At 43.3% G+C, this 287,576-nt stretch overlaps 5 protein-coding genes and 1 long non-coding RNA gene across 19 annotated transcripts; 3 read left to right on the plus strand and 3 right to left on the minus strand.

The window, feature by feature from the left end:
- Nucleotides 1-16,472: 16,472 nt before the first annotated feature.
- Nucleotides 16,473-23,164, minus strand: LOC135324261 (forkhead box protein D1-like). Its single transcript, XM_064500143.1, has 2 exons — nucleotides 17,284-23,164; nucleotides 16,473-17,074 (listed from the first exon to the last, which is right to left on the minus strand). Exon 1 carries the CDS (start codon nucleotides 22,698-22,700, stop codon nucleotides 21,396-21,398), a length of 1,305 nt encoding a protein of 434 aa, XP_064356213.1. The 5' UTR covers nucleotides 22,701-23,164; the 3' UTR covers nucleotides 16,473-17,074; nucleotides 17,284-21,395.
- Nucleotides 23,165-32,871: 9,707 nt separating this feature from the next.
- LOC112987048 (transcription factor BTF3) lies at nucleotides 32,872-40,160 on the plus strand. The gene is made up of 6 exons (XM_026106725.2): nucleotides 32,872-33,029; nucleotides 33,304-33,372; nucleotides 36,135-36,248; nucleotides 36,441-36,642; nucleotides 39,151-39,207; nucleotides 39,780-40,160. Exons 2-6 carry the CDS (start codon nucleotides 33,304-33,306, stop codon nucleotides 39,824-39,826), a joined length of 489 nt encoding a protein of 162 aa, XP_025962510.2. The 5' UTR covers nucleotides 32,872-33,029; the 3' UTR covers nucleotides 39,827-40,160.
- Nucleotides 40,161-51,378: 11,218 nt separating this feature from the next.
- Nucleotides 51,379-59,347, minus strand: LOC112987083 (ankyrin repeat family A protein 2). Its single transcript, XM_026106774.2, has 9 exons — nucleotides 59,262-59,347; nucleotides 58,087-58,484; nucleotides 55,871-56,029; nucleotides 55,339-55,404; nucleotides 53,943-54,040; nucleotides 53,643-53,768; nucleotides 53,166-53,232; nucleotides 52,990-53,070; nucleotides 51,379-51,939 (listed from the first exon to the last, which is right to left on the minus strand). Exons 2-9 carry the CDS (start codon nucleotides 58,373-58,375, stop codon nucleotides 51,884-51,886), a joined length of 942 nt encoding a protein of 313 aa, XP_025962559.1. The 5' UTR covers nucleotides 58,376-58,484; nucleotides 59,262-59,347; the 3' UTR covers nucleotides 51,379-51,883.
- Nucleotides 59,348-59,378: 31 nt separating this feature from the next.
- Nucleotides 59,379-69,889, plus strand: LOC112987097 (UTP15 small subunit processome component). Its single transcript, XM_026106792.2, has 12 exons — nucleotides 59,379-59,714; nucleotides 60,285-60,377; nucleotides 60,485-60,669; nucleotides 61,786-61,964; nucleotides 62,777-62,902; nucleotides 63,555-63,690; nucleotides 64,890-64,974; nucleotides 67,336-67,485; nucleotides 67,680-67,781; nucleotides 67,982-68,115; nucleotides 68,657-68,715; nucleotides 69,225-69,889. Exons 1-12 carry the CDS (start codon nucleotides 59,625-59,627, stop codon nucleotides 69,446-69,448), a joined length of 1,563 nt encoding a protein of 520 aa, XP_025962577.1. The 5' UTR covers nucleotides 59,379-59,624; the 3' UTR covers nucleotides 69,449-69,889.
- A 7,693-nt stretch (nucleotides 69,890-77,582) lies between these two features.
- Nucleotides 77,583-211,318, plus strand: LOC112987015 (rho guanine nucleotide exchange factor 28). 14 transcript variants are annotated; one of them, XM_064499971.1, is made up of 38 exons: nucleotides 77,583-78,002; nucleotides 78,620-78,691; nucleotides 86,530-86,573; nucleotides 108,649-108,796; nucleotides 111,112-111,405; nucleotides 123,980-124,163; nucleotides 126,219-126,399; nucleotides 129,729-129,801; nucleotides 134,291-134,337; nucleotides 135,862-135,922; nucleotides 156,236-156,366; nucleotides 158,842-159,119; nucleotides 162,149-162,344; nucleotides 163,765-163,876; nucleotides 166,931-167,011; nucleotides 167,998-168,037; nucleotides 168,575-168,698; nucleotides 170,076-170,208; nucleotides 170,599-170,654; nucleotides 172,041-172,092; nucleotides 172,687-172,834; nucleotides 172,930-173,051; nucleotides 173,953-174,093; nucleotides 174,526-174,776; nucleotides 175,670-175,792; nucleotides 176,178-176,295; nucleotides 177,143-177,397; nucleotides 178,447-178,523; nucleotides 179,239-179,417; nucleotides 180,109-180,203; nucleotides 181,065-181,247; nucleotides 183,924-184,058; nucleotides 184,811-184,905; nucleotides 188,335-188,373; nucleotides 188,472-188,519; nucleotides 190,388-190,867; nucleotides 193,133-193,433; nucleotides 210,215-211,318. In XM_064499971.1, exons 3-38 carry the CDS (start codon nucleotides 86,541-86,543, stop codon nucleotides 210,370-210,372), a joined length of 5,172 nt encoding a protein of 1,723 aa, XP_064356041.1. In that variant the 5' UTR covers nucleotides 77,583-78,002; nucleotides 78,620-78,691; nucleotides 86,530-86,540; the 3' UTR covers nucleotides 210,373-211,318. The 14 variants fall into 14 exon arrangements, with proteins under 14 accessions (XP_064356041.1, XP_064356042.1, XP_064356048.1 ...); XM_064499972.1 differs by having other exon boundaries at nucleotides 77,583-77,943; XM_064499978.1 differs by lacking the exon at nucleotides 108,649-108,796.
- A 7,528-nt stretch (nucleotides 211,319-218,846) lies between these two features.
- On the minus strand, nucleotides 218,847-220,752 carry LOC135324321 (uncharacterized). Its single transcript, XR_010385692.1, has 2 exons — nucleotides 220,423-220,752; nucleotides 218,847-220,284 (listed from the first exon to the last, which is right to left on the minus strand). It is a non-coding gene; the product is annotated as an uncharacterized LOC135324321 (long non-coding RNA).
- Between the last annotated feature and the right edge of the window lie 66,824 nt (nucleotides 220,753-287,576).

Below are 287,576 nucleotides of genomic sequence, written 5' to 3' on the forward strand. Positions count from 1 at the left end.
GATCAAAACAAAACAAGAACACATCCACTATAAGACAAAGGAAGGCTACAGAAAATTAAGTGTGCTGTCTGGTTTTATCTCAGCTTCAGACCCAACGACTAAGGATGATCACATTCATCCCAAAATTAAGGGAGTTATATCAAAGATGACTTTTGGCCCAATTGCATGGAGTTTGGCAAAGCTAAGCTAGACCTAATGAAGATATTTCCATAGGTCTTCATGATGGCATGGCTGACCAAGAACTGTGTGGTGAATTATTACTGCTGTTACTCCATCTGAGAGCTCGTGATGAATGTGACCCCTGAGCCATCTCTGTCCCGAGCACTGAGCAGCCTGTGCTGCCCGTAGGGTTGCCTAGGATCCTGGGGAAGGGCACTTTTCCTTTCCTCCCAGTGCTAGCCCAGCTATGGTACCTGGCATGCGGGGGAGAAGCAGGCTGGGCTCACTGCACTCCACCATGCCATACGCAGCAGTGGAAACAGAACTCCTGTAACATGACCCAGAATATGGGGGGATCCAGGGAGGTGGGGGAGCCTGCATGGACATATGCCCCAGCTCACCACTTGGGCCCTTGATTAAATTTTAGAGAGCACAAGCTAGTCTTTTTTTCTTCTTTTTTACACATACATCATAGTGGGTGTGTCAGCAGTTTGTCTCATATTTTCTCCAAATACAGAAATCTGCCAATTTCGGTTGTTTATAATGAAAAAACAAAGTAAGCAATACAAAAAAATGCAGAGACCTAAAATGTCTGCTATATCTATTTATTTGCCCTTGCTGTCACTCAGAGGGAAAAAAATCTGAGAGAAACTGATAGTCTACCAGATGCCAGATATCCCACCAACCACATCTGATAAGCTCTGTTGGAAGCTTTAGAAGCTGGTGGTGTGATCCATCCCTTACTGCTCTGAGTATGAACTAAACCATGCTGTGATGCCTTTTGCAAAGTTAATGTTGAGGAAGGCTTATGATATACTGCAGTTCGCCACAGCTGGTCTTACGCCACTCTGTCCTTGGTGTGATCTCACTGAGGCCAAACATATGGGGAGAATCCTCTGCATCTGCTGATGGCCAGGTTCAAATGCTTCATCCTACCAACTCTGCAAACACTGGTTCAAGTAGAGCACGGTGCCCCAACCATGTGTGTGTTGATGCCAGTTGCCTGACACTCTGTCAACCCAACAGTGCGATGTGGCACACGGTCAATGTCCAGTGCCTCAAGGGAAAAGCTTGATAGTGTTGCCCACACGGAGGGAGATGTATATTGTGGACAATGGTGAAGGGCTGTTGAAGTTCAGGGTTTCCTCCTCACTCTCCCAGTCCCAGAGTTTGCATAAATGCCTAAGCCTGGACAGATGTTCAAATAGTTTGGACATGAGGCAAATTTGAATTCAAGTGCAGGAGGAGGCTTGCATTCATAAGGCAAGCTAAACATAGTAAAGTAGCCAAGCGATCCTCCAAGAATGGACGTGAGTATTAGTGACAGTATCTAGTCAATCTAGTTATGGCAACTACTTAATCATAAAATTAATAGAATTTTTAACAAAGGTTTAAAAAAGTTTTTAAAAAGTTTTCTATTCTCCAGACACTTAACAGCTTCTTCCTAGAAAAGAGAACTAGTCCCTGTTGGTTACTATGGTAGGAACTAGATTCAAGTCACTACTGCTGCGCTGCACAGGTCGTTTGGCTGAAGTCATAACTTCTCTTGATTCTGCTTTGCTTCCTACCAGTGGTGCCCTGTCCTGTGAGGCTGAGCAAATTCAGTAGATTGTCTTCCTGTGTGTGTCTGGCTGTTTGACTGGGGGTAAAGCGTCATTTTCCCCTTTTGTGAATAGGGCTTAATTTCCTCTTAGCTTTGCCACAGGGATGCTGCAACAGTTAAGTCCTATTTTGTGCAGCTTCATGCAAGATCTAACTAGGATCCTGCTGAGCAGCTGGCAGTGAACAGCACAGGTAGTGGTGCAAGTAAGGCAAGGCTGGCCACCCTTTAGCAACTTCTGTCCCTGTCGAATTCCTATGTCTTGTTCTGGGCAAGTGGTGGGATGCAGAAGGTATAGTCCTCTGACGTTCACTATATACACATACATACACTTTCCATTTCATTTACAGCCCTGATGCCCTGTTCCTACAGTTTGCACAGACTGGGATTTGTTTCAATGGTTTTAACTGGACCACTGCTTGTTCTCTGCTTCCTGTTCCTTTGATCACAGGTTTTCAGCTCTCCCTGAGTAAGTTGTATCCTCCAAGGTAGATTTTCCCCTTTCCTGTGCTGGGCCAAAGCATCCAAATGACCTTTGATTTTTTTTTCTCTCTGTCTTCTTTTTTTTCATTTGGCCTTTTTTGTTGTTGTTGTTTCTGACTTGCCATATGTGAGATAATTGTGCCCAAAGGAATTCCTTTCAGAGTGCCTAAGCACAAAAGAAAAACACCCAGCCAACTCTTTTTCTAGAGCAGTACAAACATTTCCTTAAACCTAAGTGTCTCAGGAGAGGCATTGACAGAAGGCTCCTTTCACCCAGAAAGCCTGCTCTGTGCTGAGCTGCTGTTGAACCCTAAGCCGCCTCCTGCATTTTGACGTCACTGATGGAGAGAAAGTTTTGCCAGCAAAAGCAGTCACGTTCTTTGATTCCAGCTTTATGACAATGGAAAGGAGGCCAGAGCCAATGGCTCAGTGGTGGGTTTTATTAATGGAAAAGGGCGGTGGGAGCCAGTAACTCCTTGGCAACTTTGCTCCTTCGGCTGGTTTAAGTCTGCATTGCACTCCATGAGGTGAGGGTTACAGGCTCTCTTGTGCATAGCTTTTTACATGCCAGTAAACTCTTCAGTAAGAAGCCCTAGACTAACATCAGGCACTTGCACAGTTGGGGGGGGGCAAAGCAGATCTTAAAACCACCCATGTGATTTGATGGCCACAAGGAGCATGCTAAGAAAATATCCCTGTGCTCTGAACTCATCTTATTAAGGGAATAAATCTGATTTCTTCTTTGAGCTCTTCTCCCCTGGGGACTGAACTGTTAACCCCCAGTTTTAATAGGTGAGTTATGTCTGGACAGTGAAAAACAAATTTGAGTCTTATCTTCAGGGGTTTCCAAGAAAAAAGGAATTGTACCCTCTCCCCAGTATAGCTGCACTTCAGACCACTTCTGTCCACCACTGCACTAATGGTGGGGTAACTTATCAAGAAGAAGGAGAGATCATTTTTCTCAGATTCAACATCGTTGTGTGGTGGGAAAAGAGCTTTTGACCCTGAATCCCAATTTGTGGAAGAGGCAGCTAGGAATTGCCCTTTCTCCCTTCCGTGCTCTGTCACTGTCACTGACAGCAAATACCTGTAACCTGTGCTCCAAAACAGAAAAGATTCCCACTCCACAGATTGCTGTGTAATGATAGTAACTGGTGGAGGCACCCACTGCACCAGTGGCCAAGGAGGACCAAAATCAAGGTAAGGAGGAAGAAAGCCATGAGCTTGTCTGGCAGATAGGAAAGAAGGTGAAAAGGCTGGCTCACTTGGAGAGAAGCTGGGAGAGGGCCAGGTGGCTCGTTCTTGCTCCACACACGTCACAGAGACTGGTTACAGCTCAGAGACCCTGGGAGCTCCTCCACCTTCCCCTTTGGTTTATGAGGCCCAGCACCAGGCACTCTCATTGCTGCATAACTGCAGTGAATAGCAATTACCGGAGTCGGACAGTTGCTCATTGACCTTTGATGGGCACCAGTGAGGAAGTAAGTACATAAAACATGTCCTGAGCAGGATTTATAACACTCCCAAAAGCACTTTTCAAGGAGGCTCTAGCCATAGAGGATATGATATTCCTGCACAGAAAATCATTGCAGCACAGTCTAGCTAATGTCAATAAAAATCTGAAACTCCAAGTAAGCACAGCTTCATAGGGTTATTGCATTATTATTCATTCATGGATAAGGTCTTGCAGCAAAATTATTAGGAAAGCTAGTGGGAATTTCACATGAGCAAGGCCAGGGGGTTCAAACTCTTAAAGACTGTCCAATTCCTTTTGTCAGTTGCTGCACCTCACAATGACCCACTGACACAGGAATGCTCTGGAGCGGCTCTGTCTCTGAACCCGAGTATTCATTCCAGCTATAATCGAGCCTTCAGATACAGCAAAGAAATCTGGCTTAATTAAAAATGCATACCCTTTTAACCCACAGGCACAGTGCCATGAAAACAAAACAAACAAAAACCAACAGAAAAGCCCTGGTAAATAAAACCAGGGTGCATCTGGTGAGTTCTGTGTGGCTGCTACAGGGAGTGAGCAGTGTAACTCTGCAGCTGCCCAGGAGGCCCCAGGATGCACATGCTCGCGGCAACCCACCTCGACTGCTCCATGGCTTCAGCGGAGGATTCAAGAACTGGCAGGTCTGAAGCTGCCACAGTGTATCCAGAGCAAGGTCCCTGTTATTCTTTGACACTAAACCAAGTTAATTAAGTGATTGTAGGATTAGCAACCAGCATATTTAATTTGGCAAGGTCTTTGTCAAACTGCCTAATCAAAATTAGCTCCAGGACTTCTCTGCTCTCAGAACTCATCTGGATTGTGTAAGAGGCCTTCCTGCCTGGCATGGTTCAGAAAATTTATAACTTAATCTATCTACAGTAAGTCGGTGAGCTTTTGTATCGCTTCATCAGGAGCATTTTTCACTTCAACAACTACCCTTCCCCCTACACACTTCTATTAATTACCTGTCTCTTTGATTTTTACTCATTGCAGAGAAAAAAACATGCTTTAAGACATGCTTTAGGTGTGATGTTTTATTCTCTATTTGTACAGAAAGGGAGATTTCTTTTGAGTTAAACATCCCTAATATTTGCAGCTGTAGAAAACAGATTTCAAAAGAATTCTTTCAAAGGAACCTTTCAGATAAGAAAACAACAATTTATTCCTTTCTTTCTGAGAAGAAATAAAACATTATCTCTCTCCCTGAAAGCTTGGCACTTTAGGTAACTATAAATCTTTAAAATGTGCACAGAAAATCAACTACACTGAGATATGTTTTATAAATTGGCATTTGGGGGAGTTGCTTTAAATGTCCAGGGATTTGGAATTTTTATGACTTGGAGCCAGATTCATGCAGATAAGTTTGATATATGGAAGTTTTATATTTTGGGGGTAAATTCTAATGTTCCCAATATGCCATTCACATTATTTATTGCAACTTGAGACTGGAATTTATAGAGTGCTATTAAAATGTCTCAGTTTATGCTGGATCTTGATTGCAGCTGGATTCGCCTGTATTTTTATATTATTTTTATAGAATGAGGAAGAATGTGGCTGTGCATCCCAGCACATGAATGAGTTTATCAAATAGGAGGTAGCAGCAGGGACAACAGGAAATCGCATTAGAGCGTCCAACTTCTGGTTGGCAGAAGCACGTTAACCTCTCATTCATGTCATTGGGTTTAATACTCTAACTTTGTAGTAAAAGCGTCTTCTCCGAGCCCGGGTTCATAAAAGTGTTATTGGTCCTTGATGTTCCCAGCAGAGGATAGCAAGGAAAACACAGCCCTGAATAGCTCACATTGATTGCTGCAAATACAGAGCAGGAGGGTCAGCACCATTTCCCAGCTCAGCGCCAGTGTTGTAGAACTGAACAGCTATTCATAGCTACTGGACTAAATCCAAGTCATGAGTGTAAATTTACTTGTATCATCTTTGCAGAGAGGAATTGTAGTCCCCAGTGCCTTCTGCTTGATTTGGATAGACTGTTTATTTGTTTAGTCCTGTAATGATATTATCCACAGGGCTAGAGCCACACAGGGAGGATTAGGAATTCCTGGAGGAGAAACTGTGTGTTTATTACCGTGACAGCCCTTCGTGACACAAGCCAACAGTTACTTGTATTTGTTCTTACCCTCTCCAAAAACTTGGAGCTTGTCGTTGAGCGTGTAGGATCGATCTCGCAAAGGCACAAGGAGAAGAGGCTGTTGCAGGGAAAGTGGTGGGATTAGTATGCTAAAAACTCCCTCCCTGGCCATCTGCAAACAGCTCTATCTCAGGGTGCTTTTAAATGTAAATGGCTGGGGGGGCGGGGGAGAAAGAGAGCAGCGACTTAAGTCTTTCAAAGAATATTAACATTCCCAAACCTGTACATTTAACCTGTCCTTCAGGAACATGTAGCTGAGATTTTAGCCATTCCAAAGGAAGCCCTGCATTCCTAAAAAAGCACTTGCAGAGTAAGCTCTTGCAGATATGTGCACGAGCCCAATTAAAGTGGGAGAGGGGGCAAGGAGGGAGACTTTTTTTTCTCTGTTTTCCTTTTTTTTCTTTTTCTATTTTAATAAATATTTAGGCATGGAAAAGGAGGAAAAGGCCAAAAGTAACAAAGAACTTTAGCTTGTTTAGATTGCTTGGGAACTCCCTCTTTGCAGCTGACCATTGCTACATATAGGTTAATTTCCACATGGAGCTGGAGAAACTCTATCCCGGGTTTGTGAAGTATGGGTCAGCCGAAGCATGTTAATCTGTTTAGCATGTGTGCTTCGCGGAGGTGCCAGACCACCGCCGTGCAAGAGCAGAAGCAGCAGCAGACACAGTCCTTGGGGGTAGTTAATAAAGACTTTAAGGGAAATAAGCTTATAAAGGTTTCAGTTTGTGCACTACGCCAGCTTTGGACGTTTAAGGCTTGAAGCCGCGCAGACCAGGAAGTTGGGGAGGCTCCGGGCTGCTCCGGGCAGCCCCAGGAGGGCGCGGAGCGCTCCTCGGGCCGGCAGCGGCGCTCGGGCCGGCAGCTCCTCGAGGTGCCGCCGGGACCTCGCCTCAGTCCGCGGCCTCTCGGGCGCATAGCCGCAAGCCGAGCTGGTGGGTTGGACATCATGCGAACCGCTAAATGAGATAACAGCAAATAAAACCTTATGAGTCTGCTCCTATAGCCTCACACAATGCAGACTAACCAGCGTCTCGTTTCTCGCTCAAGGATAGGTTGCGAGGCATGCGGCGCTGGGGCTGATGTTCCAGTTCTCTCATCATCTTTTATTTTCCTTTGAAATGTTAGACACTTATTGAAGCATTTTTAAATAATCAAAATATTTGTTGATGAGTATTTATTTTGACAAGGGTTTTGGTTTGGCTTTCGACTTCCCGTTCAGCTATATAGACTGCAGTATTAATTTGTTATAAAACCAAATGTGGTTGAGATTATTGTGCCCCATTTCTTTGCTTAAGGGGAAACAATGGCCATGGTCTCCCTCCTGTATTTGCCTGCCTACGTGACTCGCACTTGTTCGGCGTAAGGCAGGGATCGGTCTTTCGGTGGATGAGCTCTGCCAGCTCCCTCGCTTTCCCTGAGAGGAAAAGATCGCAAATTTTTTCTTCTCTCGAAGGCCGCGACTGCGTAGGCCTCCCTTTAGGTTGCTTGCCCTTTCATGACATCTGCAGTAGGTTGCTTTCCCATGCGAAGTTTCTCTATAACAATCTTGGTCATCCTTTTTTTGGTTTTATAACCTCCGCACGTATATTTCTCGTCACCGTTTTGCATTAATAAGGGCCTTCCCTCCATAGAGAGTAAGTGGGCAGGGTCTAAAAAGGGTGCTCGCTCATATCTTAATGCACTTTGTTACTGTCACCTGCCCTGGAAGACATTTGCATTTATCATGACAAGGGCTAAAAGCCATGTAACACCGCCAGCAAAACACATGACACTGAACATCGAGTTTCCTGAGGCCAGGGGGGGAGGGGGGGAGGGGGAGATATCAATTATGCCAGAACAGAATCTCCATTAATTTGCTCTTGCTTTTCACACAGATACACATGCACACACTTAAAGACTACACAGGAAAAAATATGTATACGAGGTGTAAAAATTCTGATACGAAACCTCTCCTCATTCTAATGTTCCCGTCAAACTGTAGGCAAAGCCAAGTGTTATTTTCTTGGCGGAGCAGGGAAGGATTGTGTCTCTGGGTTAGTGTTTGTCTTAGTGTAAGAAGTACTTTTCCATCTAAGATACTTGATGCTCTGATGTACCCTTAGAAAGCAGTCTTGTCCTCTCTCTCTCGAAAAGAAGCAGAGATCTCCCCGACAAATGCCTGCCGTTGCTCCTGTCTCCTGGCAGACCTTCTCTGTCCTTCCCAGCTAGGCACGGCTCTCCCGAGCAGGGGGTGAGCGGGGCTGCACAGCGCTTCGCGGAGGCTACACCGTTGCAGTTCGGACCATTAAAATTCTCTTTATTGTTTTAATGGCCTACAGCCTATTTTCTTTTCCTGCCGGATTCAATCGGAGCTATTTTATTTGAAACAGTCACTGTATGACCTGACTGCATGCCAAGTGAGGTTCATGCAAAAGGAAGTTTAACAATAAGGTTCGGGGAAATATGTATTCTTCACTTGAAACGTTCTCCCGATCAGAAACAAGGGCATTCCTTACTTGGCAGCTCTGCTCCCGGGCATCGCTTTTTTTTTTTTTTTTTTGAGCGAAATATTACTACTTTTACTTCTAGCAGCAGTGCTAAATCAGGAAAATGAGATGCCGTCTATTCTGGTTCATGCATCATCAAAATAGTTTATTTACGTTTGAACAACAGAAACTTTATTTCAGATAGCCTCGTCTGTTTTTGAGACCAGAAATACGGCGAGGTTACTTAAACATATCAGGCTAAATATCCAGAACTAATGATTAGGGAAACTCAGCCACTTCACCTGTGGTGGCACTGCCCGCAATTTATACGGCCGTAAGCGCTCCCCGAGGACTGCGTGGCCCGGGGAAACTTTCTGTCACGCTAACAGGCAAGACGGGTGTGGGGTCACACGGAGTGAGGACGCTGTCGCTAGAAACGACGCAGACAGGCCCGGAGCGGTGCCGTGGGCCGCGGCGGGCAGGACTGACATGGGTGCGCTTCTCCCTCGCTCGTGCCTGTCCCCACCACGACGTACAAGCGGCGGGGCGGAGGAGGGCAGGCGGTGACAGGGGCCGGGGGACAAGCTGTTCCCAGACAAACCTCGTGAGCTGACGCTGGCTCCTCGGGCCGACACCCCGAGCATCATATCAGCGCCCGTACCGCCGGCACACCCCGCCCCCGGGCAGACGAGAGTGCTCGGGAGCAAAAAACACCCCGAAATCAGGACGTCAACTGGGATTTCACCACATGCACGAGGCGGCGCTGGCGGACGTCCGCCCCGCCGCGCAGAGGCTGCGGCCCGACGGCCACGGCAGGGCCTCAGGCGAGCCCCCGCCACCAGCTCCTACCTGCCGGCCGGCTTCGCGCGGTGCGGGCGGGTCGCGCCGACCTCGGCGTCGCGGCGACGATTCTTCGACGGGGCCCGAGCAGGGCGTCCACTGCTTTCGCGGCCCCCCCGCGGGCAGCGGCCTTCCGTGAGGGGCTCGGCGGGGCCACTCCCCGCGTCGCGCGCGGGAGTGAGCGGGAAGCGCGAGGCGAGAGGGGGCGGTTGGGCGGAAGGCACGAGACAAGCGGGGCGGTTGGGCGGGAAGGGCGAGGCGAGCGGGGGCGGTTGGGCGGGAAGCGCGAGGCGAGAGGGAGCGGCTGGGCGGGAAGCGCGAGGCAAGCGGGGCGGTTGGGCGGGAAGGGCGAGGCGAGCGGGGGCGGTTGGGCGGGAAGGGCGAGGCGAGCGGGGGCGGTTGGGCGGGAAGCGCGAGGCGAGAGGGAGCGGCTGGGCGGGAAGCGCGAGACAAGCGGGGCGGTTGGGCGGGAAGGGCGAGGCGAGCGGGGGCGGTTGGGCGGGAAGCGCGAGGCGAGTGGGGGCGGTTGGGCGGGAAGCGCGAGGCGAGAGGGAGCGGCTGGGCGGGAAGCGCGAGGCAAGCGGGGGCGGTTGGGCGGGAAGCGCGAGGCGAGAGGGAGCGGCTGGGCGGGAAGCGCGAGGCAAGCGGGGGCGGTTGGGCGGGAGGCGCGCGGTTGGGTGGGGACGGTTGGGCGGGAGGCGCGAGGCGGGCGGCAGGCCCTGAGGCACTTGCCGCGGTTTTCGCGAGGCTCAGAGAGCAAACGGCATTAGCAGATCTAATACTCTGGCCCAATAAATCCCCCCGGCGAGTTGCGGAGCCGGTTTCCCACTTTAGGAGCTGTCCCCGCGTAAAGAGGTATTTGGGTTGTCTCCGAAATAATAAATCCCAACAGCAGACAATAAAATTTACTATCACAGGAGTAACAGAAGCCTAAAATATTCCGAACATGTTCCTTGAACAAATAACATAATCCCTGGCACACTGGAACACATGGTTTGCTTCAAACATGTTTCATTTTGTCATCGCATTGAGTGTACAGTATTTCTCTTTGGGTGCAAGAGTGATTGATATCTTTGGAAGAATTGTTTGTAAGAACATGAAAGTTGCCAAAGCAAACACGTTGGAGGGAAGTGTGCAGAAGGGGGAGCAGAAGTATTTGGAGTAGATCTGGGTTTGGGGAGTTCACACAGAGGTGAGACAGCTAGATGTAGAACAAATAAAAACATTCTGCACACTTCATCTAAATAAATTATATACAAAAATTGCCCTTTCATAGACGGCAACAGTGCAGTTACCATGCTTCCCTTATGCCCTTATAGAATGTGGGCTGGAAGCCAACTTTCTTCAACTAATGATTTGTAACTTTTGCTCCCCTTGAATGAATCTATTAATATTTAGATTTCTCCAATTCTACTTCGTAAGAGCTGTCAGCCTTGTTAAACAAAATAATCTATTTACCTTCTGTTGTACGTGTCCGGCAGTGGCTTGCGTGGCTCGATGATGTACGCTAATAGGTTTTTCTTACGCTCCGCTGCATCGGCCAAAGGGAAAACTTCACATATTTTGATCTTTCCTTTTTAAAAATGATGTTTGACAAAACTCATTAGATCAAGCAAACTTCGGGGTGTTAATTTAATAACTTCCATTCCTGGAGGACAAATATTTATTTTATTTTCCCTTTTATCTCTTTCTGCCATCAACATCTGGCAAAAGGAAGAAAGTCAGTCACAAAAGTAGCCAGACCGCACGGGTACCTTCACCGCTTTTTCACAGAAGACGCGATTTTCAGAAAAGCTTGCCCCTGCTCCTCCTCCTCTCACCCCCCCAAAGACCCCCATCCCCGCGGTAGCCCCGGCAGCCCTGCCCAGCGCGGGCATCGCCGCGCAGCGCACAGCGGCCCGGCAGCGCCCGCACGGCTGCGGCGGCGCCCAGACGCAGGTCCCGCCTCATCCTCCCCGCCTCGGCCTCTTGCTCATGCGACCCGCTGGAATTTTCCGACATTTGGTTAAAAAAATAATGATTCCCAGCGCTAGCAAGGAAGCTAGCCCCACAACGCCCACAAGGAAGGCAATGTGAAGCATGCAAAATGTAGACAAACAGCTCAGCCACCTGCTGACTGCGACGCACTGCCGGGCGGACCGGGGGCTGCGCAGGGCCGCGGGGAGCGTCCTCCGCCGCCGATCGCCTGGCTCCGGCATGGGGAAGGTCGCCGGCGTGAGGGCGTCCCCTGGGGCTCCAGAAGCGCAGAGGCTGGCCCTGGGAAGATCCGGCGCTCTGTGACATTCAGTGAACTCGCTGAAATCGAGTGAAATTAAGCGAACTCCCAGCTGCCCGTGGATCCTGCAGGCCGGGCACCCGGGCTGCGGGCACCCGCAGGGCAGCGTGTGGCGGGCAAGGGCCGCACCGGGGGCCCCAAGTGCCGAGGGGCCAGCGCGGGCCGGGGCCGGCACAGCCCCAGGGCAGCCGGGCTCCAGGCTTCACAGTTTTTGTCCCTCAGACTCTCTACTGGGTACATGGGGATTGGACGTGATGCAACGTGTGCATCTCCCAGTGCAGGGGAGGGCAGGGGAAGGCACGCTCCGGGACAGCGAGGGAGACCGGGACAGCTTTGAGGTCCTTCCCGGGGCTGCCCCTCTTCCCACCTGCCTACTTACCTGGGGGCCGGGCAAGGGCCCGAGGCCGCCCCCGTTTCGCCCCGCGGCGGTGCCGTCCGTGCGCAGGGGCAAAGGGCAGTGCGCCCTTCTCCCCTGCCTGCCGCAGAGGGGACGTGAAGACGGGGGCTCTTGGAGGCTGCGAGAGAAGAGGAGTTGCTACATGGTTGTCTAATGCTTGGCAGTCCGGGAGATACCGACCGTCCTGCTCCGCCGAGGCTGCCAGGGGCCTCTCCCGGAGGGAGCGCGGAGACCGGGCAGCGGGGACTTGATCCTGGCACACGCGAGTGTCTCTCCAGGGGGCCTCACCACACTGCGCTACAAAAACCAGCCAAACACACAGAAAAGCGCCCCATCCCAACTTCACCCCGCTGCGCTAACGCGTGCTGCGCTGCAGGCACTAGACACGGGCGGGGGAGGCTGCGAGCCCCTCCGCACCTCGGGCCGCGCTGGGAGCCGCGGGGGGGCCGCGGACGGGCCGGCGCCGAGGGGCGCCCGGGGAAGCGGCCGCGACCAGCGCGGGCCTGGGAGCCGCCTTTCAGGGGCTGTCCCTGGCCGAGCCGCGAGCGCGGGCTGTTTCCAGGCACTTCGGTCACATCCAGCCCGTAAATTAAAGCATCTGCGTGCAGCGCGCTGGCGTTAATGAAGAGAACGTTTTCCTCCTCCCTCCCCCCGTCATCACCAATCTTTTATTCCCGTTTGCGATGACAAAGCCCCTATATCATACGGGGAAGAAGCGGAGCCGCGGATTTACGGGGCGCGCAGCCGCCGCAGCGCTCCGCCGTCGCGGGCCCCACGCGCGGGGCGCCCGAGGGTGCCCCCCGACCCCGGACCCGCCGCACCTGCGCTCGCCTGGCGCCCCAAGGAGCCCGGCGGCCCAGCCCTGCCCCCTGCGCGGCGCTCCGCGCGGCCCGGCCGCCCTGGGGTCTCCTTGTCACCGCTGCGGAAGCAGCCGGCGGGCCTGGGGCTGGGAGCAGCAAAGCCGGAGCCAGGCGTAACGCAACCCGCGGGAAGAAAGACTTCGGCCTAGCGCCATTTTTCTCCTCCGTTTTTATGGCTGTGTTATCTCTTTCTCTCCTTTTTTCTTATTTTCTTTTCAAGGTGGAGGCGGGGTGGCGGTGGAGGGAAGTAATTCTGCCGAACAGAAAAGGCAGACCCTGGAAGGAGTTTCTTTTGACTGATCAGGGTGATCTATCCAGGCCCTCTAATTAGAGAGGGATCCAGGGTGGCATTAGTTTCCAAACATTTTAATCGAGCTTTAAGCAGGGCTCTTTTCAATGGAAGGAGATAAATGTAGCAACTGTTACCGTCCCCCTGAAAGGCCACCTCCCATGGCGGGCATTCAGCCCTCCTTTCACAAGCCCTAAGCAGTTTAGTCTATGGGCCCAGCAACACTCCACATATCTTCTAATTAGTCTAATTAGAAAGGTGGATTGATAGATGCAAGGAAGACAGAGTTAAGTTAGGAAGATGCTCAATGCTGCCAATCTACACTGGGGAGCGGCTTATTCTCTGTGGGAGGAAAAAGAAATAAAGGAAAAGAAAAAAAGAAGAACAAGAAAGAAAGAAAGAAAATCCCGGAGCCTGACACGAAGGACAAGTCCCGAGGAATCCGGGGGGCAGAAGCCGTGTCCTCTTAATTGGGGGGGCGCAAAACTTGGAATAGGAATTGCCTTTTCTGCCTGGATTTTCCCCCGTGGGTTTGGCAGCCCGGGGCCAAGCGCCCCAAGCCGGCAGCGCCCCGGCAGCCGTCGGGGCACCTCGCGGCTCGGGCAAAACGCCGCTCGGGAGGGCAGCAGCGGAACGGGAAGGCGCAGCGGAGTATCCTGCTCCCCAGGGTCCCCGCCTGCCCCCCGGGCTCGCCCCTCTCGGGCCCTTGCAGGCCACCACGGGGCGGGCGCCCATGCGGCAGCCGGGGCTTCCTGGCCGCCCCCGCCCTGCCCCCCCGGACACCGGGGCTCATCGCTCCGGACTGGGGGAGATTCCGCCCCTTCCGCGGTGCCTCGAGCGAGCGCTGCGCTGCGGCGGTGCACAGCGCCCCGGGGCCGGCGTGCGCGCCGCGGAGGGCCCGTCCTGCACGGCGCCTTGCGGCGGGGGCAGGTGCGCGGGGAGCAGCGCGGGTGGCTTGGGGAACACCGAAACTTCGGCTGGGCTGTGAATCAGGGAAAGGAGCCCGGGGCAGTGCGCGCAGGTGTGAAAACAGAGGTGGGGTCCGCCGGGCAGCACGGCGGGGCCGCCCCGCCGCCAGCGCCGCCCTGGTGCGTGTCCTGCCCCGCACCGGACAGGGAGGACGGGGCGCAGCGCCCCCGGCCCGCGAGTGGGGTCGGGGCGCCACGTCGCGGGCGGAGCGGCGGGACGGCGGAGGAGCGACCCCGCCGCCGGGTTTCCCCTCCCCTCCGCTCTCCTCCCCGCAGCAGGTCCGCGCAAAAGCCGCGGGGGAAGCGCATGGCGGAGGCAAAGGCCGCGAGCTCCGTTTCGGCTGTTGAAGCGCCGCTTCTCCGGCCGCCCGCTCGCCTGCGCCCGCCTCCCTCCGCCCCTCTCCCCCCGTCGGTGCGCTCTCTGGCTCGCTGCATTGACAAACAAAATTGTTAACGATTTCAAATGCAGTTCTTCAGTGGGGGGATAAGACCCACCCTGTCAAGGTCCCTAATCTAACCGCTGGCGAAGGGGATTCGCAGACAAAAGGAAACAATGGAAGTCTAGTTAGATCGTTTTTCTGGACATTGTTTATGGTCTGGAAGGGATCAATCGTTTCAAAATGTTACCAGTAAAAATGATCCTGTGTGGAATGCAGCTAATCCTTTTAGGTTCCTGTCAACTGTTTCCACTCAAGGAATCCGATTTTTCAAATCAAAGGTGCAGAACTCAATTGCCGAGGGATTTATAGCGCCGGGACCGGCCTCCCCGCCCCCCCCCCCCCCCCCCCCCGCGCCGCACGGTGCCTCCAAACGCCCCTTGCGGGTGCGGCAGGGCCGGCGCGGCCCCCGGCGGGTTCCTCCGCTGCCCGCCGCCCGGAGGGGCCCGGGGAGCCCCGGGAAGCCGGGCCCCCCGCACCCGGCCGGGCCCTCCGCGGCGAGGGAGAAGCGGCAGCCTCGGGCATCCCTCGCCGCCCCAAGGCCGCCAGGCGAGGCCGCCCCGGGGGGGCATGCCCGATGGCTTCACCCCCTTCTCCGCCGGGGCTTCCGCGGGCCCGTCGTTGCAGCGTTTCCCCACCGCCCCTTGACGGGCAGAGCGTCCGCCGACGGCCGCGGCCCGCAGCCCTTTGCGGCGCTCGGGCGGGTGGCGACCGCGGGCGGCTCCCCCGGGGGCAGCCGAGCCCTGCTCTGCCGGTGGCCGGGCGGGTGCCGAGCGCGGCCGGGGCCGGGCGGCGGGGCGGCAGGGGCGCGGAGGAGCCGGGGCTCCTGCGGCCGGGGCTGGCGGCCGGCGCGGTGGCGAGTTGCTGCTGTTTCCTCCGGGCGGCGGGAGCGGGGACGGGCCGGTGAGAGCAGACAGCCCGGGGGCCCGCTCGGCTGCGCGGCCCCGCGCCTGCGTCCCGCGCGGGTGCGCGGAGCGGCGGGGGGCCGCGGGGCTGCCCGCAGCGCGCGTTGGGCGCCCGGCCGGGCACCGGCCCGGAGACCTCGGGGAGACCATCGCGAGCGGCGTGCTGGAAGGGAGCTAGCGAGGTTAATCTGCGGGGGAGGGCCGCCGCCGCCTCTCCTCCAGCCCCACGGCGGCTCCGTCTAAGGGGGAAGAGAAGCTAAGGACTGCCGGGAAGGCGAGGGAGCCTGGCGGTACCCACCGGCCTCTCCCGGGCTGGATTTGGTAAGATCAGAGGCAGGATGGAATTTATAGCACTAATAACTTTCCACGGTCCATCTTTTCCGACCTCGTCCGCTGCCGGAGCAGGTCAGTCACCTGCCGTTCCCAGCCTCCCTCGCTTTCCGCTGGGCATCTTTTTTCCACCAGCTGTTCCTTTGGGCGTGAACTGTCGATCCGAAGAGGCCGCCTCTCCTCCCCCCCGCCCCACTCGTGCAGCCGGCAGGTGGAATTTCACCATACGCACGTACATTAGGAAACCATCAGTTCCGTCTGAGGCTGGCTGCACAAGCAGACGTGGCGGTGTTTATTTTCAGACGAGAAAGCCTGAGGAAAACACCTCGTTCATCTTGAGCGTGTGCGCCCGGTACGCGCCGGGGCACCCGGGCCCTCCCGCAGCGGGAGCGGGCGGCAGACCGGGGCAGGGCGCGGCGGACGGAGCCGTGCGGATCCGTGCGGCCGGGCCCCGGCGCCGCAGCAGGCGCCTTACGGCGAGCGGCGTTTGCCGGGGCGGCCCCGGCGGTGCCGCAGCCCTGCGGGCGCAGCTCGGCACCCGCAGCGCCTCCGCGACGGCAGCGCTTTCCTGTACACGGACGCGCTCCTGGAGGCCGGGAGGGGATGGGGAGGAGAGAGACCTTCGGATTAACCGTGTGTAAGGCTTTCCCAGGCTCAGACAACGAATTAATGCAACAGAGGATATCTCTATTTATCCTTTTGCTTCCAAAGTAAATTGTGTAATTTGTCATCTAAATACAGGGCCCCGCAGACTGCTGCATGCCGTTTTGCTCCATCACCGAAAGGGAAACTTTGAATCAATTCAACAGGTCTCTCGCGATTTGGAGAAAGGGCAAGTTTAATTATTCTCATAAAAATACTGTCCTTCTGAATACAGTTCAGCGATATCATTTTTGAAATTAGCTAGACATTGCATGTAAAAAACAAAAAAAAGAAAAAGTCTTCCGTGAAGTCCAGTCCAGAACTTGCTCTGCTTTCTCGGCCTTCCGCGGCCTAACCGGAACGTGCAAAGAGCGCCCGTGGCACCCTCACCCGGCCCGGCCCAGCCCGGCCCGGCCCGGCCCCGGCGGGCCCGGCAGGTCCCGGCAGGCCGCCGAGCGGGAGCCCCGCGTCCGAGCGGCGGCCGCCGGGGCCCGCCTGCCGCTGGCTCCGCCGCCGCGTCCTGCGGGCCGCCCCGCCGTCCCTGCCCGCTCCCAGCTCGCCCGGGCGCGGGGTCCGGCGCGGAGCACCGCCGCGGCCGCGGAGCGCCTGCCCCGCTGCGCCGCCGCGCAGAGGGGACGGGAGTCCCGCCGCGGGCTTCCCTGCTCCTCGACCTTGGCTCCTTCTTTCTTGGGTCAGCGCCGGTCCTCTGCGGCGAGCTGAGCCGGGCCGGGCCGGGACACGAGGAGGGAGCCCGGCCGGGCGGCGGGGCCCGGCGCTCTTCTGCAAAAGAACAGGAGAAACAGGCGATTTACACACCTGGGGCTCGCCTGCGGGTCTCCGCCTCCCCCCGGCACCGGCCTAACTCGGTGCAGAAAAACAAGCGAGCTCCTTGTGGCAGCAGAGATCCCGAAAGAGTTAGCATCAGCCGTGCCACTTACGGACACACGCATACATGCACAGACGTAAACATCCATAATATATCTATATACCTCAGCTGTGCTACTCCGTGCAGCAGAGGGGCGAACGCAGCGCGGCCGCGGTGGGGCTGCGGCCGGGCAGGGCTGGGGGGAGGCGGGGAAGCCCCGAGGTCCCCTTGCAGGCGGCGGGGCTCAGGCGGCAGCGGCAGCGGCGGGCGGCACAGCGGCCGGCGGCCGGGGCGCACACGCACCTGCGGGCGCTGCGCGGCCGCGGGCACCTCGTCGCGGCGGGCGGGCGGGCGGGCGGCTCCGCAGGGCGGCTGCAGCTTCGCTGAGGAGGGGAGAGAGGAGCCGCCGGGAAGGAGCTGGAAAACGGATCTGCTTCGGTTAGCGAGCCGCGGCGCAAGGCGCATGTGGCCACGATCACAACCCCCATCATTTCTGTGAAATGCAATATACAGCAGACCGCGGAAGGACTTACTGCAGCGAGCGGCGGCAAGTGTCACGCACGGAGCGGAGCCCCCGGCCCGTGCCAAGGGCCCATCCGAGCAGACCCGCTTTCCTGCAGATCCCCCGCACAGGCCTCGGCCTCGGCCAGGGCGGCCGCGCTCCGCAGCCCCGAGAGCCGCGGGGACGGGCGCGGGCGGGCGCGGGTGAGCCCCGGCCCCGCGGCCCACGGGAGGAGCGGCCGGCCCGAGCACCGGCGGCCGCCCGCGGTGCCTCTCGCCACACCGGCGAAAGGCGCGGCCGGCTGGGGAGGGTCTGGGGGGCCTGGGGGGGGCCAGGCCAAGGGCCGCGGAGCTGCCGCCCCGCGCACGCCGCCGCGGCGGGGAAGCCCTGCGGCGGGCAGCGCGCAGCCTGCGGACGCGCCAGCTAATCAGCTTTGAAACGGGGGTGGGAAGTGGAAATTTCTTTCATAGGGGATGTGGGAAGGGACCTAACGCAGCTCTGCTCCAGAGCACTGTTATACAAGATGGTTGAGAAGAAGTAATAATAAAAAAGTGATTAAAAATATATAAATCACCCAACAGAAACAAAGAAATATGTGGAAGGAAACGTTTCTGGACAGAGACACTGTGTGTGGCATAAAAAGTGATTGAATACATAAGGACTTCATTAAATTCCCAATAGATAACATTTGGCTAAATCTATCCCTAGATTAAAACTCTGCATAATAGCACCATAAACTAAAAAGTTTCTTTTTGTGTGGTCCTTCTGGAGGAACTGATTGAAACATTAGCCCCCATATAGAGCAATCCCCTCCCAATTCAGCCCCAGTAATTCGTCTCTCAGCCCTACGGGGATAGGATGAGAAAAGGAGACGGGTTAATGAATCCACACTTCGTAGCTGGGAGGAGGAGGAGGAGGAGGAGGAGGAGGAGGAGGAGGAGGAGGAGGAGGAGGAGGTGACACCATCGTGTTTGTCCCACCAGTTTGTTTGTCAGGGCCCAGCCTATTTTGGAGGAATTGTTCAGCCGGGCTCCGTCCCCGCGAGGACTACACGTCCCCTCGCCACCCCCAACGCGCGGGGGGCACTGCGGGCATTTGCATGCGAATGGGCCGCGGATGTGCGCGGCCGCGGAGCCGCCGCCTTTGGTGGCGGCACCTGCTCCGGGGGGCGCCCGGCCGCGGCCGCGCTGCAGCGCGCAGCGGCGCGGAGCCGGGCCCGGAGGTTTGAAGCCGGCAGAGGGGCCGCCGCCGCCGCAGCCTCCTTCCCCGGCTCTGCCCCTCGGCGCCGTGCAAATGAAAGCACAGCGCGCCTTGCCGTGCCTGCCGCTCGCCCCTCAGCCCCAGGGGAAGGCCCCGGCCACGCAACGCGCACACTGCCGGCGCAAAACCGGCAAGGAGCAAGCGGCCGAGCAATTTCATTGCCACGCACCCCTAAACGAGGTTCGCCTCTTAGGAAACGCGAGGGGAGGACAGCAGGGACACCCGCCGCGGCCGTGGGCGTGCGGGACCTCGCCTCGCTCCCACGGGCCGGCTGTGAGGGAGCCCGAAGAAACGCGTAACGGGCAGCCCCGGCCCGCTCTGCCTGTCGCGGGGGCAGCGCAAGGACGCGCACGGCCCCTCACCCCGGGCCGCTGCCGGGGCAGCCGGAAAACAAGCAGCTGCAGGTTGCGCCCGGCCTTTGGGGAGCCCACGGCCGCCGCGGGCGGGCAGGGAGCCTTCTCCCCCCGGCCGCCCCCGGCTCATTTCAACCGCGTCTCCAAGGGGCGCCTCCAATTTCCAGCTGTAAAATAATTTGGCTGCTGTCAGGGGCGCCCAGACCGCCCCGGCCGGGCTCGGCGGGGCCCGGCCCGGCCCGGCCGGGCGCACGCGGGTAGTCGCCCCTCGCGAAATGCGGCCGATGCTCCCCGCAGGGCCCCTCTGCGGGGCCTCTGGGCTGCTGCCCCCCTGCTAAAGGCGAAAGAGGACCGCGCTTGCCCTCGCGGGGGCTCGGGGAGCCCGTGCGGCCCTCGGCTGCGTGCTACGAACGGGGCCCGGCAGCGAGCCCGCGGCCCGTCATTCCGCGCACTGAAAACCAGTATTTTAACCCTGCGCTGCTACAAACAAAACAGAAATCATCACTTTTCTAGCCGCGAGAATGCTGAAAACTAAGGAAGCAAAGTATTTCGATATGTGAAAACGTAAAACACATAACCTTTCGCTCGCCACTCCAAAGAACGGTAAAAGACATTCCTCCCTTTTCAAGGAAATCCACACAATTTATCCCCCAATCTACCAAATTATGTTTTAAATACAGTCATATTTGTAAAGTACCTTCCTGGTGTGAAATACGAGTGTTCCTACTTCACAACAAGCAACCACATGCCTGCTCTTAAAACGCACGATTCTCTTTTCACGTGTAAGCTCCGAATATTTGAGAGCGATTTTCTGGTTAAAAAGGAATTTTAGCCTATAAAATACGTATGTATCAATCGCATGCGTGTTAAAATGTCAGTCCGAAATGAAAATAGTTGCTTACACGGTTTGTTTCGTACAGTCATATATCCTTACTTCAATTGCTTGTGTATTTAATCAGCTCATCACACAAGGATATTCCAACGCACAATTTATATTATATGTATTGAAAAGTAGAAACACATGTCCGCATTATCGTCGCATAGATATAAGAGGCTAGGACAAATCTCTCTGAAGATCTGTACGTGCCACTTGTTATTATTTCCTTTGGGCCTCTTGGAAAGCAAACCGTGATGCAGCTGTGAATTAGAACTCACCCAGAAGGATAAAAATGGTCTAAAACTGGCTTTTTAATCAATGCCTTGATTGATGCTTTACACAGCTGGTTTTACTCCCTCGAGAGAGACCTATTTCTGTTTACTACCTCTTTTGTCCTTGGTCTTTCTTTTTTTGTCTTTCGCTCTCTGCTAGGGCTAACAATGGTTTCACTGCGAAAACCATAGTCTGGTCTTCTTCGCGGTCAAATTCGGTCATAATAAATTTCAAGGTGCAAAATACTTTGGCTATTGTTATATTAATCCCGAAGGAAAAAGTATCAATGTCCCAACGAAGGGAGAAGTGCTATGGACGGAATAGTCCAAAGCCAATAGTTAGGCTGGGCTCCTTCGGTTTTTTTTTTCTTTTACTGATTGTTTGGGTTATTTTTGAAAATTAAAAATTTTATTTTTGAAAATGTGTAAAAATTTTACATTAAAATGGTACAATAATACTTGCCAGTAATTTTTAACAATATTCCTCGTAAAGAATACGCATAAAGTACAAAATAAAAACTCCGTAAGTCTATTATAATACAAAACACAGGTTAAAATAAGAAATGATAATCTTGACTTTCTTCTGTGTAAACATGTTAATCTTTTCTCTTTTTTTATAAAAGTACATGAGACGAGCGTACTAAAATGAAAAAGTATTGCTTCGCTGTCCTCCCTCGAGCCTTTTTCCTTTCCTGCACGTAACTGTTTAGAAGCTCCTAGACCTGAGAATCTCTGAACTCGGACGGTTTAGAGACGTTATGCGTTTTTTGTTTCCTTTCGGGAGACAAGGGGCAGCTCCCCGGCAGCGGGACCGCCGCCGCGCAGCACAGCCCCGGCTTTGCGCGGACACGGGCGCGGCGGCGGCGCGGGACGGCCCAGCCCCACGCGCGGCCCCGCCACCCGCCGCGCGGGGCTCCGAGGGGCGGCAGAGCAGGGACCCCGCGTCCTACCTTGGCACCGGCTCCGCAGCCCTCAGCAGTTAGAGATCCGCGCCGCCAGGCCCGGGGCGGCGGGCAGCGCGGCGGCGGGGGGCAGGCGGCCCCCGGCACTGCCCAGCGCGCGGGCCAGCGCCGGCGCCGCGACCGACTGCGCCGCGCAGCTGCCGCCGGGGCCGGGGCCGGGACCGGGGCCGGGGCCGGGGCCGGGGCCGGGGCCGGCGGCCGCGCCGATGATGCTCTCGATGGAGAAGGGCGAGCGGGCCAGCGCCGCGCCGGGGCCGGGCTTGGCGGCGTGCAGCGAGGCCGCCAGCGCCGGGCCCAGCGGCGGCGCGTAGCCGAAGGGCGTCCGTGCCAGCTCCGCCGGCGGCAGCAAGGGGCCCGGCGGCGCGGCGGCGGCGGCGGCGGCGGCGGCGGCGGCGGCGGCGGCGGCGGCGGGGGGCAGCGCCGCGCCGGAGGCGCTGGCGGCGGCGGCGGGGGGCTGGCGGGGCGGCGCGGAGGGGTGGTGGAAGGCGAAGAGGGCGGAGTGCGGGTGGTAGGGCTGGAGCTGCAGGCCGTACCCGCAGCCGTAGGGCCCGCAGCCGTAGGGCGGCTGCTGCGGCGGCGGCGGCGGCTGCGGCGGCAGGAAGGCGGCGGGGTCCACGGCGCGCAGGAGCAGCTCGGGCGCCGGCAGCTGCTGCCGCTTGAAGCGCTTTCGGCGGCGCAGGAAGCTCCCGTTGTCGAACATGTCGGCGGACTCGGGGTCCAGCGTCCAGTAGTTGCCCTTGCCCGGGTTGCCGGGCTCGCGGGGGATCTTGACGAAGCAGTCGTTGAGCGAGAGGTTGTGGCGGATGCTGTTCTGCCAGGCGGGGAACTTCTCCCGGTAGTAGGGGAAGCGCCCGCTGATGAACTCGCAGATCTCGCTCAGCGTCAGCCGCTTCTTGGGGCTCTGCAGGATGGCCATGGTGATGAGCGCGATGTACGAGTAGGGCGGCTTCACCAGGCTGTTCTTGCCGCCGCCGCCGCCGCCCGCCGCCGCCGCCGCCGCCGCCTTCGTCGGGCCGCCCCGCGAGGGGGGCCGCGAGCCTCCGGGCCCGTCCCCGCCGCCCGCCCCGCCGCCGCCGCCGCCACCGCCGCGCACGGGCGAGCGCGGCAGCAGCGCGTCGTCGTGGAGGTCGCCCGCATCCTCCTCGTCCTCCTCTTCCTCCTCCTCCTCGTCCTCGGCGTACGAGCGGCGGCGGCGGCGGCGGCGGCGGGGCTGCGGCTCCTCGTCGTCCTCCTCGTCGTCCTCCTCGCCCACCACATCGATGTCGGTCTCCTCGGCCAGCGCCGACGCCTCGGACATCTCCGCGCTCAGGGTCATGGCGCGGCGGGGCAGCGCGGCGGCGGCGAGGCGCGGCGGGCGGGCGGGCGCGCTGCCCTCCGCCGCCAGGCTCCCGCACCGCTCCGCGGGGCCGCCCCGCCGCCGCCGCCGCCCCGGGCCGCGCCGGCCCCCAGCGCCGCCGCCGCCGCCGCCGCGAGAGCGCTGCCGCGGCCCGCCCGGAGGCGGCGGCCGGCCCCGGTGTTGCCGCGGGGCGTTTTTTCCGGCTTTTTGGATTTCTCGCGCGCGCTCGCTGCTTTCCCCCTCCCCCCTCCGGGTTGTTGGTCTGTGGTTTTTGCTTTGGGCCGGGTCGGGGGGGAGGGGGCCGGGGCTGCGCCGCCGCGCCTGCAAGCCGCTGTGCCCCTGCTTTCTGCTCCCCTCGGCCCCCGGACATTAATGGATGCGGGGCAGGAGGGAGCGCGCTAGTCCTGCGGGCAGGCGAGCGCAGGGGGCGGGCGCGGGCGCGCAGGGCCGGGGGGCGGCTCGCCGGCCGCGGCGGAGGCGGCGAGGGGGCCGGGCCGGGCGGCGGAGGGCGGCCTGCTCCCGCCCCACGGCGGGGGGGCAGCTCACGGCCCCGCGCGTCAGAGCGCGGCGGCCCGGCCGGCTCCGCGCCCCCCCGCGCAGCGCCCGCCCCGCCCCGCCCCGCCCCGCTCCGCCCGGCCCGGCCCGGCCACGAGGGCTGTGCGGGCCGCGGCGCGCCGGGGCGTCTTCCCTGGAAAGCGGGGGAAATAAGGATCCCTCCCCCGCTTAAAGAAAAACCCAAGCGTAAGTCGGCCCCGGAGCGTCTCCCCGGGGCGGCCGGAGGCGCCTGGAGCCGCCCGTGCCCGGTGCCCGGTGTCCGGTGCCCGGGCAGAGCTGCGCCGCGGCCCGGCGGGAAGGAGCCTTCGGCCGGGCGCGTCTCGAAGCGCCCCGAAAGAAGGTTTTCTCCCCCAAATGAGTCCGGGGAGGGATGGTGATGAGCTAGTGAACTTCGGATGAGGACTTCTGTCTGCAGGATGGCTTAGAAAGATCTCTCCCCCCTCCTTCCCTCCCCCGCAAGTGTAATCATTTAAGAATGAAGTCAAGTATCGCTACATGTCAGTCCTGCGAGCTCTCCAATAACTGCCCCCAAAGCACGCCACTAATCCCGTAGTTTATTCGCGAGGCTGTTGTTTTTAATGAGAGAGAAGCAGCTCCTTCCATTGTGGCAAACACTAACAGAGAATCAGTTTTATCTCTTTCTCATGCAAAGGAAAGCAATCCACCGTCCTTTAAAACGCCAGTTCAGCTTTGAGCGGAGCAGTGGCAGCATAAAGAAAGCGACACAAAAGGCTGTTTCCTAATTAGGTGCCTCGGTGCCCGGTTTCAGGTGATACACTCGAGGGAAACAGGACCAGGGACGCCCTTTCTCCGCGGGCTCGCACTCAGCGGACTGCCCGAGCGGAGAAAACCATCTCGGACACAACTGGAATCACTGGGTTTTTAAAAGAAACGCCCTGAAAGTTCACACTGGTCCTAGGTCTGGTGGAATAACCCCACAATGTGAATCCGTTTTGAAGCGGAGCAGTAGAAAAGCATGTCTTGCTCCTACAGAAATCACGGTGAGAAGAGCGGAGCGGTGCCCAGCGTGCTTCCTTCCCGAACAGCTCTTACTTCTCAAACAGCTGAAACACGCCACTTTATTGAGACGCGTTTCCAATTTACTGTCCTAATCCAAAGCTTCAAGCCACCTTGTTTCAAACCCAGTTTCACGGATTTACAACATAATCCTTTCCACTATTTCCAAATAATCCTATTTACGTTTTGTTCACTACTAAGACGCCTGCAGGAGAATACCACCAAAAGTTACAAAAGCGCAAAAAAGAAGAAGAAAAAAGAAACTTTTAACCCAGTAACTAAGTATTGAGGAATATTTTTTCCCATAGAAAGACTGATAACGTCACTAGAGATTTGCTAAATAGTAGGAAGTAAAATGACTTTAATTTTTGAGTTAGTTTTGAGGTCCTAGGGCAAATTACTAAAAGGCAGGCGGAAAGAGCACTTCTCCAGTCAGACTTTTTTCCTCTTTAAAAAGAGTTAGCGCTCTTCCTTTTTATTTTCCTTCTCTTCCTTTTAGTCTTGCTCTTCTCCTAGCACTTGCGATCGTGTTTTGCTGGCGTGCCTGGATGTTTAAAATCGTCTTAAAAAGAAAAACAAAACCCTTCCAAACGGGCAGAACGGTGGAGTTTAAAAATTTGTGGGGAGGAACCGCCGTAGCAGCAAAACAAAGCCGGCGGAGCGGGGTCTGCCCCATTTCCCCGGGGGGCGTTTCGCAGGCGGGGGGCTCGGGCCCTGCCGGAGACAGCCCCTGCGCGGGCGTCTGGCTGAGCGCGGCAGCGCAGCCCCCCTGGCCGCGGCTCAGCGCGTCGCCGCGGCCCGGCGGCTCCGGGGCGGCCCGGGCAGCCGGGGCCGCGGGCGCTGCCGGCCGGGCAGGTGCCGTCCCGGGGCGGCAGGAAGCCCGGGCGCCCCCCGGGCGGGCCCGGCCCCCGCTGCCCAGCCCCGGCGCGGCTCGGCGCGGCCGCGGGATGCCACCTACAGGCAGCGGCGCCCGGCGGAGGCGGCGCCCGGCCCGGGCAGCCCCCGGCAGGGCAGGGCGGCAGCAGCCCGCCGCGGGGGAGCGGGGCTGGCGCCTCCCCGGGGAGCGGCGGGGTTTCGGGGCCCCCGGGATCCCCTCTCCCGTGAGGCCGCTGCCCGAGCTCGCCGCCTGCACGGGCCGAAGCCGCCCGGCCCCCCGGCCCCGGGCTCCCCCGTGTCCCCGCGCCTCGGGGGGGCCTGTCTCGCTGGCCAGTGGTGTCACACGCATCTGAGGGGCAGAGAAGTGAGGTGTGAATTAAAGGTGTGCAGGTAGATATTTTTTTGTTGTTATTTGGCTTTGGTAATACCATAATTTTTATTTTATTTGTACAATAGACATGCATGCTGCCCGCATACACAGAACACCCTACGCCTTACCAGCACGCTGCGTGTGCGGGCTCAAGCAGCTCTCCGTTCACCCACACAAGTAGTCCCCACGGCTCCTGCTGTTTCCCTGCCCCATGACCCCCAGGCACCAGGGCAGGGCCCCCCGATGCTCGCCGGCTCCTAGCAGGCAGCGAGGACAGCAGCCTGCTTCACAGCCTTGTCCCCAGGATTCAATCCCAGGCAGGAGTCAGAGTATCTTGGCAACTCTCTGCTGCTGGAAGGGGGCCAGGGCATCCTGGCTCAGAGGGGCAGCTCCAGGGACACCAGGCAGGAGCTGGACCAGGCGCCCCCCCCCCCCCCCACCAGGCTCCAGGGGACGCTGCCCTCGGGCCATCCACCTCCTGGGGCACACATCTGAGCAGGGCTCCCTCAAGCCCACACTGCGGCCAGGGAGAGACAGGCCGACAGAAAAAAACCAGCAGTTTATTCAAAATTGAAGCTGCTGTGATGCTGGCAATGCCCCAGGCATGGCTCGAGGAGCTTTCGTGCAGCCACCCTGGGAGCCACCGGCCGAGGTGCTCTGGGTTTTCTGGAGCTGCCGTGATCGTGTGCAGCACGATGGCAGAGCCTTCTTGAGCAACACAAGGCTCAGGTGCCTGGCGGCTGTGTGCGTCCCCCGGTTATTTGTTGAGTGTTTTGCTAAGTGCACGTGAGGCTGCGCACAGCCTGCCGAGAGCCAGCTGGAGCCGGGCCCCCGCTTACACCTCTGTGGCTGGGGAGTCGACGGGGCCTGCTGCACCTTGGGAAACTCCATGCCCAAGGCTGCCCATTCCTGGCACCGCCTTGTACATCCCCGCACCCAGATCCAGGTCCTTCCTGCAGAACCAGATTTTCCATTATTGAAATAAAACCACTTCTCAAATAACTTAGAATTTCTATCAGTGTAATTCCTTGGGTCAACATTTGCAATGGGTTTTGTGCCGCTTGCATCATGAAAAGGAAAAAACCTCCCTGAATAACCCTGTAACGGGACAGCAGTGCCACAGTAGTGACCTATGCAGTGATAGCTGTGACCTCTGCTGCCCACCATCACAGTGACCACTGGTTTAGCCTGCACATTTTGGGGGCTTTACCCTGCTCTTCCCTTGCTGGATCACCACTGCGTAGTTCTGGGGTAAGGCAGCGCTTCACTTAAGCCTCCTGCAGAAGCTGAGGTTACAGAAACAGCCTGTGACCAGACCGAAAAGCAATGTATTAGTGAGGGGCTACAGCAGTCACCTGCAAAGGTGAAAGAGGCTGAAGGAAAATCTGCAGTTTCCTGCCATACCCACCGCTGAAAATGTTTTGTCACACTTGGAGCTGACCTTACCACCCACTCATTGTCAAACTTTTTTTTCTTTGACCATGTTCTGTCTGTCTGTCTGCCTGTCTCTGTCTTTGTTCTCTAATTCTCCTAGGGCAAATAAATTTGCTGTGTTTGAGGAAATTCACTTTCTGAAAGGCCCTTTTGGCCTTTACCTTTTGTAAAATTTGCTTAAATGTTCTCAGGAGGCTTCTGTACTTGCAGTTTAACAGAGCACGGGAAGAGCTTAGATCAGGTTAGATCAAAGTCCATCTGCAACATAAGCTGCCTTCAACAGCAGCCAATATCAATTTTTGAGGGAAGAATACAAGAACAGGACAAGTGTGTAAAATTGTTTCCCAGCAGCCAGAAATCTATGTCTTGGGGATTTTCTAAACTAGAGATAACATCTGAATGCAATAGTCTTTGAGGGATTTTCTTTTATGAATTAGCCCAGTCACTTTTTGAAATCAAGTATATTTTCACCACTGAACATGTTTTCTGGCAAAATGCTCCTCAGCCTTAACTACACTAGGCATGAAGTGTCTCCTTTTGTTTGCTTTAAGCCACCTGCTCATTTAATCTAATGCTCTCTCATTTTTGTACTAGAAGGGGCAATGAACAATTGTTTTTAATTAACCTCTCCGTGCCATTCATGAGCGCGTAGATTTTATCACATCCCACTTGCTCAGCTCCTTTTCAGGCAGAAGTGTCCTACTTTAGGATTACTGAATTACTACAGAAACACTTCTGTACCACTGACATCTTTGTTGCCCTTCTTTCCACCTCTTCTAGTTCCACTGATTCTGTAAATGTTCCCAGGTATTTGTCATTGCAAAAAGAGCCACATCTAAATAATCCTCCAGAGCAGCACAAGATGCCAACATTTGTTTTTCCAGTTTTCATTTCAACTTTTTATTTCTGCTCTTTTAAGCCAGTGCCTATTCCCAATACTAGTGGAGGTGTACTTATTTTCAAGACAGAGCCCTGGCCATTACAGCTGATGCAGTAGGGTACCGAACACGTGAATAAATCAGGTATGTTTAGGTTATGCTTGACTGCATATTTCTGCTGACTATTGAAATCTTTTCAAACATTCTCCACATAATCCCTGAATTCTTCACTAGACGAGCACACCATTAAACTATGGCAAATTACTAAGGAGATCCCATATTTCATGGCTCGGATATGCCAGGTATTTGATTCTGTAGTGTCGCAAGTGAGCCCAGAAGGAGTACAGACCCACTCACGGAAAGCGGTGAACACTGGCAGGTGTGCTCTTCATTTGCTTACCGCCCCCCGGGATGAGCTGTGCTGTGGTCACAGATAAAGGACATTGAATTTCCATTTAAAGTTAAAGGGACAGTGGGCTCCTGTCAGGGCTTGAGCCGAATCAGCAGCTGGCTGCTGCTGCTGAAGGACGACCCTAGTCCCCATCCAGTCTCCCGGCTCTTGGCCACCTGCTCCCTGCTGCCCTCACACCAGCACCAAGCCGAAGCAGGAGACCCATAAAGAGTGAGGCAAAGCCCAGAATGAATCGCACCCTCACAGCTGCCAGGAGATCAGCAAGCCCAGCGTGTGGAAGGTGGCATGTTGAGAACTACACATCAGAAAGTGGGACAAATGTAGTCTTGATTTATCCCAGGATAAGTGTGCCATCCTTGGGTGGGACTAGGCTGCTTTGGGGTCATATGTTAACAGCTTGTCTGACATGTAACAGCTTGTCTTGCCAGCCGTTAAAGCATTTCTATGATCATGGCTTAAATGACCAAGTTCTCTTGAATTCTGGGTATAGGATATCTACAGGAATAACATTTTCATTTGATTCTCTGTATTCTACACATAAATACAAGGTACCATTTTTTTCATATGCAATCAGTGGGGAATATGGTGATTTCTGACTTTTGCCTATCCTCTAGGAAAATCTTCAGTGTGACACTACTACATGAGAATAGTACAAAAGCTTTTCTAGACAAACCTTTACCAGTCCAACTAATGGCGATTTTCAAGTATTCAGTAAAGTCTGCTTGAACCGTGTCTAGTGAAGGCAGGGTAATCTTCCTACAGCGTTTCTCTGACTACCCTCTAGACTTCCTCTGCAGGGTGTTATAAACAGAGAGGGACATCTTGTTGTTCAGGAGAGGCTTCTAATGTGGCTTGAAACCCTGGTATTTTGGGTCACTGAGTTTAAGAATTGCAAGCATGGTGAGAAAAGGACATTGCTTCTTTGTTGAGGCGCTCTAGCTCTTCCTAGACATTGATGTCTATCATGGATTACTCCATTTTCTTACAGCTCACCAGCACATGGTAAAATATTCTAAAATATGAGATTAAAACAGCTCTGTACTTAAGTTCCACCCTTCTGGGCTCCCATTCAATGCTTATATATTTTGTATCTTCTCAATATTTAAGAATTTTTTAGTCATTCTTACATCTACCCTTTAGGAGGTGGTCTCTTTTCCTTTGATCTCTCTCAACACTTTCACTCCTTTATGCCAGACTGTTGTTACTTTCCGTCATTAAATTACTAATGTATATGCATATTTTTTCCAAATAACCTAGCAACTTTTCCCTAACGTCCTGGAGCATTGACATTAGGTGTGCTAACTTTATTATTCCCTGTGTTACCCTGTTGGTGTGCCATATGCTTTTGTTCTCAAGTGCCAAATGTGACATTCTTTTGAACAACTGTTTCCTAAAAAGACTTTGAGTATCAGGTAGATATCCTTCACTGCCTGAAAAATACATTGAATATGTGCTCCTCTTGTTCACTGCCAAGCAGGACAAATATTACCCCACTTTAGCTGATCATTTATACTTATGACCTGTGATTTATTTCATGAATATGTTACTAACTTAACACCCCTTGCTCATTGTACTCTATTATCACTTGTGTAGCACTGACCATATCCTTGAGGAGCTTTTACATTGGCACTTTGACAGCATCTTTGGTCATTCTTCAGTTTCAATCTTCCACATAATTCAGGAGATGCTTTTTCACAAGCAGCCAATTTAACTGTAGGTTGTTGGATTGTTTTCCATTCCTCTGCTTCTTTTGTGCAGCTAATGAACTTTTCTTCAGTAATTTATATTCTTTGATGATTTTGAGATCCTCATTTCCACTCTTTTTCAAAACAAATAACATGCTCCCAGAGCTCATGCTGTTTCAATACTACAGGCATTGGATCCACTCCATTTCTCAACAGAAGTCCATCAGCTACAAGTAAGTCCAGGTTTAGGTTTATGTTTCTCATTATGCAACTCCACAAAAAGGACTGGAGAAAAAGAGCCAATACTATTTTAGCATTCTAAAATACTTTTTCTCTGATGCAAAGTTTATTTTTTGAAGGTCTGCTGTTTGTTCCAGGAAATGTAACCTAATCTAACAGAATCTCTTGAACTGCAGTTCTTGAGCTGCTTCAGTTCACTCTCGATATAACTCAGTGATGTGGTTTTCAGCATAATTTGTCTTTAAAATCTCACATGAGGGAATATGAGATCATACCTCCAGTCCAGTTAATCCTGGGCTGACAGCTGGGACCGCACTTTCTACAGCTTCTATCTTGGAATAATCTCTCTGTGATTCATTTTCACTTCAGTATTCCAGCCTATTAAAACATTTTGCATGTTTGTAATCATCAATTGGCCTTGTAATTCTGAAGTCTTTCTTATATATTGATGGCAGATTGTGATAAATCTGGAGCTGAAGCCATTTATTGCTTCTTTCAATGGCCTGCAGTGACTCAGTTTTTTTCATCTTGGCTCTACTCCCTTTTGCTGCAGGTACACTGCCAATTTCATACCCTAATAAATTAATAAACTTTCTTTTCAGTTCAGAATGAACTCTCTGCCCTCCAGAAGCTTTCCCCCCAGCCCCATCTTTGGATTTCGTTTGTTCCTTCCCTTCCGAACTAGATACCGGATTTGGTTCAGAGAGTACACGTGGGCATTTTCTCATTTTTCTCTGAGCAAGCCGTTTCACTGGCCAAATTTTCCAGACATGCTGGACCAAATTTCTGCAGTTTCCCCCTTTTATAGTTGTTTCATTTTTCTCTGTAATTTTCAGCTGTAACATTGCAGTCAGAAGTTTCAGTTCTGCTGAGGGGCACAGATTGCTCTTCAGCAGCAGCTTACCCTTTTGTGACCTTTTACCACCACTAGACGAAGCTACTTGAGGCTTAGCACGTATTTTCACCAATTACAAAAGTCCACAAAATCGTCTATGCCAAGCAACTCAATTACAAATGAACATTCATCTCTGGTGTAGTGAAGAGATCAGAGCAAATCAAATATATTGAAAAAAAAAAAGCCCTGGCCTTACTATTATCTCCATTACTGACATTGGAGCCTTAGTCTATCCTTCTGTATTGATTAATATGTTTAGTATTCACTTAGTCTTATAGCAACAAAACCAAAGGGAATAGTTTATTCAGCATAATCCAGAGAAGAGCTGATTTAAAAGGCATCAAAACCCAGGACGAGTTAGCCAGGTCAGTAATATTTCTGACGACAGAAGGCCCACTGGGTGGTGAGTGTGGGGGCAGGACGGCAGAGCTACAGGGCTTCTCCTCCCTGGCGGCACTGGTGAGTGTGGGCAGCACTGCCAGGGCCCGCGGGCCAGCCTCCTTCCTCTGCCGCTCTGCTGCGGAAGCCTGTGCTGTGCACCGTTGGCCCAGCGCGCGAGGACGGCTCAGCTCCCCCATGGCGAGAGCGGCCGCTGGAGTCCGTCATGTGCGCTCCGGGTAACCAAGGGATCAGTCCCACCAGGCTGCTCAGAGTGGGCAGCACTACACGCATCAAGAAACCTTTGGAGGGATGAATTTTTCAGTGATGAAATGATCTCTGCCCTGAAGAACATAGCCTTAGCAACTGACTTTACAAATACTCAGATGCGGGAGTAAGTCTGAGCACGAGGAGAGCACTGGGGCTGTGCATTTAGTTCTCAGGGCAAGACTCAGGTACTGCAAAAACAGTATAAAAAAGGGCATGCTAAGACCTCAATGATGTAAAATATCACTGTAGGAAAAAGCTTGAAGAGAGCGAAAGAGGGTGCAAAGGGAGTGCATTCAGCAACAAGCAGAAAGCAGTTGTTTGTAGGTAACTGATAACACAAAAGAGGGTACAAAGTCCAAGCAAGAAACGGAGAGTGAAAGAAGAGTAGTAGAAAGACACGTGAATAGATATATAGTCAGGACTGATTACACACAGACCTGAAAAAAAGCCTTGAATGGTGTGCCTTTGATCATGAAAAAAGAGCAAACGAGGTTCAAGCGAAAAGTGATGTTATGAAGCCTGTTCTGTGCGATGCCGTCTGGGATGGATCACAAGGAGGAACAAGAGCAGCACAAGGCTCAGAGCTGAAAGGAGAAAAGCCGTGGATAGCAGGCCAATGTTTCAGTGACATAAACAAGAAAGCAAGCACGACATTTAAATGTTTCCTAGCAAAAAGAGCAGGGACCGGGCCCGTCTCCCTGCGGCAGCACGCACTGTAAGAGGTGGTTAAAGAAGAAAGCAGGAGGTGCTGGAGGCCGGGAAGGGACTGAGGGGGTCAGCACGGCAGGCGGAGCACGCTCCCGCGCCAAGGCAGCACGCGCCGACCCACACTGCAGGACGGACCGGCCCCACCCGGGAAACGCTGCTTTTACTCGCTCCCCCTGGGCCGAGCACACACGCAGCCCCGCGCACCGCCGCCGAGCGCTCGCCGGGCCGCGCGGGGCCACGGGCTACCGCAGCGCCCCGGCAACCGCCGCCCGAGGGCCCAGCGCAGCCCAGCGGGGCCTAGCGCGGCCCAGCGGGGCCCGGGGCGCCGCGGCCTGCTCCTGGCCCGGGCGCTCCGCGGAGGGCGCACCCTGCCGGCGCGGCGGTCGCAGCGCGCGAGGACGGGCAGCGGCGGCGGGGGGAGGCCGCCGGCGCGTGCGTGCGTGCGTCATGCGTAGAGCGTGCCGCCGGCCGCCGCGCCCCTCTTCCGGCCGCCATCTCGCTCCGCTCCGCGTGCTGCGCTCGGCGCCGCGTCCCTGCCCGCGGCTCTCGCCTTTGCTCCGCTCCGGCCGCGCCGCTCCCGCTCCGGGAAGGTACGGGGGAGACCGCGGAGGGCGGCTGTGCCGCGACCGGGCGCTGCGGGCCCGCGGGCGGCGGTGGTGGTTAGGGGAGGGAAGGCTGTTACGGGCCGGGCCTGAGGGGAGCCTCGTCTCCGCGGCGCGAGCAGCGCCCCGTCCCGGCCGGGCCTGGGGCCTCCTTCCGCCGCGGGGGGGGGGCGGCGGCGGGCCCCTCGCACGCACAGCTGCCCCCGCTGCCTGGCGCGCCGCGGCCTGCGCCGCCTCACGGGAGCCCTCGTTCCTTCCGCAGATGAAAGAAACAATCATGAACCAAGAGAAACTCGCCAAGCTCCAGGCCCAAGTGCGCATCGGTGGCAAGGTAGGAGCCTCCCTCGCTGCTTGCAGGCCTGCGAGGCGGCGCTGCCCTCCCCGCCGCCCCGCGCGGGCCTAGGACGCCAAGTCCTCAAAAGCGGGTGGGAGCAGCCCTGAGGGCGCCCAGCTCTGCTGGACGGTCCCGGGGAACCTGTGCGGCTGTGGCAATCCCTAGTCAGTTCAGCAGAAGCAGAATGTAATGACTTAATCTCTCTCTATTTCTATCTGAGTTTGCTGTTCATGTTCTTGTACAGGCTATATTAGGAGGTCTTTACAACTTGAAGTAAGTAGAGCTTACAGTAAGCGAGTTCAGGCAGAGTTTTCATTGCAGAATGTTGAGGGTTATGTTCCAAACCCTAGTCACGAGTCGTTAAGTTGTCCGTGGGATTTTTTTGCCATTCAGGACAAATTTGGAATTTCTGTAGTTGCCCTAATCTTATTATTGTGGAATTGGAAGGCATAAAATGTTTGGAAGATCTTTATATTTTATTGTGATGTCTGAACTTATGTAGGTGTGTGATAATCTGGAAGCAAAGAAGTATTGGGAACACGGTCAGTCTTGTGCTAGTAAATGTTTAAATTCCAGTTTGAGTTTTTACAGCAAGAACTTGTTTATATTGAAGAAACAAACAGAATATTTCAGAATGAAACTATTCAACATAATTCTTATTGATGGAGTTTTTGGTAGCTTTCATTCATGGGTTGAGAGTTTTTCCTGTAGAAAGAGATTTAGGCAGCCTTAAATCAGATGTGGTAGTTCCCCATATCCTGTGTATGGGGTACTTTTTGAGCAGAAAACTGCTGTATCATAGTGATGATTGCATGTGTATTAGGTGTGTTGTCTACAGAGGTTTTTAACATTGGTCACTTGAAAGTATGCATCCAGATTACACCTTTTACTGCAACTAAGCAAATAGTTCTTGGGGCACTGTAGGTCTTTTAGAGACATTAAACGAACCTTAGAATATGTTGACAGCGCCATCATTCAGTTTTCAGATTAGTTTGTGAAATTGTTTGAATACTTGAGCCTGAGTTTTGTTTTATAACTGGAAATTGCTACTAGAATTCTTCAGGGCAGTGTTGCCAAATCAACCGAGACAGATATTTTACTTTGGGAATGGAGGAGGAGAAGGGGAAGAGTCAATTCTCCTTATCATAAGAAAAGGCTACGCTTTTGTTTCTGCTGGAAGATTTTCGTGACATTGCAAGGTTGCAGGCCTTAAAAATACTCTATCTATTGTATTTAGGTGGATGAGTATTGTAATTCTTTGTTATGTGAAGCTTGAGATTTTTGTAGGATATTGCTACAGCTAAATGTCACGACTTTTCTTCCAAATCTTTTTAGAGGAGGACTGGCAGATGAATCAGTGTAGATTGTGTTGCATTTGTGGCCTGCCTGCACCCATTCTTCTTTAATACAGAAGTAGAGCTGTGGAAATAGCATGCCTCAGCATGATCAGGATAGAATTTGCTTACTGCAAATCATCTTTAGAAGCTTAAATTAATAAAGATGAAAATGGTAGCTCTTCATTTCAGCTAGATTCAGATTGTCTGAAGTTTGATATTTGTTCTTACTTGTTCATACTCGTTCATACTGGTATAAAGTGGGTATGTTTTCCATAATGTAAATGACTTATGCAAGACATAATTTTTGAAATTAATTCAAAAGGTCTTTTGTCCTGAGAGACTTAGGTAGCGTTTATGTGGCTCAGTTTCTATGTAGACAAGGTACTTAATTCTTTCTGCTTTTAGCAGTTTTCAGATTGCTGTGTGTGCTCACCCGATGGTAGTAGGGAATGAGTATCAAGCTCTCTAAAGACCTAACCTTGGAGTTGTAATCTTCCAAGTGCTGGTTTCGCCTGGACTTGTCTATTAACATTTCTTATTGTTTGTAATTGGACTATGTTAGAGGTGTTGGTGTCCACCCAACTTTTTAATTTCTATCAGTTCGCTCGGTATTGTAGCCATTCAGACAGTTGGGCATCAACATTTTCATGTTGCTAGCATGTAACAGACCAGAAACTGAAACAGCTGGACTTAGATTAGTAGTGAGAGTGTATCAAAAGGGAACTTAATTCCTTAACCTCTTCCTAGATGTTTTGTGACATATTTTACTGAAGGCTTATGAACATGCCAGAAAATACAGAATGGTACTTTTTTCTTTTTGGTAGATACCAGTATCTTCTAATATGGGTCAGTTATATCCTTGGAGAAATCTAGGGCTCTGGTTCTCTAGAGGAACTTTCACTTTGTGTTATGTTTCTCTTTCTAAACAGAGGTGGTCTAGAATACTACTTATGAGTACTTTATTAAATATTTTGGCAAAATGGAAGTGTTTTACAAATATGTATGTATAAGTCCATCAGATGGAGATGTGTATTTGGAATAAAAATGCAGTGTTCAGAGTTTTCTTGTATTCATTTGTTTATGATGTGTTGGTAACTTGGTAGTCTCTGATTTCCTATATCAAAATCTGGCTACAACAAGGAAGGATAAGCTTACTTTCTTTTCAGAACAGGGTGCTGCAGAATCCCCATGAAAACTTTGGCTCTTTGGTGCATTGGTTCCTAAAATTTTCTGCTACTTCTAACAACCAGGCAAAGCTTGCCTAGTAGCAGTGGGAGGGGTGGAGTTGTGTGTGCCGTAACACAGAAATGGAACTTTGTATTTGTAACTTGATTTGTAGATAGCTGCAGAATAGTTATGTGGCCCTGTGGGTTAGAGTTTGTGAAGAACTAATTAATTTGTAACTTCTTTTTTCCCCTGAAGGGTACTGCCCGCAGAAAGAAGAAGGTTGTCCACAGAACAGCTACAGCAGATGACAAGAAACTTCAGTTCTCTTTAAAGAAACTGGGAGTCAACAATATTTCTGGTATTGAAGAGGTAATTTCTTTTAAGGAAAAAAGATGCTTAATTTAATATAGAAACATAAAATGTATCAAAATGAATTTGCTGGTAAGTAAGTTTGTCTGTAAATTGCCAACAAGTCTGTGGAGCTTTAGCAGCTTCAGCTAGTTTCCTGTTAAATTGAAAACATGATGGAGAACTACTTGAAATATGGAATTTTTCTTGCAGGTAAATATGTTTACCAACCAAGGAACAGTCATTCACTTCAATAACCCTAAAGTTCAGGCATCTCTGGCTGCTAATACTTTCACTATCACCGGCCACGCTGAGACAAAGCAGCTGACAGAAATGCTTCCTAGCATCTTAAATCAGCTCGGAGCTGACAGTCTGACCAGCCTGAGGAGACTGGCAGAAGCCCTACCCAAGCAACGTAAGTTGAACCTTGAATACATTTTATGATGGCAGCTGACATATGTAACTTACTTGTGTAGCTGCAGTTGGTCTAGGACTATGATAATACTAGATAGATCAATTACTCTAGAAGAGTTAGGCTTTCAAAAAAGATTTGCTTTGAGCATGTTTGTTTTGACAGCTCGAATGAGAACATAAGTAAATTGAGGGCGGGCTTGAGGTTTTAAGAAGTCTTGCTACTGCTTTGCTCCTATGAGGTGTGGTGCAGATATTTCTTCCTGCATAGGCTTTTTTGATAGCCAATACGCAGTATTTGTAAGGAAAGACGTTACAACATCTGTGTATATAAAACCGTAGAGAACAGGACTGGCATGAGCATTAAGCTAGATACACCAACTTCCTTGTCTAAATTCTTAAGTTAGTAAGAGAACCTGAACATCTGTTCTCCCTAAAAATGCAGGAGGGAAAAGTGGATGAGGCCCTTAAGCATGGGGTGTTTGGAAAAGGTGCTGCTGCAGCAGGGTGAGAATTGGGGGTGCAGGGCTTATTGATGCTGGGAACATTCCCCATTTCCTGCATGTAGGGTCTTCCTGGTTCCTATTCTCAAAAATTTGAAGTCCATTCCCTCCAAGGTATAGAATATCTTAAACACAGAGAAAGAGAGGCTTATGAAGCTGTCCGGTTCCTGGTAGTAATGGGCTTGGTGTTTGCATATCTTCTTTTTGTGCTTTGTTGCCAGCAAAGACATGCTTTTGTAAAAAATAATTTTTTATTATTGATCTTCTCATTCTTAGCTTTGAGGAGATTTGGTGTCTGATTTTCATTCTCATGATAGATTCAACCTCTATTTCCATTCCTAAAGTTTATGCTACTTGCCTCCCATCAATTCCCCACCTTAAAAGAAATCTTGCTAAAAGTAGTCTTCAGGAGGTGGGTACAGTGCTTCTTTCCACATGGAGTTCAGATCTCACCTTCCTAATGTCACTTGAGTGACTTCCTTGTGGTAGGAATAGGACAGTGAGAAAACCTGGAGGATTTAAAATGATCTCTTAAGATGATAGTAGACCCCAGCTTTCTTCTAGTAACAAGGTGGGGATATCTAAGACAGGCAAAATTGCACAGTTTAATATTAAGGAAGCTTATTTAAAGTGCTTGTTTTACATGACCTGGTAAATAGCTGTCACTTTCCACTTTGGATGGATGCCAGAGCAGTTGCACAAAACTTTCCATTCAGCATTGTTTACTAGATTTGGAAGTCTAACATCAAAGAGTTGAACTGTCAGTGATGATTGCTTTTGCAGGTACTAAAGTAAACTTAGTCTGGTCTTGTGGGTGAGAGAGAATACAGACAATTTAGGATATTAGCTTCTAAGCCAATTAAAGCTTTTACTATTAAGTACATCCTGTGAATTTTATAGAGGAAATAACATGGTTCAGTTTTAAAATGTAGTACTTGACACTTAGATGCATTAAAGCTGTAACAGCTTTCTGTTGTTCAAAACAAAAGGAGGGTTCACAATGACCTTGTCCCAAGCTCTTTCAGACTCAAGATTATAGATTCTTTTATTTTAGTTCTCTAGAAAACAGGGTACAGTGATTTTGGAGATCTGGTGTGAATCCATTTCTTTCCTCATGCTTTTCTTGAAAATTGAGAGAGATTAATTTGGATAAACCGAGATGATTGAGAGTTTGAGACAGCTCAGCCTAGGTAGTACAGCTAAGAATATCAGTAAAAGTTGTGGCACAGGCACCCAAGACCCTGAGGTATCTATTCTTAGCATTATACTACTGCAGTTTCACAGATGTTCATTGGTCTGCTAGAATGGGCATGGTTGAGCCTAGTTAGCTCTAGCAAATATAATTGGAATAGTTAAGTTACTGTGTCAGCAGAGATGTGGACCAGAACATGTGACTGCCTCTACCACCTAAATGTAAAACTGCACATCCAGTTCCACTGACTTTGCCAGGGAACAATATCTTTAACTGCCTCTAGTTATCTGTGTCTGCCTGCAGCTTAACAGTTACAGCTTAGTTTTCCTTGAAGGTCTAGGCTCATAAGAAAGACTTGAATCCATTCTTTTTCTTGTTGATGTTGTAAAATAGGTAGACTTTGAGAACCACTGAGTAGTCAATACATCAAACTGCTGTTAAGAGGAAAGGATAAAATCCCAGACTTTGCACTTGTAGCAAAAAATTATTACCCCACAAATGACTCAACATGATGTAGTTGCAAGATGCGGACTAGTAAATTGGTTGTAGCATGCATCCTCTCATTTCCTTGCTGGGTTGTCTTTGAACATGTACCTAGGAAGTTCACATTCCTTTTGTTACTGATCACTGTAAATTTGTATTCAGCGGGGGAACAGTATGGAGCATGGGAGTTCAGTTCAGCCTTTTTGATAAAGTTTGTTTGTTTTTTTTAAAAAAACAACACCCCCCCCCCCCCCCAAAAAAAAAAACCCCAACTTTGTAACCAAGATGCTTATGGTGAGCTTGAATGATACTTTTGAACTACTTGCTGTTGCAGCTGTGGATGGAAAAGCACCACTTGCTACTGGTGAAGACGATGATGATGAAGTTCCAGGTAAGAACAAACATGAAATGGAGGAAAAGGAAGTTGTGAATCTTGCTGAGAGATGACATGTGTAGCAAATATTGGGCAAAGGAAAGGAAGAAAGAATATTAAAACATTTCTGTGGACGAGTTATCCTGTCGTTACTGACTGTGGAGGTTTTACACGCTAGAGCATCCAGTACTGGCAGTTTTCAGATATCATGTGAGACTGGATGGATTATTAGTTTGAGATAGCATTTTAGTTCTTTGTAGAAGTAGTAGTTATGGCTAACATAACAATTACTTTTGTGTTCAGTAAGAAGGGTGGGAAGAAACCTTTCACTATATCTGCCCTTTGCTCAGTGGTGAGTATAACAAAGCTAAAAGTACATAGAGTTGTGCTTTATAATGAAGCGCCTAAAATTTCTTCTTTTAAATAAGAAGAATGAACCATGAAGCTCTTAAATGTTGCTAGGTCTGTATTTTATAAGCTGAAGGTTTTTTACATCATAAGTACTTCATACAAACTAAAACTTCGGAAAGAAAATACATTAGGCAAAGCAGAAGTGGGTAACACTAATTTCAATATTTTTCTTTTTCTAGATCTTGTTGAAAACTTCGATGAAGCTTCAAAGAATGAGGCAAACTGAACTAAGTGTCACTTTCTGAATAAAGTTAAAACTTGAAAAAGCTACATGGAGCTGCTATTTTATATTGTGACTGCTTTTATTTGATTTATTTTTTAAATTACCTGTTGAGATCACAAGATCTGTAATACTTGGAAACTTCTTGAACCTTGCAGCTCTTTTTAGTTATTGCTTGTACATGATATTATTTTTGTGGCCTGGTTGAACTTAAACATATGCTTTCAAATAAGTCAGATTGCTAATGGATCTCTGCCTAAATACAATTTTTGAGCAACTTGTATACAAGCAAAACCCCATCTTTAATGAACTTTGGCATACAATAAAAATATAAAATAAACTTTTCAGTGTGGCTTCTTGTCAGAAAAGCAGAAAAATTTTTTTGGGTAAAGATTGGCCTTAAATATTAAGCAATCCTAAACGGTCATTTTGCTTTTCTGCAGAGCATCTTCCTTTTGCTGCATTAGGAAACAGTGGCTTCCAAATCTTTTTTTCTGTGCATAATCGAGCATTTTAGACTTAATCAGTGGATTCCCAGTGTTTACAGGTTGAGTTGCTAAGTCACCTAATCTACTGAATTTAAGAAATACATCTGTATTCTGGAATTACTTTAGGGTGTTTTACTATAATGTGAAATGTGCATCTTGGGAGAGGACTTTCTTTTGGGCTGTAAAGAATAGTAGCAAGCTGCTGGCATCTTGGTGGAACTAGATACTAATGTCACATTTTGAGTTTGGGGAGACTTCAATAGCTATCTCCAGGATATAACTATTTAATGAGATTAAAATAACGCTGTCCCAGTATTTTCACTTCGTTTATCTGAAAAAAATCCATTATGTGGGGGAATGGAAGTATAGGAAGGGAAAAGGCTTAATAGAATTGAATATGGTCTTAAGTCTACATTTACCATCTTTAGGTGTATTAACTAATAATTGTATTTGGTTGTTCAGGAGTATGTTCTTTGTATTACTTACAGGCGTTCCAGAGAATGAGGGAATTTTTCTGGGAAAGGAGACTTTAATTTCCAGTCTGACCTTTGCGTAGCTGAAGCTCCTGGGATGAGGGTTAAAATTTAGACTTGGGAGTTTTTGCTGTTAATGATTGGATCACTTGCACAACCAAAACAGATGATACTAAGCTGGTAGTAGAATCTTCTGAGGTTTTCTCTTTAGAACAAATACTTTGGGAAGTGGAGATTCATCCTGTTTTGTGCAGGATAAAATTCGGGGTAAAGCTTGCAAGATTATGTCATGACATGAAAGTTCTCATCGCATCAGGAAAAGGTGGGGCTGTGTTTGACTTGCCCAGCATGTCTGTCATGGTGTAAGTTGTTGTTGCTCTTGGGAAAGAGTGGAGGAACTTGTTCAAGCTGCTTAGCTGTTGCGGTTTGAGGTAAGGCGGCAGCCTGATGCAAGTGTGACCTGGCTGAGGTCAGGTGCAAGAACTTACAGGAATGATTTCAGTTTACTGATAAAGTATTTGTGCACTGAAACAAAAAGTAAACTACATTTCTAGTTCTGAATTAATTCAGATAAGTGCATTTGTTGAACAACTGTGACAATAAGGTGGAGAAGACAAACTATGCAAAGCTGAGTTTTGAAATAGGTGTGGTGACCTCAAGTGAATTGCCCAATAAAAGGAAAAGAACAAATTCTGCGCATTTCTGTCTACCACACCTCCTGTGAGTTGTCAGCTAAATAAATTTGTGTGCCGACTTCTTGGAGAAATCAAATGTTATCCATTTTGTGTGTCAAATGAGTAAGTTTTTGAAAATACTCACTCTGTTATCCAAGCCATTGTAGTCCTTGCTTATGAAATGCTTCATACTCATTTCTGTCTCATGAAGTAAGTTAGTATCTTGTATGATCTAGACGGTGTTAACCTTCTCCACTATCTAGTATACATACTTGGTGGTTCTTAAAAAACAAAAAACAAACCAAAACAAAAAACCCACAACTTTGCTGGAAGACTTTTAATATATTTGAAATGCAAAACTAATGCTAATTCAGTGATAAATGGGCATGTGACATCTCTGTGGAAGTCTATGTGCTAGGTACACTCCCAGTCCGGAAATACTGGCATATTTCAATGTAAGCAAGCTGTGGCTGAGGATCAAGAAATGATCAAAGTGTGTTTGTGATTATAGCAGATTCTAAATGGAAGTAATTGTCCTGTTGAAGTTAATAGTAATCTTAATGTCTAACATATACTCAGTCTTGGATTCCATGCTGTGATTATTTTCTCTTAATAAGGAATGTGGTTATCTTCCTAGTCTGTCATTAACTGGTAGAAACAGAAAATAGTTACATGTTGATGTTTCTCATTAGCTTGAACTTCTATGTAACCATACTATAATTATGCCATTAGGGACTCACATCTGTAGTCTTGCTCAAAGAAAATGGTTCCATTTATCTGTTTGAAATATCTTGGACAATGGAGAACTGAAAATAGATGCCTGGATTTCAATTGAAACAAAGGTCTATTTGAGGTTTAATTTTAGAAAAGCTAAAGCAATGCTCTGGTTCTATGCATAAAATGTCACAATAAGTTTTGTAACTACTTGGTTCCAGTGCGGTGGTGGGTACTAATTAAATTTTTCATCAGTTTTGTAACAGATTTTTAGAAGTATTTTCATAACTTCTAAGCTTCTCAGGCTTTAAGGACTCTGCTTTTGTTTTAAAATTAGTATCTTTAATAAAAAAGCAGTTAATCCTTTCACAGGATTGTGAAACTGTTTTGTTTTAGTGCTGTATGTGTAAATATAGAAGTTCTCTACAATGATTTTTGTAATATTGTTTTTATATAAAGCTCTAGAACAGGTCTTGAATTACTATTTTTTTTAAAAAAAATTCACTTTTAAGTCTTGTGAGTTTGTGGTGTCTTTTAGGAAGTGTTCCTGGCTGTGGGGAAAAAATACTGTAGTGCTTGAGAATCCAGTTCATGGAACCTGGCTGATCATGCTGTTTGTGAGCATGGATTGGAACATAAGAAAGTAGAGTTAATATTCAGGCTGGATAGAAGAGCCTGTTGGGAAGTCTACAGAGAAGATGATGCCTAGATTACAGGCTTAAGGGGCTGATGAGATGGTGGTACATCTACAGAAGGTGTCAAGAGGTGTGTGTGTGTGTGTGTGTGTGTGTGTGTTTCCCCCCCCCCCCTTCCTTTAGCGAGGTAGTTTAAAACTTTTGTCAAGTGTTTTTGACTTAAATCCATGGAATGTTGCTCCTGATTTTTAGCTTTTTTTGTTCCTTTCCTCCTGTAGCTTCAGCCACATCCAGTAATTTGTTAGAGTTGCTGAAAATCTTTCCATTTTATGTGGTAGTTAGAAGACTATCCTTAGGCAAATAATGTTACTTAACAGGAAGAAAAGAGTTTGCAATCCTGTTACTCTACTTTCTAGCTAGAATCCTTGTTTTTATAGGAAGTAGATTTCACAGGTGCAACTTGTATATTGCCTTTATGTTGCACTAAAGCTAGCCTGACAATGAAAAAGCCATCCTAACAGGGGTTTCTGTGTTGTGCAGGGATAAATAATGTTGTTACAGATGAGTTGCAGCCCAGCCTCTTGCACTGCTATTGAATCTGAACAAATTTTAATTAGTGAAATAAAGACATAAGCAACAATAGTTATGTATATCTGTATTATTTCTTGTGCAGGCTGTGCCAGGTATAAATTCTAGGGCATCTTATTACTATTCTGATCCTAGGCCAGTTGAAGGTCAGTTTGACCATGCAATAACCAATGCTTTTGCTTTTGATATCCAGTAACCAACTCATGCAGCATGTCTCTTACTCCGATTCAGTCAGGGATTTGGCGCGTTATGCAGGATGTCGGCAGCATCTGCTGCACTTGAAATACTGATTCTACATTCCTCTTGAACTGAGTAGAAGTAGTTGATTATTTTTTCCAAGTGTTGGAAAAATGGTAATGCAGGTAGTGTCCTACTCTCCCCGTTTTCAGGAGACACCCAGAGCTGAGTTTAGTAGGTCTTACTTTCTCTGGTTACAGACCAATGCAGTTGTTCATGGTGCCACACCTGAGCTAATCATCTCTAGTGGACTTGAGCTGGCATCTCAAAAATTTTAGCCATGGAAAACTGAGCAGTCTTCTGCTAAACAACCTCTGTGCAGTGCCTGCTAATCCCAGGCTGCGTCATTCATTCAGTTGTGGCAAACTGTGACTGTTTATTTAGAGTGGGATTTAAAATGATTTGTTAAACTTGTGCTTTTAAAAGTCAGATATGAGGGTGTTTGAAGTGTCTGTTGAAGCAGAAGGAGCTCTGGTTTTAAGCCACAGCTCCTAGAACTGTGCCTAGTCTTGCTATGCTACTTTCTTGTTACTTTGTGCAACTGCATCAGGCGATTGTAGAGATAACAGAGTGCAGCCTGAGGGTCAGATTTGCTTTCAGCAGTGGCATTTTGTGAGTTGCTGTTTTGCAATGAATTCTTATTAACTATGCCCCGCATAATTAAGACTGCCACCTTTAAGGACCAAACTGATATCTAGGAGGGCTGCTTGCACTCCTAACAGCTTCTGACACTGAAAGGCAAAGATAATATGATGGTGGTGGTGTGGGCCAAAGTAGGCCCTTGCTGTGAAATTAGTGTTTCATTGCGACATCTGTGGAGTTACACACCTGTGCAGTGTAACTGGCAGCCACAGTAGAATGGTGTTGGTAATGCATGTGTTGGATTAAAATCTTCCTTGCCTTTCCAGTGTTGTTGACTCTGCGGGACAAGTAGGAGTTAAAAGCAGTGGCTTCACTAAGGCTGCTTTCCTGAGTAGCATGGCTGTGTTGTATAAAGGGAGCGGATTTGAGTGAATAGGAACCATTGCTAAATATTTATTAAAAACAAATGCATTGTAAAGACTTCTGCACTTGTGCTGATTTCTAATGTTGTTTGGCTTCATCTTTACAGATCAGTTAACTTGCATTTTGTTGAGTTACTGTTGTGGGTTTGAGCTGCCTCCAGTAGCCTTGAGTCTTATGTGAACATACGGTGAAAGACAGTTACTGCCTCAAGGCTCTGATCCTGCAAAATTAATGTGAATACAATTGTTTGTAGGATTCATACCTAAACTAAAAATGAGATGAAGTGAAAAATTGAACACTTGTGGCAGCAAAGTGGCAGGCACATTGATTTCAGGTATTTGTTACAGATTTTTGTCCCTGAGGCAGGTTGCATCCAAAGCAGCAGAGAAGAAATAATGTGAAAATTCATTTACTCACCTTCTGGCTGCTTTGCACCACTTAGTGGCAGAAATCAGAAGATGCTGCATTTCTCCCTGGTGTAAGGAAGTCCTTAAACAGAGTGAAACCAGCATAGCCAGTTCAGGCAGCCAGGGTTTGCCTTTAGCATGTGTTGGGGCAGCATTTGGATAGACAATCCCTGTGCACATTTGTAGCATTTTATGCTCCAGTAACTACTACCTAAGGGTCATGTTCTTTGATATTTATTTCTGCTATTGGTAAAGGTTAGATCAGCTGAAAGGTTTCGGGATCCACTGAGTCATCTTTTTTAACAGCATAGCAAATTCATACTCACATGAATGTGACCTTGTGCACATCTATGCTGGTGTATAGGCTGACCTCTGTCAGGAACTGTAGACTAGATGGATTGTCATACTGCTTTAGTGTGGCAGGTCTCTCTCAGTTGTAAAATTGTCACTTTTATTCCATTATATTTGTTCCTTGTACTTTAGCATTATCCTATTTTAATTATTCATACCATGAAAATAAAGCACTGCTTGTTTCAAAACATAAAGCTGTTTTTATCTTTTTCAAGTAAGTTCGTCTATGTGGTTCTCTAGTCTCATTAGGAAATATAGCAGATTTGAGACACAAATTATGCCAGCAGGCTGTAAACTGAACTCTGAGGGGGACTTGAGCCTTCAAAATATATTCACTAATGCAGATAAGTGCACCAGCGTATTTTCTGGAAGGCTCTGAGTCGTCTTGAAACACGGTCATCTTACGTGAGCAGAGAAGCATAATGTTTCTGAACAAAACCATTTTTGGAGACAATGGCAATGCTGTGTGCCTGTGATCTTACCCAATGTTTGCAGTAGGCTTCATGCCAGAGATACAAAATAGTTAGAGCAAGCTGTTTTTATGATGCATTCTTGGAAGCAACTGATTCTTGAGCACTCTATATTGTTTAAGATGAGCTAGACATATCCTAATGGCAGTAAATACAGGGTGCAGGGATTTACAGGGTTTAGCCAGGGCATGTCCATTTTTCAACTGTGCCAGAAGCCTGGCTAAGTTCTGCTACATCAGACTTGCCTGTGGACTGCACGTCATCCAGCATCCTCTAGCTGACAACGATTTAGAAAGGTTGAGTGATGCCATCATGTGGTATATGTTCTCCTGATATGCTTCCAGGAGAATAACTGGGATTCCTGTGGAAAATGATGCAGGCCCTTAAGTCATTTTCTAGAAAAAGTTACAGGCTCTGAAAAGCCTGTCATCTGGCTTATCTGCTGTATTTTGATTTTGGTGTTAAAAATGAGATTTTCATAGAGTTGATCTATATAATGAATCAAAGCAAATTTCTTCACAATATAGGTCAGAATTTCTTTAGAGATTTATCCAGGGATTACTTAGGTTGCTTCTTGGAGGAAAAGGATGAGCTATACAGTGCAATCACAGAGCTATAATCCACCTTGTTGCTGTGCCTAGTTTACATCTCCCTTTCTGCTGGGCTCTGCAGCCTTCCCCTGATCCACTAATTCTTGCGTGCATGGTTGGCTTCATCAGTGTTCATCTGCTGAAGACTGACTGACATGCCCTGCAGTCCTGTATGTGTAAAGAATTGCTGGCTTAATTTGGTAACAAATCAACCTCAACAGAAAGATCTATTCAGACGTCATTCCTAGGAATAAACCCTAACAATATCTTTGATCTTTAAAGTTCCAAGCGACTGGATTCCTAATTCAGCCAGTTATATGTTTGTTGCCAGAGAGAGCAGTGTGTTTCCTGAAAGCATATGTGCCGCACAGCAGGAGGTGCGTGCAAGCGGAACTGCTATAACAATACTAATGATGACCAGTCTAGTGATGGGCCATGTCTGCACTCCAGTGATTTATACCATTGTTGTAAAGAAAAAAAAAAAGTGGCCCACAATGGTCAGGAAAAACTGTGCTGGAATGCCCCTAACAATCAGCTTTCAAGTGAAAAATGCACAATGGATTTAGTCTATCACAGTAAATATGAATGTGTTTTGGGTTTTGTTTTGTTTTCTTTTCTTTTTTCCCCTTTATCCCTTACCCTTTAGAGTGTTGTAAGAATATGGAGTTGCATCTGGTTCATGCTAGGGATTATCCAGAGCAGTGAATGCGAACTGCTTAGGCAGAACAAGTTACCTAGAACTAGCATAACCTTTTTTGGTTGCTCTACTTCTGACATTTTTGTTCTAAGAAATTATAAAACAACACTTAGGAAAATAAAAAGTAGTTCTGGCTCTTTTATTGCTGTCTTGTAAGGCTCCGAGTTAAGTAGCCTCATTAGAACAGGAAGGAATGTGCTTCAGAATTGCTTAAAGGTTAATGGAAGAAGGTAGGACTAGGCACTATAAAATAGACATCTTTGGAAATCCCAAAGTAGTGCTTACGATGAATAGAAGTTTGTCTATGTTGTTTTTCAGCTAGGTTTGAATAAGGTTGAATGGCTGACTTCCATCTCTGTGGAGATGAGTAGCAGAATATTTCCTTTGACATGTGTACCATCTGGAGACCAACTGCTGAGTCCTCCCTGAAAAATGAACGCTGGGGGTAATGCTTGCACCATGGCTCCAGGACTAGAGTTTGCCTCTGGTGCCACAGTGAGGAGATGTGATCACCTGTTGTGAAGCTTGGAAAATGTGGAGAGCAGAAAGCCTGTTCTGTGTTCTGCCCTACATTCCCTGGCTCCCTGCTGCAGGCACCTGCTCCCTGTATGACATGAAGAAACAGTGTTGGGTGCAGTTATGCTCTTAAACCAAGGGAGAAGCCACAGGAGGCTGGAGAGAGATGAGGCTGTACTCTGGGAAGGTCTAGCAGGAGGTTGCTGCTTTCTGTAACTATCCCGGAAATTCAAGTGGTAATTCAAAGTACAAGACAGATGAACAAAGAAGGCAACAGAGTGGAACAAGGTCCCAGAGAAAACCAAAGAGCTCATCCAACTTTACATGTGAATACTGATGCTAACACTGTCCATGATTAACTCTCTTCGATTGACTGAATCTTGTCTGGATGGAAATGTATAGATTTAAATTTATGTTCTCTTTAACAATCTCTTTAAAGATGGCATGTTAACTTTTAATCAAATACTAAAAATCTATTTATGGCTGTTCTCTCCATTTTTTTGTTGATTCAATCTCTATTGCGGTCATTGCTTAAATGTGAGAAAGCAGGAATTATCTGAGCAATTAAAGTGGATACACAACGTTTTGCTTTCTCTGTGGTAGAATTAGTTCCCATCTGTATTATTGCCCTCTATGAATAGGGTTGCTTCCTTCAATTCCCTGTCAACAGATAAAAGGCTGTCTGTCTTACACTGTAAGGCTTCCAAGCTATCGCAGCCACCACTAGCTGTAAATGAATGTTAATTCTGATAAACGTCCTACCTGCTGCACTGCAGATGACAGTTCACTTGTTGTGAGCTTTCTGCCAAATAGACCAGAATACACTGCAACATCAAACATGAATGAGTGGGACAAAGACTTTGTGCAGCTCTGAAGCATTTGGCTATTATTACATCAAACTGTGCTGGGCATGTAAGGCAGAGTTCATGACATCTATGATTGCATGCTACACACTGAAATTTGGCAAAAATAATTTAGTTAATCAGAAACAGCACCTTACATTAAACACCACTCTGGAATACAGAGTGCTGTCACTCACCAGGAAATGTAAAATATTTTATTAACAGTCCTATAAGAAATTACAGGGGCAAATGATTTTGTCAAAATGCTCAGGGAGAATCAACTTGGAGTTAGATTCAGGGCTCACAATTTTCAAATTTCTCCAGTCCTGTGGCATGCTATGGTGAGAAAACACTGTGCTGCATTGAGACCCACAGGCATGGCTCAAAGGTAACTCCTAATATCTTTTCCCTGCCAGCTGAGGGGGAAGGCTACAGAAATAATTCACTCAAACAAAATGCATAAACTGATGTTTTAAAATGTATCAACTCTGGATTGGGGCTTTTAGATTTTATCACTATAAACAAAGAAAACTGAGAAGGGGTTGGGGTTCCTCACTCCTAGAACTATTATACTGAGAAATATTTACACCAAGAGAAATCAAAATTAATCACTGTGCCTTAAAAAAACCAAAAGTATGTGGAGTGGGGCCATGCTGTTAATACTGCAAAGTCAGCAGCTGTCTGTGCTGTCTTTATGCTGGTTTTTCCAGTGAAAGTAAAATTTTATCTTCACATAGAGTTTGTCCCAGTTTGTTAGCTCTGACCAAGTTTCTCTCAGGATACCTGAATTACAGCTTATGAAATAATGCTGGCTATTCCCTACAGGGCCATCACAAGGGCCACTGACAACTTCAATTCCATGTGCATTGCTTTAGCAGCATAAGGTAATGCTACAGAAAGGGCTCTCACTGCAAAACTCAGCTTCTGAAAGATGACTGTCTTCACTTCTACATTTGTTTTTGTGGGATGCACAGTGATTCTTAGAATAGCTTGAAATTCTAAAGCAAGAAGATGGAATAAATTTTACATTTTACTATCTTGTTCCATATCCTGTTCCATATCCCTCCATTTTTTCATATAATTGGAAAATTCATTTTCTTGGATGTATTTCCGTATAATATACTGGTTAGTTTCTTTCACGTATATTTAAGTCAATGCTGACTGAAGTTTAAAACAAAATGCAGATCAGATACTGGATGCTTTTCATCAAAAAAATTTTTTTTTGTAATACAAGTATTACAGAAAGAGGAAATTTTGCTCCTCATGCATTATTATATAGCATGTTTTTACAGATGTGTTAGAAATTAACCAGAAACAGCACAGGCTATGAAGTTTTAGGAAAAGTTTGCATTTTCTATTCTCAACAAACAAGAAAGTACTTAAAAGGGTTACAGTTCAAAACTTTTTTTAACAAAGGCCATGAAATCTATTTCCAATATGCAAGCTTACAGTAATTGCCACTTTGCATTATTTTATCTTTAAATACATTTTTACATTTACATTTTTCTAGATATTGATTTAATTATAAAACATAATTTCCCTCTCTGTCTCAAGACATGTCACATTTACTGTTTCATTTGACAAACCTAAAAGCATGTGATAAAGTGGATGTAAACTCTATATTAGAAGCAAAGAAAGTACTTAAACACTGGGAGGCAGATACTACTACTCAGTTAAATGTACCAAGTATTTCACCAATGTCTGCAAGATCAGTTACCTTTCCTTATTTCAAAGTGCCTCCCTTAAGATTCATTCCATATAAGATATCAGCTTCCTGAAAAAAAAAAATCATTTCTTGACTGGTTCTCGTAGCAACCACATTTCAGAGTTTAACTCTGCCCTGATTTACACTTTTTATACACCACAGAAGTTTCAGTACAAAGTCGGAGAGAAATTTGGCCATGAATTCAGGCTTAATTCATATAGGTTTGTTGGTTTTTTTCTCCCCCTACATTTTCCCCTGCTGTATATTCAGTCACTTTGAAATAAAAAAGCTAGCATTTTGAATGCATTATTTCTCTGGCTCTGACCCAAAGAACTCAGCTGGATTATCCCTGGCCTTCCCCATACCCTTCTCTGGGATCTCAGTGCACAGACTTTACACAGTACTGATTTGCTTTGTGTTTGGAACAATTTTCAGATAGAAAAACTGAACATAGTGGAGACGCAGTACTAGTAATACAGCTAGTAACTTACTAGCTCGTTTGTCCTATACATGTGCAGTCCACTCGTGTCATTGCAACTCTAGGGGAAAAGCAAATTGAGTAGGAGACTGGGCTCACTCCCCATGGCTTGGGGAACAGCGGAGGGGATGTGGGGTGTATGTATGTGAACACATCAGACCTCTAGTGGACATGACAGCTAAATGCCTATGTAAATGCATGTGAACAGCACGTTTGGGATCCATATGTAATGACTTGGAAAAAAGTTCTGAAAGGTCTGTTTCAAAAACTCATCTGTTATTTGTACAAAAATATCATGTCCCATCACTCAATGTAGGTGTGTGTAGGCACAGGTGTCCTCTAGGAAATCTATTAACATTCCCTCATTTTCCACCTCATTTCAAAATCGTGTAATAGCCGCTCAAATTTACAGTAGTTACAATGGGACACCTGAAGGACCACATTTCAGCTGAGAAAGGCTGGAGTGCAGTGCATTCTGGCTTCTCTTCCCACCTTGCTGATGTCTGCTGTTCAGCCACAGCAGGGAGGATATTTAGGAACTAGGTATTCTGTGCTTACAATCGAGAGGGGGTTCTTTACACCAGAGAAATCTGTACCTAAAAGGACACTCTTACCCAGTTGTTCCAGAACTAGAATGCGAAGGCAGAGGGATGCGGAAAGAAATCTGATAGGAATTAAACTACCATCATCCAAGTCCTCCAATTTATTATCAACTTTTTAAAAATCAAACACAAAAGCTGGCACAGTAATTTTAACAGAGGATCTCAAAAAACAAATCATACATGGTGCACATTTTGGTACTATTAACAATAAAGACATCTACCTTCTATGGTGATATACCTCAATATCTGAACAAATTTCTTCCTGTGAATATATTATCAATGATGTGAAGAAGCAGGACACTTGGTACAATACCACCTATTGCACTTGGTGTGAACATTTAAGACAGTCAAAACTGCTTTTATTCACAAAGTTTTCATACATCACAACAACTGACATTTTCTTTTTAGCAGAAGGATGACATCACATATTTCTATAAATAGCAATGTAAGAAGAGGAAACATATGTTAAACCAGTTAAATATTTGAACTGAGGTAAAGTTACAAAATAAACAACCCCTATCACTGATTACAGGGCTAAAAAGCACTCCACATCTCCAAGCCAAGAGCTGAAACCCACAGAAGAGCCAGACGTTATTCCTTGATATTTTGAAGTAGCCTTAATAAATGAGACTCAATAACCTGTTGAACTAAAGCAGAGAAGCAATCTGGTTAATCAGTGTTTAATGTAATTTCAAGTCCTTAGGGCAATACCATTTTTCTGGCAGATGCTGGCTGGCCCTGTGCAAACTTTTAATAAAAACAGACAGGAATCACTCTGAGTTTGCTGCATCACTTCAAAAAAAGCCTCGTATAATGCCAAAAGAATACACCCATTAAGGGAGATGGTTCTTGGAGGTGATGACCTGTTCTCTGATTTGAATAGGCAGATAGCAAACAGAAAGCAAATTTTTAAGCTTATACATGGAAAGTAGGCAAAAAGGCTTATTAGAAATTACTATTGTTGAACATTTTGAGATTAAACTCTTGAAGAAGTCCTATAGTCAGATATCTATGAAGTTACTGGCTACCCCAAAAGCGCAGGGCTCTGCTTGGAGAAGCTACATGTGCAATGTTGTTTCTGTAACTACAGAGATTTCACAGCTTTCAAAAAGAAGGCAGTGTGACAGAAAAAAAACCAATGGAAATACCCTTCTTTGCCCCTTTCTTTTCTACGGGAAAGAACCAAGTAAGGTAGCCTAATTCACTGATCCTTGCACTATCATTGTCTGCCTCTAAGATAACCCCTCCTCTGCTAGAGCTAGTCTGACAGGGGAATAAGGTTTTGCAAATTAAATCACATCATGCCAATCAAACAGAGCACTGGAGTGAGTGGTGAATGTCCAGGGGGCTGCAGGCCTCTATAATCATTGTCTAGTGCAACACACACTCTTCGCACAGAGTAGTGGAGCAGCTCAGCTCCTCTTGTCTGGATCACAGCTGCATCAGCTCTACTCACTGCTATCTGTGCCCAAATATACATATCCAGGTAGGTGACATTTTCTTACAAGGCACCTTGGTTTCTGAACCAGGGAGAAAAATCACCTTATTCATTTAGCCCTAATAAATTTAGGGGTATAAAGACTTTTAGGACAGGTATCTTCTTATATTTGCAAAAACTCTACCAGCCCATTACAGCAGCTATATAAACAAGGAGCGGTAAAGATAAAAATCAAAGAATTTACATTTGTAATACTCACCACTCCGGTAGCCCAAGGCTACAGCCAAATCCATGGAATTATAGCCAGCATCTGTTTCAATAGTTGGATCAGCACCACTTTCTATGTAAAATAGGAGAAGAATCAAACTCAGATTTCTGACAATAAGAACTGATAGTACCTCATTACTGATGGTTCGGTTTGGATAGTTTGCTTACCAAGAAGAATTTTTACACATTTCACATGGTTCCCATGCACCGCATAGAGTAGGGGTGTGCCTCCATTCTGCAAACGCAGGAAAAAAGCCTTAGGCACTTAACGGTTAAGCAGCTGCAACTATAATTCCTTGACATACCAGTACTTCTGTGTATCAATAAGAGAATTCATAGGCTTTATATAAAAATCAGGTTCTCAGTTTTGGTTCTTCATGTCTTACAACCTAAACAATTGGCCAGAAAAGATGGAAGTTCACTCTTCTATAAAGGAATCAATCTCACTGCTCTTTTCAACAAAAAGTCAGAACCGACAGGACTAACTTCTCTTATTTTGTTGAAGAGCATCCTACATAAGTTTTGAAAGCCTCAGATATTTCAGAAGAGGTAGAACAATTTTCAAACTCAAGCCAGTGCTATGCCTTGTTTCAAATTTCTGACCAAAGCACACTCCGATTTTGTAAATTCCAGCCAGAGACTTACCCAGTCATACTCATTGACATCAACTCCACAGTCCAGCAGCATTTTAACAATATCTGTATATCCTTTACTGCAAGCCAGGGAGAGGGCACTTTCTCGCCCTTTCCCCAAAATCTGAGGATCTGCACCCTAAAATAATAATAATTAAAAACCCACAAATCAGTAATTTTTTTGAACTGAGGTTTCACAGGGAACTTAGCTTTAACACTTTTAAATATAAAGCAGCATTGACAAGCCTAGAAATGCAAAATGAGCTAAAAAGTCAATCGATAAATTTAAAATGAATTGTATTCTTTTCCTTACATTCTGGAGGAGAAATTCCACTACTGCTATCTGCCCATGAGCAGCAGCCCACATCAGAGGGGTAAATCCTTCTTCATCCTTATGATTGATTACATTTTCTGTTTATAGAAGAAAATACAATTCAGTAATCCTCTTCAGTGATGCATTGTATAAGCTGGAATAAATGTACTAACGTATCCATTGCGAATGGACGAAAGCACGACTGTGCCCTAACAGTCATTCTCATGTGAACTTACAAACAAAATTAATCCCAGTGGTGATGCAAATATCCTCATACAAGCAAAAAACAAAAATCCAACAAGCTAAATTAAAATGTAGAAGTTAGATTTTTTTTTCTTAGTTCTATAAATCAAGCTTTATTTTTACTCAGAAATGTGGCACTTTGTCTGTAATCTGGGCTATGCCTTTGGAGAGAAGAGAAGGGCTGCCTCAAAAATAAGGAAATACATTCTGTATTACACTGCAGAAAGTACTTTTTTCAATACAGTGAGAGACACACAGGCTTTTAAAGATTTAACTTGTAAAGCAATATAGATAGTGTAACCCCATCCCCTTGAAAGTTCAGGTAATCACATAGGGTGCTTTGTGGAAACAGTTAAGATCTACTTCTAGAAGAGCTGGAAGAAAGCAAAGGAAAAACAAGCGACTGACTGAAAAGTTGAGCTGAATTAATCTTTTAGATATAAATATTCTAAAAAACCTGCATGCCTTATCATACACTATTATAAGCATTTTAACTGTTACTGACATTTTAGAATCAATTTGCTTTTTGTACTTACGAATAATTAACAAGCTGTATATACTCATTATCTGCTTTCCATAAACATTTCAACAAATACTTACTGAAAGCAAGGCTGATTACTAATGGTACAATCAGAATATACTATCACTCTGTTCAATATATTATACAGAGTTGAGACAGAATGAGTAGCACTGTTATGTTGCAAATGTGATTCATGGCTTAAATTACCAACATATAGCTCTATATGATAACTCATTAAATACAACTGGAAAGTTACTATTAATAGGAATGTGTTTTAAATTATAAACTAAACTAATAATAATAAAAAAAAAGGTGCAACTCCCCTGATGGAACTAACAGAGTCTCCTCTCTCATTTCCATGCATTACCTATATACCTGGGGAGCAGAGGGAAGAAGGGATTGACGCACGACACCCACTAATGGTAATGTTTCATTCTAAACACAAACCATAGCAGCGAGAGACGCACATAAAACAACAGTCTACATTTGCAAAGAACAGATACCTCAAATATCCTTCAATTTGTAGCACATTTGCACATTTTCTATGCAGCTTTGGGGACAAGCTCAAGCATAACAGCATATAGATTCCTCAAAGGAAAAAAAAAGACGGTATTTAACCTCCCTTAGCCTTACCTTGTTCGATACGTGTCGCCAGATACAGCATTTCTCCCTGAGCAGCTAGCTGGTGAACTGATAAAGCTGCAAAAAGAGAAGCAAAAGGATGTGGTATGCACACAAATTTTCATTCTGCTCTATTTGGAGTTGGGCGTAACCTGCCCATTGGCTTGTGCAGTACAGAACTTGGATGTGAAAGCATACACAGATTTCACCTTATTCTACCTTATTTTATTACTTATTACTACCTTAAGAATTAAAAGGTTTCTGTATCAAGAATATAAAATTAGAGCTTAAGAATCAGAAAAATCTTTCTGGTTTTCAAATCAAGAATTGGATCCTCTCTGGAAAACATGCTTCAGTCATGAATTCTATACAGCAGGTAGATTGCCATTTTATGGTTGGGATCATGTGAAATTAGACAAGATTATCTCAATGTTTTCTTTCCCACATAACAGTTCATTAAAAGACCAAAGAAAAATGGAAACAAATCTGACAAGCAGCTAACTTACAAAAATAATTAACAACAGTAAGGCAGAAGGATACTTACAATTTACAAGCAGAGGTGTTGTAGAGACTTCATTTCCCCTGTGTTTGTTAGTTAGGGTAGTTGACTGTTTTATTGGAGAGAAATGCTTAGTAGTTGATGGAGTGTAAACATGTCTTACTTGGATACCAGGGGAAGGAGAAGTATGGATGTTGCATTCAGCTACATTAAATAGAAAAAATAAACATGATTTTAGTGCTAGTAACAGCATTAAAAGAAATCCGCAGATTCCAAGTCGAACTAGAAAGCACCAGTGTCACAAGATCTTTAAAACCTACATTAAGTAAGCTTTGTGACATGCACTTTTTTCACTGGGGTAGTATGTGACTGAAGAAAGGACTGCATTCACTTCTGCCATTAAAACAGTACAGATATCCCACATGTAAGTATAGTATAGTATCAGGCAGAAGTAACTTGGTATCTAAATGAAGTAAGCCTTTGTCCAGATATCCTGCTCATGGATCTATCAGGTAAGCGAGCACTACCTGACCTGTAATATCTTTATTAACACTCTCCAGTGCGATGAACATGATACAGCCATGGTTATATAATGCTCAGCTCATCTTTTTGCCTACTATCTAACCAATACACAGCACAGCTGCACCCAACCTTCACTAAATTTCTTCATCAGGACTCTTCCCACTCCCGTTTGACAAAATTGTAACTGTATTATGGATCTTATGAATATTTATCCAGTAGGAATAAAGATCTTTCACACTGACTTGTAGAAAATGCAACAGCAGCACACCAACTGTAATTCAAAAAGTCACTCACTGTTGCTGTGTTTATTTGTACTAACTTCTTTAGCTTTCTATCAGAATCTAACAAATTTTATTACAGAATGCGTGCATTGTCTTGGCTTCTAATTCACAGAAGAATAGCTTTTGGTTTTGAGAAGTAGCTGAGAAGCCAAAATTTTTTTTTTTTTTAAAGACAAATGATTAAATACCAGAAAGGCATAGTGAAGACTGAAACTCCATTATTGGCCGAATTGATTTGATACTAGTGTGCACTAGTAAATAATGATTTGAAGCTAATTAACATGCACACTGAATGCACGCTGTAAAGAACTTCATGATTACAAACCCAAGTGCAAATTTGGGAAGAGAACTGATTAAAAAAACTATAGATGACCCTGGGCAACAGGATGAAAACAAAATTACATTTTGTTTACCAATTAAATAGCTTCAGCTGAGGTTATCGAATTAAGAGACCTACCAGGGATTTTTGACCTGCGGTCCCTGCATCCGCAGGACTACTTCTAAGGGGTTCACAAATGTTACCTAAGAAAAACAACCCTATTGCTGATGGGTCTAAATTTGCCATTCAGGTCTGCAGCTCCACTAGAAAGCATTTAGGGCCTGCAAATCAAAAAGGTTTGAAAATTACAATGGCTGAACTGCAGCCAAACAATACAAATTGCAGAAATCATCTAAATCTACAATAGGTTTCTGTTTGTGCATATTATGGCAAATGGGTCAGATTCAGCATCGTGACAAGATACACTACTAACGGTCTGAAATATTAAAGCAAACACTAATAAACACAGTTGTTTAGAGGAAATAGATATAAGCCCTAATTCTGGTCTCCATAGATAAGCCCAGCCATGATAAAACCCCAATCAACTCTCATGAAGCTGCATAGCAGCGGGTGGAGATTAGCTGCAGGGAACAGCTTGCAGAATTGTAGCAATATTCACTTTCAAATAGCGTGAAACCAAATCAGCCAATCAATCACTACAATGGCTGCAGGCTTTGTGCAACCGTATTGATAAAACAAAGTCAACCGTATAAACTATGTTATTTTATCATCATACTAGTGAAAGGCTAAAACACGACCCACAAAGCTATAGAAGTTGACATGATCATATAACGCTTTCAGTGATGTTTTGAAAAAACTTGTATATTCAACAGTGGGTAGCACGTGGTAAGACTGGAGAGTTAGCCAGCAAAAGTAAGCTTGTTTTCATAATTGGCCTCAGCTCTTAACTATATTAAAGGCTTTTTGTGCCATTACTTTTCAATTAAAAATAATTTTGAGGGAAGTTAATTTACATTAATAACTCATTACTGACTGTATATAATAAAAATTGTAAGGAAACAAGTTATAGAAAAGTATTACATATCAGCACACACACAACAAAAGGAGAGGCTTTTTAACATATCAGCTTAACGGGATGGGACACTCCACACACAACAATTTGTACCATGAAGTTCAACCTTTAAATAAGACAGATGCCACTTCAAGGTCAGAGTTAACTTGGTCTTGAATATTTTTACTGTCCTCTTCATTCAAAGATTTCACAAATCGCGAGCAGACATTCATATCAAATCTATTGGGCAAAATGAATTTCATTCCCATGGTGACACTCTGAGCTGGGCCTTCCTCTGTGCTAGAGTCAAGCTGATGTTCCACCTTAACGTCCGGCATGGGTGGAAGGCTGTAGCTTGTGGTGCATTCTTCCACAATTAACTGGGCTCCAACATCTAAATTTGATGACGATGCCATGGCTTCAATCGTGTAAAAGTTCTACATAAAATGTTTCTTCATGGCTTCTAGCCACCAGCAGTTCCAGTCAGCCAAGGTGTCTCCAATGTGATATGGATGTTAAAATAATCTGTAAGTTAACACAAATACTCTTTAGTTTGGATATTATATAAAAACAGTCTGGTGGAATAACACATAAGGATAAACCAAACTTCCTCTGTTTATGCTTATGGCATTTTAGGTAGCCCAAAACATACTGAAATAAGTATGCTACTACTGACACAGGCCATCAGCTACATCCTCTGTTTATTTTTTATGTGTCTGTTCAAGCCAAACTTCCTAAAGAAGTGAATAGGAGTTTCATTGAAGTGAAATTTCAGAATATTAGTCTGGTAGTAACAACAACAACAAAAAAACTCATGCCCAAAACTGAAACAAACTTCAAGATGCAGATGACTTAATAGCCTATGAAACATTAGCCTTAGAGCAAAAGTTAGGGCGACTATACAGCCCTTCATGACTCCGAATCCTCATAAACCCAGTAAAATAAAAGGGTCCTACCATACAAGTAGGAATATGATAAAACCCTTTCAGGCTGCCGGCAGGAAAACAGCCCGGACTACCTGGGGCCTTTCGGCAGTACTGAGGGCGGTTCAAGCTCAGGGCAGGCTGCGCGGTAGCCCGCGGCAGCCCCCGGCAGCCCAACGGCGCAGGGCCGCCAGCGCCGCCGCTCCCGGAGCGGAGGGGAGGGGAGAGGAAGTGAGGGGAGCCGCGGCCGAGGGGCTGTGGGGAGGCCTGCCACGGACCCTGCGACACGGCGCCCGCCGCCCCGCTCCCTGCTGAACACAGAGCAGCCGCGGCGGTAGCGGCTCCCGCAAGCCCGGACGGCACCGCGAACCAGCCTCACCTCGGCGCCGCGGCCGTGAAGACGACGCGCCGGCGGTATGACACAACTTCCGGCGCGCTGCGCGGGCGCGCCGGCTGCGATTGGGCAGCGGCGGCGCGCGAGAATGACGCGGCTCTCACGAGCTCAGCGTCCTCCCGCGAGGCAGGCACGGGCGGGCGGGCCATGGCGGCGGCGCGCGGCGTGGCGCTCGCTCCCTGAGGCGGCGACGGGACCCCCTGAGCGCCCGGTCCGGCCCGGCCCGGCCCGGCCCCCTGAGCGCCCGGCCCGCAGAGCCGCCCGCGGCGCGGCCCGCAGCCCGGGGCAAGGCTCGCAGGCGGCCGCGGCTCCCCGAGGAAGCGCCGCGCGGGCCGGCTGCGGGCCGCGATGGCGAGTTACAAGCCGGTGGTGGTTCCGGCGCAGCCCCGGCTCGGCGAGAAGGTCACGCAGGACACGCTGTACTGGCGCGGCTACAAGGTGCGGGCAGCCCCGGGGCAGCCGGGGCGGGGACGGTGCTGCGCCGGGCCCGGGCCGCTCTGCCGCGCCTTGGGGTCGTCAGGGCGCTGCCGGGCCGGCGCGGGGACGGCGCCGCTCCTCCGGCTGCCGGGTGACGGGCTGACGCCTCGGTGGCGTCCGTCCGTCACTCCGTCTGTCCTGTGTCAAAGCCTGCTAAGTGACTTCCTAGAAGCCTGGGCTGGCGAGCACCCCACGTGGGCCCCAGTACGCGTATCTAGTGTCCTAAAGGATTTTTTGTTGCTTTCGTTGGCGTAATCAAGCTGTTTTTAAGCGTGTGCGAATAGGCTTTTGTTGCTCAAATGAAATGCATAGTTAATAGATCATTTATAATGCATGGATAGGAAACGTTAAAAGTGCATCTACGATCTACAAAGCAGTAGAAGGCTGGCTGGAGAGAAACTTAATAGGATTGTATTTAAAAAGTAAATCGGGCCCGAGCAGGTTTTGAGTACTGTGTAGGAAGAATAATAGGCTGCTTTCACTTTTGATAGTGGACTTCTGTGTATTTGATAATTCTTATAATTCCTTTAGACACCTGTTCAGATAAAGGAATTTGGTGCAATAAACAAGATTGACTTCTCCCCAGTTTCTCCGTATAACTATGCTGTCACAGCCTCCTCAAGGGTAAGTGTTTTTCTTTTGAGGTTTTTATGTTTTTATGCTTTATAAATGGTCTTATTTTGTTTGTCAGCTAGTATTATATGAATTAACTTAATGTCTTGTTTTGCTAGATCCACGTTTATGGTCGTTACTCTCAGGAACCAATCAAAACATTTTCTCGCTTCAAAGATGCTGCCTACTGTGCCACATACAGAGATGATGGCAAGCTGCTTGTTGCTGGCAGTGAAGAAGGTAGCATTCGACTCTTTGATATCAGTGGAAGAGCACCACTGAGACAGTTTGATGGTCATACTAAGTAAGACAATGTTGTTTTGTTCCTTGTCTGTCTGATCTTGCTCATGTATTTACATATGTCTGCTTTGCATATTGCTGAAAATCTTAAAAATATTAATCTGTGTTATATCCAACTGTCTCACATTCATCTTGTTGAAAAGTAGGCTTTTAAATGTTAACATTAGAATTGGAGTGACAGTATATATATATTAATTCCAAAAATGAATCCAGTATGTGAAAGAATAAATACAGCTTGTAACTTAGGCAGGTGTCCGTTACTTAATATATTGTGTACGTATAGTCTTGTGACTCCAATGTACTGATAAGCAAATTCTGTTCGATGCTAGGATAAACAGAGTTCTAAAAAGAGGTTAAAGGTGGTGAAGAAATTTGCCAGGAAGAGCAAAAATCACTTTAAAAAGGGGGGGTGGGGATGGAAGAGAAGGAGTTCTTATTTTCCAGTGAGAAGAAGAAAAATGTTTGAAATAGGCTTATCAGTTTTACGGAGAGAACACAGCAGTAGTATCTAGAATGCATAGATTGCTGTGTTGTGGAAAACTGTAGGTATTTTATCTATCTATAACAACAACAACAAAACCCCCTTAATAATCAGAAGGTGCACAGGCAGAACTTGAGAGTGTGTTTCCACTATAGTTCTCTGTTGCAGATAGGGTATTATCTTATGTCCTGACCACTAGGTTACCTGTAAATAAGTTTTAGGGTATGTGTGTTTTCTGTCAAAGTTATTCTCTATTGGTATGTTACATTGATAATATAGATTTGAATAGTGATTTTTTAAAGGACAAGAAGAATTTCCAAATCAGTCTTAAAATTTACTAATTATAAATTTAGAGTAAAGTAGAGTACTAATACACAGACCTCAGTAAGAAATAAAAAATTTACAGATTTTTGAAAAGGCATCCAGTAGCCCTGTAAAACCCTTAAAGCAGATCATGTTGGTGCTTAGATCAGCACCTGTCAGCATGACCTTTTTCTGGTTGAAAATACAAAAACTAAAGTATTCTTAGCTTCTAAAGTAGAGGAAGTACTTTCCTTTAAAAAAAATCTGCAGTCAAACCACGTGTTCTGGAAACAATTATATATTTTAACTTTGGATATTGTGGATTCTGTTTCCTAGAGCTGTTCACATAGTGGGCTTCCTGTCCGATAAATACCGAATATTTTCTGGTGGTGATGATTATTCATCAAATTTGTGGGATATTCCAAGTGCTACAGAAATTGTGTCATATAGTGAACATACAGACTACGTGAGATGTGGTTGTGCAAGTAAGCTGAATGCAGATGTCTTTATAACAGGTTTGTGTTTTGTTTTGTTTTTTAAGTGCTTCTTTTGGATCAAACTGAAAAAAAACGCAGAAAGATGGTTTCTCTTTGATGCAGTAGGATCTCTTTGATTACATCTTAAACATGAAGGATCTGTCTTCCTGCTTTGTGCCTACTTTGTCATTTCCTTTTTGCTTGTTTTTCTATTTTAAGTGGTTTGACTGACGTAGCACTGATACCTGTAGGGAAACTGTAAGCGAGCTCACTTTTAACATATCCTTCCTTTGTGCTTTAGCCTATTAAGGTTACTTGCCTTTGAAAGCTAAAGAAAGTCCTGTGAGTGCATCCTTTAGCTGGCATTGACTGAAATGTTGTCTCAGGTTTTGGATGAAGGAAACGTGTTAAATTGTATTGAGATCACAAGTTTTTGTGCACGAACAACTGAATCGTAAGGTGCTGTGAGGAGTTACCTGAAACCAGTTGCTTTTGGATTTCCTAACAATTGCTTTGAAAAATCTGGTGTTCCTTACTTTTAGATGCATAAGACACGGGTTTCATCAGATTTTCTGATTTCTGTTATTATATTAACACTTGAGAACGGAAGGAAAATAAAGTTAAGACTTAAATTATGTATAAGGCCTGACATGTTGATAGGCCTAGAACTGAGAGCTGTGTGCTGTCTGGAGACTGTAAATTAACATAGGTAAAACACTAGGTGTTTTAAGTGTATAGTTTAAAACTGTTTCCATTTGGCACAAGCTCCTTTGGCTTGTAGCAAGTGCCTGTTTTAGTTCTTGAAATAGTTTAGCTTTTGTAATGTCGGTTATTTATGGTGTTGATTACAGGTTCCTATGATCACACTGTGAAAGTATTTGATGCACGAATGAAAAAAAGTGTCATGACGATAGAACATGGCCAGCCTGTGGAAAGCGTGCTTCTCTTCCCTTCTGGTGGGCTTCTAGTATCTGCAGGTACCTGGATAAAGTTAACTTTCTTTTCTGTTGGCCCTAATTTGAGAGACATTTCAGCTGCCTAATTCCTGTGTGAGGTTTTTATTTGGCAGTGAAATGATAAGTGACTTAACAGGTGGATTTCTTAGAGGTCTTCCTTGAGAATCTGTGTTGATCCAGAGGGCAAAGGTAGAGGTTTTTTGTCTCCGATTTGCTCATTTGCTCATTCTTGTAGTCAATCAAAAAAAAAAAAAAAAAGAAATTTTTAATGACTTGATAAAGACTTTATTTGGCCCAGTGCTGAAATGAAGGAATGGACATATTTAAGAAATCTCTTGAAAAGACAGGACTGTATCTTTCTCATGATGATGATGCTTAGCAAGGCTTTTTAGTCTCCTCTTATCATTGCATCAGAAATCCTATGACCTAGTGCTGAGTCTAAATTTTTTTGTGAGGAGGGTATAGAGACATTCAGCTATGCTTGCAGAATGCCCTGGGCAAGGGAGCAGGCTTGTAATCTGCCTTGTACCTTGTTCATAATGGATGATGAGTAGGTACAGAAAGCTCAGTTTTACAAAGGAGGAGGCAGTGTGTACTCTCACTCTGAAAACTTCTTCAGAGAAGCAGAATTGTGTATGCATCAAACACTGTTCTGTGTGCTTTCTTCTCATAGGAGGTCGATATGTGAAAGTTTGGGATGTACTAAAAGGTGGACAATTACTAGTTTCACTTAAAAATCACCATAAAACTGTTACTTGTTTATGCCTGAACAGCTCTGGACAAAGGTTACTGTCAGGATCCCTGGACAGGTTAGTATATTTTATGACTTCATTGTGATTTAAATTCCTTAGGATTTCTTTTGTTCCCTTTGAAGGTAAAACATCAAGATGAAGCTGTGCAGATGTTTTGAGCTGAGATGTTTTTAACTGTTAGGGATGTAATTTATCTGGAAACACATCTTGGGCCAGGGTGCATGTTGCAATATACACTTGTCTTTCCCTCTTATTAGCCTGCATATCAGTGGGGATTGCACGTGCCCATTGGGAATGGATGTGTGGCACTTTTTAGTCAGCGTTTGTTTTTCTGCATCTATAAACATACCTTTGCAGTCTCAGTAAAGTAGCTGTTCTCACTTTAATGCAGTCACTGTTAGCTAAAACTGGTATTAATATTCACCTTTAAAAGACCCTGTTTTTGTGTATCTGCGGAGTTGCTTCCTGTCACCTAGATTGACTCTGTTGGTGAAAGGGATGCATCCAAGGTGCACAAGTCAAAAATGGCCTTATTACAGGATGTCCTTCTGCTCTTACCCCCACCCCCTTCTGCTGACTACAGTTATTCAGCTTGTTGTCTCTGAGACATAAGAAATAGTCTGAATGACAGTGGTTTGTTCTCTTCCTGCCTTCCTCCAGTACTTCCTAGGCTTACTCAAGCATTATGTTGAGAAAGCATAAGCTGAAGATCACTAACTTTGTACCTATTTGTCATTCAATGCTTGTAATTGCTAATAAGTTCATACTTTTTATAAAGTACTGTTTTATTTTTCTGGTTGTTAAATAGTTATTTCCCACCTTCAGCCAAATCATTAAACAGCAGCAGGAGGCAAGACTATCCATGTATTTTCTTCCAGAAATTGTAGATAGATCTTCCATTTAAAATTAAAAAAAAAAAAATTTGAAGAAAGGTTGCCTTAGTGTTTCCTAATAAGTGTTGCTAAATTCAGATGGTCGCTACATCCTCCTCTTTTTTCTTCCCCTGTCCTTCCCCTGTTGTCATCTTTTGGGAGTAAGGGTAATCCTTTCTTGCCTTTTGTGTCTTTTATTAGAATCTTTGTGTTATTACAGGAGCAATAATGAGGAATAAGTTCAGTCATAGTGTGAAGAAAGCATGGTTTAAAAACTCAGTTTCCTTAAATCGATGTAACAGAACTGTAGAAGAATGAAATTCTTCCAAATTGTCTACAATGAAGTATTAATAATGAAGTTTTAATCATTACTTTTCTCTATAGGCATGTGAAGATTTACAGTACAACTTCGTACAAAGTAGTCCACAGTTTTAACTATGCAACATCAATCCTCAGTCTTGCATTGTCGGTAAGTACGTTAGAAACTTTCCTAGGCAAGATAATTACCAATAACTTTTAAGTAACTTAAGTAATTCTTTTTTACTTTTATTGCTTCAGAAGTAGTTAGATTATTAGATGCTTCAGAAGAATGCTCTGCATGCAAAACAGGATCACTGAATATATTCCTTCTTAGTAAACATTGCACTAAGAAGTTTTAAACATTATAGATAAGGCACCAGTTGTCACCTTGTTAAATCAGTACAAAATTGTGTGTGTGTCAAGGTTGGTATTTATCATGGGGGAAGTAGGTAGTTGACAAGGGAATAGCCATGTCTTTTGACTTTAAGAAGATTGCACTAATCTTTTGCTTTTCAGGAACCTTCTGAGTTTCCTTTTTTTGTCAGTGATAAAGGGATGAAGTAATTCATTTGCTGATTGAAAAATCTGGAATGGGATGAACCTTTCTTAAAGTTGTTAGTGTCAGGTTGGTCTGAGGAAAAAAAGTGTATAGGGTATCAGCAGAATCAAACTTGTCTGCCAAACAGGTGTCTCCTTGTCTCAGGAAACAGAAAACAAAGATACTTATTTCTCCAAGCCATTTGAGTTCCAACGGATAAATGACCTGCTGGGAGGAAAGTTGGAGGCCAGCACCACTTTTTGTAAACAGTGCTGTTGTGGTGTAGTTACCCTCCTATCTAGCCTCTGAGGGACACATGAAATGGAGTGCCAGGGATACCAGCCCTCTTACATTATTATTGTCCCTGCCCTTAATGGAATCCTGGGGAAAGCAGGGGTTCCTCCTTTCTGCTTTTGCTATCTTGTTCTTCCCTGCCCTTCTGTTTCAGTGAATACAAGAGGGCTAGAGCTGTAATGAGCTTTGAATGACTTTGCTTGCGGTGAAGAATGTAGGTAGGACATGTTTTTCACAGAACCAAAATACCAAACCCTTTAAGCTTCTGTAGCAACTGCAAAACATCACACAAATCCTGTAGTTTGGCATCTCTGTAGGTATCTTTCAAACATAATCTTTTGTTTTATATTGATTAAGTACCTTGAGTTTTAAATGATCATATGAGGATGTAAGAATAGTTATGCTGGGTCAGGCCAAAGGTCAGTGCAGCCCCAGACCCCTGCTTTGAGCTCTAGCCATAAGCAGATGCATATGGGAAAATAAAAACAGGGCAAGCATGTGTGATATGTCTCCTGATACTCTCCCAAACTCCCAACTATTTTAAGGTGACAAACTTGCTGATCTGGATATAGTTCGTGTAACCCTCAATGGATTTCTCTTACATGAACTTGTTCGATCCCAGCTTGAGCTTGTGCAAACATTTAACATTCACAAGACTTCTTTAACAAGGAGTTGCACAGGTCTGCGACCTGTTATGTGAAGAATTACACCCTTTAATTCCATTTGAACCTTTATCGACTTCATCTGATGCTCTTGAAGGACACAGTGAACAGCTGATCTCCGTCCACCATCTCCATCCATGCGTGTCATGATTCCGTAGGCTTCTTTCACATCCCTCCTCAGATGTCTCTCTTTCCATGCTGAAGAGTTCTGTCTCCCTTAGTTCTACCTCAAATCAAGCCAATCTTGTATTCTTCTTCTTTTTTTTTTTTTTTTTTGATTCCTCTCTTCTGAGTCTGCTACTGTCTTGAGAACAGTATCCTCCTAGGATTTAAGAAGCAGGCAAACCATCGATTTATTCAGTGGCAGAATGACCTCCGTTTTATTACTTCTGTAGTTATTCCTAACTCTTTATTGGCTTTTTATTAACAGCTCTGGAGCATTAAAATAATGTTTTCATAGAATTATCTGCTAGAAGTAGTAGGTCAGAAACCATTGTTTTACATGTGAAGTTACTATTTTTCCCCTGTGCACCACTTATCATTATGACCTTTAGCATTAAATAAATATAACCTTGCTATACAGGTAGAATCTATACCAGTGACTGATCTTTTGAACAATTTTCACTTTGTTCTCAAAACTGCTGTTCAGTGATAGCTTTCTAATAGATGATGTTCATATTTGCTGTACAGTATGTAATAGCCAAAGGGAACTGAACACTGTTTAAAAAAACTGTCATAAATTATAGGCATTTGCAACCTAAAACAGAATGATGTTACTGCATATTTGAACCTTAACATTAGAGGTTTATTAGATAGATCAGGTTGCTTAGGACTGCATCTTTGAAGTTGGCTGTGCTTTGAGCAGGGAGCTAGACCATAGGAACTCCAGAGGTGCATTCCAACTTAAATTATTCTATGATCCTGTGATTAGAGCTTTATTACAAAGCAAAAAAACTGAAAAAGCTGTGTGGTATAGCATACATCATCAAATAAAGATACTAGGTTACTAACTGTGGATTTTTTTTTTTCGTTTTAGCCTGAAGACGAAACCATAGTTGTAGGCATGACCAATGGGGTGCTAAATGTTAAACATAGAAAGCCTGAAGAAAGCAAAGTAAAGTCTCAAAAGAAGAGACAGCCAGCATATAGAACCTATGTAAAAGGAAGAAATTACATGCCAAAACAGGTATGGCAGGGTGAGAAAATGTATACTGAAGCTCACTTCAAGATTGTTTTTTGTTGTTGTGGTTTTCTTGTGCTGTGTTGAAGAAAGGGAAGGAGGGAGGGAAGATATGAAGACACAAGTTTCTTCATGATAATAAAATATTTAACACATTGTTTATATGTTTGCCTTATTCTGAATTTGTCTTTCAATTCTAGGAGGATTTCTATGTCAGTAAACCCGGAAAATGTGTTTTGAGGAAGTATGACAAGCTGCTGAAGAGCTTTCAGTCATCCAAGGCCCTTGATGCAGTCCTGGAGGTAAGGCGCTGTTGAGTTCTATCATCTGAAATGGATTTTTATTTATCTCAGACAAACTTTATTCTAGTGTAGGACTAGAAAGGAATCAGACCTGTATGGGTTCCTTGTGCATTCTTATTTATTTATTTGCAAACTGGTATCAACTCTGTTTTGTGTTTGAAGATGGTGCTTGATACTAAAATCTTCTTAAATATGTCCAGCCCCACATCAGGCTCTATACTCCTGAAGTTACAGTTGCGGTCATGCAGGAACTAAATCGCAGAGGAACACTAAGGAGTGCGCTTGCAGGCCGAGATGAGAAGCAAATTAGTCTCCTCCTTACCTTTGTGACAAGGTATTTTTTTTCTGAAAATTTTATCTGAGCAGTTACTTTGAGGCCCGTATTTCTTGTTAGTTTTTGCCACAGAGTCTCAAGAGATTGTGGGTGGAACACTCAGTACTCTTGAAATCTCTATGCCTTTTGCTTTCTGATACCAGGATCTAGGATTTCACCCAGAGTACTGAAATTACATGTTAGCACAAAACACATTTGCTGATAATATAAGAGCCACAAAGAAAGTATATCTTGCCACTTTGCCTGATATTCTACCTCTCGTACTGCTGTTTTCTTTATCTTGATGAAACTCATTTCTACATGTACACGATGCTTTTGCTTGTCCTCCAAACCTCACTGCCTTCCCCACAGAAGGAGGGTAAATACCACGTGTAGGTTTTAGATTCACAGCTCTGTGACTCCTGCTTTGTGAGGCTTCTTTAAGGAAAAAAAAGTCTCATCTTTCTGTATGTGTATGAGAAAGTGACTTGCAACTAGTTAGTGGAGGGAAGAGGGCAGTTGGCAAAAATAGTAAAACTAGGATGTTTTCCTATTTTTGCAGGCGTGTCATTGAGCCTAGATTTACTCGTGTACTGGTAACTGTTGCAGATATGATCACTGGTAAGTACAACACAAAGAAGATTCTCAAAGCCCTAAAGGCTTTGGAAATAAGGTGTACAAAGTGCTGTGTTTTTAAGAAATCACATTTGTATGGGTTATTTTATAAGTACAAGTACAAACTCAGGGGTGAAAGAATGATCCAGGTGATTTTGACCACACTCAGTATCTAAGTCTGACTTGTGGTGACTGCAGAAAGCTCTTCATCAGCACTAAACATGTTTGATACTTTGTATTTCTGTACTTACATAGTACAAGTGACTTCAGCTTCTCCACTGAGGGAGTAAAAAGACTATTTGAGGTAGTAAAAATTTCTGCTTCTGTTAGTTTAACTTATCATTACTGTGAGCATATACCAATAACTAACACTGTTTTTAGGACAACATTAAAGTTGTCTTATTTGTCCACAGCATTTGACTATTGCCAGACTCCTTAAATGTGTATCTAACTAGCCACTATAATTTTCATGTCCTTATAGATGTGTGGACTATTAAATGTCTGTTTCTTTGCAGACATTTATCAGCCTGTGGTTGGACAGTCGGCACTTGTCGATAAACAGTTCTTGAGACTCCAGGAAGCCATAGGAAAAGAGATTGACTATCAAGAGGAACTACTAGAAGTTTTGGGCATGATGGATGCACTGTTTGCTACTTTGACTAAGAAAAGGGCTGCCTACCTAGAAGAGAACAAAAGTAATGGTCTTACAAAGACTCTGGAACAAGATATGAATAACTGAGAACCATCACAACAAATTGTCACAAAAACTGTGTGGACTTCAAATATATGACCTGATCTCCTGGTAACTTTTTATAACAGCAGCTTTCAAAATACCCCCTCTCTGCAGAAGTTCTCTTGCAATGTGTGTTTTTGAAGCGGCTGAATTATTGAAGACAGAGGGAAAAGGACTCTTTCAAGACTTTTCCATGTAATATTTTTTGAATAACTGAATTTTAAAGTTTTATTCCAAAGCTATTTAACTTTTAAAGTGTTTTGTGCATCCAATACTAAGTCATTATTTGATTCAGAGAAACAGTCAAAAACTTCCACTTTTTATTCATGAGAAAATAATTGAGGTTTGTCTAATTTTAATGTGTCATCAGCCTTATATAAGAATTGGTTAATATCCAATCTCAGGTATTTGGACACAGGAATAAAACCAAGTGTAAGTTTGATATAACCTGGCTGCATTGTGTTTTCTCTCCTTGCTTAGCCTCCACCTCAAACTTTCATGAATCCATAGGAAACAACGAGATGACGTAAGAAAATGAGTGCACATGATTTTTTTTTTAAGCGCATTAGAAGAAAAATGCTCATGTTTATTGAAAAACTTGCCAGTTTCTTTTTTTTTTTTTTAAAGATGCATATACCTTGATATGAACTTATTTCTCAAGAAAATAGATAATTATTTAAGGGAGATGAAATGGGAAATGAATTAAAATTAAATTCACTTAGTGAACAAACAAACTCTACATCAGTGAGGAAATTATCAGTTAAGTAGGATTACTTTTTTTGTGTTTTTGTGAAGTCCTATCACTTTTGTTGTACAGTAAATGTAATACAATACAATACCTTGTTATCAGTATGTATTTGAGTGCTGGGGTAATTGCGTACTTAACTTCAAGCAACACTGAAGTAAGATGGTATACTTTGTAAAGATGTGTTGGGTGGCCTTGGGGTGTACCCATGTGGGAAGACAGTAAGGTAAAACTTTGTTTTTAACCTGTTTCTGTGTTTTGTGTTTTCCCTAGGGCTGAAATATGGTTGAGATATAATATGATCTTCCTGCAAAAGGAACTTGCTCAGGTGTGGCAGTGAAAGATGGTAGAAATAACCTGAACAATTCTTGCAAGTTCTGCATAAAATCCTAACCATCTTTGTCTAAAAACTGTGGATCAGTATCTGGTCAGCTCTTCAATTAATTTGTGAGCAATATACATTCCTGGCTACTGGGTTTTGCAGGTTTTATTCTGAAGTCTTAGGGGGGATTGTAGATAATAGTAAGGAGCGTGTTCATAGCAACTTACTTTCTTCAGTGCTCACTTTATTATTTTTAATGCATTTCTGTTAATATACTTGAACTTTCTGATGTCTTTTAGCAAATCAGTATGTTACTTTTAACTATGTAACTTAATCAGGCAAAGTCTCTTAGAAGACTTCAAAATGAAGCTTCAGGGGTGGATTGTGTTACCTTGCTGAATTCCCTGCATTCCATGACCCTTCAGTACTTTTTGTAGTTGAAGGTAGATATTTACGTTGGCAGCTTGGTGCTCTACTGCCTGAGGACCATTCATCTTGACATCAAATATATGAATATCATTAGTAAAAATTCACACTATCTTTAGATAGTCTCACAGTATATATCCATTGTAGTGCCTTGGAGTTTGATGTGTTGCTACCAGAACCACAGAAATAAATTAGATTTAAATAGCAATTATTTTATGATCTTATAGTAGCTTAATTTATTACTGGGTTTTCTATTCATGTTATTCTGCAAACTGAGCTTACCGAGGTAGAACTGGCAGCAGGTGTGATTTATCATCTATACAGATGAAAATTTGATTAAAAAAAAGATGGAAAAACAAATGCTGTTTAAGACCTCCATTTCTGAGAAGACCACTAAAATTATATTTTGGAGACTCTTATCTGCCTGGCCCTACTGATTTTTTGGTACTTGAGTGGAAGAAGCCAGATGTATCATGAGTTCTAACGGATTCACTGTCTCTGTGTTGAATGCTAGCATTTGTTCAAGTGACACCTAGTCAGTTTGTCAGACTTGTCTGTTGTGTCCTTGCTCTTGTCTGTTACGAGAATTATTCTTCTTTTTTTTTTTTAAACCTCATTTAGTAAGATTTGTTTTTATTGTATAAGGTTTTTTTTTTCTCAATACTTTTAAAACTAAGTTACAGGGGAATCAGACTAAGGTTTTGTTATTACCAGTGAGGCTCCTATTGTTTATGTTCTGATTTTATTTAACTATAGTTTTATTAAAAAAACCTTCAAACATCAGCATTGTAATAGACTGCCATTGAATAAGACAGTGAAAAACAAAGTTTTTGTAAATGACTTGATTTGCAGTTGTTTCTGTGCGTTGGTAAATGTTTAAAATGTATTAATGCAATGTCAAGCATGCATATTTTTGTTGTTTTACAGGTAAGCCTAAAGTTCTTGTAATTTAATCATTTTTCCAGAAGTATGTTATCTTGTGCCCTGGAATCTAATACTCTTGAAGCACTAAGATGGAGTGGGATGAATTGTAGTAGTTAAAATTAATTGTTCATTGGATTAGAAGGGGGGTAGCATTGGGTTTTCTGAGGACAGGGAATTCTACTTTTTCTCTAAAAGTGTGGATTTCTTGCACACAGCATCTTCCTTGACTTCTAGGTCATTTGAGAATTACTAGGTTGGTTTGGCTTTGACGTATTCATATACCTTTTCCTAGAGCTGCAAGTTTTAGATGAAATGCACTTTAACTTTTTTGAAGTCCTTTTCATCAGAAGCATGTTGTAGCTGTTTATTTAAAAGAGGAAAAAGAAATCCCCTCTTCCCCCTATTTCAGAATATTGCTATGTCTCTGAAGCATTGATAGCATGGAGGCTTCTGCAGCCTAATGCAACCAGAAATAGCCTGGGTGTCTAAAAGAAAAGTGAATTTAACACTTCTCTTGCCTGTTCTTCAGCCAGCTGAATTACGTGGGAGGAAGAGAGGAGCTGGTTGGTTGGTTGTTTTTGGCAAACCTTCAAGTGAGCATTTCTCAGGAAAGATGCTGATCTGTTTTCCTATTACTACTTCTGATAATGACCTCTTGTATTGCTAAGTTACTTAAGTGTGCAAAATTCATGAGGGTTAATACCTTTTGTATTTCAACAGATGTGCTTTGAAGACTATGCCACTAGAATTTCCTAAATTGTATCAGCTGAGTTGTTCAAAGCTGAGTAGCTGATCATGAGAAAGCAGAAAATACCAACAGTATATATGCTCTAACATTATGGCTTAGTGATATAAAGGGCTTCAAGAATAAGAGACAACTAAAACAAACTTTAAAAACATCTCATAAAAGAGAGCATTTTGAGTGGGACGGCCTACTTTGGGCTATCTTAACTGATGTTATCCCTACTGCCTTGCTAGGGCTTGCTTTACTGTAATGCAGTATACACGTTTCCATCATAAAATGGAACACTTTTCTGGTTGTTTACCATTCAAGTGGTGTGGGATTGTAATTAGCATCTCAGAACTGAGTGTCATTTTAAACAACTCATTTAAGTCTGTAGCATATAAGTGAGAATGCTATGTGTGGACAGTACTGTGAGAATCTAGGCTGTACACCATGGTAGCTCACTAGTTTCTTTATGAGCCATCTGTACAGAAATGGTAGTATAATATTTGAGTGGTAAAATCATCTCTGCTTGTTCCCATAGGAGGAGGCTTCAGAACTCAATTTTTATGCGTGCCTTGTGAAGTAAGAACCACTGAAGTACTTTACTAGTGCTGGAGGATGGCCATTTAAAACAGTTTTAAATAATTGCAAGCTTTGGTCTTGGATATAAAGAGCTTCTAATTAAAATAGTACATTTCTTTTGTACCAAACCGCTGATTCAGTTTTATAAAATAGTTTTTGGAAGCTGAGTAGTCCCTTTGCACTTTTCAGTTTGGATATAGGTTATATTATCTGAACATTTTTATAACTGGATGTCATAAAGTGCATTTTTGTGCTGTCAAGTAATGCAGGACTATTAAGTGACCATGTTGTTTCACAGCTCTGTGCTTGTTTCCCCTTTTAGAAAATACCAGATCTATGCCGTCCTGATACAATGAGTTTTGACATTTAGATGCAGAAAGATTAAAGGGATGGAGAATGGAGGGTGCTTGTTCTTTTGTTTAGCATTATTAGCTTTACCTGATTTTTGATAAGCCATTAAGAATTTTAGTGATGAAGTCACAGGTGACAACTCCTTGGTGGCTTTTTTTATAGATAACCTTTTACAAGGTAATTGTGTATGTTCACTTTCTTAGGCAATTTAAAGACCAGACGAATGAGGACGTTATTCATTGCAAATGGAACTTTTCAGTCACTACATGAGAATGGACATTTAACTGAAGCCCACAGCATCAAGTGAAACTTCTGGGTGCCAATAGCATATAAAATAAGTCAGTCTGGTTAGTTTTTTAAAGTTTATTTGATACAGTAAATATTGTTTTAAAATAAACTTGCCTTGCCAAATAAGATAAAAACAGGATGTTTGGATGCAACAGTTTGTACTCAGTTTTTTTTCTTGCAGGGGATATTTATGTTCCTAAGTGTTTTAGGCATTGTGCAGAACTAACCTGTGTACTGTCCCCTTCTGCAGGTAGAAGGGGGCTGAGTGATACTCAAAAGCACATTATTTGTGATGGTGCCTTGGTAATGGTGGTTGCTAAAGGGGCTTATACAAAGCATAAAGAATTTGACACAGGAAACAGTAAAATGTGAAAAGGAAGGGTAAAGCTATGGAAGTGTAATATTATAATATTGAAGTGGCTGATCAAGCAATTTCTGATTGCTTAATTTGGCAGGAAGCACTAAGAGATGGATGGGTATAAACCAAGATGGAAATATTCTTGCTCTGTGTTTATCAAGATGCAAAATCTCTTGGCTGAAGTCCTGCATGATTTAGTACATAAGCTTTTACAAGAAACTTTGAGTTCTGTTACTGTCTCAAGGTATATGCTTATTCCAGAAGAGAATCTACCCTTCAGTGTTTGACCTCTCTTGAATGAAATATGTTACTATTTATACTTTATTTAATCATTGAATTCTGGAGTTGAGAGAACTTAAATCTGTTCATGTAGTTGCAACAGTAAATGGAAAAATTATGCATCTCAGATCTGAAGTTTTGATGCAGAATACCTTTTCCCATGCTTTCTGATAATTTAACTTTCTGCCAAAGATCTTTTGGTTTAGGTTTGGAATCTCCTGAGTTCACTGACAATGTAAAAGCCTGGGTTTGTGTTAGGAAAAATCTCAAGCGCATTCAAGCAGGCTCAAGACATCCCTTAAATACAAACAAAACTCGCCCTTTCACAGATCCTAAAATCTCCTCTGATCCTGCTCATAAGCATCAGAAGCCCATACGGATGGGGAATTTGTCATTGCTTTTGCCAGCAATAGCAATTAGTCTTCAGAATCTGACATATCTTTGCATTTAAAAACAAACAAATGGAACCTTTTAATGGCTCTAACAATGCTTGTGCAACACAGGCTGAGCTGCCTCTGGCAAATCTTGCCAAGTATTTGGTTTTGATCTGCATATGTACTTGAGCTCAGAGTTTGTGTGAGGGTTATGGTTGCAATACTGAGCTGAGACCTTTTTGCATTGTCCTAGATAATGATAAGCTACCTTTCAGTGATACTGTATGGTTGGATAATGTGACCTAATACACTGAGATATTGCACAATAAGGAAGTCAAACGTTTTATGGAAAAACATCTACTTTTTTATAGGATACTGCATGTTCACTATAAGTTTTGTAGCACCAGAGAAAATTTTCAGGGAAGATCACACAAATTTTGCAGTTGAAAAACAGGAAAAGACAGCTTTGTTTCCTGAGTCACTGTTCTTAAGTAGGCCATAGCCTCAAAATACTTGTACTGAGAATGATAGATAATAATGACTTCTTATTTCCATGTTTATCATTCAAGCAAAAACCATGCCGCATACCATGAAAAAACTGAATAAACATTAATTACTGACATGTGACGGCTAGGCAGCGGTTCTGCCAATGCTAGGATGCTCTACACCATGTAAAGGCAGTCTCTAGAGTGTATGTGCTGTGATACCTGAATGTGCTCTAGCAAAATTTCTGTATACTGCGTACATAGTCCCAGTATGTACTACATGTACATAATGCTTGTTTTTATGATGGAAATCCTATAGAGGATTTTCTCTGGAATTGAGGTCTAAGTATCTTAAAATACTACTACTAATTTGGGGAATTACATAAATTAAATTACAACTCTTGACTACTACTTTGCATAACTTTTTGCAGTAAGGAAAACTAGGAATTGAAATCATGAGGATCTACAACTGCTGCAGATACGTTTATGCTTGTCTTACGTAGTTGAATAACATGCAGTTGGATATCTTGCAGGTAAGACGTGGCTCTACTCAGTGGTAAGTGAAGCAGTCCTTAGGTAAGCTTTCAATAAAGTGTGCTGGGGTTAGATATAGAGGAAAGATGCTATAAATTAGTAGTGTTTTTGTTGTAAGCTGTCGCTAACCTGGCTGAGCCCAATCAACCTTTGCCTCATTCCTTCTCCTTGTAAATACAACTTTCCAAAGTCAAGTCCTGCTCACGTTGTAGCCAGTGGTGTTTTACCTCTGAGACCTCACGGAGTTGTGGGCTGAGTCCTGAGAAGTAAGGTACAGAAAGACCCTGCTTTCTTGTACTCTGAGCAGATGTTTGCCAGGATGATAAGCTACACAGAGTAAACAAATGAAAGGTCTCAAATTTTGAGGATAGACACACACCACGTAAAGCTATGAGGCTAATTAAAAAAAGGGCGGGGGGAGAGGGAAACAAAGGGGGTTATTTGTTTCTTTACCTCTGCTACAGGGAGGTGCCTTCATGACCTGTGCTCTGTTGCAGCAGTCTAATATATTTACTTTTGAAAAAGGCTGGTGAAACTACTGTGCATTCTGGTGTGTAGAGGTAAGTGAATTACAGGGCTGTAATTGCCTTGAGGGCATCTGGTAAGATGACCAATCACTGAGAAGTTTGAATTTTTGACTATGAAGTTTGAGTCTGGTTGTGATTTTGTGCTCTTAACTAGGAGCTTTCAATGTATTTACAGCTTGGATGCAGCTTTTCTATTAATTTGAAAAACAACATGTGGACCTTCTAATATCCGATGTAAGGGAAATGTTGATGTGAATTCATTGGCCGTTTCTTATGTCTTTTTTTTTTTTAACACTAACAACACAGATAATATCAACACAGAAGACTAACACTTAATGTGTCATTTTTGTCATATGTGGTTGACAATTTAAAAGGCAAACAAAAATCTTAGAATTAGTGGAAATGTCAGTCTGAGAGAGACTCCAGAGGGGGTCATTTGCTTCTCTGCACTGAAGTAGGGAGTAAGTCAGTCTGCATAACTGATCTCACGTCGTTCTTTTAAACCCCTCAGAAGGAAGACTTCATCTCTTTACCAAGTGAGTCTTAGGGAAGAAATGATCTTTTACTGTTGCTTTTTCCTAATACCTAACCTAGTCTTTGAAATGTCAGCTGACTTTTTTGTCCTACGTCTGGAGAACAGCAGATCACGACTGTGTGTTGGGTTTGTAGTAGCTGGGTTTTCTTTGTTTGCTTTTAATAATGCTCACATTGCCGCACTTGACTAAGGAAAGAGTTCAGCAGTTAGGACCTGCAAGTATCCTAGTGGGTATAAGAGAAGGGCATAGGATGGAAAAGAGGTACGGCAACAGAGCAGGCTTTCATCTAGGAAAATACTTTCTGAGGACTTGTTTAATGTTCTAACAGTTGGGTTAGTTAATTTTAGACTGGTGGCATTGCTCAGTAAATCAATCATTAGAACATAATTGGGCTGAACAGACCCAGCGCCCTCATGTTTCCTCTTCCTCTGCTTTCTCATTCTCCTCTTCCCCAGGTTTGTTTAGGATGCGAAGGATGCACAGCTCCACGTAGTGTTCCAGCTGATGCTTCACCAGCACCAACTAAAACATGGTCGTTGCCTCTCGCGTACTGCTTACAGCGTGCGAAAGTTTTCGTCCCCGCAGCACGGCATTCAGATGTTGCTGTGGCAAGGAAAACAAGCCGGCCAATGAACGGGACGAGAGTTACCCAAGTGCAGCCAGAGAGGTTTGTGCTGCCCCTCCTCAGCGAGCCGCTGCGGCACAACGCACCGAGGAGCGAGGGCGGCCGCAGGGCGCTGCAGCGGGAGCCGCGGCGGCCGGGAGAGGGCGGCGCGCTCCGCCGAGCGGCGCTGCGGGCCGCGCCGGGAGCCGTCGGGGCCGCCGCGGAGGGGCCGCGCAGCGCCGGCGCGGCCCGGGGCACCCCCCTCCGCCCCCCCCGCCGGGGCCATCGCGGCGCGGCGCTGTCTCGGTGCCCGCGGGCTGGCGGGGCCGGGCGCCCCCCCGCCCCGGGCTCCCGCGGGCGCGGCCCCGGCGGCGGCAGTGCCGCGCTCCTCCCCCGGCAGCGCGGGCGGCGGCGGCGCTGGCCCGGGCGCCTCTCGCAGGTAACGCGGGGCGGCACCTGCTGCCGCGCAGCCCCCGGCGCCGGGAGCCCGCGGCGCGGGTAGGTGCGGGCCGGGGGCGCGGGGCGGCGGGCGGCGGGGTGGCGTCGCCCCGCGATGGCTCCGCGGGAAAGCGCTGCGCGCGGGCTGCGCTGCGCATTGTCTTGTGGGTTCCCGAAAGCGAGCGGGGAGGAGGCTTTTTTGCTTTTCTTCGCTTGTTGCTTTCCGTTAAGAGCCACGGGTTTTTTGCTTTCCCCCCCCTTTAGATCTTGCACCTAAGTGGGTAGGGTTGTTTTTTAGTCGTAAGAATGCTGGCGATTCTGAGCTGTAGTAGATGGCGTTGAAACTGTTCCAACTGGAAAAAAGGCAAAAGAAAGCTTTCCCAACTTTTTGGAAATTCTGGAAAAACAAAATCTACAAATAGTTCTCCGTAGGGATTTGTCGTATTAACTCCGGTACAGGCAATTTAGAATTACGTAAATTTTCAACCTGAACGTTGACTTTTTTTTTTTAAACAGACAAAGAGTGTAAAAAGCTTCTTAATTTTGTGTCGACTTATTCCTGCCTCTGTACTTGGTACGATACAAAAATGCAGGTGGTTCTTCTTGTAAGTCTTTATGAAAATGCATGAATGTGTTAAGAAGCCTAACATGACTCGTTTTTTATTTTTCTTTTATAGGGATAATTCAGGCTCTCTTTGCAGAAATAGGATTTCAGGAGTCATTTGAATGAGAGGGATTTTTCCACATAGGTAAAAAAGGAACTCTATTTTGATAATTCAGTATAAAAATCAACACATCAAAATTTTGTGAAAAGACTGAGTACTAAAGTGTGTTTTCTTCCTCCAGGGCACTGTTTGAATATTAAATGCAGTAATGAAAGTGTTCACGCAGAATTATCTTAATAATAATCTATCATGAAATTCATCTGGCCTTCTCAGTTGATTCATAAATCAGCCACTTCTGCCAATGTTTTATAATCATATGTAATGCAGTAGTGGTCTTTTTTCTCAATCTGAAATAGCTGCTGTTATTCAGGAGAAGTTCCTGTTGTCTCCCCTGAGAATAGTTCCTTTATGGGGCTGTTTCAGAGGGATACGGTGTGTAAAATGGCTCAATGTTCCTTTATTCTGAATAACACGTTAAACAAGAATTTGCACCAGGATATAGGAAGGATAGCTTATGACTAATATAGTGACTCAGAAGATCCAGTTCCAATATTCAGTTTTGCTACCAGCTCTCTGCATGGCCTAATATCAGTCTGTCAACATCTGTGTGTCTTGGTTTCTAGCTTATAGAAGAGGGGGATGCTGTAGTCTTCAGGCAGGCACACATTTTTTCTGTGCCTACTACAAGTAAGTCTTTTAGGTGCTAAGATATTATCTAGCACAGCAAGCTTTATTACAATGAATGTTGGTGCCTGAGTATTAAATCTGCAAAAGTCTTCATTTGTACCAGCAGTCTTCATACTGTTTTGACTAGAGCCCTCCTTTATTTTTTCTGTTCTGTATTAGCTTGGATATTATTACATCTATGGTGTCTTGTCACCTTTCAGGAATGCTTTTGAGAATTTTTGTCAATGTTGTCAGTTGAAATTCTTTTAAAAATTATACACAAGTTTTTCATTAATACCCTGCTCTAACTAATTGAGCTGTGTGAGTCATCTTACAGGTTCACCATCATTAAGTAGATACTGAAAACTGTCAATGAGCAATACCACTAAACTACCGTACTGATTAGAGGAGGGCTCTGTGGTGGAATAGTCTTTCTTAGTGGAAGCTGCTTCTGTGAATATCAGAATTATATCTAGTGACTTTGGTATCAAAAATTTGTTTCTTATTCTTAATGGCTATAGAGTTTGTTATGCCTTGCACATTAGCACATAATTATGTGATCAAATTTTGCTTGCGTAATCATTTACATACTAGTTACAGTATCAACTAAAAAAGAAAACCACCTTGATTCTGGGAGTTAAGGCTGAATTAACAGAGGTGGCAACTGGAGAGAATATCTGTTATCTATATGCTGAATAAATTTGGTGTGAAAGTAGTCATTGGTCAGTAGACATAGAGCTATGCCATGACAGTTTTCTGCCACTTTTTAGTGTGTTGCCACATTCTAGGGGAGACAGCAAGAAGATTCTCCAGTTAACTGTCTCAGATTCGAAATTGAAGTTGTGGGGTTGGTTTATGGACAGCTAATATTGGGAGGGGAGTGGAACTAATTCTAGCTCCTGGTTTGAGCTTAAGGCCTCCACTTACACACTTTGAAGGATGAAAGAGGCTTTTTCATGCAGAAATCAGTTTTGTAAGAGGAAAACATTTTCTGAAGAGCTTGTGAATTTGAAAAACTTAGTAAAATTTCCAGATGACAATCCCTTTCCTCTTTCCCTGTGTTCTCAGGAAAGTTAATTCTAGTTGTCCATGAAGATGGACAGCAGTTTACAGCAGTGTCATTAGATGAACAATGCATCCCCTAACTCTGTTTATTGGTTATAGCACTTCTGTGGATGGGCAAGACTGAGTGGTGATGAAGCATCCTGGATCGTGTCAGAGCATATATTTGAATGCACATATAAAACAAAAAATCTCTGGGTCTATTTCTTTGCTGTTCCGTCAGTGAAATGTATGAGTACACACTCCTTAATCTCTCTTGTGTATGAGAAGTATGTGGATGTTGTGGAGTACTTGTGAGAAATGGAAAAGAAAGGGAGCCTGGGATAAGGGGTTCACAGATTTTGCTCTGACATAATGGCTTCACTGTGTGTAAAATATGAAGTGATAATTCTAAAAACTCTTACAAAAATCCTTAATTTAAAAAAAATTCTCAAAAATATCATTAAAGAAATATCGGAGGTGAGACAGAAGTCTGGCAATAATATCAGACTAAAGTTTGTTTTAGTTATTTTGTATATGTATTAGTTTTCTTTTTGTCTTTCAGTAATGCATAAACTTACATTTCTGAGTTTTCTAAAATCTGGAGCTCCATTTTATTTTTAGTTGAAATGAAAATGCTACTTTAAAAATCTTAATACAGGAATGCATAAAGAATCCATTTTGCCAGCGTAAGGAACAGGCTTTTTTTTCTATGAGTCACTTTTCTAGAGTTGTTTTTGTATGCTAAAGCCCAAATCTATTTTTAAAAGTTTAAAAAATGTCACCCTTTTTGGAGACTCTTTATTTTCTCTGCAAAGGAGCACAAAATGGCTGTGGCTTTAACAAACTGAAGAAATATGAAAGCCATGAGTGGAGTGATGTTTTTTGGAAGGAGATTTAGGCTTCTTTTTGTCACAGACTGTTGAAATGAGGGCTATATTAAAAGGTGTTTGGCTACATTTCTCCTGTTCACTTGTTACGAGAACAACTAACGTGTGGTGAAGTAATCAAGACTAATGCAAGCTGCTTCATTATAAATTTAATAGATAACGGTTTATTTTACCTCTTGCTCTGAATAGTATTAGAATGAAGTATATGCGTGTTCTTGCAAGTTGCTAGCTGAGGTCTTGCTACATGCTATAGATTTTTATGAGAACTAAGTATAAAAATGTAAGATTATGTCTAAAAACTTGGCTATAAAGTTACAAATCTCTGAATTTTGGAATGTAGTATTTATCATACATTTATTTTCAGCTTGCTACTTTTTTTTTTTTCCCCCTTTAATTCCTCTAAGGTCTTTTAATCGGGTCCAGAGCAAGGATCTGCACATAGAAGAATATTCTTTACCAAATTAGACCTGCTCTCCATGCAGCATGTCTCCTGGTGCTTTAGAAGCCATGACTGAGCCTTTTGATACACATACGTAACTCTGATGGAATCTGTAAATCCAAAAATACACTTTGGTTTGGTTGCCATGTTTGTTGAAATGGAGCAGTTTGAACGTTGTTAATGGAAAATTGCTGGTTTATGAGTACTGTGCTGGAATCTCACAGTTTTTGAAGGGTATTAAGATATGAGAAGTATAAAAACAGTATGATGTACAATAATTCATATCTATCTGAGATGCTTTCATGTGGACTGATACAACACTTAACTTGTAGGGACTATTGTGTGACATAATAAGAGGGCAATAACAGCAGTGGTGTGTAACACAGGCTTCAAGTGGAAGAGAGCTAGGTAGAGGCTATCTTAAAATGCTTGTGCTACTAGACATTTACAATGCATGAGGTACTTCGCTTAGAAACAGATATTAAAGCAACACAAATGATGCACTTGACATGCCTGCTTACCTTCCAATGGCTTCTGGATGAGACATACCCATTCTTTCTTGTTGCTCCAGGTGCTCAGAAATCAAGACTTAATGTGCTTGCCTTAATGGTAGTAATGGAACTGTAATTCTCAGTGTTTTATAGACATGAGTCTAAATAGAGCCACCAAAAAGAAAAAAAGGGGGCAAGGAAGAAGAATTAAATTCTTCAGGCACCTGCAAAGTATCACTGGTGGTTTATTTACATAGCTTCACAGTTTTGACTTTGTCATTTGCTTTACAATCTATGAAGCATCAGTAGGTCTGTGATGCAGGGGTGTGGGATTATGGTGCAAGAGGAGAATATAGGGAGTAGGGCCTAAAGATCTCATGTTTTGTTAACTTTGAAGTGATCTGTGGAAGAGAAATGTGAAACATATACTTTATACTGCTGCTTATAGTTTGCAGCAATTTGCAAGGCTTATACAACCTGTAGCCTGGTCCTACTTAATGAGCCTTGGGGGCTCGTGATGACAGCAGTGGAGCCCTGAGTTAAGTCCATATGAGCACAGCAGTCTGGTCACAGAGCAGGATCAAAGCCTGAGTCCTGTTTTCACATACTCTGCTCCTTTCTCCCACAGTTATACTCTTTATTTACATGGAAGAGGAGAAAGTCAAATTCTGAGTTGGAAGCCAGGTTACTCTAGGATCCAGAAATACCCTTTTTTGTGTCTAGGAAAATGCTGATGATGCACAGTAGGTGCTAGGGCAGCCAAATAGTAGTCACAGTGGACTTGGAGGGAGAGTATTTTGGCTGCTGAAGGGTCACCTTGTCAACCAGTAGAAATGCCTTTGTGCTGAGATTTATGTAATGCTTTCCCTTATCTAATTTCTTCAGTGTGTACGGAGTGAAAAAGTTTGATAGCTGGCAGATTTTCCATTAAAATGCAGTTAGGCCAGTCTCTAATGCTTTTATTTTCCAGTAGTATATTTCCTTCTTTTGGTCTTTCTAACATTGACATGTCTTGATACTTGGGCAAACCATTCTATAAAATGCTAAAATCTGTAATGTTAAAAGAAAATGAATACATGAGATTCCCACAGTTGGCAACCAAAAAATAAAATATTGGGAGAGAAAGAGAAGTGTGTTGGAGGGATTATTCAAATATGTTGCATCTTTTGATAAAACACAGCTACATTTGTGGATATTCATGTTGATAAACTTGAGCTGGCCAGGAGACCAGAAATAGCATTTGCCACAAGGTCAAATGGGAGACTAGAGATTTTAAAAGTTGTTATGTAAATTATTTTGATTTGAAGATTGCATATTCTTTGTTGCATATTTGCCTCTGCTTGCCTGAAACCTATTCTCCAAGTCTCTCCAGTTTACAGCACGTGACAACAAATGCTTCCGTTACATTTCCTGCTAAATTGAATCAAACTGGAAGCTGAAAAGGTTTTTTTTGTCTGTATAGATGAATCCTGCTTCTGCTGAAATTGTGTGGGCTTGATCTTTGTGGGCAGTGCCTGAAATTGGACCTGTTTGTCTGTTAGATGCCAGTCCTGCCGGTTTCTGTGTCATAGGCACAGCTGTCAGGAACAGATCAAGTTCTGCTCTGTGAAATGATGTGTGTCCACAATGCCAGGGAACTGAACCTGCAGCCTGCACTCGCTGTGCAGAGGACCTGCTCCTTGGTGGCTCAGAGCACGTGTCTCCACCGCATCTGTCAGACCCTGGAGAATCTGCTGCTTTGTGAATTCAGCAGTTCTCACCTGTACGGAGGAGGCGAGCGATAGGGTAGCAGGCGATGATATCTCGTTCAGTCCCTTAGTCTGAAACGGAGATTGCAGAACAGCTGCTCAATGGCCTAAGCCGAGTATTTCCTCTCGACGAGTATCCTTTTCTTCCTCTTGCCTCTCCCAGTCACTTCTAGCAGCCAAGCCCTGGATGGAGGAGAGACGTGAACCATTTGTGTAAAAACCTTTTCTAAACAACTGGCACTCTAAGAGGGACAGAAAATCAGAATTGTTTGCTTAGTGCTGTGTGTTGACATTCATGGGTCCTTCTGCAGGAAGCAAAAGGAGGATCAGTTTGCTACCCTTTTGCATCCAGGAAGCATCATTATAAAGGGGGTTTGTCAGGGGAGTGCATGTAGAAAATACTGAGCATATTTCAAAGTGGTTATAGTTGGTGTTCAACATCTAATGTCTTCTGAGTGCTGTAAAAAAAAAAATTGATCACTTCAGATGACCTAAATGCTTATTTTATTTGTCCATTCAAGATCAATAGTGAGCTAGGTGCTTAATATTTCAGAATGGAGAGACAAACCACCAGAGGAGCCACAGTGTAACATAAATGAAGGGTGAGGGAACTGAAGTTAGGATGGCATGGTATCTCCAGTGAATTTTGTTTGTATTGTCCAATATAAAAGGATTTTATTGCCCTGCTAGTACAATGATAACCCCCCAACGGAAGGGCTGCATTATGCTTTCTCACGCACACTTGCAGTAGGGTAGGAAGATTAGAGGCATGCCTGCCTTTTTCATCCTTTCTTTGAGGGGAAGAAAGATATTCGCATATGCCTCTTGAGGCTGTAGGGTTCAAGCTATTCATATGACAGAAATAATCAAAAATATGTCTTGTTCTGTTGGCATGGCTTAATGATTTGAGTGTGCTCCCATTTTCTTGCAGAAGAGATGATGGAGTTTAATCTGGATATCTTCCTTTAAAGAGGGAAAACCATTGCAGTTGAAGGGATTTCCTATAGCAAAACAGAGCAATGGTGAAAAACAGCTGGTTGGCATGTAGCAATAGAAAAACAGTTGTGTTATGTCTCTCATTTCAGCCTACCATTAAATGATGCCCATGCCCTTTATGTATGTAACGTGTGTGTGGCGGTAATTGTGAGCTGGTGACAGGTCCAGGATAGGAGTTAATGAGCTTCATCCGTTCTGTAATGTGACACTTGTGAAAAGCTCCACCTTGCAATTTGCCTTGTGGAATTAATGTTACAGCTTTTTAGTTTCTCTTGGAACCATGTTTTCCTCTGCACAGATAGGAGTGTGCTTCAAATGCTGCAGCTCTCAAGGTTATATTCAGGATTCTGTTGCTGAACAACTACAGAGCTTTGTCTCAGCCCGTCAAAGCGAGACACCTTGGAGTCAGCCGCGGGATTCTTCCTCCGTGCGCTGAAAATAAGAAACCCCTCTGTCTGAGTCTAGCTGCTGACTAGACTGACTGGATTAGTGTTTGCCTGATACCCTTTTCTTAAAATATGAAAGATTGTTTTTGGCTGAATGTTTGTGGCCAGTGATTTTGTAAAGGGTTTTTTCTTTTGTGTTAAAGTCGTACTGAAGTCAAACCACAAGAATGTAGCTACTTGTGAATGTTGATGAATTGACAGGCACCACAAGACATTTATTAACAAACTGTGCTTTAAAAGGAGTGTGTGTTGAGGGGGTTCATTTTTGTTTTTGATGGAAGCTGTGCATTTGATTTTCCCAGTTTGTAGGAAGGGAACTTTTCAGATCCTATCTGACTCATAGGCAGGCTATACCTATGCATTAACAAGCTATGTGCTGCACAACCACGCTTGGAAACTTTTCAGCTGTAAAAACAAGGCCACATCTGAGTTGAGGCAGCCTCTTCTTAAGACAGACTCTTTTTTGTAGCCTGTTTCGGTAAGTGGAGGGAGATTTGTGCATAGTCGCTGAACCCACCTTGCCATTCTAAAGATGTGAAGTTGCTTCTGGTGTGATTTTTCTCATTTGTCAGGAATGTTATATTTAGGGTATTCATTTTGAGGATGTAGCAAGCTTGAAATACAATATGAGAAACCAGTGTTGCAATGACAACCGTAATTATACTAATTCCAGTGATTTATTCTATCAGTAGCTTGCTGTTTAGGTGTCTAAGGCAACCTGCCTTGGGGGTGTCTTCTATGAAGTTACTAAAATACTGAAACCAGATGCTTGGGATGTTGATGTGGAGTACAAGGTTGCTACAACTACGTCTCTAGGTCAAATTTAAAATTCTTTCCTTTGCCTCTAGAGATAAGAAAGACTACATACAATTCACAGGACTTCATTTGCCACAACTGCAAATGTCTCAGTGGCCTGAGCTCAGCTGTCTGCTGACCTGTTTTGTTTACTGTCTATTGTGTGAAAAGCACACAGCATGTTAACTAAAACCAGCCACCCCTCCTCCAGCATTATACAGGCATCATTATACCAGCATTTCCTCGTTCTGGGGAAATTTAGGCCAACCAGACATATGATGAGTTTAGTATCCTTTATTTCCTTGATCCTGGAAGATGTTAGCTTAGTTTACAAACTTGAACAGGATACAATAATATTAATACCTCCTGATTCGGTGTGTAATAATTCCACTTGTTTATTCTGTTTCTAGATGCCGTGACAATGGAGTTGAGCTGCACTGAAGTACCTCTTTATGTAAGTTCTACAACATTAGGCTTCTGCCCTCAGAGTCGCTTTCTTTTGGATAACAGCTCATTCAAAAGCAGAATGAATGAAACCAAAAACCATTCTCTGGTTGTCAGAGACCTTAGACTGTTGAATGTGGCCGTGTAATGCAGGCATGTGTGGGGATGATGTTTTCAGTACTGTGATTCACTTTTCTGAAGTAAGTTTAAAACTGTTTTCCCTTTATGATAATTATTCTCTTCTTTCTTCTTCAGTACTCTCAATTTCAGTTTTCAAAAATAGAGATAGTCTGTGAAGAGGCAATATTCGCTTCCTAGTTTCCCGTGGTTTACAGCTGAGTTTTTTTCTATAAAGTTCAAAATTACCATTCTTCCTTAAAGCAGAAAGTTGTATCTAATCTCAAAAAATGAGTGGGTTGAAATTTGTTAGTCAAATGGAGTTTTTCTGTGAAATTTGCAGTGATTGGGTAAAATAGGTGAACTCAGAGTTGTTAACAGAAGTCAGGATGTGCATCGGTAAAATTTAGTTTACTGGGTCCTTTAATTGGGATGTGGGTATGAGGATTAAAACTTTGGCAGTCCAGTCATCATTATTATTAATAAAACATGGTTGTCTTTTCTGGGCTGTTCTGCCTTGGTTTTTGATTAGAATGGTAGTAGCTGGGGTATGCGAATGTTGGTGTCTATGAGGGTAGTGGAAGGCTATTGAGTGGGGACCAAAAGGGTGGTGAAAGGTGAAAGAAGACAGACAAAACTATTAACTGCTTATTGTGGGGATAGAGATAATGGGGATAAATGGGATGGGGAGGGAGGAGTGTAAATCATCTGTACCCTGGAGGCTTGAAGAACGTAGAATTACTAACCCATCAGCCAGAGTTTTTGCTGTATTTGTCGTCTTTGCAGTGGGAACCTCAGGCTGGAGAAAATTAGGTGTAGTATCTTTAATGGCAAAAAAAGGCAGAAGGAGATTAGTGAGGCCTGTTCATGTGATGTCAGTCACATGTGAGGTCTTAAAAGCAAGTTTTGAAGGAAAGAATAATCAAGGACATGGCAGTAATGGATAAAACTCAATATGTTTTTATCATAGGTGGTTGTATCAGGCTAATCCGATACCTTCCCTTGATAGATAACTGACCAGTTAGACAAGGGCAATGCAATGGGTTTAATCTGTCTAGTTGCAAGTGAAACATTTGATCCTGTGTCTCGCAGGAAATTCTTTTGTAAGATGAAGAAGGTGGAGATTAATATTGTAACTGTAAGACAGATAAGGAGCTAGATAAATGGATATTACTATGGGTTATATTGCAAAAACAGGTATTAGAGTAGAGAGAGAGATATTACAAGTGATACTGCTGAAGGATCAGACTTAAGGCTGGTTCTACTTAATATTTTGATTATAACCCTGGTGTGAGAGCCAGATGTATGCTCATGAAATATGTGTAGATTTGTGAATGTCATAATATTGGGAGGTACTGGTTCGTACTGAGCAGAATTCAGTAATCGTGTGGGCAGACTGAATTCTCCTACATTTTGTTTACTCTAGTTAATAAGATCATGATACAAAGCTATGTGTTTGGGGACTAATAGTGATAAACGCACTATAAACTAAGCACTTAATGGATAAGAAGAGGACTCAGGGTGTAGTAGACAGCAGTAGGATGACTGAGATGAAAATATGATTTTAGCTGGGATCACGTAGTCTAAGCTTTGCACTAGTGAGAGCGAGTGTCAGAACTCAGCTTTACTAAGTTGCTGGTTGTCATCCGTAGCCTCACACCAGCCACAGTGGGCAAGTCCCAGGCAAATCTCTTAGCTTAACAGAGACCTGAAGAGAGTGTTTTGAATTGCAGTTATACAGTCACCAGCTTGTTTACTTGCAAGGAAATAGGGTGAGGTGGTGGCTTTCTGGGAGACCTGCAGAGATTCTCCTGAGCCTGAGGGTAATGGTGAAATGTGCACTTCCAGAGATGCAGCAGGAGCATCTGCCCTGGCTGGCACCCTGGGTAAGCCCTGGAAGCTGGGCCTTGAGTCATTTCCGAACAGTCTCCTACATTTCGCATGGGAGAGCATGGGGGAGATGTGTGCCCGTGGGAAGAAGGGTATGTAAGTCTTTCAGGGCTTCTGCAGGGTTTGGGAAGGGGCTATATAACACTCTAAGGTGATTGAGAGAGATCGAAAGTTGTCCGTCATCCTTCATCTAACACTTGACCTCTTGGCAGACCTTATAATGATCATCTAGGGTTAATCAAGTTATTCTGGTGTGGTCCACTTCTGTGCGTGGTGGAAGTTAGCAGCTGCAGTGTTGCATCTTCAGAGTCTTGCCAGTCACAGTATTGTTCCTAACCTGAGTACTTCTGAGTGCGTCTGGGAAGATTGAAGGTGTCCGTCTCTCTTGAAGGAGTCCTTGAGTCAAGGCACTTCTTTTCTCTTAGTTAGGTCCAATTTACTTCTTCAGTTTTGGAAACTCCTTCCAGCAGCAGCTCCTTTATCTACATGACTTTGCTGGAGAACACCATCAAGTTAATGTTTAAAATAGATGTGAAAGTCCATTCTGATTTTGAAATTCTTTGGACAGCTTACATTAGGCAGTTCTCTGGCTAGCTGAGCTTGTCTAAAATTTAATGAATGTTCATTGGTAAGAAAGGATAGAGAAAGCATCTCTCAGGAAGGTTCTGAGGGAATATGACAAATACCTGAATTGATTCAAATGCAAATATTTCTCTGGTGTGTTCCAGTCCCTTTTAAAGTTGATAGTGGAACTACAGAATACAATGTAATGACAATTGTATACTGCTCACATGCAACCTGACAAATGTCAGCATTGAATTGTAACATGCTAATTTCCACAGGACTAAAATGGGCATTAGTCCTAAGTCTTTTATATTCAGTCTGTCAGAACAATCTTTCCATGAAAATGGTCAAAAGGTAGTAAATAGTCCTTCCCTCCAGCCTCTGCAAAAGCATAGGTTTATGTGTGTTCAAGAGAGAGATCTGCCACATGCTAGGTCCAAAATAGGATGCTTTTCATACTGTTTTCAAGTGTTCTTTTCATCTGTATCAGCTGGATTTTACACCCCTCATAATTCCAGGAATATCTGTATGACAGGTGTGTATTTTGTGTAAATTATCTGAGAATATCTACAGCTCCGTGTTTATAATGCGCTTGCAAATATTTTTAAAGATTATATGCGAGATATTTTTTTGACTTGGTATATGTGAGCAACTATTGCAAAGCTGGAGGATTCACACAGCACTGTTATTTCAAACTGTTGCACTTTTTCAGTACTGAACTTCTTTGCAAATCGATCTGGTCAACTGAGTGACCACTGTTTATTTTTTGTTACATAAAAACAAATATATTCAGAAAGCTTAAGGTCTTTGCTAGATAATATGATTTTTGTGAAATGTAATTAAAAAATACTTATGAAATTACTTAATCTCAAAAATGCATTATTTTGAGGCACTTTTCCTCATATATAATTTTAGTGGCAGCAATACGATTAAAATCTAGTTACAACACACATAAATGTCATAGTTTAAAAAATAAATGGTAATGAAACAGAAAATTAAATATTTCAAGTGCATGTTTTTCAGTTAATTTGAGGAGCCTGTTTCCGGCTTCTAGACAGCAAAATACTGGTAACCACATCACGAAATTATTCCTTATAAGCCAGTCTAATTTTCAGGATTGTCTAGCCATGGAGAAACAGATACATAAATAAATACGCTAATATCATACATATTGTTCCTTCATTCAATACTAATGATAAATTGTTTAAGTGAGCTTTCTCCCTCTTCAATTATGTTTGTATTTTTTAACTCACAAAAATGAAATTATATTTATCCAGGCCTTTCTGTAAGGAGAGCAGCAAGCTGAGTCTTTTCATTTTGCAATACAGTAAACACAGTATGTGGAATGGGACCATACTGTCTTTAGGCAGCCACCAGTATCATTGTAGACAAAAAATGTTATGAAAAAAGAAAGGGTTTTTTTGAAAGATAAAAAGCAAAGTATTTCACAAAGCACTTTGAAGATATTACAGATTTAAATATGGCAGTTGTTCCTCCTACTGAAAGCAGCTGCTGGTATGGAAAACCAGATCTCTCTCCTAGAAAAGTCCCTCCTTATTTAATGGTAGGTGACTTTTTTAGAAATGTTAGTGGTCATCAATGCTGATCTTTGACACTGGCAAAGAAATTTCCTGCTGCCATGGGGCAAGCAGATCGTGGGAGCAGTCAGCTTTCAGGAGGAGGAGATGAGTGATCTCAGAAGTCTGTAGATTATTCTTTACTGAGAGCCTGCTAAATGTTTCTCTTGGGAGTAGTGGAGAGAAATAAAGAGATGCTGAGTCAAAGAGGATATCCACAACAATTCCCAGTAGGCACCAGAGGGGCCTCTCCTTCCAAGGAGCAGTGGGAGGTTACATGTCAATTCTGTCTTTCCAAAGGAATATTTAGATGTTAGTTCTCTGAGAAGAGGCAGGGGCATAGGCTCCAAGCTCTGAGGATCAAGATCTGCAGGAAAAGAAAACTTCCGCTTGGCCTTTCCCTCCTTATGATGTTAATACCCCTTTACTGTACATTGCTTACTAGTTCTCAAAATGCATTTTCCTGAGATACCAAATTGTCCTGCCTGCAACCGTCTCTCTCACTGGAGTCAGCTAAAAATGCTTGAGATCAAAACGCTTATTTAATTTCTCTTATACTCTGATATACCCAGTCTATCCCTTTAACTAACTCTCCTAGGTGTTTGTGTGAGTTTGCTCTTGTTTGAGGTTGGGGTTTGTTTCCCATGCTATTACAGCTGCTCTGGTGAAGTGTAGGCCCCAAGGAGATCAGCGTGCTTATGTGTTTGCTGTTTAGTACTGATGTATTGAAGTACTCTTACAAGCTCTGACACTGCAGTGAGATTTTCTCTCCCCAGATCGGGGAGGGCTGAATTTAGCTCTCGCCGCAGGAGGGCAGGATGTAGCACCAAGCTGTTTGCATTTGGAGAATGGCCGAGTGCCTTGAGACTTTCCCAACTTGCGGTAGGTCAGTACTACTTTTGGCTAGATCAGGCTACAGGCCCAGCTCAGCTTTGGCAAAATGATTTTTTCTTAGTGTATCAACAGCTGTTAGGACAGCACCCATTGAAATATTATTTAAAAAGTGGAGTTAGTAGTTTCAGGAGTGACCTTTCCTCTTTAATTCTCTTGTGAATTTTCATAATTTTACAACATCAGTCCATTTTAAGTCTTCTGTCTTCCCTTTTGCTACATAATAGTTCTTTATTATGGATCGGAGAGTCTTGGCAGATAAAGTTTTATGGAAGAACAAAGAAGCAACTCATTAGAGAGGGTCCAAAATTTTCATGACCTAAATTTTCTTGCAGAAAAGTTGATTTAATTGTGAAAAATGTTGATGCACCAAAAAGAATGATTAGTAATAGGAAAATTTTAAATGCAAAAATGTGAATTACCCTTTCAGGAGTAGACTAATTGTATTGCTGTGTTTTGACTTAATGGTGCCATTTATAGCTTTCTGGAGACAAACTGAAAATTCAGTTATCCATCTTTGTCTCTTACCTTTTTCTTTTAACTTCAAACTGTTTATCTGTTGGAAAGTGTATGGAGATACGTGCATTAAAAGAAGGCAAGCGCATTTGCTCTGTTTCGTTTGTAAAAACAAAATTTATTTTGCAATGATATTTTAAATTATTACAAAAGCATATGCAGTGTGCCAAAAGTATGATTCTTTCTTCCCACTTTTCTCTTTCCAGTATGTCTCCTCCTCAAAGTCTTTACAGAGTTTGCATGCTCATGCCTGTTCTTTGCTTGTCCTGCCATTTGTTTGCTTGAGTCAGCGATTTGTTCTTGACAATGACACGTAGGCTTAGTTCCCCCTATTTTAGGAACCTATGTTTTCCATTACTGTAGTAATTTCAGTGCCTAATGATTTATAATGCACTGTTTCCCACAGTACTCCTTTGTAGTCATGAAATGTTGTTTAGCTTCATTTACAAAGAAGGTCTGAGGTGCTGTAAGTGTTGTAACAAGCCTAAAACATAACAAGTCTAAAACACAACAAAGGTGTGGTGCAGAAGCAACTCCAGGTTTCTCAAATCCTAACCTAGTGCTCTGAATGGGGCAGCATCCTTCCTCTGTAGCCTGTTTAGATGTTAAGTATGTCTGTTTGAAGAATATTTTTGTGTAAGGTAGTTTGCTTTGCTTGAGGGAATGTGAAAACTGCTTTTAAAGTGTGGCATATCCACAGCTCAGGTGCATCCCATCTCATTTATGGTGCCAAAGGTAAGAGCACAGCTGCTTCAGACACCCACTCTGGTTGTTGGAGGGAGAGAGGCACATCCAAGGGCTGCATCAGAGCTCAGGCAGGCAGAGTGCGCGCTCGCGTACGAGGAACCGCAGGGACAGAGCTTGGGGCTCTGGCTCCTTGCTCGCGGCCCTGCAGGGCAGCGGGGGGAATAGAGGCCGAAGGCTGTTCCCGTGAGCATCTGGAGCACCTGAAGCAGTAGGTCCTGAATTCAGACATCAGTTCCCTGCACGTGCAAATGCCCTGTCTACACTAGCATTTTCCTTCGCCATTGCCCTCGTGGGAGCTCGGCCTTGGTAGCAGCGATGGAGGAGTAACGTGTGCCGCCTGGCTGCCTTAGCTGACCTTGCAGACGGACTTGCTCTCAGCAAGTTGAGATGGTAATGTGGTTTCCCTGCTGCCAGTCATTGGCAGCCTCTCTGCACTATTTTAAACATTACTGCTGGCCCAAAAGCTTGACTGTCTTAGAGAGGAGTGCAAAACTAAGAATTATGCTAGTGTAGGCAAGACAGACTCTGGCTGCTTTTTTATCACATGCAATGTGCAGGTAGCCTATCCCTACAAAGGCACTGTGTTGCAAGTTACCTCAGTTAATTATCCTTTGGATCTATGATGTCTTGCTTCCTTCTGTCATTAAGTAACAGTTTCAAAGATCTTTTGATCTTTTGTTACCTTTTCAAAGGATATACCCTCTCTCCAACAGTGTCTGGGCAAATGCCTGGGCTGCAGCCAGGTTCATTAGCATCTTCATTGTTTTCTTATTCTGAGATATTTTGCTTCCTCAAAGATGAGCTGGCATAAATCTCTGGGACCCAGGTGTAAACATGATGACTGTGTATGCACGGATAACTTGACAGTAGAAGGTATTTGAGTAAGATTCACTTAAGATTAGGCATTTATTACATCTTTCTCCAAAAAATAACAAGGAGAAGGGAGGAGAAAGTGAAATAAGCACTTCATACCCATGGGGCCCAGAGAGCAGTAACAGCAAATTCCTGGACTGAATTTTAAGGTTCTCCAAAGTGAAGGCTGTTGTACGTGTGGAGAGTTTAACTACCTGGGTTTCTATGGGTAAGAAACATGGCAAAACGAAATTTACTTTAAAAGGTTTTAGTTTGCAGAGAAGCTCATTTCATTATTGAGTAAATAAAGATGTAAGCCAGTAGGCACTGCCCAAGGAAAGAAGTAGGGGAGGTCTCTGCAGCCAGCTCCCTGTGATCATCCTGCCTTCCCCCATTGCTGGGTTGTTGTCGCCCTGGTGCTATTGCACCAGCTGCACACTCAACAGCAGCAACATTGAGGAAAAAAATCATTACACAGTTTCATAGGGTATATTTACACAAATTGCTTCCAGGCCAGTTTCAGAATATTAATGGCTGTTCTGTGGCTGAGTAAATTAAAGGCATTTAGACTTTTATTTTCATACTAAAGTATAACTGGGTTTAGATTAGGAATTTAAGTCCTCTTGTAAAGCTCAGAAAGCAAAGGATGGTCGAGGGCTCTTTTTGAAAGAGGATTTCAGTGTGTATCCAGAAACTGGATTAATTTGATACTTCATCAGCACCTTCTATTTGTGCTGTTTGCACCTTTGTGGTGAGATTTTCCAGAGTACTCAGTGTTGATTGTGTTTCTCCAAATGAAGGCAGTGGTAAAGTGCAATGGGATGTTCACACAACTCAGAACTCTTCCGAAGAATTTCAGTTCTGTGCTGACATCTATGCAAAAGGCGATTAAATAAAGAGGGTTTTATTTGTGCTGTAGCAATATGGCCAGGAGTAATTTGATCATATCTTCCTCTCTGCTGGAAAATGTTTAGAGGTCTGTAGGCAGAGGGACATAGAAAAACACTCAGTGAGACAGTTAAAAAGCTATGAGTCATCCTGTTTGGCAGATAGAAATTCCAAATGATTTTCTAAAGAACATTAGTTGCATACCTAGTTAGAGCTAGAGGGAGAAATGAGATGTAGTTCTTATCCTTCTTCTCAAATGCACAGGTTTCAAGTGCATGAGAACTGGAAAACAGAATTAATAGAAATAATTCAACAATGTATTCTGTTTGGTAGATGTGATTGATGTTCAAAGTGGTACAGGGTTCCACTGTGCTTTTGCATGGAGTAAGTAGGAAGTGGCACCTAGGGCTTACATGTTGCTCCCAAAGTGAGTGGTTGGTCATCTGCACGCTAGTTTTTCCACGCTGCACTAAGAAGAGTTGAGAGGGGAGGAGGGGTGGAAAGGGATAGAGTTTCCCACAGGAGGATGTAGCGTTTTAGTTTTTCTGCCCTTTCCATGTGCTCAATCTTTTCTGGCCAGCACTTTTGGGAAAGAAACCTGCTTCCACCGTTTTGCCCATCCCTTGCTTTTGTGTTCTTTATCACGGGAGCAGGGGAGAGGCCGTCTGTTGCATTAGGGCTGGCTGTAGCCTGGGCCATAGTCTGTGTGTTCAACCAGGCTGAAGTTACTGTCTTAATAGATGGTGATTTTGAAACAAATAAAAACAGAGAAATGTGGCTTAAAATGTATAATGTGTGTCAGGCTTCCAGCCTGGATTTGTTGCTGCACAGGGCCATGTCTACTGGCCTGATCCAGTGCCGGCCGGAGTCAGTGTGTGTGCCAGCCCGGGCCGGGGTGGGCAGGCTGCTTGGTGCGCACACGAGGAGCCGCACAGCGGTCGGCCTGTGTTTGAGGACACAGCTGCTGCCAGAGTGAGACACCGAGGAAATGCATTTAAAACAATGAGTTCTATTTTAAAAGATATGAAGGAAAAGAGTAGGTACTGGAAGGCATGTCCCTTAGCAATTGGATCATTTTTGTTCCTGTGGTGTATGGTTTTTTTCTCTCTCTCTTTTTTTTTTTTTAATTTTACTGCTTAATTCTTTAGATTACCCTATTTCTGGGCTTTTACTGTGCACTTGTATTTGTACAGTGTCTGCAACAGTGGAGCCCTGATGTCACCCAGGGCTCTTAGCAGTGTCCTGAGAAAAAGAAGTAATCTGATTTATCTGTTTTTAGTCAAGTTGATTGAAAAAGATAACTCCTCTTTTGTTTCAGTTAGTAATGTCAGAATAGATGTTCAATTTCTATTAACATGCTTTATGGTGGAAGTTTTCTGACCTGTATTTGTAAGCATTACCCTCCCAAGCTTCTTGATTTCTCTGTATGTTTATATGATTTTATACACCAAGATAAATTGTGTGTTACTGTTGACAGCAAAATATTGAACAGTGTTTTGATGACAAATCAACAAGAATGTTAATACATGTTTTGGTACTGTGTAATGCTTGATTTTTTTTTTCTTTCTTCTGATAAAGGCATTCAGACTATTTTTATTTCTATCAAGCAGTTCCAGAATTAGAAAGTGTCCTTTCTCCATGAGTGTTGATTACTTTGCCACCTGTGAGACGGAAAGCTTTTCTCTACCTTGCCTGTTGTCATAGTTTGATGATGCACTAAACACAGCTTTAAGACTTCTTGTGACAGATTAAAAAAAGAAGTTATGGCCATCTGATGCAAAGTGCCGATTTGCTATGAACTTGCTCTGCAGGTTCAGATTGTTTAAAAGCATTGGTAGATTAACTCTGTGCTAGCAGCCAGATCAGGTATTGTCTGTCTTCCTGCTGCTGACATACAGCAGGCATAAAAAGCATAAAGCCGGCATAAGCTCTCTGTATCGTGTGTGCTCTCGCTAATTCAACAGAAATGAGATTGTGTGCCCGGGTCTGTCGTGAGTCAGATTAGCATGGCTGGGTGCAGCTCATGGAGAAGTATAAATGGTCTAGCTGCCAGCTGTACCTTTAAAGGAGAGATTAGTGTCATTTCAGACTTGTTTTTAAATAGATTAAAAGAAGCAGCTTAGCATTTATCAGCTTATGTTGAAGAAGAAATTATTGGATGCACTATCTGCTTTTTCTCTTGAATCATTCTGTTCATCCTTATGATTTGCAGAATCTTTTGGAGATTTTGTCCCTTCTGGCTGAATTTTGAGTTTCTGCAGCCAGGTCCTAGGGGAAAACAGCCACTTGTGATCATATGAAGTGTCTAAGCTTCAGAGTTTGGCACTAGAATATATTCCTGAAACGTCTGATCGTTCAAGTTATACTTTATATTTATGTGGCTTTTGGTCTTCCATTATGAATTAATCCTTTCAGTGTCCTAGTAATGCTTGTTGCTGTGCTCTGAGCTCACCGTAGGTACCGGTACAGCAGTGCAGTGTGAGGGTTCGGTGATACCCACACCAGAGCATTACGCTTTTTTGTTTATCTCTTTACAGCAGCGCATGATGCGTGTTTATGGCCTAAAATTGTGCCAGCCGTTCCTTGCAATCTTGGTGAAGTGTAAGCTCCTGCTGTGTTTGTGCTTTACAGCTTTCTTGGGACACTACTGTGTGGTGTGGAGGAAAGAAATGCAAACTGGAATAGCTAGCAAAAAACAAAGCAGGGATGACCAAGAGAGTGCAACAGTAGAAATGGGACCAAGGAGGTCATTTTGCTGTAATAAGATGATACTATGGAAAATAAGGACCTGAGAAGTGCCTGGGGTTATTGTATGTGCACTGAATTAAATACATCAATATGCCTAATACATTTTTCTTTTCAATGTGGGTAATGCTAGAAGCAATTTAGCAGTACAGAGCATCATAGAGACTTGCAGACATATATGTTGTTACCTGTTACTGGATTTCTTCTTTTTGGAGGAATTGCATTGGTTTTGGTGTAAATAAGCAGTATTTTAGATTCCTGCAGTTTTTTATTCTGATGGATTCTAGTTCCTTTTCTTAGGGGCCAAATCTTGCAGTCCTCAACAAGAAACATGTTCTTCTCTCTGTCTCTGTGAAGAGAGTGAGCCTCTGTCACCTTCTCTAGCCTAGTGAGGAAGCAGGACGTGCGGCTTATTTTGAAGCATCAGCTGTGCGAAAATGCCAGTGTGTGCAAGGTCAGAGAATCCTAGTACAGTAGGTGTGCTTCAGTTTGGCACTGAGGGGGTATTAAAATAAGCTTGACTAAAGCCCACAAGGTTTAGGGCTTGATCTTTTATATATATATAAAAAACAAAAGCAGCCCTACTTCTCTCTTCTTATTAAAAATAATTAAAAAAATCATCTCCAGAATTGTCAGCAGGCTAGAGTTGAACTTGTGCATGAAAGCAGTTGTACAGAAACTGAGGCTACGCTAAATTATTTAGTGCAACCTTCTGGCATATTGCTGGCCATTACATTTCACCTAGTTATCATGTATCAAGGTCAAAGACTTGTTAGGCCAAACATTTCAGCTCTTAAAAACCTTTAAAACATGTGCCAGTTGTGGAAGACGGGGGGGGGGGGGGGGGGGGGGGGGGGGGGTGGGGGTGGGGTGGGGGGGTGGGGGGGGGGGTGCAGTGCAAACGGAGTTGTTTAGGTGAGAAAAAGTTCCCAGCTCTGCGCGTTAGGTGACTATGTGCAGACCCGTGCTTTCAGAACAGGTTAGACAAAAACCATCTTTAAGGAGCGGCTTAGGTAGAGTCGATCCTGCCTTGAGGCGGAGGAGTAGATTAGTTCACCTTTCAGGATCACTTCCAGCCTTCTTTTTCTTTTTGCTTGAATGGTGTATTTTGGTCATCTGTTTGCACATACATGAATGCTTTATATTTTTTCCAGTAAATATTTATTTGAGCACATAATCCCTGGCTATTAAACATCCAGAAAGTGGCAGCAGCTGCCACAAAGACTTATTTTCCCTTTTAAAAGGGCATTGAATCTAACCCAAAATAGTGAACTTGCAGAAATTTCATATCAAAATAAGGCAGTTTATAAATCTTCATTAAAAAATTTTTCTGTTGAGGCTTTTCTCCTCAAGGTTGTTTGGAGACCTTGTTAGAAGCATCCTTTAGATTATATTCTGAGATGCAGGTGGCCACTGAAGTCCTTTTTCTCACTCTTTGACAAGAACTCCAGGCTGCCTCCGTTGCTCGTCACTGGGCTTCCCTGTGTGCTCTCACGTGAGCAAAGGCAGAGGAGTCATTTCTTACTTGTGTTGAGAGGTTTCTGAACAAATGCTTTCTCTGCGTTGGTTACAAAGCTACCTCATACTGAAAAAGCACTTAAAAACGCTTGCTGCATAAAGCTCGTGTTGTTTTGAGTCTGACATGAGCTATTGCCTGTGTACTGGGAGAAAGGCTTGTGCACATGCACAAACACTGAGGACCAAAGCTTTACCTGGTGCAAATGAGTGAGGTTCACTTGATGTTGGTGGAGTTTTGCTAGTGTAAATCAGCAGAGGATTTGGCTCTTCTCAGACCACCCTTATGTGCAGATTTAATTTTTATAAAAATACATCTGTAGATTTTTGGGCAGCATACTCTTTTGAGTATGACCATATCATTACATACCTTATCTGTATGTGGAGTTATGCTTGTTCTGTTACTGCAAATGTAAAAGGACTGTTGTTATACTCAGTCGCTTTTTCTCTTGACCAGTTCAGTTGGGGGAAAAAAGGTAACTACTTTCATTTGAGATGTTTTTAGCATTACAGTTAATGAGTTCATGCCTATACTAAATGTTCAGCTATTATCTCTTATTTTGTCTTTCTATTTGCCGCTCTTTTTTCCTTCCTTGTGTGTAATTGCTGTTTCATTGCTTGTTCAGCCTTGAATCCAGTTGCATTCCTCTCAAACAGGTAGGCATATGCTTTCTTAAACATTTCTGTGACAATGTTTACTACTATTTAGCTACGAGAGGTGTCCCTTGGACATTGTAAAAACATCATTGAAGGTCAGAAAGGTTTGTTTATAACTTTGTCCTTGTTATTAATGATTTAAGTGTGGTCATTTTGTGTTTTTTAAAAAAGTTATTTGCAACTTGCCTGCTGCTTCTCCTGCAGATTATTTGTCTTCTTTGGTGTAGGATTGTTGATTGTTGCAACTAAGTTTCATTACAAAGATCTTGAAAACTACATGGCTGCTCAGGGAAAATATCTTGCCACTGTTCTTAATTTAAGTGCTATCTTAAATATCTTCAAACAATTCACCTTAAAATATAAAGTTTTTCTGAAGCGAGTCTGTTCAACGACGAAGAAAAGTTTTAATGCACTTGTCTTGTTCTGAGGAAAGAACCAGTCCTCACGCTCTGGCAGGGACTGTGTAAAGGGGAGGAAATTAGTCAGTAAAATTCTCCTGCCTCTTTCATGTTGTAGTTAAGTTAATAAGTTAAATAATCAGGATGTTCCCTTTTGGCCTTAAAATTTGTGCATCTATGTATAGCACTTTGTGAGGTCTTGTCTTAGTCAGAATTATTAAGAAAAAGTTTTAATGCACTGATTCTAATTATCTAAAGTAAATATAATTCTGAAATCAGACTGCCTACATGCCTGCTTTATACCGGAATGTACTGTATAACATGCATATCTATGTTAAACTGTAGTGGCTAATGACAGCTTGCGTAGAGGATAAAAGCCCCATTACTGTTAGCAGTACTTGGGGATTCTCATTTACTTCAAGATCTTGGGATTTGCATTTTTGGAACAAAGAAGCCATGTTTTACCTCTGCACATATAAATTCCTTAGAGCATATAATTACAGATTTAGGATCTACTTATGCCATTACATGTATAGATAATATCCTCGCAAAGCCTGAGTTCATACATTATTTCTCAAGCTATTATGTTGCTTGTGTAGTTTGGTAAAGATATTTTTAGGGTATGTTAGGATGCATACTAACAGTATTTAAAAATGGGAGTAATTATTTTTATGGTAAAAGGCTGTCAGAAAAATAGATTTATCCAGACTATTTAGACTAGTATAGGAACCAATTGTTAAGTTTTCAGCAACAGTCAGTGTGGTGGACTGAATCTGTCAGTCCACTAGTGGTTTTTTTGCGTTGCATTTGTTTTGCTGGGGCAGATTGCTAGTGAGGAAGGTATTGTCCAAATGATTCAAAACAGAAGAATTTCAGTTCAGGGTAAGGTGGAAGTTCACAGGCATTTATTTGGACAAAAGATGACTTGTGGCAAAGTAGGAATCAGATGCATTAGAAGTTTTGTGATCACTCCTTAGGCTCATCCTGCCTGCCTGGTAGTTGCTGTGCCTCATCCATGAGGGTTTTCTTGCTCTGCTTCTCTCTTCTTCATGTAGGGAGCATACCCATAGTCTCTCACTGCGATGGTCGAGCTGTCCCTCGACATAGCCTTCGTGTAGAGGAAGGTAAGTGCGCTGCTTGGAGGCAGGAGCTGTTTCCCAAGGTTGTCAGGGCAGAACTTTGTTCTTCCGTATGTGAGACATGGAGGCTGTTTCCAGCTTGGGGCTCAGGATGTGGTGCCCCGGGGACCTTGCTTTCTGCTGCTACTTGCCCATCCCTGTCAACTGTTGAGCTCCCTAGAGAAACCAAATAAAAATATGTCTGAAAAACCTGTTTGGTCACATTGAAAGAGTGCTTCGACCTATAAATCCTGTTCAAAGCACAAACCTTCCTAATCTCCTTGGCTCCAGTGCCAGGGCAGCATTTTCACTGGTAATAAAAGATACGCTTTTCTTTCTAAATCTCAAAGAGGGCAAAGCTGCCAAACAGTTGCTCAGTCACAGATTTAGAATCTGATCGGCATCTTTCTCCAAGCCCCGTGGTAGCGGCACCCGACCCGTCTGATCCTCTCCTGTGCTGGGATCGGCGTTCTCGGGGCCTGTGAATTCGCACAGGGATGGGTCTGTTTGGTGATGCACAAGCACCCACCAGGACTGTGCAGGTCCTCTTAGGGTAATGGGTTGGGGGAGCAGGCTTTCTTCCTCTGATGCCAATGGATTTTATCCTCCTAGACACTGGTATTATTGGTGTAACTGGCCAGGAAACTCGGGCCCCTCTGTGTATATAGTTTTATTTTGAAAACAAAGCTCCTGATACAAGACATACTGCCCTATCGCATCATAAAGGCATTTGTCATCAGTGCAAATGAGAAAGCCAGCTTGAAATTTTTGGTGCTTTTGTGTTATTTCAGAGATGGCAATGGTGATCCTGACCCACTTTAAATCAGTGGCAAAACTCCTCTTGACTTAAATGGGCCAAGCCTTTTTCCCATGGTCTTTAAACAGGGTGGCTCTTCCTTCTGTACAATTTCTCTTTGAGATCAGTTCTCTGTGACTGAACCCAGAGATATGAAGGTGAGGCCAGTGGGGTATGTGGAGAGGGTCTAATAGAAGTAGGAGCTTCTGGATCTGGCACATGTTAATAAAGGGATTTTGTGCAGCCTGCTGCATTGCCAAAGGGACTTCTAGAGGTCTAGTCTTCCTGAACCCTGTAATGCATCTGGGATTTCACAAAACACTGGTCCCTGACATTGTTTTCTTTCTTCTGTTTGAGTATTTTTATATTTTTCTAGTAGATCCCGGTTGTGAGGGAGTGGTCATTGCCTCTCTAACTTTTGAGCTTGAGCTGATTGGACTACTGCCCTGTATTCTGTGTGAAGTTTTGCTTAGGTTAGTTTTTTTGAAAAGAAGCCTATGCAGCAATTGAGGTAATAGGCGACAATTTTATCTGGCCTTTAGCATATTCCTTAGTGCCTTTTTGCAATCAGAGGTGCTGCTGGCTGTCTGAAGTTCTCTACCATTACAGTCCTAGTTGTTTGTCTCCAGTTTCTGTATGTTCCTGAGATGGCTGGGCAAAGTTGAGGTACTCATTCTGAGCCACCCAGATGTAAATTAAGGAGGGTAATGGCAGGCAGGTCTCAATGAATAGCCCTTGGCTTTAAAATTTTCTTCCTCTCTGTGCCTGCCAGAACCAGCACTTATGAACTTCAGGGTGCAGCACCATCCCTAGCATTTATGTGAGGAACTAACTGTAATTAGGATGATGTTTATTTGCTGAGATGGTGAAGTGACACATCCTTTCTTTTGCTGTAATTAAAAGGAGATTGAATTATCTTATGTCCATGTGGACCTTGAGAAGTGTGCTTAATCTTACTTACATACAGAAATAAACCTATAACTACCAAATATTTTCTTCCAAGTTCATCTGGAAATAAATATGCTTTTTAGAGCAAGAAAGGAGTGGGAGAGAGGTTAAACTGTCAGTAGATAAATGAACTTGTGAAAACAGTGTCAAAGGCAGGGCTTACCTAATAACTGGTATATTCACAGGAACATGGCTCGGAAAAATCCTGTGCTGTCCACACTATCCCAGCTGCCTTGTATTCAGGCCACTTGGTCTGTTTTCCAAAGATGAGGGGCCTATGTGGCTTGTCTAGGTTGCATTTCAGTACCCAAAGGACAGCTGTCAGGTCTAGATCAGTTCTGTATTTAGAAATGCACACTGTATTGGAAGAAATATGTCAGTAGGACGCTTTTCCAGCTACAGTGTCTGGAACAGGCACAGAAAAAATGTCACTTTCTAGGAACGTGATGTCTCAATTTCAGGTAGTGCATATATTGTCATTTTTTTCTGTCATTTTTGCTCTTTTTATAGTTATATGTGAATTAGGGCTTAATTACCTACTTTTAAATGCTGATAACCCTAACTGTAATTTCTGTACTTTAGTGACAGGTCAGTGTCAGGTTTTTGTGGACTTGAGAGAGTGCCATGTTCCTGCCTTGCAATATGTGGTAGGAAACAGTGGAGCAAATGGTTTTCCCCGGAGGCAGTGACAGTCAAGTCAAACAATTTTTTCTGTGAATATGAATTTCTTGTGGAACTCCTGGTATTGTATTTCACTGTTGTTTACTCACACTCTTCAATTGGTATAATAGTCTGGTGGATATATGTTTTGATTGAGAGCCTGGGTTGGGCGCTTGAGCTCTGCCAAGAGGAAGCTGTGTTACAAAGAGGTAGTATCCCCAGAAAAGCTCAGGGAAAGATTTGTGAAGCAGAGAGACGTTGCTTTGGTGGAGGGATATGTTACTGAATCTCATTTCAAGATCCACCCTACTTCCCTCCTTCCTATGTACCTTGTTAGGACAGAAGCAGGAAGGCAGAGCCAGGATTGTTGCTATGTCTGTCACTCCGAAGTCTGTCTGTATGTAGAGGAAAGAATTGTGCAAGTAGCTTGTGCTCTTTCACGGCAGCCAGTTCCTTGGCTGGGCTGTCCTTGCTCAGCTGAATGAGGAAGTAACAGAGGGAGGGGAGGAAATAAATGTCTCTGCAGTGCTAGGTATAATGGAAAGATACAAACTATCCCATAGATTTACCCTAATAAAATAAGCCCTTTTCTCAAAGGCCTAAAGTAAGGGTTCTGGGTTTCTGCCTAGCTGAGCTTACTTCATGTGTACAGAGAGGTTGACAGAAATTTAGCTCCCATATGTCTCTGAAGCTGTTTTCATCTTTCTAATACTGACTTTTAAAAATTGTTTCAATAAATAATAATTTGAAGTGGTTGTGACATTGAAAGTTTGTGTTATTTACAGTGCATATATTTTTCAACACTTCTTTGCATAGCAGTCTTCCCTGGCTATTCCTATTTGGAACCTCAGACCTGTCTAAGCATTTTTTTCTAACAGAGTTCCCTGCATCAGTCTCCAGCAAGCAGCTTCCTCAGGCCTCGACGTGGCAAATGCTGGGATGTATCATCTTTGGGAGATGTTTTCTGGCCTGGAGCTATTCAATGTGTTGGTGAAAGTTCTGGAAGAAACATACAGTTATTGCTAGTGAGGCTGACAACTATCACAAAAATGGTAGACTGCCTGCGTGCAGAACTGATTGCATGGTAAAGTCAACTCCTCTGAATGATCTGCACTTAAGTACAGCTAATGGCAAGGTTGTACATCCAGAAACAGTGTAAAGAACTAAATTAGCTGACAGATTTTTCCCTCAGTTCTCCCCCTCCATCTCCATCCCTGAAAGGCTGCATACTGGTCTGCCTTGGGAGCTGGATGAATCCTTTCAGCTTTTTCAGCTGCAGTATCTGGAAGAGGCTCAGAACAAACATCACTTTCTTGGAGTATATCTACCTGGACATTTTCTAGAGTTGACTGCAGGAGAGCTTTGTTTGAAGTCTTAGACAAAAAATGGTTGCGGTAACAAAGCTGGCTTCATGCAGGGGTAATGAGCAGCACAGTAATTGCAGCGCGATCTTGCTGCAGTTCATTTCACGGTTGTGAAAGGGATGGGAGAGCACACGCTTGATGTGTGTGTAGATATGTACTGGGACACATAGCAGCCATAAAAATATCCTTAATGTTCCATGCTGTTTATGTTTTCATGCGTGTAATAAAGAAACCTCTGTCAGCAGTGTTTGGAAGAAACTGCAAGTGGTCATAAGAGTGGGAAAGATTGGTCTGCCAAATAAACACATTTTTGTGAGGAGTGCAGATGGATCAGGGGTACAGTCTATCTCCGTTAGTCACATCTGTTTGTGATATTGCCTGGCTGCATTACAGCATCATTTTTTTTTCAATTTATCTATATTTATTTATGGATGTAGATTATGTGCATGCTGCATATGCAAAATACTATCTAATAATTAACTCTACAATAATTAAAATGTAAAAAGGGTTTTGCTAGTGTAGCAAAGGAATTGACCTAACACAGTGGTAGGTGGTTCTTGCTAGTTCCACACACTCCTGTAAACTCCGTTCCTTTTACAGCATGTCGTAATAGATCCCTGATGCTTCTAATGGAAATACAGCTTTACGTTGAAACTAGGTGTTAAATAGTCAGAGCTCTGCACCAAAGAAAAACTATGCTAAATGAAGACATGCCTAAATATTCAGGTTACAATGTAGTGTTAGATAGGTTTTGAACGGCAGTGGCATTCCCTTTAGCACAAAAGATTTTATTTTTCATGTCTTTTTCAAGATGTGGCTGACATATCTTGCCCTTAAAAACGTCAAAGCCAGCATGCAGATTAGTATCAAAGTGTTTCTGATGTACGGTAAAGATGCCTTGCCAAACACAGGCTAGCTATGATAGGGTCTGTCATGTAGATTTGAAATCCAGATGAAGACTGTAGCTCGGAGAAGAGGGTGAGGAAGGCAGAAGGGCTAATGTGAGGTGGAAGAGAAGTGGGAAGATGTCCCTGTGCCAGCTGTGCTGCTGCCTGACCTCTCACAGGACATGGCAAGATGTGACAATGTTGCAGAAAATAGTGGAGGGACAGGAAAGTATGTAAGGGTAGGGATAAATTCCAGGGCTAATAGGATGCAATTGTGAAAGGTTTTCAGGTGATGAGAAGAGGACATGACACGACTGTAGGAAGGATATTTTGGACAGGAGTAGTTGAGAAGCAAAGAGGTACTTGGAGACTGGAGAAAAAGCCATGTAGGGTGGTGTGGACAACAAACTGTAGGGTCTGATGCATATTTTAGTAGTGACAGTAGAGAAGAAAAATCAGCATTAAGCAATCTGAAAAAAGAATGTCTGAAGAAAGGATGGATGTGAAGGCAAAAGGGAAGGGCTGGGGATGATGATAGGAGCTTTTTGAAGTAACTGGATCTAATACCAGATGTGTTAATCATATGGCATCAAAAAAGTGCAGCTTCATATTCCCTGTGAAAGTTACTTTCTCTGTTACCTTTGAATTCTCTCTAGTAATGCAGGTTTTAACCCTCATTTTGGATCGTAAGGGATTTTCCAAATGAATCATTTCACTGGTTGGCCAGATACAGGAGAGCTGCCATTTTACCTTCCTTCTGTAAAATCTTTCTTTACATTACTAGCAGTTTCTTCTTTTGGAGGGTTTTAAGGTGTGAGTCATGAAATAACAGCTTTTCATCCCATACCCATCAGCTGTCCTCTCCCTATCTTTTCTCCTCTTATTTTTCTCTCCCCCACTTTACAAGCCAAGAACTTTTGAAATTCTCCCTCATACCTGTACATCAGGCAGTGTGATCAGTGTTTCTTAAGATGTTCCTATGTCTTCACTGCATCTAAATTATTTTAGAAAAAGGAGCAGTGTAAGCCAACGACTGCAACTTGAGCTTGTTTTTTTTTTTTTATTTTATTTTTTTTTTTAAGAGTAGGCTTATGAAATCAGAAATGCTGCCACAAAATGTCTTCTGTTTTTCATGCAGTTGGTGCAAAATGTAAAAGCTGGCCGACTATGCGATCCTGCAGCATTAGAAGTCCGGAGGGTTTGGAGCTAGTTTGTGAGTTGTAGCCGGAAGAAGTCCACATGTGGATGAAATTCTGCTTTTCTCCTCCGCACCTGGCTGCTGTCAACTGAGTACAAATCAGAGCAGTCTATGGAATGGTTTGAATTATTTCAGGGACTTACCATGTTTCTGTCTCCCCCAAAAAGCCATCCGCAGTATCTCTCGACTGATAAAATGGCATAATTGTGTCTAGCATGAAAAGAGTAAAAAAAAAAATTTAATTGCAAATAATAATAGAAACAATAAAAGCAATTCTGTTCTGTACATAAATAACAATGTACAAACCAAGGAGAAGTAGGAGAAAATTCTTAGCAGTTATAACAACACTTGAGGCTGATAAGCAGAGATGCCTATCGGTTTCGGGGGATGCCAGGCTGTTTGCTCTAAATGCTAGACCCCTGATATTGCCTACATCTGTCCTTACAAGAGCAATCCTATCTAAGGAAAACTTTGTGCATCTGAAGCTAGCTTTTGCCTCTTCAGTCTTAGTTCAAAAGACTTGCTTGTATTTAAGAGGAGAACAAATGCAGGATTCACGTTTTTCTGAGTGATGAGAAGGTGTCCTTGGGGCAGGCTGTGGAAGGGGTGATGTTGCGAGGGGCCTGCAAGGGTCTCGCTGCAGTCGAGGGGGCGCGTGGCCTGGGAAGGCGCGAGTGGGCCTGAGCGGGGAGTGGGGTGCTGGTGCTTTTGGTGAAGCACCAAAGTGCTTTCTTCAAGCACAGTGACAAATTATCCAGCACCTTTGCACAGAGACTCGTGATGTTTAATGGATGGAGGGAGGAGCCTGACACTTGTCAGAGCAGTCGTGGCTTAACTGCATTTTTCAGTCTCGGAAATTTCTGTAATACTGTGTTGTGCTTTGATTTTTTGTTTTGTTTTGTTTTGTTTTGTTTTTTAAACCAAACTTACTTATGGATCCAGCAGAGGCAGGTTAGGCATCCTTTGGAAGTGTAAAGGACTGCAATATTCTTCTGCTGTGTGTTTTCCAGAAAACACCAGTTAAGCCAGATGTTGGGACAATTCTGTCTTATTTAGAATAACCGTGGCAACCAGGAACCCTGGTGGAGCAAGCTGTTATTCTCTTTGAGGAAATGCAACTTTGTCTAAATTTCCTTCTGCAGACATGTCAGACATTTGTTATTGTTTGCTACGTCTCAGATGCCTTTCCTGTTCTTTTTTGAAGTTATTGTACAACAGATTTTTCTTGGCTTGTTGCTTTCTATTTATTATAAAAAACATGGACAGATATCTGGGAACTAGTATTCTTTGAAACTAGCACAGTCAGTTGTAGAATTATATCGGCACTTTTGTTTTGTAAACCAAACCTAAGATCGTTTCAAGCACTTTTGAATTTTTTTTCTGCTCAAACAAAACTTTCATGTTTTTAAAGCAAAGAGTGCTTTTGTAAAAAGCAAAATTCTCAGGTTCATTCACTTACTTATTTTGATATGTTTTTAATTAGAATTCAGATATTTTTACGTGGTTGGGATGAAAGAAATTAGGTAAAAGATGTGCTATTTAAAGTAAAAATTTTAAATCGCCCTTGTTTGCACAGTCATAAAGAGTGTTATTTTCTGAATGGAAATAGAAACCAGCAGGTTTGTTGTTAAATCACAGCCTCTGCATAATACAGAGTTGAAAAGGTTATAATAAACTTGCATCTGAAATACATGTTAATAGGTTTGTTGGAGATGAGAAAATTACTGGGTGTTTATGAAGGTACATTCATTTTTCAGGGACAGGTGACTATAAATGCAACATTTGGGAAAGACATTTACCTCCCAGAAGATGCTGAGTTTTACTTTGTTTACAATGGATCTGTGAAGAGGCACATAATGTTTGCTGAGCGAATTAGTGATAATGCTCTTCAGTCCATTGTTCCAGGTGAGAATTACTCTTGTTTACATTTTTCATCTCTTTGCTATACTCCACCCCCGTTTTGAAGCTGGGTGAAACTGGATGATTTGATACAACTCTGTTTTGTGGTTCTATCACGGAAGAAATAAAGGAATTGAAAGATGGCCTTTGGGTTCCAGGTCGAGTTTTGCTGACCAGAGTTGACCCTGCCTCTTACAGCAATCTCCGTCATTCACCAGAACAGTTCAGGCTTCTGCAGTGTTACAGGCAGGGCTTTCCTGGGCTTGCGTAGTTGGGCGTGCACTAAAATGCAGTCTTCAGGCATGGCATCACTTTTAATCTGAAAGAATTCTATTCAGCAAACCCAGCCTTTGCCACAACAGGTTGCCTGCAGGCATCCTCACACCTGCAAAACTCATGTCCTGGTCTGGGCCACCCCTGAATGCAGTTGGGGGGCAGGCTTGCAAGGCTCCTGCAGTGAGGGCGTGAGGTGGTTGGAGCTCTGCCTAAACTGTACATGCTGAGGAGGTGTGGGGGAAGAACGGTAGCAGGGATGCCTCACTATAAGGTGAATTTGTGTTGCCTAACAGCCATCTCTCTGCCTTGGCGTTTTTTCCTTTGTTGATGTAATACAAGACCTGGTTGTCGTCTTTATCATGTGCTTTGTGACCTTTTCATTTGTGTGAGTAGGTGGTATAAACATGATGTACCTATGCAGTAGGATCTGCTTGTTATTTGTTCTTGTTCTCTAAAGGAGGTTTAGAGTCTGAAAATAACTCATGAATATGAAAAGGGAAAGTTCTGTGCTGTGTTCCATGGTTGTTTCTTTAATTCTTTAAATGGTAAAAGATTATCATGGAATACAATTAGAGAAAATGTAATGATAGGCTAATTCCAGGATAGCAAAGTCATTTTTTTTGAAGAGGCCTGAAATGACACTGTTAAATGATTCTGTCTGGGCTAGGAATAAAAACGGTAGGCTACAGGCAACACATAATCCCCTGCCAGTGCTCAAGAGAACCATTAGGAGACGAAAATGAAGACTGAGGCTACAGTATAGTCCTTGTGTGGTTACTGTTGTTTTGTAGTGGCCAAATTAAGCATAAAGCTATGCAGAGCACTTTAAAGACAGCTGCAGATCTGGTAAATGCATGCTTGCTTCTGTAGTGACTAGATTGCATATATGTACTTGTAGTTATTTGGGGCTATTTTGGGGAATTTAGATTTGTACTCATAATACTTCATTTTTAGCTCTCCAGTGAGAAGAGTACGGCTTGCACCTCTTTGGATGTATGACATCCATCCTCATTTGGATGGCAAAGGAGGAGAAGGGATACAAGAGGTGCTTGAGGGGTTTTGGTGGCAAACTGCCTTGAACTTCTTTGAAGATCCTAGCTGTAAGTTAGACAGTTGATAGTATATATAATCCAGTCTGCCAAAAGCATGAAACATGCTTTTTTTAAAAAAAAGCTTCTGAATTTTGGCCTACAAGGAGACACTGGTAGATACAATATAGGTGTTAATAAAGAAATACATTTCTCAGAGTTCCTATTCCAGGCCACTCTGCCACTGCTCTCATGGGTGTCTCATTTTTCTTGATTCTTATCCAAGAACCTCCAGTGATGGAGAATGGCAGAAATTGTGTACTGATCCTACCAAAGTGGAAGGAAGTGGAAGAGAGGGCTCTGGAAAGAGACACTGCTGGACCATTTACTGCATGTGCTCTACACTCAGTAATTTTTTTTCAAATGGCACAAAACATTGCACTGGCATACCAAGGATGGTGGTGCCTGTGGCTGTGTCCAGGCGCTGCCCACTAAGGTGTAGGAGACGCACAGTGGTTGCGCGTGGCCCTGAAGATGGTTTGCTGGAGTCATTTCAGTGCTCAGTGAGCAGTGCTTTCTTTTGATCTCTTAGGTCCAGTGCTAAACATGTAGTGCTTGAAGGGGAAGGGGGAAAATTTCCATCTCTTTAGATGGAAATTACTGTGGATGCTAAAATACCCTGATGTGATTCGTATTTTTGTTTTGTGGCATTTCATCCTGATGTGGTTACCTGTTCTTTCTGTTGTGGTTAAAGAACTTTCACCTAGGAAGGCTGGTTTTAGAATGAATTATGTTGGTATAGTTGGGAGGACTGTCAGTTCAGAGTCTAGTCAAATCCAAGTTTATCACCAGAAATACCTGCTGGATGCCTTACAAGCAGTAGATTTTATTAGAGGAGGGAAAAGTAATTCTGGGTGAGTAGTCAGAGTCGTTTCTTAAAGGGGGAGAAATGAGGAAAAACTAATGTATTTTCTGAATATAGCTAATTTCAGTGATTAACTTGCATTATAATTTCAGGTCATGGATGCCAAGAAGCAGTTTCTGTCTCTGTGTTAATGTACACGAAAGGATACTCACCTGTGGTCCTCGGCAGCTGTCCTGTCGCTTACAGAGAGAATCTGTCTTGCAAGTTATCTCGTTTTCTGGTTAATCAGGCAGAATGTGTCACTGCTGCTAGTCACAAGATGTTACTTGATAAGTTTGAGCTAAGGATAAAAGATCTGCAGTCCCTGGATAATGACTTGATGATGGCCATTGCTCATGAAGAATTGCCATCAACATGGAACATCCTTGGAAACTACTCAGAAGGTGGTAAGATTTTATTTTAAGTTGGAAAGCTTTTAATGGTGATTTGCTGTACAGAGCAGAACAGAGTATCTCACTATTTTATTGAAGGTTCTCAACCCTCATGCTTTGTTCTGCGGTTATGATGAAAAATCGTTGAAGAATGAGGGGTAATCAGAGATGCATTTTGTGCCCAGAGGTTGAGCAAGGATTAATAACTGTTATTGTAATTCAGTCTTTCCAGAAGCTTTTTGTACTTTGACTCATTGTGAATTTAGTTCTTTTTATAGATAGACTCTGCCTTTACAAGATTAAAGAGCTGTCTGTTTAAAAAAAGCAGGAATTGTAGTAGTGATGTGTCTCCACCATGATTCTAGTCAGGTGAAATATTTTGAAAAGTTAAACAAAAAGGGGACAAAATATACTGTTATGAAACACAAGAGTATATCACTGTAGGCATTCTAAGGTGCAGAATAAATATATTGTTTACTACAGTGTTTATGCTTTATTTAGGACTTACAATCATCTGTAGGTGAAAGTATTATTAAACAAGTTTTGTGGCTGTGCTCTTTTAGAGGAAGTGGAATGAAAAAATATATATGATACTTTACATTAAAGCTTGTTATTAAAAACTTTTGTAACAATATCAGGTGAAATTTGCCTGGTTTCAGGTTTCACTGCAAACACAAAACTGTAGTTAGGTTTTGCTGAAGAGTATAATGTTTTTGCAGACCCAAATGATTTATAGCTGAGGTTGGAAACAGTGTTAAACTTGATGGTTTCACATGTTTTTCATTGAAAATTTGGTACTTTTGGCTGTTTTCCTTTCAGTACTTTAAATTGCTAAAAATCAGAGGGCAGGCAGTCTCCATATGAGCCAAACTGAAAGACAGATTCATGCAAACTGCAGGGAACTAAAAACACAACACTTAACCCATTTCTTTGAGTGAGGTTTTTCTCTTCTCTCTTAAATCTTTCTAATTCTTAATGACAGATAGCTTGGAATCTGCTACTGCCTTCCTCAGGAGAAGGGTTTGGTTTTTTTTTTTGGTGCCTCTTGTAAACATCTCTTTCAAGAGATATAATCCCCCCCCCCCCCCCCAGTCTCACTCAAGTATTTGCTAGACACACACACACACACACACACACACACACACACACACACACACACACACACACACACACACACACACACACACACACACACACACACACACTTGTTTCATTTTGGTGCATAGTAAATGTTTGTTGGCATTACTCAACTGCTGGAACAACTGCTGGATTTTAGCAATCAAGAGCTTGATTCAAAGGCCAAAGAAATCAACAGTAGTTTTTTCACAGACTTTGCTAAGCTTTTCGTCAAAACCAGTTGAAGCCCAACCCAGAAATATCAGTTGAACATCAGAGATACTGAGAGATGCTTGGGCAAAGCTGACTGGGTACCTGCTTGCATGAAACATGGAAGATTTTCCTGGGTGTATTCTGGGTCCAGAGCAACAGGAGACCACCTTGCCGGTACCAGGCAGAGCTCTGCCAGGGCAGCTACTATCCAGATATTGAGATTCTTTATGCTAGTTGTTAATTTTGAAGCGTACTGCAGTGTTCAAGCTGAAAAGAGTATGTTGCCCTCATGAGAGTTTTAAAGAACTTCTGTTTCTCTGTGCTTTTCATACTTTGTTTGCTTTTCAGATTTAAGTATTACATAAAAAAAAGTAAAGCGCAGCAGAAAAGCGAGGGGTCTGTGCTCCAGTCACTGCACAAAGTCTCTGTGAGTGTAAGATATGTGTGACTTGAGCATGCTGCGTTATCAGTTGCTTGTAGGAGCAGTGTTATGTTGTAATTTACTATGTAATTTTCTGATTCTGTTTTAGCCGGTTGTTAATGATCTGTAGCTTTTCAGTCTTCCTGAACGGTTGAATGGAAATCCTATCACATGCAGACTAGCTCCCTCATCAGGAAGGAGGATCCCCTTTTTGATACAGCTGTGCGCTGAGTTGGTGTGCGTTCCTGCATGCAGCTCGGGCTGTTGGGCAGTCTTCACGGTGGCACTTGTCCACACGTGAGGTCACGTCTCAGTTTATACCCTGGTTGTTGCTCTTTAATGAAGTTGCGATCATTTCTCTTGTTTCTGGATAAAGTAAAATGGATTCCTTGAGCCTGGTAGCAATGCTTTTGCTTAACGAGGAGCTTTTGGTGGGCAGGTAGCCCACGTAGGCCTGCCCATGTTGCTTGTGTTATGCTCAGGGTGGTCAACTTGGTCCTTTCCCAGGTGCAGGTAGGCACGTTACTAGCATGGCAATGTACTTGGGGGGGGAGGGGGTGGGATGGGGGAGTATCCCCATCAGGCAGGAAAACAAGTACCGGTCACTCCTGTTGAGTAGGTGGTCCCTGAGGCTTTGTGAACAGCTTCTGCTGCAGCACAAGGGCCATCACTTGTGCCCTCTCTCTCTCGATGGTCCAGCCTTGTGCTGGCGGGCCTGACGTTGCTGGGTTTTCCTCTGAGTCAGGTTATGTGCAGCGCAATAAGTGCATTGCTGCCGGCTGCACGGTGGGGAGGCACTGCATCTGTACAGCAGAGGAGACCGGGGCTAAACCAGGACAAAACAGATCCTGGCCTTTGGGGGAGTTTGCAGTACCTCCATTATTGCAGCTCTGCCAGTGTAAACCTTCCAGATCTAGGGAAGTCTTAACTCCTGGCCTTTTGGGGCATTTGTCTGTGGGTTTTTTTTAGTGTATCTGTCACGAAACGGCCTGGACAGCTCAAATACAGGGTTATGGCTCTATGCATACATACAGAAATAAGGAGAGGCCCCTGTCTCAAAGAGTGTACAGTCAGATTGGCAGGAAAGCTGCCTCAGCCACAGTGACTGAGTATTCGATGTTTGACTTTACAAACTTTCCTTCTTTTCTTTTTTTTCTTTCCCCCACTAATTCTCTCTGTTTTGGTCACCTCTACCTAGTTTGTATAATTTCTCTTCACCTTTTGTGTCTTTTCACCCTCGTTCAGAGCTATACTCTAGAAGTATAGCTTTGATCCCTTTTACAGCCATATTATCCTTTTACCTGAGCCTGCGAAACTCTGACTCATACTCTTTCCTCTCTCCATCCCCACCAGTGTTTTCCGTTCCCTGAGCAAAGCTGCAGGGTGCATGTGGTTGAGGGAGCGCTCAGCGTGCGAGGAAGGAGAGGGAGCAAGATTGGGACAACTGGAGTAGGACTGCAGGTCCCAGCACAGGGGGGAGGAGGAGGAGGAGGAGGAGAAGGCTCTTCATCTTTCATCACAAGGTGATCCAGGGCTGTCCCAGCACCGCTGTTCCTCCTCCCAAAAAATTAAACTGAATGAGAAGTAGGAGATTTGTGAGGAGCTAGGAAGACGGGGGGGACCCTGTTTCCCTACCTGCTGCCCCTGCAAATCCTTGCCCGAAAGGTCTGATAGTGTCTTGACACTCAACGGTATCAGGATGTTCTTTTTAGTATCAGTATTGTGAAAGATTCGGGTGCTATCAGCCATCACTAGTTAGGACTTCATACTTGTGAGACCAAAGAGCTGTTGATCCTGTCCGTTTTCAGAGCTGCTGGGCTATTTTTATAAGAAAAAAAACCTTACTTTTCAGTGACATTGCTGGAGAAAATTGTTACACCATCTGGTGTTTTTGGACTTCATTCGTTTTTATGAGGATTTAGAGACATATGGGTAGATGGAAAGATAGAAGAATAATTTATTCATAGGAGTTTTGGTATTTGGAAAAAGTGTTTGTATTCCCTTTATAAGGTATAAAAAGGATTGGATAAAGAGAGAGGCTGGATTGTCTAGGGAGCATTGCAAATAATTCAGGAATTTAGTGCAGTTGCACAGGTCAGGACTTGCTAGACACATTATTTAAGTTCAACAAAGGAAACAAGAAAGCATGAACTTTTCGGTAATCCTCACTTGTAAGTGCCTGTTTGACAACCATGTCACAAGCTGCCCACTCACAAAAACTGGTTGGATGTTCTGCTCACCTGGCCCACAACCAATTTCCTGCCAGAGCAAAAGGCGGCTGCGTGAGGACCTGACAGAGATGCTGTGCTTAGGGATTTAGTTGTTGGTGGATTTGGAGACAGGGTAAAGTGTAGGAAGGAGTCAGACAGAGAAGCTGCTTGTTTGCTAATTGTATCTTTATAAAGGATATTTTTACTCTGAAAATTGGATCATTCAATTGAGGAAGCTAATCGTTACTAAATATTATGCCGTATAACTTGCTAGAACTGGTTGGGAAAAAAAAAAGGTCACCTTGGCAGGGGCTTGTAGCCGTGAGGGGGCCACTGCCTGGGGCTCCTGCTGCTGCTCTTTGCAGGTGCTTTTCCTAAGGGCCTTCTGTCCCCAAGGGGGCTCCCAGCACCCCGCTATCTGACGCCTGCTCGTGCTTTTGGCCACGGGCTGTGGAGCTCTAGAAATAGGGCTTTGGGAGGAAGGTCGTGAGATATGCCTGTTTCTTTTTATTGGCCATCAAACATAGGTTGAGCATCTTCACTGCAACTTCTGCGTCCTTGCCGCACACCGAAGCTTACTTCCCTTGGCCGTCGGAGGGGGAGCGGGCGCCCAGCAGCAGGGTCTGCGTAGGGGCTCTGTGCTACGCACGCACAGCTGAGGCTGCCCCAGTTTCTGGTTGTTTTAAGGGCATTGCTATGAGGCTGAGTTCAGGTTGTCTGGGTGACTTAACTGTGCTGTTAATTAAACAAGAACATTTGCCTCTGGCTTTGTCACCATTTACAGTTGTTTTCAAGAGGAAGAGAGCTCTTTCAGGTTTAGGGCTGTTAATAGTAGCAATAAAATTACATCCTGAATTATGGAAATTGATTGTGGATCATAGGGGAACAGTGTCTATGTTTACTTAATTCTCTTTCATGAAGAACATTATTTTTTTTTTCACAAATGCTTCATAATCATTTTCTAGGAATGGGTCTTGCGAAATGAACAGAAGTATTCAGACTCACTGGCTTCTAATCTGCCTTTATGGAACACTTCCATTTTCTGTGATGTTTTGGATTTTATTTCCCTTCCCCTGCCTTTTTCTGTGTAAATCCTGTTACTATTCCTACTTGATGCTAAACACATTACTGATAAGCTTCATCCATTCAAACATGACAGAGACGTGTGATATTTTTGGTCTAAATCAAAAGAAATTATGTCTGTGTTTTCCTCAGTTTGGAATTTTCATTTTTTTGAAGGCAAGAAAGAGAGGACCAAAGTGCCTGTGTTTTCCTTCGTGGAATTAGGAAAATACTGGGAACAGCAGATAAACATTTATAGGTATGGTGAGGTTTGTGAGGAGAGGTAAACTCTTTTATTGGGACAAGTTACAAGGTCAGAGAAGTGGACAGCTCTTTGCCCTGTAGGAGCCAGGCCCTTTGGAAACTGCATGGGACAGATGAGGACGGATGCCAGCACAGGCATCAGGAGGTAGAGGAGCATCTGTCATTGCCTGCTGGTAACCAAGAAAACTGTGACATGAAGCAAGATGTCGACAAGCATGCTTGAACTTGGCCTTCCCCAGGGAACATACAGTCCTCATCTTCTGGTCCGTAGTAGAAGTAGCAGCAAAGAGATGTTTGAGACACCCCCCCCAACCATCAGGGGGTTGCTGTTGCCTCGTGTCGAGCGCACTAGTAGCGCTCAATAAACACACATCATAAATTAAACAGCCTGAGGGACAGCATTTGGCTGCAGCACAAATGGAAGAGAAGCATCCCTCTGCTAACAGCAGCGATTTTGTGTGTAGTTTCACATCTTTGCTGGGATTGCCCAAGCAGTGAGCACAACTGAAACCTCAGCTGTTGAGCAGATGAGGTTACCGTGTGCAGCCGTTGCCACGTGGGGCTGATCGGTGGTGGCCTCCTCTAATGGTGCTGCTGGTAAAACTGCAGTGGCAAGACTTCTTAAGGTCCACCTTTAAAATGGTGTTTAAGCTTTCCCCCTTGCCCCCTTCACGTCTGCACGGTTTATGTCAGTCCCATGGCAGCTGATGGTCCAGTTCAACCAAGCCAATGGTAGAAACTGTGGTTGGCTGAACTGAGTGTGGAACCCACCTTCTGTGAGCCTGGAAACCATCTTCTCCTGGAAACCATCTGCCTGCGCTCAGCTCTGTACCGACCTCCTCTGTCTCCTGTCTCGACAGGCTCCGAGCTGGGCAGCACGGGGGTGCGAGGAGAGAGAGAAGGAGATACTGCAGTATAGAAGGGCAGGTGATGATGTGAGAAATAGGAGGACTAGTTTAAAAAAAAAAGAAAAAAGAAAAAGAGGGAGGGGGGATGTTCCAGTTATTCAGTAATTGGTAAGGCCCTGCCCTTGGAGAGACTGTCTCCCATGGCTATGTGTTGTGGCCACTGCTGCCTATTCACAAAACCACTTGCAATGTAAGTTAAGCACATACATCTGTTTTTGCAGCGGTGGGGTATGCTGAAGACCACTCTGTAAATAATCTTACTGAATGGAAAATGAAAAAATGAATAGTAATACATAAAAGTATGAAGCCAGGAAAAACTGGAATTTGTCAGCCTGTTGTGATGTCTCCCTCTTCTTTTCAAGTCACAAGGCTTGAGTTTTCAGTCTCCTTCCAGGAAATGAATGAGATCCATAGCCCAGAAAGGGCTTAGTCATTTCTGTCAGAGAGAAATATTTGTTTTTATTTTATTGTTTTGGACATAGGAAGGGATTCAGGTGCAAGGAAGAACAAAAGGATTTATTTAATGTTTAAAACAGACTCTGTTTGGCTTAGCTCGGTATAACTCCAGAGCATTTTGGCTGCAGAATCAGGATACAATGCAAAACAACGTCCTGATAGCCTATCTCCTTCATAGCACCGCCTGCCTTGCAGTATCTAACCCTGTATTAATCCGCCAGTAGTTCATCTTTCAAATCATAGGAATTTTTATTGTTGTGTCTCAACGGAAAATGGTGTTTTATCCATTTAAATGTGAAAATGTTGCAGAAATTTTATATTCTCCTTATTTTTTTCTGATTTTCCTCCTTTTTGTCACTGAATACTGTTGAACAAATTACGTTCCTTATTTTTTCTCAACATCTTTATTTTTCTGTCTTGATTTTTTTATTTATTTGGTTTGGGTTTTTTTTTGCCATTTTTCTGCATTTGAAATCTTTTTCACAGGAAGAACAGAAAAAGAAAAATGGTGAAAAATGCCATTCATTCTGTCACATTGAGGAGCTAGAAGGGGAGGAGGTGAAAGGAGGAAAAATTGAAACTGAAAACTGTTCTTAAAAAAATTGTTTAAAAAGCTGTTTCAGAATTTTACTTCTTTAGTGCAAATCTTTTCTTTTTAGGCAGGTCTACTTAGAAAGCTTGTTAGCAGTCTTCATGTCGTGTTACTTTTTGCTTTGATACTGTTAATCATGGGATAGCATAATAAAATAATCGTGGAACAGCATCATGGGTGGAAGGAGTCCCCAGAGCTTGCCTGGCCCTGCCCGCTGCTCGGAGCAGGGCCAGCGTCAAAATTAGATCGCGTTGCTCAGGGTCATGTTTTGAATATCTCCAAGGATGGAGACTCTGTAACCTCTCTGGGCAACCTGTCCCTGTATTTGACCATCCTCGTGGTGAAAAATGTTTTACTTGTGTTAAAGAATAGATTTACCTGTCCAGTAATCTTTCAGATTTTAAAATTTGTATTTCAGTTTTTAATATCATAAAGCAAGCTACTAGTAATGACTCTCTGCATCATCAGCTTCTGATTGCTCCTGAGCAGCTCAGAGAGGGGTGACAAGCAGAGAGTAGCCCAGCAAATATTTAGTTTGTAGAAATTAAGGCTGAGAAGGGATCTGAGTGCTGTTTTTAACTTAAATGCATGAAAACAGCCGGTTGAACTGCCAGCATGGTCCTGCTGACACATACACTTAAACTGGGCATGAATAAATTTAGGCTAGAGTGAGATGAAGGTTGCTAGGTTGGAGCATTGCGATTCTGCCGTAACCTTTCCATTACAGTACTGGCAGTGAAAATGTCTGAGTAATTTTCAACTTGATAATCTCATAAAGGAGTTTCCCTGCTTTGATGCCTGTAGAAGCCACGGTCTTGTCAGCAGAACCCAGAAAATCCCTTTTCAGTTTTGTGTCCGTAGTGCAGGCTTTAAAGGTGAAGGAGTATGTTTATGTCTTAATGAGAGAAAAAAATTAGTTGCCAGAATTTTCGTGATGAGGTAACAGATGATATTATTGTAGCTTGTGTTTTAAGACAATAGAGTATTAATTTAGTGTTATTTTTAAAACTAGATTCTTTTGTGGAAAACTTTTAAGGTTTGGGCCAGATATATAACTATTTGCAGCAGCATCAGAGCTGAGTGAATGCTATCCAGGAATATGGAAGTCGTCCTAGTGCTCCCTTTCTGCTGAGCAGGAAAGTCTTAATCTTATCTTGCCCGGTGCAAGTTTATCTGGCTGTTTTTACAATATTACAACATACATTGAAACTCAGTGGCCTCAGGCCAAAAGAAAGTTTTAGTCAGGCAAAAGTGGGGTTCAGAGCAAAGTTTGCTCTTTTGTTTGTGTGTTTTTAATCTTAGGGTTGGGGTGTTGTTAATATATAATCAGATGCTTAATGTTCTTAATATCAGTTGATATGTTTGCAAGTGTTTCAATTAGAGTGGACTTCTGTGCTGGCTACTTATGAACATTTCATATAGGAAAAAATGGTCTAATTGGAAACATCCCAAGAACCCGCTTTCACATTTGAGGTGCATCTTCGGAAGAATTTAAGTGCTCCAAACCAAGGAGCAATTCTGAAAGCCCACTCTTAGTCCATGTTAATCTGCAAATGCATAATGTTTGTTTGGAGCACAACGTTTCCTGGGTGCCTAAGCTCAGGCTCCTCTACGTATGGATAACCCCCCCAGGGGAGAGAGCTCTGGTGCCTGGCTTCACCTTGCTCGGCTGGACTCCGGACCCATGGCAAAGCCAGGAGCCTGCTAAGTCACTGGGGATGCCTCTCCTTAAAGCAGAGAAGTAGCACTGAGGCCAGGGCAAAGCACAGAAGACGTGATCATTCTCCATTCAGATACATAGCAAGGGAAAGGGAAGATGGTGGCACACCTTTTTGTATTATGCCTAAATGGTTAGGGCATTCTGCTAGGAAGTGAGACACCTGGATATCCCAGCATCGTTTCTTTTCATATCCAATGATGGTATAATGCAAAACACATGTATGTCCCAAAAGCAGAGACTTCTCCGAGCTGATTGTTGTATTACAGAGTCAGGCTGGTGCTTTCTTCCTCTCCTCTTGCTCATGTCCCTTGGATTTCCTCCTGCACCGTGGCCCATTCCCAAGCTCTCTGCAGCTGAGGGGACAGGACATGAAATGCTCACATGAAATAGGTGACCTGAAGAAGTGTGAAGGTCATCTGGCTGAGCAGGAAACTGAACCAAGCTCTTCCGTTTTTGAAGAGGCACCTCAGCCATCATTTCTGCTCTCTCTGGGTATGTTTTGGGAAAGCCAGGTCCTGCTCCCTTAGATGTTCATCTGTAGAAAGTGGTCCTGGATCCAGACAGACCAAAGAGTTTGATGAGGAATGCTAGGTCAGGCTCTTAGCTGTGGACTGCAGTCAGATCCCCATGCTGCTTTAAGGAATTTTTTATTCACTTTTTTTCTTTCCTCTAAACATCTCTCCATTTCCCTTCCAGGAAGAAAAGCTGTTCATGCTGTATAAAAACCCAAAACAGCACTTGTCATACTGGGCTGACTGAAGAGATTTCAGAGGCTTTCAAAGCCCAGGCCAGCATACCTTCAACAGAATGTCAGGTTGCCGATGGCACCAGAGCTGAGCTAGGTCTCTCGTTGCAAACATAGGGTGTACTGATGGTCCCTAGATAAGAAACTGATCTTGTTTTATGGTTGATGCTACATATTTTAAATGCTGCTATCTGTGTTTTGTACAGTTGATATACAGAAATTTTCCACTGTGATTTGTTGTCTGCATGAGATGAAAAATGTATCTGTTTAAGGAAAAATGGCTGTATTTGTTATACTGAAAAGCTCATTGGCATATCTTTCATAACAAGAAGTGCAATTATTGTAACTCACAACTACTGTATATTTCAGCCCAAACATACGTAATTTTATAGTTTGGGCCCCAAGGCAGCAAAATATTGAACACTGGCTTAACCATAAATACACGAACAGTTATATCCCTATTTAGCAAAGCAGTTCTGCATATGCTTGAGTTGGATTCAGTGGGCTTTGAGGTAGCATGCACTTGAAAGCTCAAAGATGTGCCATCTTGCCTAATACATATGTAAATACTGTAATTCATACTTTTAATGTTAATAACTAAAGTGCAGTAATCATCAGTGTTTCCAAAGACTGAATTTGAAATACTTTGCAGGCCTTTGAGAGACAAATACATATCAGTACTTTCTCCTGTGGCCTAAGATCCTGCAGCAGATCCTGTGCTCAGCTGGGCACATTTTTTGGCTGTAGTCTGAAATGGGGACACCAAGAACCAATTTTATTGCCCACAACCTGGGGAGTAAATAAGCATTGCACAGGCAAGCAAATGCACCAGGTTACATGTTAGCTGGCCACAAACAAGAGGGAAGGTTGGAGATTAATTTTTTTCTTTCACTATAGTGAAATAGAAGTTTCAGACACTATGCACAGGTTTGTCAGCTGTTACAGTGCTAGCTTCAGTGTCCTGAACCTCCCTTTTATGGATCTGATGTCTAGAATTTGTTTTGTTTTTTGGAAACAAAATCTAAGATTCAAGAAGCATCAATAATGATATGTTATCCAGGAGGCCTGACCTTGCTTCCTGTGAACTGGTTGTATCTGAAAGTTTTGATTATACTTTAAACTCAAAGGTAAAAAATTGATGTGTTGCCATCCAATATTCACAGCAAAAGCTGATCATCAGCACAGATCCCTCAATAATTTTCCCCATGGAGAGGTGGAGCAAGTTCCTTAGGTTTGTTGCAGCATTCCTTGCCATTCTGGCATATGCATCTTTATGAGATACAGCGATACAGAGTTTTTTATACTATAACACTTCAAGTCCAGTATTTTCAAAAGACGCTAGTGATTTTTGGACCTCAGTTCTGAGAGGACACTCCAAAAGGTCCAACTTTTCAGAAAGCAACTCTCCCGTTTAGATGCCTAGAAAGGAAAAGACTCAGTTGAGACATGACAGCAGCCTTCAATTATGTGAAAGGAAGCTGCAAAGAGAAAGGAATGAACTGTTTTTCATGTCTGTTTTGGACGGGACAAGAAGCAGCAGGCTTATGTTGAGAAAGGGTGAGCTAGGTTAGACATTGCAGATCTTTCTAACTGTAAGGGTAAGTTAGCTTTATAGATTGTCTACAGAGGTTATGAAAACCTTTCATCATTGAAAGGTTTTCAGAACAGGTTAGACAAACATTTGTCGGGAATAATTTAGGTTGAGCTGATCCTACCTTAAGGCAAGGAGTTGACTAGAGACCTCTTGAGGCCTCTTCAAACTCTTTTTCGATAATTGTGTAAAATAAACTTTCCTGACATTTTCAGAGGGAGTACTTAAATTAAATAGGAGACTACCGATGTGCTGGTGGTGAAATGGGATTCAGAATCAGCTATGAGCCACTGTATTTGTACATAACTACATGAGACTTTTGCTCAATGCATGAGTATTTCTGAAAGATGTATTTATTAGCTCCTTTACTATGTAACCAATTTCTTTTGGGGGGTAGCTTTCTGTCATTCATTTTTATCTTGTAAACGTTGATGCAGAGAACAAATTTGACAGCTCTTTGCTGCATTATTTACACAGATATGTGCACAGAGCTACATATGTATTAGGAGCTTCACCTTTCCTTTGTCACTGGAATGTGTAATTTTCAATAACATATTCTGAACAGCTTGGGTAATGAGGCAGGAAAAAATCTTTTGACTCAGGATGATAAAATTTCAATGGAATTGAAATTCTGAAGCTGTAGGGTACCTGCCCTTAAACACCTGACCCTTCTATTTAGCTTCATACCAAAATATTGGTGTAAGGAACAGTTTGAGTGGCACCTGAGCTTCATTTCATTTGTTGCCCTTAAACTGCAGAGGCTTTGTGTGTGAAAATGTATGTACATAGGCAGACCTTTCTTTGAATAAAGGCCGGAGAAGGCCTTGAGTGAAGGAGAATCAGTATCTCGTGACTTAGTCCATGTTGTCTGCAGCTTTATTTTAAGCTTCACCCCCTGTTGAACTTGGTGATAATGTGTTAAAAAGTGGAAAGGAGAAATTGGCAGGTGAGACCACCTTTCTGAAGAGAGAGACAAAAGAACTATCACGTACATTTTACTCACACTCATTAGCTTATGGCTCACTGCGTCACTAAGGATCTTTTACCACGCTGTTTTTTTTAACTCCTGAAATTAGATGGTGTTTGGATATCCCAGTTTAGCTGCACAGGTGCCATTAAGTGTATAACTGTTGATTTTGGTGAAAGAAGGATTCTGCCCTATTACCTTTGTAAATCAGAACCCGAGTTGTAGTATTTCTGCAGGCAAGTTTCATTGGATGCTTCGTAGCAGATCAATGGGCAAGTGTTGGATTTTGTTTCTATGTTTTTGTTTGTTTGTTATGTTTTTCAGAGCCTGAACACAAAGAAACTCTTCTTCACCTTGCGATGAAATTGGGATTGGTTAAACTTTCCCAGTTCTTAGTAGCCCAGCCTGGTGGGTCGTTGGCGTTAGCATTACCTAATGAAGATGGAGCAACGCCGTTAGAGTTGGCTTTACAAAATGGGCATTCCAGACTTGTTGAGGTCTTCACAAAGTGAGTATAATGCTCTTCTCCCTCTGAAAAACTGTTGCCTGTTAAGGGATATGTGGAGTACTGTTGCTCTTCTCAGAGAGATGCCAATTTCGTATTGGTTTCTGTTGCTTCTTGTTGTCATTATCATTTTAAGTGTGTAAACTTGTATTTACAATTAAAGGAAGTTTAGGATGTGTCTGCAACATTACATTTGCAAGTCAATAGTATTATTGTCAATATATGCACTTGTGTGATTTTAAGCAATTGTCATGATTCAGTTAGAGATTATTTTGTTTTTCCCTTCAAATTGAATAATAAATGGTGTCTAACATTAATTTGTATTTTAAGATATTGTATTTTAATATTTCATAATTTTGGATATGTGAGACTGCTAAAAGGAAATTATTAAATAACAGGTCGCCATACTCCTGGACTTGCTAGAGCACACGCTTGTCTGAAGAGACTGCTGTCTGTCTTTGAGTGGCACCCTTTGTGTGGTTAGAGTTATTACTCCTAACAGTGCAAAACTAATAAGATGGGGCAAAATGCATTCCAGTCCTTCTTCTGAAAAGAGGTGCTTTTTTGTTAAATCTGAATGATAAGACCTGACATTTGTAGAAGTGCATCATAAAATAGAAAATATTAAAAAAAGAAAAAAAAAACAACAAAAAAAAACAGCTGGCCTTTCAGATCACCTTAGATGTCATCCCCTGGTAGTGTTATGATTTGGTTCTGTGACATTGCCTCAGCTTGTATTTGGAGATGAGAAAACAAAACGGTCATCTTTCAAATGGGAAACCAAGTCATCTCTTTATATTGCCCAAGTTTTGAAAATGCAAATAAATACTCACACTGTTTATTAAATTTTTCATTATTTATAAGTGATGAAAAACTGTGAAGGGTTTATGGTAGTGCTCTAACCTGTTAATAAGTAGGGAGCATTCAACGGCGGGGAGGGCCCTGGAGCCTCTGTTATCCTGGCCCAACATGCTCTGCATTAAGTAATGGAGGATCAGCCGTGCCGTCAGGTACCTCGCAGAGTGGCGCTATTGCAGCTGGATCCAGACTTCTTACCAGCAAGTAAAGACATCCCTTAAAATATATATAGACATATATAAATATAAACAGAAACACGGGACTTGGGTTTCACAAGGGCCTCAGGAGGCTCTGTGACCTCTGTAAAATCTCGGGTTTGAATAAATAAGAGAGAGTCGGTAGCAAACCCAGTCCTGCGACTCTGAGTCTGTTTTTGCCAGAGAGCTGCCACGCTGACAAATGGCTAAAAGGACAAGTGCCTTCTGGCATGTTTCAGCTGTCTGAAGTTTCATCTGTACGGACCTGAGGAGCTGCATGGTGTATATGTGTCTTGTGGTACCAAATGTTCATCATCAGAAGCCTGTTCTCACTGTTGGCTTTTCTTTGCAAAGAGAGAAAAATGTGCAAGAATTCCGTTACATTTTTCTTTTGGAATGTGGCTCTTTCGGTTCTGGCTCTGCGCAGCGTATCATTTATGTGAGCGTTATGCGTACTTCAATTTGTCTGAGAAAATTACTTAAAACACTGGTACAGTACATTATGTTATGAATGTCTCATTTGTTTGTAACATCCAAACAATGCCGTATTCCCTTGGGATACTTTCTGCTTTTCACTGTAGTGGGATAATAAACCTGCTAGCTGCCAGTCGCGTCTTACTACTATATATGGCAACATTAACAGGAAAAGGTACTATTGCTAATTTACAGCAATACGGAGAAATAGGTATTGTTATGGCTTGCTGTTACTGGCATATTTTACTAGCCGGTAACCATCATTTCTAGTGCAGTCATTGTTTTTTCCCCACTGACACGTAGAAGTAGCTGAATTTTCTTAGGCCTGAGTGGAATTGTTGGTAAGTATTTGTTTGCCCAGCTGTGTTTTGGGTGGATGTTTCAGATTTTCTGCCCTCGGTTTTTGTAGCGAGTGTTTTAGCCTCCTGACAGTCTGCGCCGATGGCGGGCAGGAAGCGTGCTGTGTTTATGTTTTCATTCTACCTGTGCGCAGAGCATCTGTTTTGGTTTAAAGAGCGTGTTGTTTCAGTTCCCAGGGCAGTCATTCGTTTGACATTTCAAGAGCTGAGCTCAGTGAGGGCGTTTGCGTACGGTTTGTTCATTCATCAGGAGCTCTGACACTGACATTTAACCACACCGCAGAGCACTTCTTGGAGTCGGACATTAAACTCTTCAGAAAATACTTCTGGGACAGACCTCTTCTTTACAAGGTAGGTACCAGTCTAGCTCAGTGTACTGTCACAGGTTTTCTTCAATAGTTTCCAGCTATGGACTCTTCAAGCTGGATATGTTTTTCTTAAATAGCCTTTTAGTTTAAACTGTGCCTGTTTCAGTAATGGTTAGTGTCACGAAGGATTATCATTGTGGGCTGCAGCTTTGGGTTAATGTAGCTAATTGTATGCCTGAAGCTGGAGGAGAAGAGATGATGAGAACTTTATCAAATTTTCCTTTACCTCCCAAGTTGTTTTTGCATTGTTGTGGACTCTGCAGTGAATATTTTCCCCTGGAATCTCTGTCTCTTTGATTCAGTTGCCATTTGTATTCACATTGGTTGTTTGAAATATTTAATTTAGTTCTATTCTTCTTTGTATTAGTGCAATGCCTCGGAGCCTTTGTCATGAACCTGAGCTACCCAGTGTATTACATGTAGCAGAAATGCAGGCTTGAAAGACTTTTTGCCATAGGGGAATTTAGTTGTGGTGTATTAGGTCTTATTTTGCTGTAAGGCATCTGGAATACTGCTGTGATATCCTTCAGGACATGCCTAAATTTAAGTAAAGAGGATAATAGTTGAAAACTCAAGTTCTTTAAAAGCTATGCAAATACTCAGTTACGTTTTCGGATTGAGACCGTATCATTACATAAAACTAGTGAGCTAAAAATGTACTAAAAATGCTTTAGCTTTTCTCTTTTCTAATCTTAAATTTTAGCTTTTATTTTCCATGTTTTATTTCAGGATTCCTTATTTGCATATTAATTTTCCGTGAGTTATCTTTACTGTAGTATACATGATTTTAAAATTTAAAACATGATCTACATGTTATGGTGTGTTTAACAGAAGAACTTCAAGTGTGATTTCTCATATAATTGCATATAATCTTGTACAGTCACTGCCAAAATTTTTAGTTGTTCCAATAGAAAAAAATTATTCTTTATTTGTAGCTTGTAGAATACCTCCAACTTGTTTGCAACTGTTCTGTGGAAACGATAGTAAACCTAATAGCAAAACGAAGGCTATAATGAAGAATGCGTTGTTGTTTATATCATTGGCTTTTTCTTGTGCTCATCAAATCCTTGTTCTTCTTGCAGCCTTTTTGAAAGGGGAAAAAAGTGTGGTATGCTAGATGTTTGCATGGTTTTAGGAGACGAATACTCTTAAAGGTTGCAAAACCAGCCTTCGATTGTGAGCTGAGCTTCTGCTCGATTGTAGGTTTCTCTTCTGCTCATTCCTGTAGTTGCTGCAGTCTAGATCCTCCCTTGTGGGCACCCCCATCCTCAGTATCAGTGCTGCCCTACTTTTAATTAGAGTATTAGCACATAGTAGAAATAAGCCAGAGTAATAAAGAAGATCATATGATTTGGTTAATTTTCTATGTAGCAGATGTCATCTTGAAGCAGGGGGGACAATCAAACTGTTATGTTTAGGTGGTGTATTATAAGCAAATGGTAAGGTAAAATTCCTTTTCTTTCTGTTGCAAACAAGGAATTGCAGCCCTTAGTTGGATCCAAAACATAAGGTGGGCATTACAGATTTCAAAATAAATGGTCTTTTAAAAATAGAAGTAGAATTTGTTCCCTTGCTGGAGTATTCAGCTCACTTACAGCAGATTAAGACTGTACATCTAGTTTAGTATATCTTGATACCACATAAATGGCCACATTGCTATTTTAGGTTTGGGTTGGAAGAAGACATGGACTAAAAAGAAAGATTTTGCTTCAGTTATGATGATATGAAGCATTGGATTTATGTATATGAAATAGATGGCTTAGGCAACAGCACAAACCTATCTTTATTCACTCAAGAAAATCCCAATCTTTCTAGTGCCTATTTTTCAGTGTGTGATCCTATTAGTCCCTGGACTATTCCTTACAAACCTAGGAAGGTAACCGAAAACTTAGAACAAACAGTTCTGCGTCAGTAAGCTTGAGTTAGCCATACGGGGACTTATGCCTTCATTGGAAACTTTTAGGGGCCCTGCAAGCCCAAAAAGTTGAAACCCACAGATTTAGTGAGTTTGCTAGGCGGTATGGAGGAGAGATTTCTGAAGATTATGAGAAAGAGCTCAAAATTATTCAATCTTCAATGACCTTATCAGTGCAGAAATTGCAGCAGTGGTAGCAGTGTCCATCAGCGAGGCTGCAGGGACCGTGCAACCACCCTTAGAGGAAAGCTGGAGGGAGGGAGCACTACAAGCCCTACATCTGCAGTCTTAATCTTGCACTGCTGACACAGCCCTCATCAGCTGGTGAAGGGGATACGTCTGGCTGTGTCATTTGCTGGAGGTAGTACAGCCGGGGGGGGAAAGGTCCTCCGCAAGAGAATAAATCCAGGGACTAAAGGCCAAATGTGAAATGGTGTCAGGGTAAAAAAAACAAAACAAAACAAAACAATGGGGCAAATTGCTCACCAGGATAATCACCTAAAATGATTACGATCGTTCATGTTTAGAAAGTAATTTTTTGCCTGGTATAGATAGGTTTAGTAATTTCTCAAGGAGGAGGTGAATCCAGCTTGATGACTATGCAGCTTTCAAAACTGTTTGTCTGCAAAATTCGGCCCAGTGTTTCCCTGACTTTGTTCTTTCATACTCATATTACTGTACCTTTTCTCTATTTGCTGCTTTGTTAGATGAGAAGTATACAGGAAACCTAACTGTAAAAGGAAAAAACTAAAAGCAACAAAAGGTGTAGATTAGCACAAAAGGAGACATTCTCTCCCCACCTCGTTTTCTTATATCCTTTGAAGGTAATGGCTAAAATAAGGACCTGGATTCACCCTCACCTTCCTGTTGTTAGTGGGGGCAATATCGGGAGGAGGAGGCAGAGCGGGGGACGGAGGGGCCAGCCTGGCCGGGGAGCCGGCGCTGGAGCAGCAGCGGTCCTGCCTTCCAGCCTGCCTCGGCCGCCGAGTCAGGGCTTAGTCCTCACAGAGGCTCCTTTCTGTTTCCTTGTCTGTAAAAACTGCTCACTTTGGAGGGATGCTTTCAAGGTTAACCAGAAGAGTTTTGAACAGATTTGTTCTTCATAACTGCCATGTTTCTTTTTTCATAGAGAATAAAGTTATAAACAGTGCTAAACAGTACAAATGCTAAATCTGATGTTTTCGATCCCTTGTGTATTGTAAGCAGAAGGTAATTTCTGTCTGTAGTTGAAAATATTTTATTGGTTTTCCACTTGGGGGAAACTGATATTCTGAGGAATCTCTATCAGTCCTTTTACTATTACTTGTTTGTTTACTAGTCGTTAACTTCATTTTTGAGTTATCACATAAATGTTGTGAGTATCCAATACAGTTACTGTCATTTTGATTTTTTTATAGAGTATTAATTCAAACCAAGTTGAGACAGTGGAAGGTCCAAAAATGCCCTGCAGTACAACAAGCTCTGTAGAAGGTACAGTTTTTTATTCCATAATGTTACAGTCTTTAAAAGCTCTGGAAAGTTGGCACAAACTCTTAAACCATTTATTTATTCAGGAAGATCACATAGTTCATATGACATTAGAGACCTGACAGTGGAATACTCAAGTCATGCACTGTAAGAGTTATGTGAATCACAATGCTCCCTACAGAGCATCAGTTTTCCAATGTCAAACTGAAATTGCTCACAAAATATTAAGGCATTTACAGTGATTGGGAAAACCTTACTAATTTTATTCCAGGAGCCAGAAAAATGTCAGTAAGTTCCAGGAGAGGGCAGTGTTTAGCTGAACTAACACTCCAGCCTGCAAATTCCAGTAAAACCAAATGAATCAACTTAATAAAGATAAGGGCAGGTCAAATAGAATAATGTTTTGTATGAATAGGTTTGGGATCTAGCCCAGCCTACTTCATTGTGGTGAAATTCCCATGTATTTCAATTAGACATTCAATATTTTGGTGAGTAGTTTACCTCTATAAGGATTGCAGGACTGTGCTTTCTGATGGGAATGCTCTTTCTCTAAGATACAGCCTTATGTACCTTAGAACAAGGGTCTCTTATAATTGAAAAGAAAATCACAAAAAAGACATCCTTAAGCATCAAAAGCATGGCACTTTGGGCATTTATGTATGATTGTCAGGAATTAATTAAAAGTTTTTATCAGATTTTCATTTGTTTATACGGCTGGCACTGTATATTTGGATGAAGTGACTAGCTGAAAATGGTTAGTTCTGTGAGAGGGCTCCAATCCTGCAAACTTGCTGTGCTGGAAGCAGTCCTACTGAAATCAACATAAATGTGAGCACCTGCGTAAGCTTTTTACAGGATCAAGACTAGACTGAGAAAAAAGAATTGAACTACAATTCCAAATGGCATCAGCTAGTGTAACCCTAAGTAAACCCTAAGTGAATGAATACATCGGGGAAACAGTCATTGCGTTAGTGTTAGAAATTCTCCAGCAGTGTTCAGGCAACAAGTGTAATGCCAACAGAATGTAAATTTGTAGAGAGACAATAAATAGTTGTTAGCACTTGCAAGCTATGAACCTGTTATTGTAAGTTTACAAGGTATGTGATTGACTTCGATGACACAGTGTGCACGTCGGCTCTCGATATTCCTCTGAGTGCTGTACTTTGGCCAGCATCATCTTCATGTGGCTCTTCACTGATGGAAGGTGAATGGTGCAGACTGGTAACACTGTGTGTGGCAGTAGCTTGGGCAGTGCAAGTTCTAGGTGATGATTACTCTGATGTTTTGCCTTAGGCAGTTTTAATTTGGCCTGACTTGGGGCAAGCAAATAATGAACATCAACGGATATTGATCCCCCAGCGAGGGAATCACAAGTTCAGGATATCTAGTCTCATTCTGAATTCTGATGATAAAGCTTCTGCTCCCTTTTTTCTGCTAAGCTGAGATTCACAAAGGTGTTTGGGCACCTACCTCTTAGTGTTTTCAGTAGAAGGAAATACTTCAGTGCCTTGGTGGAACACAGTTGTTTTGTGCCAGGGTTTTTTTTTTTTTTTTTTTAAAAAAAAAAGCATTCTTACTTCAAGTGAATGGCAAGAAGAATATACCACATTTTGGCAAAATCCAAGACTTGAACAAGCAAGCTGTGATAATTAGACTTGTAAATTTTGCATTCTGTGTTATCTACCTATAAACAGGAAGAGCCCTTAATTATTGTTTTTACACTGATAGGCAGTAAAATTTTTTGATCTTCTCATGTTTTGATATTGTATTTGGTGTCTGTATTGCTTCCATATCAACTGAGCATTTATTTTGCCTTTTTTACTAACCACCACCAAATCCAGGTACTGAGAAATCATTAATACAACTGATGACTAATGGTCTGTCTTATGCTCTCATTAGCAAACATTCAAGAGATTTAGCTAAAATTGCTGTTGCTACAAGCAGAAATCATACGAAATGATTAACAGAGTACTTTTTATCATGTTTTCAGTTGCATTCTGTGAAACTCCTTTACAAATTAGCTCCTAAGCTGAGGGCATTAATTTGGTGCATTAATGTCATAATAGGATCCCCCTCAACTTTTAAATCAGCTGCAGTTCTAATAAGTAATACTTACCCACTTTTGGGTGGGCCTGAAGTCAGGGTCAAGAGATCTTTAAAACACAGTGCTATCAGAAGCTCTGAGGTATCATCTACTAAAGGCTGCTATAGCAGTATGTTGCTTGTGAAATGCAATCAAACCAAAGCAGTGGCTCAGTGTAAGGTGATACTATAGCTTAGCAGTGGATCTCCCATAGCAACTTAATTAAATTCAAATATGTGGAATGATACGTTATCCAGTAAGGATATAGCACAAAGGTGAAATAGGTTTTAGTTAATTCAGTAGTTTCTGTTCTTTTCCACTTTTCTGACCTTGAAATTCCATGTCTGTAATTTGACTGAAGACATTTGCTTCTGTAGGGTAACTGTTAGTTATAGACAAAACAGCTTTTCTTTAAGAACTGTAAAACTGAGTAGCAATAATGCCAGTTGCCTGTCAGTACCACAAAAAGAGGAACCTGGATGTTCATTTTCTTGAAATGAGCTTTCAGAAGGCCAGAAATCTCCCACTGAGCTCCGTAAAGGCAGTTTCTTTGGTGATAGTTACAGAAGAAGTCGTTGGTTCCTTCTAACTGAAAAGCGGTGCCTGGGATGATTTGTTTGATGGTGGTAGTGATTAGTGTAGTAATTTGGCTTTGTGATTGTGCTTGCTGTGTTGAAAGAACATGGTTTGTAGACTTACTGCCAGGCCAGGGCACCTTTTGGGCCCTTAGCTGTTAGACCTGGGAACACCTTCACTGCCGTCCTGTAGGCCCCAGCTTTCCGCGTAGGCGTTTTCTTTCCCTGTTGCTTTGCCCCATGACACCTGAGTGTTTCTGGGCATGCCTGGTTACCTCGGAGGGGAAGGGAATTACTGCCAGCAGTTAACAAACGGAATTAAAACAGGGAGGTAAAACTGCTTCGGTAAAGCTGTGTAGCAAGCCTGAGGCAGAGCCGGGGATCGGTGTGACGTGGTAGCTTGTGGTGCCGCTGGCTGGTGGACAGCGGGGAGCCCCTGCACGATGGGCCTTGGTGTCTGGTGCCCTGGTGCACTTCGCGCGCCCTTGCGCATCGTGCGCCCTGTCCCAGGCAGGAGACATCGCGGCGGCGCGAGGGTGCTGGCCGTCGCGCCACCTTCGTAGTAGTGCAGCAGGTAGCGCTGGAGTGAAAGGGAAGGTCGCTTTGATTGTAGCAGAAGGTTGATTAAAGAAGGTAAATTAATTAAAAATTAACCATTCAGATATTGATGAGCGTGCGCCCAGTCCTGTGCAGTCCTGACTCAAGCCAGCATCCAGAGGAACTGCTGAGGTCCTTGGCTGCCTGCACACTGACTTTGGGGGTCCGTATTGCATCCCAAAATTTCATCCTACAGAGAGCTTCAGGTGGTGTCGTGGTTGCTGGAGCTTGTGTGATTTAGATGATGAACAGCTATCTTTGAATTGTTCTTCCAAAGATACTGTTAAAAGATTTTTTTAGACTTTGTACAATACTAAGAAAGGAGAGAGGTCCTGCAAGAACCGCTGTTCCTCCAGGCGGCTCCCCAAAACACACTACGTTGGCTGCTGAGTCCTGCTTATGTTCATCTGCTCGAGCTGAAGCATGGAGAGGCATCTGTGTACCTGAGAATAGACCTGAACCTTGAATTAAAATATTCAGTATAAAAAGAAACATTTACCAGCATAACTGTGGTTATATAATTATTATTATTGAAAATATATTTACTAAATAATAATGGCCCTGGAAGCCCTGGGGATACTGGTGTTAATTTGCATTCCGGTGGCCAGATTGCTCCTCTTTGCTGGTTTACAGTAATGCTGGAGGCTGTGGGCAAGACCTGCCGAGTGTGGTCATGTTTTTGTATAAACTGTGTCCTTTCCTACAGTCTGGAGAAGAAACCATAAAAGAGTGACAGAAATTAAGTTTTTTCTGTGTGTGTGTGTGTGTGTGTGTGTGTGTGTGTGTGTGTGTGTGAGAAAATGCAAGGTCTAATTTAAAAAAAATGCATGCAACCTTTTCAGGGAAAAAAAAAAAAAAAGGAGCCCGATGGCTTTGCATAGTTTGTGTTAGGCTTTAGGACTGGTGGTCTTTTGAGCGCCTTAGGGTTAATCAGTAGCTAGCTGACAAATCACCATATTTTCCTAGCCTGTCTCTTTAATTTCAATACCCTGTTCATAACTGGCTCATGACAATAACATAGCACTTGTTGTGCATCTCGCTCGCGTTGTGCCCACGGGAATGCCGGTTCGGGGAGATGCAGGGGCTGCAAAGGGCCATTGTTCTGCCTTGCCGGCATGTTTGTTTGCTCAGTGCTTCCCCCTCCCATCTGAAAAAGGAGAGAAAGCAGCAGCACAAACCAAAGCAGACCCAAACTGAATTTGTTTGTTATTTAAAGAAGGACTCTTTGCTTTTACAGGTCCTGTGAACTTGGCATCTGATGAATTGTCCCAGGATGATGTGAAGGTACAGATTTCTCCTTATACAAATAGTTTAAGTTTTGAAAGAGCAACCTCTGCTAGGCTATCTGAGCACCTCCCAGAGCTAACAAATAAATAAGGTGACTAATGCCTGCCAAACGACGTTTCCCGTCCGTTCCTATCCTGTGGGAATAGTTACGTGTGTAGATTATTATTATTTGAAGGAACCTGTTACGTGGTTGCGGGCCGGAAAGCTAGGTTGAAAAGCAAGCTCTGCTTCTGGACCGGAAAGCTCCTGTGTTTGTGGTGATCCTTGGTTCCTTCAGGGAGCATACGGCTCGGCTTCAAGCATGTCAGGAGCAAAACCCATCTCCTGTATGTGCAAGCTTCATCCTTAAGATGACGCGATTCATTATGTCTGAGGAGTCGGTCGCTGAGAGGGATCTTTTGGGTAACTGTGAATCCTTAACTGGATTGTTTCTCGGATGAGATGCAGGCCTGTCAAAAACTGATTGGGACTGACTGGGAAAAACGGTTAGCGTAAAAAGTAGGCAGTTCCCATTGTTTTTCAGATGGACTTTGACATGGAGTTATCTAACAGGTTTTTGAGGGGAACAGTATTTGTGAAAAATCCCATTGTGGTTAGTCAGCTCTATTTGTCCCCTATTTTTATATTCTGCTTTTTATTTATTTCTGTTTGTCTGGTTGCAAAATCAGAAAATCTTTGTCTTAGTTATATTTTTATCAACCTTTAAAAAAGGAGCTCAATTATTCATACCAGCTCAACTGGTATGGAGCTAAAATAGTGATTTAGGTTGAGAGAAACAACTAGCAAATCTGATAAAGGTAGTATCTTCTCCATAGGGTATGCCTGTGAATTTTTACGAGCGTTTGAATTTTGGAGAATTTTACTGGATTGCCACTTCTGTTAGATCACTATTATAAAAGAACAACCTCTTAGGGTTTTTTAATTGACAGCTATGCAGAAGATTGATCATTTCTTTGAGACTCAGATGTTATAATCTGTGTCATTTCAAAATTATATTACTGCAGTGTGTATGCTTCTGTATGCTTTTTGGAGTCTGTGTTGAAAATTTATGTTGGGGCGAAGTGTGGCAGCTCATAAATCTTGCTGGGCAAAAGAGTTCTAGTGCTGTATTCACTGTGTCTTTTTTAAGGTGACAATAAAAGCCATATTTCACTCTATAAAAGAACAAACTGACCTATGATATTTCTACAGGTGTCAACAACTGAGGTAATAGAGAAGGAGCTCTCTTAGAAATGCATTGCTTTTTTTGTCCAAAACACTGTGTTAACTAGTCAAAGCACAGCTAATCTTGTAAGGGAAGAACAAACTGAGGGCTGGATTTTGCATGGCAAGTGGGATATGGTTTGGGATGGACTTCTCTTCACTGGTTATGTTTAGAGTTCAAGCCTGTAGTGTCAGCTTTATGATTCATATTCATATCCTTCATAGAGGCTGGGAGTGGCACTATCTGTTGTGTTTATTAAAATGGCTCAAATTTTGTCATTTGTCTTCAAAGAGCTAGCTCAAGTTTTCTTTTTCTAGCCTTTCAGAGATTCTGTGGCTTCTTCTAAAGAGGATGAAGATCATGTGCTGTTGGGCATAGGTAAGAAATCATTAATCATTTTGACTTCCAGAAAGGTATTGATCTATATTGTAATGCCAGATACACACAAGGCAGTTTCTTTAAATAAAAATGTAAAAGTCATTGACTTTGCAGCATAGCTTGGTGAAAGGTCACGTCAGTTATAATTATGTCCAAGAGGAACCTCTTTTGATACACCTCTGGTGTAGATAAGTTGTGTGTTCACACAGTATCATGATATCCTAGGATGATTCAGCAGTGTATTAACCGATGCAGGAGTACAACTCTTTAAAATAAATTCTGGTAGGACTAACGTATGTGACTAAAGATTAAACAAAGCATGTAAAAATGCTTAGATGCTGCAGTGATAAGTGTGTTGTAGGGCTGGTAGAAAGAATATAGCCAATTACACTCGGCAGTACATTTATAGAATGAAACCCATAGGGAACGGTGAGGAGTAATTTGAAGTTTGGGAAAGGCTCCAATAACAAAATGCAAACATTGGCTCATGCAAAGCAGAGCAAAGAAGAAAAAGACAACGAGCAACTGAGCTCTGCCAGTGGCAGCTGCTGTGCCAGTCAGAGAACTCTACGCTGGCTTAGTTTGCCTATGGTCCGATGCCGTCCTTAGATCGGAGGAGCCGGGATGGTGGCATTCAGACAGCCCACGTGCAAACCTTGGTGGCTGTAGAGCTAAGAGTTACTCTGTGTGTGTGAAAAGGGAGGCAACACATATGTATGAATGTAGGTATTACACGCTAAAGAGAAATGAGCTGGAGTAAATTCAGAGACAAAGGTGTAAAATAAGAACCTGGCAGAATATTCCAATAATCTCTCATTGTAATCATTGTCCAGTTATCACTTCTTCTAATCGTTGTTGTATCAGATGCCTATTCTTCGAAAATGTTATCATACCTGTCTTACCCTTCCATCCAAGGAATATGGAAGCTGCACAAGGCAGTCAGGAGTAGTAGCAAAAATAGTTTATTATTCTACTAGTAGTAGTTATTCTACTAGTAATATTCTAATAGTAGTAAGGTTATTCTGACTTAAGTGCTTTGCGCATAGCACAGAGTAGCAGTCCCCGTCTTGCACAAAAATACAGTACATGTACGTGAGATGTTAGTGCCCATATGATCAAATCTGTTTTGTTGAGCAAAACCGAATTATTGGACTGCCTCTCAGCGTAGGAGGGTGTGGAGCCATTGGGGAGTGATTATGGTTTGCTAATTTGAAGCCACATGCTCCAGTCTCAGCTCCAGTTACACCATCTGGAGGGAACGTAAGGTAGCCTAAGAGCTGGCAGAGTGGAAATTCTCCACCCTGAAATTATAGCTGATATTTCTCTTTCTTACCCCTGAAATGCCTTTTCCTTCTAAGGCATCATTTACATGGTGCTGCTTGTGACCGCTGGAACAGGAGCCAGGCCCCCTGGCTTCAAACCAGCTCAGTCTCCTCTTTGATGCTGGAATGGGCAGCTGCAGGCAGATCCTGGGTCGTCTGCAGGAATGGGCGAGCGACTTTGACCGTGATTCATACGCCTAGTTAGGAGCTGCAGAATGTAGATTCTCAAAGGTGCTTTTGGGTGAAACACAGCGTATTTACATACAATTCAGAACAAGATTTAAGTGCTTAGAAATTGATTTATTTATTAATTGATGCATTTTCTTAGGCTTTTTAAAACATATATACATATATATGTGTGTGTGTATGTATGTATAAAATTGTAAATACCTATATAAATGCATGTATACATGCATATATGTATATATGCATATATGTATATATAAATATATAAAAATACACATACACAGATGTGAATATATATGTATACATTTTGTCCTGAGCACAGGCTCAGCTTACACTATAGCTAAGAATGATTACCTACTTTACCATCTATCTGAAAAAGGCACTCATCTACCCTTTCTCTCTTCACTAAATTAATTGCACTCTAGTATGTTTAAAAGGTTGGCCTGTTTGTGGAGAAATTGTAGTGAAGTCAGTGCTGCTTGTTTTAGAGGTAAGTCAGCATAACTGAAAATGTGCTTACCCCGTGTAGGCACTGGAGCATGGACTCGCTGCCTGCTGCATCTTAGGCTTTCCTCGCCCATCTCCCTGTTGAGCACTGAGCTCGGCTGAAATGCTCATGATACAGACGTCTGATGGGCTTTTGCCCCTGACCTCAACAGAGCCTGGAGGGCCTCTGGGCAGCGTTGTGTTTGAGGTCTGATGGGGTTAACGTGCAGGCTGGGGAATAGGTAGGCTGTCGGATGCGGTATGAAAGGTGCAAGTGGGAAGGGCCAAAAAGGATGGAAATGCGGTTTGGTGAGTAACTTACCAGTTGACTTAAGCTGGTTTTAATGGTTTAGTTGAATATAAAAAATCAGTATATGTTCACCAGACTCATATAACCATACTGCTAAATGTTACGGTTTTATTATCCTGGATTGCTTTAAACTACTTTTTAAAAAATTGTTTGCTTGGCATTGTTGTTAAATGGTAACATATTTGGCAGGAAAGGCTCACAGTGGGGGATAAGGAGAGAAATGGAAATGGTTGTTAGTGGGGGAGAGGAAGAGGGAAAACAGCTAAGGGGGGGGTTGAGTGGAGAATGAGTAGAAACGAGCAGACTTTAGAACCTCACTAGGAAGCTGGATGTGTAAATCAAAGAGTACTTCTAAGAGGAAGAATATTAGTGCTTTTTGAATGGGTGTCTTTGAATGGATATAAATTCTCCTGCTTCTGCTTCTTTCTTCTTCTCCCACATGGTTCTTGCTTTTAGAAACCTCTACTAAAAATCAGTCTAATCAGGGCAGCTCCTGAAAGACCTCCCCTGTTCCCGCTGTTTTCTTCCCCACGCCGCTGTTTCAAGCACGTGCACCGTTCTGGCTCTTTCCCCCCAGCCTGACAGCCCTTGAGACCCGGCACTTTGGGAGTATCTTTGCAGGGGGTGTTGGCAACGCTCAGTAGGATGCCAGAAGGATACTATCTTCTCTGCTCTTTGTCTTCATTTTTGGTTTGGGACCTGGCTGCCTCAAGCACCACTTGAGTCTCCCAGTTCGATTTTGAGGAGCGTTGCGCTCGGCTCCTGCTGTGCGGGAAGCTTCCCGTCCGCCAGGAGGGCTGGAGAGCCCCTGCCACTGGTGAGGGTGGCGGCAGGCGCCCAAGGGAACTGCTGCGAAGCCGTGCAAACTGCGTAAGACATTTTGTACTGCAAGCAGGGTCTGCCCTATTCAAGAACTGGTGGAATAAGAGTAAACTGCAGGGCACAGCAGGGTGCTAGATTAGCCTGAACCCTGGATTGTGTGGAGACTCCTGAGTTTGGTGCTAGTCACACCTGCCAGTCGTCTGTCCTCTCTCTCCCTCCCTCTCTCCCTCCCTCTCTCCCTCCCTCTCTCCCTCCCTCTCTCCCTCCCTCTCTCCCTCCCTCTCTCCCTCCCTCTCTCCCTCCCTCTCTCCCTCCCTCTCTCCCTCCCTCTCTCCCTCCCTCTCTCCCTCCCTCTCTCCCTCCCTCTCTCCCTCCCTCTCTCCCTCCCTCTCTCCTGGAAATTGTTAGAGATCTGTTTTGTGTTTAAAAAAATAAATAAAAAGGACTTTTTTCAGTGAAAGAAAACATGCTGGAAGGATTGAGAGAGGAAAATAATATCCAGTTGGGGAGAGTGAATGAAAGAAACAAAAAGGGAAGCAACAACAAAAAGATTTTTTTTCTTTCAATATTAAGCATATGTGTTATTGCCAAGCATTGTCATCTTCAGAGTCGGCAGCCCTGTATGTTTTGGGAGGGTGACTAGGAGGTGACAGCTGAATGCTGTTACTGTTGGGCATGTGATGGTGTTAGCAGGGCATATGTTTTTAAAGTTATAATTCCTTCCTGTTTTGCATAGCTGGTTTGGAAAGAGGATGTTCACAAGGCCATTTATAAAGCTGCAAAAGTTTCTCTTTTCCAATAAGAAAAATCTAACCCCGTTTTTTCTTACAAGGAAATGTAGCTTTTTTTCTCCCTAAACTTCAGGAAGGCAGGATGCTGATAATTTTTCAAAATATTTTCCTTGCTGTCCTAGTTACAGTGCCGGTGACCTAGTGGTGGATTTTGTGTCTGTCTAATCTATTCTGTTTGCACTGCTGGCAGCGAAAAAATTCTGAGCGCCGCGTTTTGCACTTAGATTAAAAAAAAAGACCTTGATGCCAAATTTTTGGCAGTTCTCTGTATGTGACCAGGCAGCTACAAAACATTTTTAGTTGAGTCTGTCCTTTGATTTTCATGGTTCTCCAAAAATCGCAGTTTAACCACAAATCAGTTTAAGGAACAGAACATAATGATCTTTTTCTCTGTGTAAACCAGTAGGGCTGAACTGTAATCTGCAGAAAATTTGTTTTCAATGTTGCTGTTTTGTTCTTTTTAAATTAGATTTCCTTACCGTGGTTGGTAAGATTTAAAAAGTTTTTTTTGTTGGAAAAAAGCATTGTCCTGCTGTCTGGATTCCCGCCTTTACATGGCTTTTGTTAGGTCTGTAAAATGATTAGTACTTCTACTGATTTAGGTCAGATTTTTCTCTCGCTTTTTTTGCTTGTTTGTTTTTTGTTTTTGGTGGGTGGAATATTTGCTTTTGGAACTGTTTTGAGTTGGGCATGCCCGTTTTGACATTAGGACTCCAGGAAATAATGTTATGGCTATTGATAGATAAAAGCGAAAGCTGTATATTAAATGTTGCCTATCGAGACAGTTATGGGCATTCTGTGACATATGCGTATACAGATTGTTTGTGTTTGTGGTCGTCTTTGTTTTTTCCTAGCGCCTTTTAATCCTGTGTTTCCCTTATGTATGCTTTGAGAGAGTTTGGGTGCTCTAGCTGTTGTATCCCTAGTCCAGGAGCTGCAGAGCTTTACTTTAGTTTCTGCTCTGTTACAGATTTACAGTATGATCTTGGGCATGACACTTCTCTTCCCTGCATCTCAGTTATTTATCTGTGAAATGAGAAACACCATAGTGAGTGAGGTGAGGAAGAGGCACTGCAACGCTTAGATGTTTGGAGATATACAAATATGCTGACTGGTTATACTGAAGAACTTCTGGAAGATCAGTTTGCTATAGACAGAGGCTTTTTTTAAAACCCATTTTTATTTGAATTGATGATTTGAAAATTGCAGAGAAGCATAATAGCTGAGGAAAACTGTGGAGCTATTGCTGCAGCTATCTTTTAATGGCTGAGACAGTTATACTCTGCCTTTTTCACTGTAGTTCTCAGAGGTTCTTATGTTGCTCTTTCTGCTTCTGCAAAACCATTGCGCAGTTCCATGCACCTTGCAGACAAGAGGCTTAACCTGGGGCTTATCAGACAGAGTCCTGCCAGAAACAACCTTTAAACAACAGATAGTTGGTTCTAGTTTACTTCAGCAAATAAAACACATTCTCATTTGTTTGGACTGTCTATAAACAGCTGAATATTGAGGACTGCTGAATAGCTGAAAGCTGCAGAAGATGTGGGAAGTAAAATCTTCCTGGGATGTGAGCCTGAACTGAGCTTAATTAAAAAGCTGTGGAGAAATCTGGAAGAAGAAGCATTAAGCACTAAAACAAGCTTGTTCTTGTTTCTTGGAGTTTCCTCCACTCTTGATTTTCTGAGACATTATAATTCAAGTTAACCTCAAAAGGAAGACAGAAAGAAAAATGAACAAGTTACAAGCATGTGCTGTCTGGCTTCCCAGAACTTGTCCTCCTCCTCTGCCTAAAATCCAAAACAAATTTGCTCAAGAAAATAATCCTTCAGAAAGAGGCTCTTTTTTCTGATGTTTAAATAGGCTCATTTGCCTGTCTTCTGCCCGGTCTCATTTCACGCTAATGTAAATATACAATCCGGGATATATCCTATGTCAAGTTACTCTTCAAATGTGAAATATAGTCCAGAAATAAATTGTGAAGAGAATAGTTGTAGTCTCGAAATTGCACATATGAATACATTTCTCAACTTTCTTCCTTCTTGAGAGGCTCCCCGTCCCTTGAAATCTTCCCTGAAACATGGAAAATTGGATTTTTAACGAAATCAGTCTTTGGTGAATTTTCTGGCAGTCTGCACTGCCAGCATAAGTGTAGACTCAACAACCAAGTCATTGGCAAAACTTCAGTAAGAACCAGGTCCAATTCAAACTTCAGTTTGCTTTCATGTAAGGCCATGTGAGTTCTCAATGTTACTGGGGCTTGTACAGGCCTCTATGGAGCAGAAACTAGGAAGAAATTTTTATTGACTCTAGCCTTGACTCTAGCCTTTAATTCTCAAGCTTTTGCAAATAAACTCAAGGGACCTTTTCATCAGGTTAAGAGACAAACAGCAACAGGCTTTCCATCCACATTTGTACTGCGTATCCAAGCTACTCTTTTGATGTGAATAGATGCTGGACACGAAGAGCATTTAGGCAAATTATCTCTTTGTGCACTTTGTTGGAACTGTTTCGTAGTTGTTTCAAGAGTCAGGGCATACTGACCGCAGTCACGTGAAAGTAATATTAATGAGCTGCTTGTCCTAACCCACATCAGGTGAATGGTGTTGTTAAAAAAGAAAAAAAATATATACCAGTCAATCATAAATCAGACTTCAGAGAAGTTCTGGATCTGAGGAGCACTGCGAAATCTCAACCCTGGGACAGTAAACTGGCCAACCTGTAGAGTTTGGGACAAAACTTCGGTTAACGCTTATATAGATCCTCTGGCTCTGTGGAGCTTCACTGACACAGGACTGGGTGGAGATGGTGCGGATGTGTTTACTGCCTCAGCTTGGTAAACTCTGAGGCCATCCTTCTTCATCTCAACCTCTCAGTTGGTCTTCAAGGATTTTGCATTACTAGTATAGCTTATGCAAAGCTGTTCGTGTAAAATTCTTAAAGGTAAATTGCTCCTTTAATTTAGCAAAGAAACAAGGCTTAAGTACCAGCACTTACGAACAATTGTTTTTCAAAGGAAAGATAAGATTGCTAATAGCTCTTTGCAGGATAATGCATCATTCATTGAATATCACAAACACAATATTTTTAAAACGAAGATGTTATTCTCATTATAGCTGTTCTAACTGTAATTGTCATCCTAGTTTCAAAGGAAGCTAAGAAACTAGTTTCCTAGTTTCAAAGGAAGCATTAAAAATACAGTTTTAATAAATTAATTTCATAATCACATTCACCTGCAAGGGAATAATTAGTGTTTGATATAAATTTAGATGGTATGATCTCCCAGTCTGGATGGTTTACAACAGTGTAATTCCATGTACAGTATTTGATGTGGGTGAAAGGATATATCCACATGGAAGTAAATGCAGTGGAGCATGAAAATACTTGGACTGGCTTTTAATAAGCCTCCTTGTTTAAAGCAGTCCAGAACACAGTTCACACAAATTGACTCTGCTTCTTCTGCATCCTGCCTTGACTTTAGAGTGCTTCAGTAAATTTGGGTGTCTGCACAGAACAGCTTTTACAGGGAGAGGCAGGACAGCCTGCTGCCCTCACCAAGGTGTCTGTGAAGACAGCAACTGTCCTGTGTTTGTTTTCAGGCTAACGTCCAAGAAATTGTATGAATTAGTCAATGAAAAATTGACTCAAATTTATAGTACCATATCTTTACTTTTATTTTTCATTAATATTCCTAGTGTCTATGCGTCTACAGGAGACGCTCATTACAGAAAAGGCATGTCTAGCGTGGGTCAGTTTTGTCTTCAGCTCTTCAAATGGAAAGACTGGAAAACATTTGCAAGGAGGGAGGTGTAAGCAAGAGGTAAGGGGTTTGAGGGCTCAAGGCCGTTTAGTCTTATATCAGAATGTGCCTAGGTTTGAGATCTGCCCGTACCCAGGACTGTGCTTCTCTGAGAGAGCAAAATGCCACTTTAAACTGGTGGTGAGAGGAAGAGGCTCCGTAAAGTTAAACATTGGTGATCTTCCATACTGTTGGAATTGCTACCTCATAGCTTCAGCAGGGTCGAAACAGGGAGATGCAGGTGTATTTGTCATGGGAGGAAGTGTACAGTGCAGGAAGCTCCCTACTCTTCCCCTTCTCCTTCTGCAGTCTTCCCTTCCCTGCTCCCTGCCCTTCCAACTGCCTTCCCCTTTCAGGTGACAAGAGATGGTGCTTGCTGCCCAGTGCTAGTGATGGAGACAGGAGATCCACCAAATACTGCCATACTCTGGGCAGTGATGAAGGCTGCCGAATAGCTGCTGGACCTTTCGGTATCCATTGCTAAATGGTTTAAATCTCAAACTGCCATGTTACTTGTGTGAGACCTCAGCAGCTGACACTTTTCCTTGTGTGCAAAGTGATAGGAAAGTAAACTGGCCAGAAACGACAGTGCTCTAAATTGAATGCATGAATCGTCTATCAGAATTTGATCAATAAGGAGGGTCATGAAAACAAGAGGAGAGAGGCCCTCTGCCAAGATCTTATGGATCTGGGCTTGGTTCTGTGTTTCTTCAGTGTATTCATTAGTGACTTGGAAAAGAGAAAGGGAGAGAATAGTGAGGTGACAAAGTTTTCTGACAATTCCAGTAAATAAATTTTCATCAGAACAACATTTTCATCAGAAACAATTTTCATCAGAACAAGGTGCTTGGCAGAGGAGAAGAGGTGGTAAAAACAATTTGTGTGAAGAGCCATGCTACAAGAACTGTGACACTTGCTGACAGCAGTCCATGCAATCATTACGTAATTGTTGTGGGCAGCTGGGAAAAGCATTGGAGTTGGAGTGTGTTCAGTGTGTGGATCTGGCTGGTGGCACTTTGGTTTCAGTCACCTTTAATTCACATTTGCTGAATTTTTAAAACAATTGCTAAATCTAATGCAAAACAATGCAGATATTTTGTCCAGGTCTCTTGGCAGATCCTCTCTGTGGGAAGATGTGGTCTACAGAGTGAAGATGGAAGGAAAGCCTCATACACCTACAGGTTGCAGAAGTCAGTGGAGAAGGGCACCTAGCCTTTTCTACACCTTCTTTCCATGTCAGGGCCTTCTTTCCCTTTGAAACTGCACAGTTTTGGGCAATATTGCAGGCTCTGCTGTTCTGGGGCAGTCAAGCTGGAGGAAATCAACTTCATCCCTAATGTTGCGTGAGACTCTGCCCAGAGCAAACTGGGTAGGATGTTTTGGGCTGTCGTTCTGTCATTCTCATCACCCGTATCCAATGGTGTCCCTTCTCCAGCCCTGCTCTTCAGGTTGTTAGCTCTAGCTCAGTTTTGTGTCCCATATGCATCCATTCTCCATCTAGAGAGGAGACACTTGACTCGAAGGGATTTTGACTTTCTGGTCTGCCAGAGAGAGTGAGTTACCAGCTGCGGATTTCGTTTAGCAGGGTTCAGGAAAGAGAATCCACCTTCTTCCCCAGTGCCCCACCGTGGGGCTGTCCTCTGTGTGATCCTGTGGGATGAAAGTGCCACTCTGTGGAAACCACAAATACTGGTTGCATTCCTGTACTTCCTTCCGTCTTACCACAAGCTGAGGGAACAGTTAGACAATAGACTGTAATATTTCAGAAAAACATTTATATCAAACGGATGTGTTTTGGCAAGTGCTGGGTGAAAGAATTTAAAACACTACATTAGCATTTATCAAAAGCATTAGCCTTAGGTAATGCACACACAAAACATTTGTTCTTTATCTTCACATCTATAACTTGGTATACATAATTGAAAACATTTTTAATGGAAAGTAGGGTTAATATTTTCCAGCTAGAAAGCATGTTTTATCTTATAAGTTGCTAGATCTCTGTGCCAGCTGCATGCAGATGTCATGACTGAAATGCTGTCACTTTGGAAATGAAGACTGGCAGGTGAGAAGTGGACTGGATCATCCCACAAAGTGCAAGAATGGGAAGAAAAATATTTTTAGCCAAAGACTGTAAGGCAAAGTCTTCCTTCATGGCAAATAGCAGCATGAAGTCTTTCATGGCTGCATAAAGGAATTTTACAAACAAGAAAAAAATAATCTTTCACAAGGCTCGAACAGAGCAAATAAAGTGAGTGATATTCAATTAACCCTTCAGAAGTAGGGGTTAAGGTTGGTAATTTATCTGCCCTTTCAGACTGTCATTGACAAGTCCCTCTACAAGATTCTGTTCAGGGGAGATTATGGCAAGCAGGCGAAAAGCCTAAGCTTTTGTCTGGACTTGTCCAGGAAATAGAGGATAAACATCAGGAATAAGTGGTCAGGTTTTTATCATAGCAGAAGTTTAATAGTTGGATTCTCCTGTAATAGGATTGCAGCTTAAAAAATATTTAATAATCCTAAATTACTCATTTGTATTAGAAGGTTCTAAATTAACTCTACTAGTTTCAGAGAAAGAGTAGGCAAAAACTGAACAGTCAGTGAAAACATTTATTCAGTGTATAGAGGTAATTCAGAAAAGTAAATGTATCAGCATGTAAAATATTTTAATGCTATTAAATACATCAGCTGTACGTCCTCATTATGAATGCTTTGTTCAATTCTAGTCATCCCATCCTGGACTAAATAAAAGTGCAGGAAGATCAATGGAAGTGACTAAGTGTACTTTTTTGATTGAAGGATAGGTGAAAAAAGTCAGAGCTGGTTAATTTAGAGCAAGGATGCACAAATGGAGATATCACAGAAGTAAGCAAAATTTACCATTTCTCATGGAAAAGAGAACAAAGGAATAATCAGTGAAATAGAAAGTTGAGAGATTTTAAAGCCACTGTAAGAAATACAGTGCTCTTTAAATGTAAACTGCAGTTCACCCGTGGAAGTCTGCCTTCTTGTATGCCTGCAATTAGGAGTTGGAGTACGCGTCGGTAGTGAGAGCACACTTGATTACATGAGGGATTACTGCTGTGTTCAGGGGAAGTCTTTTGTGTCTGGGCAGTTGGGAAGATATTTCCTAAGTGAACAAGTTATCCAACAAATATGCTTTGTCTTTTCCTTTTCTCTTAAACTGTGGCCACGATTGGAGGTAAGCGAATGCTCCGGACGGAGTGCAGGTGTGAAAGGACACGTCAGTTCCCGCATTCCAGAATATCCAGGGGATTTATCAGTGCGGTTTGAACCTGACATTCCAGGGAGTGGAGATGTTTTGAAGTGGATGCTTAAACCATGGATTTATATCCTCTCTGTATTTTCAGTCATCCATTGTCTGTTGTAATTCCCTGGGGTTGTTAATTATATATATAAATCAAACAAAGTCTGTGGGAGTGTCTAATATTTAAAGTGAAAGTCTAAAGCTTCTAGCGTCTGGGGCAAATTACGCTTTTCAGGCCTAACAAAGCTGGCAGAACTTCAGTTAAGGCAAAGGCAGAACAATGATCTGTTTCAACTATGTTTTATGTAATGTGTGCACTTTATGAAGTGCTTGTATAACAATTATTTTATCCCTAAAAAACGGATAGATATTTGTATAATGGGTTTTGAATTAAATTTGCATTTGAATTGCATTATTTTCTTTCAACAAATACATTGTTATCTCTCACTGAAATGTGGACTGAGGAATCACTTGAAACATAATACAGAAGTAGCGCTGCAGACCTCAGCAGCCTGAAAAATAATTGAAGTGAAGTAAGGAATGTTAACAAGCTCAAATGTCATCATCTTCCAAAAACTGACATTTAAGCTGATCCACATTCCCTCTCCTCCTTTATGTGGAAAACAGAGGCACATACATTGTGGGGCAACTAAAAGAAGTGTTTGGTGGAGTTGGTTAAGAAACACTGGACATGTTATTTTTGTATTAGCTCTTGTATAGCCACATTTGAGCCTGTTTCAAAATTGTAGTTTGTGTAGTGTTGGGGGAAGGGATAATGAGTTCCTACTGAATACTAATTGCCTACGAGTTGTTCAGGGAGACTGTATAAGAATGGAGGATTTGTTGTAAATTAGTCACTAGCTGTATTGTGCATTGCTATGAGGTTAGACCAGTGCTGTAGAGTTGCCAACTCTACAAAATTCTTATGATTCACTGTCTAACTTGGTGACTGTGTGAGGGAGAAAATACTCTTCAGACTAAATATTATTGAAGCTCTTCTAATGACAGCATAATCTTTCTTTATAACACTTAAGCTTGAAGCTCATTTGAGTTAGAAAGATGGGAGCTACAGACTTTTGAGTGGGTTATCAGTGCTTTTCCAGCTGCAACATCCTGAAGTCTGCTGAAGTTGTAAACAGGGAGAGGGAAAGTATTGCTTTGCAGCAAGACAGGGTCCAGCAGATTGATAAGTGTTCCTTGCTTACTGTTTGTTAATCTTTGGCTTCTATAACTTCAACATTTTGCCTAGCTTCAATTTGAGAGTCCTTGTATATCCCAGTTTTAACATGGAAACAAAACTTTGAAAAAGCCTGCAATAGTTTGTTTACTTTTGAGACATATTTTCTCATTCCTTGCTCAGTTTCTATTGTTTTCATTTACATCAAAATGGAGAGGTGAGTTAATGATTCATTGGCACACAATGACCTTTCAAATAGCTCTGGACCACGATGCAACAGCTACACTCGAAGCTCTCATACTTCAACCTCCTTGCTTTGCCTTAATATTTGCAGCCTGATCTGTCTTACATGCCTGGACGCCTGAAGAGAGCAAACATTTGGAGCTTCTCCCTCCCCTGTGTTTAGTGGGCAACTCGATCCTTCTTTGTCCATTCCTTTATTTTACATCACTCTTAGACTTGACTTGCTATTGAGAACAACAAAGTGCAACTTTGAGAATCTGCTCTCTCTTACTTAGCAAAAAAATGGACTCAGACTCTGACTCACCTTTTAATTACTCTTGGCCTTCCTTACCTAAAATGAGGATTCGAAGAAGGGCATCCAGACAAGGTAGAGAAAGCTGTCTTCTTTTAAATGACTCTTGCTTAATAGCTCTGCCTCCTTTTCATTGTCTGGCTGTGTGCAGGTGGCTGTACGCAACTCTAGTGAGGTGGATTTTCTTCCTCTCTATCAAAAGTGTACCTCACTGTTAGTTATACTTTTGTAAATAATGGTACTGGAATTTGTTAAGTAAGAAAAAAGTGTTTTCTCCAAACTATATATAGTTCTTTAACATTGTTTTTATTTCTTTATTCTCTCAGGGATTTTTTCTCCTGGTTGTGTGTGTTACTATCACTGTAGCAAAAGCAGTTCTGGCACCCTAGGAGCTTACAGAACGGCACTGCAGCTGCTACAGAAAGCTTTGCTAGTTACAGTTGTTTTCGTTCAAGGGGAAATTTATAATTTAAATATGTCTCAGCAGCGAACAAGAAAAATTTTAGTTGTATACAAAAATCTAACCAGAAGGAAGAGGAAAATCTTTCCCTTTCTGTAAAAGAAAGACATGACAGGTCAGTTGCTGTCTTTGCACAGATCCTTGTGCAGTTAGATATAGTTCTCCTTTGCGGAGAAGCCTTTGGGAGGTAAGCGTTATAAATATTGTCAGTATGATAAAGTGTGTTTTAAGGTGGTTTAAAGGCACTGACCAAAAAGTTTATGTTAGGAAGAATTATCATTGAAAGCTTTAATGAGGACATAATTTTGACTGCATTCAGGCAGAAGCAAAGAAAGGGAGATATAGGATGGGAAAAGTATAATTCCTTATTCCTTTCATAAAATTGCTTTTTGTGTTTCAGAATGGGAAAAAATAAATAAGAGAAATAAGATCCATCAGTGTTACTAAAGTAATGTGCACAAAATGCACATTTTAACCTGCAGAATATCTTCTGAGATTTTTTACTTTTATTCCTGAGATTTAGTCATTAATCCATTATTTCCCAAGAGCATAGGAGTTTGTGTTGTGTGTGTGGTTGCATATACAATTTGTAAAGAAGGTGAAATGTGTTGCAAGTTATAGCGTGTGTTCTTTCTATATCTCATGAGAACTCACTTTATTTGTAAATGTTTTAGCTGCACACCCATCCTCCATGCCACTTTTGTTGTTCTTTATTTTACCTTTAGACAGCATTATTTTTTTTTATACTTCACCTGCTGCATAGCATTGTATACCCATCTGGTGTTTTATATGTTAGTATTGCATCTTATTTCCCATAACTGTTAACAGTATGCCGACACATGCTGCTTTTATGTACAGATGACCATTTATGTGGGGTTGTTAGAGCAAGAAGACACTCCAGGTGCACGTGCACTCAGAATTTATCGGTGGATAGGTGCCAAGGGTTCATTTGTGCTTGGAGCATTGAAATCCCGGCTGCTTGCTGGGTGGGAGAAGTGGCTCTGCAAGAGGACACCGGACCTGTGCCCTGCGCCCTGCCTCGCTTGGGGAATGCTGCCTTTGTGGCTTCCTCCCCAAGCGGAACGGGACCTGGTTTTTTCCAGTCATGCAGTCGTTGCTGGTGCACAGGTGGGGCAGGGTACCTCGCAGCTGCGTTTCCGTGATGCAGGAGTTCAACTCTCAGCGAACGAGAGGATGTTAGAGGCTGGCAGGAATCAGTGTGGCACTCTCCTCCCCACCCCAAAAATCACACACTCTTTGTTACGTATCATGCGTTGTGTGCTCCAGCTGATGTGGGCAATGAAGTGTCAGCCTCCTCCCTTCTCACCCCAGCCAGTGTGCTGTTTGTTTCATGGACTGGTGTATGCGTTTGGCAACGCTCCTCCTGGGAGGCAGGTGTAAATGCAATGGGGAGCTAGGCAGACCTCAGCTGGGTGAGTCCAAAGGAGAAATTCTCAGACCCTGCCTTGGGCCATATGCACCAGTGTTTTCAAAATTTAAATTTAAATGTCCTTCTTCACTGAACAGGGTGATTCAGCCCCTGCCTTCCCAGTGAACCTCCGGAGGGCCGGGGCGGCAGGCAGCGAGCGCAGGCTGTACACCTCCAGCGTCAGCCTCCATGTATTGCTGAGCAGCAGACTCCCCCCCCCCCCCCCCGCCCCGCCCCCATTGAAGCATGCCTGTACGTAGCATGGTTAAAGATTAATTAGGCTTAACAGAGAATGTGAGTGTGACTCCAGCTTAGTGATTGGACTGGAGAGGGGTCTGAGTTTTGATCCCTACTGCAAGATCCCTGAGGGTATTTATTTTGTTGTTTAACGTGAAATGGCCAGAAAACGGCGCTCTTCTCCTCTCCCCTCAGATGTATTCATAATCCTTGGGCTGGCAGTCTTACTTTCTCAAAACCACCAACTCTTAGAGACTGTTCTGGAGGCCTCATGGATTCTGAGAGTGTCTGTCTGGCAAGTCTGTCCCACAGTCCCTGGGAGGTGAGACTTACACTCTGAAGCCTCTCAGAGGCGGGAATTGAAATCAAGCATCCCATATCTTGGGAAAGTACTTTATCTATTGTGCCTAGTGTAAAATGAGACACCGACTTATTTTTGCTTGTGTATTCATTTATTTGTTGGAAACAGCTAAGGTGCTTGCCTCAGGGAGCGAGTTCAGAGCCATGAATGCCACACTGGAGGGGGGCACTTCCTTGCAGTCCAGGTTTAAGTGACAAAGACCAAAGGTGGTGCTTAAGAACTGCCTTCCATGTCAGTGTTTCTTAATGGCTACTTTAGGAGCACACTTTGAACATCCTAGATATGATTTCCAGCATCCAGATGCCTGATTCCCTCCATACATAGGAAACTTAGTGCTTTAGTTTCCACTCCAGAGATTTAGGACAGTTAAGTGTTGGGCTTTATGACAACAGCACTTTAAGGCCTCCCTCACTTTACTCGCAGTGTAGTGTTGTTCTTATGTATTTGCCTAATTTTAATCTCGTGAGTAGTTGCACTGAATGAATGGAGGGCTAAGACTCATGAGTTAGCGATGCAGATGCCCAGTTGAAATTGGTCATGCTGTCCACATCTACAGAAGTGTATGTCACTTTGGTCGGTGCCTTGCCAGGAACTTGTGGAATTCTTTCCCCAAGTTCAGATGACCATCTGTGGATTTAGAAGAGTATTTCAGTAGTCCTGTGTGACCCATGTGTGTAGTTGTCTGCATTTCTTCTCTTACTTCATAGCTTTGGTACTTACTTCCAGTTATACATTAACCCCTGTTCAGATTGCTGGGGGTAATTGTGATGAGCTGTCTGAAAACTATTCATTGTATCTGGACAAAGGAATTTGTAATTTCTTTCCGGGCTCTCAGTTTGGTCACGCTGATGTATTTCACGTCTCTTTTACTAGGTGCCCTCTCATAAAATGATATAAGTTTTGATTTTTGTGGAAAAACATCAGAAGTATTATGTACTTGTTGTTTTCCAGAACGGGTCATTCAAGGCTGTATATTTTCTTATGCCAATGTAAAGCATGTTTTAAATTATTGTTATGATGATCGTGTGTTTCTTAAAGTATTATTATAAGCTTTTGTGCTTGGTAAAATGTGCAGCTTTTGCTATGCAACTTTGATGACAACATGACAGAAGATTCAGAGAGCTTGTGCCTAGTATTCCTTGGTCAAGGTCTTTTATCCATGTTTGGAGATTATACTACCCAGCACTGTGGCTTTTTTTCACCTATGTTTAAATAACATACATCTTTCCTGTCTGTTTACCAGGCAGATGCTAGAGATCCATGTGCTCCGTTAAAGGAGACATGCCTTTATTTTACTCTTTCTCTGTGGCCATGGTACAGTATAGAGCCTGAGAGCCTTCAGCTTTGGCAGTAGGAGTAGGTTGGTGGGCTGTGCTTGCCATGTATTTCAGTACCAGACAGCTGACTGAATACTTCTGTGTTGTATCTGCATCAATATTTTTCTCAGTAAACACTTTGCAGTCCAGTACTGACACCTTTCAGACAGATAAGATGGTTTAGGACACTTTCGCCGCCACAAGAGATGCCGGTTTGCCCAGCTGGGTGTTGATGGAGAGGAAGAGGAGGGTGGCAGACGTTCTGCCTTGGTGCCAGCTGTCAGCTGCACCAAGAAGAAGGGCACAACTCCAGCACTGGTGCCCAGGGCCTGAAAGAGGACGGTGTAGCCTGCAAGTAGATAGTCTTAGCATGCCTGAGAATGGCTCTCAGGGAGATTCCACAGAAATTTTTGCCCTCTTGAATTCCCTGCTAGAGGAAAAGATAGGCTCTGTTCAGTAAAAGCCCAGTGCGAGTCAGAGGCAGAAACATCATATCATCCATGCAGTAGGCTTGTGCCTCTGGCACTATAATGGTGTTTGGTGCAAGAGTTGTACACGTTTTACCTGCCTTTCCGTATACTGTGCTGAAGTCTTGCATATGCAATGAGAATAGCCACTTCGAATGGGCAGGGAGGATTTTTGAGATGTTTTGTTTCAGAATGCAGTTACGAGATACTCCTTTCAGGCAAGAAAAGATTTGCTGTATATTAATAGTGGCACCTGGTGCAGAGGGCTATTATCTCCTTCCATTTTAAACTGGTAGAAGTGCTACTCTTGGTGCCTGTACAATCAGGATGGCTTGTAACCGCTTGTGTGGCAGGCAGGAGGCAAGTAGGGGGGCTGCAGGAATTCAGTGCATAATGTGGACATTTGCTATGGTTTTGTCACTTTTTAAACTATGCTGGCCTTTGCAGTAGAAATAAGTTACTAGCACAGTCAATGTGTAATTAATAATGCTCTCCCCTGCATTCAGCAAAGTCTTGAAATACTTTTCTTATTACAAAATTTGATGTAGTTGACCCTTCATGCATGTATGCAATCCGGGGGGGGGGAGTGAGAGGAAGGAGCAGTCCTCTTCCTGGAGAAGCAGGGGCACCACATGGTGTCACACAGCCTGAAGGGACCTGCTGGCTTTTGTCTTCTCATTCAAAACCCTCGTGAATATCTGAAGATCTCACCTTTAACAACAAACTGACTGGAGCATCGCCAAAAAAAACAGATTGTATTTACCAGTGATAGAGATTACAGATAAATACTGAGTGACTGAAAGTACTGCGGATAACGACATATTTTGATATATCCTGTTCTATTTGCAGTAGCCTTCTTTGGAAGTTTGTACCATGTTGTTCCTCTTTTATAAAGTTTTAAAATCATGTAAGATGTGGTATTAGAAGCTGCTATATAAATAAAAATGTAATGTAATAGGATGATTGGTGGTGGTGGTGGTGGTGTGGTGGTGGTTTTGGCTCGGGATATGCAAGTCACAGCCCAGTCCCTTATCTCACTGTAGAGACCCAAGCAATGGGGACAGCTGCTTAAGTCAGGGAACTGGCTCAGTAGGAGTCAGCTCCGATTTACACCGTGATTCAACGGGCCCTGCGTGGGCTGTTTCTCAAGGGTACGTGTTAAACCTTGCTCAGCCTGGCTTTGAAGCAGAATATTGCCTTTGATGGTTATACCTTGTATGTTTGTGTACTGGAGGAAGAACATGCTGGGGAAGGTAATAAGTATACAGGAAGCAATGTAGAGCCTGAAATTTTTTTCTTCCTGGTTGTTGGTTTAAGACCAGTACTCCGAAAACTTTGCTTGCCACAAAAAAGCACTGCCTGTTTTGCCAAATCCCATTTCCCATATGATTTTAGCTGCCAATGTCTGATGAACTGCTGTAGAAAACAATGGCTTATATTATCTATAAATAAAGACTTCAGGATCTTGACAAACATAAGGAAATGGTTTGTAGCTCTAGCGGTTCTCAAGATGGCACACTCAATAAAATCATATTAAAATTCATGTAGGAGGGAAAGTTTTTAATAGTATGAGAGCCCACAAAGCCTGTCAGGATTAGGAAGTAAATAATTCATAGCATACCATTTCTAAATGGGAACTTCCAGTTTTCCTTAGGTATAGAGCTTTCTGTTCTTGGGATTTATAACATCTTAAAATTAAATCAAAACTGTAGTATAGCATTGCAATTTTGGCAATGATCCAGGAGTTTTTTAAAGAAATGAATGCACCAGATCTTGACGAGTGTAGTTGATAATCAGTGCTGTTTCTTCACAGTATCATTTCTTGCAATCTGATGGCCATGGGCACCTTCCAGATGCAGTTCTCTTGTCTTATGAATATGGCTTGGGGAATGAAAGTCTTTAGTGGTTTCTTTTCCTTTCCAACCTTGCAGAAAATAAATTGTACTTGGTACAAACCAAGAAGGAATTGTTGCATAATCTCCAATAACAGACGAGCTGGAGTTCAGTTTACTGAAAATTTTGAACTGAGACGTTTTACCGGGTCGGATATTCTTCTCTATTGCGTCATTTTTACGCTAGCGTATCTCAGTTCACTTCCGGGGGAAATGCTTGACTTAGAGCACTGTAAAATTAAGAAAAACCACACTCGTTATATCTGTGGGTTTCTTTTTTTTAGCCGCCTGTTTTCACACAGTCTAGAACTGGAGTGGTTTCCAGTTTGTGAAATTTTGCTCCTTAGCAGCTTTTTAATTCTACAGTCAGAAGATATTATGAGGCTTTGACTCAAGTGATAGATTTGTGCATATGCTTCATGCTCATAAGCAGCTTTAAGAGAAGTGTGCCTACAGGACAGACCAACAGTGTTTCTGGAGCACTTGGCTAGGTTTTCTGCTAGTCAAAGCCATCAAATACAGTCAGCCCATGCAACTCTTCATATCTGGAGTCAGGAACACACTGTTGAAAACTAAGTCCCAAACTTTTTTAATGGTTATTGTTGAAACAGATAAATTATCATTTCAGAAGAAAAAACAGGTCAGATACAGCCTTCATCCATATCATCCTGGTCACAGGTCAAATCTTATTTGGTCAAATTGCTGTCACCCTGTAATGGCACTATAAATGGCATTTTATTTGTATACCTCTCACTTTTTTGCTTTGTTTTGTTTTGTTTTAAAAAGAATTTTTCCACTTTACTGGTAGTAGTGTAGTAAAACACTAAAGTAGAAAACTGTTTTTAAAACAAAACCCAGCAACAAATAAAGATGAAATTAATATTTTATTATGTTTCTGCCAGGAGACATAATGCCTTAGGAAGGTGTTTGTTTGACTGCAGTTGAACTGTATTCTGTTCACAAAATGTACCAGAAGTTAGATATTTATAACTTATAGACCATAATCATGAATAGTTCATCCTAGCCCATACGTCTTAATCCTGTTTAGTACAGCTATACTTCAGCAACTACAGATCTTTACAAAGCTCTAACACAGGGGGAAAATAGAAGACATTCCTAGCCAGGATAAAGGAAAACTCTTTAAGTTGTATATATCACTGTGATGTACCTTTTAGAGACTTGTCAACTGTTGGCTTCTAGAAACACATGGGAAATATTAGGCAATTAGGAGATTTGCAGGTGTCTGAGTGGCCAGACAAGTATTACCAAATTGTAATCCTAAATTTTGGTACTTAATGGTTAAACTTTATCATTTTTATTATGCTCTGTGTGTGTGTGTATTTTTATATGTGTGTATGTGTGTATATCTATATCTATCTATCTCTCTGTCTATACAGATAGATATATATGAAAATGGTATGACAAATAATTGCATATTTTCCGCAATTCCATTTTTTCTAGAACAGCGACATTCTACCCTTGATGTTCTCAAGAAATTCAAAACTCCACCTACATTCTTTGCAGCAGCCAGACTTTCTGCCATGCTGAATGGAAGTGATGAAGTATATGCAAACTGCATGGTAGTAGACCAAGTAAGTTTATGTTTGAACTTTTGGAATATATTTTTTCATTGTTGTCTGTTAAAATAACTTATTTGAGTGATAAATCTTCTGGCTCTGTCAGCAATGGTGTACAGGCACCTATTAAAGCCCTAAAATAAAAACAGTAATACCTTATTCTTTTCAGCTGTGTTTTGTAACCGATTTATGAAATCCCTTTTAATAGATTCAAAAAGCAATATAAATTACTCTCCCTAGCCTGTAGGAAGAACTCTGAGAGCCCTACAGTCTTTTTTTTTGTGCGTTCTGTGAACTAAATGGTATTTGCTTCTCTAAGAAATATTAACACAATGCAACTTTGCTCATGTGCACTTCAGCTTTTCTAAATTTGGTGTACATTTACAGAAGAGCAAAGTTTCCTGATACTGGGTAATTAGGAAGTTAATTATTAGTTTAATTTTTTAAGCTCAACAAAAATGAGAAATTGGTCAAAAAGGTACAACCAGTGTCCTACAACTGGTATAGAGCATTCTGGTACTAGAGATCCTGCCCACCCCTTCCTTAGTATTCATGTTCCTAATTTAATTTTCACCAGCACTGGAGATTAGACAAAGCATCCTGAACAAATTATGTTGAAGCACCAGTGTTACATCTGAAATCCCTTCCCCATCATCACACTTCGATGTCATAACCTGAAGAGGAGGACTAATCTGACTATTATGTATACTTGTTGTGTGTGGTTAAACAGCTGCCAAATTTTAGTGAAATGTAGCTCTGTTTCAGTGATGGTTGAAGAGGTGTATGTATGTGTAAAGGGCTCTGGGTTCTCCCAGAGTGGAAGGCAGAATACCGGAGTAGGGAAGGATCAGTTCGTAGAAGAGTCCTGAGATTTTACAAATGTTTTGAAAGGGGATTTTTTTGCTGATGTTTTTCCTGAAACACTTCAGCTGCTGCATTTGGTACTGTTCTTTGTGAACATTTGAGGCAGGTGTTTCAGAGTTCAGCATGTTGAAAATGCACCTAAGGTTACCAGATATAGGTGTAAAAAAAACCCCACCAAGCAGTGAACAGGTGGCATGGAAATATATATGCAGATCTCTGAACCCTTGATATTAACAATATCCACGTTGTAAGGACAGAACTGTAAAATTCTCTACTCCATTACAAATGTGGATGTTACCTGAGTGTATTGCTGGGGGGCCTGTCACTTGGATCGCTGCCCTTTGACAGCTCAAAGCGTAGCCACGTAAAACTGTTAGGTTGCTGACTGGGGCCACGTTCAGCCTTCAAGCACTGCTTAGCAGGAGCTGGAGCTCCTACCCCTCTCGGCTGCTGCATGAAGAGCTCCCACGGTGCCCTGTGGAAATGTTCCCCGGGCAGTAATGACTTCGAAGGGGAGAACAGCTGTGTAAAACCTGGGAGAAGCATGTTACTTTCTTGCACAGTGCAATAGAAGTAATTCCAGACTTTCATGCACTTTATCGCTGAATGCAAATGTGGACTGTTGTAAAAATGTCAGCAGTTCTGTGTGTCTTTTACTACAAGAAACATCTTTACAATGGGGGTGAAAATGCATCCCAGGTGGGGCTGGAGAGGAGGAAGTCAGCAGTGTGGAACAGCAGGGCTTTGGGAACACTTGCAGTCCTTCCTTCGTTCTTGCTTAACAGGTGCTTTCCTGAGGTTGAGTGTTTTCAGTGGGCTTTGGCTGTGCAACTTTCCCGTACTAAGTTTAGCATCTAATTAGGTAACAGTAGCTTCTAACTAGAAGACTGACAATAAACTGTATATTAATACTTTTTTGCAGAGTTGACAGGAGAGTTTAACCTCGTTTTCACAAAGAATTAACCATTACCAACCAGGATCCCTGTACCAAAGCTGAGTAAAGATAATTGCTAATGCCATTCCCTTCTTTGTGTAAAAGGAAGGATGCTTTGTACCCACAATTGCTTAAAGGCAAAAAAGAAAAGTTCCTTTCCCTTCTTCCTCTAGACACCCTCTCTTCCAGGTTATGTACATTTGGCCCAAAGTTTATGAAATTGGTACTGGAAAAATAAAAATGTGCATGATGTGTAGACTGCTTTTTCCAAATTAAATTATGCAACATTTTAATTTCCCCTCATTTATGCCCACACTAATGTATTATGCATATTGTTTGCTTTACTCAAAAGGAGGATTTTTTTTAATATGAGCTATAAATATATGAATTGATGCATTTAATAAAAAGGCAGAAATATGAATGAGAAATCCATTAGGCTTGTATACCAACCCATCACTACTGTAATTCTGGAAAAACTAATGCAAGGTCTAGAGCGTCTTAGCCATATAACTTGTCTCCAATTTATGTGCTCCAAAAAGTGTGTGTGTGTGTGTGTGTGTGTGTGTGTGTGTGTGTGTGTGTGTGAACCTTATAACCATAAAAAAGGCAAACTATAATCTGGGGAAGGGTCCTTATTCTCTGACAATACATCTTTTTACTACTTTTTACCAACATTCACTTTTTCCCTGCAGGTTGGAGATATAGAGGCTAACTACATTCATGGAGATGGTGTCAGCAGTGAAACGTGTCTGAATCCCACCAACTCAACCCTAATGGCTAAGAGCTCTTCATCTCCCTCCCTTGAGGAAAATGACCAATATATATATGATCCAAATGAAGGAAGTAAAATGTCAGTGAAAAATGGAGAAAATGTAGGGCTGAGACACAGAGCAGATTCATACCTGCCAGTCAAGACTCATGGATATCTTAAGGAACGGGGCCAACTTCATGCTGATGTGAAGAAAAGAAGGTATGTAATTAATTTGATGATGTGACCAGGATTAGGGTTATTTATGATGATCTTTTATTTCAAAAAATAAGGCAGAACCTGGAATAATAAAGATTTTTACCACGGTAAAATCACTGGTTTCAGTTGCTGACATTTAGATTGTGTCAACCTAATGATTTGTTTTTATAAAGTGTTTATAAAGACCTTTCTTCACATACATCCTTCAAATAAGAGTGTCTTTAAAGTAAACTGATTATTTTTAACCCAGATTTATACTTTTATACCTCTTTTTTTGTATGTATTTTTGGAAAAGAAGACTCAGACAGCTGTTCACTATGTTCTTCATTGTGGCATTTTTGTCAGAAACCACAATTTTTCCCCTAGCTGGTTTCTCAGTTGTATTTCCCATTAAAGGAATGGCCCAAAATTTGTTGAAGTCAATGGGAATCTTTCCATCCTTGGCAGTGGGCTGTGGAAGGAGCACCCTATTTCTGATTGCGTTTTTTTTTTTTTTTTTTTTTTTTTTTTTTTTTTTTTTACTTCAAAAGACAGCAGTATACAGTACAGCTCACATTTCTGATAGGTTCAGGCAGTTTTCTGCTGTTCTGCCCATACAGAAGGTCTCTTGCCAGCAGAGCCAGTTGTCTGAGGATCCTCTTTCAGATGGCTTTAGGTTATGCTAGGAACTAGTTGGTTTCAGGAATGTAGATAGGACTTGAATTAGAAACTTTCAATTTTTATTTTTAACAAATACCCGAAAAAATGGTGTTACAGTTTTATTGCTTCTCTGGATAAGAGAGACCTGAAATCAGTTCCCTCTTCTAAACAAGAAAATTTCAATCTGTAGAAATTGAGTCTTGCACTTCTGAAGAGCGCCTGGACTAATGGGAGCTAGGGCGCTGTGTGTAAAAACACACAGTAAGGTAGCATTAGTGGCTGTCTATCTTTGTCAATTACAGTGGTCAATAACATTTTCTCTGAATTTCCTAGACAACTATAGAATCCCCATAGAAGGAATGTCTTAGCACAGATAGGACAGCAACTGTCAGATATGTCATGACACTACTGGAGAGTGTCCAGCGGAGGGCTGTGAAGACGATTAGGGGACTGGAGCATCTCTCTCACGAGGAAAGGCTGAGAGGGCTGGGCCTGTTTAGGCTGCAGAAGAGAAGACTGAGAGGGGATCTGATCAGTGTATACAAATATCTAAAGGGAGGGTGTCAAGAGGTTGGGGCCAGACTATTTTCAGTGGTGCCCAGTGACAGGACAAGAGGCAACGGGCACAAACTGAAACGCAGGCAGTTCCATCTGAATATGAGGAAAAACTTCTTTACTGTGAGGGTGACAGAGCAGTGGAGCAGGTTGTGCAAAGCAGTTGTGGAGTCTCCTTCCTTGGACATACTCAAAACCCACTTGGACGCAATCCTGTGCAATGTGCTCTAGGTGACCCTGCTTGAGCAGGGGGGTTGGACTAGTTGATCTCCAGACGTCCCTGCCAACCTCAACCATTCTGTGATACTGTCATTCTGTGAGTTATTCTTTTCTAAACCTTTTCTTTTTTGTTAGTTAGGGGGATATCGTGTGTGGGCTATCATAAATAATCCTCTGCTTCTCTGTTATAAACATTTTTTCTCCTATACCTATTTGGATATTCCCACGCTTTTTAAGGCCTAGGTTAGGTACCTATATATGAGCTTTTGGAGCTTACATGAGTTTTCAGAGGTAAGTGATTGACTTTAATATGTCAGCTGTAAGTGATCCAAATATTACACATAAAATAAAACTTACTACATAATTCTGGTGGCACTTTCCTTCAAGGAGCTGAGGGTATGTAGCAAGTTAATTAGCAGATCTTTATACCATTTTTATATATCAAGGAAATTTCCATGATAAGGTACCCACAGTAAGCAATGATGGAGAATTTCAATGCAAATGATATTATTTATGCTTATTTTTCTTAAGTACTAAAGGACAAAGACATGTATTGTTTTTCCAGTTTTAAAATGTGACATTAACTGATCCTGAGGTTAAATAAGTTATTTCTGAGAAGTCACATGGGATATTAGTAGAAAACATTGCGAAAGATGATCTCCAGAAGTGTAATAAGGAAGTAGTTTTGGACAGTACTGATAAATTTATTCTTTAACAAAGTGAATTGTTGTGCTGTGTAAAGGAGTTTTTATGCTAATATTCCTGGTGGACTCTTTGGCTATTTAGAAATACCACACATAATTCAAAGTTTTATGCTTTAAGGCTGGAATGCTATTGCAAGCGATCAACCGTTCATTCCAGTCACACTAATAAAGAGACCATGAACTTGCACATACAGCTAACAGGATGCGTCGTGGAAAACGCCTTATAGCATGATAATGCGGGGAAATCTTATTGCACTCTTCTGCTCAAGAACATCGGCATGTCAATAGTCTCTAAATGTTTGAACTACTGACTTAGATGGAGATTTTTCCATCTCTTTATATTCCTACATTTTTTTATATTTATGTGTTTTGAAATTAGTGTCATAAACTTGCTCACATCATCCCCCATCTCTCTGTTACTTTTTTTTCTTCCATTCCACACACACACACACACACACACACACACACACACACACACACGCACGCATCTCCACGTATATCTACGTATCTTCTTATCAAAATCTGAGCTAGTTATCTCAGTTCTCCTTATAGACCATGTAGAGAGTACCTATGCAGGTACTTGTGTGAAACAAAACATCTCATTTTAAGGTAGATATCTAACATCAGTCTTATTCTGCAGAGGTGGCTGTCTACTGACTGTGGTGGGAATCTGCATGGTTGTGGAAGGTGCAAACATCTGCACAGTATATTCATGGGGTTGGGTTCGATAAGTCCTGTACAAGTGACCGAGTACAATTATCAGGAAATATGAGAGGGAACTCAGAACATGACTTACCAGACATAATTGGGGTGGTTTTGGTTGTCATTTATCAAAGCGTATAGAATTATCTTTGTTTGTTGCATTAATATTGATACTGATTACATGGGAAATAAAGAATTTGTTGTCTGCTTCAGTTCAAGTCTTGATGACCTTGAAGTAGACAGCGGAAGTGAAAGTGTTTCAGACAGATCCCACGTTCACTACCCTCCCCTCAGCTCTTCAGAGTTGACGGCTTCTAGCAGAGATGGAATAGAGTCTTCTGAGACGAGCACTGATTTTAACATCAGCCGGGCAGAATCGCTTTCCTTATCTACCAGTCTGCAGCCCAAGGTATTTAATATTATTTTGGTTTGACTTGTTTTCCTTTTAAGTAAATCACTGGAAACATATGAGACATTGCATTTGAATGTGAAGGGGAAAAATCAGTTCCCAGCTGGAAGTCATAGGTGTTAGTCAGTTGTGAGAGCAGGATGTACAGGAGCTCCCTGGGTGTAGCTGCTTGACATCAATGCAGGGAGAGGTCCTTCAGAATTTCACTTCAGCTTTGAAAAAAACATCCTTGATCAGAAGTATTTCAAAGCATATAAACCAGGTTCTATGAATCAGCATTTTCCAACCAAAATATATTTAGTTAGGAAATGTTTAACCAGCTGTAGTTGTGTGAAAGGGTAACAGCTTTGTAAAGAATGAAACCGGTCTGTTGTCTTTTTTAAAAAATAATTGCCAGATGCAGGAAGGGTTAATTGGATTTTGAACAATGACCAGTGCATATCTCTGCTCCTATTGATAGTTTCCTAAAGTGTCCTGGTTATATTCATTTTTATTGAACCGTGGTGCTATTTCTGGGAAATTTAAACACATGCACAGAGCTATTTTTTTATTAATAGGGATTGTTTATATTTTATTAAGGAGACTCCTTGCCTCTGTAGAGCTTCATCTGACTTTCAGTAAATGATTACATGGAGGGAGAAAAAGAGTCCAGCACAAACACCAAATTCTGTTAGGGCTACTTTTACAAATAATATTGCAAGCAGTTTAGAAGTTTACATTTCACTCTGTGCAAATGTAAAGGATCTATGAAAAATCAGGGGGGTTCTTTTCCAGCCATTAACATATTTGGGAAGCTGAGAGTCTTTTCCTTCTGCATTTTTCTGATTATACTTGAAAGAGAAATTCTTACTTTGTATAATAAGTATTACTGTAATGTAGAAGTTACTTATACAAAGTAAAAGTTTGTAAAACTAAAATAAGTTTGCAAAGTAAAAGAGTTTACAAAGCGTTTACAAAGCATTTACAAAGCTTAATTTGCGAAATCTTATATCAGTAATTACTGAGATAGAGTGTTAGTCTACACAAAATGTTCTTCTGGTACTAAAGCACTAAGATTAATGGCTTCCATAGTAAAAGCAGGACAGATAGCCTGGCCATTGGATAAAATGGCAAACAACACTGTTTGGATGGTGCCTGCCACCAAACTGGAGAAAAATATAAGCTTTCTCTTAGTCTAACTTATACCCCCCAGTTCTTTCCTGTAACATACAAAAATTTCTCATGGTGGAAATATGACAGGTTTTGTAAGAATTCAAAGTGAAACGAAGTAGTCAGATATCTTAATTATGTTTAAAACTTTAAGCCAAGAAAAACGTGTGTTCAGTGCACTGTTTAAAAATTCTGTCACTGATTAGTTTTCTTTCTGTTGCTGATGAATTTCAAAATGGTACAAGCTTTCATTTGCCACAATTTCTTCTAGGAATGCATACTGTCTGGAATTCGGTCACGCTCCTATTCCTGTTCCTCACCCAAAGGCTTGTTAGGAAGACCTTGCATTCCCCGAGACTTTGCTGTTAGCGATTCAAATGAAGGTCAGTGTCACCTGTGCTCTGGGTTTGCATCTGCATTGCTTCATCCCATGTTTGCTTGCTTCAAACATAATGTCAACGTCTTTACTCAGGCCTGTTCTGTTCACCGATACTTGTGCGCACAAGGTCCCCGTATGCATAGACCTTGCCAAGCCATGTGAAAGAAGCATTTGGTTACCTTCAGTTACCCCTGCCATTTTCCCTCGCTTTTCTCCTGTGTACTGCCTCTGTCATGGCCTCCACTGAGCAACATCTGATCCCTGGGAGGGTGTGGGGACTGTGACAGGCAGAGCTTTAGTCGGAAAAAGTAATGTGGCCCAGGACACTAATCTTCTTTCCAAAGAGCCTTACCTTAACCTCTAGCTGGAAGCCCTATAGCAGCTGGAGGAGGCTAAAGATGACACAGAAGCAAAGTCTTAATGGGTGGATGGCCCCAGCTTCCCATAGATCCAGGGGAATATGAGAAATTGGTGGTGGTGGTGGGGTTGTGGTCATCTCTCCAGGCTGGGGAGCAGAATCCACCCTCAGCACTGAGTCACAGGTTTCTCTGCAAGGATTCTGGCACAAGGTGTCCACGTGCTGTTCTCTGGTAGGGTTGAGCTAAGTCCATTCTTGATCACTCCAGGATGTCAGATTTATAACAAGTGAACAGGTGTTTGCCCAAAGAAAATTCTGTAGGAACCTCACATTTTATTACTGTGTTGTAGAAAATGACTGTCCTGCTTAACAGGAAGCCTGTGATTTTCTACAAATTGCTTCTAACATCCTTTATTTGTAAACACGTGGCTTCATATTTAGCAGACAATCCAAACTTTTTCAGTGAAGGTATGGGTTATATTTGAAAACCATGCTAAGTGTGAAATGTGCATACGCTCTTTCATAAGGATCACATCACTTAAAAACACTGGCTTTTCAAGAAATGAAGTGATTCACTGTGCTCTCAAAAAGATTGCTGTGTGTTGAGAAAGCACCTGGCTTAATTTCAGTAGAAAAATATTTTTGAATTCTAAGTAACAAAAAATGTGGGTTTGAGAGCTAGATAAATGGCTTAAGTTCCTGTAGTTGGCTCTTGGCTTGCTCCTGCTGCCCTGATGCAATGTGCAGTTAAAATCCAGGAAGCTAACTAGTTATAAGCATGAATGGGATAAATTAAAGCTGAACAAGCTGCAGCAAGCCGATACAATCCTCAAATATAAACCTCCCAACACACAGATTCTTTAGCAGAAGTCTTTGAAAATGTATTTTTCCTAAAATGAGTGACATCCTTTAACTTTTCTTTATTCATCAAAGTGTTTGGATAAAACTTTTCCAGTAACCTTGATACTCTCTTGATGTCCATATATCTTTAATGTTTGTAGTGGCTTTATTTTTTGACTTAGTCCCAGAAGACTAACATAGATGCTTCACTTTAAGTATGTGAATGTTATTACTGAGTCCAAATTAATACATGTGAAATCTTTACAGGGTTGTGGAATGGTCATGTAATGCTCAATTGCAGAGCAGTGCAATTAATGAAGCCTCGTTTTCCGTGAGTTGGTGTCCTCTGTCCCGATAACCCTGTCTGTTGTTGTAATTCCAGCCTGTCTCTCCCTGCAGTGTACCTTCAGCTTCCTCCTTTGTCCTGCGCAAGACAGGCCGCATGATGAATAGTTGTGAGTTACAGCAAACCAGGCGGAAGGGAGAACTGCTGAATGGGCACTGCAGCTTTACTCTTAGTTGAAGCATTAGTTAGGGTCTTTCTCATCTACTCAGCAGCCTGCTGTCACAAAAATTGCAGAAATGTGATAATTAACTTTGAAAGTGGATAACATGCAAAATTTATTGGGAAGGTAAGATGGTGAAAGTTAATGGACAGGCAGATACAGTGACAGCAGAAATCTTTTTTCCTTAGGATACTGTATTAAATAGTGCAACTAGCGCCTTGGTGGTGGTTCCTGAAATTCACTGTAAGATTTTAGCATGCAGCACATTTTTGTGTTATATTTTTCCATGTCACTTAATTTGTTTGTAACCATTTGTATCCTACAGATTTGGTGAGAAGTCTTTAAAAATAACAAGGCAGAAGAAAATAAGGAAAATAGGTCACAGAAGTAGGGATGGCAGATAAGCAAACTCTTTATTATGTGCTTAAAGTTTAAAAAAAAAAAAAAAAAAAAAAAAAAAAAAAAGAATTCCTTTGAACTCATAGCTAAAGGGACCGTTGGTATCATAGATCATTAAGTTTCATCCAAATACCATTACTTACTTTGACCTGATCCAGGCTCAGACCCATGTCCTGTCCATTCTCTCTTCCCTTCCTCCAAATACAGTCAATAGTAGGCATTTACCTGTGTTGCAGAGAAAGTGGAATCCTTGTCCTCCCCAAGCTCTGGAAGTGGGCCATTCTGCTGGCCACAGTACAAATCCGGTGTGCGCTGCATCCTCCCACTGCTGGGAATTGGGCCAGTGTCTGCTCAAGTTCTGCTGGCGCTTCCTTACCCCCTGCCACCAGCAGCTTCTGCCCCATCCCTTCCTTGGCAGTGTTTTGCATGGACAGAACTGTTAAACACAGCATTTGGCTGCTGGCAGTGGTAATTACTATAAAACACAGGCACCTGCGCTAGATTTCAGCAGTCTCGTCTGTTTACTGGAAGCAGACTAGCCCCAGGGCTTGGTCCAAGAAGCAAGGTCAGATAATTCATCCTGATCCCTATGGGCCACAGCTGCACTGTGTCTGGGTCTGTTCAGATGTCTGTGCACTGAAAAACCTGCCATTTTCCCTCTGCCCAGCTGGTAAGCCAGCTCCACCACTTCTGACATCTCACTTAAACTTAGCTATGTAGGAGAGAGGAACGCTCGAACTAGTAGGTTGCAATGAGATGTATGCTTGCTGATATTAGCCAAATATGGTAGCAAGAGACTGATCTTTCTAACATGAAGTGCAAGAAGAAAGTGAGAAATCACCATCTGTTTCTGATGAAAGCTTTTCAGTATGCTCAGGACTAAAACAACTACCTGTTTTTATTCAAGAAGGCATTACCAGTCTGTAACAGTAAAGGATTTGTCCCTGCTCTGTAGATGGTGTGTTCATGAACAGTGGTCGATCCCTCCTTCAGGCTCTTTCACTCTCTAAGTCAGTGTCTCTGCTCCACCCCTGTAGTAAGTACCACAGTGACAACCCAACAGCGCTGTTTTGCATGAGGCTGTCTCCATCTTCCACGGGTACATGGTCTTTGTTTCTTCAGAAAGCATCCTGTTGCACAGTTCTTGTCTGGCAACTAACTGAAATGCCATTCTAGTCTCGCTACTTCTGTGATAAATATACTAGCTCTTGCTAACCCCGAGTATATATTTGTCTGAAGGCACGCTTATTCAGTAAAGTGTGCTCGAGTTTGTATCTAACTTTAAGTATGGCATAATCTGATGCTTACAAGTTAGGCAGGTGTTTAAATACCTTTCTGAACCATACTCGTGGTAGCTTTGCAAATAATCTCTACAAAACTAAATGACTTCTAATTCGGAAATAGTAGTTGGGACCCTATCTTTTGTTTTTCTAAACAACTCAGATTCGTCTTTTAATCTGCTTTTTATACAGTTTGTTGAAAAGTATCTCCTTGAATCCTCTCTGCTGTTTCCAGGACATAAATGGATATTACGTGTTCTGTGCAGTGCACAGACTAGTAATATCCCTCTTTATGAAGAGGGATTTAAAAAATTTTAATACTGTAGCTAAAGACAAATAAAACAGATAATTGCAAATATTAGATGAATATTGTTAAGATATTTTGCAATAAGTTATATAAAAAGCAAAAGGAAGGATGGATCATTTAGGTCCTTGTTATTTAGAGAAACAAAAAATAACTATTTTTTCCTACTCTTAAGCACCGACTCTCTGTTTGCAGAGACTGGCACTCTCTGAGATCAGTCTTGGTTCTGGCAGATTCTGTCAACTTCACGAAGTTTAGTAGGCAATGGTACTATCCTGGGAGAAGCTGCTTCTAATATAGATATTTTTTGCTTTCCTAATTTTGAAATGACGTTGCAAGCGCTTAATGACGAGCTTACGGTCTGGTGGAGGTCGTGTGTTTCCAACGCATGTGCTGACGTAACGATCTGAGTGTCCGTTAACTGTTTATGTCTTGTAGAGCGAGCGTACAGTTTGCCCGAGCAGTCACGAGAGAAAAGGTATCAGTACTTGTCACACGTGAATTTTCGCGGAGGACATCCTCTGCCTTCCTCCGTGGGCTTGGGAGCAGGTCTGTGCGAGAATGCCATCTAGGGAGCGCAGCGGGGAAGAGGCGCTCCGCTCGGCCCCCGGGCAGCCCGGTTTGGAGAGGTGATGCAGGGGGTGCTCCCTGGCCGGGGGAGCTCTGGGCGCCTGCCGCGTTCCCGCCATCAGCTCGCTGCTGCTCGCACCGCTGTGCATCCCGCAGCGGGGGCCTGCTGCGCACAGGGGCCGTCTGAAGGGGCATCCAAAACACCAGCATGAACACAGGGAGGCATCCGAGAATGATCATAGTCACATTGCACGTTCTGTGCGCTACCCAGGCTGGTAATACTCCTTTTTAGAAAGAGGGATTATAAACATTTTAATAACTACAGTTAAAACCAGAATAAAACAGGTAATTGTAAATGTTAGATGAAGCAAGTGTCATCCACATTCTGCTCTGTTTTAAGAGACTGTTCCCACTGGAATGAGTTGTTTTCACGGATCTGTTTTAGGATTCAGGAGGAGGAATGGGATAAATATATTGTAACCTCAAAAACTGAGTCTGAAAAATGCAAAGTGAGTCGAACTTTCAGCTTCCTGATGAACAGGATGACTAGTACACGGAATAAGTGCAAGGTAATTTGAGATTTATGTCTATATTATTATTTATAGTTACATCACTGTAATTAAATGAATTATAGATAATAAATGTTTATGTAAAGATAAACTTGTTTATTGCAAATACACGTAAGTACTAGGAAGAAGCTTTTATCTTTATTTTTTAATTTTAAAACATATGCCCTGACAGGGCTTTCATATTAAAAAAACAACAAAAAAAAATCCTTTTGAAGAGTAGCTTTAGCTTAACAAGTCACATATTTTCCTGGACATTTTTAATGTTATCAATAATCTTATTTGACTATTTAGCCAAAGTTTAAATTTCTGAATTACCTTTAAGAAATAATTTTCTTTGTTAAACAAAATTAAAATGTGTATGTCTGTTCTTGCAGTTACTCTCAGTAAGTACTTGAGTCTGTACCTTTTACATTTGCGCATAATCCGCTGAATTTGCCTTATTTGAAGCTGGTGGAACTTCGTGCATGAAAAAGTACTGCTTATTGTAAAAGAGTTGCAGATTCAAGGCCTACATAGTCAAGCATAGTATGAAAGGTAGATTTAGAACATTTATGGTTTAATTTTGAGCCATCTGAAGTTTAGAGTAAGGCCATCAATTAGCAGCTTGAGGGATGGATTTGGCCTGCAGGATGTTTGTTTCTGTCTGGCCTTTCAGCAGGTTTGTAGACTCTCTAATACACCCTTCTATACCGCAGGATATTCTAAAATATGTGTAAGTCAAGATGATTAGCAAAGTGCTGCTGAGGCGCTCTACTCATAGTGGTAGAACTGGCTGTGAACACGTATATCTAATCATGCAGCCATACGTAAGTGAGTATCTGTGTGGTCTCCTAAAGAATATCTGCTTGGACTGCTTGGAGGAATGTGTACTTACTCCAAAAGAAGTATTGCAAAATTTATTAAATTCATTAATACTCATTAAAACTAGCTTTTTTTCTGGTGTCTTTTAAGATCTAAAGGCAAGTTGTATAAATGTATGTAAGTGTACCTTTAGTTGCATAGGCATGAGTTTGCATGTATGCCTCAGGGAGAAGTAGGCATTGATACTCATGTGTGCAGCTAGTCACTATCTCTTTTTAATTTTTTTTCTGCTCCTTCCTTTTTTGCAGGTTTGTAAAGTTATTTCTGCCAGTCTTCCTTGAATAAGATTGCTGGCTTAGCTGCCAGTAAAAGCAAAGCCTTCATCATTTTAAAAGTTAAACAACATTGAATTTAATAATACAGTATTCTGTTCCAAGTCTTCCAGGACAGAGAATTAAATATTTTTGAATCATTTACTCTTAAAAGAAGATGCTTTAGTGTTTTTAGGATTGAATCAATTTATTGTCTTTTCTAATGTCCCTTTTTTTTCCCCTGCCACTGCTGTTGGGGATAAAGACGAAAAATAAAGATGCCAAAGATAAAGAGAAACTGAACAGACATAATTTTGTAAATGGGACCTTCTCAGGAGTTATCCCGTGTACAGCCTGTGAAAAGGCCCTCCTAGGAAAGGAGTCACTGCAGTGCTCTTGTAAGTAGCTACTGACTTTTATGTGTGAATTTATAGTGCTCTGAAACTTGCCATAAGATCATTATTTAGTGATTTGTTTCAAAAAGGAACCTTGCCTAGGTTTGGAAATACATATTTTGTGTAAAGAGCTGAGGTCAGCAAGGGGGAGGGAAAAAAGACAGCAGCTACCAGCTTCAGAAGGGACCAGGGCCATCTCCTCACCCAAACACGTTAGACAAAAGCTCCTTCCTAGCCAGGGGGTGTAGCATCAACGCAGCCTCGAGGTTCCTTAGTAAGTAAGCAAGCAAGCAAGACCCGAAGGAGGAATAATGGTGAAGCCACAGAGTAAAATTTTCTGCAGGTTGAGGACCGTGTTCAGCTTCAGGCTTTGAAACATGCCTTCTCTTTCAGATTGCAACATGACTGTGCATAAGAGCTGTAAGGAGTGTGCTCCAGTGTGCACCAAGGTAACTTCCGATACCTCGCTGTTCTTACTAGAGCATATTTGTTTTCCAAGAGGCCTAGAAATGGGATGAAGAAAATAAGAAAGTACACACAGACCATCCAGACCTAGTGTCTATGCACAGAGGGCTACAGGAATGTCAAGCATTTAATGTGAGCAACGGACATAGCAGTGTACTTGCACAAGTGTTTTTAGAAAAGGGATATATTCTTGAACAGTTGCAAGGTCTCATTATGAAATAATGTGATTGGGGTTACAAGAAGGGATTTAAAAAAAGGCTCCTCAAAATCACTCCCTGTAGAAAGGGAGATCCTCTGTATTAGAAAAATTGGAAACAGTGGTGGAAGGGGCTTTGGGAGGTTACCTAGTCCAGCTCCTCACCCTGAGGCAGGCTCACTCCTCTAACGTTTTTTGCAGATGTTTGTCTAACCTGCTCCGAAAAATCTCTGGAGAAAGAGCCTCCCCACCCTCCCTAGGCAGTCTTTCCCAGTATTGAGCTGCCACTGCAGACAGGGCAAAATCAGCGCTAGAGCTGATGGAAAACGTGTTCCTTTAAGTAGGAATGCAGACATGGTGTAGTTATCATGACAAAGGATGCGGCTTTCAAAAATGATATGTAAGGCTTTTGCCTTCGTGGGATAAAAGGGGACTTGGAGAGGAGTACACCACAGCCATACAAGTCATTTTTCGGATGAGTAGTGTGTGCCTTTTTGGTGTATTTGGGTTTTGCATCATGGTGTTTAGCAGGGAGAACATGTTTTCCTACAGAATCTTCAGGGTAAAGAAGGCTTTAATTGCCCATAAAACAGGCATTATTTATTTTGCCTGTAGCTGTTGTGTGATAATCTTGCACAAATTTCTGAGCAATTTTAGGACATTAGGACAGCTGAACTGGCAGTTTCAATTACTGCGACTGGTGGGTATTTGTTAAGAGGAGATAGGACTGACTCATTTCTATAAGAATGGAGTACCCAAAATGTTCAGACTTGCATCAAGTGAAATACATGTCTAAGCACAGCAGGCTTCTGTTACAAGTTTTGCAAAGTCCACTTTGCCACAGATCCCTCAAAGTTATTTGAAAATGAAGCCCTGAATATGAACAACTTTTCTTGCAGCCCCCACAAGCAGTATTCATATAGAAAAAGTATGATGTTATACCTGTATAGTGACTCAGACTAAAATAAATAGATTTAGTTTTGTATTGTAGTACAAATATTATTATTCTACTTTGACTTTGGTTTATTAGTTATTAGCAGAAATTAGAACCATGATTTAGCACAGTTTTCTTGAAGCCCCTTTATGTGATGACATATGAAAGCGAATTACTGGACTGTTCAGTATATTGTCAACTATTATTTCATTGTAATTTCATAAAATTATTCTCTTTCAGAAATCACAGGAGAGGTACCATAATAAAAACAAACCACAAGCTGGTTTAACAAGTGAGTACTTTAGTAAGTGGGCTAGAAGGTGTAAAACCTAGGACTTCAAAGTTGAGCCTATCTTAAAAAGTAACAGAAATGGCAAAACAAACGTTTCCTTCATCATTTATGTTTCTCTTTATGATTTCAACAAATGTAGGAAAATAGGTGTATCTCTAATACCTGATACAGATAAGTAGGATTTTCTGAGGAAATTACCATTTAACTAACTTCTGCTAAAATGAGTGGGAGTTTTACAGTGGTTTGTTTTCAGTGAGAATGGAAATAAAAGGTAGCAAGTTCTGTATTGTGCTTTCGAGTATGTCATTATTCATCATGTGCATGAATATTTGGGTCACCTATATTTAAGTTGCAGTGTAAAAGCACGAGTGGTTTGAGATTGTTTTCTTATGTATGATATCCGTGCCAGAGCTTCTCAGCTTTGCCCACAAGCTTATCTTTCTATTCTGTGGGAGAGCATCATGGTCTTGTACCATGTAGGGACATTCCTGGTAACCTTGTATGGGTCTATATGAACACTAGATTGCATTTCACAGTATGACTATGCTGTTTATGTTGTACCATATATTGTTTGTCAACTGTTCTGCCTCACAGATTCCTCACTTGGAGACATTTCCCAACCTGTGTTCTCCTCAGTGCATCCTTCTTCCTCTCTGCCTATCGGACTGTCTGCTGGAAGGAGGGAAGCCTCACAACAGTCCCACTCTTTGTCCAAAAGCGTCCCCAGTGCCAGTTTTGAAAGGTAGAGTGCAGCTGCCAGAACAGTATCCTAAATACATCATTCAGCATTTCTAGAAAAATTGCAACCATTAAATCCATGCTTTTCTTCCACTGTAGAAGATCTATGCCATTTCCTGAACAAGACTCTGAGACCAGCACCTGGAGGTCCAAGTCACGGTCTGAAGAGATGTTACAGGCGTTAGGGACCTTTTCATCAATGGATTCTTTTATGATGGAAGGTGAGAAATATTGCACAGATTTTGCATTTTATAGACTGTATTGTAAATAGAAAATAAAAAACCTGTTTGTAATAAGGAAGATGCTTCATCTACTAAAAAAGCAGCACCTGTCTTTTGTTCATTACAAGGGTATCCTTCATTGAAATGACACAATCAGACATGTCAGCCTTAAAATACAACCATTTCTTTCTTCCTCATAATGAACTCTTTGATAACTTTCAGAACTTTCTTTTGTTTGGTGTTACCTTTGGAAAATAGTGGGTAAAACATATTGGCATATTTGCAAAACCATAACAGCAGCAGATTTTATTCCAGCACTCTTCTAATCACCTCCATTGACAGCATACATTGCAGCAGATAAACCTATGTCACTTGTATTTCCTCAGTGGCCCAAAAACCTTACCTCTGACTGGCGAAGCAGCCATCTATGATTGTGAGGTGAATAGAAATAGGCATTTTCTGTAGTTAGGTATGAGACTGAATTTCAAAGCTGAAGGGCATTCATTCTCAAAAGATCATGCAGATATCCCTCATTGGACATCTGCAAAATGGCAAATGCCCTTCCAGTGCCAAAAGGTACTTCCGAAAATGTTGCGTTTTATTTTCCAACTGCAAAAAATTTCTTCAAGCAAGGAAAGATAAGAAGGATTTAATCTGAGACAAGAATGGGTTGTTTTTGTTCTCCTCCCCGCTGTTACATGTGCATTTCAAGCTTTCGGTACTGATACTGACATTTGGCACTTTTCTGTTGTAAAATCATTGTTGACATTGGCAGAAATCCTGTTTGAAGTTCATCCCTGTGATGTGTTCCCCTTACTTTATTGAAGAGGTGTGCACGTACAAAGGAACTTCCCTTACTGTTCATATGGCTGGTGCTTTCAAGGTTTGTGCTTTATTTTAGATGATGTGGATTCCTCTCAGTGGACCGACCTCAGCACAGATGCACAAGAGTTTGAGGCAGAGTCCTGGAGTCTTGTTGTGGATCCAGCATTCTGCAGCAAGCAAGAAAAGGATGTTATCAAAAGGCAGGATGTGATTTTTGGTCAGTATTTCAAAGTTTCGTGTAAGTTTGAAAACAATTTGGCATATAAAGTAGAAAAAGAACCTACATATTTTATGACGGGGAGAATGGATGGATAGACTTCAGTAAGCATAAGAAGAAGATTCAAAGAACACTTCTCACAGTTTTCCTTAGCTCCAGAAAACATGGTAATGTTGGACACTTCGGACTACCAAAGACATGTCTACCCTGTTCAGTGGGGTACAGTTGAGATAACCATGCCAGAGGTGGATAAATTATGTCTCTTACTGACATAATTTGCTAAGTTTGAGACTAGCATAGAAAAAGCATTTATGACCATATATTTGAATATTACTAATGACCATATATTTGAATATTACTAAAATCTATCATAGAATGTGTGCAAAATGTTCAGGTGATTACCATATTATGCTGTCTTCTTTCGTACTGCAGAGCTGATGCAAACAGAAGTGCATCACATCCATACCCTGTTCATTATGTCTGAAATATTCAGGAAAGGGATGAAGGAAGAACTGCAGCTGGACCACAGCACAGTGGACAAAATATTTCCCTGCTTAGATGAACTACTGGAGATTCACAGGCAATTCTTCTGCAGAATGAAGGAGAGACGACAGGAATCATGTGAGGAAGGGAGTGAACGTAATTTTGTAATCAGCAGAATTGGAGACATCCTTGTGCAACAGGTACAGACATCAGATCTGTTAAATTATTATGTATTCAGGGTTCTCAGATTAAACAATTTATTGAGTTTAAAACTTTTGTGGGCAGGAAGAGGGCTAAGGTTGTCTTATAAAATTTAAATATCAGCTCCTCCAGCTTATTATAGAGTGAAATAGTAATGAGAGAAAATCATTGCTGACAGATAGCTGTGAGGGGTGGTGAACTTGACCCTGTTTGTAGTAGAAAACTGCTCCCATCATTAAATGGACTGCAAAAAATGAAAGCAATGGACACACTTCATCAGCATCTAAGCAGAGGTGTGAAGGACTGAATGAGCATGGAAAACAAGCTACCCATTCATTTCCTGTAGTAACCTGGTATGGTATATCTCAAGCTGTTGCTCAGTAGAGGAGGGGCGATCTCACAGAGTTTATGTTAGCTATAGAACAGCTAACTACGTTTGCTTGCTAGCAACAGCTCAGTTCCTGCAGAGTGCAGTTTTTCACCTTCAGTTAGTCTGTTTTCACTTCACTGAACTAAAGAAACCAAATGGTTCTTATCCTGTCTAGAAGTGAGGTGGAGGTCAGATGGATGCAAATAAGCCTCAAAAGGGATCATGTTTGTAAGGAGGAGAGGAAACACTGTTATAGTAACAGTTGTTCCAACGATTATTGGCAAGGTTGTAATGGAAGTAGCTTGTGTTCTGTCCAGCTTACATTCCTGTTCTTGCTCTTGAAAATGACTAGCCTGTGTTCGTTCAGTACTGACAGACCCAATTAGTGAAATTCGGAAAGCCTGAGAAATAAGTAACTTAAGAGTTACAAGTTCCATATACGTACAAAATATATTAATGCTTAGGTATATGCCTTCCTGTGTCATGCAATGTTGAGCACAATTCTATTATTAATTTCTTCAGTTTTCAGAGGAAAATGCAAGTAAAATGAAGAAAATATATGGAGAGTTTTGCAGCCATCAAAAAGAAGCTGTTAATCTCTTCAAAGAGTTGCAGCAAAACAAGAAGTTCCAGAATTTTATTAAAGTAAGTTTTCGTGGAAGTATGATTACTATTGACAAAATGCTCAGAAAATAGATATATACCCTGTAGTTTTTATTTAAATTTATGTTCAAAATTACATTCAGTAACTCTCTTTTAATAGCTGATAAAAATAGCCAAGTGTTTCCTTCTTAATCAGTGAAGTTACATTTTTATTTCAAATTTGCAAAAGCTTTGGCTGCCAGTGTGTATTACACACATGTTCCTCTTACAAAGCACCTCATTGCTCAGGATGGCAACTATTCCTTGGGGGTGGTTCAAATAACCCAGCATTTTGTTTTAGTTTTTTCTAACACATTTAGATCACATTTCTTATTAGTGTATTTTAACGTGTGTTAAGTAGCTAAGGTATATATCTTTGTCTTTGCAGCTGAGGAATAGTAATCTGTTGGCTCGACGCCGAGGAATCCCCGAATGCATTCTGCTTGTCACTCAGCGAATCACCAAATACCCTGTTCTGGTTGAGAGGATATTGCAATATTCAAAAGGTGAGGAAAAGCTTAAATGGTGCCTCATATGTGGAATCCAAATGCAATTTTTAGGTAAGAATGTGCACTATTACAGAATAATAAAGGATGAAATCCACTAGTCTGTAGAGAATCAGAGCAATATAATTATCTACTGTGAAGCAAATATCACCTGAACAGTGTGTCTGGTATATATTTTTTGTCAAAGTTAGATTGTGAAAATTTCCAAGGTTTGAGCCAGGTAAGGCATAGAAGTCCAGAAGAGCATACTTGCTTCAGCAAAAGATCTTGAATACAAGATGTGAACTAATTTTGGAACATAACTGGATATTCTCTTAAATAAATTCTAGTGGAATGTCTTGTAAGTAGGGTTAGGAAAACGTTTCCTGAATTAGTGTTCATATTTTCAAACCAACTTTGAATGACCACTGAGTTTTCTTGGAACATTTAAAAAATGTTAATAACTTACTGTGTATTGCAAAAAATGGGCAATAAGCAAGTATTGCAGAATGTTGCATACCCAGAAGCAAAGCCTTCATGCTTAAAATCACGTTTCAAGCTATTTTTATTTAGTCATAAGAGTAATACACTATCTGATTTACATAGCCAGTAAATTTTTTTTAAATGCTAACAGCTCATATATAGGTCAGAAACTATATGACATGTAGTTTTGACTGCTGAATAAATCTAAGATACATGTCATCTTTTAATACTCAGGGCAAACTCTGGCAAAGGCAGATGTCTTTAGTATTTCCAGAATATTGATTGCCAGGTTCTACTTAAAATGATGTATGTATTGGTTTAAGCCTTGCATCGTGTTGACTGGTTCACGTAAACTAAGAAATGATGATTTTTTTTTTCCATACAGAAGGAACAGAAGAACATAAAGACCTATGCAAAGCCCTTCGACTAATTAAGGACATGATTGCAGCAGTAGATTTGAAAGTTAATGAATATGAGAAAAAGCAAAAGTTGCTGGAAATTCTTAGTAGGACTGAAAACAAAACATATACAAAGCTGAAAAATGGCCATGTTTTCAGGAAGCAGGACTTGATGAGAAAAGAGAGGATACTTGTTCATGAAGGTTTAGTGTACTGGAAAACAGCTACTGGACGTTTCAAAGGTATTCCATCCTAGCAGTAAAGTCTTTTAATTCTTTATTTGCAAATAGCATGTAAAGATTAAGAGAGGAGTTTGAGAGGTAAGTTTAAGAGAGAAAATACCTTATTACACTATGCTACAAACACGAATTTATATAGGTATTGAGGATGGTATTGAGAATATGCCACTAATTGCTTGAACAGTAATTCCAGAAACTGCCATTGTTTGTGGCTAGTGTGCTGTAAATCTAGGTAAGACAAGTTCTCACATAAAGCCTGGGAAGATAGGAGCTTTTTACATTCGACAGTCTGTTGTATTTCCCCCTCCACTCCTTCCTTTTAGTTCCTAGAGTTTGCAGTTTCATCCCATGACATAGATTCTTGACTTGTACGTTTATATTGTTTGCAGTACTGCTTATTAAAAGTACTATATAAAAAATCACGTGCCATTCTTCAGTAGTACTGTGACATCTTCAGTGGAAAAGAAAATCTGAAGCCAAATATGACTGGAGCCTGATTTGTATGTTCATGCCTAGAATTTGATTTTCAGTGTATAATCACATGTAGCAGTTGAGTTTATTGTTTGGTTGTTTTTTTGGAGCTTATTAATATTCACTGTACAACTTTATAAAGCTGTCTGCTCATTGTTATTCCAGAAGTGCTTTCATCAGTATTGCATTGTGCTATGAGTATATGTTACAGCATAGGCAAAACAGAATTTATGTGGGGTAGTTTTTGCCAAGTTGCCTGTGAGTGGCTTGGGGAAGTTGTGCTGACATTTGAATGAGTGTTTCTCCTTTCTCTGGGCCAGTGTGGACCGAAAGCTCCAGCGCTGCTGCAGGAGGGTGGGTAGCAGGAAGTGTTGTCTTTCCCAGGAGATATAAAGTGATGGCTTGCAGTTGCTTTGGGCAGACCATAGTGTAATGCAGACATTTCCTGTTTAGTTTACTGTAGAATTCTATGGAATATTTATTGATCAGGGTTTCTCCCCTTTAAAAATATTAAAGAAGTTGTTAACTACAACTGTAATACCTTTTGTTAAAAAACATTCTCTTCTTTTTCTCATTTCAAGACATCTTAGCTCTGCTTCTGACTGATGCGCTGCTGTTTTTACAAGAAAAAGACCAAAAATATGTCTTTGCAGCTGTTGTAAGTATATTATCAGGCTTTTAAATATATACATTACATTTTTATTTGCCTATTTCTCAAAAGTTACGTTGTTTTTTCTGGTTATTCTCACACAATGTTTATTTTATTAATCCTAGTAATGTACTCAGAACAGCAATATGCCTGTATATGGAAAATAAAGTTTACTTTCAAAATTAAATAACATTTTTAGGAAGAGGGATGAAAATAGCAGAATGATTGGATATTTTTAGGCTCATGTCTTATCTGATTATGCAGATGGGAAGCAGAGCTAGTTCTTTCAATTATCTAAAAATAAATTTTAACTTCTAGTTCTGTAAAACAAAACTGAAGTTTTATTTTAACTGCAAATGTAGTAGTAAACTTATATAAAATATATGAAAGGTCTTGGATAGAAATTCCCAAACCAGTTATATAAATATAGAGCTTCAGTGCCATTGAACCTCTGGAATTTGTTTTTTAGCATGCACCCAATGCTTTACTCATCATGAATGCTGTAGAGTATTTCTCAAAATAATTAAAAAAGATGTCTGAATACTCAAAACTTACAGCGTTACGTTTGGTGAGAACACACATAGGCTGGCTATAAGTGGCAGGACTGTAATTAGTTCAGTTAATTGAAAAATCATGCTCTTCTAAGACTGTGGTCTTTTATAAGAGATTTTTAGAAGGTCTTTTATAATTTATCTTCTGTATGTGCTGTGACTGTTTCCCCTAGGACCAGAAGCCTTCAGTTATCTCCCTTCAGAAACTCATAGTAAGAGAAGTAGCCAACGAAGAAAGAGGGATGTTTCTGATTAGCGCTTCATCTGCAGGGCCTGAGATGTATGAGGTTCATACCAACTCCAAAGAGGAACGTAACAACTGGATGAGGCATATTCAAGATGCAGCGGAAAGGTAGAGCAAAAGGCTTCTGGTTTTCATTCTGCTAGTCCAAAGCAGATGCAAGGTCTGGTAGTCTCAAGGTAGGATTTGGATATTCCTGGCAGTGTGCTCTGCGCAGTGGATCCATTTTGTGAGGCTGGCCTTTCCTTTGAGCTCAGGATTCACAAACCTCAAAACCTCAGGATCAGTTCTGCCAAATTTCCAGTGGTGTTCGTGTTTTCCCACTGAATCAGTAGACCCTTCCCTCTCCTCGTTAGAAGTCTTTATCAGCCATTTTAAGTTTCCTTCACCTTTGCTTTGGCACTGGAGGCTTTTCAGAGTCCTGCAGATGCCCCTTTTGGGGAAATCCCCTGTCACTTCAGAAAATGGCCTGTTACCTTGGCATCAGTTCCTTAGGAATAGCAGGGAGAGCTTTGCTCCTCATGAGGCCCAGGGTATGATCAGCACAATAAACTTGTCTGGGGGCCAGTCACCAATTCACTGCATAATGCAGTCTTGGCGTAGTTAAAAGGAATCCTTCAGTCTGGCTTATATCCAGTTACTGTTTTTTAAAGAGGCAGACAAAGGGCTTGCTTGTAGATTGTAGCAGAAGTTGGTGTTAACGTTGTATTTTGTTTACAATGGATGTAGTACTTTACTTAAAATTAATATATGATGTGCAGATTTCACTTTATCCATCTTTGCTTGTCCTTTATCTCTAAAGTTGTCCAGAGGAAGAAGAAGAAGGAAAAATGAGTGAATCTGATGAGGATAGACGTATGGCTGAGGCCAAAGCATCCAGAATTCAGAAGTGTCAAGGTGTAGTACCTTTTCTGCTGCTCTGAGAGCTGCCATGTCCAGACAGTTCGGAATGAATGAATAACACCACACATACTGGCTGATGGGTTCAGAATGGCTTGATAGGCAGAATTCACAGGGTAGATGATGTATGATATGAATTTCCTGAAAGAGAACATTTGTCCAAGCATTTTATATTTTTGCTACATAACAGAGAGTGCAAAAGAAAAGGAAAAATGGATACTTTCAGAATAAACACTGAATTTCCCAGATTAACATTAAGTTGGCATAGTTTCCTGTTTTCAGAAATACCTCAGATCTTCACTGACTGAACAGCTTAGAGCGAGTTTATGGCATTTCATCTTCTGCTACTTCATTTTAATTTGAAAATGTAACTAATAGGGATAAATATAGCTTCCTTGACTCCCCTACACCCAGTCTGCAAATCTTCCTACTGCCTAGAGGAGAGAAATGCAAGTGATGCCCTTCCTTGAGACAGCCACAGGAAGGGCATTCTCAAGTGAGAGTTAATGTTCTTCCCTGACATTGATGCACTGAATCAGCATTTCTTCCGGCTGCCTGAGCCAGGTGCTTTTCTAGCATTGCTCATTGTCAGTGCAACAGGAGATGGCTGAGAGCCCCAGAGTGCAGCCAAGGCGGCCTCATCAGGGTAGGGCACTGGCCTGGCTCTCTGCCGGGTTTCATCAGCTTAGACTATGGGATGAATTTGGTTCCTGGCCACTTATAAAAGGCATTGTGCAACTCGGTTGCTCTGTTGAGTTAGCAGTGTCTATGTGGCATAAGGATTAGAAGGGTGAATGGGGAATGTGCTTTGCCTGCAGGATGGGAAATGTTAATTGAGTGTTCCATTTCTGTTGTCAGAATCATTGAGTAACCAGGACCAGCAGATCTGCAGTTATTTGGAAGACAAGTTGCATATCTATGCAGAACTGGGAAATATGAGTGGGTTTGAGGATGTTCATGTAGAACCTCACCTCCTTATCAAACCTGATTCTGGAGAAACTCCACAGGCTGCTTCACTGCTGGCAGCAGCACTCAGGGAAGGTGAGTTTGCATAGGAAAACTGAAATAGTGGCTCTCTGAGCGGGTATATACTTCATGGTATCAAAGTACAGCCATGTTGCCTTGTGTTATGATTCTGTCAAGTCTCAAGACCTTGGCACTGTCAAAACATGGCAACAAGACATTCAAGAGAAGTCTCTTAAGTTTATGCTTGTCAGATGTGTGAGATGGGACCTATCAGGTTATAAGATAAGGAACATGTTTGATGTCTAACATCACGTGTAAGCAGGGCCGTGGTGCTAGATTTCATCTCAGGAGTGTTTCATTAACTAGCCTCCTTGCAGTACAGCTTGTGAAATACGTCACAGGATGCAATACAGTATTGTATCTGGTCCCTGACCCCACCTACTTTGGTTGGTGACAGATCAGAATCATGTAGGGTCACATACAGATCAAACTGCAAGTGATCTTGGCAGATCTGCCAAGAAAGACCTGCCATACTTGTTGCAGGAGCTGTATTTTTCTGCATATCCTCTAGCAGGAAGCTGAGAGTATTGTCCTGTCTGCAGGACTGTCCTCTGAAAGAAGGAGGAGAATGATATTTGTGGTTGCCACATCCTATTAGAAGTTTAACGAAACTCCTGTTAAACTCGGCTAAAAAGAGTCCCAGTAAACTAAGCCATATCCAGCATGGGCCTTGTACTTTGAAAGCCTTCCTGTGATTATAAGATGTAGAGTTCAGAGCTCTTTGAGAAGTCGAGTGTGCAAAAGTTAACCATCACTGAGAGTGAGAAGAGCAATGGGCTAAATAATGACATTTCAACCTATAAAGCAGCAAGGGTTGACCTCCATCATCATTATGAAGTCAGAGAGCACTTTTAATGAAAATATTCCCTAGGTAGAGAATATAGGCCAGTGAGGCTATGGTAGATGTCATTTTAGCAGCCTAAAATGATAGCCTATGAATACACTCCTAATTCTGCCCACTTCTGCTTTTCACTTTCTCTCATGCTGATGTTGCTGTGGATGATGTCTTGGATTTCAGGGCTCTTCAGCACAGTCTAGTGAATTTACAGCAATTCATGGATATCATTTTCCAGTACAGAAGTACTAGGTTCCTAAGCTAGTAGCAGAGTCTATGGGATTCTTCTTCATGGTAGCTAAGGATAAAGTTAGGGAGCGTTTAAGCCAGTTGGGTATACACATATCAGTGGAATACATCCAAGGGTGCTGAGGGAGCTAGCAAATGTCATTGTGAGGCTGCTGTCTATCATTGAAAGATCATAGTGATCAGAGGAGGTTCCTGCTTACTGGAAGGCAACCATCACAACCATCTTCAAGGAGGAAGATAACGGGAACTACAGATCAGTGCATCACCTCAATCCCTGGGAAGGTGGTTGAGCAGATTCTCCTGGAAGCAAATTCCAACCACATGGTGACTGGGAAAAGCCAGTGTGGATTTATCAGTGGCAAACTGTGCCAGACCAACTGGACAACTCTTTGTGGTGAGGGGAGAGCAGAGTTTGCATGTTGTTTACCTTGACATCAGCAAGGCCTTCAGCACAGTCTGCCATAGTATCCTTATAGCCAAATGAGATATGGACTGCATAACTGGATGGAAAATTGCCTGAACTGCTGGACTCAAAGGGATATGATCAGCAGTACAAAGTACAACTGATGACCTGTTGTAAGTGAACTCTCTCAGGGATCAATACTGAGACCAATGCTATTTAACACATTCCTAATGAAGTGAACAGTGGATGGAATACACTGTCAGCAAGTTTGTGGGTGACCTCAAATTGATTAGCATGCTGGAGGGTAGGCTGCTATTCACAGAAACTTCTACGGACTGGAAAAATGGGCTGAGAAAAACCTCTGGAAGTTCTGCAAAGGCAAGTATGAAGTCCTGCATCTGGAACGGAGAACCCCACATATTGGTACAGGCTGGTTGCTGACTGGATAGAAAACAGCTTTGCAGAAATGGATGTAGGGGTCCTGATGGACAGCGAGCTGAACATGAACCAGCAATGTAGCCTCCTAGCAAAGAAAGCCAAACAGCATCGTGGGCTGCATTAGGAGAAGTGTCACCAGCAGGTGAAGGGAGGTGATTCTTGCCCTCTGTCAGCCCTTGTGAGACCACATCTGGAGTGCTATGTCCAGTGCTGGGCTCCCCAGTGCTAGAGACATGGACATACTGGAGTGAGTCTGGCAACTCCAGTTGGAGTGAGTCAAGATGATTAGGGTGCTGGAGCACATGATGTATTAGGAGAGGCTGAGAGACATGTGTCTGTCCAGCCTTGGGAGGAGATCGCTTGGTGGGATCTTTTTGCTGTCCTTAACTGCCTAATAGGAGGATGCAGAGAAGATGAAGTCAGACTTTTCATGGAGGTGCATGGTGGTAGGAATAAAGGCACAAGCTAGACCATGGGAAATTCCAATTAAATAAAAGGAAAAATTATTTACTGTGAGGGTGGTCAAAAACTGGAACAGGTTGCCAGAGGGATTGTGAAGTCTCTGTCCTTGGAGTTACTAAAAACTTATCTGGACAAAACCCTGAATGACCCGATCTTGTTGGACAAGCTTTGAGCAGGAGGGGTTTGGACTCAATGACCTGCAAAAGTCTCTTCCAACATCAGTTATTCTATTATTCTATGTCACTGATCAATGCATAAAGCACCTACTTAAAACAACTCTAATTCTTTATGTCTTCCTCTCTAGTTGAAAGTCTCCAAGTTGCTGTAATATCATCATCACAAGTGAGTGAAACAGAAAGATCATCAGAGGGAAGTACTGAAGAATTAAGCTTGAAACACAGACTTAGTGCAAATGAAATCTTGGAAACTTTTTGTGATGGTGAGTAAAACTTAATACTTTTACATATTCACATTGTCAAACTAACTGATACAAGAATTCTTTTTGGAAGGCTTTTTCACACTATGGCGGAATCAATAGAAAACAATGTAATAAAAGTTGTCTTTGGGCAAATGTTAAAATAATGTAAATTGTCATATGGCTTCATTGAAATAAATAGATATTTGCATCCACTACAGCTTTTCTGTAGCACATGTCTGCAGTCAGCATTATTGAGCCAGATTTGCATGTCTCCTTACATATTACCTGGATACTTTCTAGTTGTTTTTGCTCAGTTCCATAGCAAATCTATACTGCAGTGTAGGCTGTTTCCAGAGTCAGCCAGTTTAATCAGAAGCTGGAAAATCAATTGGTTAGCAGGACTGACATTCCAATCGTTTCGGATATAAAAGGTATAATATGGATTTCTAATCTTGCACTGAAATGCAAATAAAGTCCTGTAAAAAACATTGCTGAAGAGCATTTTCAGTGATATGGCTGTATTTATATCCTAACTTTTGTAAGTGAAACGCTTCTAATTTTTAAGGTAGGAAAACTAGATTGTCCTGCCTGTGCCATCCTTTCTTCCAGATGGGTATTTCTCATCCCTAGAATCTATTAGCTCGCTCCGAATTATGTAACTCTCTAATTTCAGGATCCTGTGAGTAGCTGTAATAAAATGTGCCATTTGTTTCTGTAGTCAGAATATGTTTTGATACCTTTCTCATGCATTCCATTGGGTTTTTATTTGTTAGATGCAGAAATGAAAGGAGATGAGGAATCATCTGAAGTCTGTCTCAGTGCTAGCCCTGTTGAAAAGGAAATGGCGGTTGCCAGTCGCGAGGATAAGGTATCTTAACTGCTTTCTCTTGCTGTGTTGCTCTTACCACTCTGGGCACTGGGAGTGTAACTGCTGTTCAAGTTCCTACAAGGTATCTAAAGACTGTTCCAAAACCCAAAGCACAGAATAGGCAGATTTCATCCAAGTCCAGATGATACAATTTATTAAAGATCACTATAGTTAACAATCAATTTAAAAAAGCAATCATAAACAATCCAGAGCCAGAACAATTTTCCTGCCAGGCTTACAGATCCAGTACCACTTGTATGGGCTGCTTAAGGGCCTGGTTCTCTGCTGTCATCCTTCAATACATCCATCTCTGTGGGGCTGATAATAGTATCCCCTCTGCTTCCTCTTCCTTTTTTCAGGATGATGAAAGTGTCCTGCAATGACAGAGACCTCAGCTAATGCAAAGACTTAGGCCTTGGAGAACTTCCTGCTGAGAACAAGCATATAAAATAGGATGGACTCTTAAAAATAAGTTTTACTCTTAAACAAATCTATGGAAAAAGCAGACCCAAAAGTCAGTTTGAGGCAGAATTATGAATGACAAATTTCAGGTAGCAGCAGAGAGCTTTAGAGCAAGAGCATTATGAACTGTTGTGTGGAAATTAACTGAACTATAGTAGTGGAGTCCTTAGATGGAGAAGCAGGACAACAGAAAGGAATAAAGGGGAGAGACAAAATGAGAATACACAACCAGAAATAAAAAGCAAAGTTTGCTAGAAAAGGTTTGCTAGATATTTAGCATTAGGGGTACCCTGTCTGCGTCAAATCTGAAAGAGGTCGGAGTGCCTGAAACCTTGTCTGTTTTGCCTAGCTATTTCTGTAAGACTCCTACTAATATTCTCTCTCCCTATAAACCTAGCCTCATGTTTGGCTTTAGATTATCACCTACCAGACTGCTGTGCTGGAAGAGGGTAGGAAGAAGAGCGGATTTGGCAAAAAAGAAAAAAGAAAAAAAAAAGTGTCTGTGAGGGAGTACAGAAGCTAGGTGAAATGAAATAGAGTAACCTGACAGAGCATGGAGGGGCTCAGATCTACATCGTTAAAAGTTTCAGTAGCTCCGCAGCAAAACATTGCCGTTAGGGTTATAGAGAAGATGGAGCCAGGCTTTTCTCGGAGGTGCACAGTGAAAGGATGAGAATCAATGGTTACAAGTTGCAGGAGGGGAAATTCTGACTGTATGTAAGAGAAAAAAAAATCGCCATGAAGGGTGGTTAGGTACTGGAACAGGTTGCCCAGGGAGGTTGTGGGATCTCCGTCTGTAGAGTTTTCTGGGACTTAACTAGACAAAGAGCAATTGCATCTAACTTTGAAGCTAGCCTCACTTTGAGCAGTGGGCTGGAACAGGTGATCTCCAGCAAGCCCTTCCAACCTTAGTTATTATTCTGCTCTAGCATATCATTTGGGCAGCATTCATGTCACATTTTACTGTGTAGTGATGAGACTTACCAGGAGATGGCAGAAGGAGCACGTGAACCAGGCGTGAGAGGCCTCCAGGGCAAAGGGGTTCCGCAGCCTCCCTGGGCTGCTGGGGATGCTGCCGTGGGCAAGCTGGCTCTGCAGGGCTCAGCCCAGCTGGCCTGCAAAACAGTAGCCAGGATGCCAAAATGAAAGCCACAGCTCCCAGGGCTGGATGCTGACCACACAGCAGATGGAAGAAAGCTGCCTGTGCAGCACAGGGGATCTGAAGTGGGTAGCCATGGGATGTGGTCCCCATCTTGGCCTGTTCCCTCTTCTGCTCCTAGTTTTGCACCAGGTGCTGGGGCAGAGTGGCAGGGGAGTGATGGTGGCCCGCAGCATGGGTTGTAGACTTGAATATGATGCCTCAGTCCTAACCACGTTTAGAGGACTTGTGCTGAAGCTGTAACTGATGCAGCTGGAACGCTGTTGTCACCCCAGCTAGCTGGGCTAAAGCTGCCTGAGTTGCATCTCCTGGCACCGAAGTCCCATGCCCAGCTGCCGTGAGTTGACGGTAGGTGCTTGGGTTGGCCACTCACTACCTCTTAGCAATGCCAAAGCCAGCTGAGCCTTTAATCCCACTGTATACCTCCTCTTTTAAATTAAAGAGGGTTTCAAAGAATAAAAGAAAGCAGTTGACCCTGCCACGCTGTTGAGCATATGGGCTCTCCTTTGTACACTATAGCTCCTCCTCACCCTGCCTGCATGTCCTTCCTCTCTCTCTCTCTCTCTCTCACTTCTCTTCCCTGCTCTTCCTCCTTGCGTGCGGCTCATCTCTGCAGCCTGGCAGAGGGAAGGCAGAGCTCCCTTGTGTCAGTCCTCATGCTGCGTAGGGACAGACATGCGAAATCTTCAGCTTCTGGCTGCAGAGTGGAACAGTTGTTTGGGTCATGGTGCAGTGGGAAGACGGGGTGAAGGTGGGAGGAATGAAAGGAAATAGAGAAGGGAGATAATTAGGGAAAAAGAGGGGGGGTGAAGGAAGTGCAGCAGCTGATGCTCACTTTCCCCTTCATCTGTCTGCATTTTGAGCTGTATTTTGGGGCTTGGTCTTTTTGATCCTCATTTTCAGTTATCACAGCTAAATAGAGCAGCTGCTTTGTTCTCTGTAACAGAAAATGAGACTCAGTAGAGAACTCAGGAGAATCAGAGAAAGCAAATATCCCCAGAACCCTCCTCCACTCCTCTGAAAGAAGCTAACAGAAATCATACAGGAAGTCTTTTCAGTGTAGCCTCAGAAGGGATTGTTTTATTTCTCCACTTTTTCACCTTATCTTTCTCAGAGGAGCTGTTTTTCATACTGAAAGGATTATGGGTGGCTTCACCCCATAAATTCAAAAATGTTCTTAGGAAAAAGGAATCGGGTGGAAAGTGTAAAATGGCTGAGTCTGGTTGGAGAACAGCGAGCCTGGTTGCAATGTACAGTAGTAAGCACATTGGTACATTTTTCAGAGGACAGCAGGCACTCAGCTCTGGCTTAATGTCCCACAGCACATTTAAGGCATTCACTATAACCCGCTAACACAACTTCTGTTAGCTTCTTGCTATATTAGTAGCTTCATTTTTGAAGAATCTTGAGCTGTTTCATCCGACTGTAAGTAATCTAAACCCACTCTGCTGTATATACAGAAGTCTGGTTACTGTATTTCAAAACTGTCAAATAAACAAAGCATGAATGGAAATATCTTTTCTGCGTAGCATTAGTCACAAGAGGATTAAAATTGTGGATGAAATATTTTTGTTTTTACAGTTGTGCTTAGAATCTCTAGTGATTTCCACAGAAACTCTAGTGTTGAAGAATTATTAGTCCTCATAGGTTACTGCTTCTGTCTTTTTTCACATACCCACGAAAAGGTTTGACTCAGCACTGCATGTATTAGCAATATGAATGTCTCCACTATTAAAAAAAAAAATTACCTAGAAGATACAATTGTGAAGTTAACAACTACTTTTTAAAGCAACATGTGTTTATTTTAGGGAGGAAGTATGAGTTTCCCAGGATCTACAGGGACAGAGGTGAGTTTATTTAAACCCCAGACAGAATGTACTAACATTTATTAGTATTTAGTTAACAGTGGTTAAAGCTTTGAAAATCCTTCTCTTTTATTTTCTAGATTGTACAAGCAATCCAGAATTTAACCCGTCTCTTGTACAGCATACAGGTGACTACTCCACTGTTAACTTTGTAGAGTAATGAGTCTTAATAATTTACTTCTTAAGGTTTGTTTTTTTTATCTTGCCCTACTTTTAGACATTGTCAGTGATATTCAGCTCTTCTGAATATTGCGTAATTTGTCATATGCTATAGTATTATTGTACATCAGAGGTGTGTTTCATTTAAGGACTCCATAATGCTTGCTTGGAGGTCATTTTCCCCTCAGAAGGATGTGTGTACAGTCCAAAAATCTAGGGAGAAAGTTGAATCGGACTGATGCCATTTCACGTAGAGATTTTTGAAATTATCGTTCAAAACGTTCAAAACTAAGTATATTGTTTAGAATAGTCTCCTGGCTACTTCTAAACGGTGCACTGCCACGTAGTAGCAAATCAACCTGTTATAGATATTTCAATTAAATTAATAAATTAATTAATTGTGTGCGTTCTGTAGGGCCCTAGTCTGAAGCTTTTGCCTCTTTCATGCCAAGTTTGAACATTTTTATTCATTTTTTCCTATTTAGGTTTAATTTTAAGGTTTTATTTCAAAATGTTTCATTTCAGTACGTTTGATTTTTAAATCTTCTTGGCATTAGCATATTTCATAATAATCCTGGAAGTCTTGGACTTAGAAGTTACGTGGATTGAAGCAATGCAAAAGCAAAATAAAAAGCTTGTAATTTAGGCAAAATTTTCAAAAACCAGAAACATAAATGACTTAAAGCCAAAGGCAGTAGAATAATAATCAGCATCATGCCTTATTGTTCAGACTGTGAAAATTTGCATAAGCTGGCAGTATAGGTGCAGAAAAAAAAGTAGAGGATCTTGTCCTTGCTGTGTTTACAAATCACTGGAACTGACTCAATACTGGGGGAAGAGCCAAGAAATGTGGGAACTGCACATTGCATAAAGCTAAAGAGTCTTTCTGGAGTGGATGGCATGGGGTAACTGGGTTGTGGGAATTTTCTGGGAATGCCTACTGAAGTGGATTCCCATGTCAGCTCTTGGAAATAGGCTGTGGATTAAATGCCTTAGTAGATATAGGGCTTCCTTGCTTTTTTTCTTCTTCTTAATCGCAGCTATTTTTTTGGTATTATTGGAGGATGTCACAATCTTTAATGCAAACAACATCCCAACATCCTTGTGAAGGATGGAACATAGCTATCTCTGTTGTAAAATAAGCAATTGAAACAGAAAAAACTGAAATCATGATTACACTACAGATTTCTGCTGCAACAGACAACTCAGTCAGGTGCATGTAGAAGTCCTGACGATGTGGCTACGTTGGCAGGTGCCTGTAGTACTGATGTTAGTAAGAATACCTTGTGCAGGTCAGCAAGGAGAGCCTTAGGGTTGAAGCAAGCTATACTGGAAACAGTGCGGTTTTCCCCATAGCACTCTTAGCATACGTCTGGCCTCTGTGACTTGTCCAGTGTCACACAGGAATTCTGTAGCAGAGAAAGGTTTAAGCCCAGAATTCCCATCTACTAGACCATTGCCTTTTTGCTCTCTTTAACCATAAAATATGCTGTATTCTTACATGACTGAACAGCATCTGATAGAACAGGACCCCAACTGTAATTGAAGTGCGTAGGCACAGCTGTAACAAACATTTCGTTACATACAACAATACCAAGTGCAAACCAGAAGCACTGTTAAAAGTGCTTGAAATGGTTGAGTGCTTTTAGAAACATCTCTTAACGTAGGCATGAACACAGAATTCTCTACTTGCATGATGAGTGAACTCCAAAAAAGCATTAAGCGCTGATATTAAGGGAGGATGAAACATTTTTATATAATGCTTGTATGGAAAAATGCAAAACCAGATAAATGCTAGTATGTAAACATTGGTATTTGATTTTGTTGTGGTGACTAGGCAGCATTAACTATCCAGGACAGCCACAGAGAGCTCCATAAGTTACTCCTGCAAGAGAACGAGAAGACCAGTCGGGGTCACAGTTCTCGGGTAAACGTCCTACTGGAACAAGCAAAATATCGGAATTTGGAAAAACAAAGGGAAGAGCTGGCAAACATACACAAACTTAAGCAGCAGTTTCAGCAAGAGCAGCAGCGCTGGTCCCGGGAATGCGAGCAGCGGCAGCGGGAGCAGGAGGCAAGGGAGAGCCGACTGGGGCAGCGGGAGAGGGAATGCGGGTGTCAAGAGGAGCTGCTTGAGCGGAGCCGCGAGGGACTGGAGCTGCAGCTGCAGGAGTACGAGCAGAGCCTGGAAAGGCTCCAGGAGGGCCAGAAAATGGTGGAGAAAGAAAAAGACAGTGTGAAAATGCAGCAGAAGCTGCTCTGGCACTGGAAGCACAGTCGTCAAAGCAGCCTGTTTTCATCCTCAGGGAGCCATGAGGTATATGTTTCCCCACCATAATTATATCCCTAACTCTAGAGCTATAGAAGCTTACACTGAAGAAGAGACTAGTACATCTGGGTTTTTGAGAGCAGTCTTGTTTGTTGGTTGGTAACTTAATGAGTGAGTGTGTGGAAAGCTGAGGTTCAGGTATATCCAAGGGCTTTATTTGAAGCTGGGATCCCTGCAGAAATCATACTCAGGCACATGGGCTCAGGTATATCCAGGGGCTTTATTTTAAGCTGGGAGCCCTGCAGAAATCATACTCAGACCCATGGGTATTAAACTGAGGAGATGGAAATTGTAACTAGGAGAATCTGTTTTATTCTGCTTTGCCACCAAGTAATAGGGGTAAACATTTGCTTCCCTCTGGCAAGAGACACCCTGCTCTCACTTCTTAGAGGAAAGCTAAATCATTGTAATGTTTGAGCTGCTTAAAGCTTTTATGAAGAGTCTTCAGCCACTGTCCTTATTTATGGGTGACAACACTCTTTCTAGTGAGGAACAGAGGCTTCTCCAGGAGTGGGAAATTCCTGGCTGCCCTAAAGCCTACGTATCAGCCCCTTTGCCTGCCATCTTGTTCCCCTGCAACAAGCAGCTTCTTGGGGGAAGAAGGTGGTGTGTGGCTGCTTTGTGCTCCATCCCAACAGCCTTGGCAATATAATTGCCTAAGGATGGTCATTATTAGTTGCTGTAGTTTAGATCAGCTCTGAGGCTGCTTAAAGAGTTATTAGTAAAAATTATCAAGTTTTTATTGAAGCTGAGGATGAAGAAGAGAGGCTGACTCTGAACTCGGCTGGTTAGATGCTCACCTGGCAGGTGGGCCCTGGGCTCTAGTCCCTGCACTGGTGAATGGTGTCTTGATTTCCATTACTGTTCTTTAAAGCACCTGAAAATCAAAACATTTTTGCTTGGATTTTGCATGTATTGAAAGCTCTGTGATCCAAACATTCCCCCGTGCCCCCCCCCCCCCCTCGTATTCATTTTCACAAGAAAAATTTTAAAGCCCTTCTTCAGGTCATCAGTTCTTGCTAGTTCTTCAGCTGGCAACTGACCCATAGTGGGCAGTGGCAGTTAGGTGTCTAGGCTTCTGCCCATAGGAGGAAATGAAGGGTTGGCTGCTGGCCTCCCCTTTTTAATCCAGCTTTTGTGAACACTGTGTGAACATGACTTACCCATATATGCTTGCCCAGCCCGAACAGCGAAGGCACTACATATTAGTATAGTTTGCAATAAAATTTTGACTAATTTGGCAGTACTTATGAAATGGATGAGAAACAAAAACTGAACTTGCCCATCAACTTTAATGAATGGAACTTTTCAAATTATGGGGGAAGAGGAGGTTGAAGGATGGTAGTCTGATGCAGGGATGGCCAGTATTTCACATATCGAGAGCCAAAATAATAAAATGTTTAGTGTTAAAGAGCCACAAGCTTTAAGTAGTTCTCAGTCTGGTATTCCATGCGTAAGACTACTTTTATTCTTATTTCAAGTAAACTGCATGGCATTTAATGCATGCCAGCCTTTGGGATCTTCTTTGTCTTGCACCTTCCACTATCATAGTCTCTGCAGCAGCAGAGAGCTGGCTGAGCGGTACTCCAGTAAGTCAGTACTCCCAGCCCTATATTTTTGCAGTTACACTGAGCCCTAAGTTCACTAGCTAGTACTGGATGGCCAGATATTGCAGCCACTGATGGTTTCTGCTCCTGCTTTATCATGAGCATAGCCTTGATAAATATCTGCATGTGGGGAGTCTTTGCAGGGGTTGCGTTTTCAGCCCCCAAGGAGCCATGTGCAGCTTGCAGACTGCTATTTAGTATCCCTGATTTGACTGGTGCAATCCTGTTACCTATGTTCCCATGTCTATATAAGGCGCAATGTTATCATTGGATTGCAGCGTACGCAGACTTACATATGTGAAATGGTCCCTTCCTGAGCCACTGGGCAAAACATTAACCCCCTAAAAGGAGTAAGCTCAGTACCTCCCAGGTATCAGCCCTTTGTTTTTTGCTATTTGGCAATTTTTACTGTGTCTTCCTGTGTTTTGAGAGGGGCTAAGGCAAAATATACTAGATTATTGCTGTTCTATTCCTGAACATACAACAAATTTAATATATTTCAGTCTTAATGTCTTGGAAATTAAGTGGCAATTTGTTATGAATCCTCCTTCTTTTTGGCAGTTAACTTATGGTATGCTGGTAGAAGGATTCTTCTGGAGCTGGACAAAGGTGAAAAGCTGTTTTCTTGCATTTTTTTCTTCTGCAGATAGTGGGACAGAATTCATCGGACAGCTTACATGGCGAAAATTCATTCTGCTTAAATGAAGCTGTAGTACATATGTCTCTAAGCAGTCTCAGCAGATCAGATTCTTCTCTAGTTTATGAGGATGGTATGTATGGGCTGAACATCTCAAACTCGGACACAGCAAGGACTAGTGAAAATCAGGTGCACCTCAAAATGGACAGTTCTTGTCAGCCAACATTGACCAATGAACTCTGGAAATCTTCTGGTCCTTACCAGCAGGTGTCTTTCTCCTGCAAAAGCAACAAAGATGCATTTAATAATGGTAATTAATACTTTATTATTTAACAGGTAGTATGGGCAGTATGCCACCTCTCAGGATGATTAGTTCTAGGAATGAAGGCAGCTTGGCAGCAGTGGAAGCAGGAAGTTTTGCTGAAACAATTGTATGCCCCTTTTTTGTGCGTGTCAAGGATAGGGGAGCAAATGAGCAAACAGAACAAAAATACAGTAATTTTTTGCAAACAAGATATCCCATCTCTGTCTGCGTAAAGGTATTTGGTATGTCATTGTTTCCAGATCCTTTCCCAGTGGTTTGTGGGGTGGTTTTTCTTTTTTTTTTTTTTTTTAACTGCTTTTGGGTTTTTTTTTTTTTTCATTCACTCTTGCATTTTACTGACTGCTATAAAACATATGTGCATTACTTGGTAGTTCCAAGTTAGAATAGCTTTTGATTTACCAGCTTAAATTGATAATCTGTGCTTGAAGACCATCCTCTTTTCTTCATTGCGGATGAACTGAGAGTACCTTTAAAGTGTTGTTGTGGAAAGAAAATGACATCACTTCTAAAGGATAATATTATTTTTAACAGTAAGTAGCTGTTTGTTAAGAATAGCTCTTACTTTTTTTGTTTTTATATTTTCCCCAAATCCCAAAAGTACGTGGATTCTGTGGTAGTTACCCATTGTGGCTACCAAAATGAGCAGAAGAGGGCTTGTATCTGAGCACTGCACAGTGCACTGGAAATTCCGTGAAGAACTTACAAACATGCTAGTACTAAACTCTGAAGTATCTAGCTTTTATTTTTCATGTTGCACAGTGCTAGTTTCAGTCTTACTTGGTATCTTCATTTGTTCATTATGGTCAGAGTTGTAGAACAGCTTGTAAATACACAGCATCTGAAAGCCATAGTGGACTATCGTGCACTTTTGGTGTAATACATTAAATGATCTGGCCAAGTTTTCCTGCATGACTTCCTCTGGGATCCCTGTGACACAAGGAAAGTCAGCACTCCAGGGCCCAAGCTCCCATCTTTTTTGCAGCTGTCAAAGTTGTTGTTCAAACAAAAAAGTCCTTGATTGAGGAACTGGCTCCTTAATACTCTTTGTGATGTATTAAATAGGCATCCACTACAGCCTTACTAGAACATCATCCTCCCCAGTATACAGATTGCCAAAATAGCATTTTATAATCAAAGGTAGGGCAGGTTAGTCTCATCACCACAATCAGGAAACCAAGCTGATTAGTAAAAGAGATTAATATTTCTAAAAATGCCTAAATAATTAGCCTGGTGAAACCTGTTCAGGTTTGACTGAAGCTGCCATTTTAGTGATAGGTTAGCTAAGCTAGTGCAAATTTGAAAAGGAACACATATGTGGGTTTAAACCTCTCAAAAGTGGATTAGCTTGCCCTGGCAAAGGTTCATATGCAAGCTAACCGGGACACACTGTATTGAGCCCACATGAGAGAGTCTGGTTTAATTAAACTGGCTTGCACTGGTTTATTTGCATTGATTCTGAGATAAGCTGGTGGAGCTTCTGAGTGTAAAGATGCCCTTCACCTGCAGTGGGCTGACAACAAGCCAGCACTACGTTCAGCTGCTGTCATGGCCTCTGGGTAGCCACTCTTGTATTGCTCTGGTAGCAGGGCAGCAGTGCAGTCTCAGCAGCTTGGAGAGCAACACTGGCTACAAAACCTGCCCAAGAGGTAGAGTAACAGGCTAGTTGAAATCTCTCTGCTTAGGCTAAGTCGTATCTGTAAAAGCTGTAGTTACTGCCTTGCTTGAGTCACAAGACACCTTTGGCAACACAGGGCAGCAGATACTTGCAGCATCCTGATGGCGCAGATGGTGTTGTGAAGCCCCCAGCACATTGCTAGAGCAGGCAGGGTTGTGAACCTCCCCCGAGACAGATGTGTGATCACATTCCATAATCATATTTGTAACTTGGAGGATGACAAGTATCTTATACTGTGATCATGCAGTGCATGAGTCTGCATGATTCAGGCTTACTGCTGTCATGCACCATGAGCTGCCGTATGGGGAGCAGGGAATGAGAAGAACTCTAAACTTCCCCTGAAAGACAGATGGCATCTGAAGCCCTCCCCAGCAAGTAGCTCCTCACATGGAAATGAAGTAAATCAGTCGTTCTTAAGCAATATGAATCAAGCTGGACAGTATCAATGTTTCATACGAGGAAGCTGATTCCTTTGTGGTGGTGTTTTCTGGCCATGCTTTTTCCCTAGAGAGTTTAGCAGAAGCTAAGAAGATCTCTGACCTTGTGCCTGTATTTCCTGACTCCTCTGCAGAATAAAGACAGTTCTGGTCACTGTGAAGGAAAGCCAGTGGGATGCAATGAAAGAAATACCAGGAAGAGTTTGAAAGCTAGCTGAAACTTTTCATATTCTTTTGCTAACAGAATTTTGTGACATCTTTCTGCGTTTTTCTGTGTGTGAAGTTTCTTATTCCTATTTGTAAAATTATTCCTAAATAATAAGTCAAAATAGAATTACAAAACACATAGTGAGTATGGTTTACTGGAAAAGTACGTATCTTGTACATGGCCATATCTTGCATATAGTAAGTTTTGTGTGCCTGGTACGCGATAGAAATTTCTTGGATTTGATTAATTTTCATTGAATTATTAGGCATCCTGTAAGAAGTCAAGTCTGTTAAAAAAAAAAAACCTTAAATTATATAACTAGAAATACTACCTGGTCATGTTGCCAAGGAGTTAATCATGCTGCATTCTATTGTATGTTAAGTACAATGCAATTTAACTTCATAAATATACCCAAATGGAAATAGATACATTCCTCCAGTGCATAATTTTCCATTCATATTTTCTAAGGTAAGACATATGTCTCTTCACATAGCTAGCATCATGATTATATATCATTGTTTTATGTGTATGGGAGGGAACTTTAGTAAAGACCTTGGGGCAAGTTCCCACACAGCAGAAACTGGCACAAGTACACTCACTAGAAAAGGTGTGTCAGTCAACAGGAGGAAAATATGATTGAAAGAAAAATGTGTTAATGCTTTACACTAATGGTTATGAAATTATCTGCATGAAAGAAGACAACTACTTTAGCTAATTAGGAATCAGTGGAAATATAGGTTTTGTGTCAGACTAGACTGAGAATTGAATAAATTACTTCTTGCATTTAATTGACATGTCAGGTTAACTAGCCAGAGTGATGCCTAAGGATTTAGCTATGGATTCAACTCTTTGATTTTAGGAATCTGTGCAATTTTAATTCTTTTAAGCTTTGAAGTGAACAGCATTGCAGTGCCTGCTACTGCCTTTCATTTTTGTTATTCAGATGTTGTAGCTACAGAAATAGAGTTGAAAAGTGATAGATCTGGAAAACTTGGTTGTGAGACTTTTTTCCAGACATCTGTAGTGTTAGCATGAAGGATCTTTATGCAAGATATAATGAAAAATGTAGGTTTAAATCCGGACTGGGAGCATATCAAAAATTGTGATCTCCCTAGAGCGCCAGATGCGAAACCAGAGGGAAAAAATAGGGCTCTATTTGACTGACGTGATTTTAGTCTTTCTTAAAGGATGGAAATTTGTAAATATATGCACATTAGCAAAAGAGATGGTTTGATTTTGGCAAAAGAATCCATTCACAGTGGTTTTCATCAGAGAAAATGGTTTCTAGAGATGTAAAATTCTTAATTCCTGATAGAAAAAAACGAAAAGAATCAATATATAGCGTCCAATAACTTCAGATTTTTCATTATCTTTTATAAGACATTCCTTTCCTATTCCTGAAGGCAGATAAATGGTAATTGTTCTGTTGAATCTGTTCTTAAAACTGTAGATCAGATTCATTTGGTTTAGTTTCCTATTGATACTGTTTGAGATGAGGTCTAGAATAACACATTATTTCTCAGCAGCCTTTACACTGGTTATGACCTAATGATATTATACAAAAGTATCTGCATATGTTTGCATCAGGGAAGCTGAGAAAGGTAGTGTATGGGCCTGGCTCTTTTCTCGTTGTATTTGTGTAAGACACGTCTCTTGCAGTCAGAGGAGTTATACAATGTAAAGCTGATGCAAGTGTGATAAAAATCATATGAAATATGCTTTGAACTATGGAGTGTTAAAAGCCATCTGAAAATGTACAAGCTGTTTCCCCATGGTTCCAAGTCAGCAGAGGATTTTGGCAAGTGCTTAAGTCTCAGTAACTTAGGGCCTTATTCAAATAAGCACAGTTATTGCTGCCAGCACTGGAGGTGGTTAATGGGATCCCATATTGAGGGCTTCGTTGAATAAGGTCACTTTCATCGGTTGGAACCTGTTAAATAATGAGTAACAGGTACAAAAAAGGCCATCACAGCTCTGCATATGTGACCGTTGTCACTTAATTTTTTTTTAATATTACTGCCGTATAAACTCCTTTTGAATACATCTGACTCGCTCATCTTCTGAACTGAAACATAGTTATACCCAGTACAGTACACACTTAACATGTCTCCTGTTTGAAACAGCATCCTTTGTAGCCAGCTGCAGACCAACCCCTTGTCACCTGCAGAATAGCATGTACAGATGCTTTTCCACATATTTTGACTTTTCCTAATGTGTTTTCCTAATGTGTTTCACAGCATTTTTTTTAATAGTGCTAATACTGCTATTTTTTACTGTTCACCCTGCACAGTACGCAAATTCTTTCTGTTGTTCTTTTACTTGAGAAAAGGAGAGAAATTGTTTAAAGCTAGAGGATAACATGATAATGAAGGTCCAGATTTGTAAGGGAGGCTCCTGGGCAGATGTGGAATTTTGAGCTGCCTTCAACTTTCTGTCTTTTCTGATTGATCAGATGTCAAATTGAGAACACCCATTTAATTCCAAATGGGATAGTTGTCCTTTCTGTGTCTAGTATATTCTTTCTGCTCTTAGTATAGGTGACTGTGTAGGTATGCACAGAGCTCATTCAGTGCTCAGCATAAGTTGTAATAAAAATAAAATGAGATGGAAACATATAAGACAGTGTAGTTGAATAGCAACAGCACTTGTATCTTAAAGGTTCAAAATCACCTTGACTTAGTAGAACAAATAAGTTCTTATTTAACTCTGCAACGGATAACAGCAAAATTCTCTGCAACTGATAACAGCAAATTTGTCTCCCCTTCATACCACAGAACACCGAGTTTCATGCTCTGCCGTAAGACATCAATGTCTGTGGGACACTTGGTGGAAGTGAATCATAGGGGAAGTATTTTTTCCTCTTGGGAATAACACTGACATTTGTTTAAAGCAGATGGCAGAAGGGATTAAATCACATGGCAGAGTGATACCAAAGTGAAAAATATGTCGTTATATGTCATCTGCAATTAGTATATTTCAAGTAACACTTGCTTTTCAGCTCTGTAGTGTTAGGGGCTTATACTTCTGTTACTCCTTTTCTCATCTCCAAATACTTCTTCTCATTTCTGAACGTAACCATGGTGGATGAAGTGGTATTATATAACTTTTTAATTAAGGCAGTTAATGGTGTTCTGTTTTTATTCTGTATACTAATATAAGTACAGCATCTTCTGTGTAATGCCTGTGTGATTTTATTCTTCCTGATATCTTCTCATTTAGAGTTCACTCATTAGGAAGGAAGTTTAAAATAGAGTCACGTCTTCATGGGAATGAATGGAGTGTAGAGATTCTTCAGCCCCTTTCTTTTGAGGTGCCACTGGCACTGGAGAAACGGTGCATGTCTCTCTCGGTTTGCTCATGTGTATGGTTCCAGTAACTTCGGTGCAGTGGCTTTTGAAGTCAGTAGGATTACTAGCATCAATGAGATCGCGATGGTTTGGACTATCATCTCTTATACACAGTTATTCTTTACTTAAGTAAGGTTGTTTCAAAAGGTCTGGATTGCAGGGAGCTAGAAGGAGGGAAAAGAGCAAATTTCCAAGCAGAAGACCCTGCACAGGGAATGCTTTGCTGGAGCTTTGCTGCTGCTCCTTCTGGTTTGTAGTCGAGCAGCTGTCGCTCAGGAGTTGTGCCGAGTTGAGACTTTGGCAGCTTATCCACAGGGAGAGAGGTGATCTCTCAGGAAAAGAAGTCACAGAACAATAGAACCTCGCTAATCGCTGTTTGAGGTCAGGAAGATAGGTTGGGAGGTCCCTGTTTGTCTTATGTAATGTGATCGGTGGGTGGAGGCCTGGTTGGGTGACTTGCTTTAGTACATTAAAAATGTTTTGTATACATTTTTGTAATGCACTTAAAGCCTGAAATAGATGCACAAGTATGAATAAATAATGCACCCTAATGGCAGGGAGAAGCTGTTTATGGATGATCAAATTGTGCAAGATACTGAGTATGCAAACACACCCAGTAAAATCATGTAGCTGAATCACCAAGTGTATCTGTCTGGCTTATTTTGAAAAGTACAATCTCATTTTAATTATTTAGTTTTATATTTTACATAATCCGGGAAATGGCCTGTAGCATGTTGTGTAAAAGTAATGAAGTCATAGTAATATGAAACCTCCTCAGCAGCATCTGCTGTTAAATATTTATTGAGAAACTGGGGAAGATTGTCTGTCTGTCTTTTACTGGCATTCATCACCAGAGCACCCGCTTGCCTTCCGCAGTAGCCAAATTGCTAGAGGAGACTTCATGGAGTATCTTGATCTGCCTCCTCAGATGCTATAAAAGACTTTCCTTTGGGTGTAAATTTTTGGTGGGATAGCAGAGGACAAGAGTCTTGGTGCTGTTCTGGATGTTGTTTAGTTTAATCAAGTGAAAAGATTTACAACAGTAACCTGCCTAGGTTCCTCTAGTGTCCCCTGGAAGTTTGGTCTAGAGCTTAAACATAAAATGCTATGAAATAAATGTGATTTGACTGTATTGCTTTAGTGTTTGCCATATAAAAATCCAAAAAACCCATGTGCCTTTAAAAGCCATTGAATATACTCTGCGTTAAAGAACACATGACAGACGCAGTAACTAGTGTATTTGGCAAGGATGAAAAGAGATTTCTCTTTTAATTATTTAATTAATTTTAACTATTTTAATTGAGTTTTGCGAATTGCATGACAGTCGGTGACAGCAAGTGCTGCTGAGAAGCTGTCTCCCATGTGCAGGAACCCACCGCTACAGCAGACAGGCAGCGGGAAGGGGGAGAAGGTTCTGCGTTAAATACAGGCAGTTTTGAACTGAACCTGGAAATAAGTGGAGGACAGTATTTTAAAGTGTAAAGAGGTGGCATCACTTTTTCCTGCTCTGGAGCCATGGGCTGGGACCGTGGCAGAGCTGCAGTGCTCAATCCAGGGGCGGGAAGGCTGTGGAAGGGATCAGGCAAAAACTGAGCTGGGCCTTGTGGAGCCTCTTCAGGGGGATTTGTGATTAAGAAAACTTGTAGTAAAGGCAAGACAGAAGGAGGTGGTGATGAATTCAGGCTTATGGGTGAGATTGGTGTTACCCATAGCAGAGAGAAAGGGGAGCAGAAGGGAGGAAAGCAGATCCTGGTACCTTCCGTTCGCTGCAGAAAAGCATTTGGCTGAAGGGATAAAGACATGTTTGCTTGATAATTGTGCTTTTCTTCTGGCTTTGATGTACAGTCTTCCCTTTAGCTTTTATGCAAAGTGTTTTCACAGCAGTTATTTGTTCACAGATCATTTAGGAAACAACTAAGAAGAGCACCCAGTTCAAAATATTTGATCACACCCTGAAACTTCCTATGCTTACAATGCAAAGCTTGTGGAACGTTCAATTTTTGCTGTTTAATGACTGCAAGAAACAAACATCAGTGTGTGCTTCCTGCCAGCGTGGTTAAAAACACAGGGAGATAAAAAATGGCTGTGTTAATACTCAAACTGCAGTCAAACATTAGTGAATGTTTCTCTCTTTTGAGCTCGGTGGAGAGCAAGCATCGCTGTGACTATCAGATAAGAGGCTTTTCTCAGGTGCTAGCTCTTATAGCAGCACCCGTATTTTTTCCTACATTAATCAGTAAACAGCAACTTCTATTAAAGGGTAAGATTGGCATGTAATTGATTTGAAACAGGTGTTTGCATTATTTTTGCTTCTACAGCAACTCTTTATATTGGCTTAGTATTCCTCTGCGTCTTACTTTGAGTTTTGATCTTGTCAGCATTTATGAGAGAAAAGTGTTGGATCTGGCCTGTTGTTGGGAAACCACCATTTAAAACTGAGGTGCTTAGGAGGTGGCTGAGAGTGTTTTATAAATGACCTCCCCATGCCGCTTTTGTAGAAGTTGTGCCCTCATGTTAGGGTATTTGCCAAAGTGCAGAGCACGTTCTTTTGTCTTGCATCTGAAAGACTGCCCAAAAGCTGGGGACAAAACTGATGGTTTCCCAAGGTCTTCAATTTAATTTTTATTTCAAAGCAAACTTTTGTAGTTGAAAAAAAAGCCATAAAACATGAAGCAAGGTTAATCAGCACAATGTCTGTCTGTGATAACAGAGAGCTCCAAACCATAGTTTTGATGTGTAGATGTCCCGCTTTGTTTCAAAGGGAGCGAATTCATGGGCAGAGATGCTGTTTTCTCAGGGTTAATGCTGACTGCTCTGCCCTTGGTGAGGGAAGGGAAGGAAGCTGCGCTGTAGCACTTTACCTGTGGCGTGCAAACCAGGACGGTGGGCGAGGAACGCATGGGGATGTGTTGGCCGTTAGCAGAAAGCAAAGCTGGTTTCATCAGCTGCCAAATATTTGGAAATGCTGTTGGGGTTGTAACTTGATGGGATTTTTGTTTCTCCAGCAAGCTTTCAAACTGGAGCTTTACCTATGGACTGCAGTTTGCTTTAGCTTCAGCCCCCGGCCAAGCGCCACCTGCAGATTACATGGCAGAGCTGGGGGGCAATTGCACCTCGCTTCAGATGTCTGAGTTAGGCACCTGAGTTAAGAGGCTCCAGGCACGTACCGTGCATCCTCAGCGGTGTGGTCAACTGGATAAGATAGATGCCCTTCCCTCTCCGGGAGGGCTGCAGTTTGCGGGGCGCGCTGGCACGGGAGGGCAGCCGCGCCGCGTGGAGCAGGGGCCCGGCACAGGCAGCTGGTAACGCGTGCCGTGGTCCTTTGTAGGAAGGGTGTTCTTAGGGTTTTATGATTATTTTCTCTTGATCATCTGAGTGCAGCTGTGTTTAATGAGCTGGAAGAGAAGTAGGTCAATAAAACATGTGTTTGTTGTTAGCAGAATACCTGTTGGACCATGTGTATGTCTGTAATTGACCATCTGAAGCTTCAAAGCTTAACACAAAGACAACTTAACAGGGAATTCATACCTAAATAAATTAATATTAAGCAGTAGCAGACAGCTGGCAGGCAGTATGCCCTGCCAACGTGAGACTGTGGGTATTTAATGCACAGACAGTTTATGATTTCAAGTCAGGTCTGTTTTTAAGCCTCTCTTATTGATATGCATTAAAAACAGCTTGCCAAAAATATTTTAGAAGCTGTGTGCTTTAAGTCTAACACAACTGATAACAAAGCCATGTACGTAGGTTAAATTTTTAAATTATTTTAACCTAGGGGCATGTTATGAACTTGATGTTAAAGCACTGTCACTGACAGTGTCTGAGCTTGAGATGTTTTTGAAATGTTGTCTTTGATATCGCCAGTGTTAGAAATAGTGTGTGGTTTTGCTTGGCTTTAATAAAAGAAGAAAGGACTACATCATCACATGACTCCAAAACCTGAGGCTTTGAGACAAGTATCAAAAAAATGAGTTGGAGCTACTATGAAGCTTTATGAAAAGGCAGCTTCAGCGAACTAAGTGTACTGTATATTTCACACTATCCAAGAACTTGGTCTGAATTCTCTGACCAAAGCTCTCTAAGGAATTATGAGGTGAAACCAGAAAACAGCATCACCTTGTTTTATCTAAGCCAACAGCTAAACAAAGAACAGAAACATACAGAATAACGGCATTTCCAGTAATTTTACCGTGATCAAAACTCCAAAGTACAGACATGAAGAAGAGTTATGTTGCAGACCTTTATTATCGTAGACTTTGAATTTTCTGCTCTCTGTCTTGTAACAAAAATGTGCGCCAAAATGTGATGAGGCTAATTAACCTAGGATCTATTCTGATCTAGTTGCTTATCTGCTTTTTGTGAAAAGACCTCTTATTCATGAAGATACTTGTTTGCCTAAGAAGAGCAGCTGCTCTTTCTTCTGTTGGACTGGTTAAAAGTAAATAGCAGCATTAAAATTCTCAGATTGATTTCCTGTCTTTTCAGTCAGTTGAGAATGGATTGGGCTCTTTCCTTGGTAGCTTCAGGGTCAAAATATTTCCCTTGTGTTTTTGAAACCCAGGAGCAAACTCAGTTCAGTTTCTGTTGTAAAATCGGACCTTCTGAGGTGCTAAGGCCAGCTTCTCAAGGGTATTTGAGATCTCCCAGAGATTTGTCCTCAGATCCTCAAATCTTAGAGATGGCATTTCTATACAAAATGGGCCTAATCCTTTCTTCAGTGCTTTGGCAGCAGAAATGGCCTGGTTATTCCATCAGTGGAGGCAGTGGCTGTGCTGCCCCGGCAGGTTTTGTATTGCCCCGTGTTGTTCCGTCTCCCCCTCCTTCCCTCCAACTAGCAGATCCATAAACAACTGAACCTGCAATATGGAAAATCCATTGGAAATTGGGGAAGTTCTTAGTAGGCACTAAAAAAGCAATCAAAACCTATTATAGAGCCTTTTTCTGCAGGGAAAGGGAGAGAGGCCAAGATGGCTGGAGCTCCCCAGGGGACTGACTATTGCTAATGATTCTGGGTAGAAACCATGAGGAGCATCATTAAAGACAAGGAGCTGTGGCAGGATTGCTGGTGGGGACTTTTCAGTGGAGCTTACAGACGTTAGGCTGCCATTTGCTATTGAATTGCAATGGCAAATGAGGGCTTGTTTCCGCTGAATTCCTCTGAATGTCCCAGACCCAGTGCTATTACACTTAGAACTGTTTTTTAGGTGTCTGCTTGTGCTTTGCATTATGCATGAGTGCCACTGGGGGGATTAAATACAGCAACTCTGCCATTTCAAATAGCTTTGGGCTGAAGTTGATGTGTCAGCTGTCAGTCCAGATGAACTTGGTATAAAAACTGGCAAACTTAACTCCATGTATTTTTTTTCAAAGGGAATAATGGTTTTAAGAATCTTTAACATATTTGATGCCAGAAGTGGCATAAATCTCTCTTCATTTAGTGAAATTTTATTTTGTAAAGAGGACTAAAGCATGACATAGAGCTGTGAAAGGCACAGCAGCCTCATTCAGTGTATACAGTGTTTCTGTAAAGTCCATGTGGTGAGTTCCCTTTCTTCCCGAAATAGCTGGGAAGAAAAAGCCCCTGGTACCCAAGCTGGCCTGACCTCACAGCTGACCCAGCTCGGAGCAGGAGCTTGGACTAGAGACCTGCTGAAATCCCTTCCAACCTGCCTGCAATACTGTCAAATTAGGGTCAGAGCTGCAGGGGAAGAACTGAGGGCTTTATATCAAAAACACAGATGCTTGAGAGAGTTTTATTGCCTGGAGTATTTTCTATCCTTGCTGTAATCATCACTGTGGGTACTCCAGGCTTACCTGAAGAGCTCAGGTTTGCTGAGGGGTGTGTGTGTGTGTGTGTGTGTGTGTGTGTGTGTGTAGGAGAAAATCTGTGGCATTTATTTGATGTGGAAATGCTTACATCCTCTGACAACAAACAGAAGGAGGGAATCAGTGTGACTAATTAGTTGTTTACTCGGCTTTTTGTGCCCCCCTTTCCCCCCTCCAGGAGCAAGGGCTGTGTTTGTTTTGGGTAGGTATTGATCTCAGATTTGTGCAAATTCCATTGCTTTGTCTTCTGTCAAGGTTAAACTATGCCACAAATCCTGTCTCTTAGTGCTACAGGAAGGGGAGGGTAAGGTAGTTAGGATGCATAACGCTACTTTTTTCATTTACCTGTACTGCGTTAGCATGTTTTTAGCCAATAGCTGATAGTTCTCTGAATCTGGAACAAGACCCCACTTTGAGCACTGAGGTCCCCTTAGAAACTCTCACGAAAGCTGGCTCCACATGCTTCAGGTGTACAGTTTGCCTTTTATTGTTACTTATTTGTTGCTTAGAAATGCCATTTGTGGGATTAAGATGTTTCTGTGCAGTTGCTTGATATCTATCCTCATTACGCTAGAGCTATGCTTAAGGAAAACAGGGCAAGATTTGGATTCATTTTTAATGTTGGATTTGGCAATATGTGTCTGTGTGCGTGAGACAATTCATGATTTTTTTCCAGAATTCTGTTGAAACAGCCTCTAACTCCTTCTGAGATAATTGAGGGGAAAAAAATCCCAAACATCACAGATTTTTTTATAGCATATATGAAATGGTCTGAGCTGAGGAGAAAAGAAGGAAAAGCTGGAAATTAGTGGTATTATTTGCTATGGTGTGGCACTGCTGGGCTGAACTGGCTATATGGCCCCAAAATGTTGAAGTGCTGTCACAAGTCACCTCATTCCTGGTCTCCAACCTCAAGCACATCCCTCTGATGTGGAGTTTGACCAGCCCAACACTGAAGGAGAAGACTCGTCTGCTGTTCACTTTTGGCTAGTGTGTACTTGGTGCAGCTAGGAATCTGGCTCTTTAAGCAAGTTACCTGGGTTGTTATGGGAGAATTAAATTTTGCATAGTTGAGAAGCAGTTTCAATGTGTGCATAAGCTCCACGCTTCCCCAGGGTTCGTCTTTATCAAGGGAAGCCTTCAGATTCCTCTTCAGGGCACCTGCCTAATTGCACGCCACTGCTAGCCTTAAATTCGTGTCCCAGACCCATGCAAGTTTGCCTCGGCCAGGGCTGGTGGTGTGGAGGAAAGACTCTCCTATTTGTCACGAGGCCTTCGAACAGCCAGGTGGCTGCGTGCAGCATTGCAGTGATGCCCGGGAGCCTCGCTGGCATCGCCAGGGCCCGGCTGTGGGGCGATGCCGACCACCTCGGCTGCTGCCGGCGTCGAGGAGAGCTGAGGGCCTGCGGAGGCTCGCAGAAGGCTGTCTGAAAAGGCTCTGGGCTATACCTTAGCTTCCTTAAACCTTCAGTCATCTGGCAGTATTTTCTGCACTTGTATAAATGTGAAGAAAAAATTGTAATACTCAGCTGTAAGTGTGAGAGAGGCACGGTGCGGCCAGGTGCGGTCACCTTTGCTCGTCCTTGCTGCGTACGAGCACCGGTGGGGAGCGAGGCGGTGGGGCCGCGGGAGCCCCGGGCCGGCGAGGGTCGAAGGCGGGCGCAGTGCAGCGCTCCGGGCTCTGCGGGCTGGCGATGATGTGGCTGCTGGGCTGCTGGGCGCGCTGTTGAGCTGAGCACGCCAGGCCGCGGCAGCACCCGGCAGCTCCCAAATTAGCAGAGGAAAGGAAGAAGCAAATGGCAAATTTAAAGACTAGGAAAGGGAAGATTACAAAACTCATTTGGTGGCTGGTGTTGGCAGGTGAGTTAAGATCATAACAAAGAGGCTCATAAAAGGCAGATGGTATGGATTACATGCCAGATAAATAAGGACCAAGTTCTTAGTCATAATATTGCAGAAATCTGCAAAGGAGCTCAGGAGGTTGCCTGTGTATGCCCTGTGCTGCCCTTGGGCACCACCAGTTTCTGATGAGTATTAGGTGCTTCCAGGCAGTCTCCTTCGGTAGAAGCCCCATCAGCCAGCCGTCCTCTGCCCCGCTCGTTGCATGGACTCCTAAGTAATGCTTTTTTTGGTGGGGGGCGTTTGAGCATACTTAGTTGTTGGAGTTGTTTAGTAGGCAGCAGCTGATACTTTCCAGCCTGATTCTGAAGGTTTCCTCCCTATTTTGGAAGAGCATTTAGTGAGGAGGGTTTCTCTCAGCATCACCGTGGCTGTTCAGCGCCAAGGGCAGCGTGTGCCCCCGTGCTGCGGGCGCAGCAGCAACGCGCCGGTGAGCTTGGGGAAGTCGTCTTGGCAGCTGCCCCTGCTCTGCATAACAAGAGGCCGCGCAGCGTATCAGAAACCGTACAGCAGGTCCCCTCTCCTCCCCTCTACCTTCACCTGAGGCGCTTATTACCAGTTCCGGGCAGTTTTCCATCCCTCCCGGAGCAGCTGCTCCCATCGTGGCATCTCGCTGCCTACTGCAATACCAGCTGGTCTCTGGCATGGCACGAAGCACGAGACAGCAGGTCCCCCTGCCCACCTCCAGGCAGCCTGCGGCGGCCTGGGGACACATTGTGCTTTCGTTAGGCAGAGCCTGTCTTCTGGGCCGCCCAAACATGGCCAAAACCAGCACGTGCCCTCGTCTGTCAGATGCAGCAGAAACGTTTCCAGTCCCAGAAACCACTTGTCACTCCGGTAATAACAGGCTCTCACCTCCTCGGTACTCTCCTACTGTTCAGGTTCTCTTAATGCAACAGCTGAAAAGATAGAAAAGCAGCTAAACTAGGTACAAATCATTTATTTCAATAGCGACAGAATCTGATTTTTCCCCCCAGCTTCCATTGCTTAGTTCTGCTTCTCAGAATTGTAACAGTTGATGAGAAATGGTTTGGAAACAGCTACTCTTCTAATTGGAGGAGCAATTAGTGTTTAGTTTTGATGGTAGAAAATAACTGCATGTAAGATGTTTCTTTTCTAGGTTTTTTTCAAATTTGTAATTAGGCTTCTCCAATTATGTACTTCATAAACTTTGGAAACAGATCTTTCAAATAAGTGCTTGCTGCCTGGTATTCTTATGCACTTAACTTTGTTAAGGTGAATAGATTCGTAGGGCTTAAAAGGAGTATTAATGTGGGTAAAATTACCCTGAAATGTAAGTGTTCAAAGGATGAGGACCTTCCACTGGTAGTGCTCTTTTCAATAAATAAATAAAATCAAAGTATACATTTTCCATAAAGAAGAGCAGACATAGGATATTTCTGGTTTCTTGAATCTGTGTCTGCAAATTGTAATCTTTTTTCTAATATGGCTATCAAAAAGAAAGAAATGCAAATGTCAACTTTAGCAAAGAAGAACTCTTCAAGTAAGTTCAGGAGTCAAATCCTGCAAATCTAGAGTAACTCACCTGCAGTCAGGACTTACTCTGGATTTTCACTGAGAGCAAAACATGATCCTTTCAATCCAGTGTAAAACAAAAGAAAGGGAATTTGAGATTATTTTTCTTACATCCTGTGTCACTCCGTTATGACCAAGCACTGCTTGTGTACATCTACCTTGCCCCTGGCACAGAGCCTGCAATCTCAGTGGCAGTCACAGCATATATTCAGTTTATACTGGAAACCAAATCCCCGGAGCCTGTTTGCTCCCCTCAGCTGTGCGAATATCAAAGAGGAGAGTGCGCTGAAGGCAGAGGCCGTGATACGATGTGTTTCCACATGCCCGTCGCGTAATCATCTCCCGCTGCTCCGCACGCCCGGTGGCAGGGAGGCAGCCGGAGCAGAGGCCGAGGCTTTGGAGGGTGCCAGCAAACTTGTTTATCCTTAAACTCTCGCCTCCGTGAACAAGACTGGGGAAAGCTGCATGTGTCTGGGGAATGCTAAATGTGGGTAGGTGTCATTTTAAATTGCTACCGTTCAGAGTGGCACTGCATGTACAAACAAGCATTTCCTGTATACTAGATTTTGCTCACACATTTGTGAGAAGGGTTAGGGAGCAGGGCAGGCACAAAATGCCTTTTCACCTCTGCACGAATGACAAAGGGCCCCAGGAGCCCCGCGCTGGGGTTGGTGGCTTCTGGCATTACCTGTGCTGACTGTGGGAACGGTGCCAAGCTCTGCTTCTTCCTGCTTGGTCATTTTTGTAGAGTAAAGAGTGAAAAGTTAACCCTCCTGAAATAATAGCAGAAGTAGATCGAGCTGGGATTACAGTCCAAAGGAAGGAGCAAGCATTGCAGCCCTGTCCATTGCAGGCAGTCGGTCTTCTTCCCTGAGGGTCACGATATGTGCTTCCTTCTTACGCAGCTTGCTATTCTGGTAAATGTTGCTTTGCAGAAATAAAGATGCAGAAATGCCAACTACAGTATAGTTCCTGAGGGCCTGAAGTGGTACACAAAGCTGAGTAAGAAAAACCCCCAAACATGGTTGTTGTTTTTGAGTAACCTGCAGATGATAGCAAAAGCCTTCAAAGCTCTACCCTGAAAAAGAAGTATGTGATTCTGTTTTCCCCATCTAAAGGAGAAAATTTGAAAGATAACAAATGGAGATCCTTGTGAAATAATTTATTAGTGTTTGGGAGCAGGTATTATCTTTACTTCACACCTAAAGGATTGAAACAAGAAATAGAGTAGGTGGCTTGCCTGAACTGACACAGAAAGTCTTGGCAGAGAAAGTTGAATGATTATACAGCTATTACAGACTGCAAGTGCAAGTCAGGTAGACTTAGCTGAGATTTACTCCCTTTAGTCTTTTTCATCCAGAAAAAAAAGGCTTGCAAATAAACTTTATGTACCGCTGGATGCTCTATTAATTTTACAAATGAGTTATCTTACTAATAAAGGATAATTATGTACTGTATGTTGCCTTCCAGCCCAACTCTTAGAGCATTTATGCCTTTCCATTAGTGTGTGTCTGGTTAGTAAAGTATGAGTATAAAACTCTTTTATAGATCATTCTGAACGTTCTTTTAGTACTATTGCAAATATAATGACACTGATCCAAACTGTTGGATAACAGTGGGAAGACTTGAACAGATTTTTGGAAATCTGGATAAGATGCCTTTCTCTAGGCTTTAGTATAATTCTTTATACATAAGTGTTTTCCTTTCTAGATAGATGCCGTAAGCTAGGAAGTAATGGTTTAACACGCTGCTAATCAAAAAGTCATTATTTGCTCTTTGTGAGTGCAGGGGCATTGAAGAAAATAGATTGTTACATGGCTTTCTCTTGTGTGTTACAGATCTAAATGCGTCACAGGCCCAGGGTCCCCAAACAGGCAGTCCAAACCATGGATCCATCCAGCCCCTGCGAGCAGATGCGCTGTTGAACCACCAGCCAGAGAGCCAGCAGGATGCAGAAAGTGGAGACAGAGTAGAGGAAAATATTGTTTACCTCTGATGGTTTATTTTCTAATCTCAGTATCACCTTGGCATATAATTGTGTTTGCTTTTCTAAATGTATGTAGTTGCTCTCTGTATGACCAAATGGCTTTAAGGATAGTATTTAATATTCAGTGCAAAATTTGCCCCACGATAAATATAACAATTAAGTTATTTTGAAGCCTTTTTTTTTATAATCTTTAATTTATGGCGTGATTTCAAATGCTTCACAAGAAGCAATGGGAAGCAGGGGAAACATAATGTTTTGGAATCATAAAGATGCCACCAAGAGCTGTGAATGCTGGTGTTGCTTTTCTCTTGAGTCCTCTTTTTCAAAGGGCAAACTCAGAGGTATGCTATCTGAGATTTCAGAGTATGGATCAGTAACCTTCTAACAATTGTGATATTACGCAAAAAGACAGCAAGATAAGAATGATGGCTATAATCTTTGTTAAAATGCTCTATCTACCCTTAACCAGAGGGCTATATCAGGTTGTTTTCCTTGTCACTTGGCTCAGAAACTGCTCAGAGGAGGATGCTTTTTATGCTGTCAGCATTAATTGCTAGCAGGTGTTTGTTCATGTCCCAAAGCTTATCATCAGTTTGATGGTATTACCAGTTTCTGTGCAGAGATGCTGTAAGTCAGTTTGTTATTGTATTATAACTGCACCTTATTTCAGTAAGTGCCCGTACTTATATTTGCATTAAAATTTACCAGATGAAACCTTCTCACTGGTCAAAGGAAAAGAGGGGGGGAAAAATTGTATTCTTTTAGTTTAACTGAACTCCTTTGAAAGTCTGCTGCTTTTCCATGTAGGAGCTAGCTACCTTTTTGCTTTCAGGTTCACAAGATCATCAGTGTGGTAGGCAGTAAGAAACCAGGACCTGTTTTGTGCCTTTTGTTTTTCAGAAATCTTTGTATACTTTTGTTGAATTGAATAAATATTCTGTGCCTCTCCCTGCAACTGTGATGCAATGTCAGGTCCTCCAAAGAGGCTTGAAAACAGGAGGAAAAAGTTTCCTTCCCCACTTGGCAAACCCAAGGCCATGCCGCTCCAGCAGGCGCGGGCAGCCCTCAGCTGGCCATGCCCTCCGGACTGCCCGGGGGCGGCTTGGTGGGGCCCATTAGAGCAGGAGTAGTGCAGCGGGAACGCAGGTGCACAGCTCCCGGATCGGAGCTGCCTCGCGTTCACCCACCTCGCGGGGCAGGGGAGCGCAGCATTGCTCGTGCACCCTTGCCTGGATAAGCCTCAAGTGTCATACGGTTTCTGCTTTACGCTGAGCCATGCATTGTGCAAAACCTCTTGCAAGGAGCAGAGGTTTAGATGGTAGATGTTTGTCAGCACGGATTTCCTCTTGTGGAGCATTCTCCTGCAGGGATTGGCGTGGTATTGGGAATATTCAAAACTCATCCTTTCTGAGTTGCTTGTTACTGGGCTGCCAGGCTTACGGGTTGGCTGCTGTCTTGGACTAGCAACTGTGCCACTGACTTTCTTGACAAATAGGTCCTGATTCCTGCTGATATTAATTCGTTTGCCAGTGGCACCAGGGAAAGATGAAGCCTACAAATGTATTTTCAAGTTTCTATTTTCAACCTTCAGGATTGTTGCTCACCTGACAGCACTACTTTGATGCTACTTATGCTCCATAAAGGCTTTTTAGAATGTAAGAAAGTCTTTTTTTACTTTCTTTAAATTTCGCAGTTAGACAAAAGTTAAAGTGGGAATCCAAAATCCAACCTCTTGTTGAGGGTCCTAAAGTAAGAACAGTCCATAACCTCTCTATTTGACTGGCCAGCAATGTAATTAAGGTTGCCATCCGGACAGCTTTTTGGCAAGTTTCTGAATAGCAGGACCAGCTCCTGCAATGCAACTCATCTCATGCTATGTGCGTTACCCACTGACCAGTGGGAAACTGGGAAAAAAATGGGCAGTTTTCTTTGCACTTGCTCACTCTGCATTTTATTATGCCTTCACTGAAACATCTGGTACTGGTTACTGTCAAATACAAACTGCTGGATGGATGGCTGCTGTCCCAACCCGAGATGGGAATTGTTATGTAAGTACCTCGCAACTGGGAGAGGAAGCGAGGATGCTGCTTCTCTCATCAGTTTTAATTAAGGGGCTGGGAGTCGAAAGCAGCTGGTCCGTACTTCAGCTGTCGTGAAAATTCCTCAAGTCCTCTACCATCAAGCAGCATCTTACTTTGCTCACCTGTGTTTACAGCAAGACTTAAGGCACCAGAGGAAGGCAAAGGCAGGAAACAGGTGGCCTCTAGATTTAGGTATTTTAATTGTAGAAAATGTTTAAACTATGGGCCAGGGTGGTTTCAGCAGGTGCTCTTTATAGCAAGATGTATTATGAACCCCTGAACTCTGTCCATTATTTAGGCATTTGTTAATACTTAGCAGAATTTGAGTGTAGCCCCGGTGAGACTCAGCTATTTTAGCAGGCTGCATTTCCAGTCACTGTCAGGCATATATTAATGATTCCTCTTTTTGTTTTTAATTAGAAAAATATATTCAAAATGCTTTTTCCCCCCTCACCTTTATTAAAAGTGAAGTGGACATATTTGCAAGGCCTGTTATATTTATTTATTTTTAATTTTGATCCCATACATTGTGTTTTCTTTTTTCCCATGCTTCTCAAGGCATATTGCCTCTGAAAGCTCAGAACAGAATTTAGTCATTTATGTCAGTGTTGGAATAAAAGAGCAGTTGCCTTATTGCAGACCTCCACTGCACTGGGCTGGGCTCTCTCGCTGTTTTTTAATTTTTTGACATTCTTCCATCATTTAAGAAAAGGGAGATTTCTTTCACTGCAAAACCTAGACTTTGCCCAGCCCATCCTGCTTAATGTCATGGTATAATAGTAAAGCCATGATATCTTGCAGCTTTGAAAGATTTTTATGGGAAACTCGCAACAAAACTTTTTTCAGCAAATCTACAAAAATGGTGAAGAAGGAATTCAGGAAGGGCTCAGGCTTATAGTGGGCTGCATCCAGAACCTCAGAGCTGTTCATTCAATCATTTACGGCATGAGGCCAGAATAAAGAAATTGCTTCACTTTGCTGTTGTTATATTATAAGGTAAACAAAACATTTAGCTGCGTTTTCTAGAGATTTCTCACAAAGCTTGTCCATGCATAGGTGTAATTTTCAAATGACTAAATTAAATACAGGTTAGGCCTCTCAGTAAAACTCTCTGAAGATTATTTATTAAGGTGATTTTTTAAAAATCTGTTAAGATTTGCCTTGTGAGGAACATAAGTCATTTTACTTCTGGTGCCCTGTGGGCTGTGTTAATTTATATGCCATCCATTTAGGTGGCAAAAGCGAGTAAGACTCTTCACTGCATCTCAATCAGGTTGGTGTAAATTCTGCAGCGATGTGCTGTAACACTGGTAAAATCATATTCATGGAGTTCGTTCAGAGAAAAGCAAACACGCTGCGCGATAGTAAATAACATGCTAAGGATGTGCACTGAGTGAATTTTTCATTCAACGGAAGGTGCAGATGGGGCAGTTTTCCATACAATTTTACCACAGATGGGGAAATAACAGGAGTTCCCAGATACCTTCTAAGGAATCTGCTATTTGAAAAGAATTCCAGCCCCAAATCCGTCTGGCCCAAAGCCTTCTCTGTGCCCTGTTCCTAGCCTATAGGTAGAACAGCTTAGGTTATGGGGCACTAGCATGCTGGAGGAGTTTGGAGGTCTACTCTGTTATTGAATCATAGTCCCCTGTATGACTTGTTCCCTGAGGTAAATGGAGGTGTGTGTTGTTTACTTGTCTCTAGTACGTATCTGCATGTAAAAGCGCTGCAGAAGTAGCTGTTAAGATTCTCATCAGTCTTAGTCACACGGACACTGGCGTGTTAACTGAATCTCCAAAAAGGTTTCCCTGTCTCGCCTGCTACCAGCTTCTGAGATGAGGCTGTGAGAATGGCTAGAAGGTCGTTTTGCACAAAGGCTTCCCTTAACAGGCTAATGTGAAAACAGAGTTTTGCCTTCCTTCAGTATAAAGGAACAAGCCCCAGGGTTCTTGGTGGCAGTTATCTCAAGTGTTCTCATTAATACAGCTCTTTGCTCTGCAGAATTTCGTCAGACAGCAGACATTTAGGTTTATGTATATTTGGAGATCACCAAAGACTAATAGGATCATGGAGGAACTTGCAGATATCTTTTGGCCGTGGTGGTAAAATGCTCCAGGCACGTCATCTGGGAGTTTCAGCATTTTTTTCGACGTGCAGAGCGGTGTTGCAGGCAGCTCTACCCAGGTCAGTAGGTGGCTCCCAAATTCCTGGGGAGCTGTGTTGCCCACCTTGGTGATGAACTGTGTGGGAGTTTCTTCCTCTTCTCCCTGCTTGCTCAGGCTCAGATCAGTTCATTCCCACACCTTACCTAGAAGAGCTCAGTGCCAGGGAGATCCGAGTCCTTGGTCCTTCTTCTCAAACCAGTCACTGAGCCGTATGTGCCGGTGATGGCACAGCAGGCTAAGGGACACATCTCCTCATTCACTTCTCTTGGAATTTGAGGGTTCATCTTAGAACTAGAGCTGTTTTTTCAGGCATGATGTCTGCTTTCTCCTTGGCTTCAGGTGCTGCTTCCCAGCCCTACCTGCTAGCTGCTAACCTACCCCGACTCGTGCCAGCCTCAGTGCGCCTGCAAAGTTCTGCGGTTGAGACTCAAAATAGCCTTGGTGGGAATAGGAAGGAGAGAAAAGAAACAGGAAAAAGGTATGCCGGGTATAGAGAATGGGATGTTTCCTAAGCACCTTCATTGATCAAGCCCTTCCACTCAGACAAAATATCAGTAATTATTATAAACTTACTGTTTGTTAGACTGTTAATCAGAGAACTGGGTTAAATGCCATATTTGTGAAATCCACTGCCAGATGGAGGGAGGATGAGATATTTACAAAAGTGACAGCTGAAGCATACAAGTTGAAACAAAGAATTTTTCCTGAGAGGCTGTTTAACAGGCCCAAGGAAACTTTCTCATCAGCATTCTGTAAAACTGCCAAATCAAGCCAATAGCAGCTATGCAGAGGTGCGAATCATTCTCTAACCCAACCTACCACAACTCACCACAGAGACCTGCATGGATAAACTATCCTGTGAGCTGAAGACAGGTTGTCAAAGAGGATGCGTCCTCTGCCCTCATATGTGAATGAAATGACAACACGCCTGGGTTCCCAGGGTGCAGCCCTTCAAGGAGGTTCAAATCAAGTTGTAAATCCACTCATGCTGGTCTTGAGTAGTGCAAGAAACATGAGAAAATTGGTGTTCATCCTGGCTGAAATAAGTAATGCATCACTGGAAGCAAACATTTTGTTCTGTTCTGCACTCACAGTTGTCCTAGTGGTGCTGAGGGGCTCACTACGCTGAAGGCCAATTATAAGCTCATCTAACTGAAGCAAATATCAGCAGAGCACAATCCAGATGCAAGGGAGCCAGTAGGATGGAAATAGCCTTAATGGCAATCACTGAGCAACTGGTAACCAGTCTCATCCTCTGAGATGTCCCTGCACGTTGTGAGGCTGTTGACTGTGTGTAACTGATAACCCATATGGGTGAGGAGCAAGGTTTCAGGGTGATATACTCAAATCATCTATTCCAGAACATTAGTGGAGGTGAAATTGCCCCCCTCCCTTGCAGAGCCCCATACAACCAACTGTGCTCCTACTTAGTATCCCTGTGCAGTCACCAGGCAAATAGAGAAGGTGTCATGGACTTCAAAAAATTATCTCCAAGTGCCCTGACACTTGAGTAGTATCTAAATAGTTTGTATCTGAATGAAAGCTGGACAGTGGCAATGCTGCAGGCAAAGGAAGGACTTTGAGGATCTGAAGCTAAGGTGTGGCCTCCTTTGAAGCTCACATCAAATCAGTCATGTACTTTGAGATCTGGGAGTGCTTGTAGATGCCCTATGGACAGAAAAAGCTCGCACATAGCTGAATCTGTGAGTAAGGTTCTCTTCCTTCTCCAGACAGTTTGGAGACTTGGTCCCGCTCTGGAAATGATGACTTGTCCTCAGTTCATTTCCTTCATTTGAAATTCAGGATACATTCACGTAAAATGTCTGGACAGTAAGTCATAAGACTGTAGAAAAACCCTAGCTGCTGTTGAATGCTGTGGCACATCTCTTAAGCAATGCAGGTTACTGGGAGCATGTCAAATCTACCTTTCAGTTGCTGCCCTGGCTTTCTGTAGGAAGACTCATCAAGATCATTTTCTTTAATTTTAAGTTCTCGGGAGACATCTAAAGCTCCAGGATAGAGATCTGTGTTGATATTTTTCTAACTCTGTCACAGAAGAATTTTTTACCAGAAGGTGAAACTCAGTGGTACAGGAGGCAAAGCCTGCTTATGGCCAATCCTTGGATGGGGAGTGAGCTCCCTGAGAAACTGATGGTGTTCCCTCATGTTCAAGGAGAGCTAGGAGGCACGTTCCTCTGGCTGGCTCTAACAGGAACCGTGGGTGCGCAGCAGGCCTGGGGTTCTCAGAGGACTAGCAGTAGGAAAATGCTGGAAATTTGGTGATCCAAAAAACCTAGCTGTGGGAGGAACATGCCATTTGGTGCTGCTGAAGCCAGTATCACCAGCTCACGCTGGGACCCAGCAGCATACTCAACCCTGCTTCACCTCCCAGCAGAGAGGAGAGGCCCTGGAGGAGCCCGTGAGTCACCCCAGCTCACCAGTCCTTCTGGCTCTCATCCCGCAGGTATGTATCTTGAGGTTGAATGGTTGTGTGCAGATTTTAAAAGGTGGCTTACAACACTGGGAAACCACTCTTGGTATGCGCTGAAGAGTATCTCACAATACAAAATAATTATTGAAAATGGCAGGAATTGTCCATTGTTTTACTGGAAGTCTCTGTTTGCACAGTAAGTACAGTTCAATTTCCATTTCTGATTCCAGGTGCTCTTATTCTGTTTATTGTATAATACTTCTGAAAGATCAGGATAACAGTTTTAAAAGGCAGTATGTCAATGTCGTCCAAAACCACCAAAAAGAGAGGAAGCAGTTTAGGTTATTTGTAAGGTGTTAATCACTTCTGCTGGTCTCATGGTCAGGACTACGCTGGAGTCTCACAAACTAAGGAGCCCGTGAGATGGTCAAAGTACATCTAGAATATTCTGAAAATGCACAATAGGACATGATTTACAGACACTAACCTCAAAGTATTCTGTCTTATGGGAAATTTGGAGCTCGCAACATCTGAGCAGCTAGATTTCCCCAGAATGCAGGCCTTCCATCTATAATTTCAATTAAATGTAACTCAATTAGTGTGCACCACTTAATTTCCTGATTGCCTTCTGATAAGCAGAAACATTTCCCTAAATGTTGCTCAGATGTTTCTAACCTATTATTTCTGCAATGTCTGTCAGCGATTTTTGGGTAATTACAGAGATGGGCCTGAACATAAAAGAGATCTGAAGGCCTTCAAATATTTGGAACATGCAGACTTGAATCCAAACTTTAAAGACTCAGAGACAAAATGCTCTGGTTGAATGAAACCTTTTCCAAACGTAGATTATAAACTGCCAGACAAAGTGATATGGACTCAAAAATAAATAATTGGGGAAATAAGCAGCACAAGAAACAGTGGCAACATCATCTTCTGTACAGTGATCACAGAGTTATTGATGAAAAATTCTATACAAGAATTCCATGAAATTCCTTTATCATGATGATAATTTGTTATTATTTATTCAAAATTTTTGGTTTAGTATATAATTAAACTACTGTGTAGCTCTAGCCTAAACCAGTGCAGAAAGTGAAGCTGAATATGCTGGGCGGGGTTTAATTAGGCCTGGGAATTCACGCCCCGGCAGCAAGGAGGATCATCTCTTTCTGTGGAAAGCCTTTTTTGATGGGCGGAGGACTCGCCGCTGGAGCAGGCTGAGGGTGTGATTACACGGCCCTGTCCCGCCGGAGCCCCCTGATCGCTCCTGCGGGAGCCCAGGCTCGTCCTCAGCCCCCTCGCAGTGCCGGGAGCATTGCTCCCGTGCAAACCCCGAGCACGTGGGCCTTTCCCGTGGGAACCTTGCTTGAAGCCGGGTGGTGAGAGGCAGGCACCCTGGGCACTGGGCACCGCTGGACCCCAGTGCTGTCCTCCCAGGCCCCAGGGGAGCGATGCAGCCCCCAGAGGCATCGTCATGCGTGGGGGCCTGCGAGCTGCGCTGGCAGCCACCCGCAAGGGCACCGTGTCCCCACGCCATGGGGACAGCCACAGCGAGTCCTCAGTGCTGCCACGGAGGTTTCTTCTGCAGCACGAGTAGTTGTGTGCTACGCAGGTCACACAAGCAAGTTTTCATGTATTTGGTGATCTATGTTATGCTGTCGTTTCACCTTCTGTTTAAAAACATTTGACAAGGATGTGCAGTAGTGAAACACCCTCAGATATGTAACATCTCTGTGAAAGCTCAAAATTCATTTCAATTTTTACAAAGCAACAGGGGTCAAGCATGGTTATAATAACTAACAACATGTGTGTTGCTTAATCTTCAAAGAAAGTTTTACCTTTAAAGAGCCATAATTTATTCAGTAAATACTGTTTCCCTTACTTCAAAAGGAAGCAATAATTAGATTATCCCTGGACTCAGATTAACATTTAATTCGTGCATACCTTCAGAGCAGCATAGTTTTCTGAGTACAATAGCAAAATCATTCTTTCCAACTTTGTGTATATGCTGTCAGTGTTTAAAGTTGTAATTTAATACCCTGAGGAAAGACACAATGGTTTATGAGACGTGAGTGCGCAGTGGCTCTCCGCGCCAGGGTGCCCTCCATCCCGTCGTCCCTGGTGTGGAGGCTGCCTGCCCCAGTCAGCCATCCTCCCCGGGGAGGCCGGGTCGTGACGGGTTGCCCTGGACCCCCAGGGCCACGCGCCAGGGTCCGGGACAAGGTTTTGGTGCTGGAAAGCAGCGGAGCGAGAGGGGACACAGCTGAAAGCTGGTGATGGGGCTTCCCTTGCCAAACCAACCACCGAAATACGTAGCTCTCCCATTAGCCCTAACGGTCAATGTTGCCCCAGCCTCTATTAACACTTAAAAAACGGGGATTGCATCTTGCCCAAACACATGCCTGGAGACAAAGCTGATAAGAAGGGCACCAGGACTAGACAGACAGAAAATATGACAAGGAAAGTCCTTTTTGCCATTGATATTTTCGTATAGGAGTTGCCTTTATGATAAGAGTTGCAGGAACAGCACTGAAAAATATTCCTATTCATTTTCTGAAGCCCAAGCATTTCTTTTAAATGTACACAAAATGTGGTAATGGGCTTTTTTATAGGCCCATTTTATTGAAAAAGAGTGTGTCTGCTTTAATGTGACTTAGCTGGAACATCATTATACATTATAATGAGGTAATGCATAAGGAGGGGTCAAGCAGAGCAAGGGCTCATTCTGTTCCCATCAGTGCTGACATTACAATGCTAGCGCAGAAGCGATTCTATGGCTATAATTTGAATAAAATATGTAGTGTAAGATTATCTATTGAATATTCCAAGTCAGCAGAGTCTGTTAAGCATTGTTGCCATGGTGATGGTGTGAAGGTTGGATTAATTAAGGCCTGAGCAGATGCGGTGAAGTATGTAGTGTCATTTGTGCTTTCTGCTTGTAATTAACGTGTGTGTGCATGTGCGTGTGCACGCGCATGTGGGTGAGAAACAAAGGAAGAGAAAGCCACCCGGCATATTTTATGCTTGACAGTTTTCCAGGTAAAACGAACTACTGGTATATGAAAAGCAGTTCCTCTCTCACTCCATCCAAAAATGCAGATTAAAAAAAAAGAAAGAAAATAAAAAAAGAATATCAAAATCAGCGTCTATCCTGGATCATGCTGTGTCACATGAAAATGCCAGGGCCAGAGGCACAAGCTGACCCCCACGTTCCTGCGCATCCAGGAATTCAGAAGAGCTGGTTCACCTGTGAAATAGGTTAGGATTAAAGAGTGGCATTTAATTTCAGCCTAAAAAGCTCAAACATATCATAGCTTTTAGGGGCATTTATATATACACGTTTAAATGTGTGCCTGTGAAGAGAGAGGGAGAAGCTTATACTCACGCGTGTGCCTGTCGAGTGCAGGCCTGCTTGCTGCTTCACCGGAGCCCGGGGAGTACTGCCGAGCTCAGCAGCAGCCCCAGGAGACCCCTGCAGAGCCCTGGTCCTCTCCCTCCGCACCCCGCCGCCACAGCAGGCTTTGGGACTCTTAAGACGGCGTGAAGTGTTTCCTCTTTGCCTGATAGCGAGGGGGTAGTGCCCAATTCTCTACACGCTTTCTCAGCGTCTGCAGGAGGGTTATTTAGGAACAAGGAGCTGCTCAAAAGGACCAGCCGCCTCCAGCGAGGGAGGGTGGACGCGGTGGAGGCGCCTGCCGTGGCGGCCGCTGCTGTCCTCCCCGCTGGAGGGGAGCGCTCACGCCTTGCAGGTGCTGGTGGACGCTCCAGTTTTCAAAGCCCCAGCCAAAAGTAGGGGAGGGGAAAAAGTCGAAAGCCGCCCAAAGGCAAAACCAGTACCTGAACCTGGTCATTTGAGCCTTTAGGAAGGGGGAACGCAGCCGTCCAGAATAGCCCTGGCTGATTTGTGAATAACTGGTTGTGTTGGGATTGCAGCTGGTGGAAAGAGAAATGCAAAATATTGCTCACAGCGTCTCCTAAGTGTATTTTGGTGAAAAAGAGAAATCGGCTTCTCAAAATTGCACACATTTTCTACAGTGGAAGAAAACTATTTGCAATGTTTCCAAGTGAAATTTTGCAAAAGCCCAACAGATCCCTGTGAGGGGGGACAAGGATCCAGCATTTCTGGATAGGAAAATGTATTACTGCAATTCACAGTTTTAAGACAAAATTAGACACTTTTATCTAAAGAGGTAGAGGGTAATAGCAAGGATATTAACTTTCTGAGAGCTATTAAATAAATTATTTCTATGGCATAATTCTCATCTTGGATCCTATTTTAAAAAATGATTTTCTAAGCTGTTTTGGCAAAATTTCGTACCCAAGTCTGCTGCTCGTATAATAATCAGGTAATTGAAATACGTATTTTTAAAACAGAATTATTTGTAGCGTAAAACTGTCTGAATCATCTGTATGACTAAGGAATGAAAAAGAATATATTTTTTTTTCCAGATTGTGAGAAATAACAGTCAGTGTAATAAATGCTGAAGCATGTCTCTTTCCCAGGTGCTCAGGCCTCTCTTTCTCTCTCCAATTTGCCTGCTAAATCTGCTGCATTTTCCTCCCCTTTCTTAATATTCAAGGATTATCTCAGATACTCTCCGGGGAAATGTGGCTTCCTTAGGGTTATGGAAATAATTAGAAGAGATTACAGCCTGCTTTTTGAATGAGTCTAGATTTATTTCTGTTTTTCTTGTTGCTAATGAGAAGCTTGCTCATTTTTACTTTGATTTAGAAGACTTTTTTTGCAGAAAGAAAAGTACAGTCTAATCCACAATGCAAAAAAATAAATCTTGAGAAAAGGTTCAAAAATCAACAGAAACGGCTGAATGGTTTCGATGAAATGAATATGCTAGAATTAAACATACATCACCTGCTAAATAAAAAAAGGACTGAAATAAACTACAGATATTGATTCAGCTATCATGTCACTAGGAAAAGTCAGAAGTGAAATGAACTGTCTAGGAGGAATTTCCCCAGATTTGTGATGAAATTTCAGTGAATTCAGCTCAACTAATATTGCTCTTATTTCTGCCCCAATCCTGCACCGGTAGGTAAATGAGACCTGTACCATTTCTTTAAATAAGTGTAGGCTTGTCCACATGCTCTCTAAACGCATGGAATAGTTTCCTCTAGAGCATACTCTCCTAATATAAGACTTCATACTCTTCTTACATAAGTAGTTTCTGAACGTGTGTATTTAGTTACCAGCTACTTGATTTCAGTGGCAATTTCTATGCTTTCTTAGTTTAGTAGGTGCCCCAAAGCCTTTTGGCCCAAGGCACCTGCTCCTTGACCCTGCAGATCCCTATGTTGTTGGCTGATCTTATAATTATTTGCCATCTTTTTCTGTCAAAGAATTTTTTTTCCTTTTCCTTACTAATGCACAGCAAAATATTTTTTACATGAGTCCCTTATTGGCCTTCCCACAATTCCTCGCTAGATCACCTTCTCCACATATCATTCTCCCATCCTGGGCTTCAAATTCATCTCTGTTTTTTCAGAGGTCCTTAACTGTGTGTCATCGTTAGTGAGATCTCGGATAACTCTTGAAATGATCTTGTGTATCAGAAGGTTATTGGGATATGCCTCCACTGACCAACACTACGCAAAAACGTTCAGCTAGGTATAAATCAGTTAGCTTGGATACTAGACAAAATTTACTTGTGACAACCTCAAGCTCTGCGTGTGCTAAACTCCTTGGCAGGGAAAATGACTTGTAGCACGCTGTGCATCTGTGTCTGAACTGTTTCTGGTATTCAAGCTAACCTGTTGAAATTAAGTCTGGATACTGTTAAACAGATTTGCATCTTCCATGTCAAAAAGTCCAAGAGCTTTCTCAGGAGCTGTTTGCTGCTAAATCTTTATTGCATAGGGCAGGAACTGGCATTCGTGTTCTGTATTTATGCCTTAATTTCTTTCCTTAGCGACTTATTACTAAACTTATTACTTGACTTTAGCAAGACTTTGGATATCATCTCTTATCTCATCCTTGTAGCTAAATTGGGGAGATAAGGGCTGAAGGAGCGAATTACAAGGTAGATGATAAAGTGGCCGGACCATTATGCTTGAAGGGTAGTGATCAGCAATTCATGAGTGCTGTTCCTTAGAGACTGGTGCTGGGGCTGATACCGGTGCATATCTTTGTCAATGACCTGGATGATGTGGCAGAATAAAGTTCATGAGTGGCACCAAATAGGGGGAAACGATGAGGATGCTGGAGTGCTGCCACTCAGGGAGACCTCTACCAGCTGGAGGAATGGGCCAGTGGGAACCTCAAGGATGTTCAACGAAGGCAAGTGCAAAGTCTTGCACCTGGGATGGAGTAACTCTATATGATGCCGCAGGCTAGGTCTGGGGGGCTCAGACCTGAGGGACCTGGAGACCTAGAGAAGGAGCTGTGGGTCCTAGCGGACAAGTCGAGCCTGAGCCAGTAGCGAGCCCTTGCAGTGAGGAAGGCTGAGCTGCCAACAGAGCAGCGACGGCGAGAGCACAGCCAGCAGGTCAAGGGCTGTGATTGTCTCCCTGGGTTGGACACCTGTGAGGTTACATGAAGAAAAATGGTGTCCAGCTTGGGGGCCTCAGTAGAAGACAGTTATTGACCAAGTGGAGGGAGTCTAGCAGGAGGGTGGAGCACGTGCCACACAAGCCTAAGGGACCAGGCTGGCTTAGGGTGTGAAAGAGGGAGCCAAGGCAGGTTCTTATTGCTGCCTGTTGGGGGATGTAGAAAAGATGAAGCCGGACTTTTCTCAGAGGCGCACAGTGAAAGGACAGGTGGCAGCAGACGTAAACTGCATCAAGGGAAGTCCTACTGCAGCTAAAGGAAAAATTCTTCACCATAACAGTGGTCACACTCTGCAACAGGGTGTACAGGGAGGCCACAGCATCTCCGCCCTTGGAGACTTTCAAAACTCAACTAGGCAAGACCCTAACCAACCTGATTTAACTTTGAAGTTAGCCCTGCTTTAAGAAGAAGGTGGGACTAGGCACTTCCAGAGATCCCTTCCAACCTAAATTATCCTCAGATTTTGTGAGAATTGCTGTTACATTTATTCTCTATCTCCCGTCCTCTCTACCAGCCTATAAAAGCTTTGTGGTCTGCTTTGTTCTACCAGTGCTTTGGCATTTCTCCTGGGTTTTACAATCTCCTTTCTTTCAATTCTGAGTTACAAGGCATGTAGCATATTTACTGCTCCAAACTGTATATAACAGACATTTACTGCTGTGTAGAAAAGTTTCTACTCTTATTTCAAATTCCGTACTACACAATTACACAGCATTATTTTCTGTCAGTACAATTGTGGTGGTCACTGTTCTTTACCTGCTCTCTGTAAGGGATGGTATGTAATGGTGTTACCTTAAGAACAACATCAAAAAGGAATTTTGCTTCTGGATTATTTGTTTTGTTTCACCTTCAGTTCAGCTGATCTTATGCTGGAGGTAGGTTCAGGAGATGGGCTGGAATATTTTTTCTTAAAATATTCTTCTTGGTCTGAAGAATATTAGCCTTGGCTTCAAATGTTGTCTAGAAATCATACCGAAGGCAGCTGAGGATCTGAAACATGACAAACATCAATCTACATTGTGTCAGTTGTTATCAAAGCTATAGAATAAAATCTGTAGATAGTCTGGAATTTGCTCCTGAAAGCCTGTGATCTTAATAGGTATTTTTATACACAGATGTATGATACATACTCAAAGGGATTTGTGTCTCTTTTTTTTATCATTTAAATCCTACTATTTGTACTTAAAACGTAGAAGATTGAATTTCAAGTTCTTTCACTTGCACTGATGAGTAGTTTGAGGTTACTGGGTTTTTTTCCAAGCTGGTTCAGAAGCCCACTGAAAGGAAAGGAAAGGCTTCCACTGACTTCGGTGGGCCCAGGCCAAATCCCATCATGAGCATTTGGGAAAGGGGCCAGCCGGACACACAGGTGCGCCTGTGTCTATCCGTGACAGAAGGGCTCGCCACACGAGCGCCGTCGCCAGAGCGCGTGGTGTGTGACCCGCGGGGTGCCGAAGAGGGAGGGTGGCCTGCCCCTTCGCTTGCTTCCCTCGGTGCCGGGACCGGATGAATGCCGGCTCCTGCACGCTGAGCGGTGAGATAACTCCTGGGGAGAAGTTTTGCAGATGCCTTCCGCTGCAATGTGCGCCTGCTACGCGGGGAGTTGCCTGGGAGTGGCCCCACGCACACGGGCATGGGGGAGGCTGCTGAGGATCTAATGCCACAGAGGAGGTAATGAGCTTTCTGCCAGACCGAGAGCATTCAGTAAAATTTCTTGGAAATCCAACTACCTCTGATATTCTTTGGTATGAAGAGCAGGATGTCAGGGCTGCAGTGGCTTCAGATCATGTATTATTTGGTATTTTCAGTATGTTTTTTCTCATTAATCATGAAAGTTGTTTATTTCAGCCTTGCTAAAGGAAAGAGCAAAGGCTGAGGGAGGCATGTCTAGCGGCTGTCATGTCTGAGGATGATGTACCCATTTGTTCAGTTTCTGAAATGTCACCGCTTCCTTTGATATTCTACTATCAGGATCTGAGTGACTTTTCCTGTTGACAGCTGGGAAAAATGATTTGGAAAACAAAAGCAAATGACAAACTTTGAAGATTCATGGGAGTCTGGCCAGCATAGTTTCTTGACCCTCCCCTTCAAGCTCAAGTGGACTAAAAGATGTGATCATCAAGGCAGAAAGATGGGAAACTGGTTTAGCAATGGGATCTCATTCAACTGTCTGCATCCCAGGAGGACACGAGGGATATCACTTTTTTCAGTCTTTCTGTGGGTGCAGAAGGGTGGGAAAGGGAGGTGTCCCCCTTGTGACGTGCGCCTCCAAGTCGTGGCCGTTTGTAGCGTGACCCTTCTCACACCACCACTGCTCGCCACCAGCATGAGCGGGATCATCGATCCCACCTCACATTAAAATATTACTTAGATGTCTTGCTGCAGAGCTGAACAGGTGAAACTGCAGGAGAAAGAGAGGATCATTTCCGTTTTATAGATGGGAGCTGAGGAGATGGTGGTGTACTAAGCTGTGTAGTGACAAAGCTTTCAGCAATACCCAAGACTGATCTCAGGGCACAGGCTGTATTCACTGCAGAGCTGTCCAGCCAACCCTTCCCACGCACCAAGGCCATGAATGTACACTAGCAAAGCAAGGGCCCAGCAAAGTTGTAAGGGAGTTGCCAAGGCCACCGTAGGACTCATGGCTTCTGGGACTTGCTTGCTGTTTGGATTTCCCAAGACCCTCCTATCTGCCTGATCACTGCCTGGATTTTTGGCTTGCCAGATTGTGGTAATTTTCCAGGTTGCCAAGAGATAAGATACACTCTGGAAAGCAGTGAATTCAAAGTCTAGACTAAGGAAGTGTAGCTGTATCCTTTCACAAAAGCAGGTGCATTTTACTTACGTAGGGGGAAGACACATAAACAAACAAAACCCAGAAAAAAAGAGTCTTGCAGCCAACGTCAGGCCTCCTGTACCTCCACCAGCTGCAAGGGTTTTTACTTGCAGAAGAGAGCTGACACTTCCGACTGTTGTATTCACCACTCTGCTGTTTCACACGAGCATTGCAATGGGGTCTGCTGCCCCTGTTGGCTGAGCGGGGATGGGGAGGCTTCGTATGCATTGCATTGCATATTGTGTCTAGCCATCTCTAAACACATCTGTATTTGCTTGTCTAAACATATTTCACTGTGCAGCTCTGGGACCAGAACCCAGGTTGTGCTGGTGTAAACCTGTAGTTGTATCTTTGACTTCAATGAATTAATGCTCATCTACTTCTCTGGAGTTGAAAGTAGGATTTTTGCCCCACTAGTCTGCCACTTCTCAAGCTACATCCTGCCTTCTCATGTAGGAGGCATGAAATAGTAGACTGTATCTTTAGACAGCTGTGCTGCTCTGCCTCAGCTGGACATCGCATGGGGAATTTGTCTCAGGCTGGGGAAAAAATTTAATGATAATTGTTTCTGTTTCAGCAGTTCTTAGTTTTTTTGCCTTTGAACTGTGTCTGGAAACAAATACCTTTCTTCTTTATTTTCCTCTTGGGACTGTCAGTAGATCTGCTTTCAGGTGGTTTAATGAGAAACAAGCCTCTGTCGACAATGTTTAAGGAGCATGATTAATTGCTTGAGTTGAGGGCTGCAGTGTGCCTCCATCTAATATCTGGAAAAGTAGGAGGAGGCAGGACTCAGAGGCAGGACTGTGTTCTTTCATCGCTGGGACTATTCCTGAATGCAAAAAAAAAAAAAAAAAGGCACAGGCCCCCCCTTCCCCCCACAAGGCGCTTGGCTGTGACTCTCTGCAAACGAGCAATTACTGCCCAGCTCCGTGCTGATCTGCACAATCGTCTTTTCTAGATCTGCCACCTGGGTGTTCCTTTGCCTTGCTGACTTAGAGCTGCAGCTTCATTTTTAATGTCTGGAGGACGGCGTGCCAAGCGCGTGAAGGCTGCTTTACAGCGGTCTAGCCGTGAGGCAGTGAGAAGAGGCTTGGAAATCCTGTGTGTGCAGAGCAGAGATGGGGTCGCCTCCTCGGCTCTTCCACCTCAGCCAAAAAGCACAAGGGGAGGCTCAGATCCAAAGGGAACACGGGTACAACCTGGCCAAGAGAGAAAAAATTGAAAAGGGAAAGAAAAACAGCTTTTGGTGCTCTTTGTGGAGAGCATGGGAGGAGAAGGACCTTTACAAAGCAAATGTTGCCTTGTGACAAGAAGGCAGCCCCAGAAACATGAGGATGACCACGGGGTTTCCTTTGTGTTGAATTTTGGGGGTGCACCAGCAGCGGTGCCTGCGTGCAGCTGCTCGAGCACCTCTGCGGGGCCGTGCTGTGCGGTTAGCCCCAGCGAAGCAACCTGGAGTAAAGGGCCTGGCTCATATTGGTGCCGGGGAGATGCTTTAGCGGCTGTATTTCTGGTTAGGGCTGTAGGATTGTTTCTGTTCAGTAAAGCAGAGCTTGGCACAGCCCTACAAACAAATACAATTAGAGCAAAGAAATCTAGCTCCAGTTTGCCCTCCTCACTGGAGTAACTCATGAGACTCAAAAAAAAATCTAGAACATGCCAACTGTAACATGATGAAGGATGTCTCTTCTGCTACTCTTGTTTTATTGATGCATTATTTTCTTGATATCCCTGTGGTGGGGGAGATGCTGTGAGAGTCCCAGGAAGGGTCCTTGATCCTTGCAGGAGGTCTCTTTCCCCCAGGAAACAGCCCTGCTAAAACCATAGCAAAGACTTCTTTTTCCCCATCCTGGAAGCTACGTCAACTGTGCTTTGAGAGATATCGGTATGGCTTGAACATTGTTCTGACCCCTCTGCTTTCAGTGTGCCTACTTGCCCCACACCTCTGCATTGCGCTCTTTTCTTTCCATCTCTATGTGCTCTCTTTAAATCCATTTATCAATTTTCCCCTCTCATGGCAAAATGGCCTAGTGCTGGTGTATAATTGCTGGTCTAGAAAACCAGTGGCTGGTTATGATGTTCCTAGGCTGAAACCGTGTCCTGCAGATTGTCAGCAGAAATTTTGCCACTCATTTCTATGGAGACAAACTCCAGGCTATTGCCTGAAAGGAAATGCCAGAGCTCTGCGCTGGGTCCAGTTGGCTCCTGGTTTTGCAACCCAACTGGCAGCCCAGCGAGCCAGGCTGAGTTTGCTCCTGTCCAAGGAGGCAAGTGGGGACGTCGCAGGTGCCCCTCGCTGCGCGGTGGCGGGAGCCAGGGCAGGGGTACGACAGCACTTCCCAAACAAGAGCCGCTCCCAAAGGAGGAAGATTGACTGAAAAACTGGTAATGCCATTTGGAAAAATTAGAGACTCATTTGGGGTAGAACCTCTGTTTGTTCCCCCAGGCTTCAGGCATTTCTGCATTGATTAGGTTAGCGTAAGGGATCAGGACACTAGTCTTGGCTTTGATATTAGTTCAGCTTAGTTTTCTTCAGGCCCGTCTGAAGTAACTGTGCTGCTGTCACTGGACATACCTCTGCGTCAGAAGAAAGTGGGAAGTCTGCAAGGCGTCACTGTCACTCGCATGCCCATTTGATTGCTGGATGGCCAGCGTAACATGGTGTTTAATAAGTGACAAATCATCTTGGCCGGCTTGAATTGGGCAAGTGTGCTCTCCAAGTGCTACTGAAAGGGCAACGCTTTCTCTCTCGTCCATGCGGGTACTTACAGGTGTAGAAAAGCAGAAACTGTTGGGGGCAAGAGGCAAGAGCAAAGAGCTGACATGAAGTGAGCGGGGAGAAAAAATGCTAGCATTGGTTCTGAGGAGAAATGTGGCCAACATGCTGGGGATCTCAGTTCTCCTGGATTAACTAACCCTAGTGTCCTATGTCACAATATTTTAAAATTAAGAAGTATGTTACTAATGCTATTGAAGCAGGTAGCAAGCTGTTCAGAACCAGCTATAGAGTTTGCTTCATCCACAGGATATTCAGGTTTAGACTATGCGTAGTGGTTTTAGCTCTTCTCTGTAACAGTGGAGATATTTATGTCTGATTCCTTCCCTCTCCTTTATCATAGAGTCATTTATGCTTTTGGGAAGAGTTCTGGCTGTAAAACATGTCCTATCAGATCAGTGAGGTTTTACATTAATTCTCTTCTCTCTTTGCTTATGGGCTATACAAAGCTGAAAATATCAGATCCATGAATATATATATTATTTCTGTATGAATTACATCCCCTGTAAATGCCATGGCATGCTTACAAAGCCTAGATTACTCATCCCACCCCGAGCTGAGAAACTGCCGATCCCTTCAAAAAAAGGGGAAGGCTCTGAAGTCTGCCAACATTGGCATGTCGTAGAGTGAATGAACTTGAAGGAGAAGTACAAGTCCTTACCTCTGATAGAGTAGAAGGCTGGCATGTTCCTGCACATTTTTTCTCCCAGATGACATCAGTTGCTCTCTGGCAGCTTGCAGCTTATCTGGCACTGCCAGGTGAATATAGCCGTGTCACACACCACTCGCATTGTGCCTGTCACCTCCCAGAGTATCTTCCCATCTTCACGCTCTTAGTCCAGGAAATCAGCAAACTGCAGCGCAGATGAGCTACAAACCTGTAAGGGCAGATCTGTAACCAGTGGGAACTGGCATTTCTCCAATGTAGTAGAGACAGAAGTTATGCTGACTTATACCATTTGAGACTCTAGCCCAAGGTGATGGCGTGTTCCCCTTCTGACTTCAATAGTAGCAAGGGCCGGTGTCGGGCGTGAGGATTTCTTCTACCAAAGGAATAACACAGCTGTACAGTGCAGTCCAAGTGAGAGAAGAATCAAAAGCTACCTCAACAACAGTGGTTAGATTTAAACTATATGCACACCTTTAATGTTCCTAAGAGCTGGGTTTCAGATGTATAAGTGCATTTTTTTGTCTGATACCAAGATAACAGATGTGCGAGTTGTTTCCTAATAGCCATGGGCAGCATCACATGACTAATTCAGCATCTCTCAAAACTGGGTGCCTGCCTAGGCATGTGATGGCAAGGTGGAAGGAAATTGTCTGGGTGCATGCATTCCTTTTGGTAAGGCAAATTTGGCTCAGTGAAGCCCATGAGTAACAAATACCAAGCACTTAAGATCTCCAAATTATAAAATCACAGCACCTTGAAAACAGGTGATAAGCTCTTGCAAAGCTTTTAAGGTTTGGATGAAAAGGGAGCATTACAGGGCTCAGAGAGAAAATTTCATGGTGCCAAATTAGGGGTATACCATGGATGTCCTGTTTTAGGATTAAACTGTAGCTAAATCCCTCTTAGAGACAATGAGACTCAGCAGGTTTTGCAGTTCTAAGCAATGTGAGTAGCGATGCTAAAAATAAGTAACCAATCTCTCTGTAGGTTAGTCTGTGTTTTGTAATTGCCGTGAAACTGATGTGAGAGTATCTGATGGTACCGCCTGCTGGCACGGAGCTGCGGGAGGAGAGTATGCGCACAACAAATTACCTCGTGGGCCATTAAACTAACTTGTTCATTTTAAGAAAGTGTCTCAATGCTACTGACGGAACCAGACTGTCCTTCTCTGTTTCCCAGGTCATTTGTCATCCCCTAATTGCTCAGTGAGGTGCGCCTTTCAGGGGATGCTCCCACAGCCTCCTCAGCTTTCTGTGGTATCCTATAAAGCTCTGCTGTTGGCTGCCTTCTTGCTTCTCCCTGTATCTTATCTCTGGGCAGTCCTGTCCACTAATATAACTTCAGCCCTGTCAGCTCTGTGGATGTTTCAAGAGCTACAACTGTGCTTCACCACCTCCCTCAGTCCAAACTACAGGCCTGGCTTCTCCCTCCCTCCTTGAGAGGGCCATCCAGCTGCCAGGAGCCCCAGAGCAGGAGTGGAGGTCCTAGCTTCCCTCCTTTCCGTTATAAAAGTTATTATGTAAATCCCATTCAAAAGGCGAGTGACAAAGGCAGGCTAAGAAATCCACCCTATAGCTGGAGTAATGCTGTGGCCTTTTAGGCAAAGCTGCTGCAGCAACCTGGGGAGCCCCTTTGTACAGCTGATTGACTCAGGCAGGTACACTGAGATTTTTGCCATGGATGGTGCTGCATTGCCTCTTAGTCCTCATGCGTAGGCAAGCTGGGTGAGATCTCCACGAAACTAGCGGTGGTGGTGTGAACTCTGTCACCACCTGTTGAAGATGCTCTTGGGGACAATGGGTTTGCCAAAGCTGGGAGCAGGTGGCCCTTCCTGACATCTGAAGAGTTGCAAGGAGTGGAGAAAATGAAATATTACCCACCCCAGGACAGATAGAGACAAAGAGAAACAAAGTGAAAAAAATGTCACTGGAAGGAACACGGGAAGCTATGGACGGAGGCAGGAGTGGAGTTGGTGAGCATTTGACAGAGAAGTCAGACCTTGATGGACTCTCAAGGATCTCTGTGGGGAAGGTAGCCAGGCTGAGGGCTTTTGCACTTCAGGAGTTTGTTTTTTTCTAATGACATCTCTGATCTGACCTGTTTCATTTTGTAAGTACAACAGCATCTTAACACAGTCTCTGCAAAGGCTATTTATGTCTGCTTTCTCCTCTTTGTCTCAGGCTTCGTGAAGATACTTTGTAGGACAGAAAACTCAACCTTTTGGGAGACAATGTGCTTAAACTCAGATGAGAGCCTCAGGAGCCAGGACTGGACTGAGGAGCAGGGAGTAGGAAGGGCCACTGGGCAGATTTAGCACTGCAGTCATATGCCAGAGGCCCTGTGGTTAAAAGGTGGGTGTCTTGATATGGGCTAGGCCCCAGACACTGAGAGCCCCTGGGAAAGAGCAGCTAGATTTCCTTGTAGCTAGCTTGTGGTCGGCAGGGACGTTTGGGCAGATGCCACCACAGCTGCACCATTCCTTGCAAAGCTGATTCATTACCAGGCTCATTTACAAAAGTGGCTGCTTCAAGCGTGTGCTCAGCTTCCCCCCATCTAAATAAACAAATTGGCATTTAAAAGCGATCACGGCTACTTGTGTTCCTGTGCTGCCCCACCATTGCATGTCCAGCTGTAGATTAATGTGTTTGAGTCAAGTGGCCACTTGTGAAAAAACAGACTGTGCTGGTGTTCAGCAGCTGTCATCAGTTAGCAGTGTTTTGCACCAGAGGGAGACCGAAAAGCAAACCTCACCAAAGGAGAGAGAGGTGGAAGTGGCATTGGTAGCCTCTGTGCTTCCTTTTCGTGACCTTCCTCCCAGGACTGTCTCCTCAGAGCTGCCATAGCAATGTGGGTGCTCTTTAAAGGTGATCTCCCATGGTCCTTCCATCTAATGGCCCTGCATACCCTTCTCAGAGCCCTGACTAGGGAGACAGCTCTTTTGCAAAACAACCAAAAAGATTAAATACAGTCCTTTAGCACCCTCAGTTCTTTCATTCTTTTGATTTTTGTTAATAGAGCTGTTTCTCTCTTAAGTCCCTCTTAAAAAATTGTAAATGACTATATGAACATGGCTGGCAATGCAGTAGTATCTTCATGGGCGACAGGACAGTAACTTGCAGGTACATTTGGTGTAACCCTGATGGTCTGAAAGCAAGAGCAGGAGGAAAGCACTGACCACCCTGCTCAGGTCTTTCCAACCTGCCCTTCTTCCCCATGCTCTTCCTCATGTCTTGTGGGCGTGACTGAGTGCCCCTACCAGCCTGTCCCACCAAGGGAGGTCTCCTGCCCGTATTTTTTTCCAGATGCTGTTTCTACTTCCTTTCTGCCCTGCAAGGTACCGTACTGGGGCCAAGGTGAAATTGTGAATTGAGCCCAGAGGATGGCTGTCGGGCTGACGGAGCAGCAGCGAGTTCGTCGGTCAGCCAGCCTGCCCAGGGGCAGCGTTTCTGCCCAGAGCAGACTGAGTGAGGAAAACGGGGCTGCTGTGGAGGAGCCTTTCAAGTGAATAATAATGTTGATCACTCACAGAGATAACATCTCACTGGATTTTACCAGTGAATCCATTTTAATTCTGTAAAATAGTAAATTAATCGAGAAGCCTGTAAGAGTAACCAGAGATTTTTCAGTGTCCTTTGTTGTATCTTGGTCTAGAAACATTTCATTCTTTCTAAGGGCGATGCCCTGATTTTGGATCAAAATTTACAGGTTTCCTTTAAAAGTGCTGCGGTGCTCTTGTTTAGGCAGCAGGGGTTTTTCTCCAATGTGCTTCATCAACACATTTCTGTTCTCATGCATCATTTTTCAAATCTTCCCTCATCAAATTACCACAGCTCTAGGGGTCCTGAAGAAATGAGAGCAATCACTCACTGTAATTAAATGTTTCATATTTTATTAGACACTGCATGCAATATGCGGTGTGGAGGTCTGATATGAAGCCCTCCATATCGTTATATGTCTCTTTCTCACACACGATTCAATCCTTCAGGACAGAGATTTATTTCCCTCACAACTTTTGTGTTGCGGTGATAGTATTTTGTGTTGTCAGGAAGGCTTCGTCACCTGAACCGGCAGGAACAGCCTCTCCTCCATCTGAGGCGAGGGGAAGGGCAGACAACACAAAGTCTTATTGTACTGGCGAAGGCCAGCTCTTGGTGCCACGACGGAGATGATAAAAACGGTGCCCGAGGAGAGGCTCACGAATGCGCAGAGCTCTGTGGTGTGAGCTGGTGCCGCTGGCAGCCCTCATTCAAAGCTTCGAACAACTCCGAGGGAGCTCTATTTCCCCCCGCAATGGTCAGTCAGCCAGGCTAAACGTTTAAAATGGTCTGTGTAAGTCTCAATAAGCTGTCAATAAGTTAAGAGTTTGGCTTTAAATCGTATTGCTGGAAGGTCAATAGTCCAGGATTTTGTGGTCAGCGTTCAAAAGCTGAGGTGACATTAGCAAATTTATGGGGTTACTTTGGATGGCATTTTTTTCACTGCCAAGACATAAATAATTGAGAGGCCTGAAAGAACTAACTCTAAAATGAACTGACTAAGTGACCACAACCAACAACTCAGAAAGGAAGGAGAGAGATATATATGCTATATTATACAGCTATAAATGCAGCTGTTGCCTAATCTCCTGTGTTCATCCTGAAGGACTTGAACAGGAGTTGCTGGGAAGTGATGCTGTTGATTCAGAGGGAATGAGGCTCTTTCTCACATTTACTTATCTCCTTGGATGTGTTCTTCGATTTCCAGACCTATTTCTCCTCATCCCCTGGGTAGAAAATAAAAAAGGAGAAACATTGTCAGAGCCATGTGAAATATATTTATTGAAACTCTGATCTCCAGAGAGAGATAGAGGAAACCATGTAAGTTGTCCTGTAAAAAAAAAGAATAATTTAATAAGCTGCAACAGAGCAGGAAGTTCAACAATAACAAAAAAGGGAGCCACAACTATAAAAAGCAAGACTAAAACAAAGGAACCACATGAAATACCTATACCAGCACAGAAGAAAAAAATAAAAAGGGAAAGAACAACCATAAAAGAGATATATTAAAAACGACCTGAAACATAATGTTGAATCTATTCAACATTACACTACGTTAGGTTGCTTGGGACCTATATTTTGAGACATCAACACATTAAACTCCGGATATTGTCTTGGAAACCTGAGCTAGCGTTGTGTACTAGGACAACCGTCTCCATACCATCGCTCCTGCGGTTCTGTATGCGCCAGCCAGACTGTGAGCACCTTTTCTTCCTGCACAGCCAAAGTTCCCAGTCCTTCTTTGCAGCAGAGCAGACGGTCATCGTTGAATTACAGCAGGCTGCTTGGGTTGCAGGTTGCCAGTATTGTTACCGAGCTGGTTTCGCACGACACTAAATAGCACAGTCCTGAGGACAGGGCTGAATGGGAAACAGGGAACTGGGCACCCTACCCAGACATGCCCTTGGCCTCTCGTGTGACTGTGGGCACGCTGCTTTACCACACACAGACGTATTTTTGTATAGTTATACACATAGTGTTACATTTTTGGCCTTCTTGATCCTTAATGCAAGTTGTTTGTCCTCGTGGAAAACCAAATAATATAGACCGTTTTAATTTTTGTTTTAAACCTAGCAGCTCTCTTGACACGATGAGCTCTCTTGAGACAACATCTCCCTCTCAGGAGGCACCACACAGCTCCTGGACACCCCCTAGATAGTGCAAACCTCCGCAACCACCAGGCCGTGTCCACTCGCACCACAGCCCCGGCAGGGCTGAGCAGCCCAGCACCCTTGGGCCAAGGGGGGGATTTTGCAGCTCCCCAGGCGACCCCAAACTAACCTCTGAGTTGGCTCCTTGTAGGCCAAGGAGGAAGGTTCAGCCAAGATCCTAACAGTCCGCGTCCTAGCCCCAGCGCGTGAGTGGCGGCAGCCCTGGACCACCCTCCTCCTCACCAGGGCTGTGGGAAGGGGCCGGGGTCTCCCGTGAGGCAGAGCGGGGTGCGGGGGCTGCCCCATGGGCACAGCGGGCAGCACAGCTCCGGCACCGGCGGTGGTGCGCGCCTTCGGGGGCTTCACCTGAAGCCGGCACTTGGAAAGATCCTCCCTGAGTGAGAACGCCCATATCTAAAGTCAGCTCCGTACGCAGACAGGGGAAAAACGAGCCATTTCGAACCTGAGGTGCGCACATGCCTTTGTCATTACCGTGAAACCACCTCACGTGGAGACGGGGGCCTGTGTTCAGAAAGCTGCTGGCTCCGCGAGTAGTGGCAAAATGTGAATTCTAGCAGTTCATCCTTTTCTGAAGCATTTGAAACGTGCACTTCGGGCAGATGTCTCATTTGCGAGAGGGTTTTAATAAAGTCTACAGCTTTGCAGTGCTCCCTCTGTGCTCTGCTAAGGCCTGGTCTGGCACATGTTTCTTTCCGAGGGACAAGCACCTAAAGCCAGGATATTGTACTGGAAACCTGAGCTACCTCACGCAGCAGCCCTGTGTAATTCTTTCCAGAAGAAGGAACGGCCAGCGATGGTAAAGCAGTGCAAAGGGTAAGACGAATGTACAAATACCTTTTTCATGTGTTTATATCACGACACATGAACACACCAGAAACTGTGCTAAAGCGCATTATCAAGGCGCAAAATCAAGTAATCAAAATGTAGGGAGAGATTGGCTATACATTCTCACCTGTGTTGCTGCTATACCCGTGCAGCATGACCCCTTTCTCAGAAGATCACATACTAATTTTTCCCTAGATCTCATTAAGTGCACAGGGCAGATGAGGCTGCTTAGTGTGCAATTATTCAGTGTTTTATTCCATCCTTACTATTTAATACAAGACTCTATATCTTATTTACTACTTATCCCTGTAATCCCGCTGCGAGGATGAAGTTATTAACTGCTTTATAGGCTTTTCTGTGGTACCTATCATTATGAAGCCTGGATGTTTCATAAACAATAATGAATGTGTCCTCCCACTAGGTCTGTAAGATGATGGTGAGAGTTATCTCCATCTCAGAGCAGGCAAGCTGAGGTACAGAATGACTTGGATCAGAAGTACTTCCTAAGTTTAGATATGCACTTTGTAATACATGGGATATTAGCACTTTTATTGCCAGAGAGTCTTTTACATAGCAGAGCATTTGCTCTCTTGGGTTTCTTCAAACAGTACTGTTGGTCACAAAACTGTCCTTCATCCCTGAGGATGGTCCATCCTATATACTGGATACTATTGAAAAAAATAGATTGTGACTGTACTTGAACTTTGTGTCATGCTGTAGCTGCTGCCCAGATAGCTAGATCTGGCTTGCAGTATGTGTCTTACAGCCCATTCTTTTTTGTTGTTTTTTTCTTTCTTTAGAGGAAAGATGAAATTTTCGAGTAGCTGGTGGAGGATGAATGGTGAACACTTCCAACTTAGAGCTTAGACCCTAAGTCACTGGTCCCATCTCCATATTGGAGTTAGGACCGGTGCTAGAAATAAGCCTGTCCTTGGCGCAGCACTAAGACTGGGGGGGTGGGGTGGTGGTGGGGAGGGTGGTGTCTGAACGCTGTGCATGCAGAAGCCACAGCAGAAGGAGGCTGTTCAGGTATTTTTCGCCTATGATTTAGTGTTCAATTTCCAAGGTTTTTAAACAAAGAAATGGTATCATATGGTCACTCATGGGGATTATGAGAGGACTATACAGCCTGCATGGGGAACAGCATGGTCTGCCAACACGCTTCCCCCGTACTTTCCCTTCCTCTTCTACCTGCCCAGTCACAGCATCTTTCCTCTCTTGCGCGAATCTCGTCTCCCCTCCTGACGCCCACTTCTCCAGCCCATGGCCTCTCCTTCCCTATGCTGACAGTCCGGACTCTCCTCTTGAGCGCCCTATTCACGCTCTGTCTTTGCTCAGTCTAGCAATATCACAAAGGTCTACAAATGTAGCAAAAAAAAAAAAAAATACATAAGAAAGAAAACCGCTTTTTACACTAAAGGACAGCATTGGCATGAGGATAACTGGTTACAAACTTCCCACAGAGACATTTAGACTGTAATTTAAAGGAAGACACTTAAACATCAGAGTATAGAGTAGCCTTCCACCCGGGCAGTGGGCAAAGGAAGGTGCTTTTACGATGCAGCTGGGTGAGCTCCTGGAAGGGGGTCACATATGTGTAGTGCCTCCAGCAGCAGGGACCCCTTCACTCCCATGAATACTCCTTTCTTCCTACCCTGGTCAAACCGGGTTCCTTGGTCTCGTCAGGTCTTTTCCCTTCAGCTCAAAACAGGGTGAGGGGAAGTGCTAGGGTGCATGTGACACAGCTAGGTACAGACTGGCTTTTGGGGCTCATGTTTAGTGGTCAGGGCTCTCTGATCCTGAGTGCCTGGTCACAGCAGGCAAAAGGGAGAGCTGACTTTGTCCCCCCCCCGCTGTGTGCTGGTCTCTGAGTCACTCAAGGTGATGGACCGGGGACAGCTGACCCAGGACACCCTGCAGCCTCGTGTGCAGGGCAGATGTCACTTGAATATTCTTCAATATGTCATTTAGTAAGATCAAAGTCTCTACTCAGTAATGCTGATTTTACAATCTTGACAAATTTGGGTATGTTTTCATGGGATGGCAGAAGGCACACGCATAAGGCGAAAGCAGTCTTACTCAGATTGCTAAATCTTTCCCAAAGGTGACAGGACACCCAAGATGCTCAGAGAAAAGGCCTCAAAAATATTCTTTTAACAGCAGCAGAAGAAACATATCTTTCCTAGTTTTGTATTTTTAAGTGTCTAAACTGTTTTTTCTACAACTGAAAAAAACCTATACTGCAGAATCCTGATGCAAACATCTGGCACAGATGCAAACATCAGTCCAAATGGCCAACATTTGGTGTATCAGGAAGTGAAAACAGGGTCTTGCAATGGAAAAATGTCTGGTGACCTTGAGAATGGGTAGAGCTACCAGCCCTACCCCAATCTTTAATTTCACCAGGAATTCTGTGAAATGCTTTGAATGCTCTGTGTCCTCGCTGCATGTGCTGTCATGTTATCGAACACCAAGAAGCTCCCTCATTCCTTATATGATCAAGATACTGAAATGTGAATACTCACCTGTATTTCATTTTTTAAACATGCTCTGGCTACTGGAGTTCACCAGCTGTGCGTGGGATTGCATCTGTATGCATACAGAGGAAAAATGTGTGTACGTGCCCGTGCATGCGGGCACTTGTGGGTAAGGACGTTGGAAACACTTACCACATGACTGATGTCACTTGAAGCTATGCACATATCCTGGCATTTGGTTAGGGAGGGAAATCTGCTCTTCCCGGTGAGCGGGGCTTGGCCCCCACAGCGCCAGCTCCCCGGGGAGGATGTGCGCCCTGCTGCCGGGTGCAGCTCCCCTGCGCGCCCCGTGCCCAAGGTGGGCGAGGGCTCCGGGGGTGCTTCTAGCCCTCCCGCGTCGGGGAGGCACAGTGTGGGCAGGGAAGCATCGTCTCCACGCAGTGTCTCCATGCCGGCCCCTGCTCGGAGAGTGTGGAGAGGGTACCGCCTGCCGGGCACGCCAGAGGGGCTGGCGGGCCACCCTCACTTGGGGCTTGGCACCAAAGCCAAATGATGCAGGGATGTGGAAATCCCTGCTACAGGCTGCTGGAAAAGTGGCAGGAGAGCAGCGTGACTGGAAGAGGCCCAGGAGCATCGCTAAGGGAGGATGCTTCTATATTTTATCAATGACTATTTAATGCAAAATATAGGGATCATGCAGATTTTGCTTAACACCTACTGCACCCCTAACTGCTTTATTTGGTCTGGCTTTGAATCATACTGCAGATTCTGACCAGGTAGTGACTGGGAGAGGAATCTTTGAGAATATCCTCTAAATGCCTTTTTAAGATAAAAATCATTTTTTCCAACAAGCAAGTAAATTACTGGGCTTTATTCCAGCATTGTGAATATAAAAATAGCCTGATCATATTCTAAATCTATAAACCTATAGCAAATGAGAAAAAATTGCTTTAAAGTAGATTTTTGTAAGAATCTACTTGGGATGGCCTGAAATTAAAGGGAATTGTTTTATCTAATCTTGCCAGGAAAAGCATTTCAGCACAAATGATCATGAAAGTGAGTGCTTGACCCTCCTTGGAGGCCAGTTTCCATATGGGGTCAGGCAGAAAGACAGCACCTGATGATGGCTGAAGATAAAGCCAGGATAAAACATAGAGCCTGACTGAGAGTTCAGGCTTTGTGGTTTATACTTGAGCCTTATCACTGCTGAAAGAAAATTGAAGTGATTATATAGTACTTTGAACTTAATGGAAAGAAGAAAGATAGCAAATGGTTGATTACATCTCTTCTTGAAGTCATTCAAGTACAGGCCATTGCCCATTAAACTGTTGCCAAGGCAGCACTAGCTGGCAGCTAGATAGCTCAGGATCCTCTCTCCAGCCTCCACTGGTAAAGATTAACCATATCATTTCACTTGCCTTCATCATGAGAGCAGGTCAGAACAAAAAGCACTGCAGGCAGTTTCAGTGTTTCTCCCGTTGCCTTCGGCCTCCATCCAGACAAGAGGCTAAAACACCAAGTGCTTTTGCGGGATGAGAGGTTTTCACTTTTTGGGTGTGTGTTCAGTAAGGATTTGTCAGCCCCAAGACTCCATTTGATGTCCCCAGTTCAAATCGTTTCAACTTGATTTGCCAAACTGAAATGCTTCAAGTAGCGCGTCTGTGGGTGCCTGAGTCATCACTGCGTTTCACGGCAGCGGCAGGCTGGGTTTGTGTCCTCACTCCATCTCTGGGAGAAGCTCTCTGGCTGAGTTTCACTGCCTCCACAGGACCGAAGATGAGAGCAAGAGGCTGAACTGAAGACGGTGGGCTGCGTAGCCTCAGCCAGGGACCGGGCAACCAGGTTCACAGGAATGTATGAAAAAACAAATCCTCCTACATTTCTGCAAAAACGTGTTGTGAGCCATAACTCCCCAAAAGGGTAAAATCACCCAAAATCACCCAATTACTGATTTTTAAGAGACTATCACGAAGTGTTGAGTTGTTGACTCATGATTCTGAATGCTTGTGTTTGCACATAAGGGACCTATAAGAAATGTATACGTGCTAGGTGACCTAAGGTGCTGCAGGAAGGAGTTTGCCTGGAAACTGATGGGAGGACATGACAGGAACAAGGCTGTGACTTTCAGCCACTACTAAAATTAAAATAAGCTGTCATGCAGCTCACAAAACCATTATTAATTGAGATCAAATGGACGACAAACTCACCTATGGTGGAGCCTTAAAAGCAATAATAAAATTGTAGTAGAGTTGAGGGATAGCAGAAAAGGGACCTGGATTATAGTGACTTGGTGGCCTTGATCACATCACTACATTTTCCTTTCTCAGATTCCCCTGTGCAGTAGGTTCAGTGCTGAATAATGGTACCTTTAGCAGCGTTAATTACGTTGGTGCAGAAAATGCTGCAGCTGGCCACGAGAGGTCTCCTCAGTGGCTCCGTGGAAGGACTGTCTGTGCCTGCAGAAAAATGCTACCGTGCAGGGAGATGACAAATCAAAGCTTGCATTGTACTTCAGGTAACTAAAAGCAAAAGTATGTAGGAGCATACTGATAGGGAAGAGCCTGACTTCCTGCAGAAGCAGACAGAGCGTTCGTGCTCTAGTTGGTGCCTAGAAATGTAACAGACCTTATCAAGGGCAGCAACAGTGAAGATTTGCACCTGTCAAATGGAAAAGGTGTGAACACACTCACTTTCACACAAGGAGCTGAAAAATTATCTTGGTCTTGCTAAAGTTGAGTTGTGTAGTTTGTAAAAAAACTTGACCTTGAACTTAGCTACCAGTCAGCAATGTCCTCTTGCTGCCCATTTCAAAAGAAGAGCGCAAAAGACCCTTGCACTGTTTTATTTTAAAAATAGCTAAAATCAAGGGACTAATGAGGTGCCCATTATTATTCTGTTACAGAAATATATCAAAAAGAGAGGTATTGCTGGCCTGTATATAGGTTAATTCCATGTTTAGCCACCGGAATCGGGCACTTTTACATGAGTCCCACCAGTCAGGAAGAGGCATAAGAGCAAAATTCTCTCTCTTTCAGAAACAGAAAAATCACTTCCAAGTGATACAGTCTCGGTTTGCCCCCACTAATACTGAGACAAATGGGAGTTTGTTTTGCTAAATAGAAATAGAGTGGCTGGGAACCTTTTCCCTCTTTGAAGGGAGGGTGGTACTATTTTCTTTGCACATTTACAAGGTGGCTAGGCTGTTGTGTTTCTTATTGACTACAGCCTGTGTCATAAGCTAAAACTTAGTTTAACTGTAGGAGACCAGCCTACCCATGCGTCAGAGCAACAGCTCCAGCGCCCCACACTCCTGCTCCCCGCAGAGTCCTCCAGCTCCTTCCCAGGTTCCTTGCTTCCCAGGACCTCCCCAGGCCCCTCTCCGGGCTCCTTCTCACCTCCCCCTCAGCCGATACCGGGGCGGCCGCCTTTCGGGTCGGGCGTGCTGGCTGCCTAGCTGGAGCGGAGGCGCTGAGGACGGCTCTCCACTGGAGATTTAGTCTGTCTCCTCGAGGCAGCTGCTGACTTTAGCAAAACTAGAAATGAGGACCTCTGTCCTTCTGTCAAATGTGGTTGTGTTGGTAGCAAGTTCAACGTCAAGAGGAAAGACTGCCCACGAGAAAGGTAGTCAGATCTTGTTTCATTCTAGACCGGGCTAAATAGACATAAAAATAACCAGTTTACCTGTTCTTGCAGAGATGAGCTATAAAATGCAGGCATGTATGTTGACTTCTAGTTATAAAAAGATGTCTGTTCTTTAAAAAAGATGGAGAAGAAATATGTGTGCATGCATATGTGTATGCATGGGTGCCTAGGAACAAATGATGAGATAGCTTTAAAATTGAGTTTGGACAGTGAGGACAAAGAAAAAGCTTTCTGGAGACCTGAAGCTGAAACCGAAGTCCTGAGCCTTTCTGGACTTTATGGAAAAGACAATCCAGAACTAGATCCAGATTCAAACATCCTGATTCAATAATCATGTAATTTGCAGAGCCCGATATCCCTCTTGTGGAAAACCTGAGATTTTTACTCCAAAGTAGCCCAAAACCTGTGACTCCTTTCTTATGATCACCTCTTTGCTCTTGCAGTCATACATGCTCTTCCACAAAACATTCACAGCTCTTGGTCCTAGAAGCCAATGCTTACCACCCTCTCTGGAAAAAATTACGTGTTTGTGAAACTCCAGCGGCCCTGGGCCCTTTTCAGGTAAGCAATGTGTTGTAAATAGTGGAGGTGTTTCGGGGTGTTGTTTTCTGGAGCAGCAGCCTCACCGCAGGACAAGAGTCATAGGCGACGCGGGAACTCTGCTGGTTAGAACAAACTCACAAGTGTTGCAGGGTGCAACGTTTAAGAGGGAGAGGTGAAAGACGCTGCTTCATTCTCTGATAGCACCTTTGCAGTGCTGTGCACCCCTGCACTCACACAGGAAGGGCTGTGACTGCTCTCTTCCCGTTGCGGGCTTTGGGTCAGACTCTCCCAGCGGTATGTTACCTTTGAAGCTGGTGCCAGAATTTCCACCTTAAGGACTGTTGAAATGTCTTTGTTATTGCTTTCCCCCCGCCCCCCCCCAAAGCATTTTGGGGTGGGCCTTTTTCGATCAAACTCTCTGCTCAAGGCTATACACTGCCTTGGAAAATGGTCTCCAGAGCAGCTCTGCTTCCAGCCCACCCCGCCAAAATGCCTCCGGGGCAGCCTGCAGCCTGCCTGTGGGCTGCCTGTACCAGATGTGTGCAGTAGGCAGTGCGCTTACTCTCTGGGGATGATGCAGTCTGGGGGTTGCCTTGAGCTGCCCCTTTCTCTGCTGTCTGTGAGTGAGGTGCTGGGGCAGCTGGGGCTGCCCTCGGGGCACAAAACCTCCGCATTGCTCCATCAGCATTTTCCTTGGTAATGTTCTTCAGCTCCTTCTAAACCATTGATGCAGCCAATGGGCTCAGAAGTATTTGGCAATAAGGAGTTAGTTTGGCTTACCTGCTTCTTTCTTTATTCGATTTATTCCCAGACTTGCAGGACTCATCTTTGTTTATCTACACATGCAGGGCCCTGCTACACAAATGCAAACAGGAAAACGAGTAGGTGTGTGGTAAGTGAACTCCTGCATCAAACTGGCATTCCTAATTATTGTGTAAAGTCATTTCCCAATGTGAGGATAATGAAAAGTTAAGCATTAGAGTTAATGAAAAAATTCAGGTTGAGAAATCAAGCCCTAGAACAGGCAAGTTATTCCCGAAGTGAATGTTGCCAACTGAAGAATAATGATAATCTCTGTGTTCTTGTTGCATGTTGATAATAAACACTTTACAGAAAAAGTAGAAAGATAAGTGGGACAGAATTGTTTTTGCAGTGGCTTCTCTAATTTGGGAGATTTCCTGGGGTTTGAATGCTTTTTTTTTTTTAATCTTAATGGTAGTTGTTTACTTTTATTTTCCTGCTGTTTTAAAGACAGAGGGAAAGCAACATCTGAAATATTTGGCACTCGTATAATATATGTTCCATTGGCTTCATCTGATCACAAAGGTTACAAGCTTCACTGACTGCGCAAGGAGAGCTTGTAAATTTTCGAAGTTAAATAAAGAGATTAGGTTTGCTGAACATACAAAAATCTATCATCTTTGCCAATGGAGCTCATAAACTCTTTGATCCATAGCTGTTTGGCCTGAAGTCTCTTAAAGGCAAGCTGATCACTGATTCTCTGTGTTCTGCCAGGTACAGTCTCGAAAGCATCTGGACACCGAAGGAACCCAAGTCCCCAGGACTGTGATTTTCACATGCTAAGGCCCACACTGTGGGATGTGTCCCACGCAATGTTGGCTCTCAAACAGTGAGGTGTGTCATCCAAGCTGGCTGTCAAGTTGTCTCTGTAATCAGCAGAGATACTTCCGAAGAGGGAAGGCTGATGTGTCTCAGTCGGAGATGAGTGTACAGGATAGGTGTGCTGAATCATCGATCTCCTTTCCTGCAGGAGCCCAGACAACTAGCTTAGACTCAATGTCTGACATCATTAATTATATCTACAAGGACACCAGGTTTTTGAATCCCAAATACACTTTGGGCTACATACTCTATTCAGCCAACACATCAGTATTTCAAGCACGGTAAAGCCTTTGCTAAGGAAGACAGACCTTCCAGTCTCTTCTCACAGACTAGACTGCCCCTTTGCTTTTTCATCTTAGTTCCTGCTACACGAATGCCTCTCCTGTGTGCGTGGGTTACCGGTCTTGTTCTCAATACTCTAAATAACATCTGATCGGTGTGCTGTACAAAGTTGTGAATACTTCCTTATGTCTACTGGAAATACTTTCCTTTATGAATTTCCTTTATATTATAAATATAAACTTTTGCATTTTTCACAGCCATACCAAAAAAGCCAAAGTCTGGTGACTTTCTACTTCTGTATCATTTCCAACTGATGAATCCCTAGACTACTGTAGAAATCCTACTGTTAGTTAAAAAAGGCATGATCTTGAAAACTGTGCTGTTAAATTTCAAACTATTACTATTATTTCAGGCTTGCAGGTTATCTACTTCTCCATGTACGATGTTCAGATGTGGTTTTTTGCCTGGATGCATCCTGCATTCGGCTAATCAGTAAATTTCATTAGCATACACCTACTTTTTCAACCACAGTCCTTAATGAAACCAGCTAAAAAAGCATCCCAGTTCCTGGGGAATGCTACTAGTTCTCCTTCAGCACAAGCAGTTGACATCTCCCTTTAAAGCCATTTCTTACCTTCTTACTACTGTTCTTGAGCTTTTCCTTTTTGCTTTTCCATTTTAACTAACAATTTCCCATGTTTCAAGTGCTTCACCGATATTCAAACAGCTTAGCTCCACTGCAGTTTCTTTCTTCAGAGCAGCCAGTTCTCTTACCAGAGGTGCCATGCTAGCCTAGCACTCTCTACCTGGCAGGCCCAGGCTGCTGCTGGGTTTCCATTTTCCATTAATCATCATGTCATTAATGATGCCCTTCCTTTGAAATTTGTCCTATACTCTTGCATACTATTACAATCAAGCTAACATGTCTTTAAACCTAAGTTCACTTTCTTAATTATGGTTACTATATTTACTGTGCTCAGGTCATATGGATCCCTCTCCTTCACGGCTTGACAAAATCAGCAGAAGTCACTGCCAGCTCTCACAGTCCCGTGCTGAGCGATCTGCTCCCTGCTGGCTGAGCGTGTGTGGCCCTCAGAGTGCCGCTTCTCCGTCCAGAAGGTGTTTTCTGTTTCCTTACACTCATCCCATATCCGTCCTGCGTTTCTCTGTATTTTATTGTTCTTACAGAAAACCCAAGTAGAGTTTCATTTAGTATTTTCACACACCTACACCATCTCTAATCCTCTCAGTAGAAAAATACCATTTCTCTTCCCCTTTAAAATCTTTGTGCTTCAATACCTAAATAACTTTTTATGATTTCCTTTTATTATTACTATTTAGTTTCCTCTGCAAACTTGTAACTCAGTTTGACTTTTGGCAGTGTTTACTTCTGCCCTGTGCTTCCTGGCCTCCAAAATGAAGTTTTCTTTGTTGATTAGCTCTTTCCTCCGTTCCAAAGAGACACTCTGCCGGACTGTCTAAGGTGGTTCTCCATCCAGTACAGTCTGCAGCCCTTCCCTGCAAGTTTTCCTCCTTCCTTGTGATGCAAATTCCAGAGAGCTCCTTGCAGTTTTTATTGAAAAGAAATTCCAAGTCTCCTTCACTGTAAGTAGTTTTTAACTCTTTGGCCTAATTGGCTTCACTTCTTAAGATCAGTCCTCTTAGCTTCTCAAATCTGTCCTTTTCAAATTGAAAATCTGACTTACTTGTTTTTGTATATGCCTCCATTTCATTTGAAATGAATCAACTCAGTTTGGCTAATGGCTCAATTTAGCTCTGAAATTGATGTTAGTCTTTCCACTGGCTGTAGAAACTTGGATCTGTCCTATTTAAATGTTCTCCAGGGCTGAGGGTGTAAACACAGTATTATGGGCCATGGTTTCAGCTGGTTTAAATTGCTAAAGCTCCACTGGCCTCTGGCCAGTCAAGTGGAGTCTCCCTTGTCTAAGAAGTCGAAGTTTTCATCAGAGTATTTTGGAAGCAACTACAGTCTCTTAAATTACTAAGAAAAGAAATATTTTTGCCATCTTTCCACAGAAGAAACTGCAATAAAATCTATGTTCTCACATTGTTTATAGTAGCTTCCAAATTAATTTACTGTACCTGTCATAATATATTATCAATGCCTTCCATGTGCATTACCTCATTTGAGAGCCTCTTCTGTTGTATATAGCAAATGCCATGAAAAAAATTAATGTGATACAAATAACCTTTGGATTGATTTAACTCTGCGTGTCCAGACGCTCCCAGTCCTCCTACGTGCGGTGATTAGAAGTTAGCATTCAGGCAGCGGCAGCAGTAATGAGAGGGGGAGAGAGCAGCAGCCGTCTTCAAAATCCGCAGCGAGTTAGGCAGAGCCGGCTACGAAGGGGCCAGAGGCTAATTATCATATTGAAGTTTGATTAAGTGGTAGTACACTGAATTGGACAGGAAGCTTACAGAGTTTGAGAGTGTTAGATCCTCATCAGTTTTTCCCCTCCATTAAACTGTATCACATTCCTATCACCAGACGTGTCTAAAGACAAGCCAGTCGAGAGAAGAGGAGACCAGGGAAGTCAAAAGCACTGTAGCTGCACACGTAAAATGCACTGGTTGCCTCCGAGGGCACGTCATGTTTTAAGGCAAAAGAGTATATTTCCATAAGGTAAAGGGTGAAGTCGTTCAATGCAAACTAATAATAACAAAGCCCATAGTGGCTTTCTGCCACCCACCAGCCAAGGTGAATATGGTCTGATAGTGTGTTATTACTCATTCAGTAATAATACAGTGTTAGCTGGTGCTGAATGACCGATCACACTCAACATGCTTTGATGTATTTGCATGGCTAACTCCAGTGTACTGGGATTTAAACAAACTCAGGTGTGAATTCCAGAGTTCAGCTCTTCTCTTCCTTTCTGCATCTTGTCACTTCGACCTGCGCTAAAATACACAACCACCTTGTCACAGGCTGCTCTGTTCACTGTAATAGATAGACTGAGAGAGCACGCACGGGTTTCGGTGGTTACCTGCCCCATGCAGGAACACAGGCCAACAAACGTTAGTCTGGGCACAAGCCACTTCATTCCTGACAGGTATTATAGACTACTGAGGAAAGCACACCAACCCTCTTTCTATTTTCAACCCTATTTTGACACAATGCCCACTTCAGACCGACTGCACGCTTGGCTGTTGGCCTCCGCACTGAAGTGGTTGTGGAGCGCTGGCGTGTCCCGAGTGGCCGGCGGAGCAGAAGGAGGAAGCCCGAGGGAGCAGAGAGGGAGGGCAGGAACACGGGGAAAAGGGTGGGTCGGGCTTGGGCAGCGGCGGCCGTTTCTGCAGCGGTGGCCTGCTCACGGGCTCGGCGTGTGTCACGAGAACTGCTGCAGCCGTGGAAGAACTGAGACGGAGCAGAAGCCAAATGTTACTGCTGGGAAATACATGTTTCCCACCCACCCCGCAAATCTTTCCTCTTGTAAGGTACTTGAATCCAGTTCAGTGTTAGGATAGTTCAATTCAAACCACTTGGACCACTCTAATACCACAGCTAAACTCTCAGTCTCCAGTAACCAGCCCATCCTTTCTGATCTTACACTGTCTCCCTGAAGCACAGGTCACACATAGTTTTCTAAATCTTGAAAACTCTCAGCATAGTTCCTGATCCTCTATAGTTTGTACATTTCTGAGAGGCACCATAGATTATTGTCAGCCTTAAAGAGCAACCAAACAAAAAAAAAACCTCACCCTCTTCTTCTTTCTAAACATGCAAAACAGTTTCCTCTTTGCTCATATGTGCATAAATCCTAGCTCTGTACACACTAAGACAAAAAATATTATCAAAGTTCATATTTGCGTTATACTAGTTGTTTTCAGGTTTTTTTTCAGTGAAGGTGCAGACACCTAAACAGCAAATTTTAGCCTGCTGACGTGGGCTTGCTTTTCTCAGTTACCTTTTGCAGACTCTGCAGAGGCAGCCAACAGATGCCCCGGGGCCTCTGAGGCCCCCAGGGTGCAAAACCACTGCAGCAGGCACAGAACTGAGGCTTGGGTGCACTGTGCTTCTGGACACCATTTTTGTAGCAATGTCAGAAAGCTGAATTCTGCACAGGCTACCCCTCTGGAGGGGATAAACCCTATTTAAAAGGTGAAAAGGCCACTGCAGTTCAAACCTAATGTTTTCTTCTTCTAACCAGGTGATACCATGGGAAAATGGAGTAAGTGATATCACTAGTGTTTATTGAAGCTAGATAATTCAGGATAGCAGAAAAGTCTGACAAAATCTATTGCTTAATGTACGAGGTTTATGAGCTTGGCTACACAAGGTATTTAGGGGGATGGTAGTGTGTAATAGGTGAAAGTGGGCATTTAAAAGCCTAACAGCTATTCCACACTAGAACCCACCCCATAGTCCTTCCCTGCCATGCTGTGTAACTGGCATATAGTTTATGCATATATATAGGGAGGCATAGTTTATAGCATGCATATAGTTTATTGCTATGATTTTATACCGTTTAGCTTAACTGCATTTGGAAAGGCCAGTAGAAGGTGTTGGAGCTAGTACTCTACTGGCTGCTCTGCACCAACCACCACGAGCTTTCCCCACTGTTTTCAGCCATAAATTCTCCATTTTCCCACAGAGGTGCCAGCTGCGGCATCTGAGGCATGTGCAGCTCTCCCGGAGAACCAGTGCAGCTCCCAGGCTGGAGGTTCACCAAGTGACAACGGCTGGACAGTGCCACCATGAGAGCCTCAGGATGAGGTTTCACCCCCCAGCCACCAGCTTTGGGAGGCTGTGAGCCCACAGGGGTGCCGGGGCTCTTCATGGGGGCTACTGGGGCTCCCAGTTGAGGCTGGGTGGGGATTCAGCAGCAAGCCCTGGCTGGCCCACTCTGCTGTGAAGCAGCAGGACTTCCACAGCGCCATGGTCATCTCCTGCCTGCGAGCAACTCCCTGAGCCTCCCTTCCCGACTCCTGGGAGTTGCTTGTGGTTTGCAAAGATATGAAGATTTTTGGTATGCTGCTCATGGGGTCAATAAATAGGCCTGCCTTGTTTTTACAGTTCCTGCTCGGCAGTAGCTTTTGGAGCATGACCAAGTTCCTGCAGCGTAAGGCAGGGTGTGAGCCTGCGGTGCACCAGCTACGCCAGGGAAGCGCTGCGCGCTCTTGCCTGGAGGTTCCCTGCGACAACCGAGAGGTAGCTCCTCTCGCCGGTGACAGGGGCGCTCCTCTGCCTTTGTACATCAAAATGCAGGGCCTCAAAGCTATCTGCAGGCTCATCTGGTTGCACCTGCAGTGTGAAGCCTTGCGATCAGTCTCTGATATCCTTTACTGTCCTTTTCCTGTAGTTTGCTGTGCTGCCAACACACTGCTTTTGACACGTATCGGTGTGAATTTCGTTGCAGAAACTTGCAGTTATCAGGACAGATCTTGACTGTCGTCTCAGAGTGATATTCCAGCACCTCCTGTAATCAGCTGCTATTGCAGTATAGCTAGAGGGGCTTCCTTAGGAACAAATGTTTAGATGCAGGCATTCACGCACTTGTAGAATAATTTATCTGATAAAAATTTGACTTGCTATTTTATGTCCTCCTTCCTCTCAAGAAACAGTGTCATGGGTTCTGCAAAATTTGACATGTGCTTGTTCACACTGTAGGAAACACCATGTCTGTGTTTCCACAAACCAACAGCAAACCTGCTTTCCCTGTTATCTCCTTAATGGCTCTGTCTTTATTCATACATCTGAGATACAGTGACAAAAGATTTCTCTTTAAGGATAAACCCTTGGAAAGTGTTGACTCTTTCAGCAAAACAGTATCTGTCACCATCACAAACAATGTAACTGGAAATTTCTTTTTTCCCCCACAAGCACATGATAATGCTTATAAGGATCCATAGCTCCTGAGCTGGAAACTGCAGTTAATGTCAGTGATGATAAGCCCTGCTAAGACTGTGTCATTTGCTAGTACCCTCAGCCCACTGGTCGAAATGAGCACTGAGCTCATGGCATTGAGGTCAGCTTTAACATCTGACATCATGGTACTTTTTGCTGTGATTGGCTCCTGCTGGTTAGTCCCACTACTGCTGATGCCATGTCAGATGCTGGTAAACGAAGGATTCATGTTTACTCACTGCTGTTAATAAGACTTAAGTAAGATCTCAGCTATGGCAGGGGTGGAAGAAGTCAGCCCTGGAGTGATTACTGCTCCGCTGGACGGTTAGAGAACATGTGTGATCGTCTGAGAGCAGTTCACACGCACGGGGCCGTGTGAGGATCTCACTCCAGTGCAAATGATGTCTCCTTTGAAGTCAAGGCAATTCCATTAGCAGGGAACAAGAGTGAGATGAGAATCAAACACCAAAGAGCTGTGAATTTCCTCCTGCTAAGAGGCAAGTGCAGGGATTTCATTTTTCAAAGACTGCTGCTGTAGGAGCTGGCACGTTTGCTTTGCATAATTACGCATGACTGCAGCGATGCCCAGGGAAGGGAGTGGTGCTGCTCAGTGCAGCCACAGGCACAAGAGCCGAGGCCAGGCGCCTGCGGAGCTTTGATAAGAGCATAATGCTGGCTGGCAGGACAGGGGGTACGCGGCCGCACGCAGCCACACGCTGACAGCCGTTGGCACGAAGGGCTATAGAAATGCAAAGTATCGTTGCTCTACGGTTCCCATGTCCTTCCGTCTGGGTTGTTCTTTCAGACAGCCCAACAACCCTGACCATGTGCCAAAATACCTAGTTAAAGCAAAGATATCGAGTGTGAAAATGAGCGTCGTCTTTTCATATTTTATTCATGCATGGATTGTCAGAGGACGGAGAGAAAATGCGTCGCACCAGAACACGTGGGTGAGGATCCCAGGCACAGCAGTGAAGCCTGAGACCCAGCACAGCGCTATCTGAACGGTTGCTTTAAAAACCAATTGGTTGAGGACAGCCAGAAACCTTCCCATCCACTTCTGACTAGCTAGTCTTGAATCAGGAAACAGGAATGGTCCTGTTCTAGGACGGACACCTCTTGGCAGGCGCTGCATACCCTCCTGCTCGGGAGGCAGGGACATGGCCGGCCACGCTAGCATGTTCTCAGGACATTTTAAAACTCTGCTTTAGGAGTTCCCAGCGCCGGATTGTCCTTGCCCCTTTCCCTAGCTGCGATTTCACGTTTAACAGCTGGGAGATTTGCGGGAGAGCCTTGTCCTGTCTGTCCGTATTTTTTCCTCTTTTCTTCTCCCCAGAAACTCAAGCAAACGAGATACTAAGCACCTCTCCATCGTGAGATGGCCGGGGCCAATGAAAACAAGACACGACGGCATCCTCCGCTCCCGTCCGCCCCTGTGTCGGGGCCACAGCGGCCCTCTGAGGAAGCTCGCAGCTAGCATGCAACCGGGAGAGCTGTCAGCAGCACCACGTGCTCCAGCCTCTGCCTTGCCGTAAACAGCTTTTCCCTCAACACGGGCAGCTGATAGGGAGTAGAGCACCTCTGAGATCTTTGTAGCACTCTCTGGGGCTCAGGTCAAAATAGCCTGTTTTGAGAGTCATGTGGCTATAAAGAGCTATTTTAATACCCGTTCTTTTCCCTAGGCTTTGCTGGGGAGCAAAGACTGTCCTTTACACGCACTTATCTGCTTCCACTGCGCTCTCTCTGGGAATTAAAAACAGTGATCTTTATTTTAGTCCAGTAGTGTGATGCATGCTAAAAGCAGTTTATTTTTTCCAGCGTGTACTGTCGAGATCCTCGTAATTTCCCACCGAGGCACAAAACCATCGTGCTGATCGCCAGGCCGTAACCAACCCTCACCAACACACCTAGGGCACGCACGGTACAGCGCCGGGCCTGGTGGCCGCACGCGTGGGGTGCCCGCGGGCCGCGGGTGGCTGGTGGCCAGGTCCCCGGGCTGCACAGCACCCCACGGTGTTGGCACCTACCTGCCTTCCCCCATTTTCCTTTTCTAGGGTTTGCCACGAGGAGGGATCGCTGGGGCTGGTTGTCATTTGGGCGCACTTCCTTGACGCCTGGCACTGTGTAAATGATTCAAGGACGAGGTATTGATTTACTTCTACTGTCTCCAGCCTGAAATACTAGGCCACTGAAAGGGCTTTTGCTGCACTTGATGATTCCTCAAAAGGAGACCAAAGGGTGATTTTTTAAAAGCAAAAAACAAATTAGGAAGGGAAAGGGGAGGCTAGCTGCCAGGGAGGTGGGCAACCTCTTTGCACTCCATCTCCATCCTTATATTCAGACAAATATCTTCTATGGCTCCTAGCAAAACTGTTACACTCATTTGCAGAATTCAGCTTTCATTATTCAGGATTTTTATAATACCCGTTTTAAATCTGGAAACTTTGCTGGCTATGCGTCTAGTGACCCAATATGCTACTGAGAGAGGTTTTGCCTTTGGCACAATTGATTTAAGGGTGTCTTTTGACCAACCTGGAGGGGCTCTGAGGCAGCCCATTCCCACCCAGCATTTTCACCCTCCCACATGCAACCTGGATGTCCAGAAGGATCTGCGGAAAGTCCTGCTCTGTCAGTCAGTTCATTGGCATGGAGGTTCCCAGGGTCTCTCTCAGCTATTTGGTTTTGCTACTATTAAGAGTCTCTCTAGCTAGTATGAGTGATAATAAAAGCAACACTGGCACTTTTATAAACGGAATGACATTTAAAATGCTAAATTCATCATCCAAACTACTTGCAGTAGATTTCTTCCTAGAATTAAAACACAGCATGCTCTGCAGGCATGCAGGTAAAGATGGGATTTTAAAGATATCTACTATGGTTGGCTGTAGAGATAATAATGAAGTAATTTCTGGCACTAATGCCATAGTTTTCACTTTGTGAAATATCTATGCTTTTGCTATATTACTAGGAAATATATTCTTTGCCTGTATTACTAGGAATTAAACAGCAAATACCTAGAGGGAGATCTGCTTCCTGTCCTGAGGAGATCCCAGGAAAGGCCACCACAAATCAATGACAGAACGGAGGGGATAAACCCAATCACATTATTGCTTTGTGGCACTGGCTACAGCAGTTTAACATTGGTTGTCTTTTCTCTAAACTCCTTCCGAGTAAAATGAGATCCTTTTCGCAAACATCACAATTAATTGTCTTCAGCGCAAGGTAACACAAATTCCAGGACAGCGTCAAATTGCTGTATTGTGATATTTAATATAGATCAGTGTTTCCCAAACTTTCTGGACCAAGGACAAAGATTCCTCCAACGTCACTGAACTTTTTTATCATTAAACTGCAAGAGCTGCAGTTCTGTGAACCAGCTGCAGACCACATATCATGACTTTCCCCTGGACTATGTTTTGGGAACTGTTTGTGTTAACTCTACAGCATGGAATAATCTTTGTTGCTACTTCCTTATTTGAATAAAGGACAATATTTGCCCACTGTACAGTGTATTTATCTCATGAGTGTTGTAAAGATTCATTCATTCTTACATTGTACAGCACTTTAGAAACTGAGGTGCTATGTGCACATATGAAATACTTGATTATTACTGTTATTTGTTACACAGGACAGATATTTTTAATGGTAGAGCTTAATATGTAGTACAATGCAAAAGGTGAGTTAAGGTTCATGGATAACTATGCTACATCCTCTGAGGGTTCATAACCTCAGAATGAGAACTGTAAAAAACCAGAACAAGGGAGTACAAATGGAGCAAGTACAAAGCACGTGTAATCTTTCTTTACAGATATTGTGTACCGTGGAACACAGTAGGAATTGATTTCCCATCATTATTTTGAGCAGCACGATTTATACTATTTTTTGAAAGGCTACTTAGATTATAGATCATCTGGAACAGCAAACATCCTTGTGCTGTACCTGAGAGTGCCAAAGAGCCCAGCTGGGTGCCTTCTCCTGGTATGGCTCCCTACGGACCACTGCAAGTCAAACATATCAAATTAGGATAATCATAATGGAATACAGCAAAAATAGCAAACGCTGTAAAATTCTTCCTGTAAGGCAACTTTACTGGAACTCATTTTCTAAATCCGCTGTTTAGAGCTGAAGGGCATGAAATATCAATCTCTTTCCTTTAATTTGAAGATTTCAAAGGAAAAGTTATTGCAGTGACTCAAAGGTTGTAAATATCCCAGCATGAACTTTCCCAGCAAGGTTAAAACATGTAAGGGAGGCTTCATTCCAGAAGGAACATGGTATTTCTCTCTCCCAGATGGGATGCAGGGAAGGATGGCTAATTGCTGTCTTAAAAGCTGTAATCACAGTGAGACTGGGGTGTAAAGATTTACCTTGTTCTTAACTGTTTCCAACAATCAGCTAATCACTTAGGGTCAGGATTGATTAACTTTTGCGTATGTGCGCAAGAGAAGGCAAACACAGAAAAAAAATTGTCCTTGCATTTATATCCATAGTGGCTGACCACAGCTAAATCTTTGCTATCCCCAACGTTTGAACTCTGCTGGCCTTCAGGATCCTCTAAACACCCAAATCCATGCCATACCCCAGCCTTTTTTGCATTTACTGTAGGATGTGGTTAGTGGAAATGGCACTATCTAAAAGATGGTTCAGAAGCTCACTTAATCCTGCATTAGCAGTGTCATTTTTCAATCTTGTGGGAGTGGTGCAGATCCTATGCAAGCTCCTATTTCTATGTAGGGCCAGGTCTTGAGGGAGGACACTAGCTCTTCAGCAAAGGATTCCATATTTGGATACAGTTATTTTGCTGAAGCCAATATAAATAAGGTTCCAACTATTAAGTTGTATTACTGGTGTACCTGGAAATTTTCATTTTAACTTGCCATCCTAAATCACTGTATGCCTGTCTAATTTGCCCAGTTTGGGAAACTGCTGAGCAACCAGCAGCTCGCAGGGAATGAATGACATGATCTATAGTGGGAAAGCAATTGTAGCCTTCCAGCTGCCATGTGATGGGGAAAGCACACAAGGACAAACCGTACTAGGGGATCTTCCACTCTGGGTCATACTTAGACAAGCTCAGAAAAGGCATCTTCTTCATGGTACTGGAAATGACAAGCTACACATTTGGTGTCGGGAGATAAGATCATGAGAAGTGATGGCACTTTAGTCTCGATGGTGTTTCCCCATCCCAAAAGTCAGGTGATTGGTACTATTTACAGGCCAATTTACAGGTCAGCCATGCCATGGTAATGTGAGCTTTAGATGCACGGAGAAGTGAGACATGGGTGTGTTTTCCTCTGTTCTATTAATAAACACTCCAATAGCTTTGAATTAAACATTTCCTCATATTGTGCAGCAGCATCAGGAAGACGCTATGCTGCTGGCCAACCTTAAACATCAAAGCGAAGGTGTCTTACCTTAATTGGCAGGTAAAACAGACAGCAGGTGACGAGATGCTGCCTGCTTTGAAGATAATGAAGAAAATCATAGCTCTTCATGTTAAGCCAACGCCTTCCACTTTACCTCTTCATGACTGTTTGGTTGAGAAGACAAAAAGGAGAGAAGCTGCCTGCTCTGACAACTCAATCTGAACCATCTCCGTCCTCCTGCCTCTGGAATACATGGAAGATGCTGCCAAAGCACATTCAGTATTGGAACTACATGGAGGCAAATTCGGCTTTCCTGCCTTGGGCTCCAGGTTGCTGTAAAGGAATAAGCTGTTTGTTTCCCCTAGGATGAGAAACACTGAGTACTTTACGTATTATGACAGCAAGCAATTCTGTACATACAAACACAGAGCTTAACTGAGAGACAGCTTTGATCAGTTAAACCCAGAGAGAGACTTTAAAAATAGCTTAACAAGGCCAAACCCTCTATATGCAATTTTCAGAAGAATTAACTATCAATACAAAGTATACAAAGTGAGTTAGCCATGGAAAACCTGTGCCTCTTATTTATGTTGGATTTAACTTATCTCACCTCCAAAAAATGCAAACAAATTTCTTTCTACTGTTTGGGTATTCGGTTTCAGCTCTTTGCAAGACTGTTATGACTAGCAGGTAAATACTGCAGCTCCCAAGCAGGCTCACACACATTTGAACTATCATAATCCCCAAGGTGGACATGTTTCAAAGATTTGTAGAAGTTACCTTCAAAGGATAGACAAGGAAGAGCGCTGTCCTGAGGCACTGAACAGCATTTTTGCTGGAGAAGCATTCTACTGCTCAAGACTGCTTTGAAAAACAAGCCTTTACTTTTAAAATTCTGTTTATAATCTAGGGAATAACTCAAAATGAAGGTCTTAGATTTGTCTTTTCAAGCATAGTTTGTTCCATATCATGATGCACTTTCACTGCAGAATATTTAGCATAAATTATTGAACAGAAATTTTGGTTGAACACTGTAACATTTCCAGTTGCACATGTGCACCATTAAGGTCTGATTCTGTTCTTGTGAACTCAGGTAAAAACCTGAATTATTACCAGTTCAAATGCATTCTCTTACATTGTGTTCTTATACTGTATATACCTTGACAAGAACTAGGCCAACTTGTGAAGAGATACTCTGGTACCTTGTTACACTGAGTTCAACAGGAGAGAGGTAGCTATGTCTGTTTTTAGAACAGATCCTGCGGGCAACATATGGAGTACTTCTGAAAATGTTCTCTGATCTGCACTTTGCACAGGACCCTCAGATCCTGCACGCATGCTCCTCACATATTAATGCATTGCAGCTCTGGTGGACAGGTCAGCTTACAAATCCACGTAGATCATGTACCTGCACAGTCTCTGCAGTGCAGCTAAACCTGCATCAGAGCCTGAAATAACTGACATAAGTAATCACACTGTATCAGACACTGCTGGGGAATTTCAATCAATGTTTTCTAAAGTGAAAAGTGTATATTTATTTTGCTTTTTACTTTCCATTACAAATTTGTAATGAATTCCTAATACTTGTTTATTTTAAGTGCTGCTTGGGTCCTTGAGACTGAAATATTCTTTGCAAGCCTGGAATAATGAGACCAGGAGCACACAGCCAAAATCTTGCCAATGTCCAGTAGTTTATTTGATTTATAGGAATTATATGGCATTTACAGCACATGTAAGAAGACAAGGCTTGCTCCATGGTTACCTAAAACTGCCATTGACTTACAGTAGAACTATATGATCAGACCAAAGGTTGTTGTATAAAAGTTATAGTGTAACTCATACTGAAACAAGCTAGAGATTAATGTTTCGAACACAGAAGGAAAAGACATAGCTGATTAAGATAATGTAATGACCATTTAATTATGATTCTTGCCTGACTGAGCATCCTAAAATAGCATCTTCAGTGATATTTAATCTCTGCTCACTTACTGGATTAACATAACTAAAAATGAAAGAAAAAGGAAAATAAAATAAGGCTTAGTGGTTCTTGGTTCTTTTTAGCAATTAGCACTGTACAAAGGCTTGTTTTGTTTGGTAATACCAACGTACCTGAAAGTGAGAATGCATGGCTGTCACCTTTATATAACAGGCTTGGTTTTCAATTTCAGTGAAATGTCTCTTACAGTTTCCTACACAAAGCTGAACCCTGGGGAACTGCGTATGACTTCTATACCTGATGGCAGTCCTCTGGGGAAGCTTTTACAATTAGATACATTTTCAAATGAACTCAAGCAAAGAAATAAAGCAATTTGCTGATATTCTGCAACGCCTTTCTTGAAATAAATGGAACAGATGCCACCTTGGGGTCTGACTTTTATTGATTGCTTTATAAAGGGTGCTTTTCTTTTAAAAATACACTCTCTGCACTGGCCTGCTGACCCTGGGAATTTAAACCTTATTATTCCAGTTTAAACACTTGCCAGTGCTTAGACAGTTAACAAAGCTAAAGCCTCTCCCAGCTGAACACCAGATTCCCTGGGGAATCCAATCAGGCTACTTTATTCTGGTCTTTTGAAAGTCAGGTCAAATAGCTGTTTGAATTGTAATGATCTCCATGTGAATTCTGGTTTTGATAGCAATTGCTGATATCCTCTTAGCTTGCAGACAGAGATACTAATTGCATTTCCTCTGTCATATGCAGTGCAATGCTGCCATTGAGCTTTTTGAGAATTTTTTACTCACACCCAATCTTTTAATCGGGTAAACAAAACAAACGGGATATCCACGAGCTATGCTAGTTCTGTCAAACTGATAACTAGTCTCCCACTCCACTTATCGGAACAGTGAGAAGTTGTGACTGGACAGGCGACTAAGAGGTACTGTCTATATCCAGAAAACTGCAGTTGGGAAAGACCCTGGAAGAGCTCTGGAGTCATTTTGGTTGCGGTGTCCATAGGTATAGTGTAAAGAGCAACGTCGCAGAAGGATCTCAGTATGGTTACAGCAATCCTAGAGAGCTTCCCAACAGCCAGTAAGGGTGAGAGAGCACCAGCCTTGCCTTTCAGAGAGCCAGGAGACTCATGGAGGATGAGTGGCAAGGGGGCATTCAGACTCTGACACTGTCTACACTCACTGGGTCAAACTTACAGCCTTGAAAAACAGCAGTAATTTATTTAAGTCACCATGGTTATGCCCTCTCTCAGCAAAGTTAAATTTTGTCCACTTTTCGGAAACAAGCTAGCTGTTTCTTACAGTATTTCCTTTAGTAGCTGTCACCATAGTACTGTTCTGCTGGATAGGAGTCTAATCTCCAAACAAGGACAACAGATACATTTCTTTACTCAAGAAATTCTGGAAATTAGCTATAATTCCAGCAAATCTTTTAAAGGGGTAAAAATCAATATACTTTTCCCTTTTTGTCTGTTCAATGAGTTTCTAGACCGCTTAAATCACTTCTGAAATAACTATTCTGTTATAGCTTTAAAGGAGCGTTTTTACTAGGCCTGTTTGGCTGACTTCTACCCCAACTCCTTAAGAACAATGGTAATACATATCTGCTTTAAATTAAGTAGTTGCTTATAGGCTTTACTGAACCAGGTCCTCAGTAAGATTGAACATGGTTAGAAATCTTCTATTGGAGAAAAAGGGCAGTTGTGGAGTTCTCAGGCAAACTTTGTACGAGTCTGGAGCAGCGAGTGGAGGACAGCTGCTCACCCACCAAGGGCACCCCCCGCTAGAAACTGGCACTTAAGAGTAGGGTATTGATGCTGCCTGTATGAGGTCATTTACTGCTACTGGGATGTTTGCTGTATTTGTCTACTTGGAATGAAGGATCACAGATTATACAACAGTTACTTTAAACTGCTGTGCCCAGTAAATAAAAAGGTTTGAAAGGCATGAACGTCACTGGTAATAGGATGTCTCCTTTGAGGAGCAGTAGTATCATTTTCCTTGCTGTTCTGAAGAAAAATTCCAGACGAGGTTGTAGAGATTTACACTGCGACCACTGAGAGTGTTGATAATAAATATATTTAGGAATGTATATGCTGAATGTTTGCCTAACTCATGGTGCTGCAATACCTTACTTGGAGTGAATTTGGTGTAATTCAAGAAATGTGGAGGTGGAGGGCAAAATATATTGCAGTGCTTTGTTGTTTCCTTTACAGCAATTTCATAGATGTATAAGGTGCTGGAGGCCCACGCGAGCAAAAGCCCCATACAAAAGCTTACCTTGGAGGGCTGGCTAAGACACAGCCAGTGTCTGTTAAATGTCATTTGTGCTGCCAGGACAGAGCAGCACTGGAACTGGAGGGCCCTGAGTGCTGCAGTCACACCTCCCAGTGCAGTGTGGACGTGTCCTACACGTCCTGCAATGGTCAGCAGGCGCTGCCTGGTGCCTGGCCTCTCCTTCAGCTGGTGTCTGGACCCACCTGCCACTTCAGCCTCCCATTTCAGCCCAGGCCCTGGCCAGGCAGACCAAGCAGTTCAGAAAACTTAGAGGTCCCCCGTTCACTATAACCCATGACCTAAGTATAGACAGGATCATCATCACAGATTTTTTTTCCGGGGCTCCTGCATGCTCTCTCTGCCTCCATTTCAACCCATCAAAGGTCCGCAGCTCAGGATTCAGGGGTGGGAGGAGTGCAATGCATCCTGCCAGCCATCTGTGGTACAAGCTGTGCCTTGACTCTGCTGGGATTTTACACAAGTGTTTTACTTATGCCACTGTAAAAAAAAAAAGAGATCGAGAAAGAGAAATAAGTAGTCCTTTGTCTTTTTAACAGTGTATAAATGAATTTTAGCTTGCAAGTTAGTCAGTCTGGGAGCAACAGAATACTCTGGACATTCATTTTCTTAGTCATGGATTTCTGTCCTGAAGATTTTGTTCAAATTAAAGCAACTTCTCACCCAACCGTCTGTGCTGAATAATAGTGGCAGATGGAGAGAAGAAAATCTGGATTTTTTTGCTTTCAAGGAACCACAAAAGCTAATGAGGTAACGTTAATTGTTGTGAGGCTGTAGCTGAAAGAGGTCTCTACACAGCAAGTGCATTACTTCCTCTTTCTCTTGAGGGTGCAGAGAACAGAATATGAAAGAAATGCAGCTGAGTCTTTATGTCAGGCGATGATCAAATCAAATATTCTTGTGGAAAATTATACACTGGGTTTAGGGGTAAGGGATAATTTTCCTTTTATTTGTTCTCGTTAGAACAGCTAATGTCACTATAAGTGGTGCCTGATTTAATGGCTCACACTCCAAAAACAAAAAAGTTTTTTCAGATGAGATTAATACATTTAAGATCATTTAAAATATGTCTAAGACATCTTCTCAGAGCATCAGCAGCATGAAACTCAGTTCTCTGCCCACTTCTCGTTTGAAGCAATTTATCTTTGAGGTGCAGTATTCTAGGCAAACACAGCAGCAAATTTCACTGTTATTTCACTGATAAAAAATCTTCATTTCAATAACCATTCTGCTGTCTCTGTGTTTTAGTGGTTTTTACTAGGGTCCTGTGAGAAGCAGGACTTCATCTTCTCTAAGGATCAGACAAAACTTGTGACAACTCTGTATGATATGGTAAATAATTAAGACTGGTGGGCATGGTTAAAGTGAGATTTTCTTCTACATGCCATCATTTTCTGACCTCTTCGGGGCAGGGTGCTTTATAGTGGATAAGCATTTTCTCTGTTGTTTCCTAAAGAGCCATTCATTAGATTAACAAAACAACAGTTACGAGCTAATAAAGATCCTCTCAGCTCAGCTTGAGAGAAGGACATGTTAATGCCTCTAGGCAAAATGGCATTTAAACCATAATGTCAGAACTGGTCACAAAGACTTTGACCTGTAATTGTGTCCAGAGAGTTCAAAAGCGTGAGAGTTTGCAAGGGAGGAGAGGGGAGCAGATTTGCCGCAGCAGTCAGTGCCCACAATCAGGATTTTTCAGAAGAGCTGGTCGGCACCCACCAGCACCCCATGGCTCGCAGTGGGAGCAGAGCACTTGGGAAAAATGTCCCTCCAGCTGCTTTTGGGAATAGGCATTCAAGGTGAATTCTGGAGACCTACGGCTAGACTGCCGTTCTCACATGTGCCTGCAGTGGCCCCTGGGAGCTCCCCAGGGGATTCGGGGAAACCAAATTAAGGATGAGAAAAGAGTAGATCTTTCCTCTGTGTGTGCAACCGCAAAGCATAATGGCCCAGTATGTTTCAATTTCCTGAATGTTAAAGGTTATGTGGCATTTCTTATCATCTGGGGATTTAAACCCTGAGGGTTAAGGCCAACAGTTCCCATGAAATAAGCACTGAATGGAATTTGCATCCAAAATTCAAACCAAATTGAACATTAGTAATATCTTAGTGTTGTCCGAAAAGCGGATTCGTTGCCCGGTGTGCAATGAGCCAATAATTACACACTCAGGAGAGACATTTATTTATTTATTTCAGAGTTGCGCAAGCCTGGGTGCTTGGTGGTCTCCCACAAATCAAGCACACCCCCCCAACTTTTCAGGTAGCATTTATACAATCAAATTTGCCATATTTGTGACTTCCTTCCTCTTATTGCCATATTTGTGACTTCCTTCCTCTTTCACACTGATTGGTTAATGATTTCTTCACATTTCCCTGGGTCCCACCCCTACTTCTCAAGGTCCTGATCAATTAATTAACACTGCCCCAGCTGGGTCAGTAGGTGTTATCTTCCAAGGCCCTGAGGAAGAAGACATAATCCAGACCCCTTAATCATCACTGTTTTAACAGTGAGAGGAAGCTTTTTACTTCCCAAGGTCCTGGCGTCCAAACAGGCCTTATTTCTCAGCCTTGGCATCCTCCCTTCTGGAGAGTGGGGCACAGGAATGCAGACTGCTTGTAACTCCCTTATCTTTCCAGCCTGCACCAGCTCTGAGGCCTTTTCTTACCGAACTAGGAGCGCGGCCTAAGGCTTCAGCAAATTTAGCTACTTATGCTAAGCAAGTGTGCGGCTACTCATGCTAAGCAAATTCTACCTAAGATAGAAGTTATCCAAATCTACCTACTTCAAACATTCTTTCTGAGCTTCTCAGGGTTGTCTTGTAACATTAGCATACATTAGGCTAATGAGCCTGAAGTCCTCCAATGTATCAAATAAATTTCATCATGAAAATGCATCCAGTTCCAGGGTAAAGTATGGCACTACAGCAACGCTACATCACATTTTAGGAAAAACAGTCTTGAACACAAGGGAAAAGAAAGGTTGAGAGAAACTGGTACTCAATCATAGTTTAGCCTGAGCACTTCCACTTGTGCTGCAGGTATCACACAAAGTGACTAGAAGTAAATAAAACTTTCATGTTACATTTTGTGAAAGCTGACATATCCAAAAGCTGTCTTCGCTAGCCCCATGCAGAGATAATGGTCCAGTCTGGGCTTAAGGAAGAGACACCTATCAAACTACTTCCTGCAATAAGAAACCTAATCACCACAAAGTCTCCCAAACACCTATGTATCTTGCCACTGTTCCTTAAACATGCTCCTTATTTCTCTTAAGGCTCTATCACTATATCCGTATCTTAAAATGACAATTGGTACAGACACATCAAACTTCACCTCTCCCGCTGGTATTTTCTTTACTCCGCTAGTTGGGCTTGTGCTGCTCTTGTTGAAGGAGAAGTGAATTGTTAAAACTTCTTATGTAAGTTGCGGCATGGAAGAAGGTTCTGTTCCCTGGTTCCTTTCATCATGCTGCTTGCTCTCTCCGATATCTGGTCAGCCCCGTATCAGCCAGCTCTGGAGGAGACACAGGCTTTGTGTGCTTTTTGGGTGGCATGCAGGGCTGCAGAAATTACAGCCCAGCCTAACAGCAGGCTATTAAAGGAAGAGGCATAACAAATACAAATCATAGTTCCTGTGCCTTCCCTTCTCTAATGTTTTTGCAAGATGTGCCTTGGATAATTTCCTCACTCTCTCTTAGTCTGACAGATACTGCACAACGACCACAGGCGATCAATAGGCTTTAAAGATTTCAGTCAATCTAGTGTCTGTTCTTTATTCCCAGTTTTGTTAATCAGAGTTGTGTCTCAGTAGCTACAGTGGGTATTTAGAATTGCGCTCTACAACTTAGCAACCTACTAAGAAGATAGATCTGTGTATTAATATAAAACAGCTATAGACATTTCTGAGTGCAGGTTGTTACAAAATTGCAGCAGAGCCAGTTCAAGGATTTGCATCTAACCAGATGCTCTCTAGTCTGTAACAAAACTTTCTGTGTGGCTGTGAATCTCGAGAAAACAACTTGTTCAGTTTCGGTGACGATGTGCACTGAAAAGCAAAGCCTAAATACAAAGAAGTCTCATATTTTCCACGTCTGGCTTTGGAAATAGTAAACATGGTCATGTTCCAGCATGCTGCAGCTCAGTCCATATGCAGAAGTCTTGACAATGCAAATGTTTGTGTAAAACATCGTAATCATAAATATTCTGAGTGTAAGACTAGGTTTGGATGCAGATTTCATTTTCCCCTTTGATTCTTTCCACTTTGAAAGGCTTTGGAAGTTTTCACCTCCATCCACACTCCCTCCAGTCCCTGCCTTTAACACACACACGACTTTCCTAGGATTTGCCTATAATGAAAACGGAGCATATTTTCTGCGGTGTGCCAGATGGTGCTTGTGAAGACTGGACATGCGGGAGGTTCCTAATTAAAGCTTTAAACTTGGGGATGAGAAGCGGCAGGCGCAGTCTGGTTGATGCCCAGACAGTGGACACAGAGGCAGGCTGCCTAATGGCCTTTTCGAGGCACCCTCACACTGATCCTTAGGGAACTCATAACGACAAGAGGCAGTTAATTTAAAGCTAATTGAGAAATCTCTTCCCAGCCTTCACACAATAAAACAAGGTGTCAGACCTCAGCTGGCATTTGCACCCTGGCAGGAGGGAAATGGCCAGAATCAGGCTGCAAAAGCTGCCACCTCATTCTCACTTCAGACACACAAGGCGTCCGAACCCTTCCACGCTCACGGTTTCAGCAGCACCCCAGCCCATAAAGAAGACCTGCCAAGGGGGAGTGCCTGCAGCTAGGAACAGAGATGAATCCTACAGCTAAATAAAGGCCGCATCTTTAACAAGAATAATTACCGAGTGTGGGTGTGGGGGGGGGGGGGGGGCATGTAAGCGTGGCTCTCTGAACGGCTGCCCGCTGGCACGGCCTGGTGCCAACTTCCTAAAGCAGGGCCTGCCCCCAGGCAGAGGTAGGTGAGAGGGTGCGGGTGCCCCCAGGCACTGCCCTGAGGCCGGTATCTGGAGAAACTGGGTTACTAGGGCACTGCAATTCCCTCATCCCCAGAGAAGTGTTGGGTTTTGTCCCGGGCCTGCTGCACTCTGACACCCTCCCTGGCTTTTATATGGAAGATAGTGCTACATCGAGGCCTATGGCTGCTGCTGCGAGAAAGCGAATACTTGGTGCTTCGAAGCAATAGAGAAAGAGGGATAGGCACACCAGCTGTCGACACACGACTAGCATTAGATCCTGGAAAATAATGCCAGCCGTTCCACTGTAAATCCAGTCCCTGCCCTGGGTGGTGCCACAAGCAGCTGGAGGGCAGGAGATCCCAGCAGAAAGCGCACTATCTGCAGAGCCGCGAGTGCTCAGCTGGTTTCGGCCACCCAGGCATTGCTCACAACTGCTGCTTTGCCTCACTGCAGAGCAGGCAGATGGCTGTCGACTGCATCTCTCAACCTGCACTGCTGACAGGTCTTAGCACACTAAGTCGGTCCTGCTCTTCTGCATCACTGCACTCCTAAGCTTCAGGGGGACTTGTGGTCCTCAGCTTCCTCCAAGGATCAGCTTCTATCATTTGTTAAGCCTTCACTTCCATCTCCATGTTCCTCCTTCCTTCACGACCCTCTCCTCATGCCTGCACTGGCTTTCCTGCAAACTTTCTAAGCTCAGCAGAACTTGCTGTGGACCACTGACCACGGTCTCACCACCACTTTGAACAAACTTTCAGATTTTTTTAAAATAAGGAATTCTAAAAGGTAGCAAAATGCCACTAGAAGAACTTCCACATGCTGCCAAATTGTTGTTTTCCCTGTCCCATATCTGAAAACTGATTTTCCCAAAGGCCTCAACTTTTGGCAGAGATTTCCCATTGACTCCCAAACATATGCCCAAAATACAAGATAAAAGATTTTTATTTTTTTTTTTTCTTTTGTTACAATTTTAGGAAAGGATGGCAAGACCTGAATTGTCTCCCCTTCATGCTATGGAAGCCACAACTGCCTTCCCCATGTGTATTTGAGCTAGAGTCATCAGCACTTTCTATAGCAGAGAAGTTGCTCAGTATAAGTACTTCTCCTGGCTTGAGGGTGCAGCTCCTGGTTACAGCAAGCTGATTTAAGAGATGCCCACCTTTCCCTGCCTCAGGCCACACATTGCAATCCCTAAATAACGCTTGGTCACATTCTCTGCAGGGGCAATGAAAGTGTGACTTTGCTCCAAGCCAGGTCAGGCATTCAGGCTGAACCTTGCGCCCCCTTTTTGCTCATTTGTTTTGGAAAACATAAAGTGGAACAACACTTTTAGAGCAAGATTTTTCACTCTTTTTAAGGAAGCCAAATATTTCTAACTTGTGAACGAATCTCAACTACTGTATACAGATAAAAGGACTGGAATTGTTAGCACTCTCTTTGCTTTCACTGGCTGCGGATCTGACCCTCTGCTTCCACCTAAGTTATGGTCTGGACACCAAGTGTTTTATAAACTGTGAAGAGTAATCTAAGAAGCAGATGAACATATTCATATCCTTATTTTCCCCAGACCCATTCTCTGGCTAATGCTGCAAAGTTATAGAATTATTAATGTCCTATAAATACATATTACCACAGATATTCCTACATAAGTGCACTGTAAAATACGCTATGGCAAACTGTAATCTTTACGAAACTGAGTGAGTGAGAGAAACAGTTTTATTTTTTTTAGAAATTTGGAAATCCTTAAGAACATGATGAAGAGAATTTGCAATGCTGGTAGATTTATCAAATTCCTACTCTAACAGAGCAAAGCAAATTAGCCATGAAAGCAGTATCACAGACCTGAAAAAAAGTCCATCGCATCAGAGAGCTGTGGAAATGAACAGCAAACTAATCTGCAGGGTGCAGAAAGTGTGAGATTAGTTCAGCAGAACAGGAAGATTTAATTAAAGACATATACAAACCAAATTGCAAAGCATGTAGTACTCTGCTTTTGAAGAGCTTGGGAAAGAGAGCCATTAGCAGAAGGTGGGAAAGAAGGCATGAGAGCTGGGGAATAGGGAGGACTGGCAGTCAGTTGCAGTGTTGAGGGCTGATTGCTCCCCCAGGGAAGGCTGAGGCATGGTGGAGGCAGTTTGGGGTAGAAAAGGGCAACTGAGGTAAAGGATCCCATTCTTACCTGAATTTTAGGTTTATCACTGTCACCATAGGGCCAGCCCAGCTCTCTCAGGCCTAAAGGAAAGCGCCCACAGAAGCAAGTAGCAGAATGCATCAGAACAGCATTTGGCTCCAAGAAGAAAAAATGATCAAGGGTTGTATTTCTTTCTTAGCTACAGAAGTGCAAGCTCATTGCTTTCAGCCCAAGCAAGAGCAGTGGTTGTTCCCTACAACACAAGGAACTGATTTGTGCATTTGGAGAGCACGGAAATTAGATGTTAATCTTTCCTAGTCCTCTAGGATCTGGCTGTGCAGTGATTTGCAATGCTGATTTTCCTGAGACTAATGTTATGACTGCTGTGACAGCATTTCAATCATGTATATACATGGAATATGCAGGGACACCAAGGCATCATTTTGTGTAGTTTTGACGGTAATATTTTACAACGCTAAATTCCGCAGAACTCATTCATTACCGGGAGCTCAACTGTCTCTTAAAAGGAGTGGCACCTTCAACCCCTCCCGCTGCAAGGCCCCAAGCGAGCACGCGGCCGCAGGAGTTGAGCGTTCCTCCAGAGCTGCGAAGCACGAAAGGGCAGCACGTGCCAGGCGAGCTGCATTTTGGGGTGAAGTCCTTCTTGCACCTTGCCAGCTTTGCTAGTTGTTTAGCAGCAGGAGTGGCCCATAGGTCATCGCAACGCTGTCCCTTCCAGAACGGTTTGTTTATTTAGTGCCGACAGCACGCGGGGAGCTTGGGAAGGAGGACGCCATTGCCAGTTCTTATGCAGGAAGCACTGTGTGGGGAGCCGGCTTGTGCAAATCCTTCCTTGCTTTACAGTGAGTCACTAGCTGAGCTTATTAATTTAGCTCCAATAGCTCTTCAGATGACAGTCTATTTCAGGCAGAAAAGAACTATGTAGTCGCTGTATGAGCGAGGAAAGAAATTGCTTGGTGATAGCCAAGATAGAAATCTTTTTGGAACGAAAAGAGATTTCTTTCTTTCTCACAGCTATTTGTTTGAGCTGTGAAGAACAACTCACTCAGAACAGAGAGCACAGCATGCAAATGCAGTATCAAGGCCACAATGGCTATAGCAAGTGAGATGCTGTATACCTGAGCCAAATTACTGAATGTGAGCAAAGGACTGAACAGCTGACTAATGGGGAAATCAGCTGTTTTATTTTATTTATTTTTTTCCTCAGGAAAGCAAATTGGATTTCTGTATATTTTCATTTTCCACGTTTGTTGGGCCCCAATAATCTTAAATTCCCCAATATGTGAAAGGTTTTGTTTCCAATGTGCTGTGTTATCTTGCTGCCGCTGCTTTTAGTTCAATAGATTCTACTCATTTAAGCCTGGCACATCAAAATGGGCTGTGTTTTGTCTGGCTGCCAGAGTTCACCTTAAGCAGATGCTAATCGAGGTTGTAAAATGGATGTGTCTGTGTGTGCATGAATGTAAATGAGATCAAGAGGAATAGATATACAGCTGGATGAAAAAAACACAGGATATTTTTGAAAACAACTCAGAGGAAGCCAGAAGGAATTTATACTGGTGATTAAAATTTGAGGAGATGGCACATCATGTGTCAAGCAGAGGAAATGTGGAAAGGGAATAAAATTACAGTGTCAGTCTCTGTAAGTAGTTGGCACATGTTAGAAAGGAGGAGAATTTATGACAGCCTTGTGGGCATGGTCTGCCCAAAGGGCATCAGGAAATGCTGATTTCCTGCCCTGCAAGTCCCAGCTACTCGGCTACGGCTGGCATTGCGCCTGGGGCAAACTGCTGTGCAGGAGGCAGAAGGCTGTGCTGGACTGGGCATGGTAATACCCACCAAACACTCACTGAAAAAGCATGTTTTGGTGCTCTATTCATCCGCTCCCTCCTCCTCCTGTTCCTGCTCCTTCATTCCGTTTGACACAGTCACCTCCAGCCTCAGGCTCCTCCAGCACACATCAAAACAAAATCCCCTTGCAAACGGGTTCGGTGTCAGCAGCTCCATTGGCTTACGTACTTGAAGATGTTTGAATTTCCTGTCACTTTGGGTGCTGCCAGAAATTTTCTTCGGTTTTTTCTCTACACTTGTAATTAAGACAGCGTAGTGGTTCTTTGTAAAAAGGCTGCTTGAAAGATTCTCGGCAGAGGAACAATAGAAATTGTACAGGTAGTGCCCTGCAGATTTCCGTTCTCATAAGGTTCATCAAAGCATTCTAGGAATTCAAGCCGATGTATATGGCCCCTTTCTATTTCCAGATGCCCTTGTGAAAAGTTACAGGCAAACAAAAAATTTTAATCCTATGAAATACTGCTGTAGGCTTATTTTTTGGTAGAACATTTCCCAGCAATACAAAATTATTTTTGCTTCTGCTAACGTTTCCATTTATTCTCTGCATATTGCAGGTCAAAAAAGAATTCTTTCTAATCAGAGGATCTCAACTCAAATATCATATGTTGTATGTTACTTTTACCCATTGTCAGGTAAAAAGATTACTGCATTAAGAAGACCAGCATGACACAAAAACATCATTAATAAAAGATTGCCACCTCCTGTCACCAGTAAGATAAAAAGAAATCGGTTGTGCCATCATTATGATGGGAAAAGGAAAGCCATTTCACGTTTTGCAATGGCTGAGAGAGATGGCTGGAGAGACAGAGATCTGTGCAGTAATCAATATCACAACAAAAGGCTGTGAGCCAGGATGGAGTAATGTCCTAAATAAGACTGAAAAACATTTCTGTTCCTCTTCAACATTAGGCAATATTTGGATGAGACTTTGCGCAAGATGTAGCTTAGAGTTCAGATCAGAGGCTGCATTGAGATTAGGGCTTAGTGCTGGCAAAATTCCAAAATCTGTACTGTCAGATTTCATCCAAAAATAAAGACACCAGGAAACTCATTGATCTTGTGAGACTCCTGCCATCTTGAGAAGCAGAAAATCTCTTATGCTTTTTTCCATTTTGGTCTGTATCTAAATGAGAGTCAAGCAGAAAGAGTAAACTGAAGCCATAAAGTCAGGAATTTCTGACCCCGATCCAGGCATATTGTTGTGGGGGGAAATTGTATGGAAAGAGCATTTAAAACCTGGAATTTTGGATTTGCTTTGTAAAGAAAACTATGACAGCTGTGCACTTCAGAAGTGTATCTGGATTTCCCCCAAATTAAACTTCTTCTGGCTAGTGTAGCTCTATAGTTATGGATCAGAACATTTTGTGAGATTAAGAGTTATTCCTTTTCAATAAAAATGGCCTATAATAGCACAAAATGCTGTGTGCATATAGAAGTGCACGTTTATGCATATTTATACATATAAAGAATAATAAAAGTAGACATACAGACATTAATAGCATTCCATATAGAATATTAATTTCAGCCATAATTGCTAGGTAAATTAAGTCTGCTTATAGGATTTTTTAAATATTGACCTTTTTACAGCAAATTTTTTAAATATAGCTCTCAGGATAGTGCATGTAACAGCAAACTGAACAAGAGTGTTGCTGGTTGCTGTGGACATAAGATTATAGAGGAAGGTCTCAAAAAATTAACACCAAGCTTCTGATGGCTATACAGATATAATCAGGGAGTTGTGGCACAGCCTATATTGCTGCTTATAAATAACTCTGGCTCTTTTTACACATTTTACACATTATTATTATTACACATTTTTACACATTTTACACATTATTTCCCACAACTTCTGATTTAGGCAGAACAATAACCTGCACGCAGCTAGATAACTGTTCTAGCCAAAAGCTCTGAGAGCAATGTAGTCTCTTAATGACACTCAAATATTAGTTCAGAGACGTTATCATAAAATTAATTACATTCCCTACAAGACACCCTTCATGTTAATTTTGATGGCTGTCTTACTGATTGCCTCCTGAATTCCTTATGGGGCTGGCTTGCCTGGGTCTCGGTCGGGCTCTGGCAGGAGTGCCGCTGCCCTGGGCTAGCTGCCCGCCTCCCAGACACCGCACACGAGACGAGGTCAGAACTCCCAGGGGCCGGCTGAGGACGCACGGCCCTCCACTGAGCTGCAGGAGCACTTCATTAGGGCAAAAATACTGAATTTCTTTTCATGAGGTAGTTATCTAGTTGAGGATGAGTAAGTTCAGGAGACAGGATCCCTGCTCTAACCTCTCCCCGGGATCAGCACTGACATGTCATGGCTTGACAAAAAGAGAGAGAGACTGGCTAGAACAGGTGAAGGCAGAAAACACTGAAAGAGACCTGAGAAGCTCATTAGCTGGGTTTTTCTGCCCTCATACCTCTTCACACTGTCAGCTCGCACCTTCTCCCTGCCCGCAGCGCCTCTCGGCAGTGCGCTGAGCCCCGCTGACGGTCGCCCCGGCCCTGGGGTGCGCTGGGCCGGAGACGTGCCGGGCAGCGGGCACGGCCACCCCGCGGGACGGGGCACGGCACAACCGAGCGGCGGAGGGCGCGGGGGGCTCCCAGCGCAGCGAGCGCTGTGCCGGCTCCCCTCTGCACGAGCTGGCCGAGGCGCCCCGGCACCTGGCCTCTGCTCTCCCTGCTAGAAACCACCAGCTTTGAGTGCCTCACGGGACAGCACTTACTGTGTTTACCCAGGGGTATTTTTACCTGCTTTACAGTGGACATCAATACAAGTAATCTATGGCAAATAGCAGTGTTATGTCAAAATTTTTTTGGCGTTAGGACCACCCACTATCTATTAAACAGTCAGTTAAAAAACATCCTATGCTTTGTGTCTCAGCTTTGTGTGGCATCCAGCGCGTGTTCCAGATTATAGTTTCAAACAGCTGCTTCGACAGTAATTCCCATTCTAGCCGTGGAAGGATTTCAGTAGCACATCCAACCGTCAGATCACTTCACAGAAAATTTATTTTGACCTTTATACTGTTAAACAAGGGGAAAATGTTTATTTATTTGCACATATTCTCGGCCCTCTGCTTTTCCATTACCAGCATGGATTGGTTTCTACAGTGTGGTGAAACTTTCTGAATAAGCCGAAGACCACAGGTAACTTGGGAGCCAAGCAGAAGCAGCTGCCGATTTAATTACACCGTCTGCAGGACAAAGGTTAATTAAAAGAGAAGTGGCTGAGCAGTGGTTGCCTGGCCAGAAGGCTCCTCAGTAAACCTGCGGATAATCTCATCATTCCAAGTTGGAAACCAACGTGCGGCGAGCAGCGCTGCGAGCTGGCTCCCAGGGAGGCCGAGACGGCTCCGCGCCTGCAGGCGCTCCCGCTGACACTCGCCGTCGGCAGCCCTTTTCCATGGATCTGGCTATTTGCCTTTTCCTCGGAGACACTTTCGATCAGGCTTTACACAAACACCGGCTTCCCTTCTGGAAAGACATCCCCCAGCTCCGCCAGGGCTTACTAAGCCCACGCTGGGTGAAATCTAGAGGCGGTTTTGCAGGAAGCTTGGTGGAAAGGCTCGAGCAGCCCTGCCTGGCCTTGGTGGTCTCTGGGCCAGTTTGGGAAGGGCACGTGGGTGAGCCAGGCTTTTTTCCGCCAGGACAAAAATGCCAGTGTAGGGCACGGCAGTGTTTTCTGCCTGTGGGGGCTCCGGGGGACTGCCTCCGTGCGGCGGAGCCGGCCAGGGCGGCCGCGGGGCAAGCACCGCTCCGGGCAGCCGACGGAGGGGCGGCGAAGCCCGGCGAGGTGCCCCCGCCGCGCGTGTGGGGCTGGGGGCTGCAAGGAGGGTCCCTCGGGGGAGCGCGCTGGGGCTCCTCCTGCCCGCAAGGGGAAGGTGCCTTGTGCCAGCGGAGCGGGCCGGGGCAGAAAGGAAGGTTTTGCTCGGTGCCGAGGAAGGGAAGAAGGGCTCTGTGTGCGCAGGGATGGGAGGGAACAGGTCCCACACATCCTGTGCCAGGGAGTCACTTTGTCCTTGTCCTGGGGCAGCAAAATTCTTTTTTTTCTGTGCTTCAGGGACACTCAAGCCACCCCTGCCGCTTCCAGTGTAATATAATTCAGCGACGACAGGATGAGGGTGAGGTCTAGCTAGGACAGCAGGACAGTCGAGGGTCATTTCGCTTTTGTAGGTGCTACCCACAGCTAAGGAGCCTATATTGGTCTCATTGGCAGGAAGGCGAGATGAGTCATTTCTCATCAAGCAATCCAAGCAAAAAGAAAAAGGACAGCTCCTACTTTGACGCCCTTCCCTAATATGCAGTGGTCATAATGAACAGCACCGGTTTTCTATTCAGCCTCATATTTCTGAACTTTGACTTTCATTTCTTTTTGTATGGAGAGTCCCTGCAGCTCATTTTTCTCTTTACTATTGTGGCAATTTTTCTAAAATTAAAATGTTAATTGAAATCTGAATTAGAATCTGATTGCAATCTGAATTGAATAGAGGAGCTGGGACTTTCCAGTTTTCTGCAATCATAAAATTACATGGCTGAGAGAGCTAAATCTAATTGTGTGGGGGATTTTTTTTTTTAAATCTCTTCCTGCTTCTGCACTTGGTTTTGTACTCTAATAAGCCCAAACTCAGGAGGCATTTCTAAGCAAATAGCTGGAATTTCATGTCTGATTATGGACGCATATTTGTAAGAAGAAATAATCTGGGAAACAACTGGGGTTGGAGGAGCATTTCTAAATGATATGTATCTAATTTCTCCCAGCTGATAGCATTTTCAGCATTTCTTGGCTGTAACAGATTTGTATTCAGCGCACAGCTTTAAATGCTAGTGGCCTGAGAGAATGCGTTACTGTTCCTACAGCAGAGCAATAAAAATGTCAGCAATGGGTTTGATATTCAGTACTATAAACTGTACTTGGTGTGGAAGCCCCAGCAACACTGGGCTTTTTGCAGGCACCGATTCAGTGAATCGCTTGGTCTCCTGCCTAATTTTAAGCACACAAGTAGTGCCACTAAAACTACGGAGAATATGCTGGAGAAAATACACAGAAAGGCCTTCAGGGGTCTGAGTACAAGGACTCATTTTTAAGAAGCTGCTGGATTTTGTAAGGTGCGAAAGGCAGTCACGTTGCAAAGACTCCCTTCTGCGTGGCTGGAGTCTTATAGCCTGATTCTGGACGCAGTCATGAGGGTGACAAAGCTCCTCTTGATTTTATTGATAAAGGCTTAGGTCCTGATACAAAGTCCTTGGAAAAAGTTTTTATTGGCTTCAGCAGGTAGACCAAGACTAATCCTCTTTTGCTTTGGTCACTTAACTGAATTGTCTATTTTGGGGGTTTAGCCACTCTTGACTTTGTCTCTGAGCAATAGAGCTGGTGAGATGGGCACCTCTGGAAGCCAAGGGAGGCTGCAGTTGAGATCACACCCCTTTGGTCACTGCTTGTCTCTCCTGCCTGCCGGGACGGCTGGGCAGGCTGCGTGCCTTCCCCAGGCACCTCTGTTTATCGGCATGACTCCAGGCTGTGTGTGGATCTCACACGCAGTTCAGCAACTTCACTTGCCATCGGGTCAGTAGGGGTTCAGGGACTTTGGCAATTTAAAAGAGATGTTCAGAGTCCCCCTGGAAGAAGCTATGCATCATTTCTGTAGTAAGGTACAATGAGGATTACTCAGACAAGCTCTTTAGTAATTTTCGAGCTATCAGCTCTGGAAATTGTCATTGCCTACAAACAATATGCTAGCGACAAGAAGAATTGTTATTTGTATGCAAATTTGCTGCAGTCTTATCATGCCATGTTACAAAAAAAGACCTACTAAAAATAAATCTGTATAACAATATTATTGGGCCACTGTCTGCATCAGACGAGAGCCTCACTTCATGCAGGTTATAAAGCCACAGAGCTACCTGTCAGTGGAAGTGGAAAGTACTGTTAGAGTCATTTCTTTCCTGAGCAAACTTGCTGGTGGTCACAGACTTTGGCCAACCCCAATTGCTGTTCCATATGGCTCTAAATTGGCTGCTTTAGGAAAAGGTCATATTGTGGTATCAATTACTTGCTACTACCTGGAAAATTTAATTTCATGCCCTGCAGTAGGTCTGCTTTCTTCTCTACTATGATTGGCAACTGTTTCCCTGTTGGTAACTGAAATAGCTCATCTACTTGAAGTGATTAAAACCCAGAAGCTCACTGATTTGGAAGGGCAGCTTCAGGGTGCTACCATAACCCAGAGAGCTCTTGCACAAATGCAAGATGCACAGATAAACAGAACAAAAGCTACTTCTTGCCCTTTACAGAACCTCTTAAGAAATTGTATTGTTTACAATTTGTGTCACATCAGTCCACTCCTTGTCACCCAGCTGGTGTTTAGCTAACATATTGTGTTTGTTTCCTGCAGGTTAATAGTACAAAATGAAAACTGGGGGAAATCAGTGGGCTAAGAAAGGGTCCAATCAGTTGTCAAATCTTTTCTCTCTTAGAAGCCTCTTAGGAGCTTCTTAAACAGCTGGTTTGTATTTTAAAAGATCTGTTCTAGTGCCATTTCCAAGATCCAGAAAGCTAGGCCTTCATTTATTCTCAGAAATTGTTTCCTTCCCAGAGGATATATTATGTCCCTGATTTTAAAGTGGAACTACTAATCAAAGTAATGGGGGATTTCTGCTTGAAAATTGTTTATGCAATATAGGCAGTGACAAGGATTAAAAAAAAGGTGCACAGGAGTGAACCTGATCCTTCTCCACATGACCAGAAGATTATGTTTCCCCTGATGTGTTTTCATGACATACAAGGAACTATTCCAACCCCATGAGGAGCAAGGATTTGAGAGAACTGTGAAGATCCATGATAAGGAACTACTAATTATTGTTTGGGTGAAGAGAGGCTTATTTAAAAATAATTAGCAGTTACTATGACAGTAGACTTTCACTAATCCAAGTTCTCTGGGACTCTTCTCAGAGTTCAGATTAGAGAAAATTCAAACAATTGCATTTGGTGGCAGCAACAGAAGTCCGCAGCCTGCAGGTGTGCTATGGGGGCCTTCCATAGGGAACAGGTATTTTGGCATAATACAAAACAATTAGACATTATTTGAAAAGTATTTATATCAGGCACAAATACTCTTGTGGTGGTAGCAGGATGAAAAGCATTTGATATGGCAACAAGTTAGTGTCTGCCTAACTAAACTGTATTGATTACTGAGTTTTAGGATCAAGTGTTTCTTTACTACCAGCCAGAAGGTTTAGCTTCTGCTCACCTTTGAATTCAGACCAAAGTGTCCAATCTAATTTTCCATGCATGTTTGAGTCCTGCATGCATGGCTGCCAATGTGTTCAATGTTGCTCTACCGGTAGAGTTTACTCAGTAATGGATATATGCCTGTCACAGGAAGTTTACAATACAGAGATCTGCTCTAAAGCTCCTAGAAGCCACTAAAACACTTATTAAGCCCTGGATCAGAACCTGGGAGCCCAGACTAAATTTTCTTTTTGAAGCTTATTCAGTAAAAAGCACTACAGAGAAAGGAATGAATAAGGAGTGCAACTCCACACATTATCTCTTTTGTCTTCCGAAAAACGTACCGCTCCATAGAGCAGCCAAGTTGCTAGCACCAGATGCTGAAGCTCTGGTCTTATCTGGAAGATAAATGTTTTTTGGAGGCAAGTGATGATCACCTTTCACTTCATAAGACTGCATCCTCATCTGTTGTAAGTCTCCAGAGGAACTAGTAATAGCTAAGCCTGCACAATCCTTTGACAATTCTGGATACTTGTTTTGCAGCCTACCTCTATGAGACTGAACTCTGGGCTTTGTAAGCCTCGCCAAGCATCGTCACCTCCAGTTGCAGCCATGTAGTAGCAGCTCCAAGGCACTTGATGAAACAAGCAGATAAAGCTTCGTATTTCCTCCTCTGCATTGAACAAGCAGACTCAGTGGCCATGTCCTAGCAAGTCTGTGATCTGCCTTTGGACCTGTCCAGTCATGCTTCCAGATAGAGGGCAAAAAAGCATGCATATCGCCCCATCAGCCTTCCTGGCCGTCCACAGGAAGAGTGAGCCTGCGTTAGATTTAGCATCTCCCCAAGACAGGAGATTCCAGGCCTGATGATCAAGCACTTTCACAACACTCAAGGCACAAAACAACTGTGAATAAAGTGGTAAACTAAACGCAGAGACATATGCTTGTCTTTTTCAAAGCAATGAGATATTTCACGTTTGAAAGCACATATGCATTCATGCACTTTGTTGGACGTTAGCCTAAATTCACCTTTTGCCTATCCCTCCTTTTTTTTTTTAAACTTCTTAACAAGATTGGAAATGTGTCTGGCACTCATATTTTACAAATAGTTTTACCTAGGATAATACCTAAATATTGGCCACTAAAGCACTCAGTTGCCAGAACCAGGCTTTGCTAGTAGGAATGTAATTAGTTGCTAGCGGTTTGGCACTGCAATATCACAGACTGCCTGGAACAAATTTGCAGGTCTCAGAGAAGTGCCATAGTTCTGGCCCCAAGAAGGCAAGGCAAAAAGCAAAAGCTCCCCTCTGCTTTTGGTGAGGGACGGTAGGCCACCCTCCTGGCACTACCAGGAGTTATTCTCGTCTAGTAATGTTTGTCATTTCTTGCCATTTTGCAGTTAGTGTGTGGTTGCAAAGTATCAGCTCAGGCAATGCTACAGCACTGCCACTCACAGTGCAGTTTTGCAATTTTACCACTCCTGCTCTGTCACTTTCAAACTGTGAAGCACCCCTTGCGTTACCTAAACTGCCCACTGCCAGAGTGCAGCGTTCAGTGACTTAGCTACACCATCTCAAAAAATAATGGGATGAATAATGATATCATTTCAGCATGATGAGTTAAACTACATTAATTCACTGTAGATAGTCAAAGAACAGAGAGATAAAGCAGGTCCCAAAGTGCACTTGGCTTTTAAATCTTAGGTGCAGCATGTGCCACATCTCATTAAAGATTTAAAGAAACAGACGCTTTTCATTTTCTCTGTAGAACGAAATCACTCAGACATCTTGCAAAGTGTAGGCTGATACTTTGGGAACACTCAACTTCTCTAACATTTCATAAATGTCACCAATGCAAAATCCTGCAAACCTGTGGGCATCTGCTGATCACTCCTTCATGTTTCTAATCATCTTAACTTTTATATTAGTTCTTAGGGAAACCTCTGACAAAACTCTAGTTAGTGAGTCTCTTTGAAAGAATCCAAACATGAAGTATAAATTCAGCACTTATTCACTGTTGAGAATTTCCAGTATCATAAATTCATAAATTCACATCTGGAAATGAGTTCTTCAGAGTTCATTGGTTATTCCTCTAAGGAGAGGTTCTCAGTGGCACAGAGGGGAATTAGGCACTCCGTAGGAGGTAAGTGCCCAATTCCCTTCTGTCTCTTTGAAAAGTCTTCTCACCGATGCCTCTTTGATGAGAAGAGCTGAGATAGCAGGCCTCATCACATGCACTCTGTCAGGATACTCTACGCGCTCCCAGTATCTTTAACATCCTAAGAAGGATTTCAAGTGGAAAATGAATTCTGGAGTTTTGACTCTGTATCTTTGAATTGTACTTCCTGAATATTTAGAGAAGAATGAGGATTGTGCTCATTTCCAGTGGGAGGCAGTACTTTCTTTCAATCAAATGATTTCTTTCAATTATAGTCCTGTTCAGTCTCCTAACTCAAGAGCAGGTATTGACAGGCATCCTGTGGTTTTATTTTTTCCAGTCCTCCTTTCGCCCTGTCTTTCTGCCCCCTCTTTCTAGCTGAAAGTCAAGACCCACAGCTGGAGGAAATAAAATGGCTATATTGCAGTGCTTTAAAATTAGCATGGTTCAATTTCAGCTCAGAACTAACAGAGCTCTCTGCAGAAGGCATTGAAGCTCTCTCTCTGTGCGTCTGTCTCTCTTCTAATGGAAAGAACATAAGCAGCTGCTGTCTGAAAAAAAAGTCAGAAAAATCCACCACCTACCTCTTCCCTGTGCTCAGCAACTAGCGTTCATCCTAGCACAGTAATGAAAGACAATTCCATCCCATCAGCATCACATTATCAAGTAGCTTCAGGTTGTCCTTAATCACCTTATTATTTGTCTCTTTCAAAATTTAGATTAAATGATTTAACAATGCCCATGTGATTTCCCCATAAAGAAGGTGGAATTGGTGTCCACATGCTGTAAGTTAGGACACACCAGAATGGGAAGGTTGAATATACTTGTTCCACTGCAGCAATAACAACAACCTCCCTCCCCCCCCCCCCCTTTCCCCTGCCCCTCGCCAAACCCCCTTCTCCAAAACCACATAACCATATGGCCAGGGTAATAAAACATCAAGGCCTCAGTCACAATAGCAATCCCAATAAAAAAGCCAAGGTAGGAGCCTTCACAAGGCTTAACCTTCGTTTACAGCTGATCCCTGGAGTGTCTAGCTCTGCAGCTTTTAAACACTGCCCATATTCCCCATAAAAAATGTTTCCTATTTAAATAATAAAAGATTTACTACATGAACATCCTTCTCCCACACCCCTGGATTACACCTCTCCAGGGAAAAAATACCAGTTGGACTGGGTAAAACACCTGGCTTATTAATACCATACATCAAGAAACAACACTGAAGAACCTGATAGCAAGCAAAGGCAAGGCCTGCCTTTGTAGCTGAGAGTCCCTGCTGGGCCAAGCAGCCTTCACCTGGGAGAAACAGGTGCTTCTCCCCCAAAATGACGCCTTTTCTCTGCCTTCTGCGATAAGATAGCACAATAAACTGGGGGAACTGCTCTGCTTGGAGAGCTGGAGAGCCCCTGACACTCTCTTGTTGCCCACAGCACTAGCTTGAAGCATTGCCTGCCCCAAGGAGGCCCCTGGCTTACTCTCGTAAGACCAGACCATACGTCTGGTCTGTGCTAAGTCTGGCTAAGCACATGCTGTGTCTGCCCAAGAGGGTGTTTCAGGCCAACCAGCGTTCTGCGTGGCCACAGAAGTCCTCTGCTACTGGTACGCTGATGGAGTCCAATATTCTAGTGATTAAGCTGCACAGATGGCTCATACTGCACTAATTCTTGTTTCAGGTTGCCAGCAGTCAAAGGAGGACAATTAGATTTTCAAGGTGTGCTTTGTACCGAGGTAGGTGAGAAACAGATACTGTATTTTAAAAATTAATGAAAGCTAAAACTATACCCTCGTTTTGCATCTGAAGGAGCTGGGACCCTGGAAAGAGCATTTATAGTGCCTATATTTTAACCTGGGTCTAAGCATAAAGAGAGACTTTCAAAAGTATCAGAAGAAAATCTATGTTTTTAGATGTCGGTATGAAACTCTGACTCTAGTGAGGCTTACTCACCACTGCTTTAAAAGACTAGTAGTCCACTGAAAACACATTTTAACCATCCAGCACCTCTTTTCATTGTACCACAGATTATATTGTTCAGTCTACAAAATCCTCTGGAAATCTATGACACGATTCAGTGAAAATTTAGCTCTAATTGCAGATTTATTTTGAAAACTTCCAGAGATGAAGTTCACCAGTACAGCTATAATCTTTCCTCTCATTCTCTTTACTGTAGGCAGCTTCAGCTATTTCTGCACTGCAGTAGCATTTGCTGACATTACCATGGGGATGTCATATATTAGGTAGCACTCCAGACTTTGGTTAGCAATACATGATACATCTTGAAGCAGTTAAATTCCTCATGCCATTTTGGAGTTAAAACCCTGTTTCATTTAAAAGCTGGACTCCTGGCTGGTAACTTGTCTGGGATAGTGGGTGGCAGGTCAATGCAATTTGAAATGGCCAAGATAGAATAGGAAACCATGAAAAATGGAGCAATTACACTGCAGGTCAAGGTTTGTTATGGGGTGGCATGGTTCCAATTTGGCACTGAAGCATGGCAACAAGGCCACTAGGTATGTTCATGTATTTTTGTTATCAGCCATTTCCAAGCAGTATTTGAGAAGGGGGAAGGGGAAAATGCAGGAGGCCAATACAGTTAGCTTGAATGGTTAGCTGCTTACAATGCACTTTTTTTAAGGAGACTATTGTTAACCTAACTGGAATAAAAACATCCATATAAAACCATGAGAATTGTGTGCTATTTGCCAAATTCTAGATCAAAAGTGCTTGAACTGTTTTATATAATTTTTTGAAAAATAAAAAAATGCACATCTGACCTGACAACCAGTCTGCCAAGTTTTAGCCTAATGAACTTTGAAATTAGCCTCCTACTAGCAAGCCTCAAGACCCAGGCTTCTAATAGAGGTGCTGGACAGGCATTTATAGCCAAAGGCACTTGTATAATGACAATGCTCTGTGCTAGCACCTAATTGACAGACAGCATGTTCTTTCGTGCTAACGAAACTGTTTTTAATTTGTCCCTCATCATTTATCAGCTGGCGCATGAAGTCTGGATGTTAAAATTTTATCACATCAGAACAAGTTAGTTACTGTAGCCGTAAGTCCAGCTGCAGAACACACATCAACAGCAATCTGTTTACACAGCACAGCTCTTCACTTACAGTCCCATTCCTTTTGCTTTACGATGCAGACCCGAAGTTGGTTGAAAACCTTCAAAAAGCTTTTGCTGAAGCTGGAGTTTGTTGGAAACACCCTTTTACTTTGTGTTTTCCTGATTGCCAGATGGGAGGAATGCCGATACTCTAAAAGAAGTGAAAGGTTCTTGCTATGCTCAGCCCAGAGAGCCAAATGCTCATGAAGAAGGAAGCATTTCTTGCCACAATTAAACTGCAAAGTGTATTAAATAAACCCATTTTAAAAAATCCCTCGTCAATTGAATCTCCTCTTGGAACTACATTTCATGATAAGATGTAGTGTCAGTTAGGACAAAAGGTGTTTGGAAAAAGCCATTGACTAGCTGCCACTTGCAAAAGTCCAACCAGTAAAGAAAGCATTTGTGTCCACCAATTTTCTTTGCAGTCTGGCCGGTGAAGGGGTACATACAATCCAATCACCCATTTTGTGAATGCCCCTTCTATGCACCAGCAAACTTGGAAATGTTTTTAAATCAAGCCTACATATCTGAATTCTGGCCAAATCCAAGTGAGAAGGTATTTAGGCCTCAGTGCCACTTGATGTGGACCCAAAGGGATGATGGCACACACCGAATTGCTCTTATTAACTAATTACTCTTATTGCTACTCCACCATTACTAAGCCTGGAAATGTCTTCCTCCTGGACCATTCATTACTAAAACTCTTTATACTCTTAGCTAATCATATCCCTGCATAAAGAGAAGTTAAATTATACTGATTCAGTTGAGACACCTAGTTTAAGCAAAGACAATAAGGACTTTAGACTCTGCTGATCATATCCACTAGATTTCCACTGACTCTAAATGAATCCTCAGATGCCCTCAGATCCCCCAAGGGATCCTAGCTCAGATGCAGATCTCTGCAGTTGGAGGCATCGATATGAAATGAGCTGCATCCAGGTGCTTCCCCCCACAGCTACTGGTACAGAATTCCCTGTTCTACTGGAGAAACGTAGGAGCAGCTCTTGCTGCCTGCCATGGGAGAAGGCTGCTTGTGGAGCAGTGCATGGTACTTGTGTTCAGAGGCCGGATCTGTCTGCGATAAACAGACTCACTGGGCACATCCATCCTCCTCAGTGCTCCAGCACTGCGGTAATTAACTCCCCAGAGATTCCCACCTTAGCCCCCAACAGACCCTATGGCTTAGGATGTGAGCGCTCACAGACAGGAGGACAAGATAATCACGTGTTTTCCTAAAAGCACTGTCCACTGGAAATCATTGCAGTTTGTTTCTGCAAACTATCCAGAGCTTGTTGACAGCGTAACACAACGCTGAGTTTGTGTAAGAGAGAAGCTGAGATGGAGATACTATAAGGGGAACTAGAATACTACATCTTGGTATGCGTAATGAAGGCCCATCAGTCGCATTTTACAGCTACAGCCTTCGTGATCTCTGTGTATAAAGCAGGGTTGCAGCTCTGTACATTGCCGCTGCGGTGTACTCCAGGCAGCGGCCTGCAGGCCAGATCCAGTTCAGGGGATGCTTTTATCTGGCATGCTAACTTGTCCTCAGAGGAAACAGAGAGCAGATATCCAGGCAGTGAATGTATGCAGGCAGAAAAGCGGGGGGAGGCACCCCTTATTGCCAGCCTGGATGACTTGTCAGAGAATGGCTTAGGGATGCTGCTTCTACCTTTTTTACCCACCCAGAAGGAGAAAGGAAGAGAAAAAATTGTTAGGAAAAAGGGTCCAAAACCTCTCATGGTTACCCTGACTGCAGTAATGCATTCTTGATAGTGATTTCCAGATTTTAAAAAATTTCAGTACAGCTAATTCAATTAAAGAGGTAATATAACTTAAGCCAATGGCATTCCTGTATGAATTCCTTTCGTTCTTTTCTAAAACATTGTTGCCCCTGATTCAGGGCTTGCACATCCCAGTGCTAACATTCACATTTTTAGATTTATGCTTCTGCCTTTAAATCGGTTTTAAAACCAGCAACACAACTGAGCTCCCTGGGCAGAGGCCTATGGGAATATATTTTCCAGATCTCTGTATGGGAGGTAGGTACACAAATCTTGTTTACACATAATGGGATTTGTGCTCTTTTTCTTCTACTCGGAAGCCTATGCCTGGTAAATTACACTCAGGCTTTGTTGAGGAAAAATAATTGAGTTTCATCATCAGTTAAAGTGACACCAATGCAACAGCAGGCTAAAGTCAGAAGAATTCAAATCCTTCACTTCTCTTTCCAGAGGATTTTATTAAAATTAAAACTTTCAGCTCCCTTTGTCAAAGCTATAAAGTTGCGTGGGCACCAGATTGCCAAATACACGTGAAAAGAAAAAAGAAAAAACGCAAACAGATGTCCTAAAGAGAGGAAGAATTTATTCCTGCTGCAGGTTTTTCTAGCTAATGCATTAATGTCATACAACAGCACTTCCTCCTACATACACTGGCCCTCACTGTGCTGAATGGTAATCTCTATGCTGCATCATTGCTCTGAGTATTGCTGATTGCAGACTGCTCCTGGGCAAGTCAGTGGGTGCTAATGAGAAACATCCTGCCCTTGTGTCCGGTACACAATCTTCCTTGTTCTTCACGATCTACAAGAATGGGCTACTTTTAGCATCACTCACTCAATAGCTTTTACGTTTAGATTACAGGAATATACCTATGAATACTGTAATAGATTTCATAGAAACCTAAAAGGCCATATCTTGTTATATATTGCAGTGTTATCCTACAGTGTCAATTGAGGCTGACCCTAGTGTTCTCCAAGGTTTACCAACAACATCTGCGGCGCATCCTAGAAGAATTTACTGTCAACTAACACACAAGAGAAGCAGACCCTCAGTAGGTGCAGACTATGGGGGAGTGGAGCAAAGACAATCTGAAAAGCTGCCTCCAGAATTTTTCTAAGCATCATGAAAGAGAATGATAGCAAAAAGAGGGCTGCTGAGAGCAGTGATCATTTTTGGAAACATTTATGAACAGTTGCAGCAAGCAGCAATAACATATTCTTCAAGGGAAAACATCTTTCAACAAATATTATAGCCAAATGCACTGAAATCATGGATCTGCAACAACCGTGACCATCACTTTCCAACTAGTGATGGACTACTGATTTAGGGGGCCCAGTTCATGCCCACAGAGCACTGACCTCCTTAAAATCATCTCTGTTCAAAGTACCAGTCAAAATGTCTCCTCAAAACAGACACAACCAGCCTTGCTAGGGAAATCTCATCCAGAAGGGTCTCGAGTGATCTCCCACTCTTTCAGTGCTCACCTTCTCCAGCCCTCACTCATAACTGGGTTATTCCCATCTTGTGCTGAGTTACATCTGATTCAGACTGGAAGCCATCCATGGTTCAGACCTGCTCTTTTAAAATTATCTGCAAAGCAACATGGACACCTCTGGCTTTTTATCAGCCACAATTAGACCACTGTATAAACTCACCATGTGGCATTTTAAAGAGTAGCAAGAGATTTAGAGTTGGAAGTGTACCATTTGCTTTTAAGCAATCTCCTGCCTGAACTGCTGCTGATATCAACCTTAAAATTTACAGTGACAGTATTTCACAGCAGAAGGCAGTTATCGGTGCTTTCCAGAGCTTTAGGTGGACTTGTGCCAGCCTGCTTTGGAGACACAGACCTCCCTTATGGAACGTGCTACAGCTTAGGGCTCCATTGTGTCAGGATTAACTCTACAGAGACATTGTCCATCCCTTGCTAGCAAGGAACCCAGCATCTTCCTTGGTGTGGAGAGGAAGGAATCACACTTCTACCTACTCCTCGCATCATTTCGGCAGCCTATCTAACACAAGATGCGTGTGTGAGTGGTGAATGGGGACGAGTTGTTGATAGGGATAAAGTAAAAGTCTTAGCCTTCTCCTCTCCCACCGACTGAGCACGGTGCCATTCTGCGATGTTTCAAATGTCCTTGAAAAAGCCAGTGAGATGTAAGTGTTCACTACTCTGCAAGAATGTACATGGCACTGGAAATACCTGCTTCAGGAAATTCCACCCTGTGTCTATAAAATGAGCATCTCCCAAGATGACCTCTCCATAAATATCCAGAAAGTGTCACCATCAACTTACAGTTAAGTCAAGACGTGAACCTTGGCTGACCTGCTGGTGTAGTTCGCTGTAATCCCTCACTTCCTCACAAAGCTGGGTGAATGGTCTGAGAAACCCATGCACCTCTCTGTAAATCATATATCCATTGTGTTGTTTGGGGGATTTGAGGAACAGATTTCAGGAAGTAGGGAGGAATAATGATGCTCTGGGATGTTTCATCATTTTCTGTCCACAAAAGAGTTTACACATGTTGTATGTGACTTCCCCAGTGGATTTGAATTTCCTCCTTGGAAGGAACTGAACTAACTCAATGTTTAACTTTTGAATGATATTAATCAAAAGTGTATTTTAAAAGATGGCGCTCTGTAATGTGAGAATTGCTATTTCTCCAATAAAGAAATACACTGTCCATATAAATAACAGTCAGATCTATGTGAGAGAGAATCCAATAGCTATATATTCCTGTCTACAACATTATTATATCCTTTCATTTTGTCATCTGGCGCATTTTATCTATACTTGCAAGACATAAATGGCTGGCCTGATTTTAGACATGGGAAATACAGAAAGATATGCAGGCATCTACATGCTGTGACTCTCTACACGTTACTGTCAAAAATGTATGCACACGTTTAGTCCATGGTTACCTGCTGTTTGCAGCCATCCAGGGCTCCAGGTATTCTGCTTATTTAAGAAAACAGCTAAATAGCTTTGAGAGTTTGTAATACACTGTGGCATTTTCAGGCATGCATTTGATTAAAACCCAGACAGAGAATGTGTGAGTGTGACATCTATACTGTCTTGCAGGAAGAGAGGGACAGTGCAGAGAGTCTGAACTAACTTTAAATTAATTGGTTTGCAACTGATAATAGTCTTGTCATAGCAGCTCAGAGCTCAGTGAAGGCTAATTTACCCTGCTAAAGAGCAATCAAGATGCATAATAATCATTTGAAATTATATTTACATTCCAAAAGGCTCTCCAAACAATTCGCATCTGATTTAGTATCGCTTTGACCAATGGAAGCTTTCCCACCAACTTCCACAAGAGCAGGATCTAGCAGTGTAATTGCAGCATTGGGGAGGCACTTCTCCCTTCGGTATTCGTAGGTAACTGGAAAGGCTCTGCTGCAGCAGTTCCGGCCCTGCACCAAGGCGGGATTATTTCTGAGGAACGGCAACCGAGCAGTGCTGCCAAAATCACACATCTGCAGCGCTAGAACTGTCTGGGGCCTCCTCTAGAATTCAGGAGAGAGTAACACATACAATAAATGATGTGGAAAATAACAGATAGATGACAACTGACTACAGAAACATGAAGGGATGTGCTAAAGGAATATCTATCATGCTTCTCACTTAATGAGGTTATAACAAGAAGCAATAGATTTAAGATGCAGTTGGGAAAATCTGTCATTATTACTGGCCAGTACTTACAAAGCTTGATGTCTAACAGTATGCTCCTAAATCTACCTTCGCGTATTTAGAGAAAAATTGTTAAGGTTTTCAGTGGTGGTGAAAAGTTGCCTTTTCTCATGACCATTTTCTTCTGTATCAAGCACAAGCAGCCTAGTCAGGAAACTTCCAAAAAC

The sequence above is a fragment of the Dromaius novaehollandiae genome, chromosome W (assembly GCF_036370855.1).
Source record: "Dromaius novaehollandiae isolate bDroNov1 chromosome W, bDroNov1.hap1, whole genome shotgun sequence".
In the NCBI taxonomy this organism is placed as follows: Eukaryota; Metazoa; Chordata; class Aves; order Casuariiformes; family Dromaiidae; genus Dromaius; species Dromaius novaehollandiae.

Bases quoted from the DNA above. Each gene is read 5' to 3' on its own strand.
- LOC135324261 (XM_064500143.1), bottom strand. From the start codon at position 22,700: ATGACCCTGAGCGCGGAGATGTCCGAGGCGTCGGCGCTGGCCGAGGAG.
- LOC112987048 (XM_026106725.2), top strand. From the start codon at position 33,304: ATGAAAGAAACAATCATGAACCAAGAGAAACTCGCCAAGCTCCAGGCC. The intron at 33,373-36,134 runs GTAGGAGCCTCC...TTTCCCCTGAAG, and splicing joins AAGTGCGCATCGGTGGCAAG to GGTACTGCCCGCAGAAAGAA. The intron at 36,249-36,440 runs GTAATTTCTTTT...TTTTTCTTGCAG, and splicing joins ATATTTCTGGTATTGAAGAG to GTAAATATGTTTACCAACCA.
- LOC112987083 (XM_026106774.2), bottom strand. From the start codon at position 58,375: ATGGCATCGTCATCAAATTTAGATGTTGGAGCCCAGTTAATTGTGGAA. The intron at 54,041-55,338 runs GTAAGGCTAAGG...TTCTATAAACAG, and splicing joins GGCGACACGTATCGAACAAG to AAAATGTAATCAATCATAAG. The intron at 53,233-53,642 runs GTAAGTCTCTGG...CTGCGTTTGCAG, and splicing joins ATGTCAATGAGTATGACTGG to AATGGAGGCACACCCCTACT.
- LOC112987097 (XM_026106792.2), top strand. From the start codon at position 59,625: ATGGCGAGTTACAAGCCGGTGGTGGTTCCGGCGCAGCCCCGGCTCGGC. The intron at 67,486-67,679 runs GTATGGCAGGGT...TTTCAATTCTAG, and splicing joins GAAATTACATGCCAAAACAG to GAGGATTTCTATGTCAGTAA. The intron at 68,116-68,656 runs GTATTTTTTTTC...CTATTTTTGCAG, and splicing joins CTCCTTACCTTTGTGACAAG to GCGTGTCATTGAGCCTAGAT.
- LOC112987015 (XM_064499969.1), top strand. From the start codon at position 86,719: ATGTGTGGGGATGATGTTTTCAGTACTGTGATTCACTTTTCTGAA. The intron at 126,400-129,728 runs GTAGGTACCAGT...ATTTTTTTATAG, and splicing joins ACAGACCTCTTCTTTACAAG to AGTATTAATTCAAACCAAGT. The intron at 179,418-180,108 runs GTAGAGCAAAAG...TTATCTCTAAAG, and splicing joins ATTCAAGATGCAGCGGAAAG to TTGTCCAGAGGAAGAAGAAG.